The sequence below is a fragment of the Buteo buteo genome, chromosome Z (assembly GCF_964188355.1).
Source record: "Buteo buteo chromosome Z, bButBut1.hap1.1, whole genome shotgun sequence".
In the NCBI taxonomy this organism is placed as follows: Eukaryota; Metazoa; Chordata; class Aves; order Accipitriformes; family Accipitridae; genus Buteo; species Buteo buteo.
The window spans coordinates 25,344,866-25,625,252 of NC_134204.1; the positions used below are offsets into that span (position 1 = coordinate 25,344,866).

Genomic DNA, 280,387 nt, shown 5'->3' on the forward strand with positions numbered 1-280,387 from the left:
ACATATTTTTTTCTTTTCCTTTCTCTTAAAAAAGGAGAGGCATTTAAAAATAGTATAACATCATTTTAAAATAGATTTATCATGTGGTTTTCCAGTTTCCCTTAGGTTTTTATAAGTGTGAAACTATGACCATGGGAGGGACGCTCTGTCCTATGTAAAGAAGGCGCCTTGCAGGGGACCCAGGCATGGCCATGTCTCTCACCCATGCCTCAAGCTCGTGGCTTCTCCCTACCAGAGCACTTCAAAAAAACACAGTCATGGTTTCCTTTGTCCCTTAATTTTCAGAACAAAGGCTGATAAATGCAAATAAATGACCCCCAGTCATCATTCACAAAATGCTCTGGTTACACTTTTCTGGAATTTTAAAGGATCTCTCAAGGGGGTTCATGTTTAACGGTCGCTGCCTTTCCAGCACACACTGCTATGTGGAGCCTTGACTTAACAAGACTCATTATTTCTCCATAAAGATGCCTTTCTAGATGAGCTTTCTGATCTTCTTGTTTCTGTTCGTGATTGGAAGTGTAATGTCTCCAAACTGCCAGTGTGAATCATTAGAGTGTAATTATCAAAACTGTTTTCTCCTCCAAGTAATCTTGGCTAACAAGTCAATGTGACAAGTAAAGAAGACAGGAGGTTTTGCAGACAGCTTGTACGTAACCAGGTAAGGTGGACAGCAAGTGCACATGTAAGGTTTTTATTTCAGAAAGCTCTGCAGGATCAGATCACATCCTTCATACTGGAACAGGCAAAACATGGTGCACAAACCCAAGCACTGCTCCTTTGTCTTCAGATGGTTGTTCCAATATGGGACTAACCGGATCTCACCCAAACTCATCCGCACAAGGAAACTCCACTGTGGCTCTTCTGGGCATCCTCAGGGGTCAGCTGCATGGAGACCCCTCTTCCACATTGGAACTGATGACAACAAATGTAAACACTGTATGTATGTTATTCAAAATGTAATGTGGCCCTGCAAGAAAGTGAGCTGTTTGGATCTGTGACCTTGACAGCCTGAAGTGCTGAGTCTCTCCATTCAGGCAGTCCAAGGGCAAAAATGTGTACATTTGCTACAACTGTAAGAATATTTTCAGTTAATAGGCTGCCTTAATTTCTAAAATTTCAGTCCTTACACTTTCTCTGCCTTTCCTCTGAATACGCAGCTCCATTTGTGCGTGTACAGACAAGAGAGATTTTGAATTAATAAATGTGGTATTATGACATGATCCTTTAAGCAACTGAGAGATGAAAGGCTGATTTTTGTTTCAGTCCTAAGCACACTGACATCAGGGGTAAATTTGGAGCTTGATGCAAGGGATTCAGCTGTGCAACTGACATTAAAGCTAATAGGAGCCACAAGAAAAACAAAATTACATTCTCTTCCTTGGACAAGAAATTAAATACAGATTGTAACTTATTCAAAGATTTCAAAGTCAATAACTTTTTCCAGTGAAATCAATGAGAAGGACTTTCCATTTCAGTTCATGAGACTTGCTGCCTGCTGAGAAGAGTGACTTTATCTAGGATCTCTATCACCATTTGCTTTCCTGCATTTGGGGATTTTCATCTTTCTTTCTTTGCCTGATTGATGATCGGTGTCATAAATACAGCATTAATATTTCTTCCAAAGGTAATTCTACTGCTTTCAATAACTGGCTAGAATTTTGAAAAATCACTGGAATTTTCCTTTAAGACACTGTAAATGCCACAACAAAGACCAATATTATCTGATGAAACATCCAAAGCACACATCCCGTTCCCCAACAGGCCCGTTAAAGTGTGGCTGCAGATCTATGGAGATACTCTGACCAGGATCAACTTTCACCCAGTAACCTCTCTAAAAATGGTGTGCATGCTTTGCCTTGGTCTTCATTTGTCACTGTTTGGTAAGGTGGGTATCACTTGAATGGACTTGATCTTTTTCCACTGGCAGTAGTAGTATGCACAACAGCAGTCACTTCTAAAACAAAACTGCTACAGAAGATGGAGTAGATGTGCCTGAGGGACATTAGGCTGATGTGTACGCTCCATTCATTCAAAGATGTCAACTCTATCTGCTTACAGGTACTGATCCCACATTTTGTTCTAGGGGATTGGGTGTTAGCATTGCCATCTCCAAGACCTGGCCTGATTCCCGGCCTGACGAATGTCATTCATTCTTAAAACCACATGTTCACACAAACATGACATCTCTTCCCTTTATTTTCCGTATGAGGTTTGTAGCTGCTCTGGGGCTAGTGTAAAATTAGTGCACCCTCCCAGCTTACGTACAGCTACACCAGCCCAGGCAAGCTGAGGATCCAGCAGCCAAATCACCAGGGCCCAATCGCTAACATTATTTAGTAATCGTCATAACATTTAGCTGCTAAGTAGCCAAAGTAATTAATCACATCGTTCTCAACTTCCCACGCCCTGTGGTTATCTCGCTTCCTGCGGTCATCGCTCTGCAGCCCACCTGGTGTGCCCACAGTGGCTGCTGAGTGATGTGCCAGGCTGCACAAGGGCTCTGCCCAGCTGATTTCACCCCCTGGTCATTTGCACCCCAAGCTTGTGCTTGTAAAGGTGGACGTGCAAGGTGCAGCGGGGACGTGTGTGCGGTGAGGCGGGGTGGGAGCAGGAGCTGATGGTGCAGCTAACACTGCCAGAGCTGCGATGGCAGGGTGTAGCTTGCCGTGCAGTCCCCGAGGGTAAGGACATGGGGAAAACGTCTGAATAGCACTTGCCCTCTCCCTCCTTGATACTACTATATATAAACACTAAATATATATATAGGATATACAGGATTTGCTATCAGTTAACTCAAGGAAACTATTATTTTGAGAACTGCTCTTCTCATAGTAGATTTGTTTTACTCTTGAATTACAATTTGCAGTTTATGGAAAAAAAATCAGATCTGTACTTTCATTAAAAATGTTGGTTTAGACTAGGAGAAAGAGGGAGAGACCCAGATCTTTTGAAGAAAGAGCAAAGAGCGTGAAATACCCCAAGCAGACAGGCAATTGGTTAATTTCCATGACTGAGGCTCTGTGCAGAAACACCTGTGTCAGCCACCCAAAAAAACCTGCACAAAGTGCTTTCTGATATCCGACATTGTGGTAAGAGGCAGAGTCTGTCACTTAGCAAACACCCATGTGGGACACACACTGAGCGCCGGTGTCAGGACTCCGCCTGTTCTGGAAAGAGAAGCTTATCTTGCCGGGTTGAGCTGTGAGCCACGTCCAGCCCCAGCCGAGCTCCCCGCTCTGGGCAGGCGTCCATCAGCCCGAGCTCTGCCGGCTCAGCCATGCCCTCTGTCTGGCAATGTTTACTCTCTGGTGCGGCATTTTTTTCAAGGCATCAAAGGCAGCAAATTTCACCCCAAATGAGATGCAATCTTCCCGATGAAGCAGACACCACCGTGCTGCAGCAAAGGTGGTGGGCATTTTTTTTGCCCAGAGCTGTCACCCCAGGGGTCCCCTTCCCTCACGGGAGGGAAGTGCCTTTCCATTGCAGGAGCTCACTGCTCCTGGTGTGGCATGCACCCAAAATGCCAGGATGCACCAAGCAACCATGAAGGGACTTTATTTTGATCATATTGTCCATGGAAATACAGCTGATTCCAAGCAACAGTGGTGATTATATAGGTTGTAAGCTTCTAATAATCATGGTGTTGGCACCATGTAGATGTGCCAACAGCCTAGTGGCTTGAAGACTGTTTTGGGGCATTAGAGGTGTGAGTTCAGCTCAGGCACAAACTTCCCGGAGATAAACTGCTCAGCCTGTGAGCATCTGTGACTCATCATTCCACTTTTGCAAACAGAGACGCAATCTCACAGGGATGTCCAGAGAACAAAATAACCCAGAGATTATGGTGCTCTCACCTACACCAGCGCTATAGGACAGGAAAGCCCCCAGAGCTCCCACTCTCACTATTCAGCAAGCAAGCGGGCCAGGACTGACCACCACCTCCAAAAGTTCAGAGCATTTAGGCCTAGTTATACCTAGGACAGAGCTTTTACATGTATTTATACAGCCAAGGTTATAAAATAGGTTCTGAGATCACTAGGGCGAGTTACAATGTCATTAAAAAATCCAGCGAATCTCATTGCTTTTCATATTTCATAAATAAATATAATAAAGTGCGATATTTTTTTCTTGAAGTATCAATTTAATTGCTAAATTAACTTTCTGTTGTTTGGCTCCACTCAGGATATAGTTCTATATGTATCAAAAAGATAAAGAGGACAGAAATGGAAGACTGTCTACACTACAAAGATGAAAAGAATAAACATTGTGATCTGTGCAAACCCTCTGAAAACCCTACTTTTGCTCCTGATCTTATTTCTGCCCTGTATTTTTAAGAACTCAGTTGAAATAATAAATATCCCACTTTCTACCACTGGAAGAATCACTGCATTTCATAAGACATAAAACAGGTGTTCATATGAAGAGTTCATACTGCTTATTTTCAGATTCATATATATTCACACAGATTATTGACCCTGTAATCATTTGGAATCACATTCATGTATGTACATATGTATTTCTTTCACTATATCCATTATTAGCAAATAGAAGTGTTTAAGTTACAAAAGGACAACAGCTGGATCACAACAGGATCCATGGCCACTACCTCATGGGATTTTTAGAGTACCATTACAGCAAAATCACTTGCAGTACTTTATATACCATAATCGGTGTAGCCCAACAGCCCAACCAAGAGCATGAAGAGCCATCAGAAGCAAGGAAGGCAAGGGAAACAGCCTTCCCACTACACCAGCAAGCATCAAAAGTACAACTATTCCAGTAATAAAAGAGTGTCACAACATAACCTTCCTCTGTGACATTATGTAGTATTTGCTGTGCATTAGCATTAGTATTTACTGTGACAGCAAAGGTGTTGCATCCAAGTATTCAGCAAAGGGACAGAGGCACTGAGTGTTGGGTTTCCATCAAAAGTCTCAGGCTGGGAGAAGAGAGAAGAGACCCCATGCCAGCCTTAGTGCCCTGCCTGCTGAGAAGGGGGGGCAGCCCCAGACGCACCAGGGCATCTTCCCAGCGAGCCACAGGGGACATCCCTGTTCCCACCGCCCCCCAAGGCACCCCTTGCTCCTTGCTGAGTCACTTGGCTGTGGTGGATGAGCCACTGGCAGCAGCCACCCCTCTCTGTCACCCTCCCTTGACGGTCCATGGGACTTGTGCTTTGCCCCAGGATGCTGGCTGGACCCCAGGTGAGGTTTTGAAAGACTCCCCCCACAATGTGTTTTCCCAAATCCTGCCCTCTATCCCAGCAGTAATCTCAACAAGCTGCCCAGCCCCTGGCGTGCAAAGCGCCAGGAGAGCAGGGATCCCACAGCTGAGCACTGCCCCACAGCTCCCAGAGCTCTGCCATGGAAAAAAGAGACCCCTGGAACACTCAGAGAGCCAGAGCCCATCTCGACCCTACCTCTGCCCTAAACTCTGGGGACATGGAGAGCTTCATACCTTCTCTATCCTTTTTTTCAAACCTCATGATAACCTTGGCAAAGGAAAAAAACGCAACATAATCATGAGAGAGCCCTCTGCTGGTAAATTAATTTCTGGCTGGAGAAGAAATGACAAAACTTGGCTTGTGTTGGGTTTCTTCTCTACACTGTCAGCAGATCTGTAAGGTTATACAAAACAGCATCCTTTCATAACTGCATTAAAGGAACAAGGACATCTGAAAATCTATGTGCTGGGAAGACGGTGGTGAATGAGGTCCCCAGGTTAGGGAAATCAAGTTAAGACAGTTTGCTGCTGATTTCCTGCAGTAGATTTAACTATTGAGTTAAAAACCCACCAACATTAGAGGTGACATTGCAACGTAAGTCAAAGGAAGATGCTGCGGCAGTTCAGGCTGGAGAGCAGAGAAGAAGAGGACATGCTCCCCATTCCCTGTCCATGCACTGATTATCTGGGTGCATTGCATATGTGATGAATATCAAGTTCTTATAAAAGGCACAAATCTGGCCTGCCATTTGTGCCACACAGGCTGTCATCCAAGTGTTGGGTATGAGCGCTGCCCTCCCCAGTCTCTACATTTCAGTCCTAATACAGCAGAAGTGCTGATGTACCAACTCTGTTAGAACAATGCTATCTCCTTTGAAAATGCATTTAGGGGTGAAATAAACCTAGGGGAGAGCAGACAGCCTATGAGGTGTAGGTTGTTGGTGGTGTGTGGCTGGAAGGCAATCAGTGCAGTGTCCCTCTGCAAGCAGGGAGGATCATAACCCAGGGCAGGAAGGCAATCCTTCCTTCCTTACACAGCTTTATCATAACCCCCCCTGGGATTTTGCGATCAGTTCTGAGCATTCCGTTATCCATGATGTATGACACAGAAAGGGAAAAGCGTGAAAAAGCACAGGTGAGGGATACTACACCTCAGGTATTTCTATTATCTTTCTCCATCAAGACCATTCAAATTCAAAAATGCCCCCAGCACTCTTTTCCCCACCACTGCCGATGGCCATGAGCGCTATGCTGTGGTGGATGTCCCCTTGTTTTCGGTCACTGGCCACACATGAGAGAGAGCAGCATATCTGTACAGGACTGCCCTGGAGGAGGGAGGGATTCCTCAAAACCATGACTCTGTAAGCCCCTTCAATATTTATAAGTCACATTAACCCTGAGCACCACATGTTAGGGTATTGATCTAAAAGCTGCTTGATAACACACAGAGAAATACTACATTGATGATATATGGCAAGGGGAAATACATCTGGGAGATAATGACAACTTGTTGCAGCTTGAAACGGTGACAAAATGTGATTATCTGAGGTAAAAATATGCTACTAATCGTTTGGCAAGAGGTCAAGTGTACTTGAGCTTCGTGGTTCCCTGAAAAGCCCGACAATAAAAAGCGAAGGGAATGAACTGCATGAAGGCTTTTTTCTCACTAAGATCAGCTTTTTATGTTCAACTATTGAATTTTAAAACAGCCAATTTGGAGAGGGAGCCTTAATAAACTGACCTATTCTCTGCAACGCTGGTTTCATATTTTTCATCTCTTTCCTAATATAATCAATAGTAAAGGAAAGATTGGGCTGTAAGTAAAATTGCTCATGTAGGCAGTCAATGGCAAGCACTGAAAGGATGTTTTAAACACTCTTAATAACAATTAACATCTCGGAGAGGTGTTGCAGCTGTCAGTGGGGCCGAGGTTAGTGCACTGTCAGCAGGAACCACTTCCATCAGACCACATGCATCTGCCATGCCACAAACGTCTTGGTTTTTGGAAGAATGTAGTGCAGTGAGTATGAGTTTAGCAGCGGTTAACTACTTTTTGCAGGGAGAGTACAGAATGGCCAGTCCTTACTACAGAGAGAGGAGCTAAGTCCCACTATAGAGAGGACAGAGCAAAAGGGGCAAGAGTATCAGTGGACCCCAAACCACCCATGTCATGAAATCTATTGCCAACTGGACCCAGGCTGGGTACCTTTCCTGACCATCCTCCACTGAGCCACAGCCCTTCAGTGGGTTTGTGAAGGGGTCACCAAACCATCAGAAATTATGCTCTGACCACCAAAAATCCTGGCCATGGGCAAGCACACAGGTTTCTTTGATCTGTCAAGTGGGCATGAGCCTATTTCATATCTCCCAAGAATGCCTGCCACACCTGGCATGATCTGCCCTGCAGCAAAAATACCAAGAGCCTCTTTTTACATGGCTATACTGGGACCCCAGAAGTTCATCTAAGTGCCATTTGCAGGTAGTGGACTTCCTTTTTTTTTTAAGCAATCTTGTTCCAAGAATTGCTGTACAGACCTCAAAACAGATTTTATTATTATTATTTTATTTATTTGTTAAAAGGTAAGGTTTGCACTTAAAACAGAGAATGCTCTCCAGCTGTCAACTATCTTATGCCAATTCATTATTCATAATCCTGATATTTATTTTTTAATTAATGTTAAGCTATTGTCCAATAGCAAGTTGTGACTTTTCGGAGGAATGGAAATAAATGATTTTGAAGTGGGCCAGACTCATTGTACAGGAACTGCAATTGCAATTATGCCTGACTGCTCCACTGCTGACTTACTCCTCTTCAGCAAAGTAATTTCTTGGACCCAATAATGCACCCCAACAACCTCTTTTGCACCCATTTGTCTGCCAGTGCCTGTGGAGGGGAGGTGACTTACAAAAGCATTAGTTGGTCTCTGTTATGGAAGGTTGGAAGAGTTACCAAATGACACCAGACTGGAATCAGGTACTTCTACAACCTTTTAACAGTGCCCCGAGTCATCCAGTTATGAGCAAGTTGGGATTTTCATCATCTAAGTGACAGTCAGATCTCAGTAACATGTGCAGAGTCAGCTGGGCTGTGGTTTAAATATGTATGTCCCAAGTGCCGAGAAACTGGGAGGGTTTCATGTAAACTCTCCAGAGGCACTGCAGGGACCAGAGACACTGCAGTCCTCTTCACACAGAGGGTCTCTGCACTGACATACTTCTCCATCCCATAACTTGGGGAACTCAGTTCTTTGCCCGAACCGATGTCATCTGAGCTTTCTTTTTCCCCTCACACCTTCACTCTATGTTCTTGGGCTTATTTTCTGTATAGTTTGTGCTAGCCAGCTTGTTCCAAACTATCCACTGTTCTGGGTGAGCAAGAATTATCACTGAACTAACCACACAAGAACAAGGGAGGAGAGATCCAAAGGCACAGATGAGCATGAGAGTCTCATCTGTGTCTTTGAAAATTCCCCTCATTAGTATTACAAGCGTATCTGGAGAAGGATGGCTGATAGTGGCAGCCCATATGGTGAAAAGAAAGACAATGTTCAAATAGCAAGAGGCGTATTTGCCAAAAGCCAGCACGGAAGCATCACCAGATTGCATCCCAATGTTAAGTGCATTCCCCTTGGCACTCTGTTCATGCACCTTTGCTGTATGTCAGATCCTTACTTCACACCTTCTTCAAAGAGAAGTTACAAAACCTTTTAGAGAGTCTGGTGAGACACCCAGAATCAGTGTTGCAACACAGCACCCACTTTGCAGTGCCTCCAAAACCACCCAGTGAATGCAGTATTCCCCTTGCTTTCTCATTCCAGTTTCTACTTGTTCCATGAAACTAAAATCTTGTCCCTACACAAGCTTTGCTCTATAATTCATTCTCCAGTCTTTGTTGAAAACACACCAGATTCCAGCTATAAACTGCTTCAAATATCCTGAGAACTTCTGCAAAGCACAATGCAAATTTGAAAAGTTCAAGCCTGGTGCTAATGCAATAAAAGAAGGCGAATATGATTCCAGATATACAGTTGGTGTAATGCCTTTAGGAACCGCTCCATCAGTTTGATTTAGAAAATGATTCTATTATGTTAAAACAACTAAATTGGATAAGAGGGAGAGGGATTTGTTGACGTAAATCTTGTTTCTGGGTTCCAAACCCCTCCATGTAAATGCAAATAAGAAAATATATACAGAGAGAACTGCCAATTTCCCCTGAGGAGATCTTTTTTCAAGGAAGTAAAAGTCCATATTGGAAATCAATCCAGTTGTTTATAAAGCAAGAAACCTCTGTTGGAAGTCAGCGGGAAGGAACATTGGAAGCAAACCATCAAATAGCAGAGAACAAAGGGAAAAATTACCCAAACTATATATCCCAAAGTTATTGTTTTCAAATAATGGTTCTGATTCTGACCTCATCCGCAATAAATTGGGAATAACTTGGCTTGTGTCAGCCGAACATCACCAACTCAAAGCAAACAAAACACAATGGAAGAGCAATCAGGAATAGGCCAATAGCTTTAGTAAGGGTCACCGCGAATAATCAGCACAGGGAAGAAACAAGGCAGGAACGACCTTAGGCAGCAGAAATTCTTCGAATATTTTGACATGGTGTGCTGGTGGTAATCTTCAGCCTACCAACTGACAATGATAGCTCTTCACTTTAATATTTCTTCTGCCAGAAGAGTCCTACCAAACAATATCAGCCTAGTGGGAAGAGAAAGCCTGGGCAGAGGCCAGGGTAAGAGATGAAGGATTTGCCTCTTTTCTGCTTTCCCTGTCCCTACAGCTCCCCAAAATCAGGAGGAAGAGAGGCAGTGAGTAGAGCCTGCTGGAGGCACCTTTCCACAGACAGCTGTGATTTTACCAAGCAATTCTTCTTCCAGCCCAGCCTTATTTGTCCCCAACCTCCTGCTTAAATAGGTAATTGAATATTGCTTGGCTGAATTAAATAGAAGATCTGGGAAATAAGTGCAGCTTTATGCTGTAGAAATGATGGGAAAAATTATTGATACGTACATCTGTGTAATGCTAAACAGCTGTCAAGAAGTAAAAAGAAACAAATCTGAAATGACACTGTTATGCATCCCCATACAAAATTCTTTCCCTGTAACCATTACTGCTCCTTCATCCGTTACACCAGCAGGGAAACATTAGCTAGGTGATGAATTAACTCATTAGAGTATTCAAAGCTTTGATTGCTGAGCAATGGCCAAAGGCTGATTGGTTACCATCCCTCTGCCTGCAGGCTGGTGTGGCCACTCTGGTCACTCGCAGCCCTTCATCCAGGCAGATGGCAGTGGCAGTGGTGGTGACAGCTGCCCATGCTCAGCATAGGTGCTGGTACAGGTGAGGAGGACCTCAAGCCATGCACTGGGCACTGGCTTTGGGGAGAGGGTCTTCTGTTTGGTTTTTTTAAGGGTTGCCAGCCTGGAGGTGCCTGGATCCTAGCCTCAACTCACCCTTAATTTGAGCCAAGTCATCACGCAAGCAAACGTGAGTAAGGTAGTTCATGAATCCCAACAGGCATCATGGTTGCAAAGCTTATTATAGACAGAGGCTGATAGAAATGGAAAAAACTTTCCTTTATCTCTTCCTGCAGAGTGAAATCACAAGGGCATCTTGCCCTCGCTGCAAAGCCACAGGACCTTAGTGACTGTGGGGGACGGGGACTGGTCCCTGGGCCAGTGGCAGGAGCGAGCTGGCTCCAGCCCCTCTGCCTGCCCAGGCACCACTGGTCCTTGGCCCGTTTCAGCCCTCTCCCCTGACAAGTGACCACTCTCACTTCTCCAGAAATCATATCATCTTCTTGGCAGACTGGGCATACTCACTTCTTGTCCCAGTGGTACCTATTTTCACCTGCCCTAGCACTTGACTAAATCTTGAGTACATTACTGATCTGTTAAAGAGTAAAATGGTCTTTCCTGCTTGGCACAGTAATGGACTGCCCAAAAGCCTTGCCATACACTGAATCAGACATGGTCTGTGACCATGTAAACTAGTGCCCACATATTGTTCAGGCATTTAAGTCAGATCAGTGATGCCATCCAGCATTGCCTCTTTCACCAAGACAAAACAGAAGTAGGTTTGGCAATCCATTTGGAAGAGGCTGATCCCACTCTGGTTTTTGAGGAAGGCAGGGGCAATTATTCTGAGAAAACAGAAAAAAGCAACAGCTCCTCACCAGCTCATGTCCTTGCCATGGGCAAAATAAAGGACAGCAAGAAAGAGGGTCTTTTCATTCTCTTTTACTGACATACAGCTCAGTCTTCATCAAGGAGGCATGCCCTAATACCAGGGCTCTGATCCCATGAGGATAGGGATGAAATTAAGGGCCAGTGTTCCTGGCTACCAAACCACTGAAGGAATGGGTTTATGCATGGAAGAGAAAGCAAGCTGTGTGCCTTTCCTTGGACTTCGCTGTTTAAAACCAGGAGATCCCAAACTGCTGTATGACTACAGCACCCCAGCCCAGGAAAGGACCCAGGTTTTCTCACATTCAGGGTTATGGAAAGTGAAACAACTGGAGATCAAAAAATCTCACCTGCCATTTGGCTGGTATTTTATCAAATATGAACTCTTCTTTTCTCCTTGAGAGCCAATTCTCACTGATGCTCATAGATATTTTGCATTGTCATCTCACATTTTTGTGATCCTTCCCAGGAGACTGAAAGAACCTTATTAGCATTAGATAACTTAGTCTTCTATTACTCTGTTTAAATTGTGGCTGAGGGGCACAGGTACTAATTGTAAATGCAAAGGAACAGCTAAGCTCACTGGAGGTCTCACTTGGTGTCTTGCAGAAATCCCTATAGAGAGGCATCATCTACTGCTACCTCACTGCAAAGGCCCGTCACTCAAGCCATGGCAATTCATTTTTCATGATGGAAGAGGGAGTTGATTGAAATGGCATTATCACAACTCCATTTTCATCCCAAGATGAGCTTAGCCTCTACCAGTGCTTGTCCTCAAACCTTACCCTGCTCCTGCGCAGTACCACCCTGATGCAACAGTCCGCTCACACTCCTGCAATGCCCACGATCAAAAATGTCATGTATATGCCTCTGAAATGTAAAAATGTTTCTCCTTCCCTTTGGAAATCCCTAGGTCAGCTGTATATTGCCATGACACTCCTGCAAGAAAAGGAAAAAATATGTTCATCCAAAAACTTCAGGTGCTGGAAAAGAGGGGTTTTCATCCTAAAATATCCTGCTGCTGCCTCTGCTGCTAGTAAAAGACATTGTGGCCATGTGCATGTCCAGCTTTCAGCCCTGATAGTGATTTCTTTTCCCAAGGTCACCTGCAGGAAAATCAGAAATGGGAATAAGACATCCTGACTCCAAATCTTACACTCCAATCGTATGGCCATTGCCTCCCTCTTTTGCCTTTGCCAATTTTATACTGTTGTGCTTGCAATGACATTCATGGTCTACAGCACTCCCCCCTTCAAATGAAAATCAATAGAAGTCACCACTGGTTTAAAAAATGAAGCAAACAAACTTTTCAGTAACTCTAACTATTGCTCAGAAAGGATGAGAGCACTCCAGATGCCTGCTCTGCACTGGGTTTCTAGAGCAGTAACTGTTGTAACCAAACTGCTCCACTTCCCCTTGCTGTTCCCACCATGAAAAGCCAAACTCGTGTATCGCACTTTACTTGAGAGCATATCAATATCTACCATTCTGTACCAACCTGGGGAAAATAGGGAGGGGGAGTATAATAGCTATAACAACTAGCTCTGTGTATGTATTAGCCAGACCTATACTGCTGGATAAATACACCACATGAAAATCCCTGGTAGAAGAGCAATGATGGTCACAGTGGCTTACCTGCATGATATTTGATTAACTGAAAAGGAGCTAAACAAACAGTGATTTCTCTTTGGCAACCTGTCCTACTTCCTCCTTGAATGGTAGAGTATTGAAAAAGAAAGCAAAAAGCCTATTTTAGATACAGCAAGTTCTTGCCAATGCCCCATTCCCGTGTCCCAGGCAGCTGCCGCCCGTCGAAGTTTTGAGGAAGGAGAGCATCACCACTGCTGGGAGGCCTGGCAGCCTGCATCCCTGCGGCACCACACACAGCACCACGGCCACTGCACCAGGACCTCCCGGGGAGCTCAGGGGCAAGAGGCGCAAGGCAAAAGCCAAGTCCCCGCAAAATTAATAGCAAAACTTCTGCTGAATTCAGCCAGGTCAGGGTGTCATCCAGAGGCTTTTGTAGCAGACGCTTCCATTTCTGACTTAATTTATTGTAACAGCTAATTAAATACATTTCAACTAACATTCACACTTGTGGCACATCATGTCATCCTGTGTGGCATCCCAGTGAACCTGGGCACAGGGATTCACCCCAGGGACGAGGCAGACTCTGCTGGCAGCCTGGCATGGAGAAGTCCACACTGAAGGAGCACCCACATGTCTGTGTGAGACAGGACCAGGAGTCTATGATAGCAGAAAGATAATTCAATTCTCCTTTGAAAAAAAAAAAAAAAAAAAGATCCTTGTGGAAAACACTCAAGAATACATATTAATCACACCTGGGTTTTTGCTGGAAGCCTGGCCCCAGGGTATGTGTAATGATGCCAACTAGAAAAACTCTTATTTGGGGAAATTAACTGTGCAACCTCAAAAAATCCCCTTCACATTAAAGTTATGTTTCTCTTATAAAACTGAAAAAATCCTGCTTGGATGTTAACTATTTTGTAGGCATCTCATTATGTTATTTGCATTAAGATGGGGATGGCAGAACTTCTTGGGGGAACCTCATACGCATATTTCAAGGGTGTCTTTTTTTTTCCTTTTTCCCTGTTTTCTATGTGCAAAACCTAATGGCTTGGTTTTTTCTTTTCTCAGAGAGAAAAAATTATCCTGATTCAAAGCAGCACTGAAATACAAGGCTCTGCCAGATGTTACATAAACGATGATGTAATGCTAAAGTATTTCATTACACATGCAGCTCTGTTCTTCAGCCCAGCAGTGATTTATTACATTTTGTCAATCCCATTTTATGTACCCACATCATTTTTACATCATTTTTCTTCATGACATTGTTACATTCTCACAGAAGCACATAGAGATAACATCGTAACAGTGCAGGCAATGAAGTTAGCATTTTACAAATAACGTTACTAATAAGTAAGTATACCAGTGAGGGGGAAATGGTCTGTCTGAGATAGTGAAAAGCAAATTTACCTTTGAATAATCTGATGGGGGAAGAGGCCATAGGTCCAATAAAAAAACCTGAGTTTGTATCCTCTCGGAGCATCTTCTGCCTTCATGTAGAACGGTGAGGAAATGCTGTTCTTCCCTCTTTTCAGTTTAATCTCACATTCTCTCTGTTTTCCTAATGTGTTCTATGTGCTGCCATCTAGATCTCACACACCAGCTGCTTGGTCAAACAGATTCATCAGCAAGTGCAAGAAAACCACCACTTAAAATCTGGTTTGACCCTGAAATTATCAAGCCATCGCATATATTAGCTTTTCTTCCTTGATCTTCCATCAAGGCTTGTTAGAAAAAGCACACCCAGCAACATCACTTCTTATCGGGAGAAAAAGAATTCCAGAAACTATAAGCTGAAAAGATATGAAGGTTGTGTCAATGCAGCAGGAAACTTAAAAAATGCATTCCTACAGCAATATGGTTAAAGAAAATAACCCTTCTAATGAACAGGATGCCAAAAATCCTGTTAGACAGAAACAGAGAAGTCCTCTTTTCTAGCAGCCAGCCATTAACCTGCATCATGCAAAATGTTGCAGTGAGAAGGTGCAGTTGATAATAATTTAAAATTTCCTTCTTCCAAGGAGCACAGGGCCAAATTCTGCTTTTGCTATGTCACTAGAAAATCAAAGAAATCTGCTATTTTAAATTGTGTGTCCCTCTTGGGCATATAAAAGGCATATCCCTGTTTTATGCGGAGTCTCTGCAGGTCAGTATTTGTTATTCAGTAGTTAAGATACAGGTCAGCAGATGACTCAAGTATATGCTTAATTCTCATTATTTTCAATGGTTAAGTACATGCTTAGATATTTGGCTAAACCAAAGCTTACTTCTCCTGTTCTTTGGGATATGCTTGGGCCCTGCTACGAAGCCCATTAAAATTTGTCTGACGCCACCCACCAACTGCACTGCATCTGGGATTTCATTGCAGACACTCAGCCTACCCTAAAATGTCAGTGTTTCACAGAGACTTGCTTCTACGCTTACAAATAGCTGAGTGCTTCCCCAGTCTGGATGTCAAAACCAAGCAGACCCGAAAGGAAACTGCTTTCTGCTCCAGGACATCTCCGGATGACTGCCTGGTCTGCAGACTACTCTTACTGTCTAAAGCAAGTGAAAAGATAATCTGGGTTTATTTTTGTCTCCCTGCTTAGGTTTCAGACCATTCCTAATTAATCCTATAGTTGCATTGGTAGGTTGGGACTTGCCACCTACTATTGTTTGTGTTCCCCAGCTAGTGAGACCCCCCTTTCCACCAAAAGTAAGCAGAGACTAGAATTAGAGAAACCTCAACATACCACATTTTTCTCCTTGTCTAGTTTACACAAGATCTTGCCAAGCAGAAGTTTTTTTAAAAAATTACACCATTCTGCCTTTATTGTTTATTTACTTCTGTAGATCCAACCAGCCATGGCACTGCAATAGGTCATCTCTACTGCCATTACGCAGTTCAGAAGAGGGGTGTGGGAACAAGGGAAGGCAGGGACAAGGGAAAGGACTTGCCCCAGGCCACGCAGAATTTGAATGGCAGAGCCAGAAATAAAGCCAGGTCTCTTGGGCACCTGTCCTCTTACTGGACCTCAGTATTACAGTAAAAAGCTGACTGACAGCAGAGTTTCATCTCTTTTGGATAACTTCAAGCAAAGAATTCATAGGTAGTTTTGGAGGTTCAGTCTCTGTACTGGCTCATTTGGGGCTCGTACGTCTGGAGTGCCTCAGCAGCAGGTGAGATGCTGAGCAGCCGGTGGGACGGCAGGTTTCTGGCAGGGCAGCACACCCTGCCTGGCTCCAGGCATTGCTCAGAGAGCCCATCAGGCTCTGAGGACGTTTCCATGGTTTGGCTTAGAAGCTGGCATCAGGTTTTTTTGGAGGGGAAGGAGGAAGGACTGGATGTTCAGCTGTCTCACAAGGACCAAAATAACTGCCAGCACCCCAGCGATGCAATGCAATCGTCCTCTCAGCCTTGTCCTGTGTAAGGATACCTGGAAATGGAGAAAGAGCTTTTAAGGTACCATGGCACACATGAGGATATAGCCCCTCGGTGGGTGCAGGCTGCTTTTATCTTTTCATCAGAGTAAAAAAAAAAAAAGTTTATTATCTAACTAGCCATGAGATTTAAACTGGGGCAAATAGGAATTTGATTTCTTTTCAGATAAAAGAGATGTTACAAATGAGAATTTTATCTTGCATGGAGGCGTGACAAAGTATGAGACAGAATCCTTCTTGATTACAATCTTCCATCATTTTGATTTTATAATTACTGAATGGAATCAATCAGCTTTCAATTGTTACCTTGGCAAAAGATTAAAACATCATTACTTGTCATACATATTTCACACTTTAGCAAATTTTAATAAACTGAATGCATGAGAAATGGTCGTATTATCTTTCACGGCACTGGGATGCTAATGACATTTCTATTGATTTTAATTCACATTTGTTGGTCAAAATAACTCAGATTCAGGCAAGACACGGAGTTCCATAATCAACACTAACAAATGAAGACTGCTGAGCACTGAAATGGCTAAAATGGAATCATTAATCAGAAATATCATAAAATAATTGTCAATGAGCTAGGGAGGTCTTATCTTCCTAATGATCATCCTTTATGGTCTATCGATCCGTTTATAAGGGGTACGTGTTGGTGATCTCCGTCAGAGCGCTAGGGAGGAGGTAAAGGAGAAGTACTTCGGTGGGAAGCCAGGATGCCTCCTCACGGATCTGGCCTTGGCTTGCTGTGGCAGAGACCATTTCCTCATGGTGCTTATCGCCCAGGCCAGCCAGGACAAGCCCTTTGAATCTGCCAGCAATGTCTCTGCCAAACCACAGCTGGTGCTGGCACTAGCCTTTATGGCTGTGGTGGTCAACCCCATGACACTGTGTGAATGCCAGGTCTCATTCGTGCTGTGCCAGCCTCGTCCATGCAATGTAGCAATGCCTCTTCCATGAACAAAGCAATGGGGAACAGGTTCGGGAGGACTTTTAGTGGGTTCCAAATATCTTTTAAATACAAATTATAGGACAGTCTGCTTCTCTTACCACATATACTGTGAGTAAACCAATACTCCAAGTTATCCAACTAAGCTAAATAATCCCATCTATTAAGACAAGCAGAGATAGTTACTACTGAATATTCCTGAAAGTTTTAGTAACCTAGTGCAACCATTACTTTTTTGCTGAATCATATTTTGTTGCTTGAACTCATATTGGTGCTTTCTCTTCTGCTTCTAAGCATGACTTAATAGCAAGATGATGTAATTAGATCTTGAATTACTCAGACTTCGTTACTATTATCAATACCTTACAGAACATTTACTAATCTACTCTGAAACGTTATAAATAATTAAAACTTAAATATATTTGTTGAATTGATACAGCACATTTTGTGATATATTTTTTTACTTATTCTCCTATGGTCCAATACTGGGATGCTATTAGCCTACAGACCTGCAAGCTTTTAAAAATCAACTCATCTCTAAGCCCTTGAGAAGAGCCATTAACACCAATAGAGCTAGACACAGCTTTAAAGTTGAACACATGCAGAAGTGTTTGCAAGAACGAGATTTATCTTTCCTGCCTACTACTGATCTCCTTGAACTCCTATGTCAGTCAGTGGAGTAAGGAGGTTTACCATCCTGTAGGGCAACCCAATAATACTGTCTTAGCCCTTTATTGTTTTAATGCATGCACTCACAGACATATGCAATTTACTGATTTACAGCAGAATTTCACCAGTCACAAAGCACATAAGCAAAACTATAACATAGCTGAATTACCAGCTGATCTCTACATTTACCACCAAAAAACCTTAATTGTCCCTCTCCTGATCGTCACCAAACAAAAACATGGGTGGGTAGGAGTACAACATGTCATGGTTTTGATGTGTGTAATGCAAAACAATACATTTATTAGTGCTCCCAAATAGGGTGTGTTTGTTCTATCAGTGCTGTGGGTTTTGTTTCAGAAGTCTCCTGCACAGAAGCATGGATGTAGTGTTGTATCTCTTTAGTAAATATTATTATGTGAGGCCCAGCTTTACCAGGCATAGAAAATGTATACCTACTGTGGTAACCCTTAGAAACCGTACCCCATCCTGTTACACAGTGTATGCATACACATAACCATCCAACAGTCCCTGCCCTAAAAATTGCTAACAACTCATTTGCAATGCATCATACAATAGCAGACAAAGTGGATTATACAATTCATTCATTGCAAATCATTTAACTACATAAAGAAAGAGAGATATAGGTACTTAGAAAACAAAATGTGGCATGTTCCTTTATATATTCCTGCTGGAAACAAAGTACAGGTTCCCTGCATTCCCTCTGTTGTAGAGATTATCAGTTACCCAGTGAATCTGGCTCCTCCAAGAATTGCACTGTGAGCACAGGAAAGCCAGGGTTTGAGGCTCACTTCTACACTGTACAGTACTGAATGAAACCCAAAGATATCAGGAGGGATGGAGGGGACCTCTTCAGAGTTGGCATGGATGAGTAGATCATCTGAGAGCTGGGCTCTCAAGTGTTTTAAAAGGGTGAGTGTACATCACTGGGTCATGTAACAGGCTTGGGAACCACACTTCAAGGCTGTTCAAGTCAAGGTTTCGTGATACTGTCCATCTTCTATCAGACATATCTGCTAGGTTAACCGAGGCATTCTTGTAAGCAACAGAAACATTGCAAAAGCCAATACTTAATTTAAGATCTAACTCAGCTAAAGGTAAAATACGAATATATATGCCAGGAAAATTGAACTGAGCTTGGAGCCTTAATGAAGGGAATCACGGAAGCAGACAGTGTTCTGGACCAGCAACACCAAAACACAATGGATTGTAAATACTAAACTTCTCTTACTCCAAGATTATAAAACATGCTTCTCCTGACCCCTGCACCTCTTCAGAATGGGAGATATGATAACACTCAAATGCTTTAGCAGAAGCACATACTACATTGTTTCTTCATACCGGTTCATTCTTAAAAATCACTATTCCAAGCAAAGGCACTCATGCATTTGCTTTCAGTTTGAGGCCCCAGGCAAGCTCTCCAAAACAACTTGTTCACATCCATAAAATAAAAAAATTCCAGCCTCTGAATTTCCTTGGCAATGGGTGAGCAGCCAGCAAAACATCCCCCGGTATCAGCCCACAGGACTTCACATCCTCACCAGGAAAACATGGTACCAGGAAAACAAAACCTCACCAGGAAGCCAGCAGCATTTTGATTCTGATTATAGGGGCTCGGGAACAATCAGGCACTGTCCTTCACATCCAAAGGCACAAGAAGAGACACTAAGTTTTATCTTGTTGATGACTTGTTGATTAATGGCTTCCTAACAGTCGAGGTCATTTACTGCATATCCAACATAACTGATGCAACGTGCTGTGGTAATAATCTCAAATCAGAGGGACACCAAAATGAGCCTGGAGGACAGAATTCTCCCTTCCCTATTCCCACATAATGGCCATTTATAAAGCTACAACAAGCCTCAAAGTGCACCCTGAATCACCAAATTCAAACATAGGAGCCTGACTTGCAAAGTAAAATGAATGTAGAAGAGTTTACTCACTATATGTTTTAGCTTTAGAAGCCTCTTACGGTATCTCTGTTTAAAAAAAAATCGACAAAGTTATGGCAGTGACACTAAACCAATAAAGCAGATAAATTCAGAGTCAAGGAATCACTCTTACACTGCATCAGTCCCTAAAAGAATAAAATGTGTTGCTAAACTAAAGCCTCATTAAGATGTCATGTACTCTTCCTGTTTTCCTTTCCATGGTCACTGGTTACCAGGGTTTCTCCCTTCTAATCAGTTCCTTTTTAATATCTTGCTCATACTTGGTGAAATACTGGCTCTAGAGCCAGTGTAAGATTTTCCATTTACTTCAGTGGGGCCAGGACCTCACACTCGGATGTTATTGTGCCTGTGGCTTGGCATAGCCCTGCAGTGCCCCTTCTGCCCTGCACCTCTGCCCATTACCTGCCCTTCCCAACCCTCTGCCCACCAGACATCCCCACAGCTCCATCAGTAGCAAGAAATTCTTACCTTTTACTGAGCACATGGCTCATATACATATGTGTATGGATATGGATATGGATACAGATATGGATATGCATATGTATGTATATATATCTCTGATTCCAAAGAGGGAAAGGTAAAGTATATACACATAAACTAGAGATTTTGAATAATGTATAGGTCCCACTGCCGTTATTAGCTCACACAGTTATCCCACCCAGGCATCTACCTGCACAGCCCAGGCCACCTGAGGGTATCAGGACCTGGAGGGCTGTGATCTCCTATTCCCCAAGTTTTGCCTCCCCTCTGCTCTAAACTAGGTGGGACTTGAACTGCGGTTCCACAGTTCTGATATGCAGTCAGGGCCATGGGGACATTCCTGTCCCCCCTTCACTGAGGGTCATGGCTCTCCTGGGGCTCTCGTTTTATGTAGTCCTCTGCTTGTCTGGTCATGGGCTGTCACGGATGACTCACCACCACAGGGAAGAGAGAGACATAAGTTTCAGAGCTGGGAAGGTGCTGCACGTGAATGGGACTCTCTCGTAACTTGTTGATTTTGTCCTTCTCTGTTATAACCATAATATGCTTTTAACATCTTTATAGATGTATATGGAAGTGACAATTCTGTTGTTGTTATGTATTGTTAAAGAAGGTATAAATACCTTATGACTCAAGGATCTCCAGCCAGAAGAGAAGAGCTTAAAAATGGAACAAAATTGCCATCCATAATTTAAATGGGCAGCTCTCCCATTGAAAAATGCTTTTCAATTTAAACTCTATTAACAGGAAATTAGGAGATCTCCCATCACAGTGTGATTGTTTATTTTAAAATGAAAACTAAGAACATAAAAATACTATCAGCACAAATGTTTGATAGACCCAGAAATAAATTAAACCATTTTATTACATTTTTTTTACCCCAATGTTTATCTTACAGTCTCCAGCAATTTAAATTTAATAGACAAACCTATTAAGAATGTAGTGTAAATTGAAATTTTGGACCAACTCCTCATTGCTCTAAAATCAATGGCAGAACTGCCATTGATTTCCATATGATCAGGATTTAGACTAGGGTGTTTTTATTAACAGTGCAGATAACCACAAGAGGGGCTGACCCTTGACTCTTTGCATGACAAATCTTCCACTGGTGTCAAGAGAACACCACAATCATCACATGTAAAACAGAAGTTTCATACTTTCTGTCTGGATTCACTTGTATAAAATACATCTAGATATAGAGGTAACCTGTATGCATTTTAGGGATAAACACGTGCATACCTTTGTGTGTAGCTGCAGATGCAGCTGTGTGTACATACGTATGTCAGCATAAGTATCCAACTGCACTGCCAAGGTGGCAAAGAGAGTGTAATGTAAATGGGAAGTTGGCTCCGGGAATTTAGTCCCTGTTAAATAGTTACATGTGCAATGTAGGGTTCAGCAAAACAGGTAACTCAATATTCCAGCATACAGAGTCCTGCATTTTTATTTGCAAAGCAACCAGTAGTCCTGTATTTTTATTTGCAGAGCAACCAGTAGCCTGAGGCATAGTTTTCAAGTGTCCAAAACTACCTGATTTAGAAAAACGACAACATCACATGCCTTTTCTTCCAGGAAAGATTCTGAAAATTCCTCCTTCCAGTTTGGCCAGAAATATAGTAACACCAACTTTTCTGATAACATGTGGGTTCTTCTGTGGTAATGTCGAAAAATAAGATGTGTAAAGAGATGCAAAATGGAGAACAAAAAGGCTAGCTAGAATTTTGCAAGCCTCAAGAAAAACACAAACTGTAATTGTATTCACAATTAAAATGTTCCCAGTCATTGCAAGACAGCCAAGAAAGCTCCTGGCTTTCTTTAGTTTGAGTATTATTTTTTATTTTTATATGAACTGTATTGGCTCAGTCATTCCTTGATCTAGTTTTCATCAAAGTTTGCTTTTCCCATATTGTGTTTTTAGCAAAGAATTTCCACATGTTTACAGTAAAGAACCATGACTTCTTGCCGTACGAGGCTGCTTGTTTTTCTAGCTCATATCCCTTGTCATATGCCCTGAGGGCTTGGTCTCCATGAACCAACAAAACCCCAAAGAGCACCAGTAAAACCTGATAATAACTAACAGTGGCAAAACATTTAGGCAAATGGGACAATGCCCTTCAGTGAGCTACACTTTACAGAGCACTCCTAAAGAAGGAAACTAGTCTGCAGGATGGGGTTGGCTCTTCCATGACTTCAGCAGCAAAACCTGCTCCATCCGCTGGGTTCGCTCCTGGTCCTCTTCTTCCTCCGGGCCAGCACCCGCAAGCCCAGCTCACAGCATGCCCCCGACACCACAGCATGCTTCTCCATGTACTTCAGCTCCTTTAGTGCCAGGATGCCTGCACCAGACAAACTCTCAGGTCTCAGGTCTGCATGTCCATTAAAGAAAGCAAGGGAGGGAGAAGTAGCACCAGGAGCCACTGAGCTACTGGAGTCTGGTTTCCTGCCGCTTTGCCTCACAGGCTTGGGCTTTCTAATTGAGCACAAACTCCAGGTGAAGCTTTCTTTTATGAGGAATATCCAAAATATCCCTTTCCCATGTTGATTTTCTATGGGGTTCAATAAAGGGCGAACACAGACAGGCGCCAGCTCCTCAAAGGGGCCCTCCATGGCATCTCTCCTCTCTATCCAGGCTGTCATTTTCATGAAAATTATTGGAAAATAATGCTTCTACATCTCTAGCTGAAATTAGCCCATAGGTCCAGGGGAGAGGTGCAAGCATACAGACATAGATCCACTCCGCATGGCTACAACAGCCCTCTTTTTGCAGGGAAGCAGGGCAAAAAGAATGGGTCTTGGCCATAATTGATACTGATGCCAAATTTCCTGACAGGAACACCTACAAGCAAAGGCATGTTGCTCTCTTTGTGCTGCAGAGGATATCAAGCTGTAAGACGTGTTATTTGTCCCAGTTAAGTCCCCCAGCTTTTCCTCAGATCCTCTCATGCAATGTGGCTGCCATGAGAGCTGAAATCTCTCTTTCCTGGTAGCTCAGATGTCTGTGTTGCTGTGAGCCCTGCCACCTCCCTCGCTCCATCCCCTCTGCAGCTTCAGGTTTCTCCAGTGGCTGCATCTCCAGAGGCTATAGAGTCAACACATCTCCTTGGTTAAGGTGCATTGCTCCTCTGACATCCCCACCTGCACAGGGGAATCTGCAGCAGCTGCCAGATTGAAGCCAGTTTTGCACCAGCATCATCCCAGACACATGAGACCTGTCTATGGCGTATATCAAAGGGAGGAACAGGCCTGCTTTGCCTCCCTGGCATAACGTGGGCCATGCCATCTAGGGAAGTGTGTGGCCACATTAGCCTGATGCTGAGCTGAGTAATAATCCTTCTACACACATGCAGCACGCACTCGCTCCGGCTGAGCCTCTCAGCACAGCATGCGGAGGCTGAGCTGCTTGGTGTCCGACAAGCTCTGAGCACAGGCAGAGCTAGCACCACCCCTCCAGCCTGCCCCGTGGCTGTGTTTTAATGGCTGTAAGACTCAAGCTCTCCACATCATGGCACATTTCAAGTTCTTCCAGCTGCTCTGGACATGGGAAAAATGAGTCTTGGTAATAGGCTACACTAGAAGGACTGAGACATGACACCTCCTTCAGCTCATAATTCCAATAATTGTTTATCAGGAGACAGAGAGCAGATTGATCATCTCCAGTATGGACTAACTACTAAGCCCAGTGCTTTTTCCTGAATTGTGGTAATCTCCTTCTTCCACATCCCATCTGTCTTTACACTCACTATCAAATCCAGACCTGGCACAATATGCTACTCCATTGGTTTCAGTGGACCCACACTTGTGGATGCCAGTGTCAGACCTTGCCCTTCATCATCCATGATCCTACAGGACTACCCATCAGCTGCTGCTCTCTGAGTGCACACAAAGCAACCGTTCATGCAGGAGCATCCGCTCCAACTGAGCTCAGTGATGTCAGGCTGTTTCAATAACCTTGACTAAATCCTTTCTCCTTTTCCTTGCTAATTCCACCTACTGAAAGAAAGGCGACTTCAAAGGGAGACTCTCGCCCCGCCTGACATCATGGCATGCTGAGATAATTCAGAGCAGTTATGATAAATGTTCTGACTACTGGCATCAAGAAACAAACAACGGGTTCACAGCAACATAAGATTAAACATGTTTCCACAATTATCTGGGGAATTGTCTTGCTGACCAAGTCCTCTTTTGCTGTTTTTTACTGCCTGAAACAAACAAAGTAGCTTAGAGGGTTGCGTGAAATGCAGTTGCAGTGCTTTAGACACCCCACAAAAGGCAAGGTTAGAAAAGGGTTTTCACTTGTTAGGTAAGAAAGGACATGTTTGTAGCCTCTGCACCACAGGGTCCTCTTGGTCCATTTGAGAGGGAAGCGGTGCTGCTTACCAGGGCTAATTCTCGCTGCTGGGAGGGTAATGCTGCACCATTAGCTTGGTGGAGGGAGGCTACATTCAGTCAGGAAAGAACAAGCCTGGGTGGCAAAAGCCAAAAGGATTTGCAGTGAGAGGAAGCATGGCCTGCCAAGCCAGAAAGCAATGCAAGCCTTGATCCTGGCCACCAGCTGTGCCAAAGAGCCAGGTACTCTCTACCCCAGCCATGAAAATGCTCAGCCTTGCCAAACAGCAAGTGGGAGCAGATGGAGCAAGCTGGGGAGTACAAAAACATGAGCTCAGAGCTGTAGGCAGGACCAGATTATGAAAGAAAAAGAAGCAAGAAGTAGTTCATCAGAGCACCTCGATCTTAATTCAGCTGCTCCTTTCCTTGTGATTCCCCCTTCCTTTGGTTTCTGTTTCCATTGCTTCTGCAAGGACTGACCACTCAGGTTCCCTTCCTTCCACACCAGGACAAGCTACCTCATTTGGCCCCCAGCAACTCCACACACCTCCCTCCTTAAGCCAGCCAGCCGCCCTCCATTGCACCCTGCCTCCAACCCATGAGATCTCACAGGGTAAATTAGCTGTGAGCAGTCACGCTGATGAGTTTCCTTGGGGCAAGAACCAAACCCATACCCCAAGACGACCTGAGGATACCCACTGTACACAGCCACATGTGCCAGAAGCCAGTCAAATTATTTCACAACTTCAGTCCAGTGCCCAGGCGTGCTCACTGCTTAATTTCCTAGCTAGGTTCACTGCTGCTGCATGTGTGATTTCTACTAGCCTGCTTTCCTAAGCATTGCCTACAGGTAATTTCATTGGCTTTGCATTCATCCCCTCCTAAGATATTTTTACTTGTTGGCCAGCCTTAGCTACTGACAGAGCAGTAGATGTCCTAGAGACATTCAGTTCCCAGAGTTTTGTGAAAATATGCAGCCAGGTGGAAGAGAGAGACCTAGACTGGCGTCCCACTAGCGAAAAGTCTTCAGTATGAGTTTGACCGAGCTACCAGACAATAGAGAATCCACATAGATTAAGACCATCCTAAATGCCTCAATAGCAGGAAAAGTTTCATTCAGGCTTAATTAATGATTCAGTGGTTAGAAAGTCATTCTAGACAACCTACATATTATTAATAGCTATGATTTTGGCAATAAAATTGTTCCTTTGTTCACAGTGCCTTTTTTTATTTCTCTTCCCTTGTCTCCTCACCTTCCCTGCTTTCATAACGATGTTTTTTAAATCCAAAAAAGTCTTTTCTTCAACTCTATGTTCCAATATGGGCAAAAATGTATTCTCAGCATAAGTCCTGGTTCTCCAGGGACCAGGCCCTATTATACATCTTGTCAAAACAAGACCTCAGCAATACCAGTATGGATGTTAACAAGTAACAGTATGGGAAAAAAGTGTGATATATCCCAGGACAATATAAAAGAAAACACCTGCCTGTGCAAGCAGTACATACACATACACAAAAAAGCTCAACAATGGTCAGAAACCCTCCACTCTGCATCTTGATAAAGTAGACCAGCTGTCCCCCAGGGGCCTGCAGAAGAGGAGATGAATGTGTAATGTGAATTCTGCCTTCAATTTATGGCTTAATTTTAAAATAACTGGAAATAAAACATGAAGAGGAATATCACCCACAGAGAGTAGTCTGAACTCTGCTTTCTATCACTTTCCTACAGCTTCCATTTATCTCTGTCAGCACAGAGAGGTTTCTGAATATGCCTGCACTATGAGTTATGCATGGGGCCAGGCTTGTTCCCAAGGCTGGGCTTGCCCACCATCCACATCATTTCAAGCCCATACATCTGTTGTCCTCCATAGCCAGGAGCCTGAGGTCCAAGCACTTACTCATGGGCCATACACAGCTTACACAGGCACAAAGCCAGATACAGTGAGGCACAGTCTACAAGGACATAGCCCAAATATAGGGGTTTTAAAGCACATTTTATTACACTTTTTTTTAACACATGCCCAGGGGCTTTTTTTAAGCCCCTAGGCGGTATTTGGGGGTAGGCAGGAGGGCAGTGAAACAGGTCACCGGGCTTAGACCTTCTATCGCCTTGAATTCACCATGTCTCCACGGTCTCCCCTGCCTGCATTACCAGCTCTCTTCAATTTTCTACTAGCACTAGAAAATGTAGGTGGGGAGGTGTAGACCGACCATTAATGTTTTTATCTCAGTATCATCCAGGAGGTTGAAGAGGACAATGTTTTTATTGCTAATGTTCACAAGATTGCGACTCTGTGACTGCTGCCTTCAGTCATGCTGGGGAAGGGGGAAATTTGAGGCAAAATGCTGTTGAAAGAGGTTTGTGTGGTTCAGCTTCTCAGCAGCATGTGTTCCTTGTTACTCAGGACTGTCACAGGGGAGGGAAGACAATACAAAATAAGAGCAAACTGAAGCTGCTGTTTTCAGACAGTTAGCATCATGCATTTGTCTCTACTTACACTAGCCATGCTTCACGAGTTTCCTAAAGCAGAATTCACTCTGTCAGCAAAACAGAACATGTGTTAATTTACATCCTTAGGAAGGAAAGCAGTGAATCATTTCTAACGGTTCAGGTGCTCTACTCATAGCACCTAATTAATTCTGACTGGAAAGTTGCAAAAAATTCCCTAAGACAATTTCAAGTATTTATTTCAGCTTTATTATTAAATAAGTCGTAATGAATGAGGAATTGACCTTGTGGTTAAACCACTGGCCTAGGACTGAGGTTCAGTCCCCAACTCCGCTCCCTACAAAACCACATCACTTCGCTGGCCCTTGCTGTACGTGTTCCCTCCACTAAACTTTTTAGCAAACCACACACATGGCCTTGGGAGATGCTCAGCTCTCTGCATGCATCACTGCCATCAAAGGGCCAAACCCTGAAGGGGGGACATGGAAGGGAGGACCGACCTCTGGGGTTTCTTGCTTTTCTCAGGGAAAACCCAGGTCAGACTGCAGACTTAACTCTCAGCAGGGCCACACACCTGAGCACAGAGCTGGGTGGAGGAGGCTGACTGCCCTCCAGAGAGAGGGCATGGAGCTGGCCAGATCCCCACCACCAGCCCCATCTGTGCCCCGCACAGCAGAACCAGAACTGTGCCAGAAAGACGGCGTCGGGGCCACAGCGAGCACTGCTGCTCAGTGTCACCAGCTTGCAGTGGGGAGTGGGGGGAAAACCATTGCCAGAGACCTGTGTTAATGAGCCCGTGTAACAAAAGCTGCTTATATCTAAACAAAAGCTTTCTGATAACACAAAATTAAAACTGGCAGAAAGCAACACATATGTTAGAATACAGTCTAACAGATGCATTAGCATTTGTTTTATGTAAATTTGAACGGGCACCATCCTCTGTGACCGGTTTGATAAGGTACACAACTCTCATTCCAACACAGCAGCCCTGTGTATGTTTTCTCAACTTTTATTTTCTGCTACATTGACCTCAGCTACGAATTTGCCAGCAAAAACACAATAGATGGTTTATGTCACATTACAGGAAATCATGAAGGCCTCTAAAGTGACCCTGATTTTCAGGCACTTTTCTGATTTTCTATCAGGTCTTTTTTCCCTTCTCATGCCTACTACATAGTTAATATTGGAGTTTTATAACAGGAAAACGTCATTTTTAAGTCACAATAAGGATTTCTTGCTATGTCATTTATTTTCTCTGAATTACTACAATGGTTTGTAGGGGGTTTTTTTGCTTTCTCTTCTATCACTGTAATTTCACTAGTTTACTTAGTGATATACACGGATACACAACAGCAGTGCAACAAGAGACAGAGATTCACAGCAATCCAAGTCACATTATTTCAGGGACAGCTGCCTTCCTTTCCTCGCTTCCTCAGCCACCAGTCCTGAAATTCTCTGCAAATTGCTGTGGGTCAGTTTAGTATCATGACTGAACTGAAATCCATGGACCACTGATGTCTGCATACTTCCCAGTAATGCCAGTCTCTGCTCAGTTATTCTTTGCTAGCTGAAAAATCAAAGAGCGTGGCTTGCATTAGAACCAGAAGGATGAAATACACAGGCCAAGTCTTAGCAAAGTCACTGTCCCTTCATGCCGAATCAGAAAAGAAATTTTCTGCCATTCCAGTTATTTAGTTAATCCCAGTGAGCTTTTCCTGGAACAGATATCTGTGTCACTATTACTCAATAAATACAAAGCTATTAGGATATTTTCTAAACAAAACTCTTGAAAGCACAACTTGGAATAAAAGTCCATCAGCAGCACAGCTCTGCGAGAGCTCCCCCACCAGGATATTTGCCACTGTCCCCACAGACCCGAGTCCAGAGCCAGCTCCAGATAGCCACTCCTGTGTTCGGTGCTACCCATGCACATTTCCTTCCACCCGAAGATCTTGATCTTTCTTGGCAGACCAAAAGCCCAAATTTGAAATGACTCTGCAGCTCTTCATTGAGCACAAATTTAAGTACTTCTGCTTTCAGGGGGACAGGATTTTTTTTTTTTTTTTAAATCTACCATAGTTAAGTGTACTCTTGAAATAGCAAAAAGAAGTACATCACTTAGAAAGTGGCACAGGTCATTTTTTTGCATCAATTGTCCCAAGATCTCACTTAGTGGAAAAAATGAAAAAAATTATCCTCCCACATTTCTCTCAGCCTTTCTCTTCTGAGTTTCCCTTGGTCTCACTACGTCGCAGCAACAATCAGGTTTATTGTTTCACAGGGACATTTCTTAGGCATGTGTTCTCCTTCTTACCATGTCACATTTGCATTGAGAAGTAACACAGATACCCTAGGACCACTGCTAACACTCCAACTACACTTTTTCCCCAGAGCTCCAACCTTTTAGATACTCTGATTTCACAACTCAAGTCTTCAGGAGCATGCAATACAGGCTTCACAAGGCTTCTCAAAAAAAAACAAAACAAAACAAAAAAAACCAACCAAACAAAAAAAAACAAAAACAAACAAACAAAAAAAACCAAGCTTAATACACATTTAGAACTAAAAGAAACAATAGGTGTTCATACCTGATTTTATGTCTTTATTTTCTCACCAATTCTGCATGTTTTGCAGGGTTTAAATAAGAGCCCTTTCAAACCCTATCCAAGAGCCCCATATCTTCCTGCATATGACTTCTCTTTTCAGTCATGAAGTCTCTGGGTTTGGGTCTATTCTTCCTAAGACTTTAGTTTCTCTCTCCTTCTCCTGTCCCTGTAGACTCCAACTTGCTCTAGTCAATAGTAATTTATTTCCACCATTCCCTTGAACAATCCTAACCAGTTTCACCAGGTGTTTTTTCTTTACAATTGTTTTACTTACCTGTCCCCGGTCTTTATAGCAGGGCAGCAGCTATCTATGTGTGCTCCACTTGAATATATGGCCATCTACTTTTAACAGCCCTCACAATGACCCTGGCAGGGTCTAGTAATGCATATTTTCACAACTAGTGGAGACGTTATATGTTTTCACACATAATAGAGTTCACATGCTGACACCGAGACACCTCTTGGCCAAACCAAATACCACCGCACAAGGCTGAGAAGCCAGGGGTGGATTTCCAGTATGTCAAGATCACAGGCAGAGCCACTTGCACGTAAGCTCATCTCCTAGGTATGCTTCTGTAGGTACAGGTGAGGCAGGACAGCTGGTGTAGCAGGATACGTGTCCTCCTGGCGGGCTCCTTTGAGCCAGGTGTCCTGCCAGGGTGCACAGCCTGGGCAGGGGTGCCCTGGCACCACTCCAGCCCAGGACACCCAGCACCACCAGCAGCCAAGAGGATGCCACCAGGCACGGGTCCTTGAGGCCCGTGTTGAGGAGGCGCTGGGTGATGGCCAGCTGAGTAAATTGGCAGGCCAGCATCTGGGACAACACAAGGCTTGTCCATGCTGTCACCACCCAGGAGTCACAGGCGAGCCACTGCTGGGCGGCAGCCTGCCCCAGCACGCCGCATAGTCCCACCCTTAAAAAGTCCTGAGGATCCATGCCTGCATCCCCCCGTCTTCACAATGCTGTCATTTAATTCACACATCTATTTTTTGTGTTTCTCCCAGTTTGGGTCCCAGAAAGCTCTCCCCTGTGTCTCTCTAGCCTTCTTCTCTTCCCCGCGCTGCACGAGTCTGACCCAGCAGGTTGGTTCTCACCCTCTGCCCGCTCCCACAGCACTGGGTCTCCCTGCTCGGTTCCTGGGCCACCCCTGCCGCTGGTTTGCTCTCCTCTCCCTTGTGCTGTTTGCCAACATCTCCATCTCCCGGACGCAGCGCACACGGCATGTAACTAAACATCTATTTTTTTTTTTCCTGCCTCCAAATGTTATCGACATCTTCTGGTTGATCCATGGGCTTCAGGGAACTTCAGGCTGTGAACTGAGGGCCTTTGGACAGGAGGCAGGACCGGTGGATTAAGCTTTTAAGGGGTCTTCACAAGGCAGCTGAAATAGCAGAGCCAGCATTTCTTTTAATAGGTTTATGCTTGCCATGCAGAGGTCCCCACCTGCACTGGGAACAATTTGCAAATCTCTAAATAAAAAAAAATAATCTTTGATTTCTGACCAATAAAATTCTGTGTCCTGGTTTCAGCTGGAACAGAGTTAATTGTCTTCCTAGTAGCTGGTAAGGTGCTATGTTTTGAGTTCAGCATGCAAAGAATGTTGATAACACTGATGTTTCCAGTTGTTGCTAAGTAGTGTTCAGTCTGAAGTCAAGGATTTTTCAGCTTCTCATGCCCAGCCAGCGAGAAAGCTGGAGGGGCACAAGAAGCTGGCACAGGACACAGCCAGGGCACCTGACCCAAACTGGCCAACGGTGTATTCCATACCATGGGACATCACATCTAGTGTATGAACTGGGGGGAGCGGGGGGGAATCAGCGCTCGGGGACTAACTGGGTATCAATCAGCAGGTGGTGAGCGATTGCACTGCACATCATTTGTACATTCCAATCCTTTTATTATTACTGTTGTAATTTTATTAGTGTTATCATTATCATTATTAGTTTCTTCTTTTCTGTTCTATTAAACCATTCCTATCTCAACCCACGAGTTTTATTTCTTTTCCTGATTTTCTCCCCCATCCCACTGGGGGGGGGGGGTGGCACGCAGCTGCGTGGTGCTCAGTTGCTGGCTGGGGTTAAACCACGACATTCTGAAATTTTCATTTGCCAGCAGCCATACTTCTCTGTGCTCCGACACCTCCATCTCTTCCCAGTTAAAAGTCTACCCCTACCCAACCTCATTACTTCAAAGAAATCCCATCATGCAGCTGGCCATTGCTGAGACTCATTCAACACATGATGCTAGCAGAAGGGGACTTGAAATAGGCAAGGCCGGTATTTACAGTCCCCTTTCTTCTCACCTGTCCAGTCTCTCGTCTCTGAGACACTTGATCCATATCCCCTTCCCTGTGCCATTCCTCCCCCACTCCACCTCCCTTCAGATCAGTTGATTTCTTTGTCCTGTCTCAGTGCTGAACTAAGGACCAAAATCATGTGTTGGGATGTCCCTAAATCAGGGAGTTTGATACATGGCTAGAAGAAAGCTGCTAGCTCATGATATGGGCATTTCCAAACTTCTACCTCAATGTTCCCATTAGTTTCAGCTGGACATTTTAGTCCCCCATGCTCTTCTGTAGTATCTCCATGAACGGTTACACACTTTGCATGTCATCCAGGATGTCGCTCCACTTTACTTCTGAGCGAAGCAATCCCTGTGCAGAGACCTTACTGGTACACGGGAGGTGTGGTGAAACCAGTTGGGTGTCAGGCACTTCACTGATAAATACTAAAACTCACCACTGTGGAAGATTTCCCAGCTTCGTGACCATTACCAGAAAATCTTGAGCAACCTACCGCATGCATGAAGAACCAGCCATATAATGGCTTCACAAGCAAGATCACGGTTGGGTAGAAGCATGGTGATGTTGATGCCTTCTCCAAGAAGTGGGGGCACGAACAGAGGGAGGCTGACTGTAAACACTGCCACAGGCGGGAGCACCAAGTGTTGGTTATTCAAAGCAATGAAAGCTCTCAGGCAACTCACAAGGCACGCTCCAAGGTTTCTGGCTCATTCACCAAATCACCGGGCTGCTGGTCTTAAACAAAGAATCTGATCCCAACAATCTGTGTAATTAGAAAATCATCTAGGAAACTAGGACCTCACTATGCTTTTGTAGTGCAAGGAAAAAAGAAAAGATACGCGGTGAATGACGGGCAGCAATGGTCCTGAGGGAAAGCAGAAGACTGAATGTAGTTTTGGTGGAAGTACCTGGATGCTTGGAGCCGTCAGCAGGGAAATCCTCTCCTGCTGCTTGATCCTGAGAGTGGTCAGGACAAAAAGGCTTTGCACATAGTAATACAAAACAATACAAAATCGACGGGCTTGCATTTAAAAAAAAAAATTAAATTACAATTCCACAATTCACCTCCCCTTCTAATGGAAAAAGGTTGCAATGCTTTACCCGTCGAGCAGCTTCTTCAGACGGAAAGGGGTGATGTAACACACTGCAGCCAACTCCTGCTACCGGTTCCACCCGACTGGAACTGCCAGCACAGTGTCCTGCAAAAATGAGTTACTGGTCTATACCATTTTATTAGCGAGGATGGCTGCAGCACACATCTGGTATCAGCCAGCACGATACAGCCCGGCTTCCAGGGCACCGGGAACACCGAAACCCGCAGAGCCCTGGCACAGCCTTACCCTACAGCACCGCGTACGAAATTACCATAAGGCAGGCTGCGTACGTCATGGGCGAGTTTTAAGGACAAACATGCTTCCTTCACAGCCCAGCAACAGTAAAGGCGAAAACTCGAGTAAGGGCTGGGAGAGCAAGACACGGAAAACGCGCGGCCCATCCCTCCGCAGCACACAGGCCGCGTGTGTTGTCATTTTAAGGCTCCCTTTCACCCGTGGGCCGTTCGCCCGTGCCCCCTCGGCTCCCCCCCCCGGCGCCACGCTGCCGGGTCACAGCGCCACGTACCGGCACCGCGGCTCCCTGGAGCGGGCGGGAGCGGGGGGGGGCGGCATGGGACGGACACGCGGGGACAGGGCTCGCCGGAACACAATCACCAGTTTTCTTTTCGCATCGGACACCCGAGGCAGGCGGACCCAGAGGGGACAGGCCCCATCCGCCGACCCCCGCCGGAGACCGACCGGCAGGCCCCGCGGCCGGCAGCCCGCTAGGGGCGGAGGCCGCCGCCTGGGCAGCGGAGGCCGCCCGGGCCGACGGGCCGCGGCCCAAGGCTCGCCCGCCGGGAAAGGCAACGCCGCCGCCCTTCCCGCGCCCCCTCCGCCGCTTCCGGCCCCCTCCGCTAGGGCGCCTGCGCACGGCGGCCGGCGCATGCGCGCGGCCTGGCCTGGCCTGGCCCCGGCTCCCTTCCCGCTGTGGCGGCCCTACCGGCCGCGGAGGATGAGGTGCCCCCGCTGCGGGGGAGGCGGGCCGCGCCTGAGCGCCTGAGCGCTCGCACCCCTTCCCTCGCACCTGTCCCCTCGCAGGGGCGTGGGGCCGCGCCCGCTGCGCCGCCCCGGCATGGAGGAGAAGTACAGCGGGCAGGCCTTGGCCGGCGGCGGCGTGCTGGGGCCCGTGGATGTGCCCAGCGCCCGGTAACGGCGGCGGGAGGCGGGGGGGGGTGGTGAGCGGCCGCCCCGCTGGGTGAGGGGGGCAAGCCCGTCGCCGTCCCTCCCTGTGGGGAGCAGCGAGCATCGCCCTTCAGCCTTCCGCGTCCGGCGGGAGCCGGCGGCCTCCTCCGCGTGAGGCGCAGGGCCGCCGGGGAGGGGGAGGGACCGGGACCGACGGCGGGGCCAGGGCCTGGGCCTGGGACCGGGCCCTGGCCCTGGCCCGGGAGGCAGCGGCGTGTGTGTGGTGGCGGGTGCGAACGGCCCTCTCTGCTTTTGCAGGCTGACGCGCTACATCGTGCTGCTGTGCTTCACCAAGTTTTTGAAAGCCGTGGGGCTGTTTGAATCCTACGATCTTCTGAAAGCAGTCCACCTCGTGCAGTTTATCTTTATAGTGCAGCTGGGGTGAGTGTGCAGGGGGTGAAGCCCTGTCCGCCGCTGTTCAGGCACACTTTGTCCGTGGTGTTCTCTGTCAGCGTCAAGCTTATACCCCGCATTATGTTGTTGTAGATTAATCGAGGAAGAGAAGGTGTACCAGTGGATCCAGGAACTACTCTGTTCATAGCAGTGTTTTTCTCTCATATCTCTGCTCACTATAATTTCAGAATTGTAGAATATCTCTAGTTGGAAGGGACCCATAAGGATCATCAAGTCCATCTCCCTGCTTCTCGCAGGACTACCTAACACAAAGCCACGTGACTAAAAGCATCATCCAGACACTCCTTGAACTCTGACAGGCTTGGTGCCATGATCACTTCCCTGGGGAGCCTGTTCCAGTGGCCGACCACCCTCAATAAAAAAACTTTTCCTAATGTTCAATCTGAACTTCCCTCGACACAGCTTCTTTACGTCTCCTCGTGTCCTATTGCTGGTCACCAGAGAGAGGAGATCAGCACCTCTGCTGCCCCCCTTGAGGAAGCTGTAGGCTGTGATGAGGTCACCCCTCAGCCTTCTCTTCTCCAAGCTGAACAAGACAAGTGACCAAGGCCACTCCTAAGTCTTGCTCTTGAGGCCTTTCGTCATCTTGGTCACCCTCCTCTGGACGCATCTAACAGTTTCCTGTCCTTATATTGAGGCACCCAGAACTGCACACAGTACTCAAGGTGGGACTGCACCAGTGCAGTGCAAAGTGGGACAGTCGCCTCCCTTGACCAGCTAGCTGTGCTGTGCTTGATGCACCCCAGGACACACTGTTGACTCATGTTCAACTTGCCATCAACCCAAACCCCCAGATCTCTTTCCACGGGGCTGCCTTCCAGCCCCTCATCCCCCAGTTTGTACGTGTAACCAGGACTACCTGGTCCCAGGTGCAGAGTCCGGCACTTCCTGTTGTTAAATTTCATACGGTTGGTGATTGCTCGGCTCTCCAAGTCTATCCAGATATCTCCGTAAGGCCGTTTTAGCCTTGAGAAACTTCAGTGGTTTTGCTACTTCAAAATTGATCATACTGTGACGGTACTGATCACGGGAAACTCAGACATGTCCAAGTTTTCTTAAGAAGTGTGTAGAAAACAAGCTTTCTTCCTTATAATTTGTATTCCTCTAGTTCTTGTGAGCTTCAACTGCTGTTTTTCCTTGATTGAGATCTAAAGTGTAGGAACTGATAGCAAATATACAGAAACGATCTTTGCAGACACAATCCTGCTTCACATTTACCTGATACGATGTGGAAGAGCATTTCTGTAATAAACTGGGCAGAGCTAGAACATTTGGAACCTCATTTTTGTCTTCTGTTTCAAATTTGTTTACATTTCTGGGCTTCTCACTTGCATGTTCCCAAGCACTATAGTGTTTTTCCCCATCACTTACTCTTGGTCCCAGTTGAGGAAGATGTGTGCTGTTCCTTACCATTTCTAACATGCTGTGTATTCAGCATTCTGTATGTGAGTAAGCCTTCGGGTGTATGTATCTTGCTAATAAAAAACATAGTAGTATTTCTCCTCAAAATTTCTGAGATCAGTATTTTGATTTTTGTAAATCACAGGTAGAGTTCTCATTAGCCATTCTCTGAAGAACTTGCATTTAAAATTGACCAGAACTGAAGTTCACTTGTCATGACCTTTGTAGTGGTTTCTGACACAATGCAGCAGGGAAAATAAAACCAGTGGGTGTGGTCAGTGTGGCCTTTAAATGAAAAATGTAGAGAAGCCATGTTGTCAACTGAGCCTGATAGGAGAGGCCTAGTTATTTAGAGCTGGTGTGAATAAAAAGGTGACTGCTAATACACGAATAGAGAAAACTTTCTTCTTTTAACAGGTCTGCATTTTTTATGGTTTTGTTTCAAAAACCATTTTCTTCTGGAAAAGTGGTAACCAAGCATCAGGTGAGTTGACAGATGTAATAATGATTCACATCTTTGTAGATATTCTTGACAGCATGGCTCTTGCCAAAAATGAAAGGGGAACAAAGGTTGCTGCACTTGGAAGATGTGATAGCAATTTCCAGAAGCATGTAACTAACTTTGTGTCTAGTGCACTGTAAAAAACAATCAGCATTTTTAGCCATGTATTGTGAAAAGATTGGTCCTTGGCTCCATACAAGCATCTGTTCTGAGAACTGGATTTGCAAGAAGAGCTTAGTCTACTTGGCTGACTTTGACAGTTTCAAAGGGCAGTTTCTGGACTGCCAGAATGTTGAAGTGCTCCAGTCATGTTCCCCATGCCAAAAGAGTGCTTTTGCGTGGTGCATTGTGATGAGGGGCTAGTCTATGCTCTTCAAACCTGTGTTGAGTTCCCAGTATCCTGAGATGTCAGAGTAGGGCCAGGTTGGAACCTGCTGTTTCAGAAATTTTCACTTGCTCCATATTCATCTTGGTTTTATGTAATTGTGTGCACAAAAACTTGATCCATGCACAATGTCATCAGTGTATGTGCTAAGTAGAGAGAATCTGAAGGATAGCCTGAGAAATGTTACAAATGTCAGTTGCTTTTCGGATTAGACATGTATGGCAGAATTTTAAAGTGTGAACAGGAGTAAATTGCATCTTTGATTTGTGTTTGGAAAAATCTGTGTGTGTGCTGTTTTGCTCTTGTTTAAAATTTTAAAATTCTGCATTTTGAGGATGTGATGTTTGTTGTAGGTACTTTGTCTTGTTTAATGTGTTTCCAAAATGAGTTACTTTTCTTAAAAAATTTGCATTTACAGTTAATAATGTATTGAATAGCTGAATTATAACCTGCATCCTGAAGAAAGAATTTAACACATGCATAAATATATGTAGACTTAAGGTCTTAGTCTCTTTATCTTGGATGTTTTATCTAGTTCTATATATATTTATCAGGTACATAAAATACATTAGAAAACAAACAGCATCTTTGACAGGTAAATGGACTTGAATTTTTTTCAGCGTTTTTTCAAGGTTCTTATTAAAGAGATCTCAGACTATACTATAGAATCTAGTACTGTGGTAGAAAAGAAATAAGTAATTCTGCTTCATGATATGTCCAAAGAAACCTTAGTTGCCTGGCAAAGTAGTTAAGAAGATAATCATACTCTAAATTTTGCAGAACTTGCAGAGCATATGTTTTCCCCTCTATTTCTACAGCTGCTGTGCTAGAAGAATGCTAATAGTGGGGTGTTTATTCTGATACAGTGGAGAAAATTATAATGAAATACCTTTCTTTTGTAGTGGATCAAAATTTTTAAGCATGCTGTTGTGGGATCTATCATTTCACTCTTGTGGTTTTTTGGCCTTACTCTTTGTGGACCACTGAGGTAAATATATATTAACTGTAAACAATGTGTTATCTTTTTAAGCTAATTTTTGTGATCTTTCCCTGTCTTGTTCCTTTTTTTTTTGTTTTGTATCCATTAGCTTATGATGCCAGCCTCTTGCTCTGTTTTTTGAAATTTTAAATGGATCTTTATGCTTTTTCCAGTGAACTCTGTTGTGCTTGGGAAAAGCTACATGTAATTTTCTGTAGAATTTGTAATTTTCTTCATTCATTCTTTGACAAGATGCCAGAGGAAGGTCTTGATAGTGCTTAAACTATTGATGTTTCTCATTAATGTAACCCCAGTTGTTTATGTAACTGTTGGGAGTCTGTGGCTTGACAGCTAGTGATAGCAGCTTGTATTCCTGTGGCAGCTAACTAGACTCAATTTCTGCATTTGTTGCAGGGCACTGCTTTATCTAATCATATGCCTGTGCTGTGTTAGAATTGGGTGGCATTAGTGCGTATACTCTGAGTAAAATCACTTGTGCTGTTTGTTGGCAGTGCTGACTGAGTAACTAAAAAAGAATAACATTAGACTTCCAAAAATGAAGGTTAATGGATTAGTGTCGTGGTTTAACCCCAGCCAGCAACTAAGCACCACACAGCCGCTTGCTCACTCCCCTCCAGGTGGGATGGGGAGGAGAATCAGAAGGCTAAAAGTGAGAAAACTCGTGGGTTGCAATAAAGACAGTTTAATAGGTAAAGCAAAAACTGCGCAGATAGGCAAAGCAAAACAAGGAATTCATTCACCACTTCCCATTGGCAGGCAGGTGTTCAGCCATCTCCAGGAAAGCAGGGCTCTATCACGCGTAACGGTTACTTGAGAAGACAGACTCTATCACTCCAAACATCCCTCCCACCTTCTTCTTCTTCCCCCAGCTTTCTATGCTGAGCCTGAAGGTCATATGGTCTGGAATATCCCTTTGGTCAGTTGGGGTCAGCTGTCCCGGCTGTGTCCACTCCCAGCTTCTTGTGCTGCACCCCCAGCCTACTTGCTGGTGGGGTGGGGTGAGAAGCAGAAAAGGCCTTGACTCTGTGTAAGCACTGCTTGGCAGTAACTGAAAGATCTTTGTATTGTCAACGCTGTTTTCAGCACAAATTCAAAACGTAGCCCCATACCAGCTACTATGAAGAAAATTAATTCTATCCCAGCCAAAACCAGCACAATTAGAAAGCATCTTTCATTAGAGAGAGGAAGGTAAACCCTTAAATAATACATTTTATGAAGTTGAAGTTTTATCCTCTACACAGGAGAAGGCACACCCGAGAATAATAGGAGTTCTTAATACTGTAGTGCCTTTCTGGGTGCTGGCAGTCTTCCCAAACAGAACCAGTAACATGGACCCTAGCAGCCTGGATTGCTGTGTGGAGGATGGCAGAAGCATTTGGTAAACTTGACAGTGATTATTACTGTCATGTTCCACCCTGAAAAGCTGTCAATATAGCTTGTTAGTCAGCCTTTGCTATCTGAAGGAGGTAGTGTGCAAGTTAGAATTTCTTATTTTCAGCAATTAAGATGTTCTGAGGTTGCATAAACTACTAGACCATTAACACCTCAATAAACAGGATACAGGACAGGACCTCTTTTTTCTGAGAGCCAGAAACTTTGGTTTAGAGGAGGTATTGTAATGGGAATAATAATTCCATTTTGAGTAAGTTAGTATCTTGTTGTGTTACTAGAAGAAAGTACAATTTAAAGTAATTATAAATGAATAATTTTAATCTGTTCCTTGATTTAGGAAGTTCTTTGTTTTGTGATACGTCTAGCTGTCCACAGCTAGATCTATTGCTGGTGAAGGCAAATAGATTTGCATTTATCCTTTTGAATTGTTTAAGCTTGCTATTGAAATCACGATAAATCTTTGACTGCTGTGTCATTGAATTTTAGCTGAAATAGTATATATTAAGCTTGTGAGGTAAACTTATAAGTGGACATAAGTGTTTATTTCACTTTTTTATAGGACATTGTTGCTGTTTGAGCACAGTGATGTGGTTGTGCTATCACTCCTTAGTGTCATGTTCACAAGCTCAGGTGGAGGACCAGCAAAGGTATTTAAAAATTCGTTTTACCAAATGTAAAAAATACTGAATGCTATAAATTCAAGTACTTTTTTACCAGGAACAAACAGTGTTTTGGACCTATGTTCATAGAAACTGCGCTTTTTTTAGTTTAATTAGTGGTAAAATTATAAAATGTACTACTTGTAATAAATATGACATTAAGAGAGAAACAGTGGGTGAAGCTGTTGGAGGTCCATGGCAGATACCTGAGAATTTTTTCTGTTTGAAGGTGGAAAAGAACCTTGAGAATGATTTTTACACTTCAGCATTCTTTGTAACAGCATTTGGGGTCCAAACGGACAAAAGGACATATGTGCATGTAGTGGTCCTGGCCTTTAGGCACTGAAGTCCAGCAATACAGTCTCCAGATCCTTGCCTAGCCTCTTCAGTGTCTGTAGCTTTTTCATGTACTTTTTTTCTGCCAAAAAGTTCTCTAAGTACTTTAAGGTGTGCATGAGCCTGTGTGTGCTGAATACTTGGGCCCAGTCTTTCACTTAACTAGAGATCTGTACTTGAGACATCCTTTGTCTGAGTCCCATTACACACAATTTCGCAAGGTGTTCTCTAACTGTGCCTAATCAGCCCTAAGTGGAATGAGCTCGTGCCAGGACCTAGGAGTCTTCACCACTTTCACTCAAAAAAGTGGAGTTGGAAGAAGATACCTTATGATGTCGTATGCCTGAGGCTAGAATACTTGCTGTGTAAGAGAAAGTCTGGTTTTGGTGCTGCCTCAGGCTGGGAGTTTTGAAAACTGTATCATAACTGCTGCTGGAGTCCCTTAATCACTTTTAGGCTGGCCTTAGAGTGAATAGCACAGTCATCTGCTCTGATTCTCTATGCCCACCCCCCTCAAATTGAGATGCTTAGGGCATCCAGCATGAAGCTGTTTGTCTAGAAGACAATTTTTTTCTCCAGCCAGCCACCCAAGGGGTAGATGTAGAGCTTCAGAGAGGTTCTTTGTCAATCTGTGTCTTGGTGGGCTATGCTTGGCAGTTAAGCTGCATATCTAACACAGCAGAAACAAGGGAATGATAACCCTGTCCTTTGAGTATTTCAGCTTTTTGAAGTGAACTGTGGCAAAGAGGTCAGCTGACTTTCCAAAACAAGAATGTGATAGCTGTATTTGGCTTCAGAAGATGAATTGTAATAGTATTTTTTAGCTGTAGAGCTCAGTGTCTTGCCAAGATGATGAATACCAAAATTGCAGTGTCTTAAATCAGGGTGGTGAAAGCTCTGGGAGCTGGGATTTCATAGCTACCTCTGTACCATCCCTATAAAGCACTGCAGAGCTCTGCTTTCTTAGAGACTTTGCACAGTGCTCTAGCCCTAAGACAAAATTCTAGTTTGTCCACTAGATCTTGTTTATGGCTTCTTGCTGCTACAGAATATTAAATCATCAGGCTAAAGTACCTGTGCACTCTGACAGGCAGAAACACGCCATGAAGAAGGAAGCAATCACACTTGAAGTTTGTAAGATACAGGCTTCTAGCTTGTTACAGTGGTGATTTGCCCTGAGTTATCTGGTAAATCTGAAAACCAGAATAAATATAAAATTATATTGTCCAGGTCAATTTTTTAAAAAATTAAAAAAAAAAATATTTTTCCTCATGTTTTTCTTACTTAACTAAAATATGCTTAGACTGATCAGGAGGAGGGGAGGGAGAGGACTGATTTCCTGGATTTTTTTAGATTAATCTGTTTCAGCACATAAAAATATTTAGGGTGTGGTTTTGTGTTTTGTTTTTTTTTACAGACAAGAGGTGCTGCATTTTTCATCATAGCTGTCATCTGCTTACTACTTTTTGATAATGACGACCTCATGGCTAAGATAGCAGAACATCGTATCCTTTCTTGCTATGTGTAAGAGCAAGAGCAAGTGCCTATTATTACTGGGACAGAGAAAATGTGAAGTTGAGTGCACTGAATTAAATATGCTTGCATTTTTCCTAATAGGAATCTTACCTTTCAAGAATGTTATAACATAAGATTTTACTTTTACATCTAAATACTGATACTTACAGCAGAATGAGTAGCATTGCTTACTTTCAGAACTTAGAACATAGCTATAGATTTTAAATTGTAGTTAAAGGCTCCCTGCCTATTTGCACATCTCAGACCACTTAGGATTTTTAGAAGCTTTTTTGATCAGCTCTCCTTTTTTTTAGGAATTCTAGACATAATGGCTGTAGCTTAAGTCTGTGCATTAAATGGTTGACAGCCTGGCTGGCAGTCTTTTCCATATATCCAGAAATATTCGTAGAATCACAGAATCATAGAATGGTTTGGGTTGGAAGGGACCTTTAAAGGTCATCTAGTCAAACCCCCCTGCAGTGAGCAGGGACATCTTCAACTAGATCAGGCTCAGAGCCCCCTCCAACCTGACCTTGAATGTTTCCAGGGATGGGGAATCTACCACCTCTCTGGGCAACCTGTGCCAGTGTTTCACTACCCTCATCATAAAAATTTCCTTAGATCCAGTCTGAATCTACCTTCTTTTAGTTTAAAACCATTACGCCTTGTCCTATCACAACAGGCCCTGCTAAAAAGTTTGTCCCCATCTTTCTTATAAGCACCTTTTAAGTACTGAAAGGCTGCAATAAGGTATCCCCACAGCCTCTTCTTCTCCAGGCTGAACAACCCCAACTCACTCAGCCTTTCCTCACAGGAGAGGTGTTCCATCCCTCTGATCATTTTTGTGGCCCTCCTCTGGACCCACTCCAACAGGTCCATGTCTTTCCTGTACTGAGGACCCCAGAGCTGGATGCAGTACTCCAGGTGGGGTCTCACCAGAGTGGAGTAGAGGGGCAGAAAACTGGAAAGATATAGATGATATTTCAGACAACTCGCTGTTTTAGGGCTTTTAGTGAAAATCAAATCTAATTTTTAATGCTGTTGAGTATATTTTTCAAAGTCTCATTGCCAAAATTAACATAAATCCTGTATCATGGCTGCTGTACAGTATTTAACAATGACTATGTGTTCATGTTTTAAAATACTCTTCCCCCTTGTCCTTAATATTTTTAACTATTTTCTGTGGAAATATTTTCATCTTTCCTAAATTTTAAGGATCTGACAAACCTTAAAGCTTGGTTTGCTTACTTCTGCTTTCTGTGGTTGCCTTCTACCTCTGTCTGTTCTTTGGTTAAAAAAAAAAAATCATCGAATGAAACTCTTCCTTAATTTTTTTTTATTTAGCTGAGGGGCATCATGACAGTGCTCTTACCCATGTTCTGTATACAATCATTGCTTTCCTAGGTGTTGCAGATCACAAGGTAAATAACTAAATAACTTGTATTTTAGTAGGTTAATATTTAGTAGGTAAGAATTTCACCACCTCAGAGCTAATCAAGCATAAATCAAAACCAAAAAGTTCAACATCTGCACCCCATATTGGAACGGAACTAGCACTTTAATTTTTACATCTTGATTGAATATGAGCACCTTTGATACAGCAAACCAAAGCATACAATATTCAACTTGTGTAGCTGAGAAGGACTTTGCTGTAATGCGTAACCTAAAAAGTCTTATTAAAATTATCATAAAGTATTGTGTCATCAGTATCCTGGATGTTCATAATGCTTTGCATATAAGCTGTTTCTTGCTCACTTTTGGGGTCTGTGTTTTGTTGCTCCTTCTTTATCTTTCCCCAGTCTTTCCTTTATATTAGATGCTTGCATTTGAAGACACAGATTCTGATACTTCTCCATAGTATACTCCCATTATAATTGGTGGCATGAATAACTATCTAAATCTTACTGTATGGGATTGACCTATCTGATTGCTCTGTTCTGTTAGCTTAGTCTTGTTGCTAAAGTGGCTGCATTGAGGACTAAAACAGGAAAAAAAATATATGGAGCAGCCGAGGAAGTATTAATATAAAAATAAATCAAATGTTAGAGAGGCTGGTTAACTGTGCAAAGCAAGTGTGTTCTAAGGGAGATGAGATGCTGTGTGTGTATCTTGTTCATTTATAGAAAAATTTTGAAAGAAAATATTGTGAAGAAATATGGTATGGTGCGATTAAAGGTAAGGGAATGAAAAGGTTATGAAAGGCTTAGAGGCCAAGGTGACATGACACTTTTGGGGTTTACATATGCTTTCAACATTTTTAATAATGGAAGATGGGAAACCAAGTTTTGTGTGATTTTTCTTATTCTTCATATGCTGTTTGCTACCTATTCACTGCTGTTGTATGCCAGTTAACACTATTGAGAGTTTTAAACTTCAAGTCATAGTAGCCTGTTGTGAATAGTGCTGAGGTATAACCACGTATGCTATGTTACTGTTTTTAACTAGAGTAACAATTACAGGAAATACCTTGTCTTTGGCTTTTGTTGATAAGTTAAGGAAAGCATATTAATCTTTTTTCATGTAAGTGTCACTTTGTTTGGAGTGAGGTATCTGGCTCTTAAGGCATGCTGACGGGATCCTTCTGTGTTTCCAGGGAGGAGTTCTGCTTCTGGTACTGGCATTGTGCTGTAAGGTTGGTTTTCACATGGCTTCCCGAAAACTGTCTGTCGATGTAGGTGGAGCCAAGCGTCTTCAAGCTTTGTCTCATCTTGTTTCCGTCCTTCTGTTGTGCCCCTGGGTCATTGTCCTTTCTCTGACAACAGAGGTAAGATAGCAAGTACAAAAATACATCATTTTTTGTAATTCTTCTGCTTGTGAAGTACAATTTAAATCTTTCTTTTACCTTTAAAATATCTTTACAATTACCAAAGTTGCCGTCTTTATTTTTGTAGTAAGCTCTGTTTGAAATTTTTCCTCTATATTTTGATGTATATCTGTGTGATACCATAATTTCCTCTTCTGTGTGATAACTTTATTTCCTCTTTCTAGCTCAGATATTATATCCTGGATTCATATACTAACATAGCACAAGTATTAATGTCTATATAAATACAGGGCTCTTTTTTTCCTGAGGAGTAGATTATTAAAGACATGTTCATGATGCCTGCATGGTTATGGAGAGTAGACCATTGCAAACATGGAATTGCATATGGCATTGCTTTTAAGCACATGAAAGTATTTCAAGTAAGGTACTATAGTGCATATTAATTGTATGTCTCTTTCTATAGCTAGAGTGTTGGTTTTATGTGATAAATTTGAAGTATAAAAGTATTTATGTTTTGGTGGATTGCTGAAAACATTTGTAATGAAAGTGAACTAGATTTAATGCTGTATATACACACCTAATGGTGAACAATCCTGTTTGAAATGTATTTTTTGTTGCAGAGTAAAGTAGAGTCTTGGTCTTCTCTCATCATGCCTTTCATAACAGTCATCTTTTTTGTTGTGATCCTGGATTTCTACGTGGAGTCCATATGCTCTGTCAAGATGGAAGCTTCCACATGTGCTCGATATGGATCCTTTCTTATTTTCATTAGCGCACTGCTTTTTGGCAACTTTTGGACACATCCAATAACAGACCAGCTTCGAGCTATGAATAAGCCACCACACCATGAAAGCACAGAGCATGTTCTTTCTGGAGGTGTGGTAGTGAGTGCTGTCTTCTTCATTTTATGTACGTATTCTTATTTATCTTTTGATAAATCTACTGTCTGTGTGACTAGGAAGCCAATCAGAAAATGGATATGTGCAGAATTCTTTTGGATGAGCTTTTATGGATTCTTTTAGATAAAGAGGGCCTGTAATTTTGTGCTCTTACTGTCTGTCTACAAAAAAAAGAATGCAATAGATCTGTTGTGAAAGTGATGATCTAATCTTATATAGCAATGAAATCTTATGATAAACCTCAAGATGAAGTTGACAATAACTTTGCTGCCTGCAAATTTCATGTAAGCTTTGACTGCTGATAAAACACATTATAAAATTACTGTGAAGCTTAGAAACAGCAACAAAAACTTCAATACTTTCCTTGCAGCTGCCAATATCCTGTCCTCCCCCTCCAGGAAAGGGCAGAAGGGTACCCTTATTGGCTATTCCCCTGAAGGCACTCCTCTCTATAACTTCATGGGTGATGCATTACAGCAGAGCTCTCAGTCATTACCCCGGTTTATTAAGGAGTCACTGAAACAAATCCTTGAGGAGTATGATTCTAGGCAGATCTTCTATTTCTTGTGCCTAAATCTGGTAAGTGCCTGTTGGTTTTTTTTGTCAAACCCAACCACAGTAGTACATACATAGTACAGTAAGAAGAGTTATTCTTTAAAAGGGCCTCATGATTGATTGTTTTTAAAGTGACCCTTGATAGAGTAGTTTCATTAGATGGAATGTTAAAACAGAAGATTCTTAACACTAATCTTACAGTAAGTGGCAGGTCACTTTGGTTTGTTGTCACACTGCAGCACTGGTTCTATGTGGTAACTATTATACCAGTAAGTAAATACTTGTATGATGCTACATTTAAGATTGAGGTATCTCAATGTTACCAGCAGATAAGCTGAAATTAGTGAAGCCTTCAAGGATGGGGACAACAGAAGAGTAAGTGTGGGATTGCTTAGTGCCATTTTGGAGTAGGCTAGTTTTATTTCTAGCTTCTCTTTCGGGCAGGAAAAGATCATACAGTAAGCAAGATGGATAGAACATCATTTGCAAAGATCTCTCTTCATTCTTTGGCAATTATTCAATGAAACAGGGAGAAACTTGAAGTATCTGTGATAACTTTAACAAATTCCATTATAGAGTATAAAAGATGGAAAAGAACGCTTATAGGCAGACCAATTAATAATAGTAAATCATACAGGGAAAATGTATGTATTAAAAATATTTCCTCGTGTACTGTTCTCAAAACTAATTCCTAAGGTTAAGCACTCAAATAATTGGTGAAGAAAATTCTTACAGATACATAGACAGCATTGCTTTTACACTAATAATAGATCGGATCAGAGTTGTTACATTGTTTAATGACAAAATGCTGAAAATTTTGTCTGCACAATGTTAGTTTAAAATTCTAAGTGAAAACTTAAATTTGCTCCTGTGGAGGGTTGTTTCCTTAGGTCTAAGGCTTCTGGGAGTGTAGGTTCAAAAATGTCTCTTCGTAGACTTGGAATGTATCGCTTTTGTTTTGTTGGAGGAGAGAGAAAATGGTCTAGAAATACTTCGAACAATACCTTTGAAAACTATCAAGTGTTCTATGATAAGAGTTTCGTGCCAGCTACCAAGACGTTAAAGTACACGTTAATCTTTGAGGAAAAATTCAAACTCCCTTTCTTTTTAGGCTTTCACTTTTGTGGAACTTTTTTATGGAGTATGGACCAATAGCCTCGGTCTTATTTCTGATGGATTTCACATGCTTTTTGATTGTTCTGCCTTAGTGATGGGGCTTTTTGCAGCTCTGATGACAAGATGGAAAGCAACTCGCATATTTTCCTATGGGTATGTATATTAGGTTCTTGAAGGACTATCTGAAAATTATTCTACTTGTTCATTTTCAAAATGTCCTGCTATAAAGATATGTTTGAGATGTTTTAGTGTTGCATGCTTCTGCGGGGTTTTTGCTATGTCTCTTCTTTTCCGTTTGTGGTCATGCTATTCCCCTCTTACCCCTGCAAAAAAGTGTCTGAAATGTAATTTTCATTTATCTCTACAAATAAATCTTTATCACTTGAATATTATTTAGAAATTGCCTCACTCTGTATATATATATATGTATGTCAAACAAAAATATATGTTCAAAGTCAGTGTTTATGTGAGGATTTCAATTCTGCTGACGTAATCAAAATTTGTATGGCTAAATTCCATAGCAGTTTAGCAGTTTGAAGCCCTGAATGTGCACTATATATAAAAAAATACTTACATTATTATACCTTTATACTATTGGTGTTTGGACAATTGCAAACTAGCTTCCTCCTTGTCAGAAGTAAATAACCCAGAAATTAAGGCACAATTTTGTAGCATTGAGGAAAAAATCAAAGCAATCTTAATGCTGTATTAAATGTATTATAATTTTATTTATTATTACTTTGAAATTTGTTCAGAGTACCCATTCTTCCCTCTTAAAAGTACATATGTTTGCTTTCAGGTATGGACGTGTAGAAATTCTTTCTGGATTTATTAATGGCCTCTTTCTGATGGTAATTGCTTTCTTTGTCTTCATGGAATCGGTGGCCAGACTGGTGGATCCTCCAGACATAGATACAAATATGCTAACTGTAAGTTTTGTCATTCTGTTTCAATGTTGTTTGGCAGTTAATGGTTCATTTATGTTTGTCTTAATTTAAAAAAAAAAAAGTTAGGAGACTAAAGTTGCATACTCTAATCTAAACTGTGCCTTGACTTTTTAACATATTCTAATTTTAAAATCCCAACTACATCTGGTTTTAAAATATGAAAATATATAGGGGTGAATATAATTTAATTATGTTAAATTGAATTTTTTTCTAAGATGTTACAGCTGTAATCTTTTTAGATGGTGGTCTTTCTACAATAAAAGATACTGAGTAAATAATCTGTAAAAGACTAAATTTGGTTCAGCTGTTACGTATACCAATGTCAGTTATTACAGAAAAGATTTTGTGTTAGTCTCTGAGAAACCTCAAAAATCAGGCAGAATTCGTAACACAATGCTGAGTGTGTTAGTATGGCATAAACAATCCTGAAGCTGTGCATAGCTAATCTTAACTACACCAGTCTCTCTACCTTCCACAGCCTCTTCAGGGGCTCCCTACTTAAATTTTCAAGCTTCCATCCATTTCTTTCAAATGCAGTAGTTCATTTTCTTCAAATAAATTTTTTTTTGTTATGGAATTCTGCAAATTCAAGCCTTCATTTATCACATTTCCAGCTTCACTTGTTTTCTTTCACACACACACACACACACACACACACACACACACAAATTTGTGCTCTCCTGCTCTCTTTGGTAACAAAGAGAAAGATTTTTATGTAGGCACAATTAGAAATGTGCACTGCTGGAACTGAGACCTGATTTTTTTTTTCTTTTTAATCTTCAATGTTTGCTCCATTTTTACTACTGATTTTATTTCTTGGGGGTGGGAAGGGTTGCCCTCTCTATATGAGCAGTCTGCATAGCCAAGGAAAGGTCTAATAACGCCTGACTAGGACTTGCTTAATTCCTCTATTAGCTGGAATTACTCTTATGCTTTGCTCGTTTTTCAAGAGAAGAGTAGAAAAATAAGCGGATAGATTAAAAGCACAACTTGACCAGTAAAGCAGCAGTTGCTGTCTTCAGTTAAGTACAATTTTAGATGAGTGTGCGTGTCCTAGATACAATATAGAATTGGGGCGGGGGGGGGGGGGGGGGCAATGAAAGCAAAGCAAACCTTGTATTCAAACCACTTTACCTCTTCATGAAAATAGATAAAATCAATCACCCCTTCTTAAAACTAAATTTCCTATCTTGTCCTAATTTGTGGATACCAGGTTTTGCATTTTGGTGGTGGTTATTGGGTGGGGTTTTTGGGAAGGTTGGGGAGAATTGGATTTTTTTGGGAGGGAAGGAAAACTCCTTTGAAACCAGCTTGTATACTGAAAGTAATATGATGAGGAATCCATATTAGAATAATCCTGTTGATATTAACGCTTCCACAGTTTTTCTTAATTAGGTGCACAGTGTTTCTGATTACCATGTTCTAGAAAATAAACTTGAACTTCTGGGCAGATGTAGTGAAGTTAAAGACTTCTCTCCCTCTCACAGCCAGTCTCTGTTGGAGGGCTGATCGTAAACCTTGTTGGTATCTGTGCCTTTAGCCACGCACACTCCCATGGGGTTTCTCGGGGAGGTTGTCACTCACACGATCACAGCCATTCTCACCACGGGCACAGCCACGGCCATGGGCACAGCCATTCCCACAGTGACCACGGGCACAGTCATGGACATTCCCACGGGACTTCTGGAGGAGGCATGAATACCAACATGAGAGGCAAGTACAGATTGTTGAATTGTAAATGATGTATGTGATTTCCAGCAGGCTTTGAAGATTCTCAGAATCAGACCCAGTACTATGCATCATTCTTAAAATCTGTCTCCAGAAGTGATCTGACAGCCATTTAACATGGTATACATGAACTTCTCAAACTGTTTCTTCATTAATGAGTTCAACTTGAAGAAACACAACTTGAAACATTTCTTTGCATGGCTTTGAAGAAACCTAACTTGAAACATTTCTTTGCAAGGCTTTCTTAGGTGTGGGTAATACTTAAGGACCAATAAAAAGCATTAATCTACAGCCTTCACTAAGATTAATAAGTAGTCATTGTAAACCTTACTGAATAAGCTTAAAAGTCCTTGTTTCTAAGTTCCATCTGGAAATGAAAGTACAAGGTCTCTATCTACAAAGGTATTACCATGCTTCTAGGTATCACATGATAGCTGGTTCAAAAAAACACTGGAGGAGGGGATAAGAAGCAGAACAAATGCAGGCCAGCAACCTAGAATATGCTTCTATTTGTGATTCAGAAGATATCGGTGGTAAAGATGAAACTTTCTTTTTCAAATCTAAATTCAGAAGCTAACTGAGAAGGGCAATATATATAAAATTTCAGCATAGCTACTTCTTAGAATTTTTTCCCCTAGCAGTTAGAAAGTAGTTATTTACCAACCACCTGGCTTATAAAAAAATCTATAAAGGAATGAGTTGTTCGTGTAAGCTTGTCAGAGTATTCTTTCAAATCCTGACACTTAACTAGCACTAATCTTACAAAAGGTTAGAGATTATTCTTCTATGCCCATTGAGTGTACATTGAGAATGCTACCCATCCTTAAAGCAGCATAAAGTATAAAATTCATAGCAGTAGCAGATAGACAGTCTTATAAAATTGGAGCAGAACTGGCATACAAAACCCAAATGACTTATTATTGTCTGTCCACATGAGCAGGCCAATGCATTTGCACTGATCTTATCCTCTGTTAAGGATCAATGAGTCCCTCTATACGCAGTTAAATGATTATGCTATACAGTACAAATCCCACTAACAATTTAAAGACTCTTCACGTTTGGTTTAATCTGTGAATGCTTGCCTAGATCATTGCACTGTGGAGTAAAAATTTTTTTTTTACATTGATTTGTAATTAAATATTAGAAAAGCTAAATGTTTTGTTTAATTTTGCACCAGGTTAGGCAGCTAATTGCCTCTGTTTAGCTTGAGGGATGTTTATTATGTTTAATAAACCCTACTGTGTTCCTGCTGTTGAACATATATGTACATTTTAAACAGAGCTGTTCAACTTAATCACTCAGTTCATTTTGTTTTCAGGTGTGTTTCTGCATGTATTAGCAGACACTCTTGGCAGTGTTGGTGTTATCGTATCAACGATATTTATTCAGCAATTTGGATGGCTCATAGCTGATCCACTCTGCTCTCTTTTTATTGCTACATTGATTTTTCTTAGTGTTATCCCACTATTGAAAGATGCCTGTCAAGTGCTTTTGTTGAGGATACCTCCAGAACAGGAGAAAGATCTGCATGCAGCTTTAGAAAAGGTCAGAACTACAATTCTAAATGTTTTCATACACAAACATACAAAGCTAAAACTTTTTAATAATTATTAAACTCAAGTAGTTCAGTCTGACAGCTTCCGTTGTCTTAGACAACTTAATGTCTCAGTTTGTTTTAAATCTATTTTGCAGATATGTGACAGGATTAGGAGTTCTACTGATGAAAGTTGTTTTGCAGCTAAAAAAACTTGTACTGTTTTTTGCTTTTATGGGTAGCTCATCATTTCAGACAATTATGGTAACAGTGCAGGAAAGGTACTTAGCACTAAGAAAGTAAGGTAGCAATTCCCAAAAGCTTGCTGCCTTTTTAAACTTGATGTGTACAGTTCAGGCTACAGGATTATATCTTGAGCCTGTAATTGCAGGTTTTCTTATTTGTCCATACCATGAAGGGCATGCTGGTTCCCAGTAGGTGAGGTGGAAAAAGTACAGATATTTTTTTTCTAATTACTTTTTCATTCTAGTCCATTCTTTTCCTGTCTGCAGTACGGTATCTACTTTGAGGCTGTACTTAGTCTTCATTGTTGGCTCATTTGAAGTTCCCGCCCAGAATCATAGTGCAGACCTCAGTGTGGGAAACACCTCTCTGTCAAAGAACTAGTTACATGTTCGCTGAGGATGCCATCAACTAGAGGCAGCAAGGAACACTATCCTGGTGTCCTGTCAGTAGAGAGGGAGATGTGTTCTTGTCTGCATGAGAAAGAAAAGAATAAATGGAAATTGGCTGGGAGAGGCTTCCTTAGCGAAAGGAAAGTGAGGTGCAGAGTGGGGTTTCACTTTTTGACAAGGGAAGACAGCAATTCTGGGAGACCAAGGAAGAAGAAAGTACTTTTTGAAAACAGTGAAAGAGCAATTCATTGAAAGATAATAGAAAAAGCATTTTAAAAAATACATCACAGTAAAACAATATGCTTGCTGTAGGTTGACCCCAGCCAGCAGCCAGGCATCCACACAGCCACTTGCTTGTTCCCCACTTGTCCCACCAGCAGTGGTGGTGGTAAAGGGAGAGAAAAGGAAGAGCAAAAGCAAGAAAAATCTGGGAGCAATACAAAGGCGGTTTAACAAATGAAGGAGAGAGGGGAAAAAAAAAAAAGCACTGCACCACCTCCCACAAGCAGACAGATGCCCAGTCAGTCTCCAGGCAACAGCCACCTTGGAAGCCAAAAAACCCCCTTCTTCCTCTACCCCAGTTTTTACTGCTGAGCGTGGCGTTATATGGCATGCACTTTCCCTCTGGCCAACTTGGGTCAGCTTTCCCAGCTGTTTCCCCTCCCTATTTCTTGCCCACCCCCAGCCTACTCACCAGGGCACAGGCAGAGTGGGAAAAAGAAAGCCTTGACAGTGCCCAAGCACTGTTCAACAACAGCCAAAACAGCAGTGTGCTATCAGAACTGTTTTAGGCACAAATTCAAAACATGGCACCATACAGGCTGTTGTGAAAGGAGTCCAATTCATCCAGCCAGATCCAGTACAAAGATGAATTTAATAAAATGATAAAATTATGGGAAGATACTATGTCTCTGAATTAAGTGCAGCTATGATAACTAAATAGCTGCTTATCCTGGATAGTGAGGTAACAGATGCCCTAGGAATTGTTAAATGCCCAGCCAGCCTTCTGGTTGGTCTATACATTGATGTTATTGTGATCTGTACACTGAATGACTTTTTTCTCTTCCTATTTAGCATTGCACTGTGCTCATTTTTTCATTTAGTTTGACTTTTAGCTTCTTGTCTTTGACAGTAATAGCAAGGTGACCTTTCAGTACTACATACTTCTGAATAACAGCTTAGCTGGAAAGCTGCTTTGTTATACAGCTTTGTTTCCCTGTGAAATATTTGCAACCAACATCCATGTACGTACACAAGTTTAAAGTATGTTCTTAAATTAATTGTTGCTAATGTAATTTCTTTACAGATTCAAAAAATAGAGGGAGTCATATCTTACAGAGATCCTCATTTTTGGTGTCACTCTGCAAGTGTTGTGGCAGGTACAATACATGTGCAAGTGGTATCAGATGTGATGGAACAGAGAATTGTACAGCAGGTAAGGTACAAGGTTTTTAGACCTAAGATCTTAATTTCTTGCTCTGTAGCCCTTTTTCAGAGGCTGAAGTTTGAAGCTGCTGTTTGTGATTATTTTTGTAGTTTTTAGTTAATGTCTCGGAGCTGGTCCCTAATGCTGTACTTCCTCTTGCCTGCTAGCTTGGAATTAGCTGCATAAAGAGTTGTTTGCTAAAACACCTACCAAAAAAAAAAAGTATGGGCATTTTTTTCTCGCTGTTGAAAGTGGCACTACATGTGCTCTGAGACAAGGAGGAGGAGGTGGATTTCATGCTACAAAACAGGCACTAAACAGTAGGGATATAGGGATGCTAATCGTGGGTTTATGACTGGCTTGCTAATGTCTGTCTGCCTTGGGTTTTCTTTTCCTTAAAAAGGTGGTTATTTACTTATGCAAGACACTGAGAATTACCCATTATGCAGAAGTTGCAAAGCTATACCCTCTGAAGCTCAATTTTCCAGAAAATTGAATTCTTCATGATGATTTTTTTTTAATCTACAGTATTTCAGAGCCAGAATACTGCAGGTTACTGTGAGATGCATATTAAGTGTAATACTAATGTTAACCATACTGTTCTATTCAGGTTACAGCAATTCTGAAAGATGCTGGCGTAAACAACCTAACTGTCCAAGTGGAGAAGGAAGCTTATTTTCAACACATGTCTGGACTCAGTACAGGATTTCAGGATGTCCTTGCAATGACTCAGCAACTAGAATCCATGAAATACTACAAAGATGGTACTTATATCATGTGATAGAAAGTTGTGTTCGCCAAAAGAGGTGCAAATGGTGAAGCTGTAGGATTCCATACTCGTATTTTTGACAGGAGATCTTGCACACACATGTACAGAAACAAATGTACTATATATTTGAATTTTTTCAAGCACTATATTAAAATAGGATCAAGGTGCTTTTATAAAGGAAATAAGGACTTGAATATTTGCTGTATATGTGAAAATAATGGAAATCTGTACTTGGTGTTTATTAAACGGAAGTCTGGATATGTTCCATGCTTAATCTCTTACAAATGGAACATCATGATTATAATTTCATGTTAGCTGTGGGAAGTGGAAATAGTTTATATTGGAATGCAGACATAATTGTTGTGGTTTAAGCCCAGCCAGCAACAAGGCACCACACAGCTGCTCGCTCACTCCCCCCCCCCAGTGGGATGGGGAGAAGAATTGGGGAAAAAAAAGTAAAACTCGTGGGTTAAGATAAGAACTATTTAATAACTAAAGTAAAATAAAATATAATAAAACCAATAATAATTAATAATAATAATTGTAATGAAAAGGAATATTAACAAAAAAAAAAGAGGGTGGGGGGACGGACACAAGAAAAGACAAGTGATGCACAGTGCAATGCTTACCACCTGCTGACCAGTGCCTGAGCAGTGATTGGACCCTCCCAGCCAACGCCCCCCAGTTCATACAGACAGCATGATGTTCTATGGTATGCAATATCTCTGGCTAGTTCAGGTCAGCTGTCCTGGCCATGCTCCCTCAGCAGAGCATGAGAAACTGAAAAAATCCTTAACTTAGGATAAGTGCTACTTAACAACTAAAATATCAGTGTGTTATCAACATTATTCTCGCACTAAATCCAAAACGCACTGTACCAGCTACTGAGAAGAAAATAACTTTGACCTAGCTGAAATCAGGACAATAATCAATTGAAAAATATTTTTCTTTCTTTCAAATGTAGCTTGAAGACTCCTTGAATGAAAAAAATTACATGTTTATTACAGGGAGTAAAAAACAACATGAAGTCATGTTTTTTGCACACTTTATTAGATAATAGAAATAAACAGTTTTTATATTATGTCTCAGCATACAAATCTGATTTCTAAACTTAATGAATCAGAGCAAATAGATGTTACTGTTTTAAATTTATGTCAAGTTATTTTTTTAAGGAGAGAAATCCACAGGTTAACAGTGAGAAATAGGGAGGGAAAAAAATTGTAGACACTTTTCTGTTTCCTGGGAAGACTCAAAAAACACACTGTAAAATAAATTTTTTGTACTTTTTATATGAATAACTGCAAACGCAATAGTTTGAAGCTTAAAGTAATTAATCAGTGAGCATCCTGGCACACAGGTAAACTTCACTTCTTCAAGATACATTATTCTGTCATTTACTTGATTTTTTTCATAATACCATAACACAGCTGTAGGTGTACTGTAGCCAACTATACCTTTTTGTCTTACCCAAGGAAGCAGTCCAGGTTTAGAATGCTAAACTGTGACAGTAGTCTGGGACATGGCACATTGCTGAAACAAACTGTAAATTGAGACTTCTTGACTGGAAAGAGAAAGAGTGTGTTTAAGAAAGAATTATGCATGTTGGGGTCTTAATACTGCAAAGAAAACAATCTCTTGTCTTCAGTGAAAACCTGTCAACAGGGTAATAACATAGGTCTTCAGAGGTAGTTACCTTACAGCTGTTTACAGTCTTCCTGTGCCCTCTTTCTTCTTGTCTGAAGCCTTTAAATATTTTCCTTGGAATTCAGCAAATCAATTCAGTAGTTGACAAGAAACAAGGACACCTTTCATCATTCCATGTATCGTGGCAGTCTTTATTTTGCCATACTGTTTTCTTGTTCTGGTACTTAGGATCAGTACCTTTATCAGTATCATGATAAAGACTGCACTTGATGTTGGTGGAATTTGAGGATAGAGCAATGTAGGAGTTACACGATCAGATCAGATTTACCAGCAACGCCATTTGAAATGTCCTTGAGCAATTCTGCTTCTCTTGTGATCAGACTGTTTGTACAAACTGCACAGTTTCTTTTGTAACTTAAACAATTTTGCATTCCATTCTCCCCCCACACTTCCCACGGTGCTGTGTTAAAACACTATCTGCAAGACGGGACTGACTTGAAAAACTGCAGCCAGAAAGTTTCTAGAAGTCCCATTGCTTCTACATACAGTAATGAAGATTGAGTGATCACAGTCCCTCATTTCTCGGGGTAATGCTGCAGAACCAGCAGTGTTCTTAAAGCTTGATCCTGTTTTTTTCCGATTTATGCCTTTGGCAGTGCTTTTCTCACCTTGCCTCCTCCAGAAGGCTCAAGTCACTTGAATAACAGTGCTACAATTATGCTTGGCCTATAAGCAGGGTGATCTTTCAGTTTTGAAAACCATACTCGAACAAAAACCTTCAGTTAATATTTACACGTGCCACTCATGTTTGAGGTTATTGTACAGCATTTCACCAAACTGAGCATTAGCCCCATTGTGATATGTAGATCAAAAGGGGGGTAACTTTTCTTTTCAAATCAAGTTAGCTTAACATAATGGAAAAGGCTTCACGCTTGCTGCAACTTTCTGTGAGGAAAGGCCGATTTCCTACTTCAGCTGCTAGCAACAGGACCCGGAACCAGTGAAGGTGGCTGGGACCACGTTCGGTGATCCTGGCAGCGAAGGTGAGCTGGGACCTGGATACTTCGCGGGCAAGTGCAAACCTGCACCGTAACATGCATTCAGCAGGTTTTTGTGTGTTGCTCAGCAGACATGCAGGGAGGACAGTGGCAATAAGCGTTGTCTATCTTAAATTCGTCGAACGAGAACCGGTATATGGCAGTAATCCTCCAAAGCAGCGTTCAGGCTTCCCCCCCCACCCCCGGCAAGATCTGTTAGAACCGTGCTGCAAGGGCAGGTTTTCAAATCATGGGTATGGGCCAGCTGATTTATGTTTTAATAAATACCGTGGTGGGGGAGTTTTTAGTCTAGTCACTTGATTTGTGTGCAGACAGTCGCAACAAAATGCTTTCGAAGATGGAACAAAGATGTAAAACGAACTGCAGATATGTATGGTACATCTGGCGGCAAGCCACGACTCTGTATATAACGAGTTAAAAAATAAACGCGTTTTTCAGCAACGCTGTGAGCGCATCTCGACTTCTCTGGTTCAAACGTCCGCTGGGGCGTAAAGCGCAAAGTTGCCGGGGAAGAGCCTGCGCCAACAGCGCGCTCGGGGTCCACCTCCGGCTGGGAGCGCAGGAGCCGGTCGGGGGCAGCCGCCGCCGAAACCGGGGCGGCCCTTCCTTCTCCTGGGCCCGAGGGCCGCCTCCCGGCGGCAGCCGGCCGCGGGGCGGGCGGTGGGCCTGTCACCGGCGGCTCGCCCGCACAGGGGCTCCCCGCCGCCGCCCCCCGCGGGGGGGGAAGAGCCCCAAACCGGCTGCGGGGCGCGCGCCAGCGGGTGTGTCCCCCCCCGCCGCGGCAGTAGTCCCGCCCCCTTTCCAATGCCCTTGGGCGTCCGTTTCGGGTCGCCACGGCAACGGAACGCCGGCAGCCAATAGGGAGGCAGAGGGCGACCAATCAGCGGCGGCGGCCGAGGCATTTAAACCCTCGGAGGTGGCGGTGAGCCCCGAACTCGGCTTGCTGCTCCTGCTGCAGCGGCATGTCGCTGAGGCTTGCCCAGGTACGTGCGGGACGGGACGGGACGGGACGGGACGGGGGAGCGGAGCTTCATGCCGCGGCTTTGGGCATCGCTGCTCGCCCTCACACGGAGGGGGAAGCGCCTGTGCGGCTCCACGGCGTCCTGCTCCCCAATTCCCTTCCCCTCTGCCCAAAAACCATCCAGCTTCGCGGGCGGAAAGGGCTGCGGCGGGGCAGACATCGTGACCTCTCCCACTCACTCCAGTTTCTCCCTGGTGGGGAGGGTGGTGATGCGTGTGCACACTTCTCCTGGGGCACCCTTTCCGTTACCCCCGGCTCCCCTTCACTACTCAGGTCGGGGCGGGGGGGGGGCGGGCAGCCGTGCAACCCCCTGGTCCGCATCTACAACTCTCTAGCGCTGGGGCTATGTAGCCGTGCAACCCCCTGCCCCGGGCCCTCTTCTCCAGGCCACCGCTTTCGCGTGTGGGGCGAGTGCCTGAAACACCTCCCCGGCCCCTCTTCTCCAGACCACTGCTTTCGGGCGAGGGGCGAGTGCCTGCAACCCACTCCCAGCTCCCCTCCTCCAGGCCACCACCTTCGGGTGACAGGCAAGTGCCTGCAACACCCTCCAGCCCCTCTTCTCCAGGCCACCACTTTTGGGCGAGGGGCAAGTGCCCACACCCCACCCCCCCCACCTCTCCTCCTCTAACTCTCCAGTTTCGGGGCTGCAGCCGTGCATTCCCACCTGCACCCCCTGCCCCCGAAGTCACCACTCGTGGGGTGCATCAGCAGACCCGGTGCCGCCCCCCCCCCCCCCATCATGCTGCTGCTGACCACCCTCCCCTCTCCCCACAGCACACCCATGGGGCCACCGATACACTGGCGAAGAGCAGTCGGATGCCTGTCATGAAACACAGGTCAGCGACGGTGGCTCCCGAGCTGGGGCTTCGTACCCGCATCGCCCTGGGAGACATCGGCAACTGCACCTCTGGGCCAAAGACACAGGCTGCCGCCAAAGTGATGGTGGTCCTGGGCTGCAGGTGGAAGCTGGCCACCAGGTCCTCTCTCACTCTCTCCCTGGGGAAGATGGCTATTGGGAAGAGCGTGCTGAGGGCCACCACCAGGCAGGTGCTGTCACCAGCCCTGGAGCCCTCCCAGGTATGGCCCCCCGCCTCCCCCCCAGCACTGCGGGGCTGCTGGATGCAGCTCGCCCCACAGGAGCCCTCGCTTGGCCCGGGCTGAGCTGTGGAAGGAGGTGCTGCCCACACTGATCCCGAATTTCCTTATAGCTGGCGCCTCAGTCTCCAGTCCCCATGGAGGTATCTGAATGTTCCCCATCAGACGATGTGCTATGTCAGGCTTTTTCTGATGTCTTGCTTGATGTGGAAGACGTAGATGCGGAAGATGCTTCTGACCCAAGCCTCTGCAGCAGCTATGTGAAGGACATCTACAAGTATCTGAGACAGCTTGAGGTTAGTAGGAGTAAGTCAGAAGTTCAAGGGGTATCTGCTGACACTGACAGTGAACCTGTCATAGGCATGGCTTGCAGCTGGTATTCACTTTCACCTATGGATTTTCCTGAGGCACTAATAAGTCATCCCTTAACTTTAAAATACAAGATTAAACTGAGCTGATAACATAAACAGATGCTGGTTGTTAGACCAAAAAACTAGTAGTACTAGTACCATGCTCTTTCTAGCCCATCTCTAGTAAACAAAGAAACCTGGTGCCCTATGGCCTACACCTATGGGCTATGCATGTACTGAAGTCCTTGATAAGCCTTAAGATGCAGCAGAGGCTAGGCATTACAAATCCTTCAGCTAAGTAACGAGATCTAATAACCGTATTCCTTCCACACAGCAAAAAAACCCCATCACACCCCAATACCTGGATGGCCAGAAAATCAATGGGAACATGCGTGCCACGCTAATGGACTGGCTTGTGCAAGTACAGTTAAAATTCAGACTCCAGCAGGAGACCTTGTACCTGGCAGTTGCTGTCACTGATCGCTTCCTGCAGGTGAGTGTCTCTTGCCCAGTGTCAGGCAATGCTTCTACCCTAAGCTAATGCATAACAAGCACTGATCAGTAACACCCTATGTGGGCATTTGATGTTGAATTGTGTGTACCACATAACCCTCTTAGCTATGAACAGTGACTTGATATATCAAAACTGCTTATGCCTCTCCCTGATTTGATCTCAAAGCCTTCTAAATACCCCTGCAGATACCAATAGAGGTAACAGATCATGTACAGTTATTCCGTATATGCCAGTATGATCATCCTGCTGTAGAACAAACTTCACACTGGCTACCTTTAAAAGCTGTGTTCTGAGCCAAGTCATTCAGATAAATCTCTACTGCTTCTTACTACAGGACAATCCTGTTTCCAAGAAGATGTTGCAGCTGGTTGGTACTACGGCTATGTTCATTGCCAGCAAATACGAAGAGATGTTTCCCCCGCATATTGGAGACTTCACCTATATAACCGATCACACTTATACAAAGCTAGAAATCTGCCAGATGGAGGTGAAGATCCTGCAAGCCCTGGACTTTGGTCTGAGCTTCCCTCTCCCTCCGCACTTCCTAAGAAGGATTTCAAAGGTTTCGGAGGTAATGCTGGGAAAATGCATTACTGTAAGCAACATCTGGAAAAGTCAATACTCTACTGTGGCAGCTTGTTAAAATGGTTCAAAACCTTAGAGTACTGCAACAGTTGGCAACTGAGCCTGGTTGAGACCTGTCTCTTGTGTGTTTGTCTGCTTGTGGTCACATGAGCCTAACCCACCCAAAACCAGAGTTAAAATGTGTGCCTGCTACTGCAGGTGACTGCTAGACTGCCATTGAAAGTAGTGTTCCTAGACTATGAGCAGCCTGTGATTAAGTTACTTGAATTTCAAGGCTATAGCTCCGAAAATGATCACTAAGGGAGTATTTCTTTCTGCTTGACTAAACAAAGGCTTGACAGGATGTTCTTGCCTTGGAGATAGCCAAATACTTAACTCTGATTTCCTGCAGATGGACTTCCAACAGCACTGTCTGGCTAAGTACCTAATGGAGTTGTCTATTTTGGACTATGATATGGTTCACCTCCTTCCATCCAAGACTGCAGCTGCTGCTTGCTGTTTGGCTCTGCAACTCACTGGATATGAGTGGGTAAGTCGTGCTTGTCAGACCACCTCCTAGTTTGGAATTTGGTGTGCCTGTGCACCAGCTTAAAAAGGCCACCCTGGGCCAGGTGCATGCCTTCTGCTTCCTTCATGGTATCTCAGCATGTCATCTCCCTGTGGCCCATTACAAGGGCGCAGCAGTAGAGCAGAAACTGTTAACCCTCCCCTGTGAGACAGGAGACTGCAGTTTCCCAAGCCCAACAGAAGACAAAGAACCCAGTGCACTTGGATTGTTCTAGTAGGCTTGTCTAAAGACTTACCTTTGTTTCAGACACCAACTCTGCAATCCTGCATGTCTTACACTGAGAGCGACCTTCTCCCAGTTATGCAGCACATAGCAAAGAATGTAATCCTTGTGAATAAGGGTGTTACCATGCAGATGGTAAGCAGCATCTCACAGGGCAGTTGGGGCGTATGTGTGGTTAAGTGTCAATATGTGGTGCTTTGAAGCTGGCTTAGCTAAGCCACTGCTGTCAGGCTTGGATCAGACTGGCTCACTTCAGCTGAAGATCTCAATCTTGCCGAAGTAGCATGAGCCAGCTGTGAACTGGTGGTGTGTGCTAGGGTGGGCTATGGGCTTGGCTTGACCCATCAAGCCTCACTTGAGCTGGAATAGTGTGGGTTTATGAATAGGATAAACTTAATCACACTTATCTCTCTGCAGGCAATCAAGGACAAATATGCCAGCAGCAGCAATGGCAAGATAAGCACCATTGGACAGCTGAACTCTTCTTGCTTGTGGGATCTAGCTCAGCCTCTGATTAAGTAGTAGTAACTCCTGTCTGATATCAAGCAGAATGATGACTCTGTGCTCTTTGTGTATATAATGTACCTTATTTGTCTGTTTCAGCCTTTTAATAAAGTATTTCCACTTCGTGTTCTGTGGGGTAGCACATATTACTTCCTCCTACAGTGGAGGTGTCTGGCAGGGGGGGCTAGCCCAGCTGGGCTGGCTGATCCCCTAGCTAGGGCTACAGGCACCTGCTGATGTGGTGGCAGAGACAGCGTCTGCCAGGTTAGCCAAACTGGAGTGCAGCTCTATTTAACTTAGTATTTATTTATTATAGGATATTTTTGTTAGTAGCTGTTGTGGTTTAAGCCCAGCTGGTAAGCCACTTGCTCACCAACCCCCCCCGACCCTCACCCCTGGCCCTAGTGAGATGAGGAGAAAATATAAAGGCAGGCTTGTGGCTCGAGAGAAGGACCAGGAGGGATCACTCACCACTTATGGTCACAGGCAAAAGACAGGCTCAACTTGGAGAAGAAACAAAACCAATTTAATTTACTACACATCAAAACAAGGATATTAGGAAGTAAAACCGAACCTTAGGACACCTTCCCCCCCCCCCCCCCCCCCCCCGCCTCCTTCCCGGCTCAACTTCTCTCCCTCCTCCCCCACAACAGTGCAGGAGATGGGGTCAGCTTGCCACACATCTCTGCTGCTCGTTCCTCCTCTGGGGGAGGACTTATCACTCTGCCCCTGCTCCACTGTGGGGTCCCTCCCACGGGATACAGTCCTTCACGAACATCTCCAACGTGGGTCCTTTCCACAGGCTGCAATTCCTCACAAACTTTCCTGGTGTGAGTCCTTTTCAGGGGCTGCAGTTCCTCCTGAACTTCCCTGGCATGGGTCCTTTCTGCAGGCCAATCTTCAGGCACAGACTGTTCCAGCGCGGGCTTTCCCACAGAGTCACGGCCATCTTGGGGGGCATCCCCCTGCTCCAGTGTGGGGTCCTCCCCGGGCTGCAGGTGGGCATCTGCTCCCCCGCTCCCCTCCATGGGCTGGGGGGGGACAGCCTGACGTCTCACCACGGGCTGCAGGGGCATCCCCTCCCCCGCTCCTCCTCCCCTCCTTCCTCACTGACCTCACTGTCTGCAGAGGGGTTTCTCTCACATCCCAATCTCCTCCCCCACTGCAGGTTCCCCTTCTTAAATCTGTTCCCCCAGAGACGCTGCCACCGTCACTGATGGGCCAGAGGCAGGCCTGACTCGGAGCCGGGGAAGCTTCTAGCAGCTTCTCACAGGAGCCACCCCTGTGGCCCCCTGCCCCGCTACCAAAAAAGCCTGGTGCTGCAGGAACCCATAATAGTAACTTGTGACCAGTCAGCTCTGCCTCTAGAACACTGTGGAGAGCTGTATCTGCCTTCACTTGGCAGCAATAACTTTTTTGTCGACCACTTCCCCCATGTTGTTTGGTTTGTTTTTTTAAAATCTCTGTTACAAGTATATTTTTTTTTAAATCTCTGTTACAAGTATTTAACTGTACTTCTCCTTCCCTTCTGTCATTTATCTGAAAAACACGCGGGAGAACGGACTGCGTCCCTCCCTTCTTGCGCCTGCCGCAGGCGAAGGGGCTTTTTACGGGAAGGGGCTGGGTGGGCGATACCCACCCCCCCCCCCCGCCATGCCACTCCGACACCTCGGGCGGCCCGGCTCACGCACGGGGCGCTGCTTCGGCACCGGCTGGCCCCACCCCGCCCCGCCCCTGCCGGCAGGGCGCGCCCGTCCCCCCCTGGCGGCCGAGCGCCGAAACGCCGATGGGGAAGAAGAGGCGCGGGATTGGCTGGAGCGCCGCCGCACCAGGCGGAAACAATCGCCGGCCGCGCTGCCGAGGGCCGCGCGCGGGATTTTTGAAGAAGAGGCCATGAAGCCGATGCAGTGGGAGCCGGGCGCGGCGGACGTGGGCGTCCACGCGGAGGCGGACATGGACATGGACATGGACATGGACACGGAGGCGGACATGGACATGGACACGGAGGCGGACATGGACGCGGAGATGGACGCGGAGGCGCCTGAGAGGAAGGCGGACGTCCTCTTGCTGCTCCGGTCAGTGCCGGCGGGGGGGGGGAGCCGGCGTCGAGCTAGGCCGCGGTGGGGTGGGCGTGAGGGGCGGCGGCTGCGGCCGGGCCCCCCCCGCAGCGCCCGCCGTGCGGGGCCTGACCGGTGTCGCTTTGCTTCTGCTCCTGCTCCAGGCTGAGGGACCAGATCAAGCAGCAGCTCGCGGAGTACAGCACGGCCGTTGATGCCCGTAAGCCTCTCCCTGCTCTGACTCCCCCCGACCACCCCCGGCGCTTCCTCCTAATGTGATGTTACAGTAATACAGCATGTGGCGTGGCTGATGGGTGTATTCTTAAAAGTTATTTATCAAAAGCGCTCCTCATAGTAGTGAAATACTTTTCTTGGCTGAGCATCTTACTGCATTTTCTAGACAGCTCTTGGAGACCTGTTGGCATGCTTACAAAACTGCCTCATGACTGTTGCCCGCTGCCCTTTCTCCTCTTGGGTTTTTGCTTTAGACTCAGGACTCTGACACGTGACTGTGGTTTTCAGGAATCTGATTACTGGGGATGAAGTCATACCAAAAGTCCGCCAAAGTGTTTGGCAGCAATACTGATTTAAAGTGTTTCTTCTTGTTTCCGTTATTTACGCCTTCTTCCACTGAACCAGCCAGCCGCATATATAGAGCAATGCTGTGAGCCAGCTCTGGCATGTCTAAAACATGCTAAATGGAAATATTTTAAGGCCTAATTATTTCTCTGCTGCAGCTGATCGACAGTGTAGTCTCACTAAGAGTGGAAGAGATGATAAGGCTTGGAGGTAGGAATAAGAAATACCTTGTTAGTATAGCCATCAAACTGCTAATCCTTTATGCTCTGTAGATAGTATTTAGAAGTCTCTGTTGTGCTTTTTTTAGTGACGTTCTTTCTTTGCAGGTCAAGTAATTTGCTGTGATTACGTCAAGAACCAAAACAAAATCAAGAAGTATGTCATTGCGTAACTTCAAGCTTTTTATGTATTTTAAAGTAAAGAGGAGAAGGGTTAAGAACTGAGCTTGGACATTCTCTTCTAGTTATTCCTTCTTAGTAAATCTCTGGATTAACAATCAGTACTTTGTAGGAGTCCAGTGAAAATAAAGGAAATGAAGAGAATCATAGAATGGTTTGGGTTGGAAGGGACCTTAAACATCATCTAGTTCCACCCCCCCTGCCATGGGCAAGGACACCTTCCACTAGACCAGGTTGCTCAAAGCCCCATCCAACCTGGCCTTGAACACTTCCAGGGAGGGGGCATCCACAACTTCTCTGGGCTACCTGTTCCCATGCCTCACCACCCTCACAGTGAAGAATTTCTTCCTTATGTGTAATCTAAACCTACCCTCTTTCAGTTTAATGCCATTACCCCTTGTCCTATCACTACATGCCTTTGTAAAAAGTCCCTCTGTAGCTTTCCTGTAGGCTCCCTTTAGGTACTGGAAGGCTGCTATAAGGCCTCCTCGGAGCCTTCTCTTCTCCAGGCTGAACAGGCCCAACTGTCTCAGCCTGTTTTCACAGAAGAGGTGTTTCATTCCTCTGATCATCTTCATGGCCCTCCTCTGGACTTGCTCCAACAGGTCCATGTTCTATATGGGGAAGAAATATTTTACTCAGTCTCCTAATGTAGTTCTGTATCTGATGTGTCTTCTAAACTTGCAGTCTTTCTTGTGATGGCTAGAATTCACTAACATAGTTCCACAGGCTAAAATACTCTTGACCTTAATAATTTGTGGTTTATAAGAAAAATGCTTGCTTTAGACATGTAGAGAGCAAGTTAAAAGTGTGACATTGCTTTTAAGTTTTTTGTTATCTTCACACTGTTTGGGGTTGTCGTATTTGGTGGGTTTTTTTTCCCTTCAGGGACATAGAAGGTTGGGAAAGACGTATGGAGGAAGTAACCATCTCTTTACAGAACAAGACGTTAGCCTTGCAAAGGTAGAATTTTCTTCTTGTTTATTTGGAGGTTTTTCTATTTTTTTATGTGTGCGCACGTACGTGCACATATACATTATTCTGATTAAAATACGATTTCAAAGTGGTATCGTGTGTGCTACAAACATGAGAGTTTTTAGTACCATCTAACCAGTAAGAATGCAGATGGAGATACTGTAGAGAACAAAAAAAAATTACGAGTTGAAATGTGTAAAACCAAAGTTTCCTGCAAAATTGTGAAAGTCTGACTCTATAAATCAGAAAACATATTTCTTGGCAGTATTTTGCCAATGCATATGAAAAGGTGGAAGTTGATAGGTGTTATACGTCTCCTGTGTTACATGGCAGTTCATTTGAATTCCCGCCTTTGCCCAGCTTCCTTTCTGCAGACTCTGGGTTTAATGGTGTCCGAGTATGTTTGGCAAGAGAGGAAGGAGTTGTCACTCTCACAAATAATCATTGATATGCCTTTCTTGTCCTGAGAGTTAAGCCCCATTATTTAAGAAGTGTGATATTTAAAAGGTACTGAGTGTTTCATACATATAACCCCAATGTGAAAGTGGACATACATGGAACCTTGGAAATACCTCTTCTGTTACTTAGCTAAATCTACTTCTCTCAGTTTCTTACCAGTTCTTATCAGTTATATGTTTCTTCCCCACACTATGCAGGATCCAACTTACGTTTGCCCTGAGAAACAAAATGAAGCAAAATGATGATGACGACTCACGGTAAGGTGTTCTTGGGTAAAGGATGGCTAGAAAGGAATGGACTTTACACAGTTTAATGTGACACGTTTCTACATTACTTCACTGTACCTTTTTTAAAAGCATGCTTCCTTCTTCTAGTTTTTACTGAATGATATACTGTCCACCTTCTGGCTAGAGTCAGCGTGATCAGACCTCTTATACCCAGGGTGGATTTACATTTGGGCTCTGAATTAACCAACCTTTGGTTAAAGAGATCATAATTTTTGATTGACTATTGAGAACTGTTTGTAGTTAAGAGTTTTTTGTCTTTAATGTGTGAGTTACCTGCATTTATAATAGCTGAGCACATATTACAGGCTTGTAACAGAGCCTTGCCTCTGCTTTGCTGCCTTCATTAATTAATCATGTAGGAGCTTAATGTCTTTGAAAAAGAACTGAAAGTTTCAAAGATGTTTAAAATTAGCTTTTGATTTCCTGCACAATATTAATGGGTGCGTGCATGTGAAGTGTTATATGAGAAATTTAATTTCTGTCAGAAATACAACTGAAAACATTGCATCTCCATGATGTCCCTGCCATGTGCCAGAATTCAGGAGCTTCAGTTCTTAGCCATTCTCAGGTGGCTAGGCTTCCTTGATGCCTTCCAGGCTCTGTGATTTGAAATGTTAAACAGACTTAACTGAAACATTATGGAAACTGAGAGGGAAGTAAGGACACTCTTTGGCCCCCACAACAATACTTGGAAGGTATTAGGAATTAGGAAGGGTGCAGTGTGTCAAAAAAAAAAAAGTATACTTTGTTTTGGTGTTAGGGGAAATGGGGATTTTTTTTTTTTGTTTAATCCAAATAACCTTGATTAAAATATTTATGCTGGTGACTCATATTAATGGTCTTAAAGTATGCAACTGTGTTTTCTTCCTTAGACTGATCACGGAAACTGTGAAACGCATAGTAGCGCTCAGCCAGAGAATAATTAAATGTCAGCAGGTAAGTGGCAGTTTTAGCTTCTGTTGCAGTCGTGCGGGTCTACCAACCTTAACGTGAGCAGGAGTACAATTTGAAAGTAACAGGATCACACAAGTAATTTGAAGCTAAATGTGTGGCCCAAAAGGTGAGGTTTCTACTAATAGTAAAATTACCAAAATGATTACTTAAAGTGACTATGTAAGAAAGTCTGCTTCTAGAGCCGCCCTTAACTGCTTTTGTGGATTGAATTAGCATCTTTAAGTATTTTTTGGAGCCAAGAGTTTAGGAGATACTTTTTTTTTTTCTTTCTTTCTTTCAGCAATCACGTGAGAATGAGCAGAAATTGATTGACATTAGAAGGAAAAGACTCAGTAAGTGTTAGCTGTATTGACTTTGTTTTATATTTGAATGTACAGTTCATTCTTTATAGTCCTTGTAGCAATATTAATTTACATCTGAAGTAACTGCAAAACTCTCAACACAGTTACAAAACTTCTGAAAAGAGTAGGAAGTACTCTAAAAATGAGCTGGTGTGTTGTCTACTTGAGCATGAGACTGACATGTTAGAATGAGATGCAAGAAACTCAGAAAGCATGTGGTGGTGGTTTATTTAGTGGAAGCTCCCCAGAAAATGACACATCATTTAGTAATTTAAGTCCTAAAACACCTAAAGGATTTTTTTTTTTGTCAGACTGTACCTTTATGAAATGTTTGCACAATAGGGGAGGGGATTTACTTACAAAGAACTCTAGTAGTATGTATGTTGGTATTCAGTAAGCTTGTTAAGAGTGGGTCAAATTTAGATGTGAAGTCAATCTTCAGAACTTAATAAGGTAAATATGTTTTTTGAATGCTCCTAATGTCATATGACCAGGTTTGCCAACAGTTTTAACTGGTTTTTGTTTCATGCATAGGAAGTGGTGTATATGTTGACAGTAATGAACACAGACAATGAAATACCTGTCTTCATAGGAAAATGAACATCCCTAATATCTTTGGAAATAAAGGAAGGAATGCTCTGTCAGCATTCTTTCAATGTATAAACTGTCCCTAACTGATCTTATTCAGTCTAGTTTTTAGCCTGGTTTCCTATAAAAAACTAGTAATATTCACTGGTGTTGTCCATATGTCCCTTGTATGACTTCAGAATTTTGTTTCAGTCAAATTTGAAAAAGGGGAAAGGGTCTTAAACACCACTGACTATACAAGTTGTGACAACTGAAGACAGGGTGTAGGACAGATGTTCATATTACAGTCCATGTCTGATGGAAATGCAAAGAGCATACAAAGTACTTTCAGTTTTGCTAGCAGCCAGGGATCAATGTGCTTTGACACCAGATAGCCACAGTCCTTGCTGTCTCTTGTGTGAAAGAATTATCTTGAGGTGTGTTGGAGGGAAGGGACAGAGTGTGAAGTTAGGGTTATTGCAGTGGAAGTGCCTTAGATGTCTCTGAGGAAAAAAGCATATCTTTAGTTCTATGGCTCACCTAACTACTTCTTAACACTTCATTTTCCTGATAATGGAACAGCACTAAAAATGGCTGGAAGAGAGAAACTACTGCAAGTTCATGCCATAATGAAAAAACAAAAGGAGGAACAAGCAAGTGTGAACATGATCGAAACACTGGAGGTGATACGTAATAAGTTGGAAAAAGAGATACAGATGACTACAGTAATTAAAAATGTATTTCAGGTAATGTGTTGTAGGTTTTAGTAGCAAGTTTGCAGTTTTGCATTACAGTCAAGATAACATAGTGTATGGTAAATGTAGCTTCGAACAAAATTGTGTTTTCTAAAATCTTTAAGTAACTAGGGTGATGGAAAAACTGCTGTATGAAAGGAAAACTTTATTGCTTTAAAAGCTAAAAGCATGAAATTGTCACAAACTTCTTTGGAATAATTATTTACAGAGTTTAGAGATGGTCTGTCTATCTTTATTCCTTTGTTCCCTTAAAGATACAAAAATAATCCATTTTCTCAGAGAATATCTGTCACAGAAGCGGCTGTATTTCCTTACACTGTCACCCCCATACCCCTCCAGATCAGTTTCCCCATCTTACGGTTAGGAAAAATAAGTAGGTCTTAATCCCATGATACCAGCAAGCCAGACTGCTGCTCTCAGTCTTTCCCCTTTCCGACCACATGCGCTTCTCTGTTTGCATCGCCCACTGCAGCCTTGTGAAAGCCTTGGCCTGCAGCCATGGCCAATCTCCAAATACTTTCAGTGGCGTAGCCTTCAACCTTTTGGTTACCCACATATCAGAGGCTGCTGACGAGCGTGTATGCATGCAGCTGGCTGGCAGGTCATGTGGAGTGTGAAGTCATGCAAAGTGAGGAAGAAAACCTCATGATTTGGGGTGGGTGGAAGGGCCTCCTGCATCATCCTCTGCTCCAAGGGGCTCAACTAAAGCTCACATATGCTGTGCTGCAGTCTGGTACTCTGCGTCTCACTGTGTGACTTGTCCTGGCTTCCTTCACCTGGGTCCACAGATCAGTGACTAAAGTAGAACGATGGGAGGCACAGTGAATGGTAAATTACAATTGCAGTACTCTTGAGTTTATCTGCAAATGGGTTATGAAATCCCGTTCAGTGCACACAAAGTTTATTTAAAAAATATAAACTGGGGAAAAGAGAGAACATATTGGATGGCTTCAGGTAGAACACAGGATATAACCATGTCGTGAATTTGAATGATCGGAGAATTTCAACGACAGAAAGTGAGCCACGGGTTTTCATATTACCTGTTATGTCTACTACTAGTTTGCATTGGTAACAATGTTATATCTCAAATTGAGAACGAGAAATTAAACATTTTAGTGGGTTTTAGATTAGATTCCTAGAATTATCTTCTGGTTTTGTATTCCTGAAATCTTCTGAGCTGTGAGTAGAGCAAATATTCTTTGGTTAAATTTAGTAATTCCCATTTTCAATCCAGATTGGCAGGGTGAGAACATTAATTGTGTTATCTTGTGTTTGAGGCAAACTTTATTCCGTGTGTTTAAAAAACAAAAAAAAACATCCTCTAGGAAATTCAAAGCACTGCTTTTGGGGTTTTTTTGCCTATGTATTGCCAATAGGATCTAAAACAATACTTCCCTTCCTCCTCTTTCCCTTCATCCCGCCTACTTGAAACACTGCTGTGAATTTCAAGGGCTTCCAAATTAAAAAATGGACAGCTTTTGAGAGGTTTTACTAGGAATAATCCTTTTTAAGGGCTTTTTTTTAACCAATAATCTTTCCTTCTTACAGAGTATCATAATTGCAAGCAGAGTTAACTGGGCAGAAGATCCATCTTTGAAGGCCATTGTTCTACAGCTTGAAGATGATGTCTGTTTGCTGTGATTCAGGAGAGATGCTGTTTAATCTTATGTAGTGTATGTAATCAATGTACTAAACTTGATTGCTTTCATAATGCATATTAATCTCACTTTAGGAATTTGAAAATGTAACGTTTCTGGTAGTTGTTGTTCTCTCAAGAGACTCAGAACGTGGCCATGCAACTCTTTGAAGTGAAATTTAATTCTTGGCACACAATGCATGTTTGAACAGGTAGCGTAACTGGTGAAACTACCTGAAGAGCCACTTCATAGCTGTCCTGTCCCAGGTGCTCATCTCCCTCTGAAAGGCAGCAGTAACACAAGAAGAATAATCCATATATCCACATAAGCTTTTTTGTAAAATTTCGCTTAAACCAAGGCCCTGTCATGGCTGTCCTCCCTCCCTGGGCACCAGCAGTCTGCAGAGCTCAGGTAAGATGCATGACCCTGCTCTGCCCCTGGTGGAAAGCTCAGACTGGAAAAGTTAGTTAAGTCACTCTTTGGTGTTTTGTTTTTTTTTTAAACCTTTTTTTAATTAAAGTATTGTGTATAACTTTAAACAGCGAAAAGTTTGTATTTCTTGATTGTAACAGCCACTTGTGACTGTGCTATATGCCGATTAGTGAAGCAGAGCATCCAGCCCTAGACGCCATCTGTAGGTGCCATCCCACGTAGCAAAATATGACACCACTAGGGAAAATGCACGTACAGTGGAAGCATTGAGTTCATGCCATTGAATAGTCAGCTAAGCAGTATTCTATGTCTGGTTTTGCATTGACAGTTGTGTTTTCAGTTTTTGCTTGAAGAAACTTGACCATATTTTTATGCGTGTAATGTGTTAAAATATTTTTACTTTTGGCTTGGCACGTGATTATTAGCTTTAGAAAGGGGGATGGCAGGTCCCTTGGCCGAATGAAAATAAAAGAGACTATCCTGAAGCGGTTTCCGCGGCCGTTGGTAGTTTCACTTTCAAGGCGCCGCCCCTCAGGTTCGCCGTAGTCGGCTTTTGACACCGCCCTGCGCCGGGCCACGCCCCCCGCGGGCGGTGCCGCGCGCGCTGTGGGCGTGGCCCGGCGCTGCCCCTCAGGCGCGGGCGGCGGGGCGCGGCGCCGCGGCAGGGGGTCACCATGGGCAGTAAGATGGCGGCCGCCACTAGGGTCGTTCAGGTAACGGCGGGGGGCGGGCGGCCCGGGGAGGGGAGGGCTGGGGCCGGGAGCCCGGCTGGGGCGGCGGGCCGCGCCTCGCGTGCTGCCGCCCAGGCCTGAGGCGGCCGGGCCTGAGGCGCCGCTGGGGGGGCCGGTGTCCTTGGCGCGGAGGGAAGAGGCGTGCGGTAGGGCCCGCCCGGTGTCGCCGGTGGCCTGGTTCTCTGGTACCAAAGGATGCTACAGGGCAGCCCGCACCCATCGGTGGGCTGTTCAAGAGGGGAGGGGGCTAGCCGGCAGCTCCTTCCTAAGCCATCCCTCTTCAAGGTGAAGGCGAGACGTGGGGTCTTCTTCAAAAGATGCGCTTTAAAAATAAGCAGTGCGGCTTCGACTCCCCATCTTTATAAGTTACAGTCTTGTCCTAACGGACCTCGTCAGTCCCATCCGGCCAGCTGAACAAACACGTACCGGCAGAGCACAGCTCGCCGTTCCTTGTGCTGAAACTTTATAATTGCGTTTATGCTGCTGCGGTAGCTGTTTCTGCGCACGCACGCACTGATTGCTGTGAGAAAAGGAGGAGAACGCTTGTTCCTGCCCAGGACATTAGGGTGGAGGACCACCTTTAAGGGTGAAGTGTCTCTGCGGGTGAACATAGAATGTTAATAGGTAATAAGTGTATCAGAACGGTGGTGCAGAAAGCAGTGGTATAGAAGTGGGTGTTTAATACATTGCATGTTCCATTTTATTATTGCAAAGGTAATGTGTGTCTAGAAATATATTTTACTCTCCCTGTTTCTCCTGCTGCTTTGCCTTGTTGTAGGTAGTCAAGCCGCATACTCCGTTAATTAAGTTCCCGGACAGAAAAAGTAGTCCCAGACCCAAAAGTAAGTTATTTAATCTCTAGATACAACTTGTGCCACCTTTCTTTGCATTAACTGTTTATATAAGAACCAGCACACAGTTTTTCTGCTTCAGCTACACGACTCGACTGATTTTGAGCAGGGTTTCTGAAACACAGTTGTTCTAGTTTGAAATCAATGCTTTGACTCTTCAGACTCTATACAACTGTGGGAATATACATAATACATGCATGGCTTTATTTCTTGGTCAAGGCAGATTCACAAAGATTTCAAGTGTTGCTTTTCTACTCATATAAAGTCCCATTTTTCTGAATACTAATATTTGGTTGAAAGGATTGTGCCCAAGTCAGTTTGAAGCAGCTTTAGGCATTCGGTGATACTTGCAGAAATGTTGTTGCATTTTCCTCATCTCTTCTTTTCTTAGTTGGAATGTGTGATGTCTGTGGTATTTAAAACCCAGATTATAGCTGGGAGAGCCATTCCACTGTACATTTTAAGAAGCATTTCATTGTGCTACTAATTAAGGCTGAGAAAAAATCAATTTCGTTGCAATCTTTGACATTAATTTTTATACCCATAGCTATCTTGATATTTAGAGGATTCCCAATATGCTTACATTTAGACACCAAAGTTATATAAGTGGTATGTTGATACTCCTTTTGAGTCAACAAAACATTTGAAGCTAAAGTAGGAGACATATTAAGAGGCTGTTATGTTATTCTCACTTGTTTAGAAATCATATACTGTACCACATTATTTGCTGCAGCATTATCTCGTTTGTGATTTAGCTTTAAGTTTAGTTTATCCATTAACATTACAAAGTATCTACAGAGCACATCAGTGCCACTTCTGACTTACCTGTGAACTCTTCAGGAACTATTTTCTGCAATAACTTTCTGTCAGAATTCTGTATGTTGTGTACAGTTCAGCCAAATGCACCACCTCTCATGCCAGTGCTTTCTCAAAGCCTTGAAACGGTGTTACTTACCTCATTTATCTCTGCATTAGAAGATTTTTGTGACTGTATCTTTTAAGCGTGTTAGACTTTTCTACCTTAATGAGGTTCTGTCATGTCATTAGTAAATTGCAATCTACCTCATCTTGCTTGAATGCTGTAGCAATAACGGCGTTTCACTGTGCCAGACTGTTGCTTCTACGTAGCCAAACAGAGCTCTGCAGATCAAGACTGAACTTTTAGGGGTGTGGGTGCTTGAAAGGCCAGCCAAATTCTTTTACCATATTACTACTGCAACATGACAGGTCTTGAACAGGGAAGGGAATAATGTAGTAGACACTGTATCTGAGCTAAAGCAACAGCAGTATTAAGTCTGGTACTTTTGAGTCTTGACTTCTGATGTTTTTAATTGGCTAATGCATCTTCTCCAACTACACTTCAGACTAAAACATACAGTAGAGGAAAATCCTTGGCAATCTCTAGACATTTTTGTGGTGTATGAAAAAAACCCGGAGAAACTTTTCACATATAAGGTGTGTTATTTCTTGAAACAAAAATAGTTTGCCCCCGTGTTCAGAATATGTTCCTTCCGATGGACTCTCTTCCTCTTCGCTCTGCGTGGGACCTTCCATTGTTCCTGAACCACCTGATCAACATGGGACTTTCAGATACAGTTTTCAGACTGAGATCTTCTGAATATGCCTCTCAATGTTGGCTTGGTTTTTTTTTTTACCAATGTGGTTTGATCACATCGCTGTAGGTGTCTGATGTCCCAACCCTGCCATTGGCTCAGACTCACTGTGGCCAAAACTGGCTCCTCTTCTTTGTCCTCATTGGTCTTGTTGGAGGCAGGAGGGAGAGAGGCAGGCAACGTTGTGGTATTTTAACTCCTTGCATTCTTTGAATCATCCAGTCTTGATGCTGCTTATTTTACAATTATATAGTCCCTCTGTCCCAGATGTTAGATGTTTCATCTGTCTTGCTCATTTTTCAGGAGCACTGAGAGGGACTTGCTGTGGAAGCATTCTGCTTTATCAGGTGTTTTAACCTTATATAGAGAGGTCTGAGTGCTTATGAATAAACATGCTGCTGTGAGACTCGGTCCTGGCTGGTGGGGTAATTGCATACTTCCATTGTAAAATCAGCCATGGTGGGACAGACCTAAGGTTCAGAATGCTGACTTTGACAACACTGCCCTTTTGTCATCTCTTCTCCTGTCCTCAAACTCAAGGCAACTTCTCTAATATGAATTCCTGAAGCCTACCTTCTGGGCCTCACCCATAAAGTACTTGATGCACTCCTTGGTCTCTGCATTTCATAAACATTGATTGCTGATGCCTGATACTTGGTGGTCATTCTGCACATCATTAACAAAATTTGATACGATGCCATTTTGTAATATTAAAAATGGGTACAATACTGCATTGCATGTTGTGATATGTTATAGTTTTGAGCTTTATTGTTCTGTAAGTCTCTACCTCTTTTTCACTTGTCTGTCTTTACAGTTGCAGTACACAAACACAAAAAGCATCATCTCAGTGGATCTTAGTGATTTATCTTTGTTTATCTTTCTAAATAATTGCCTACACACACACATTAATGGTACTTTATGCTTCTTCTGTAAGTACAGCTTCCCAGTGAAAAAGCCTTTGTTAGGTTATATGCTGATTTGTCTTCTGTTTCCACATCAGTATTTCTGCCGCTCAAACATGCTTTCTCTCATTGTCAGAATTTTTTCACTTTGCTCTTGATATATTTAACAACAATAAAAGCAGGTTGTGAGAAGCTGAGTGTCTCAGTTCTTTTAGGTATTTGTTATAATGAAGAAAATTGTCAATAACTGGTAACTTTTATTGCCTGCTCATTAACTGATTTTACAGTCTTGTTATATTTCTGTAAATGGTCTTGCAATCTGGGTTTCAGTACAGGAATCTCTACAAGCAAGTGTGCCGTCTCTCCACGCTTCAAAAGCACAGGACTCTGTAGGAGGCAGATCACCGGCCTTTCAAAGTATTTCACCTGTTAGTAGAGTACAAGGTACACCAGACACTTCTGAATTAGCAAGAACCTTACCACAGAAATACAGAAGGAAACTTATGTCAGATGAAGAGATTGAATATATTCAAGTAAGTTTCATTGATTGGTGTGTATTGTCTGTATTTACCTAGCATTTAGCTTATATTTCTACACCTTCTTCAAAGTTTCAGACATGGTATTACACTGCAATTCTTGCCAAGTGTGTGCTCTGAGCTTTCACTGCTTTGATGCACTACACCCAAGCTACAAATTCCTAATACAGAGGGTGCCTAACCCTCACTAATTAGTAGCTTGTGGTATCACTAAGTAGAGAGATGTGGACTTAAAACAGACATGCACATAGCTTGCGATAGTCGTAGCCTACGTTAATCACCGTCACTACCTGTTTTGTAACAGCTGATTAATGTGTAATTTGAATGCGCTGGACAGGAGCACGGGAGTCTGCTCTTAGATGAGCAAAGTCTATTACCAGGTGATTGAAGTCCAAAATACTTCTCAAACTAGTTTTTATAAGTTATTTATTAGTAAGTTAACTCTTGTATTTCTAGTAGTGGAAACATTTTATTAAACATACAAATTTTTTCTGCAGTATTTGCAAATATGGCATTGTACATGAAAGGCAAGAAAAACCTGCTTTTGTTCTGAACAGTGTTCAGTCATAAACACTGATGCTTTAAAAGGGAGAATGCACAAAGTATGAAGAACTCATGAGATAGTTGTGACTTGAAATGAAAAGACACTTGTGTAGTTTTGTTAAATGATAAGGACACCTAACAGTGTAATCATGTTAGTAGAGGAAAGCAGTTTTCCTCTGTGTGTGTGTACGTGTGGGTAGGATACTATAATTAGAAATAAAATGAGTTATTACCCATAGTAATACCCTTCTTGACCTCTAGCATAAATTTTCTCACGGTGAGGTAAGTTGTAAAATAATTTTCTTGGGAAAATAATGAATTGTGAATACTTTCTGATTTCTCATAAATATTGTCATGGCTCACCTTGGCTTTGTTTTTACTTTGCACTTTGGAATTTGGGCAGTGAAGATAATTCTAAAACTTGTGTTCGCTACTGCTGCATTTGTCAGACCTTTCTGAAGTGAGTACGAGTGGGGTTTCTTCAGGGTGGGAGAGTGGAAGCATCTGTAATTGTAGGTCACAGGTGTTGATCTTTTCGTATTCTGCCCTGAAAAAAGTGTGAGCTGTTGCTGGTAGATGTTGATACTTGGCACTCTGTGCATGTTCTTGTATGGATTAAAAATGAATGCATAAATCAGAAAATAGAAGTCTCTTAGTCTGTAACAGTGCAAAAGAAGCTTTGATCTCCATTTCCCTTCTTTTAGTGGAATGTATTTAACTGTCCGCTTGTCTTTTACAGCGTGGAGGTCCAGAATAAGCACGGAAGAGAGTTTGTTGGCCACTGTTGAAGTATTGTGTTCACAATAAAGGCACTTCCTTAATATTAAAAACAATCGCGTAGTAATAGCTTTAATAAAAACCCATATGAAGAGTGAGAAGGTTGGCACTACGAGTTTGTGATTGAGAAGGATTTTCTGTTGATGGCTGACTAGCAGTTGAATAGATTTGATGTCCACCCACCCCATTAAAATATTTTTCTAATTAGCCATTTGCAAACTTGACAATCTAATGGAGTCATTTTATTTTTCTACTTTAAAAGATTCGGGCGTCCCACGAGGAGCAATTTTGCGGGCGGGAAAGGGACACTGCAGCACGCTCTGAGACACGACGGAGGCTTTGTGGTTGTGACGCAGCCTCGGCCGGGCAGTTGCGTAGCAGCCGTTCTTCCCCGAGTTGCCCATCTGAGGTCGGGACCAAAAAAAAGCCGGGTTTTTCTGGGATAACTTCGGTTGTCGGCTGTTTCGGCAGACGGCCCGTCGCCTCCGGTTGCAGGTCGAAGGCCACGGTACCCCTGATCTGGGCGCCGGGTTCGTAAGGGGCGCGGTAGCGCGTAGGCCTTCGCTACGCCCTCGGGCGTGTCAGAGGGAAGCGAGACCCTGCGGCCGGAGGGTCCGCGCCGCGGGCAACGACCGCCGCCGGCGGGGCCGCCCCGGGCAGCCCCCTCGGGCGCGGCGGAGACACCGCCCCGCCTCCCACAGCCCCGCCTCCCGCCGCCGTCTGCGACGGCGCCCGCCCTTTCCCCGCCCACTTCGCGCCGCCTACGCGTCGCTGGCAGTGGGGGCGGGGCCTCAGGCGGCTGCGTGCGCAGGGGGCGGGGCGAGGGGCGCGGTGACGCCGGCGGTTGCCAGGGGCGGGGCTGGCTCGCGCGCCGGAAGCGGCGCGGGGCCCGGCGCGGGCCGTTTTTAAAGGCCCGTCGCCGGCCTCGCTGGTGCTGGTGCCGCGCCGGCCGCCGCTGCCCACCCCCCACCCTCTCCCCCCCCCCCGCCCCGGCCGGCCATGGACGCGCGGGCGCGTGCCAAGCGCTACGAGAAGCTCGACTTCTTGGGAGAGGGGCAGGTGAGCGGCCGTTGGGGCGCGGGGGGGGGCGTGGAGGGAAGGCGGGGCGTGTGCGGGAGCCCCCTCGGCTTCACCCCTGGCCCGCCGGGTGCGGGGTTCCCCTCTGAGAAGGTTAGGCCGGGGCTGCCCGCGGCGCCGGGCCTGCCCCGGCCCGGCCCGGCCCGGCCCCGTCTCGCCTTCCGCAGGCGGCGGCGGGGCCTGGCAGCGAGGCGCGGGCGTGCCGCCGTTGTGTGGGCAGAGGGGGGCGGCGGCTGGGCGGGCGGGGTGTCGCCCCCCGCCAGCGTGCGGACGGCAGGGTGTCGTGGCCCCCTCCGGAGGGGTGGCCCCCTCCGGAGGGAGGGCCCCGGCGCCGGCGGCCATCCGGCCTGAGGAGCTGGGCCCGGGGGCCGCCCCCGCCGCGGCAGCCGCCCCCGCCGCGGCGGCCTCCGGGCCCCCGAGCAGGCTGCGCTGGCGCCCGCCTCGCCGCTGGCGCGGCCCGCAGTCACGCGAGCCCCTCTCTGTCTCTAGTTCGCTACTGTCTACAAAGCGAGGGACAAGAACAGCAACCGAATCGTGGCTATTAAAAAGGTGAGTGCCGGAATGCTTTCCCGCTGCGCGATCAAAACCCTGGTTGTTCTTGACCTGCCTAATGACTCTTTTTATTTTTTTAACCTACTTAACGGCTAATGGGAGAATACGTATTTTTGTTTCTAGAGTGTTTTGTTTAAACGATCTAGTTAACCCGTCTTTAGTGCCGCCACCCACCCCCCAAGAAGAGAGGCTGGCTGCAGTCTTACTACGTTTCTGAGTTTCTAGAAGGGTTACCTGGTCTGTAACTTGAAATTTCAGTTATTTGTTAGATTTAGTTAAAAACCAAACAAACCAACACACATATTTCCAAACTTCAGACTTCATTGGTCCTTGATAGTGGCTTTTTTTTTTTTTTTTTTTTGGTCTTTGCTCCTGCTGTACCCAGTTTCCTTCCTTCTAGGAACGTTAGTCCTGATAAAGTTCTTAGACTAGATGGTAGTTTTGTGACAAAATTTGACAAAGAGATCTTGGATCTGCAACTTACCTGTTTGAATACAAATGTTGAAAGTATTTGTGTTGTCATGAAGTGTTTCACTTCATACTATCTGAAGAAATTGCAGGAAGTTTTTGTGTTAAAAATAGGTGATTAGCTGTGCTTTGTAAGGGATGAAAAATGCTCATTACAGCGCTTTGGTTAGTTAAAGAGCCTACTTTACTGGGCAAGTTGAACCATATCAATAGTAAGTAATTTTATTTGATACACTAATCCCTTTTAGTATTATAATACTTCTCCTGTATGCTTGCTACTAGTAGTAGTGGTTGTGAAAAGCATTCTTGTTTATATTGAATATTTACTTAACTTTTATCATCTCAAAATATCAATGGCAGGATTCTGGACTTGAAAATTTCAGGGGTGTAGGTTTAGATAGAATGACTTTAAGCCAGCCCAAGTTTATAGAGTATTTACTAGAATCATTCTAAGATGACCATCAATTACTTTGCCTTCATTTCTCCTTGAGGAGAAGCTTGTTAGTGGTACAATAAAGCTTTGTGGCTACAAAGCATTTTCTGCTGACAGTTTGTATTGTTTGTCTGCTGTTTTCACCACCATCATGATTATTTTTAAGCTTTTATAAAAACTAATGCTGTAGAGACAGTTATTTTTTTTAAGGGAAAAAAAATAAGCCAACCAAAAAACCAAAACCAACCCTAGCTGGTAAAACGCTTCATGGTACTGAAACTCATTCTGTCTTAGAAGAATAACACTGAAGTATGTATTGCCTACTGTTGGCACAGATGGCTTAATCTTATATAAATATGAAACATTTCTTTTCAGATTAAACTGGGACATAGATCAGAAGCTAAAGATGGTGAGTTTTAAAACAAATTCGTGCTGCAGAAGCTGTGCTTTGTTTGCTTTTTTTTGGTAAATGGTACATTCATTTCCTACACCATAACTTGGCTGAGAAAAATCAGCTCAACTGTCAGTGTAAGGCTTAGTAGAGGATTGCTTCCCAAACTGCAGAGACAGAAAAAGGCAGCAGAGATATCCGCATGCATAGTATATGTCTAAATATGTGTATATAACTGCTTAGCTTCTCAGTTTAAGTGCAGTACAAACATGAATATAGCACAGAATAATAATCTTTACAGTATGGAGTTTAGAATGCCTTTTTGTATTGATGCGTCTCTGTGCCCTAAATATGTAAGACAGGTGAGAGTATTTATCTCTGTTTTCAGATGTTTCCTTTGTTCTATTTTTGTGATTTATGCTGAGAAAAAAGTTGGTAAAAACAAGATCTTAAAACCCTTTTCTCTGTGTGGGTTTCTTTTATAGAATGGTGTCTTTTGGTCATGTGCTCTGACCAGCCACATGTCTTTAGGCACAGATATTGCAAGTAAAAACCTAATAATCTTGGTTTTCTCTGACAGCCTATGTGGTGCAGTAGAATTTTGTATGCATGTAGGCTGCTATCCTTTTGGGATGCTGCATCAGGTTACCAGCTTTCCAGTGAAGAATCTTTGCTCTCAACTCTCCAATTCCATTGTAAGGGAAGAATTTTTAAAGAGAAACTGAGCACTCATCCCAGACTCTCACAGTTGAGCCGACTGCCAGAGTCATGATCCACCTGGCCTTCAGAGGACTAGTGTCCTTTAAGGACAGTCGTTACTTTTGGCCTATACAATTTTTAGCTATCGTTCAAAGAATGGTCATATCTGTTTTCCTTGTGTTATCTGATTAAAAAAAAAAAGTACACCAGGTTAATCTAAGGCTTTGCCCACCCAAAAGCAGCCATTGTCAACTTAATCCCAAAATAGGTAATTAAAATAGGCAAAGCAGGAGTGTAAAGTGATCCATGTAGCTTTGCTTAAAACTTCAGTAGAGTCTTATGTGTTGAATCATCCCAGGTTTTGGGAGGACACTGTTTTTCAGCTCAGCACAGCTGAAACTTCCTGCACAACATATTGCAGGAGCATTTGCTTGCCAGTCAGTTTTTGTACAAGCCATAAATACCAGCATTTTTGAAAGAGGAGTTGTTATCCTGCAGGAGTCATGGTTTGGTGCAGTGCGGTCAATGTGACTGCCAAAGTGCACTGTCTCACCCCAGTTTTTCCTCTATAAAATCTGGCCGTTAAAGGATTCAAGCAAGCGTGAGCAGGTTTTGGCCACTGTACCTTTTATGCCACAGCATGAATACAGAAAAACTTCCGTGCTTTGCCTTATTAAATGCTGGTATGTCAAAAAGAAAACAGATATATTCATGAGGTTTGTCAGTGGTGTGCCTCCCTCTGGAGGTGACACACATGGAAGAACTGATATTTGCGAGGTGTAACTTTTCTTTAAAATAAAACCGAAGCTTTTAATACCCTGAAAAAGGTGATTATTTTTTTTCCTAGGTTTTGCTAGAACTTTCCCTTTTTGCCAAAATGGGGACGTGTTGCTCCATAATATAAATCCAATTACTATGGTGTAGAATTTATTTGCTGTGGGAGAAAGTTTATCTATGGCAATGTCCTTGTTATTTAGTGAATTGTTGAGTGGCGAGAAAGTAGTTTGTAGTAGTAAATTGTCCATCAGTAACAGAACAAGAGGCTTCTCTGGAGCTTAGTCCAAAGTTTTAAATTTTGTTCTGTGTCTCATCTGTGGTTTCTTTTCCTTCTTTTTTTTTTTTTAATGTAGGAATCAACAGAACAGCCCTCAGGGAGATAAAATTGTTACAGGAGCTAAGCCATCCAAATATTATTGGTGTAAGTAAAATGAATGCTACTTCTAGAATCAGTCCTCAAATACTTTTGGTACAGGTTCAAACTGAAATTTGGAATTCCTGTAAATATCCTTGGGTCATGGAGATGCTACTTAATTTTATTTGAGCTATTTTTTCCACCCCCAAATGGGCAGTAAAATAATGTTATGGCAAAGCACCTATTTCAATAACAAAGACAAAGTAGTTTCTTTTGAAATTCTCTTTTTAGCTTGGAGCTGTATGGATATTAATGGTGGGGACAATTGTGGAAATCTAGATACATGTTTTGCATCTCTGACAGACTTGCAAATTAGCGCAGTGCCAAATTTACCTGATTGTTTGCTTCAAATGGAACCAGTGACAGCCAAAAGCAGGCTTTTGTAATTAATGGTAATGTGGTATTCATGTGACTTACTAGGTTTTAGTGCTGATATCTAAAATGTGTATTGGAAGGAGTGAAACCTGTATCTTTTCAGTTGCGTTTAGGTTGACTTCCAGCTACAGATACCCAGCTGGAGCTAAAGATATTTTAAGAGTAGCTAATAGTGATAATTTGAAGGTGTGCCATAAATATTAGACTAAATATGAATTTTCCAGATTTATTTAACTTTTTTGAGTGGAAATTGTGAACTTACTTTCAAAGTGGTTGCTTTAGCTATCAAAATTAGAAAACGTGCAGAGAAAGACAGCTAAAATGGCAAAGGGATGGAGCATATTTATGAAAAAGTTTGGTATTACTCACTGGTGAGGAAAAGGCTGGGAATGGGAAGGCCTACAAAACTGACGTGGTAGGTAAAGTGCATGCAGAACTGATATTTGCAAAACCCCACAGTACTAGAAATAAGAGGTGTGTTTAAAACATATTTGTGTTGCAGGGCTGGGGGGGTGGAAATTGTACTACTTGACACAGTGTGTAGTGAATTTCTCAAATGTGTTGCCACGGTCTTTGTAGAAGCAGATAGCATCAGCAGTTTAAAAAGGAATTAGGCAAATCAATGATCAGTAGGTCCATAAGCAGGTACTAAAGGCAATAGACGAGGTTGTACCCCTCTGAGCAGTCTTGATAAAACTGTTGTGTATGTTGGAATTAATAAGGGGTTGTGAATTACAAAAAGTGGCCCAGCCTGTAGGCTCACCTGCATAGTATCTCCTGTTACCATGGTTTCTGCAGAGGAAGAGCATGAGCGTAATCACTGCTGTTATGAGCTATACAAATGACTATCCTGCAATTGGGTAATTCACATGGTCATCATATTGAGACTGTAATGAATGAGCCACACCGTGGAGAGCATACCTTCCTTGGGGGTAGAATACCAGGCTAGATGATCTGTGGTTCTTACTGAGCATCACGCTTGTGTTATCTCAAATTAAAAACTGATTTTGTCATTATACAGCTTTATCATAAGAAAGGGCTGTTTGGATAGTCTCCAAAGTTTTATTTATCCTAGAAAGCTTGCTACAAAGATGAATAGGTGCCTAAGAATATCTTTGAAAGGAAGTTAATAAGCCTAACACTTAGAATTTCTAAATGCTGCATGCTTACAGGTGGCAGATACAGAGCTGAATCCATGGGAAAACTTAGTCTGGTCTCAAGAAAGGGTAGGAGTTTGTAGAACAGCAAGTTTTGGGAGGAGGACAAGGTGTGTGTTAGATTATATGTTGTAGCTAAAATGGTAAAGTTAATGCTTTCTTTTCTTCTCCCCCCCCAAACAAACAAACAAAAAACCTCCAGGAAGGAGAGGCAATTGTGTAAAATGTTGTTACTGTGCTTAATGAGGATTCTTTTTTTGGAGACTGAGTTAAAAAGTTAAACTGAGTAAGAATTGTTTGTACTGCAAGTCAAAAAACTTAAACCAGTTCAGCAAGCTGAAAATCCACATGCAGACTACAATGGTGCAGAATTTTAGAAAACTGGAAGTACGAGAGTATGCTTCATCATAATGTATTTTGTGTTACAGCTTCTAGATGCATTTGGACACAAGTCCAATATTAGTTTGGTGTTTGATTTTATGGAAACGGATCTAGAGGTAAGACTCTTTAAAGACTTCATTTCAGTGTCTTCAAATGGTTTTTGAAAATATTACTTTAACAGGCTTACATCTGCCCATGTTAGAAAGGTGACTTTCATTATGTCAGTTGATTAAGGTCATGTCTTTAAAGTAGGTTGAATAATTTGACAATTTTTGTGAGTTCTCAGCTGATACTTTTAAATACTTGTCAGCATGATCTTCAAGAAACAGATTGTTTACTATGTTAGTTTTCAGGGACTCCAGTCACAGTGTAGAACCTCAGTCATAGATCAGCATCTCAGAGTGCAATTGCTAAGCATAATATCATCAAACGTGTTCAAGTGAGTGTGATACTAAAGTATATCAGGTGATGAGCTGGTACTAAAATTGCATGCATCTGAACCATTCTTTTAAATGTAACAATGCTAGGTACTTGCAAATCAGCATCTTACAGATGTTTCATTCTCCAGACTTTAAGTCAGTTTGTCTTTGCAGAAGTCTTTGTATGAGATATTTTGATGCAAGATTCTTAATTTTGGAAGACTGTCCTAGACGGCAATTCATGTCAGATCTCTATATGCACACATTATACTTACTCTGGACTGAAATTAATGTAGCTGTTAGCTAGCTCGTTTCACATACGCTGTTAAGAACTGGGGCTAGCATTTAAAATAATAAAAGAAGACATTGATAGGCTTGCTGAAACCTAGATGAATGCAAGACTGAAAAGGTTAGATAAGGTTTTTTGCTAATAGAAGTTTAATAAGTAGACTTTCTAGAGGTTTCATTCTCTTTACTTAGTAACTATGCAACATTTACAGCTGAGGAAGATAAAAGTGTACAAAGAAGAATGAAATACTCTTGTACTACATAATGCCGTGGTATGCAGAGCATTTAACTGGATTGTGGTATCACTCAGGCCACCCTTTGGGCCTTCAGCCTGTTGTGATTGGGCACGTGCTGCATACCTGAAACTTTGTGTAGTCTTAGACAGCTATTTTGTAAGTTTCAAACAACTTAAAGCTTAGGAAAGGCTATTACTGAACTGGACAGTAATATTAGCAAGGAAGTTTTGGGGAGTAGTATAGAAACTGCTTTCAAACAGGATGTTTACATAGAATTTTAATGTTAAAAATCAATGAATGTAGAAAACATAAGTAGATTTGTTAAAATATAGTAAAGTGGCCATACGTCCTGGTCGTCTTGGAAATAGAGGAAACCATTGCATTTACGAAGATTAGATGCTTAGGTTGTACAGAGAAGGAAGGAATAAGTGGGAACATAATTTCAGGTTTACTGACACATTTATCATTTTTATGTGTACATCTTTGTCTTGTAAGTTTGGGTATCAGCCTGGAACTGAAAAAATAATAAACTGATGTTTCCCACCGATTTTCACGTTTGCTGGTTATGCTGAGTTCATGTAGGCTATCTGGGCTCCCCATTTAAATTTCTGATCTCCAGAATAGACCTATTATTCTGAAAAAAGGGTGAGAATGGTAGAGAATATGTGACTGTCAATTTGAACTTTGTCTTAAAGGATGAAATAACTTTTGAGCTGAAAGAATGGAAGAAAGTTAATCTTTACTATCAATCTAACACTTCACAGGTTATTATAAAGGATACTAGTATTGTGTTGACACAATCTCACATCAAGGCATATATGCTGATGACACTTCAAGGATTAGAATATTTACATCAACACTGGATTCTACACAGGGTAAGCAAGTACTAAATTGACAGCCTTTATGCTGTAACAAAAGTCACATTTGATAGAATTTGAGTCTAAAGTTTAATAAAGGTAGTCTTGATATTCAGACATTGTTTCTTAGTCCATAAGCATTCATGCTGTTTTGGAGAGCCAACAGCAGTACCAGAAATCTTAAGAATTGCTGATATGGTTATTTAGATATTTATATAAAGTGTCTCAACTTAACATATGACTTTGAGTAGCACTGTGAACTGGATCTGGCTGGGATGAATTGGACTCCTTTCACAACAGCCTGTATGGTGCCATGTTTTGAATTTGTGCCTAAAACAGTTCTGATAGCACACTGCTGTTTTGGCTGTTGTTGAACAGTGCTTGGGCACTGTCAAGGCTTTCTTTTTCCCACTCTGCCTGTGCCCTGGTGAGTAGGCTGGGGGTGGGCAAGAAATAGGGAGGGGAAACAGCTGGGAAAGCTGACCCAAGTTGGCCAGAGGGAAAGTGCATGCCATATAACGCCACGCTCAGCAGTAAAAACTGGGGTAGAGGAAGAAGGGGGTTTTTTGGCTTCTAAGGTGGCTGTTGCCTGGAGACTGACTGGGCATCAGTCTGCTTGTGGGAGGTGGTGAATGATTTCCACTGCATTGCTTGCTTGTTTGGGTTTTTTCCACTTTTCTATGCCTGTTAAACTGTCTTTAGAGCAGTGTCCCAGAGTTTTCTTGCTTTGGTCTTCTCTCTCCTGTCATGCTGGGGAGGAGAGGGGAAGAGAATAGGGTGAGCAATGGCTGTGTGGGTGCTTTGCTGCTGGCCAGAGGTCAATGCACAACACACTGTTACTGTATTTAACTTATCACTTCCATGACTTCTACAGTTATTTGAAACGCTTGCAAAGTCTTTTTATTATCTGTTTGACAACTATGCAGCTAAGACAGAACTGTTCCTGCAGCAAAGCTAAAACCTATCAAGAGGCAGTTTTTTTTTAAACTCTGCAGCTTAAGTATAATAATATTCAAATGGGTATGTTTCACTGTAATTTTCATGTATGGTGAAATAATTGATTTCCTGGGTTTTTTTCAGTTTTCTTCCTCACAATGTAGACTTACAATAGAATCAAAAGCCTGCACTTTAAAATACTGTTACGGCACACCTGCTAGGAGGTTCATTATATGTCTGTTTTTATCAACACTGACAAAATTCTTTCTTTACTTTCTGTGCTGACAGGATCTTAAACCAAATAATTTGTTGTTAGATGAAAATGGGGTTTTAAAATTGGCTGACTTTGGCTTGGCAAAATCTTTTGGAAGCCCAAATAGAGTTTATACACACCAGGTAGTAACAAGGTAAGACATCCTATTTTGTCTCTTACATAGTGATTGTGTGGTTGTTTTGCAGTGTCTTTTGAAATATGTCATGCCAAATCAACACATTCGAAGTTTGACATCTAGCTGATGTGATATGGCCGTAGTGCCAAAAGCTTCATAAAGAAAACACAAGAAAGCATTGTTTAGCAAAGTCTCTGTAAGAACCGCTAGAATATGCATCCATGGGGGTTGTTCTGAGGTATGATACTCCTTTGAAATGCATGGAAATAATATGTATCTACCTATAAGCCTGGCTCTCAGAGCAAGAGTTGTTGCTTTCTGTTAATCATGAGACCGAGAATCTTTTTTTGTAGCTAGTCACATTTCCTATTATGAGACAAAAGCTTGAACCAATTAAAATATTTATTAATGTTATTTATGACATGCTTTTTTAAGGTATGCTTTAAAAAGCAGGGCTGCAAAATACGCAAGGTACTTCCTTTTGTCTGCTGTAATGCTAAAGCTATTCAGGCAAAGCTGGTTTGTTTTAACACCTTGGTTCAAAAGGCAGAAATGCTACAGTAGTTTCAAATGCAGCATGTATCAGATCATTGCATTAAACTTGATTGTTCTTAGGCAGTGGAGGTAGCTGTTTTGAACAACTGCTGTCAAGGTTGATTTTGCATGGAACTAGTCTTTATACTTAGGTCTGTTGGTATGGAGATTTTCGGAAGCTGGTAAGAATTCTGTCTTCCTGACATTTCTTCAACATAAACCAAAATTTTCTTTAAACTCTATAACATCTAAACCTACCTCTTAAATACTTATTTCCTCTGCATATCTGCAGTTCTGTTGCTTGTTAACCAGCTCAGTTGAAACTGTAGTTAATTTGTGGTTATATGTGACCCCACAGTGAAGAATGCACAGCTTTGTTCAGTCTTTCTTAAAAAACTTTGCAGGATAGAGTATAGCACTTCAGTGTCTGAAAAATATATAGGCAGGAACAGTATCCTCTTTGTAGTTCTTGCATTGCTACAACATAAAGCATTTGCCATGAGCAAAGCCGGGTGATTTTTCCCAATATGTGTTTTCTTTCAGATGGTACCGAGCCCCAGAACTATTGTTTGGTGCTAGAATGTATGGTGTTGGTGTTGATATGTGGGCTGTTGGTTGTATTTTAGCTGAATTGCTCCTCAGGGTAAGTCTTCAAATGTAAGCATTTTTAATTTGCTTTTCATTACATTACAGAGTGCATTACAACTTCGTATGTGGGTTTCCTCTCTCCTGCTAACAGCAGCAGGCGAAGGCAGTTAGGCTGTTCAGGAAAAGAAGGGAAAAAAGCTTCCAAAAGCTTGCAAACTGTAAGGAAAGTGAAGTTTTGGAATAGACTGAGGTTCCGTAAGCATCACAATCATTGGAAGACAGCTGGGTAAAAAAACTGCAACAAACTCTCACAGTCTTGCCTTGAGGAAAGTTGAGTAGATAACACTCAGAGGACTGGAAGAGTTATCCTTTCACACAGCTTTCTATCAGTTTTCATTTGCTGTCCTTCTGGAAATGTGACATCATAGATACATGCATACTCTGTCCCTTATACATTGTTCCTCAATAACTGTGAATAATTATCACCAGTAGCTTAACTGTGGGTTTACTTGTAATGAGCAGAAGAGTTGTGTTTTTCTAAGCTTAGTTGACAATACTGGAATGAAGCTGAAGGTTAACATCAGGTAATTCTATGCCACTCCTGAGTACAGTGCACAGATGTGATGGTCCTTAAGTATGTTTTACTGAAGTAGACCATTTATTGTGCAGATCTGTGTAGAGGACATGAAAGTGTGAGGTGGGGAGTGGAGGGTAGGGGCACAGACACAGCTGAAACCATGAAGTAGCCTGCAGTATAATTTCTTCAATGAGTAAGTGGCTTCTGCTTGGTTTTTGCACTGTACTTTAAGTGTTTGTGTGGCCATGTCATGAACCATACTGGGGAACTGGTCTGTCTGAAAACACCTTGAAAGAAATCTTTTGATTTGGTGTATCGCTGGTACAATTTGGTTGGCAGTTCAGAAATGGAGATGTACAGTGGCTGTTTAAGCAGCACTTGTGATGTGTACGTAAATATGTGGTAGACCTCCTAAGTTGAATAAACTCAGAGTCAGAAAGGAAATAAGAAATTGCTGAATTCTGCTGATTCTTTGGTTTCTCACAAAGCAGAAAATGTGTAATGGTTCAGTTTTGTCACTGCGATAATTTTAAATCTCTCTGTCCTTTTTCTTCCTGAGTGTACTGGGTTGAGGGACAATACAACTTCTGGGAGCTTTACAAAAACAGTTTATGTTCAAGGCACTTTCATGACACCAAAATTTAGTACACTGCCTAGTAGGGATGTTCATTAAAGTCTTTCTGTCCTACTTGGTTAAATACTGCCTCTAATTCTTAATAATTTTGCTTTGGTCACAGTCTTTTTTTTCTTTCATTATGTGCCTGATGCACAAGCTACAAGTTAAACTGAGCAAATATCCCCTTTTTTGTCTTCTGCTTAGTTTAAATGAGATGTGACACTGATTAGGCAGTTTCTAACCTAGTGGGTCACTACTGTCCCTTGTGCTGTTGTCTAATTCCATCAGTCTAACTGCTGCTTGTGTAACCCAGTTACGATTCACTTTGAATGTTTTGTATATATATAAAACCTAACTTCAGGAAGCAGATGATAGAAAGATCAACGTGAGCCGCCAGCTTTAAACTGGCAACTGAGATGTAAAATCTTTCCTTTCCTGTGTTTAGTTATTTTACATTAATGTGGTGGTCTAATCTTATGTTTAGCTCTCTGCTATCTACTCAGTGATACCAAGCCTGGGTTGCAAGAAACCTTCGGAATCTATTTGGACATAACTAGAAGCCTCAAATATTCAGTGTACCTCTTTGTGGGCAGCTGGTATACAAAGAAGTTTTGCCCTGCAATTATAAGGGATAGCTCAAAGCTCTTCTCTAGAATTGAAATTCAGAAGCTAATTCAATCCAATGCTGTTGCCTTCTTCCAGGTTCCTTTCTTGCCTGGAGACTCTGATCTTGACCAGCTGACAAGGATATTTGAAACACTGGGCACCCCAACGGAAGAACAGTGGCCTGTGAGTGCTTTTGTTTAACAGACTGACAATAGTTTTACTTGTTACTCTTTATTTTAGCTTTTGAAATTAAATTAAAGGGTATACCAGAATACTTGAGTAGGTTTTCAGAAGGCATCTGCCTGATCGCACAAAGCGGAGGATAAGCAGCTGAAGTTTATTGTTTCTCTTGGCTAGTCTCTGGTCAATATAGCAGTGTTGTTAGCATGAAGCAACAGTAATGAAATTTTTTGGTTTCCTTTCTGCATGTATCCGCAGTTTCCCATGGCTATTGGTGTGAAATTATTGTTGTTGCTTAATGTTTTTGAGAGGCTTGATTAATTAGTCTGCTTTAACCTGAAAGGCTTTAATCACTTTCAGAAGTAGGAACAATTTGTAGGGACTTAAGTTGGCCTGCATAAGTTATAGTTTTGGGATACATTAAGAAACACCAGACCAACAGCTTTAGGGACAAACAGTTTATCTCGGAGTAACAGTACTATAACAAATACAAATTAGTAGAACAATTATCTCTGAGATGACAGTAAACTCAGTAATAACAGGCCAAACTTAGTGTCAGGGCACACAATGACCTACGTAACCATGCTTATCAGGCAGACTGACAGGAAGCAGGGCAGAACTTATGATGAGTGACTTGGACCAGCTGATGGGCACGGCGAGTCCTGAATTCCTTGATCAGACTGTTCTCTTTGGTAGTTGAGTTGTGGAAGCACTCTCTGGACGTGCTAACCAGTTATCACATCCCACCTCTTCCTCTGTTGCAGTTTTTCTTTATGTGAATGGTGCTTGGATGCTACCTTAAGTAGTGCACAATCACCAAATGGAGCTATAGCCATATAAGATGTGTGGTCACTATATGGAGCAGACACTGTATAAGGCAATACAGCCCCACATTTTCAGCCCTTGCTTACGTGACTGTGTGGGGGAAAGGGTTGTTTTGCCATGGCAGCATAAGGCCAAGACCAATGTTGACACTACCCACCTCACTGGGAGTGTCAGGTGTGGAGAGGAGTCTGGTCATGGGATGATGAAGGGTTAAATTGAGACAAGACAGTCAATAAGGTGGTGTGCCAAGAAACCATCAGAACAGTACGGGCCAAAAGCTAAGTACAAATCTTTAATATGACAACTAAAACAAGTAAGAAGCCACTGAAAATAAGAATTACAACTAGGTAAATAAGCAAGATGTTCCATATCCCCCTAATGGTGGGAGGCCATCCTGAAATGGATTCCTGCCAACTATGTTTGACTTTTTTTTTTTTAAACACTTTCCAGGATTTGTTTGATCTCTGGTACCATGGTTATTAAAGTTTGTTGTGCCTGCTTCTTTGCCTGTTTCAACAGTCAATGCAAGTCTTCATGTTGCAAAAGCCATTCAGTTAGAGATAATTCATATTGATAAGAGTATGGATGGTATGGTGGGTTTGGGAAGGGAAGTAGGAGAGGGACTTGGAGATGTGGGAATAATATTATGCTTAAGAAAGCTATCGGAGTGTTAGCCTGTAGGTACGCAGTATCAACAGTGAGAAAATATAAGGGTCATGCTACAAAAGGGTTAACGTAGGCATACAAGATACTGATTGTTGATCCACTGATGTGTTGGTCCCTTAAATGATATAGAGGTATCTCCCATTTGAATTGTTTACAATCCCACAGTTAACTGTGGTGTTCTGCTCTTGGCTTATGGAGGTATAATGTAATCTCAAAGAAGGATTCCATACTGGAGAGCTGTGGGGTTTTCCTCCTACCAGTGTTAAAGTAGCAAAGTTCCTTAAGCCAGGTTTTCCCATTTGTCCATACAATTTGAATACATTCTGTTCATTACATTTGAAGATGTATTTCACAGTGTGCTGCAACCTGGGCTAAAGCTTTAGCAGTGGGTAACTCCAGTGCTCATGCAACTGTTGAGTTACCACAGTGGTCTCACATTCCAAGTTGCAGGTTTGGCCTAAGGTTTCCTCAGTTTCCTCTGCTGTTATTGGGCTGCTGTCAGCTTATCATGGGCGTCAGTGTCCACTGTCACTTCCACCCCTCTGATTGCAGCAGTGGCATCTGCTCAGTCATTCCACCTAGCCTCAACCATGTGATGAGCAGAATGGGATCAACACAGCCAACAGCCGAAGTGTGCACATATCTTCCTAAAGAAGGTGGCCCCTAATTTTGGCAGTAAGAGTGCAGAAGGAGCACACTGTCCAAGAGGGAAAGGCACTACATGCACCTAGAATATGTCAGGGGTCAGACAGTATGAGCAGAGCAGTAAATGGCTAAGCAAAGGGCCAGGAGTTCTGGCCATCTGTGCAGTACCATGGTGATTTGGCCATCAGTGGTTTGGACAGTGACGTCACACCCAAACCAGGCATTACTGCAAAGGATTGCTGAGCCATCAGTAAACCAGGCAACTTTTTGCAGGGTGGTGAAAGGAGGGACCTAGGTAATGGCAAATCTGAGTGATTGTTGGTGGCTACAGGGATGGGAAAGGTGAGGTGGGTGAGGATACAATGGTTGGGGCCTAAAGGTTGGGGTCCATCAGTGATGACAGGTATACCAAGAACCCAGTGTTGAGTGGCAATGGATTGAGTTTATCCTTCAGGGAAAGCAATGTTGTGAAGGATGTCATGAAGAATAGGACATAAAACCCTAAGTGTAAGGGGATGATCCTGAAGGAGTTTGTCAGTGTCAGAAAAGGTAGCAAGTAAAGCATGCTCCCATTCACGATATGAGGCTTGTGCATATTGCCACCCCTTGCTACCAAAATGGATAGGTTTAGGGGTGGAGTCCTTGGAACTTCTCTCCTGGAACAGTCCCCACCAGGCACCATTTCCACTCTACTGGACCTTGAGTTCAAATCTGCCAGTAGGAGTGAGGGGTCCTAAATGTTGATACTGTTGAATACTTTTTGGGAGAAGGGTTAAGGCCTGTTGATGACTTGTGTTCCAGTCCCAGGTGAAATGTTTTTGCAGCAAGGAATATGGAGGATGGACTAGCTGACTAAAACCAGGGACATGGGCGTGCTGTAATTTATGAAGTGCCTAAAATCTCTGGAGGTTGTTTTTGAAGAGGGAGTAGGTAAAGATAAAACAGATTGCAAGATGATTTCAGAATACTTTTGGTACCGGCATAGAGAGAGACTCATGCATTCTGGGCAGGAGCGTGGCATTTGCAGGGAGGAATAAAAAGATCCCAGTGTTCTTTCAGAGCTGAAACTAAGAGGGTTATATCCTGTGCAACAGATTCATGTGTAGGTCTGCCCATGAGGATGTCATTGGTATAGTGGTGGCAGAAGAGATCAGGAGTGGAAGAAGTTTCAGCTAAGGCTAAGAGACTGTGAGTAAGGGTAGGACTATGGTGATAACATTCAGTACACCTTTACTCATTTACTTCAATATTATTCCATGTAAAAGTAAAGTGACCTTGATCATTTAAGTGGATGGGGCACTGGGAGAACATATCTTTAATGTTCAAAACTGCCATCCATAGGTTAGAAGCAGGCAAATGGTGTTGAGTATGTCAGCAGCTATTAGGACTGTTGCGTGAAGCAGAGAGGAGGCAGAATGTGTGCTACAGTAGGCAGCGGTCAGATGCCGAGACCTATTTGTTTGGGTTTGCCCACTGGCCAGATGGGGCTGCTAAATGGGGTGTGGGTGTGAGTGACTGTCATGACCCAGGCTGGACAGAACAGGGATGGGTCGTGGTGAATTTGGAATCCCCTCAGGCTGAATTAAGGTGAGATGACACCAAACGATCAGTTAAACATTTTATTCATGGCAGAAGCAGCCTGCACTTGGAAGGCAGAACAGTAGGTGGCGGGGTTTCTCCCAATAAGAATTTGCACGGAACTACCTCAGTAAACCGTGTAACCCGTGGTGACCATATACATCAATTCAGGGAAGAAAATAAGGAGATCCCTCCTGTTGAGTCAGGAGGTTCAGAGCAGACCCCCTTGCTTTCTAGACTCCTCCTCAGGGAGGAGCCCAGGGGCGGCTGGATCCAATCCTAGTCCCAGACTTGTGGTCAGTGGTTTGTGTCTAAACAGGTGAGGTGTGGGGATTATGGGGAAAAAGAGAGAGACAGAGAGAAAATAGAAGGATTTCATTGGTCCTGGGTCCAGCGTTGGTCCAGTCAGGAGAGGGGTCTAGTTCTGGTGGGCACGTGCGCAGGGCTCCTTGTGTTGGTGTATTTTATAGCCCAGTTCCCGCCTTTTCTCATGTCAGTCACACCCCTCTTGGTCTTCTGCACACTGCCTGTAAGGACTTACCTAACTCTCGATCTTGTGTGCTGGTGCCGTCACGGGGGGGTGGTCCTGAAGGGTCCCTCGGGCAGCTGTGAGCCCCTTCTCACACAAACTTTGTATGACCTCTGGCCATATATGATGAGCTGCCCGGCTCAGCGTATGTATCATCCTCCCGTGTGCCCTCTGTGCTAGGCAGAACTTGGCTGCTTTGTTATGCAGCGTTTGTTGTTGCCCCACCACAGTGTTTGAGACATTAACTCATTCAGTCTCTCACAATAACTACTTCCTGTTCTTCCAGCCCTGTATGAAGGGAGGCAGGTGATGAGGTTTTGGGCTTGTGGTTTTAAAGGGTGCTGCTGTAAATTAACAGCATGGGTCATTGGAGGTAGGGGGGGTAACTTGCTGGAACTAGCAGGTAGTTTGGTTCAGAAGTACCAAGATACCGTACCTTGCCTTGAGCATCATGGAAGGTTTGGCTTCTGAGTTGGTTCATATCTAAGATGTTAGAATATCCCAAAACTGCAGATTCTTGGGCCGTACATCTATTGGGGAAGTCATGCTTGACTGACTACAGGAAGAGCTATGAGTGGTCCTGTGAGCTCACAGACTACTGCAGTATGAGGGAAGTGGTCCCCTCCAGTGTATGATCTATTGATGACAAATTTCAGCACCTGTATCAATGAGGCAGTCCAAATACAATTTATCATTGATGGTGACATCTAGCACTAGATTGGAAGTCCATGTAAGCCACACCCTCTATAGCATGTCAGAGAGACTGGTGGCTTCTGACCAGACCCTGTGGTGCTATTTGGACCTCTAGTAAGTTTGGGTAACAGAGGCTGAGGTTTCCAGGCTCCAGCTGATGGAATGGCAGGAGGGGCACTTGGGCTTTACCTCCAATGGGAGAATGTGTGGCACAATGTGGGGTGTTGGCAAGAGCCAGTAACACTGATCCTGGGACTCTGTGTATTGCTGTTTTGGTAATGCCCAGGGCCAAACGGGCTTTCTCAAGGTCTTTGGGTCAGGGCCCTTTCACAGAGGCTTAGGGAGGTTTTTTTTTTTAACTTACAGGGACTCAGCAGGATTTGGTGGTAATTATAGCTGCATCTTTACAGAGATGGGAAGATAGCAGAAGCTACCTTTTGTAATGGCAGGGACTGTGTGGGGCTGTGTGCTGCACCTGTAAGGCCAGTGCTTATTGATATTAAATGTCCTATGAGTGGACCCTTTTTGACTAGTAGGCACCACTGTGTCTCAGTGGGATGATGGCAGGTCTTGGCCATGAGGCCTATGTCTAAAGCATGATTGATAACCAGCTTAGCTATGCTCAATTCTAAATCTGTGGGATTGGCCAGGGTCCTCAGTCATCTCTGAACATCCTGGTCTAGGATCCATCCAGAGGAACCTGGTCTAGTGGAAGGTGTCCCTGCCCATGGCAGGGGGATTGGAGCTAGATGATGTTTAAGGTCCCTTCCAACCCAAATCATTCTATGATTCATTCTATGATCTTGGGGCACTCTCTTTGAACATAAGCTGTTGATGCCCAAAAGACAGTGTCTGTATTTTCTGATGGTCTGGAATCTGACCCTAATTCCCTAAAGTGAGGGTCTGAGCTTCTGATACTGAAACTTGAATGGTATCCCCTCCTCATATTTGCAAGCCAGGCTAAGTAATCCTCAATAACAGACTGTGATAGCACTTGCTTGATTTGTCTTATTTGTAAAAGGGCATGTGGAGATACTTGTGATGCCTTCGTTAGCATCATACTCGTTTTCAATAATTGATGGGATTCATAAGTCTCGTTGGGCTTCAAGAATTTGATGTATCATCGTTTGAATCCAAATCAAACCAAGTATATTTTTCCATGTCTTCTTGGTCAATATATAAAGCTTTATGTATTTTTGTTGCAGAAATTCCCTTTTCTGTAGCTTCCAGCTGCGGGTCAAGTTTTTCTTGGACAGGTACTGCCACCAGGGGGACATCGAGGTGTTCTAATTTCTCCACACAAGCCTGCACGCCTTTAACACAGGCAGTGGCAAGTATCACAGATGCAGGCTGAGTATCCTGCTGGGCTTGAGCCCATTCTTTTTGTAGGGAGACAGCTGGAGCTTTGGCTGCAGTCAGTGGTATTCAGCATTTCCAAGACAGTGCGCAAAGAGGAATAGACAGAGTAACCTCCCCTTCATGTTTTTGTCTTTCTGAATTTCTGTAATTAAAGTAGCCATGGAAAAGGGAACAGGTGCTTCCCTCCGTCAGAGAATCTGGTGTCTGTGGGCATCCAAAACAACCAGTTAGGGCACTCAGTACAAGGTTGGGGCAGGTAATGATGTTGTGTACTATGTCCCACTTCTGACACTAGAGATGGTCCAGCCAAGTTACATGTTCAGGATATGGTAACAGACACCAGACCAATAGCTTTAGGGATAAACAGTTTATCTGAGAATAATGATGCAGTAACAGATACAAATCAGTAGTATCATTATCTGGGTCAAGATGACAGTCAATCCAGTAATTCACTAACACTGGGCTAAACTTAATGTCAGGGCGCACAATGACCTAGATAACTGTGGTTATCAGGCAGGCTGACAGGAAGCGGGGCATGGCTTCTTTGGACGGGCAACTTGGACCAGCTGATGGGCATGGGTGGTCCAGAATTCCCTGATCAGACCATCCTCTTTTGTGGTTGAGTTGTGGAAGCGCTTTCTGGACTTGTTAACCAGTTGTCACATCCCACCTCTGTTCCCTCTCCGTGCTGCTTTTCATTCGTGTGAATGGTGCTTGAATGCTATGGTACACAATCACCAAATGGAGCTATAGCCAGATGGAGAAATATCATATAACGCACTACTAGCCCCACACAATTCTGTTGCTGCTCCAGAATTCTGAATGAAGTGCATGAAGATCTTTGCAATGACATTTCTGCTTTCTTTGAAGAGGAAGAGTTAAGGTATGGGTGGGGAGAGGGGAGAATAGGAGACTTGATAGCATGGCAAAGATGATGCATTCCCAAATGAATTTGTAAACCCATGCATTTCAAGAATTGAAATACTATCAAGATTATAACTGATTGAGCACATTTTTCACTTCAGTGTTAATACTTTATTTTGCTTGGATAAACTTAATGAAGTGTGATGACTAGAGGTTTAAAATACTTAAAACTATTAAAATACTATGTTTGGATAATTGTCTGTTACAAGATCATTTTTATTATAGTTTGAATACAATGGGATTGTTTTCATACCTACAGGAGGAAAAAGTACACAATTCATCTGTTTAACTGCTTGGCATATTTTCCTTCCCTCCCCCTGCTCCCCAGAGAAAAAGTTTCAGTTGTGCATTTCAAAAGTAACTCAAAATGCTCATGATGATAGCTAACTTTGAGGAGAAGGACAGTGTATTATTAACTGGGAGAAAATGGGAGACTGGCTATTTTGTGAATCTTGTCTCTTACACCATGTCAGTTTGCAAAAGAAAAAAGTTTTACTTCATTTGTCTGCACCCACCCTAGAGTTCTTTTGTACTTCCTTTCTTTGTTAGCAGTTTTTCCTTTTGGACTGGTCACCACTAAAGCAAGGCAAGGGAGCTCACTTTGAAAGGGAAAGTGTGAAACAACTGTAACAGTTAAAAAAAAAAAGTCTTTATGACCTTCTATTACTACATTTATTTTATTTCAGTGACCATGTATTAGCAAGATGTTTTGAAAGATAATTTGCTTCTGCCAAAAGACAGCCATGTGAAGTTCCCTTTCTGTGAGAAGCTCAGCTCTTTCTAACTTCAAAAACATACATTCTATTTTTGGCCTTTGTAGGGGATGACAAGTCTTCCAGATTATGTCGCATTTAAGTCTTTCCCTGGAATGCCACTTCAACATATCTTCAGTGCAGCTGGTGATGATTTACTCAACCTTCTGCAAGGCTTATTCACGTTTAATCCTTGCACTAGGGTTACGGCTACTCAGGTATAGTACACTTGCATTATGTCCTAATGTTCATTAAGCTACTGTTTAATATCAGACAAATGTGCTTTGAAGCCAGTAAGCGAGACTTGAAATGAAATATATTGGCTCTGTTTATGAAATACTAGGAACAAATTTCCAGTGTTTTATAGAGAGAACTCAAAGGCATGAATAATGCTGACTGATTGTCTCCATTCCCAATGTGGAGCAAAGGCAGACAACTAAAGGGTGTATGAGTCATGGCCTTCAGACAGTCATTGTATGACATTCAAAATTCAGCCACCTAAAGCTTGAAACTTAAGTCTTAGCATTTCTTATTCCTTGGGTTTGAAAGGTTTTCACCCTTAACTTGATCCAGTCTCTTCTTCAATTTCATTTAAGCTTTTTCATTCTTTTTTAACAAAGTTCTGTCGTGATTTAAACCAGCATTCTGATCTGAATATCCTTTTCCATTATACTTGGGTGAAACTGATCTCAATTTCACTACTCGTTAATGGGGAGAAATGAAGGACTTTGAATAAAAATATTGCAGAATGTTCTAGTTCAGAATATTGATTTCTTCTGTGGGGAAGATATAGCAGTTGGCAATTTCAAAACTGTGTTTCTGTGACCTTACACTGTTGGGGAAGCATGCAAGAAACGGAGCTGTCCCCTTAAGGCCAGGACTCCCTCATTGCTTGTTACACAAGGCAGATCCCAGTCCAGGGGATTAGTGTATGTGTTATGTATTTTTTCATTAGAAGACTTTTCCAGAGCACATCAGGTTTTTTGGTCACCATCTTTAAGAACTTTCAATGTATGTTTCCAAATAATTAGTTTTGCTATGCCTGGGACATGTCTGTACTACTTCGTAAGTATGAAGTCATTTTATAGGTCATATTGTAGGATGGTGACTTGAATATTGAATATATATGATTTTTCTAGTCTAGCATTTTTATTGACAATCCACAGTTTAAGGCAGGAAAGAATTTGCACTTACTTTATTGGCTTGTTTTATAGCTGGCTTTGAATACCATGTAACTGTTATTAACAAAAGTGATGATTACCTAAGAGACAGCTTAGCCAATAGGATATGTAATTCCACCAAATGAAATTAACTCTGCACACTTGTCTGTCTTCTGCTCTACTTCAAACTACACTTCCCTCACAGTTTACAGTGTAGAAACAGCACAGTTACAGAAATTTTGGGGAAAGACCCATCTTAAGAGCTAGCAAAACAGCTGGTGTCCAGGTCCTAGATTTGATCAAGATATAATTTTTTAACCTTTCTTTATTCCTACTTTCTTCTTTATCCTCCTGTCTCATCTGTCTGTTCAGATTGTAAGTTCTTCAGAGTTAGAAGCTTACTGTTTATATAAGACCACCTTCAATGTAGTCTAGAGTTTTGTTAGGATGTCTGAGTACTAGTTAAAAATAACAGTACACAATTATCTCTTGCCTTACAAATCAAAGTGCTGTGGGTAGTCATTGAGAACACAAAATCTTTATTTGCCCCAAAGCCACCTTCTAATATAAAAGTGTCCAATTAGTTTTGAAGTCCCTGTTGCACATGCTTTATTTCATTACAACTTCTTCATAGATGGTGTTCTGACACTTTATACTAATTACTTGCGTTATTTTTCTTCTGTTATCATTAAGGCATTGAAACAGAAGTATTTCAGTAACCGACCAGGACCTACTCCAGGAAATCAGCTGCCAAGACCCAACTGTCCTGCAGAAGCTGTAAAGGAGCAACAAAATGCACTTTTACATTTAAAAAAGAGAAGAACAGAAGGAATAGATCAAGGTAATCTCTTAATGTTTCACCTGTTTTAAAATAGCAGTTACATGCTCAGAGAGAATGTGATACTTCCAATGTTTCAGAACAAAAACTCTGAATGGACTACATCCCTGAGCACCAGCACCAGCTGAAGCCCCTTAATGATTTATGTTTTAGGATAAATGCTTTAGGGTGAGAATTACTTAGTTCTGCTAACAGAATTGGTACAAAAAAGGCTCTTTTATGATGCTTAGGAATCTCTATTCATTAGAAGCAATATCTAATTCCATTAATTTCTGTAATGGAGTGAGCTACTACCCAGTAAATTATAGGTTATTATGATGCCCTTTATTTTTTTTCTGAGACATCTTACTGAGGTGGAAATCACTTAACTTTACATCACTGAAACCAAAAAAGGGTGGGGGTGAGAGAGAGAAACATAGTGTGTTATTCTTTCAAATGTCAGACTGGGAGTGTAAATCAGGTTCAGAAGGGAGATTTCTGCTCGCTGTCTCTTAGACCAAGCAAGTTAACTGTTAAGACCGCTCTGGGTAAGGAACATTAAGCACATTTCTGTAACCCTTTTAAAAGGCAAGCCTATTCCCTAACATATACTTCTATAGGGAGCCTCCAGTTTTCCCCAAACAGTAGCACGTACTTTGTATCTTCATGACAAAAAAAACTTGAGGACTCTGTATCTGACACTAAACGACCCAGACCTTCTAGTAGAGGGGCAAATGTTGGTTCTTAAGCTTGGAGTTGGTTGTCTTAACAGCTTGAATATGCTAGATAGCAGCTGTCAGGTTAGCATCAGCTTTTTGTTATTGCCAGTATGAGACTGTTTTGATACAAGAGTGGTATCTTTTTGGAATGGAGATGCTTCTATGAAAGTGCATTTCCTCTTGAATTCAGAAAGGCAGCTACGTTATTAGAGTTTAACTTACTTTTGGGGCACTTTGACTTCTTGTTTCTTAGTCTGTGTCAGATTAGAAGTACAGTGCATTAGTTCCCTAGATTAAGATTCTAATCTCAAAGAAAAATTTAATCAGTTGATTATTTGCATGCGCTTTGCTGACCCCAGTACCATGGGTTAACTAACACATGGGAGCTTGTCAAGTTACCATAGCTTAAGTAATTAATTTAAGCTTTTTAGCTCCTTTTGGAAGGACCATGTGATTAGCGTTTTGGAGTACATACCCTAAAATATGCCTTTTAACTAAACGACAGGAAAGAGAAAGAAATGCTTCCTTGAGTTCTGTGACTTAACCATTTGAAGTCTTGCATTCAACAATGAGCAGAGTTGCCAGAGCTGTATTAAGCTAGAACACTAATTGCTTTAACATCTTTCTGAAAGTCTTATCTTCAGAAAGAGAAAATCAGACTTGTGTGTTAAATGCCAGGAATTTTGAGATTGGCTATAACTAAGGCATTTAGGAAGTCAGCATTACTTTTTAAGACATTTGAGTATCAGTATAAAAAGCAGTATCATTTCCACTAAGTGGAAATGGAAATATAATGGATTTTCTGATGTGGATTTTCTGTTATGTTCTGTTACAGTCTTAGCTGGGCTGCCAGAACGAGAGGGTCTCAAAGGTAGATCCTCCAGTGCCAGCAAACATTAAAGAGAGCCAATGTTAGAGCTAGCAAATCTGCTACCCTGGATTTCATTTTACATGCTTAAATGGTGTTATCTAAAGTTAAAATCTGAATGTCTGTTTGGAAGAAAAATCCTACAGTCTCTGTCTAAACAAAATTTCAAGTACGACATGTTTTTAACCCTGTTGAGGGTGTAAATGTGCAAAAGCAATTTCAAAGAAAAATAACTTGCATCCCCTGAAATTCTTAGGCTGGCCTGTGCTTGCATCTTGCACAGTACATTCTCTTTCCCTTAGCCCTGTTGAGGTAGCACTCTGAACTTAGGAGAACGGACTGAGTGATTACTGCTGTAATCTTATATCCCTCTTATAATCCCTTTTATAAAATGTTGGCAACAGGGGCTGGCTGCCAGGAGAAAGAATTTATGCCATCTCTGTAAGTCCTGCTTTTCCATGAGAACAAACCCCTGTAGCATGTGGGGCATGTTCACCAAACTTAAATGTGCAGCAGCTGTACTTCTCAAAAAAAACCAGCCTTTTTATTGTCATGGGAACACCATCACTAAATGGATGACTGCCTGTGAAAAGTATTGAGCATGCATCATTTCCAGCTGTTGCTATCACTTATTTCTGATCAGTGAAGTATGTGGAGACACTGATGCTATGATGACATCATTGTGCATCTTTACTCTGGCAAACACTTAGTCAAAAGCAGCACTCCTTCCCCAGGACACCAATTTCTAGTCTTATTAATCTGCATTTCTATGGAGCCATAGGTTTGCAAAACAGTATAAAAGATACCGCACTAAACTTTTTCCTGAGTTAATGCAGTATAAGGAATCTATCTAATTTCAGAACTATTCGACACTGGTTTGGGAAAAAAATCATTCTGTTCATATCTAAGGTTAATAATTTGTATTCTTTGAGCATTCATTTAAAGTTCATAGGTATGATTCAATGTCAGTGTATTTTAGCGGAGACTTCTGCCTATAGGGCAGGCAAAAACAGTTGGATCCCTTCATAGTAAGCTTCATATCCATACCAGAAGGCAGCTATGGTTTGTTCTACCTACATTATAAATAAGTAGCATATGAAGAAATGAGAGGACAAGATCTGGAATAGAATCAGAAAAGTACTGCTGCCCCCATCATCTCTACAGCTGATACTAAACAAATACGTGGTTAAAGAATGAGGCAGAGACTGAAGGAGTTATTACTTCCTGCAGATGGCTTATTGCTGGCTAGTGACAGCATGTTAGAAAAATCATTACAAGTGTATGTGTGGTGGGCAGGGTTAAGCCTTAGAATAGTTTGTCTTTCTTAGGTTTAAAAGTAGAATTAACTGGCTAGCTTTTTATACAAATAAAGAGAAATACTTACATGTATCCCAAATGCAATTAACACTTAATTACAGAATTTGGGACTCATTTGGAGTACATATACTGATTCAAGTGAGCTTTGATTCTAGTAGTCTTCCATAGATTAACTGGAAAAAATCATTATGTATTGCTGCTGCAGCAAACAGCATTAAGCAGCTCAGAGTAGATCTATCTCAAGAACAGTATCAAATGAATACTAAAGCCTTGAGGAGGGGGCTGGACCCCTCTACTTTGGTAACAATGTGATTTACACTTTTCAGGATTACCAAAAAAATTGATTTTTTGATTGCTGTGGATGGTGGATGAAAAAGAGTGAAAATGGCCTGAGTCCCAACCATTGAAAAAATGCTGTAATAGTCACTGGATGGTTATTTTGTAATATTGTCATATGTAAAATGTGAATTTAATATTTCCTTGCTGAAACAGAGGTTTCATTAACCCTACTCCTTTGAATAAAAGCATTTTTGAGCAAAACAAGAAGATTCCTTTCTCTGGTTTGCTGTCTTGTTACTTTGACTCATGCTTTGAGGTAGTAACTGTCAAAACTGCTTGCTGGCTACAGCTTTACACAGACTAATTTTGCAGAATCTTTATGCTGAATCACGTGCTATCTTGCACAGATGTATACTCTAAGGAGGAAAAATACAAATAACACCCTTCTCACCTGGAGCTTAGATGTACATATGATTGTCTGCCAGCCCTATAATAAATGTTGGAAAAAATGTTTCAATATGAGGGAAGGGCAGGATGCTTTTTTATTCCAGTTAATATGCCAATGTATTAACAAATGAGTTTGCATGTGCTTTCTCAGCAGTCATGCATTAAGACTTTTTACAGTGTTGAAAACAATATGATGCACAGATTGAATGTGAAGTGTTGGGGTGTTTTTGCAGACTTTGGTCTTCCAGGAGACATTATCTGAGAGCGTATAAATACTGTTTCCTTCACAGCCTCAAGATTGCTTTAAGAGATGGAGGGAGGTCCAGCTGGGAAAACTATACCAGCCCTCTTGTCAACCTGTGGCTGTTGAACAATTCATAATGCAGATACTGGGCTAAGCTCTGTTGCGTGATTTCCAGCATGGTTGTGTTGCAAAGTGGCTGCTGGGTAACCAAGCTTCTGCAATGGAGAGAAACAAGCCAGTAGGTGCTGTTGATGCAGCTTAACCGCATGCCCACCCCTGTTGTGCAGTGGATCTCGGGGATACCTGGTGAGCCATTGTCATTTTCCCACCTGTGAGCTGCTTTCAGCATTTTGTTTTCTAGTGTATGTAGCAAGTGTGTTAATAGAAGACTTTGAGGCTTGTAGAGGAAGAGCAACCTATCTTCTTGCTCCTGTGTTATTTCATTTTACTCCTACCTTGAGCCAACGTGAAGTATGCTGGCCTTGTAAGACAGAACAGTTACTAATCTCCCAATACCTTACTGTGTTCTGTATTTGTTATTGGCAGTTGAAAATTAAACTTAAATTTCCTACTAAGATCTAATAGTGTAGAGAAAATGTTTATCAAATAACATTAGTTACAGCAGTTTCTACTGTGTAATCAAACATCCTCCTCAATGCAGGCTGGGGGATTAAGAGAACTGCTGTCCTATTTCTCACAGGCATATGTACAAAAATATGTTAATCTGAACAGGGAACAGAGTTAGGAGTACTGTGAACTTTTTTGCATTTAACTTACCTAGGGCAGCATTCTGACTGGACTTCAAAGCCTGAAAACCTTCAGCCCCTAAAACAGATACTGCATTTTTCAGTGACTATCCTAACTATTGGGTATAACAAATAGAGTTTGCATGGCAGTGACAATTTTAAGTATTCTGTCAGCTCTGCTTTGAGAGTAACACTATTCCCTTCTTGTCAAATGCTGCATGTGTCTAGATGATACCCTTCCCTGAAGGAAACCTTTTCTAGTAGACCAAGTAGCAATCCTCTAAGCTTCTATTGTCAAAAGTTGTAGAGTAGGTACTGAGTTAGATGGGCAGTCAGTGTTTGAATGTAGAGAGCATGGTTACTGTGCTCTTTAATAGTGGGGTTGAAGAGAGAGGATATTTTGTGACCAAGGCTATTGTCTTGTTTGCTTGGAGTCATGTGTTTACCACAGCAGATACTCAAAAATACCAATGCTTCTATATAATGCAAGTTTAGGAGCTGTTCCCTTCCAGCTCTGACACAATGCAATTCATTTGGCATACTGTGCACCGCATGTATGGTTGGGGCCTGTTCTGTACTGTGAGGGTATATAGTAAGTTTCGTTTTCAGCTGAGTTCATGAATGAGGCCACCTGTGTCAGGGACTAAAATTGCCTTGCTCTTAATGGTGGTGTTGTGCATAGATAAAGTGCATGTATATCACAGAGTAAGATAAGATTAGAAAAAGGATCATCACGATGTCTTTTTCTTAATCTGAGGCTTTTGGATAGTTTGATTTAACTTCTGTGACTTAGGTCAGAAGTCTGGAAGGAATATTTGGGACTATGGGAAAATATAATCTGGGTAAATTAATATGCAATCATATGCTATTAATCATCTAAATACTGTTTAATTTGTGACTTGGTTACCTTGTAAGGTTTATATCATGCTAATCATGCTTCAGCTTTGACAATCCATCTTTTATCACACCAACTCATTGAATATACAGCTGCTGCAATCTACTTGGCTTCTGTTCAGAACCACAACAGTCAAGGATGGTTTGTCTTGAGCCTGCAATGTGCATGCTTGCACAAAGGTCCAAGTTGTACACTTGTGCAAACTGGAATGTAACCTAAATGCCTTCTCTCCTGGTTGAGACAGTCCTTCCTTTACCACCTTTTTATCATGAGTTACTGCTGTTTCTTCCTAAAAGGTTAGTACTTCTCTTTACAAACTTGATGGCTCTTACCTTGAGACTAATGGAATTTGAGTAAACATCTATGCATTGTACTGAAATTGTTTATATAATTGAATTAAAACTTTGTTTTCTTCCACTTTGTTGACACAATAAATGTAGCAAAACTCATTGTTTGAGCACACAATACAGAATTGGAAGGCGCTCTCTGTTTTAAACACAACTGATTTCATTTTCTCACAGATACCAGGATTACTTGTGGTTGCATGGAGAACAAGGACTGCTAGCTATCACGTCCTCATCTTGTCCCCCTGGTTCTCGATTGGTGCCAACGCTGTGTGATCCCTGCAGCCTTTTTGTTTTGACAAAGAAGGCTCAGAGCCAGATTGAGTTGTAACAGAGTTGTTGCTTTGCATTTATGGTATGCTCTTGTTCATGGTGTGCCCTTGATGCTGTCAGCACTCCAGGCAGCACTGCCAGTCCTTTACTTTCACCTGTGTTCATTCTTGGCTTTTGTGCCTGTTCTTATTCTCTTGACTTACTGCATGTATACTGCTCAGTTAACACCTACTAAGCCATTTCTTCTGGTGCACAAATGTTTATGCTCCATGTGCTCCAATGTAATGATTCATTTACAGAGCAGGTTTCACCTGTGACCTTTTAATACTCATTTGCCTCTCTGAAAGAAGGGAGGAATTGTTAAAAAAAGCTATATAGTTAGGCCTGCTTTTCTTTTGAATCCCTCTGTTCGCCCTTGCATTTCATACTCAACTATGTCAACTTTGTCTCTGAGGTAAGGTATTCTCTCCATCAGGCTGTAATAAAATCACAGGGTAAAACAGGGATAGGTCTGGATGTAATTTTTCAGGCTGAGATAGAGAAACTTCTTGGAGAGCTATACTGAGTGCTTTGAATGCTTTTGGCAGGCTGTGTTTTGACATACACCTTGCTGATATTCAGTAGTGTGAGAGGCTGGGGAAAAAACATGCATGGCTGCAGTCTCTTTTTGGCTCCAAAATACAGCACTGCCTAGGAAAACCTTCTGTTGATTCTAGCCTTCCCGAAGACCTGCTGGGAATTAGATTTGTTCCTCTTGTAGCCCATCACCACTACCAAGAAGGGTCCAGAAGCAGCTCTGTTCTTGCTGGCTTGAGAACTCTGCTTGGGCAAACTTTGTTTGTCGTATAATGCCAACTTCTCACTTTCAAGCTTCCCCAGGTACAGCAGGAATAAAATCTCAGCTTTGATGCTATTGAACTAGCTTTGTGTCATCTCTGTGGTCAATTCTAGTTTGTTTTGTTTTCTTCTATTTGTGAGCACTTACATAGAAAATGTCTATTTATTTCCTTTTAGAAACTTTCAAATAAAAGGACAGGGGGTTGGGTGGGGAGGGGTCTGTCTCTTCCTTCCAAAGAATTAAATCCACAGGCAGGCAGGTCCTGCACGAGGATTTTCTGAGAAGCTTGCTGTGTGGTCAGTACAGAGGCCATCAGGGTTGTGACCGTTCCCTTTAGTGCTGTTGGCTCAAATTGTGCCGAGAAACCTTTACACTAACAGCATTCATTGCTGTGATAAGAAGAGAATAGTATGCAGAGAAGGGAGGAGGAGAGGGGGAATTTCACTCTTAGTTAGAAAGCATTAGTGCAATGTGTTTTATTGCCTTCTATGAGATATTTGTGCAACTTCAGCAGGGACACTGACAGTTAGACGAAGCTGACTTTGACAACAGGTTGTGAGCTATGTGGTTTGGTTTTGGGAAACCTTCAGTTTGGGCCAGGCTGGTAGGCAGGTACCCTCAAAGAATACTTAATGCTGTCCTGCATGGATTTGCCATCTGCGAATGAATCTGTCTGTCTCTTTTTTTTTTTTTTTTTTCTTTTAAGGGAAGAAGTTCACTGACAAAGAAAATTAACAGATAATTAACAAAGTATTGCAATCTGACAATTCTGAAGAAGTCTGCTACTGGGTTGACAAATATAAAACTGTCTTTTTCTTGCTACTTGAAATTTACCCATATGTTCAGGATCTTCCTCTGGTTTTCTCACATCAGCATCCTGAGGAAGTCAACAGTGCAGAAAGACAGTGCCACCATGGTTTCTATCTTTATATATGGTGGTGGAAACCTATTTTAATCTATCAGACTTAATTGCAGTTAAAATGCTGATTTACAGTCGGATCAGTTTTTCCTGCCACTAGAGGGAGCGTCTGACAGAAGTAAGGCAGATGGTCGGATGTGGTAACAACTGTGTGACCTTAACCTAACCCTTGTCTCCGATAATCATCACTGCCAGCTTGGAGGTCCTTGTAAGGATGGAGAACTGGGCTGTCTCTCAGCATGCAGCTTGAGCCTGCTTAACTTCATATTCTTGTGGAACTTCTTTAATAAGACCTTTTATATTGACCTTATCTAGTAACTTGGGGGCATGCAGGCTTCCTTTATTTCATGTGTCACTCACTAACTCCAGTAAGACTTAGGGCCTCAAGCTAGCACCAGGCTCCCTGCTGCTGGCTGGTTGAGTGTCAGAAATGTGTAACTGTGCTGGGAAACGCTGCTGTCTCCTTTTCTCCTAGCACAATGTTTCCTTAGTGTCATCTGACTTGAATGTCTGTGTCAGTTATTTTTAAGCTAAAGGTATTAGCTGTGATTAATAAACCTGAGACATCATATAATAAAATACTGATTTAGGAATGAAAAGCCATGCTGCATACAGTTGCTGAGAGGTCAGAAAGAATGACACTTATAACTGGCGTTACATGGTATTGTGCTAAAAAGGGTTAACAAAGAGCGTGCAAATGCAGCACTTGGAGTTCAGCAGGAAGTTGTGTAATATTACTTCTCTGTACTTTTGTTACAAAAATTAACCTACTCAGAAAGGTTTAGTTGGTGCATTTCCTTAATAGACAATGCAGATCTTAATCCACTTTGAATTAACATTGGCATGAAAAAACAACTAAGCAACCAGTTTGTTAAACTATCATTCTCAAAATAAAAGTGTGGTTTTTTAAAGCAAATTTGCCTGGAATTACCAGCCTTGTGGTTTTTTTAATACTAAAATCTTCAAATGCTATGAAATGCCCTCTTTCAAGTCCAACAAGTGAAACGTTTCACTTGATCAGGATCTAACCAAATTTGACTACTTAAGTGCATGGATTTTTTTTTTCATTTTGCTTGAGTTTTTTTTTTTATTACTATTACCATCTAGAAAAGATTAGTGTGAATTATGGAACACTAATAAAGATATAGTGGAAGATACCACCACCTAGCATTATGACCAACCTGATATTCTGGAAGGGCCAGTTACATGTGCGTGTCTGGCCCCACATGTACTGACAGTGTCTGTCATCAGGCCCATCTCAGAGATTTATAGTTGCAGGTTGCTCTTGCCTTGCACTGGCAGATCATTCAGTGCTCTCTTTGCTATTACAGTTGCTCTGTGTGCCTCCCTGCACCTCCACACACAATTCTGAAGGTGATCATCCAATTATAGCACTAAAAAATAGTATAGTATATGTCTGTTACTAGATCCCAAGCCAAATGATGCTTTTCTGAAAGCTGCTACTGGGAGATGTACTTCCTGCCCTAGAGAGGCTGACAACAGCTTGAAAGCTTATATCCTAAAAGCTCAAACATCAAAAGACAAGTTAATTTTTTTCTGTCATTGGACTCTTTGCAGCCATTATTGTAATGCACTTATTTACTTATTTTTAAGCAGAGTGGCAACTGGAGCATCAAATAAGGTGTAGTGGCCAAGAACTCCAAGCTAAAGGAGTAATGGGTGACCTCGTGCTCTTGGCAAATATTGGCATGGGCCATACCCTGACCTTGAGCTTCCTGCACTGAGCTAAGTTTAAAACATCTCTGAGATGCTTCAACTGCTAACAGTGTACTTTTGTGTCTAAGTGGGCTACTCCCACTTGCTTTTTGTCAGGTCTACAGCTGGGCTATACTGTGTTGTGGCAGCTGGTCCTGGCATGATTCCTAGATACACTGGCTTTTGGAAGATATCCAAAGGTTCTAGAAGCCCTTGACTACCTAAGATGATCTGGGGAATAATCCAGGTGCTGGTGCATACTTGGTAAAAAAACTGAGGAAGTAATGAGTTTATTATGGCCTGCAGCCACCTAGACTGTGAGATGGGGATGGTCTTGCAGTCACACATAAGTAAAACTCCTAGGTGGTAAATAAATGTTAGTGTCTGATCACACCTGCACACCTTTGCATGGTGCTCCCCTTTACTGGAATACCTTTTCCACAGGAAACTATGCCAGTGAACATCATAGCAGTTAGGTCATTAGCTGTGTAAGAGGTTCAGTTTGGATCTGAGTGGTGGTTTCCAGAAGACATGCATGCACGTGCACAGACATTTCCTCTCCTTCCCATAACCACAGTTTTGACTAGTGTCTAATTGCTAGGCTCAAGCAAAATACACATTTAAAGCAATGTCACATCTTTTGTATTTTAACAAGCATATAAAGTCTAAATTTACACTATAAAAATCAACTAATTTTATATAAGTGGCCACCATGATGTGTAACAATCTGGTTTTGTTTCTTTCTGATTGCATTTACATTTGGAAAGATTTTCTGTATTTCATTTCGCCTGATAAACAGCCAAGTGTTTGATTTCTCCTTCTCATTGGATGCAGACTTTTTGTGCTCTTCTCTTTGCCAGCTGGCACAAACCAAAATCCTTTAATTACTGAAAAATCTTGAAATTACAAAACATTGAAAGCATCACTCCAAGTTGCAGCTTCATTTCAGAAAGTGTGAACAAAACAACACAATTCCTAATATTCTTACTCTAAAATACGCTGAGCTGGTTCATACTACACAAGTACTGAGGAAGTAGAGAGTCCTTGCATGTTCCTGGTAAGTTACAATTTCCCTGTACTATGCCACAAAGCTTTCTGCTTCACCACTAACATATTTTTTTTTGAGTTCTCTATGGAGGTAGTAATACTGCATTCTTCTCACAGTGAAGGGGGACAGTAAAAACCTCTGCTTCTGTTACAATAAGCCATGTAGAAGTGAGTTGGGAATGAGTAAAGTGATTGCAAATGGAGGTGCAACATCTGCAAGTGAGACTGCTGTTGGGATCCAAGGGTAATGCCTTTCCTGGTGACTCGAGCAGAACTGATGTGCCACAGGTCACTGGTGTGTACGAAACAGGGCTGGATACCTTGCAGGCAGAGTTTTATAGGCTGCCTGAAGGTAAGTGGATCAAAGTGACCTGCTTCTGGGGCTTCAGGTTCTGTTACTCTGCTCTGCTTGCATACATGCTGACCGAGGAAGGTGGCTTGCTCCCAGGGCACAACTGGCTTCTTACCAGGATTTTTTCTGGGGAGTGCCACATGGTTAACAACTTCTAACCAACTGCTTTACTTCATTCCTTGCTCCCCAGCACCTGAACCGAGCCCAGAGTTTTAACTCCATTCCTGGGTACTCCTTCACTGTCTTTCTTACCATGGGGCCAGTTCTTGCCCCCGTTCTGCCTGACTCATTAAATTTCTGTAAATCTGCGTTCATAAAATTCTTTACACAAAGCCAGGCCAAAGCATCTTGCCTTTCTCTACTAATGCTATGGATTCCCTGTCAGTTGAAAGCCTAAGTCAGAATTAGCATCTCTTCAAAGAGGCACTCTTTACCCTGCCAAAAGGAACAGTTCGAGGCAGGAATTACTGGTTGAAGATTTCTAGCCAGTAAATCAGATTAGGGGAACACAACAGCCTTTTCTGATTTCAGAATATGTATTTGATGGGTAAACCTTATTCTAAATGCATGGATAGTTTCAGAGTGACAGTTCTTTTCATGCAGTAACATCTGCTCATTGCTTTGCTATTAGCCTGCTTAATGCTTGCCAGCAACACAGCAGGAAGGTTCAACCATTTCTGGTGACGAATTTTTCACTTAAAAAGCGCAGGGCTTTGGGGTCCTCTAACTGATTGGAAAGTCCATTACAGAACTCTGCTGTTTTCTTCAGTGCAGAGGCTGGATTTGTGTCAGCGGTAATGGTGCAGCATTAACAGACCTGCATGGACCAGTGAATTAACGGTGTTCCTCAGCCAGTGAATGCTTTGAATGCTTGTTGCTATCACAGATGTGCTGATGGTGTACTCTTCCACCATACCCTTACGTCACCTTCAGCAGTCTCTCTTTGCAAGACAGTTTCATTTTTAAATTAAACCTCAGATTCTCCTTCATGTTTTGAATTGATTTTGCAGATGTGGAAATTGAGCAAAGCCTGACCAGTCAGCTTCTCGTGATTGTATAAGAAGTCTGGAACAGAAATAGAAGATGAACGCAGTTTTGCTGAGCTCTTACTATGCTGTGATGCTCACATTCCTGTGTCTTAACCACATGCTTCAAGAACCTGACTGTGTCTTGAAGTTAAAAACACCAGTGGTTTTTCCATTGTCTGTTCACTGGCTGCGCTGCTTTCCTGTCTGTTGTTCAATTCTTGATTCTTTCTCTTCAGCCCTGCCTCTGGGGAGAGGAGCTATAAATCAGAGAAGGTGTGCTGAGACGTCCACCCTTAGTCCTGACTTCAGGAGTCCTCACCTGAGGTTGGGGCTTTTGCTGCTCCTACACAGCAGGAGCATCAGCCACATTGGTGCCTGAACTGTGGTGGGGTCCTGTGGGATGCCTGCAAGCTGGTGTCCTTTGCAGCTAAATAACTGTCTGCTTGACAGAATTAATCTTAAAACAGTGGTAAATACCCCATCTGTAACTGAGTATATGCAGATGTTAGACTACCATTAAAAGTAAAGCTCGTCTGTTTTTTATAAACTGTACTCTTATGGCAACTCTGGTCTCTTCGGTCCCCAGTATAACACCAAATTATGTAATGCCGATTCATCATATGATCCACTTCCTAAAGCATTGACTTTCTGTTTGTTTGCACACAAGAAAGAGGAAAGACGAAGAAGGGCTTTTACGCAATACATCCTGCAATCTACACTGATTTCCTTTTCGGTGGGTGCCGCTGAATTATCTACATGCACGTACCTGTATGCAGTTCAAAAGCTTTTAGTTGCACTGAATTCCTAAAGCTAGGGCATTTTGAGACTAGAAATAAAGTTCCAAATAGTGATCTTAAATATTACAGCACACTCGGGCACAGAGACAACAAAGCAGAGAAGGCGAGGGAGTCTTTTCAGGGAGACCCTCATTGCTGCTATCTTTGGTGGCTTTGTCCGCAGCAGCAAATATCCCCTTAGAGGAAGCTGAGAAACGCTCAGCGACTGCCTGGCACTGCACTCGATTCCTAGCAACTGATGGTGGAGAAATATTTTGGAAACACTGGGAAAGACCTCGGCTCCTGTTAGGAAAGCACAGCCCTACAGCTGTCCTTTCAACAAACACGTCTCCTGCGTGAAGGTGCGGGCGGTGTAAGGGCGGTGGGATGCGGCAAGGCAGTTTGAACCCAAGGGTCGTGCATCCCAGCGTTAAACTCACATTTAAAGTCAGGTCGTTTAAGATCCCTACGTTTGTTCGCCTTCTCCAGTCAGTTCGCTAAACTCCAGCTACTAAAAAGCAGGTGTTTTAGAGGGTGTATGAGCAGGCGAGTGATCCCGGCAGTGTCCTTGAGAGCAGGACAGCCTGCGGGGGCCAGTCCCGCACGGATTCAATCGGGACGGCAGAGCTGTAGGCGGAACCGCCGCTCCTCTCGGCTCGGGCGAGCGCAGCAGGAGAGTTCAGACGCGCTGCGCTGACTGCCGTGCGCGACAAACGCGCGGGCGCCTTCAGCCGAGGCACGGCTCCCCCGCGGCCAGGCTGGGCGGGCGGGTGCTCTCCCCAGCGGCGGACGTGGGGCTGCCGGTCCGGAGGGCGTCCCCTCGCTCGGGGAGGGCACAGCCGCCGACGGGGCGGTCGGGGCCGGGGAAACGGTGCCGTCCCCGCCGGCGGCGCACAGCGGAAGCTCGGGCGGCGGAAGCCGGGAGGCGGGCCCGGGCCGAGGCCGCCGCTGTCCGGCCGCCGGGGAGGAGGCGGTGCGGCGTGGTGCGGCTCCGCCCGCGGCTGCGGCTCCCCAGCCCGGCCCGGCCCGGCCCGGCCCGGCCCTGCCCTGCCCTGCCCTGCCCGCTCCCGCATGAGGGAGGCTGTGAGGGAGCCAGGCCGCGCCGCGCCGCCGGCATGTCTGCGCCCTGCTGCGCCGGCCAGGTAGGGGACCGAGGGGGCGCGGGGAGGCCGGCAGGTGTGGGCGGCGGGCGGCGGGGGAAGGTGGGGGGGTCTCCCGGGAGACGGCGCCGGGCCGGCGCCCACCCAGGGGCTCCGACGGTCGTCACGGAGAGCGGGCAGCGAGGTCCCGGGGGAGCGCCCCGCGGGGCCGGGGTGGTGACGGCCCACGGCGAGGGCCCGGGAGGCCGGGCCGGGGCAGGGCTGGGGGCCGCATCCCTCCGCCGCCCCTCGTCCGCAGCTTGGCGCTCTCCAGGGTCAGCCTGCGGGGAGCCGTCCTCCCCAGGGCGGCTGGCAGGTTCAAAACACGAGCGGCGCTTGCAGAGGGGGAGCCGAGCGCAGCCCGTCTGCGAAGCGTGGCTCTTCAGGCGCGTACGGTGGTGTTCTGGCGGAGTTTCCTGGAGGATTTCCCCTCGTGTTGCAGGAGGACGGGCGGCTGAGCGCTGCCTGTCTCGCTGAGGGGTGCGCGGGCAGCGGCGGGTGGCTCTGCCCGCGGGGGTCCGCACCGGGAGCTGCGGTGGGGCCGTGGGAGGCGGGTGAAGACGCAGGCGCTGAGAGGAGCCTTCCCACGGACCTGCACTGCCCGGAGCGATTCCCAAAGGGGGGACAGATCCCCTGGAGCCGCGAGAGGCGGTCAGTGCGTTGCCACTGGTGGTGGGGAGATGAGCCCCCACGGTGTACGAAGTAGAACAGTCTTAACTTCTCTCAGAGCCGCTGGCTGCCTGGCACTCCTCGGACCCTTTCACAAACTCCTTTAAATTCGGCTTGTGGAGAGATTCAGCAAGGGCAGGTGCTGGCGGAAGAAGGGAGAGATGAGAACAAGGGCAGGACCTACGCCCTTCGGCATCCACGGGGTGAGGAATCAGTTAGTGCCATACACCCGTTTTCTTGATTGAACCCATTGTGATGGATGAAGGAAGGACTTGGAGGGGAAGGGTGGTCGTGAGGCCCTGTCCAGGTCTCCTAATTGGTTGCACTCAGGGGAAGGACTCTTGTTCTACCAGTTCTCTCTCTAGCGTGGTGTTAGACCGCATCTCCCCCAGGCACTTTATTTTGTGCTTTGTTTTCCCAAATCTCTGCTGCTGCAATAGAAACCCATTACTACTTGTCCTGTCTGCAGCAGACTAGCCAGTGAGCTTATTGCTGGTGTTTTACATATTTGAACATGTTACAGTCCTAATTCTGTCGGTATTTCTTCACTGAACACTCTGCCTACCCTTGGCATCTGATTATTCTCTTGCTTTTGTGTGAACCACCTGGAAAAAATCTCAGGTCTTTCCTGAAGATTGAAACCCCAGGCTAGATTTGGTCTTCTGGCTGCAGTTCTTTGAATCTTCATTGGGCTGGAAGGATTGCTGAGTGTGCCTCCACGCACCCATCCTCCGCGAGCTCCCTTGCACCTTGTCAAACAGGCCTGGGTGGTCCTGGGGGACAGCAGTAACTGCGTTTGCTAATGTTCCTTTAAAGCAGGGGGTCTCCCTGACTGCTGCTTCGCGTGCATTTTGGCAGTGTGTGAAACAAGTTTTTGAGCAGCTCAGCAAAGTGCTGTTAGTAGGTGCTGTTACTGCAGTGGTTCGTGGCATTTTTATTGCTTTTTTTGGTGTAGCTCCTGGAGAAGTAACTTGATACCAGGAGGATGAAACCATTGTGATACTTGTGTGGTGAATGCCATGGCTTTAGGGTGACCAAACTTTGAGACATTCTTAAAGCCACTGTTCCTACCCTGTGTAGTAATATCTGATAGTAGTGTGTTTTATTGACACCGATGTATCACTTTGGAGTCTGTAAATAAACTGAACTCTGTAGTGATGCTGGAGCTGAAGCAAAAGCCCTAAAGTGGATGCAGTCATAGCGCCAAAATTATGCAATACCCTGGGGAGATGTATTCTGCTGGCTCAAGCACTATTTTTGATGTAAGACTTATCTGTGCTAAATACGGCATGTTGCTGGAGTTAGACCAGCGAACTTAGTGTGGAAAACCTTTTTATAGGCGAAGATGATATATGGCATAAACCATGTTTCAATAGCATGCACTGTAACTTTTTTTAAAAAGAAAAAATGGTCTTTGCCTTCATGACTTGATTTATTCCAACCTTGATGAGGGGATGTTTGTTTAACATGATTAATACACAAGAAAAACAAAAGGGATAGAAGTTCTTCGTTCTCATCTCAATTGAAATTCCTCAGGCATTTTATGGGTACTGTTAATCAAGCTGGAAAATTGAGAAGGAACTTGGCCTCTCCTTAAATGTTCCCCCGAAGATTAACTTAGCCCTGTCTCCAGAAACAGAGATGATGTGCTTGAGGAAAGATGGAACTTTACATGAGTCCTGAAAAACAACACGCATTGGGTGCCTCCTTTTTCCCTAAAAATATACTAGTTTAATGGGTTTGAAATCCCACGGGTGGGATTTTTTTGTATGAAGTATTTTTGCCCTGCATATATGTTATATCTGCCTCTCTGATTCTGTGGATCTGCTTTCCTAGTACTGACTGAGAACTTTGGTATTGTCCTTCTGAGCTGTGAAAGTGCAGTTATCGTGCGTGGATGTCTGAAGCTGATATCAAAGTTCAGTTGTGAGTGAACATCACTTGATTATCCATTTTTTCTCCATTCATAACACCAGCAAATTTTCCTGGTGTGAAGTAGACGATGAGTGATCAGTACTTCTAGTTTTGGGTCAAACCGTGCTAGACATCTAGTTGATGGTGCCTGTCAGAATAAATGCATTCAGGTTTCGCAGCCCAGATTTCTATTGCTAAAGAATACAGCAGCAAGCTGCCAAACTTCAGCATGCTATGGTTGTGCTGATTTTCCACTAAAAAATTACTTAAAATAATCTTAATTAACATTACTGTGTGACTTGTATGCTTGCTGAGTAGACCCTGGGAACTTGCTTTCATGGAACTTGGCCATTGATAAAGTTTAATTTCTGCTGTTGGTTTTTATCAGGTGATGTACAACCTAGTTTTGAAGAGAATTGCGATTTTTAGGTTTCTGAGCTGTAATAAGCTTGCTAAATGTTTCTTTTTTTGCTTGTGTTTCATTGGTAGATCTATTTTGAGAATGCAGTGAGAATACAGTTTGGCTTGGGCCTCCACAATGCTTTTGATTACATAAAAACATCTGCTTAAATTGACAGGAAACAGGATTTTACATTTGGCTTTTCTTCAGTAGTTATTCTCAAGAGAATAAAGTTGAGATCATGGTTAAGAAAAGCAGCTGTTGCGGAAAATCTTTATTATAATGAATATGTTTTTTCCAGAGTTAAATGAATGTAATTTAGATAGTTAACATAAATTTTTGAGGTGCAGTATGTTGTAGCTGGGTTGTTCAAGAAGATGGATTTTTCAATTAGAACTGGTAGTTATTAAAGCTTATAAAGCTATTTTTGTAGGTCTATTAAATCTGGAGTGCTTTCTTTAATACTGTTCTGCACTTAGAAGTCATATCATGTAGTAAATGCAGTAAGATGTGCCACAAGGTAGAGTATCAGATTTTCATTTTGTACCCAGACCTCTAATTCTGAGGAGGTTAAAAAAACCAAACCAAAACAAAACAAAAAAACCCCAGCTTTATTTATAAGATTGGCCTTGGCCAGTCTGATGACTTTTGGGGCTCATGGCTTTGGGGGCAGAGGACGGAAGCCCCCCAAGCACTCTGGGGCTGCCTGTTTGCATCTGCAGGTTGGGAAGGGGGCTTGCAGCCCTGTTCTCGTGGTCTGCTCTTTTCATTACATGGTGGAAAGGGTGGCTGTGTCATCCTCGTCCAGGTTTGTGTCCTCTGAGGATGCTGGGGCACTGCTGGGACGTGTGTGGGGTGATGCCCTGCAGCGCTATGGGATGGTGCCGGCGGCGTTCCTGGCTCCGCTCCACGTGCTGCTTCCCAAAACACGTCTCTCCTTCTGCAGATGGTCCTCCTGGGTGAGAGAGGTTTGGTTTATTGTGTTTAACCTGAGCCAGTCAGTTAAAAGAAAAGACATTTAGCTGTGGGTCTTACACCCTCTCATAGCTGCCCTTCCACGCCCCTGCCACTGCTGTTAATCATGATTGGAGATGAAACTAGTTGAAGGCTGATGTGGAGTATTGTAGCGTACTCCACTTAAATATAGTTAGGAAAAAGAGACTTTTTCCCTGTTTGCAGAAACATGGAGGCTTTATTTTCAACAAATGGTTGCCTGAACAACTGAATTAGCAAAGCGTGGTTTTCTGCAGCTTTGTCCATTGAGGTCGGTATTTTATGTCAATTCCCTTTCTAATAAATACTGAACTAGTGTTGCAGCCTTTTTCTTGCTCAGGGTTGAGAGATCATTTTTCCCTGCTAAACCTTTTGCCTACTTTCAAGGAAATTGTAAGAACATAGTATCTTTGAGGCCCCCCATCTGCCTGCCATAGCTGGATAAAATTTGCTGCTGGATTCAAAAGCGATTAGAAAGCGAGGGAAAAGCGACCAAAAGACAGTGAGGTCCTGTAAATGTTTTATCATTTGACACTTGCATTGCTAGGTTGGAATCCGTTCCTGGCACTGCCTAGGAGGCAGAAGATACTTTTTTCTCATTCCAGGCGGAAGATAGTCTTTCTCGTTCCTGCTTAATTTCCCATTGCTGCCTAATTTTTTTTTTAGCCTTTTTCTCTCCCATCCCACAAGCTGGTTGCATTGTGGGTTTAAAGAAACAGCTTAAATACCTATGGCTTTACAGCTGTGGAGTGAAGGCAATGTAAGAGCAAGGGCAAAGGGATATTTTTCTGTGGAAGGATATAAATCGTACCGCTGCTTTTATTTTAATTTTTTTAAGTGTAGGTATTCCAGGGTGTCTTTTCCGTTACTGAGACTTCCATTACAATGGATGCACTTGTAGTCGTGGGTGGTGCAAGACATACTTGTTTCAGGGGAGCAATTGAATGAAAGTCTGAGCTATGACTACAGTATAAGCTGAAGATTTCATCTGGAGCTGTTGACCGCTGCCATCCCAAACATGTCCTGAGGCTGGATGGTGTTCTCAACTTAGCCTTGTGAAGATCCTTGGACCTTACGTTGCTTCCAAGGCCCTTCTGATGCCTGAGTTAATGGTGCTTCCATTTCTTTCTCAACTGTGTGGTCTCTGATATGTTTTGACATGTTAAATGCCTGGCCTTCTAGATTTTTAGGCTGTGATTGACCATTCTGCCAACTGAATTTGACCTTCTGCGTTGTTCAGGTCACCCAAGAGGTACGCTTCACCATCAGCATAAGGCAGTGAGGGACCTAGCCAGCCAGAGCTGTGGGGGACTGTGGCATTTACCCGTGACAGCATGTGGGAGGAAGGTGGCTCCATATTTGTCATGAAGGGAGTCCTGACACATGTAGCAATCTCGTCATCATTTTAATTAGTGATAACTATGCTGGGACTGATGTTTGCAGTTCAGTGATTGGAACTTCCAGCAATTAGAGGTGGTGTATGCTCAAGTATTTAAACATATAAATGTGCACAGTCTGAAAATGGAAAGTTTTGCACTTCTTTCTGTCCAGTACGACTCATCCAAAATGTGTCAGCCTGTCATCTCTCACACTGAGTTTTAACAGGAACCGTTCTTAAAAGTTTTCTGAAGAGACGCATCTCGTGGTTTTTTTCCTTGGCTTCTTATATTACAGTCACTGGCAAAACAGTGGTTCAGGAATACTATTCAAGATACTTCTTGAGTAGTTGTTGTATTTAAAAATGCTCATCAAGAAGTAAGCAATGGGAAGACGTGAGCAGACTCCATTTTGAACTTGCCAATCTGGAAACGTGTGTGAAGTTGGCTGTTGGCTGACACTGATCTAAACTGGAAAGTCTTTAGCAATGCTTGGACTAGGTAGAATTATTTATTTTTTTTTTAGTATGGTGTGGTGAGAAATAGTTAATGTTTTGTACCAATTTATTGGCTTTTGTCACTTTGTACAAAGTGTTCATGCCTTTTTTTTTTTTTTTTTCCTCCCTGCCTTAAAATTCTCTTAGACTCAGTACTGAAACCACCTTTTAAAGACACATCTTTCTGGAACAGCTCAGAGCTGTCAGTTCATTCAAAAGTGAAGCAGCTGTTCCAGCTACATGCTTTTAAGTCAATGCATACAGAAATTTCATTTTAACCACTTCACTCCAGTGGTACATGGACTTAAGCAGTTACTGCCCTGCACTTGGTTCTCTGTCCCTGGTGATGCACCACATTTCATACGTGTGTGCCATTCTACTTCTAGAGTCCTGGTCTCAAACATCAGAGCTAACCTTGAGAAAATCTGCTCACTGTATGAAGTGATGGCCTCAAATTGTCAGACTTTGCCATTGCTGACTTGTCCTTCATCTTTCACTTGCTCTGTTAGTAGCTCCGCTGCTGTGAAAGGCAGAGAAGTGGTTGCAGCGTGAGCTGGGATGACCTGCAGATGAGAAAACCATAAGATACGAAACGACAGGAGAGGACAGTTGAACCTGTCACCCAGCAGACATTGCTTTCAGTGAATGGATCAATGCAAAGAAGCTTCAGGACTAGGTCACTGATGGAAACAGGCCTGTTTTCATCAGTGACCTGGAAGTACTTTTAAAATTGCTCCCAAAGCACACAGGCGTGATGGAAGGACTGGTGGAGCGGAGAGTACCATTGAGGGTGATGTAACCCAGGTGGCATGACCCCAGTGCAAATAAATACACCTTTTAAGTACAACCAGCTGGCTAGTTGCCTGTGCAAGGTGTGCAGGGAGGGCAGGTGGCTCCTGCAGCGTGGGGTGCTGCGGAGCAGAGTCTGGCCCCTTCTTTGGCTGCATGCTGGGGAGAGGAGCAAGGTGACTTGCTGGGCTGTTTGCAGTTGGGCTGATGGTGATGCCATGATTTTGTAGGAGGGACTGGGGAAATTTGAGGGGATGCAGGAAGAAAACCCAAACAACTTAGGTGCTGGGAGGAAAAGTCTTAAAGCCTTCAAATGAGACTGAGGGTAAACAGTTTGGATTCCTTCTTTGATGAGTGGGGAGAAAAGACCAGGTAATTAAAAGACTCTAAGCTAGTGAATAAAGCCTCACAAAGAACCAGTGCCTGGGAACTATAGCAGACAAATTAGAAGGTCGGGGGGTTTTATTCTGGTTTTTAATGATAGATGTAAGTAACCAGAGGGACAGACAGTCCACTTCATACTGCTGTCAAATCCAGATGGTCTATGCTAGTGGAAAATAGCTATACTACTGGTGAGCTCAGTGATGTGATACACTGCAAGGCTCAGGTCAGACTAAACAATTGTCTTGATTTTTCCGGAATCATCAGGACAAGAGCAGTTGGGCAGTCTTCAATTCAGACATTTTGCAGTGATGTTCTTTTCTAATGCTGAGCTGAGTCATCACTCAGTAACATTTAAGCATGGAGACAGAAGTTAATCATCCTCAGTTCAGCTTAACTTCAGCTCTGCTAGTGCCTGGCAGTGGCTCTCCTGCGTTTTAGTTCTTGGTGTTAAGGTCTTGAAATAAAGGCTGGCGTTGAAAGACTCCATTGTATTTTTGTAGCACTTAATTTATGCTTGCTTGAGCAACTTTGAAACTTTTGGTATGTAAGAAAACCTTGAGCTTTGTTAACAGTATGCACAAATAGATAAGAACCCTTAAGTTCTGCTGAGCTTTGTGATTAAAACCTGCCAGGACCAGCTAACTAGGAAGAAGAGATGAACCATCTGAGATGACCCACACTGCGCGTGCCTTAAGAGAGACTTCAATTAGTGGACACCAAGAAAATGACCACCAGTGGGTTTCAAAGACCCCAAAAGACCACTGACCCATTTAATAGCGCATGCCCAAACGGGCGGAAACTATGTAAATAATTTCTGGGAAATAGCATGAACATGTACAACAATTCCAGGAAATGTAATGAATATGTATACATTAGAACAATAAAAGCTTTGCTTGCTGTTAGGTAAAGGTATGCACCCTAGGAGGAACTATCCCCCATGCATCCAGCACTGCAATAAAGAATGCGTGCTTTCTAAAACTCCAAAATGGAGTCTTACAGAGTTTCTTCGACCAGTTTTTTCGGTAACAGTTTAGCTGTCTTAGATGCTGCTTTCTCGCCTAGGTTTTGAGCTGCTTGGTGCTGTATGGCAGCTCTGCCCTGTGGTGCAGGGCACAACCCCTTTGCTTTGGAAACTCGACTTGGGGCAGGAAAGCCTCACTGGGAAGCAGTGTTCAGGCTACGTCTAGGCTGGTGTGACTTCTCTGAAGTCAGTTTTAATTTTGCACAGTTTGCAGTATGAGGTGTGCTCCCAAAAATAGGTCGTCAGTTGATTAACTGGAATGCTGGTCACAAAACCTCTTGGCTTAAGCCATGTGTTAAGTCTGAATATTAAAGAAGAAGCAATGACAAGCCAGTTAAGTCAGACAAAGGGCAAAATAAAGCCTCTTCGGTGAATTTAGTTACTTCACAGTGACAAACCACTGTGTAATCATGCAACTGGTTGAAGAAACCTTTGCAAAATGTGTATGCATAACAGCGGGAGTTTTCAATAGCAGTCTGAGTCCAGCTCTTAACACTTGGGACACCTGGCATCAGGCATCTCTTGTTTTCATGAACCAGTGCACTAGCAAAATGGTTGGCTTGCTAGACGCTTCTTCCTGAAACTGAAAGTCCAAGGGCAGGTGTGTAGCCACTTCAGGATGTTATTCGTGCAGGGCAGGTGCTGCTTTGCTCTTCCAGCCTGCTTGGATGCTGCATGTAGCTGTGAGAGTAGATGTTTGGGCATTTTTGATAGATGTTGCTGTTATCAGCTCAGTGAACGCATTATCTGCAAATGTTATGGCCCAGATAATGCTGGTAGTCAAGTAATCAAGCAGTGCATGAAAAACTAAGCTGCTGTAGGCCCCCGTGAAAAGAAGCTTCAGCAAGGCACATTCCTGTGCTCCATGGACAGGCCGGAAGGCATGCTGTCTCCCTAGCCGTGCTGGCCGGGCAGTCCATTTGGAGGGAAGAGGTGAAACACTGCTAAGGCTTCCTTTCATTTAAGCATGCACTGTTTTTTTTGTCAATGTGCTCTTCTTGCCTTTGATTTTTACCATTTCTGCTGAAGTCTCCCAAAAGGAAGAGTGCTTTGTTGTGATAAGCTTGATACTTCCCTATGGTTTGTATAATTTAAAAATACCATAGGCTCTTATGGGCAGTGATCCTGAAAATCCTCACTTTGTTATAAATGCTATGCAAAATATTTTCTAAGACCTTTGAGATTTTTTTGGAAACATCTGTGGAAAATATCTTCTAAAAATGTCTCTGTCTGTACAAAAGCAGTAGGCAGGACACATTCACTTTACTTCTCAGTCTTGTACGTAAATAGTTACGTGTGTGCTTAACTTTACTGTCATACCTCATTCCACTGATTTATCAGATTGGATCACAGCTTGCAAAAATCAAGACTTGCATGTGTGGCAGATGTTAAGTGTACGTTGGTGGAGTATTCATTCTAGGGAGCTGATAGCTTGTGTGCAAGCCTGCTTTTACCCTGTTTTGTTAACCTGTCTAACTCTTGTTAACCATAGGTAGTCCCCACGCTGGCATAAGGTGGGAGTCCAGGCCTGCCTGTACTTGGAGAAGTGGTTTGCGCAGACTAGGGCTGTTACATAGTCTTCTTGCTTCTGCTCCTCACTGTGTGGATGTAAACATTATTGTTCCTCTGCACTGTCAGGAGCCTGCTGCACTCAAATAGAATGAGGTGGTAGGAAAATGCCACTGAAACATCTGTTCAGAGAAGGGCCAAAGCATGCAGGACTGCTGCGAGGCATTCACCTCTGCTCTCCCCTCAGGCCCATGCATGGTGCCCTCACTTGAAATGGTAAAACTGTTTCTGCCGTTGCATAATAAATCAGCAGCTGAGAAGGATCGATGATGTAATCCCCCCCCCCCCTTTTTTTTTTTTTTTTTTTTTTTAAGCCTGTAGGTTTCTTTGCTTGGTCACCCCCAGCAGCAGAAACAACTGTCACGGCTACTGAGGTGCTGGTGTCAGGGTAGGAGTGTTGTCTGAAAAGCAGATTCGTTTCCCGGTGTGCAATGAGCCAATAATAGCACACTCAGGAGAGACATTATTTATTTCATATTTGCACAAAGATGGGTAACTCCACAAAGCTAGCACACCACACCAAAGAAAAGAAAAGTATTTATTCTGTTACATGATTAGTAAAAACCCACCTAAATTTACACTCATTGGTTAGTAGTCACCATCTCATCTACTATTGGCCAGTTATATTTCAATTAGCCTTGCTTGCTGTGTAGATTAGCACGCATGCTCCTTGCAGGTTTGAGGGGGGAAATTCTTCCAGCCTGGAATTGAGTTGGTGATCATGATCTCCCCCTGCCCCCTTTACCTTTCCCTTAGTTCATGTTGCTTTGCCAATCATCCAGCCTTTGGTGCATTCTGGAGCTGGATGTTTCCTTTTATCAGTCACATCCTAGGTGTGATTTCTTAGGTCCAATTATCCTTCTTGTTATCTCAAGAATGTTTCACTTCTCTCTGATGGACCTTGAGTATTCTTGCCAAGTTGGCAATGCACACAAAGCATCCTCAAAACATCAAGGCCTAATTATTCCAGGGTGCCCTTACTCTGTGAATGCCAACTGTGTGCCTTTCTGATTACAGCCTTACTTGTTAATTTGATATATGCAAAATACATCTTGCACAAAATAATCAGACCATTCTAAATCTCTGAGTTATTCTTCAACGATTCCCCCGCTTTGAGACTTGTCTAAGGGTATTCCTTAGATAATTCTCATTTCTGCCTCAGGTTGCTTGCTGCCAAGCAACACCTATAGGCGAGTTGTAGAAGTACATATAAACACACAAAAGCTAACAAGATTATTACCAATGAAATTAACTATCTCTTGAGCCATGAGCTTAAATCAGGGAACCAGGAAGTTAACCATCTCCAGGTCTCTTTGAATCCTAAAGATGTATCATCCTTTTGAATTTCATGTAAGATCTTTGTTGCCAGATTTCATTCAAATCAGTAGCAATTCTTCCACTCTGATCTACGTATATACAGCAGCTGGTGTTAATTACCGTACATACACCTTCTTGAGAATCTAACAACACATCCAATGCCATCCTGGTCTGAATGGCTATATTAGCAGCCTCGGACACCTCTTCTTGTAGAGCCTTAATGGCATCAGTAGTCTCATTCCCTGTTTTCACAGTAAGGGCAGAAATGTTCAGTATTGCCTTCTCAGGTTCACTAACTCCTAACCAAGGGAGGAACCATCTCACAAATGAATGGAAGCTGGTAGGGCGATTGATTAACAGGTTGCAGCTTCTTTGATATCTTCTCATATATGTTAGTACCCATAATCTTGCTTTGATCTCATTTATTACTGTTACATTAGGAATAATTGCACCCAAAGTTCAAGTTCCTGACCAGTTGGGAGGTACGGCCTTTTGTGCTTTATTCCCACATAACCAATACCACCCACTACTTTTTGGAACATTCCAATAGCCATCCTGCTGTTTCTTTCTTTGTAATTGTATTCACCAATCACAGTATGGGTAATGTCCTACTGAAACATTACCAGATGACTTAGTCTTACTCATTGTCACACATTTAACATCCGAAAGATTGGAATCCCATATATCCCAAGTTTGAAGGTCAGTTTCATTCTTTCTCGTGATTTTTGGTTTTATCCACAAATTATTCCAGGAGGTATTAAAAGGAATTGGTATTCCCACTAAGGGTACTCCATTATCACTATGTTCTGGAAAATGGGTACACACCCAGCAACTTGTTTGCTTAGCTATTCTCATAGCTTTTTCATTCATTTTCAATTGAAGATTATGATTCCAAGACTCAGGGCATCCTTCCTGGTTCCCTTTAGTTGTCTTATTTGGGAAGACGAGAAAAAATAACTACCATATTTCTTTTATTGCTAGGCTTTAAAAAAGTAGTGTACCTGTATAAAAACCATAAGGACAGTATTACTGCTATTCCTAAAAGCTAACCCAAGAAAATTTCTCCTTGTATACACTCTGAATGTAAAACTGATCTAATATCAATCCAAGTGCAGTTCATGTGTCTCTGCGTATTTTTAATTTCAAAGTTTGTACGTGTTCAACTTCACATATCTTTGGAGGGGCCACCTTTCTTTGGGTGTAATGAATCCAGGAATCAATTCCTTGGAGATTCATAGCTGTGTTTGTAGTTAGTAACACAAGGCAAGGTCCCTTCCACTTTTCTGCCAATGGCTCTTCTTCTCAGGTCTGTAGATACACTGGATCTGCTGGCTTAAATGGGTGTACAGGTGAATCCAAAGGCACAGGAGCTCTCAGTTGGACGTACCTCTGGAGAGAAGCAAGAACTTTTGCTACAGAAAAGAGATAATCACTCAAAATTTGATCACCCTTAAGGTTCATCTGGGTTTCTTTTCCTGTTAAATTTATAGTGTAAGGTTTCCCCTACAAAATTTCAAATGGACTAATTCCTTCTCTAACTCTAGGAGTTATTCTAATTCTAAATAATGCTAGAGGTAAAAATTCTATCTATTTCATCTGAGTTTCCTGACATAATTTTCCAGTCTGTCTCTTTATTGTCTGATTCATCCTTTCTATTTTTCCAGTGGACTGTAGTCTCCATGGAGTATGTAAACCCCACTTAATTTGTAAAAATATTGACACCTCTTGAACTATTTCTGCAGCAAAGTGAGGTCCTTGATCTGAAGAAAACCTTTCTGGTACCCCAAATCTTGGTATAATTTCCTTTAATAAAATTTTTACCACTTCTCTTGTCTTATTGGTGCGACATGGCAAAGCTTCAGGCCACCTTGAAAAAGTATCAACAATTACTAGCAAATATTTGTATCTGTTGCAATTAGGTAATTCAGAAAAATCAATTTGCTAGTATTCCCCAGGTGTAAAACCTCTTTTTACCTCTCCAAGAGGGAGTCTCCTTTGGATCTTAGCATTATTTTTGGCACAAATCTCACATCCTTGTGTAATACTTTTAGCAGTCAGCACCATATTAGTCCCTACAGCGTATCTCTTCACTATTTCAATTAAAGCCTGAGTTCCCATATGTGTACCCTTATGTGTTTGTTCCATTAGTTCCTTCATCCTCTGTGGAGTCACAACACATTGTCCAATTAGAGTTGCCCATCATTCTTCAGCAGTCTTTATGCCCTTTAACAATTCAGCCAACTTGCTTTCCTTTTCTGTATATTTAGGAGTGTCAATTTTTAAGATTCTTTTTGAAGCAATGTTTGCCATTGTTGCTGATAGAGCAATTCTTTTTGCAGCCTCATCTGCTTTTCTGTTTCCTTTAATTAGAATCATGGAATCATTTAGGTTGGAAGAGACCTTTAAGATCATTGAGTCCAACCATCAACTATGCCCACTAAACCATGTTCTGAAGTGCCTTGTCTACACACTTTTTCAACACCTCCAGGGATGGTGACTCCACCACTTCCCTGGGCAGCCTGTTCCAACACCTGAGAACCCTTTCAGTAAAGAAATTTTTCCTAATATCCAATCTAAACCTCCCCTGGTGCAACTTGAGGCCATTTCCTCTCTTCCTATCACTAGTTACTTGATAGAAGAGACCAGCACCCACCTCACTACAACCTCCTTTCAGGCAGTTGTAGAGAGCGATAAGGTCTCCCCTCGGCCTCCTTTTCTCCAGACTAAACAACCCCAGTTGCCTCAGCCGCTCCTCATGAGACTTGCTCTCTAGACCCTTCACCAGTTTCATTGCTATTTGTTGGACACGCTCCAGCACCTCAATGTCTTTCCTGTCGTGAGGGGCCCAAAACTGAACCCAGTACTCGAGGTGCGGCCTCACCAGTGCCCAGTACAGGGGGACGATCACTTCCCTAGTCCTGTGTGCTGGCCACACTATTTCTGATACGAAAAGTTTGTCCAGATACAGACAGTTTGTCCAGACTGATGTGCTTTGTAGTGTATAACTGCTATTTCTCTAGGTTTTATTAACTGCTTCAAGAAGATTCATAATTTCTTTGCAGTATTTTACAGGGTTTCCTTGTGAAGATAACAATCCTCTTTCTTTCCAAATTGCACCATGAGCATGTATTACTCCAAAGGCATATTTTGAATCAGTATAAATATTAGCCCGCTTTCCTTCAGATAATTCCAGGGCTTCAGTTGAAGCAATTAATACAGCTTTTTGAGCAGATGTATTCACTGGCAGTGGTTTTGCTTTTATTTCTTCTTCTAAAGTAACAACAGTGTATCCAGCCTTCTGTTCTCTTCTCAAAACGAAGCTGCTTCCATCAGCAAGTAGCTCCCAGTCAGGATTCTGTAAAGCAGTATCCTTCAGGTCTGAACTACTAGAGTATACATGTTCGATAGTTTGTAGACAATCATGTGCCAATCCCTCCTTTTCATGTAGAGGTAATAACGCTGCCAGATTCAGGGCACTGGACACTTTCATCACTCTATCTTCCTGTTCAAGTAATATTGCTTGGTATTGTACCATCCCGCTCAGAGATAACCAATGATGTCCTTTCTGTTCCAGCACCGCTGCAACAGCATGTGGCACATAAACAGTTATTTTCTGTCCCAAAATCAATTTTCATGCCTCTTGTACTAGCAACGCAGCAGCTGCCACTGCTCTCGGACATCCTGGCAATCTAGAGCTTACCTTATCTAATTGTTTTGAAAAGTAAGCTACCTGTCTTTTCCAGTCTCCCAAGATTTATGCGAGCATTTCCAGCGCCTGATGTCCTCTCTCATGTACAAAAAGTTCAAAAGGTTTTGTCAAATTGAGGAGACATAAGGCAGGAGCACTCAGAAGGGTGATTTTTTATTTCATCAAATCCTTTTCGGCATTCTGGCATCCATTCCAGTAATTCTCCTGGTCCCTTAACAGCTTCGTACAAAGGTTTAGCCATTAATCCAAAATTAGGTATCCACATGTGACACCATCTGGCCATTCCCAGAAATCCCCTGAGTTCTCTTTTTGATTTGGGGGGGGGGATTTGGCAAATCACATCTTTTCTCTCAACTCCCAGTTTCTTTTCTCCTTGGGATATTTCAAACCCAAGATAAATTCCATTTTTCTGCATAATTTGTGCTTTCTTTTGTGATACTCTGTATCCTGACAACCCCAGAAAGTTCAATAAATCAATAGGTGTCTCTTTACATTCCTCAGCTGTGTCTGCCCCCAACAAGATATCATCTACATATTGTAGCAAGGTAGTGGTAGACTTCTTACCTTGCTGTTGTTCCAGTTCTTTTGCTAATACATTACCAAAAATGGTGGGACTATTTTTGAATCCCCGAGGAAGCACTGTCCAGCATAACTGCATTTTACATCCCATTACAGGGCTCTCCCATTCAAACGCAAACAGTTTCTGACTTTGATCATCCAATGGAATGCAAAAGAAGGCGTCTTTTAAGTCCAACTGTAAAATAAACATTTGAATCAACTATAGTTGTTAACAGAGTGTAAGGATTAGGCACCACTGGATGTACATCAATCACTATTTGATTAATAGTTCTTAGATCTTGTACTAATTGATTCTTTTGTGAAGGTGGCTTTTTAACAGGTAAGATCGGGGTGTTATATTCAGATTGACACTCTTGCAACAGTCCATATTTTAAAAAATTATTAATTATAGGCTCTAGTCCAACCTGAGCTTCCAATTTCATGGGGTATTGTTTTCGTCTCACCGGCTTCACTACTGGTTTCAATTCCTCTTTTACTGGCTCTGCTGATTTGGCTCTTCAGGTTTCTCAGTTGCCCAGACTAAAGGAATCACTGCATTCATGATTTCAGAGGGGGCTTCAATTTGTCCTTCCTTATTTTCAACATTCTTTGTTTCTGACAATTCCTGTAACACATACACTTGTGCCTCCCAGGCATTATTTTGCAGAATATGTGCTCAGACTTTACTCTGATCAGAAGTTATTTGTGCTCCCAATTTATTCAATAAATCCCTTCCCACCAGAGGTAGGGGACATTCTGGCATATACAAAAATTCACGTGTAAATATTTTGTTTCCAATTTCACACTTAATCGGTTGAAAGAAAGGTCTGATTTCTTGGTTTCCTGTGGCACCAATCACTGACATAGAGAATTTGCTCACAGGTCCTTTACAACTATTTAGTACAGAATATGTTGCTCCTGTATCAACTAGAAATTTAACTGTCTCATTCCCCAGCTTCACTGAAACTAGGGGTTCAGCTGGGGAAACTAATTTCTCAACCCCTGGTCCCCGTCAATCTGAATCTTCTGTACTGATCATAAGCAGGTCTGCCTCTGGAATGGGTGCAGGCGGGGGTGTCCGATTAGTTGACTGTTTCTTTGGACATTCATTTTTCCAATGTCCCTTTTCCTTACAAGTTGCACACTGATCTTTCCTCAAACGGATTCTACTCCCTATATTTCTTCCTGCTCTCTGTCCTCTGCCCTGCCCTCATCCTTTCGGAAAACCTCTTCCGCAAGAGGAGGTTTGCACTTGGGCGAATGTGGCTGCCAAAACTGCAGCGTTTTGTTTCTTTTCCTTTACTTTTTCTCTGTGTTCGTCCTTTTTTTTCCAATTCTTCTCTGTTGTTATAAACCTTATAAGCAGTTTCTATTAACTGAGATACTGACATTCCAGACATGCCATCCACCTTTTGCAACTTTATTCTTACATCCGGAGCTGACTGCTGCACAAACAAAGTAGTAAAAGTCATTCTGTTAGCCTCATCCTTGAGATCCATATTAGTCCACTTCAGCGCAATTTCACACAGTCCTTATAAAAGGCTGAGGGATCCTCAGTTTCACCTTGTACCAGCTGATATAGTTTGACAAGGTTTTTAGGTCTAGGCACCCCACATTTTATTCTGTACAATATCAACTGTTGATACTGATTATTCATTGATCTGCCCACACTAGTATTTGCATCCCAATCTGGTTCTTGTGCTGGCATAAAAATACTTGGACCATCCCTAGCATTTATCTTCTCATTCTCTTCCCAAGCTTTCTCCAACACCATCCTTTTTTCCTCAAGTGAAAATAAGGTGTTTAATAGTACTTGCATATCTTTCCAGTCTGGATTATGATTTTCAATTATCATTTTAAAGGACCGATACATTTTTTCTGGATTTTCCCAATATGACTCCTAATTCATTAAACTGAGGTTGAAAAGGGGACTTTCACATACACAGGCATTCTGTCTGGCCCCACCGCCTGGCATAACAGAGCGTAAATCACAGGATTCTGCCTGTGAATTCTGTGCCTGAGTTCTACCTGCAATAGGACTAAATCCTTCACTTCCTTCACTGCTTCTTTCCCTATTATCAAAACCATCAGTTGCACATCCTCTTCTTCATTGTCCACTTTCAAACACCTTTTCCCAATACTACAAGCAGAACAACATCGAGGCAATTTCTTTTTATCCTCTGTCATCATCAAAACATTTGAATCTGATATCAATACTTTACGCTTTTTTCTTATTTTGTGATCACTTCTTAAAGAAAAAAACAAATCCATATATGGTGTCTTATCCCATTTATCCCGTTTTCTACAAAATAACATAACTTGCAAAATAGTATTATAATTCAAAGTGCCCATCTCTGGCCGATTTTCCCCATCATCCAAATCGGCCACCATTGATGGCAGTATTCTTTTAATTTTCTCTTTGTTAGGGGATCTCCACCGAACTTAAGCCAGTAGTTCAGGATGCATCCTAATGGAGGGCAGAGGGGAGATTCAGACTGTCCTGCCCCTTATCCCGCTCCGACATTGTTACCCAAAAAGAACGTTCTTATCGACGCTTTCGTGCCCTCCAGTCATCACTGTCAAGCGTGCACGAAGTACCTTTTATATAATCTTATATGCCCCTTTGCAACGTCTCTTAAGTCACGTGTTGCACCTTTGAGTCCCTTACCCGCTCCAGACGGAGAGAGTAGTTTTGGAGCCCCCAAAACAAAAGGTTGGTGTGTGCTGGAGTCTGAAGAGCAGCTTTTCCCTGTCAGTAGCCAGCAAGTTGATCCGGGCAAGGCTTCACGGCTGTCCCATCTGGGTCACCAAAACTGTTGTCCGAAGAGCAGATTTGTCTCCCGGTGTGCAGCGAGCCAGTAATCAGACACTCAGGAGAGACATTATTTATTTCATACACCTAGCACTCATCTTTGTGCAAATATGAAGTAAATAATGCCTCTCCTGAGTGTGTGACTATTGACTCGTTGCACACCGGGAAACAAATCTGCTCTTCGGACAGCAGGAATGAGTGAGTGACTGGCAGGGGAGAAGGGCTGGGGGGAGCCAGTGGCTATTTAGCCAGCCTGGCTACCAGAAGAAACGTCGGTGAAACTGTGCTTTGAATGTTTTTTAACAGAAAAATTTCCCATGCAGCTTTCCATGGCTGCTGTCAGGAAACCAATCAAGTCAGCCATCATGCAGGCAGTTCAAATCGTGGCGCAGCCTGTTTTCAAGTACGCTGGGTTTTCGGGTTTCAGGACCTCAGGCAAACTGGTACTGCAGCCTCCCTGAGCTCCCAAAGAGTAGCACGGAGCAATGCAGGCGGCTGGCCTACGTTGTGGAGGCCTGGCGTCGTGGTGGGTCAGCGTGAGGGGGCCGGCTGATTGTAAGTATTTGTGGGAAGCATAAATATTTGTGTCGCGCTCGTAATTATTGTCAGACTGCGTTGTTCACCCGGTGGGGGGATGTAAAGCTAGAGAGGGGGCTGAGGTGGCTGTACTTGTGCCTGACTTGTGGGAGCCTTTGGATGAGAAAGGCTTGAAGCCAGAACCTGCTGCGGCAGGACAAACTCCTGCCAGAGCAGCCTGACTTTCGGATGCCATTGCACTGTAGTCTTGGGGATCCTGGACTTGGAAGGATCGCAGGACTTTGAAGGAGCTCCATAGGTACAGACCAGGATTTTCATGGCCTGCCTGCTAGCAGCGATTGCAGACCTTGGGTTGTCTGGCTTGTCTCTGTCCTGAAAACTGCACAGTGTCCTTCTTCTGCAGAAGCCATCCTTTGGAGGACCTTTTGTTTCATGATAAGCTACATCAGTAAAAGATTCGTGACTTCATTTGCTTTTTTTCACAGCCTGGTTTTTTAACACGGGCAGAATTTGTTACCGGCTTGCACATGTGCACCGGTGGGTCCTGAGCCCCAGGCAAACCCTCCCTGCAGTCAGAAGGCAAAGGCAAGGCGAGATGGGCCGTGCCCAGCCGGCGTCAGGAGGGACTGCGTAGTTTAGCTGCACGTTGACCACAACTTTTTAACAGAGAACTTGTTGTATATGTTGTCTTTGAAGTCTGTCACCCAAAGACATCTTTGAAACCTCTCGGGTCAGTAGGTTGTGGCAGCATCTTACTCTTTGGGACAGAGACCATTTTCATTTTTTTGGGGGTAACACCTATTTCATTGCAGCCCACTCTGGAATGTAGTTAGTCATAACCAGAGTTTAAAAAAGAAAAAAAAAAAAAAAAACAAACAGAAAAAAAATCCACCAAATTTGGGACTGTGTCTGAATAAACTAACCAACTTTCAGTGGTTTCCATGGCTATTCAGAGTGCTTAAAGGAGTGCATCTGAAAAAAGATGGAGACACTGGTACTTTTCACAGATATCGCCTATTTATAGGGTACTTGCTCAGTATTAGAAACTTATTGTTAAAGTCTCTCTAAGTAATGTGGAACAATGCATAAATGATCTATATAGTCTTATTTAAGTATTTGTTGCTTTAAATAGCAGCTCCAGGGACCCAGGACTGGAATGGCAAACGTGTTGCTGGACGTAGATGAGGTTTCACTGGCAGAGCTCTCCAGCACCTGACTTAGGAAAATGTTGTTCCCCTTACAAATGCCAAAGCTGCATACCTTTTTACTTCTGTACTATAGCTTTTAATGTTATGGTGAGTATGGCCAGCAGTTGAAGTTCATTGTGGATACCTTGGATCTGGCTGATACGGACTGAAAGGACCTTTACTCTTAATCTTTTTTTTTTTTTTCTTTTTTTTTTTTCCACAATTCTGAAGTGGATGGATTATGCTTTTCTGGTGTGTTTTTGTTTTGAAATGTTATTATTCCATTTGTTTGCTGAATCGGTAACTTGCCATAGCTTCCTTACTTCTTGGACTTGTATTGGTGCTGTAAAAGTTAACTTAATTTCACTACATATAAAAAATAAAATTGCCATTCAGCCACCACTGCCTTCTATTTTGGAAGTCTACTTGCAGACTGTGCTTATGCACATAGTATTTTTAATTTCCAGCTTTGGTGCCAACATGAGCCCATTCTGTTTATTCCCCACAGTTGGAGCTTTGTGTGTTTTGGGGAGGATTTCTGTTTTGCAGCACCAGCAGTTTTAGCAGCTGCGTGCTTTGAGGCCCCTGTCTCCTCTGCCGTGAGATCCAGCGGTGAACTGAGAGAAGGGCAGCGTGGGAGCTGGGTTGGACTGTCCAGTTTCATGTCTTCTGCAAGCTGAAGAGCCATTGTCCAGCGAGGCAAGGGCCCGTCCACTACCCTCTTTCTGTGGGGTGTTGCAGCAGATAGTCATGGCAAGGAGAGGATAAGCTGGGAGTCTTTTCAGGACACTTCTTCAACATGATTTGGGGCCCTTTGATCAATCAGTCTGGTTGTGAGACTCTCTGGAGTTATAGCAGATATGCGTTTTTGCAAACACACATGTGAAACCCCCTTCTCCAGGTTGGACAGTCGTTGGTGCCAGAAGAGGAATTGTCCTGGGAGGAAAACAGCGTGTGATGGTTTGGCACCTGAAGACACATACAAGCCAGAGAAGTTTGCCTGGGCAACTCAAATGTGGCACTTCTGCATTCTGAATCCCTTGGCAAGGGCCAAGAAAAGCCATTCGTCTTGTACAACTGCTTGCTAGAAAGCAGGGGGGTCCCCTGAACATCCCCGTGGCTGCTCCGAGGGCTGAGGAAGCACTGGGAAAAAGCGGCTTTGGTGTGCTCGAGCCCCTGGCACTGGCAGCGCACTGCCCCTATGCCACACACTAGCTGCAGGGAGCCCTTTGAAAATTGGGAGTGCTGAGGGGTGAGGTTGCTCTGAGCTGGCAGCAGTGAGACCTGGAAGAGAGGTTCTGTGTTCCTGGCTGCCTGCTGATGTCCAAAAATCCCTCCTGTGGTCGCAGCTGCTGGGTTAAGCACAGGAGCCATATGAAGCTGCTGCCTATGGCAAGGAAGGGCCTGGCCAAGTACAGTGCTACCTTATGTATAAAAATAAGGCTTATGTTTATATTTTTATATATGACTTTTCTAAAATTAGAAGGCAGGGAAGGGGAATCCAGCTTCTTTGAAAGTTAATGATACTGTTGACAGCAAAGAAATAACGAGCATCAAGCTAGATCTCTTTCAGGATTTATTCAGTACCTTTTTTCCTGTTGAATAAGTCCGTTATGTGCTTTTTGCTGTGCTGCTTGGTTTTTATCTTGGTGGACCCTCAGTTGCAGGTAGAAAAGAACTGAAATACACAAGGAATTCTGTCTCTAATAATGTTTAAACATTGGAGACGGTATCAGCTGAAGCGTGATTTGGTATTATTTTCCTTGCAGCTGTGGGTTTTTTTCCCTTGCCATCTTGCATGGGGAATCACCGCTTTCACCTTTGCAAAGTGTGTCTAAATAACTGTGAAGTTGCATTTCTTTGGCTTTCTTCAGTACAAGATGGTGCCATTGTATTTTGGGTCCTTCAAGCTCAGCTATCTTTTGCTTTGTTTGCAGTAAGCCAAGTATTTCCTTCCAGATTCTTTCTCTACTGACCAAAATATTTAGAACTGTTAATGTAGTTTTTTGTTTGTTGGTTTGAGTTTGGGGTTTTTTGTAGCGGTTGTCTGTTTATAAAGCCTTCAGCACAACTATCCCAAAGTGTGTCTTAAAACAGTTTTCCCTCTCCTGTCTAATTTGCTCAAAGTCTTTCTTTAGTAGTATAAAAAGTTCTGTAGAAAAAAAAAAGCTTTTTAGTCTGCATGTGTACCAGAAAGGGCACCTTAAAAAAGACAGTATGGTTCTGGTGAATTGAAGTGGATCTGTACCGCTTGTTTGAAACAAAAGCTCCAGCTCGTCTTAGAAACAAAATAGTTTTGTATGCTAAAAAGCAAACCATTTTGGAGTCTGTGCCCTTCTTGTGCAGATCTGTTTTTTCACTACGAAGAGGGGAGAGTGTATTACAGGAAATAGAGCCTTACCATTGCAGTGCCTGTTCTGCTGGGTGAAAGATGTCAGAACTGTGAGCTACACAGAGATAGCAAAAAGCAGGATTAAGAATTTGGGAGCTGCTCCTCCTCATCCTCTACGCTGTCATCCTTAGCATGTGGGAAAGCTAGAAACTGATGTGCTTAAACCTAGTGACTTCTGATAAACAAGACAGTCTTCTTCCATTTAAATACTGTTCAACTGGGAGGAGAGGACTTAAGAAATTCTGGAGTTTTACAAGAAGTCTCCCAGCTTCCCTGTCTGACTTTTGCAATGGAAACCTAAAGGCAGTGATGGAATGACGTTGTGTTTTTTGTCTTACTTTCCAGTTGGCCTGTTGCTGTGGTACTGCCGCTTGTTCCTTGTGCTGCAAATGCTGCCCCAAGATAAAGCAGTCAACCAGCACCCGCTTCATGTATGCGCTCTACTTCATCCTGGTGACTATCATCTGTTGTGTCATGATGTCAACAACAGTAGCTAACGAAATGAAAACACACGTAAGTAAGAGAGATGAACCCACTGCTGCCCGTGGAAGCAAATGGGGCTCCTTCCACAGCTCTTTATGTGTAGGGGCAATCCCTCATAAGAGGCGGTGAATTCCCTCCACCCATCCACTTCCAAGCCCGGATGGGATGATTTTCCGTGCTCAGCCTCTTCCTGTCAATTGCTCACCTGTCGAGTGTGTTTCACAACAGGAAGAGGCCATAGGACTAGCAGCCTTCCTCCTCTCATCATGCAGAAACCTGCTGCAGTGAACCCATCCCAGGTTTGCTGCGCAGGTAGTGTCACTAGAGGCTGTTACGGATCATGTTATAGTAGAACAGATTGGTTCAGTCTGACGTTGAGTTCATCTCTGGCAACTTGTTTAGTAGCAGAAGCAGCAAATCAGAAAATAACTCTTCAAATGTTGCATTTATAATTTTAATTCTGTGTTCTTGGTGCTGTGTGACAGACTACTGCAAAGCATAGCACTGGGGATCCTCTACAAGGGGTTTTCTTCAGGGTGTGTTGAGTCATCATGTTCCCATGGCCTCTAACCACAGCAGATATTGTTCATCTCTAATTGTCTTTTTAATTAAAAAGCTTCAAAAGCATGAAAGAAGCAGTGGCTAAAACTAGATTTTAAGACTCAAGTTTCTGTCAGAGTCTTAATATAACTTTCCTAAGCTAATTGCTCACCAGCCTGCTTGCGGTCACGCACTAGACCTGTTGTACCACATCTTTGGTTTGGTTTCTCAAGCCACCCAAGTTGCTCTGAGTAGCACAAATCCTCTTTCTTGCCCTCTGCAAACTACAAGGAGAGAAGTCTGTATTTAAGTGGAGGGAACAATGGCTGGATTGCTTAATTCTTAAAAATTAAGTTTCTGCACCAAACTTGGCATTGGGCCTGCTTCGAGATTGTGGCTGTGCTTGCCCTGGAGGTTCAGAAGGCTTCTTTTGCTGCAGGCATCTAGTTGTTTTGTGTTACCCTCCCAGGAGGGAGTGCCGGTGGGTGCACAGTTAAGGCAGTTCCCTCGTTTAACCAGTTGCTGGTCAAGTTGATGCCCTGCTTACCTTCTGCGCTTGACTTCAGTTGTCTGTGAAACACTTCCCTCCGCAGCAGCCCAGAGCCAGAAGCTGGTGGTAGCACCCTGTGCCTGCAACACAGATGAACCAGCGGTCTTATGACAGGGCTAGTTTGAGGGTTTATGTGCGCTGCTGCTAGTGACCTACCTCTCCTCCCATTGTATGCTCTTTGTATGTTCTGTTCTAGTTTTCTTCCATATAACAGTGCTTTGCCTGAGTTATCCTAGTGCCACCTTCTTACCCCCAGCCACCAGGAGCTGCTGACAACCCTGTAAGAGCACCCAGTGCAGACATGATGTTTGCCTGTCAGCTGCAAGTTAAAAACTATTCAACATGTGTGTGCTGAAATTGCTTGCCAGGAATTACTTTGACTTAATAGATGCTTAGCTTGGCAATAAAGTGAATAGCCCAAGCAACTCAAGTGTGTGGGAGACAAATTACATGCTCATATCCAAATTTCATAAAGTCGTTTTCCATCAGTAGTGTGGTTTTAATGCAGCTTGTATCCCTAACAAAAAATACTCGCTCTTTATCCAACAGAAAAGTGATTCAAGAAGCCTTCAACAACATGCTTTTCAGTATTGCCAAATTTCTTTTCCAGTTCATAGTCTTGAAACCTCAGTGTGGGAAGAAATGGCACAAAGAGTAGCTGTTAGTGTGAAGTGGAAAGATAATCGCCCTCTTGATTTAGAGCGTTTGATGTTTTTGAATGGGAAATGGACCATCTGAAAGTAGGCTTTCTTTATCTGCTCTCTAATTTAATAATTATGTTCAGGGCTGTTAAAAGTTCAAAGACTCCTGAAGCTAATTCAGCCCAGTTGTAATAGAGTGCACCTTGAAAATATTTATTCAGACTAACCAGTCTCAGCTTCCCAGTAATGAACTGTGTTTTGAAAGTGCTGGGCACTTTCTGATTCCTTTGCTTTTGGCTGGATCATGGAGCATTCCTAGCTCCTGAAGCCAGACTGTAAGCAAATACTTTGCATGGTGCTTCTAGGACCTCACCCTCTCTTTCTTGAGAGGAGACAGAATTTTAATTAATTTTAGTAAGAATTTTTTTAATTTTTGTATTAAAAAAAAAATATTGAAATTTTAGTGCAGTCCTTATGGAACCATAATCTTGGCAGGGAACCGTGTGTCTGCTTTACCAGTTTAGAGTTGAAATACTCATGCTGATGTTATGTGAAAGCCATCTCTCCCTTGTCAGGGAGAAGTTTTTTTGATTGATTGGCTATAAATTCCCAAGTCTAAAGTAGTTCTAAATGTATTTATTGTAGCACTTGGTCCTTTGGCATTATTTTGAGAGGAAGTAACAGCAAATGTACATCTCTTACGGCCACCTTAAACAAAGACTTTTAAAAATGTTTGTATTTATTTTGCAGTATTTATCTACGCCCATGGTCATGCCTTCTGTCTATTAAAACACATTTAGGACAGTTTTTCCATTCCCGAGATGCCAGGCTCTGCAGGTGCCAGCCCAGAGTTGGGGACCTGCTCTGTGCCCTGCAACATGGCTGGAAAAATGATGCACTGTCCCAGGGAGCTCAATTTCCACATCCTCACCAAAGTTGGCAGGTAGATGAAACCATGTGTCTGTGGGAGGACACAGTGGCGTATTTGGTTATGGTTGCAAAACCTTGGTTCCTAATCTAACCAGCAGCATTTTGAGGACATCATATTTTGTGGTGAGCTTTAAGAGTTGAATGGCGTCTTTTGAGGGGGATTTTTTTTCTCTGTTGTTTTCAATCTTCCCCATTTCCTGAGCTGTTCCTGTGCCCATGGGGCATCGAGAGAGAGAGACCCAAAGGGTTAAATTCTGAAAAATGTGCAAAGAAACAAAGGCATTTGTGTTTGATCTCTGGGAAAGAAGCAAGAGGCAGTGGAGGGGTAGCGAAGGAGTAGGTGGTTTTGACCAGGAAAATATTTTGAATGGAAGCATGTAGAATAGATTTCAGAGGAGCAAGGTTGTGTTTCAAGGCAAAAGATGGGCTAGAGCATCAATCAATACATGAGAGCCGCAGTGATGGGAACAGAAAGACAGAAAAGACCAATAAGCAGTTACACAAAGAGACTTGACTCTGTTCCAAAATGAAGCAAAGCAGGACCCAACTTGAAGAAGTGCTTCTACGCCTTGATCCATGTATTACTTCTTTTTTCCAGTTACTCTGTTTTTTTGAAAAACAGGTACAGCTTTACTCACAAATGTTCTGTTGAACATGTTGCATTTCACAGGCTTTGAAAGGATAATTGAGGGAAGAAAAGGGAGAGAATTGTTTTGGTCTGTCAAAATAGTGTTTTGATTTTTTTTTTTAATTAAGTTTTTAAATTTAAAGCTGTTTCAAAACTAGTGGTTTCACCCTGAAAATATCCATGTCCTACTTAAATAATGAAAGGAAAAATAAGAAAGAAAACGAACACCAGTAAAAACCAGTTCAGTTGTGTCAAAGCATTTTGGTTCTAGATGGTTACACGTTCTGGCAGAGCATGCTTTCAGGCTTGTTTCCCCAGCCAGGTTTATATCTTGGCCCTTAACTGCATTATAGTACATTGACAGCCAAATTTGCTACCAAAAATGAGTTTTTAAAGTACAGATTCCCATTGCCTATTTCTGATAAGAACTTAGCCATAGATACAAGATGGCATGTGTTTTGGTCTGAGTGTTTTTTGTTTTTCTATTCCATTTCTCAGCTGCTCAAGACAGGCAGTTTTACCTGGGTTTTTTGCCCTTGTCTCCCCACCTACACAGATTTTCTTTCATGCTTCCTCCATTTCCATAACAAAGTTCATCTGCCACATTCTCCCTCTGTTAGATGAGGACATCCAGATGAAAGCAGTCTCCTTCAGGCTCTTCAGGCCCATTTCCACACACATCTTCCTTCCTGTTCCTCCTCTGATGCTATTTCCTGCACTTCTGCATTCACATGTTCGGGTGCAGACAGACCCAAGCTCGGAGGTGTCCAAGCCCCAGCCAACTGGAGCCTGGACGCAGTGTGGCCATGTTGGCTTGCTTCTTGCACTGCATTTATTTTGGGCGCCAGCAGCTTGCAGTCAGGGGAAAGCAAGTTCAGGGCAGTCTGTCCCTGTTTCTGTAGATGTTGCTATCGTCTCAAAGGGTTTCAGTGTACTTGGAAAATTGCTGACTTCGCTGTGATAACATCATTGCTTGCACAGCAGCCAAGGCGTTTAGGTTATCTGAGCGGATCCTGAGTTTCTGCAGCAAGAATGCTTTGTCCCCTACTCAGAGGCCAAAGAATTTAGCTTATGTTGCTTTTAAAGGTATAAAAGTAGATATTTCACCGTATCAGACTTGGCAAATAACTAATCTGTGACTTTTAACAGCTGGCAAAACTATGCAGCAAGTGGTAAGCCTGGTAAATTAAATAGGGTGGGCAGGCTGCTCAGCAGCTGAACATGTTTCAGAGATACAGAATTAAAAAAAAAAATTAGTCCTTTTTTAGCTTTCAGTGAAGAAGTCACATAAGCCTTGATAAATTGTTTCCAGCAGCAGACCATCCTCTCAGGAAAATGTGGCCTTTTGATTACATCAGCTCTTTTGTCCCCAGCATTGTGCACATGTTTATTATCTGCCGGGGTCCCTAAGAGTTTGGTGTTATTCTTGTTTTTTCCTTCAGGATCATGGGTCTCCAAAAAGGGCGTTCAAGCCCACAGGACTATTCCTGTGGCCATCACTTACTACTGCATAGTGTTGTGCATACTACATGAGGGCTGAGCTCTTTGTTGTTTTTATAGGCACAAACTGAGCTATTGTTCTTGTGAATCCATCCATTTTCTCTCAGCCAGATCTGTAAGGAAATTACTACTAAATGGAGAAAAGAACACAGAGAATGGGTCAAAAATCCCATCAAGATCTCTGTAGAAACCTATGCGATTAAAGAAGATGCCAATTTGCAATTACCCAGAGATCTGTTAGCTAGTCAATTAACCAAGTTCCAGCTATTTTTTAGTTTCTGTAAGTCTCATAAGCAAAATGCTGCTTGGTATCAAGTGCAGATCTTACAGAAATCCATCCTCTTGGTCAGTCATATCATCTGTATCAAACAAATACCTGATTTTCTCAGAAATATTGTTAGTTCAATATTATGGATCTTTTTAATCTCTGCTGACTGATGGTTGTTATAAGCAAAGAACTGGAAGGCATTAATTGATAGCCCAGTTGCTTTCCCTGGCATTGCTGTGGCCCCTTGGCTTGCCCTGGCATTACTGGGGCATGGATAAGTCTCTTAATTATTGCAGTCAATCCCTTTGCTTTTGAATGCTGGCACGTTTGCCCAGTCTGATGTTTCATTGCCTTTCAAGACCTGGGAAGGGCATCACTGGTGCTCTAGACAATTTCTCAGGAGCTCTCTAAAAACTCTTGGATGTGAGTTAGCCACACCTACTCATTTACTGTCCAGCTTCTTATGAAGTGGCTACTGATCCATGAGTTACTGCTGAAAATGCATCTCAGAGTGGCTCAGCTTGAATCCATTCTTGTAACACCACACAGCTGTGTTGAGACCTGCTTTTCATCTCCTCGGCTGGTTCTAGACCACCTAGGATCAGCTCTGTACTGTAATTAGGTTTACTACCCTTAGCACAGCAACTCAGTATTGCTGTGAGCTGCTAAAATATTTGCTGTTTTGGGGAAACTGCTAGGAGGGCTCTTGAGCTCCTGACTGGTTTGGGTTGCTGGCATGGGATGGGAAGTTGCATACCCTGCTGAGGGAAGCCGGCAGTTTACATGTTTATCCCTTGTTTCCTGCATCTCAGGTGGCTTTCTACTCAGCTGAGAGTGCTGACTGATTGCTTGCTCTTGGGTCCTGTTTGTTCTTTCCCTGTCCTGGTTTTGTGTACTGACCTGCCTGCCAAAGGAAGGAGAGGCTCCTATCTTTGCTAATTTCTTGGAAATGTTCAAGGATGGTGTTGCCTACAATCTCTGTATATTTTTCCTAAGCAAAATCTGGCCTGACTGAATGCTTTCTGAGGTCTGATTCCCATTTCCTTTGCCCAAGTTATTTATTTGTGCATGTTGTGTCCTGGCACACACTGTCATCTTTCTCCTCCAGTCACCTGTGCAGGCAGCAGTGATCAGCTCCAGAGGGTTTGATGTGTTGCTCAACTGGTCTCACCAGCCTCAGCTGAGGGCTGTGAGTGTAGAGAGGCCCTTCTTTCTTTGAAATGAACGATGGTTTTCTAATTAAATGCCTGTATTTCTGCACAGCTGATTGGTTCCCTGGCTGCAAGGGGGGGTGTCTGCACAGAGGCACCCCACAGAAGTGGGTCCTGGCCACATAGACCTGCTTTTCTGACTGCCCAGCATCACGTCAGCCTGGTGAAACTGAAGCCAAAATGTGCAGCTGTTTGCTTTCCCCTTGCGGCGAGAGCCAGGCCTCAAAGGCAAATATTTAATGAGTCAAAAGAAAGGTGGAATTTTCCTGCCTCTCTGTTAATTTAAAACAAAATCAGGGCAACTGGCACAACTCCCTTTCAGAGGCTGTGGTGGAGAGGAGAGAGCTTGCTGGCCCTGTGCTGCTTGGGTGTGATATGGTCTACGTTTCCCCGGAGGGCAGCAAGAGCCAGAACTTTGTGCCCTGCAGCCCCATTCATGCCCCTTTGGCTGGTAAAACCACTGATATGGTTCATGTAAGCTGGATTACTGAAGCAATCAAAGTCTGTAAAGGGTGGCAAGAAGGGAGAGGGTCCCCAGGGTGAGGGGGATAAGCCATAATGGGCAGTAAGCCAACAGAGCTGAAGGAAAGGTAGGTGGACTTGTACCCCAAAGCATCTGGAAGGAATTGAGAGTGAAGGCTCTGGAAAACTCCAGTCCCTTGTGTTTTACATTTCTGTATGTCCCCTGAACCCTTAAATCCAGGCTGAGGCGGATCAAGAGTGAAAGGTGTTAAATGAAGCCAGTGAAAAGTCAGTGGTGCATAAATGTAGACATGCTTGGTTACAAGGTGCACTCTGTCCTATCTAATGGCTTGTTGTGCTTTTCAGATACCCTTCTACAAGCAAATGTGCAAGGGTCTTCAGGCGGGTGAGATGTGCGAGAAGTTGGTGGGATACTCTGCAGTGTACAAAGTCTGTTTTGGAATGGCCTGTTTCTTCTTTTTGTTCTTCTTGTTCACCATCAAAATTAACAGCAGCAAAAGCTGCCGAGCATACATTCATAATGGGTGAGTATTTGTTTGATTGCTTAATTTCCACTTCTCTTTACAGGTTTGTGCTGCCTACTTTGCAGTTGGGTGTAGTTCTAGGCAAAATAAAACCTAGAACAAAAGTTGACTTTACTGCTTTTGTCAGAAATAATGCAGTCAAGTGAAAACTAACTGAAGGGGCAATCAGTCATCAAAGGCTGTTTTTTCTCTTGTTGGGCTTTAAATAGAGATTTCTCATGGTACTTTAGTTGAAGACCTCTAACACCTATTAGAACCAGATGATTTGTTTTTTTCCTCTTGTCCAGATTCTGGCTTGTTAAACTTATACTTCTGGCAGCGATGTGCTCAGGAGCCTTCTTCATTCCTGATCAGGACACTTTCCTCAATGGTATGTCCTTCTTGTTTTGTTATGCTGCTTCGTTCGATACTACCTTGTGAGTGGTTATAAATCCTAAAGGTCTAATCAAAGTGAATATTGCCATATTTCTTCAAGTAAAGCCAGTATAGTCCAGGTGCAAAAGGAATATTTGGATCTGTCTGTCTGGGGGGAGCTCTGTGTGCACAGGGTGTATGTGAATACGCAGTAAAGAGCATGTTTTTTTCTGACCAAGAGCAGGCCAAATGGGTAGGTAAAAATACCACTGTGGTGCTGTCTTGCAAATTCTTTAAGAAGCAGGAAGCTGTAATGATGCACAAGAAATTGTTCACTCAAGAACGCAGGGCCACATGTTAGTTTGGCTTGTGGAGGTCACTCTGCCATAGTGCAGCAGCCAGGGTCCGTGCTGCACAGTGGAGAGGTGCCAGTGCTCAAGGGGGCACAGTGACCGGCCGGGCACTGGCGTTTGCTGCCTGGAGATTGCAATGCTGCAAAAGAATTTGGGATGTTGTTAGTTTTCAGGCTGGTGTCGTAAATGCAGTGAGGTAGAATAGTAGACTTCTTGGAGCGTGTTGAGAGTGCTCTGCTGAGGATGCTGTGCCTGAAGCATTTCCAGTTTTGGAAGATGCCCTGGCACTGCACAGGCATGCTGGTACTGGCCCAGTGCTTAAATGCCAGCTCGGGGGGGTGGGGCTTCTCTCAGGCCTCTTGTGGGCTAGGAGCAAAAATCCTGGTGATGCTGAGATGAGTTTCTGCTCTTCAGTTTGCCAGGTGCTTGTAAGCCCTTAAGCTGTTGAGTCTGGGCAGATGGAAGGGGATGGGATCAGTAGTGCAAAGGAGCAGTTGTGTCTGCTGCCTGCTTCCACTAAGGCTTGCTCAGTTGCCTGTGTTTTCAACACCGATCTTCTCTAGCCAGGGTGTTTAAAAGCAGAAGAGGAAAGAGTAACACGGGGGAAGAGGATAGAGTGGACAGACATACTATGAGCACAGTGCTCTGGGAAACTAAGGTAAAAACTACTTCAAGTAAACCACTGGTAGGTGTATGTCCTGGTTTCAGCTGGGATAGAGTTAACTGTCTTCCTAGTAGCTGGTACAGTGCTGTGTTTTGAGTTCAGTATGTGAAGAATGTTGATAACACTGATGTTTTCAGCTGTTGCTAGGTAGAGTTTAGACTAAAGTCAAGGGTTTTTCAGCTTCTCATGCCCAGCCAGTGAGAAAGCTGGAGGGGCACAAGAAGTTGGCACAGGACACAGGCCAGGGCACCTGACCCAAACTGGCCAACAGGGTATTCCATACCATGGGACGTCCCATCTAGTATAGGAACTGGGAAGGGGGGGCGGGGAATCGGCGCTCAGGGACTAGCTGGGTGGCGGTCTGCGGGTGGTGAGCAATTGCACTGCACATCATTTTTACATTCCAATCCTTTTATTACTACTGTTGTCATTTTATTAGTGTTATCATTATCATTATTAGTTTCTTCTTTTCTGTTCTATTAAACCGTTCTTATCTCAACCCACGAGTTTTGCTTCTTTTTCCTGATTTTCTCCCCCATCCCACTGAGGCGGGGGGAGTGAGTGAGCCGCTGCGTGGTGCTTAGTTGCTGGCTGGGGTTAAACCACGACAGTGTAATTCAGCTTCTTGCTCTTACTAGCTGTTTGTTTGGTCCTGGTTCAGTTTGATGACCCAGAAATGAAGGGCTCCTTATCCTTATTCCTCTGCTCTGCAAAGTCACAGGACGGCTGTATGTGCTTGTCCTTAGTACCTGATCACTGTTTGGATTAGAAATATGTAGCGGTGCAATACATTGTACTCAGGAGCAAGCGAGACTGCCCATCATCTTTGCGAACGACCCTGTTCATGATGAAAAGTCATCGCGAACTGACGTGTTTAGGGAAAAGAGGAAACAATTTTTTGTGCTGATTAGGGTGCTGTTTCTCAACAGCAGGCTGACCTAGTGTGGACATACAGCATAACAAGCTTTCTTCCCCAAATTAGCTTTTGACTTTTCTCTCTGAAGGTGTATTCTGCACATCCTGCTAAACTGTCCTCCAGTCAGCCCCTGAATTTGAGATTTACAGATGGTTTGGGTGTTGTGTGGTTTTGTTTTTCCTTTTTTTTCCCTCCCATCAAGAAACTTAATGCTATCTTTTTTTTTGTGAGCATTCTCCCAGTTTGCTTGTTACTATTAAAAAAAGAAAAAAAAGATCCTGTCACGCTTCCCATGCTTAGCAGTTTGTTAATCATGGAGGAGTATTATGTGCAAGCACTAGGTTTGTGGGGGCTGTAGTGTTAAATCCACACTGGCCATGCTAACCTTATCTATGATGGATCCGTAAAACATCCTGCAGTGTCCTGCCTGTGGCAGTGGGGGAGATACTGAGAGTCTGGCTATTTAATTACTCACTCCATTGGTGGTCTGCTTTTTCCTACTCTACCTCTCCCAAAAACATATGCACACCTTGTTCCCTGCCTATTTTTTATGTACTTTTCTACATGCTAGCTTCTTCCATTTTTTGTTTTTGTTTGAAGAACAGCATGCTTATTGAGTGCATACAATACGTTCAGCAAAACCAAACAAATGGCATTTTTTCTTGCATTCAAATAATGAGCTCATGGTACAGTAAAAAAAAAAAACAAAAAACTCTACATCATCTGCTAAGGGTAACGTGCCCTGACTGTTCTGTTTTTCCACTTCACTTATGCAAGCAGTTTTTAAAAGGAAAACACAATGGTAGGATACGGTGTAACTTTGCTAATGCACTTGCTTGGTTGTCTTCACTGAAATCAGCTGCACACCTGGAGTCATTTATAGGCTCTGCACAGCAGCACAAGCTGTATATGCAGCTAAACATTTAAATAGGTATCTGTATTTCCTCAGAGATTTCTGATGTTGCACATAAGAGATCTGTTGTGCAAAGTATCCAAACAGCTACCTAAATACAGTATATGTAGGTCAATGGTTAAGTAGTCAAATAACCTGTCTTAAAACTAGTCAGTAAATACCAACTGTTCCCGTCTCTTTGGGAGTGGCTCAGGACAGCATTTGTAAATAGATACGCTCCACCTTTGTTTTTCTGTGGTACTGGAATCTGGAAGGAAAGAAATTGCCCTTTTTAGTACTGGGTTCCAGTACCTTGCAATTTCAGGGTTTAGATTGCTGTGAAATGCCTTCACACCACCTCCCTCCTGCCAGTCACAATAAAGGTTTCAGTATTTTCTGTCTGAACATAGTAACTCATAGTCTCCACAAAAATTCTCTAGGTTAGGGAAATTCAGTAAATGTCCTAACACGCTTATTTTGAAAATGTAGCAGGTTGCAAACTGAATTCATCAAGGAGCTAATCTTGAGTTAACTGAGCTGGCCTTTCAGCTGAAACCTCTCATCTCCTGCTAAATCTGTGGGCTTGAGATATTCAGACCGCGTTAACGGCTTCACTGCATAGACAATAATTCCATTTTATCTCAAAGGAAAGGCAACTGCAGTTTGACCTATTTTCTGCCTCTCTGCCTTGCAGCCTGGCGCTACGTAGGAGCAACAGGAGGTTTCCTTTTCATTGCCATTCAGCTCATCCTGCTTGTTGAGTTCGCACACAAATGGAATAAAAATTGGTATGTGTTGAGCAAGTAGTATTTGCATAAAATTCTGGTGGACTCCTGAACAATACCTTTCTCGCAACAAAGAATTTAAAAGTAGCATGGATGTAATTTCTGAAATAAGACACTTCACTGTCAATATTTAGAGCTGTTCATCTTTGCTTCATCCACTTTCTCCTTCCCCAGCGGAGATGTTTCCTCCTCATCCACTTCTACTCTGCTGATTTAGTCTTAACCTGAATTGCTTGGCTTCCAATTAGTAGCATGTTGGGATGCAAGAACCTCTTACTTTAAGTTGTTTTATATTTTATATGAAAATATACCTGCTAAGAAACAGAGTGCTGCAAGAGAATAAAACTGGATTTGCAAAATGTAATAGTGAAACTGTGTGCAGTTTTTTTGTGTCCTGCTTTTTTGTGTCAGCTTAATGCACATCAGTTTTTTTTCTCGACATAAGAACTGCTCCTTTCTCTTCAACTTCTTTGCTTTTATCTAAATATGCAATTTCCATTATCAATCCACATACACCCCATTTTGGCATTGACTTAATTTCTGGTTTAGCGTATTTGCTATTACCTTCCTAGCCCTTAGCCTCTCATCTATTTAAAATATTTAAACTGTCTTCCCACATATACGCAGGAACTCCTGCCTCCACCTCCACCCTTTCTGTCTCTCATTTCTTCTTCTACAAACCTTTGCAGTCCTCTCTTGCTCTAGTTTGCATACTGACTACTAAGGAAGAGGTTTTGCAAACCTTTGGGCTCTGCTAGATAGCTGTTTTCAGGGAGGAATAGGTGAGATCTCCTTATACCACAGATATTTTTACTGCTAATTACTGTAGCTGCTTTTCTGTGGATGAAAGATTTCCAGCAGCAGCGTTTAACTTTAGCACTCTCTGACATTAGATATTCTTTTAAAATAAGCTGTTTCCACAAAACAAAACCACCACCACCACCAAAAAAACCCCTGCAAAACCTTCTATGTACCAAAAAGCCTATTGTGCCAAAACAACTTTTTTAGTTCCCAGTCCTAAAAAAAACAGTGGTCTTTGCAAGAGGTGTTTGGAAGGTGAAGAAAAAAAAAACAAGATGGACCACACTTTAGCTGAGGAAGACTGGTGGGATAAACCCAAATGGAGAGAAGGCTTTTTAAGTGAAAGGGTAGTAAAACTGTCAAGGCAGCGCAAGAGGCAGAAGAGAGGCATGTCAAGCAATATGCCTTTGCTGTCCTTGTGTGAAGAGCACCACTTGCTAGCTGAGTCTGGGGCACACTGAGTTCCTGCTGAGGAAATCCCTGAAGTATTGAGCTTAGATGTGCTGACAGGCTGATCCCAGAGATTGGGAGTTCTAGGAGTCACGCTGGGCTATAATTACAGAAACAGCTGGGCATGATAACACAGAAGATTAATGATAAGGAACGTTTCCCTCTGTTTCACGGGAGGAACTTTGTAAGGGCCTGTGTTGGTGTAGTGATGTACACATGCTTCAGCAGAGTAAGCACTGTCTTTTGTGTTTGAGGACATGAACTATTCAGCTATTAGAATTTTTTTGTCTCTGGGAGGGGAAGACAAAGATAAGGTGCTTGTCTCTCTTTCCCCAGGACTGCAGGTGCAAACCACAAGCAGATGTGGAATGGTTTACTTGCCCTGGTCACTCTCATCTTGTACTCCGTGGCTGTGTCAGCCCTCATCCTCATGGCTCTTTTCTACACACGCTCAGAGGGCTGCATGTACAACAAAGTCCTGATCGGTGTTAACGGTGGCCTGTGCCTCTTTGTGTCACTGGTGGCCATATCGCCCTGCGTCCAGAATCGTGAGTCTGCTGACCTCTTCTTCTCCTGGGTTTCTGGATGCTGCCACAGTTGTGTGCCTGGAGGCATGAGCCGCGTTCTGGGCAGAAAGTCTCATGATAGCTCAGAGCTGGTGCTGCTCTTGCTCCTGTCCTTTATCTACACTATGAAGTGCTATTGCTGGTCATCAGCTCAGCTGCTAAAACTACAGAGGTGTGAGACATCTTGGGTGTGCCATCAGGCAGTCATAGGGTAAACAAGGCTCACATGCTGATGGCTGGTAATGTGTTTTGGAGCCTAGACAACTCTTGCCGTTGTAGCAGTTGAGGTGACGGCTGTCAAACTCATTCACCACTGTTCTACCAGTTACTTTTGACTGCTTATGATTTACTATCTGTAAAGTTTGGACCTGGAGGAGTTGACAGTAGTATTTCATGCTTTAGTATATTTTATGTGTGCTGTTAGTATCTTGCATACATTGGACCTGGAAATAGTAATTTGAGTGACTCCAACACAAATTTTACAGGCAAATAAAACCATCATGGCAGCTTATCAGTAGCTTTTGGAAAGCTGGTGCTTTTGGTGAAAGCAGAGGGGTGATTCTTTACTTATGTGGGAATCTTTAATGCCTTTCTAAAACAGCCACCAGAACTAAAGGACAGGCTCTTTTCTCTTTACATGCCAGTGGAAATGTATCTAAACTGCCTCAAAAACTTTAAGTAAAACATAAAAGGTACTGTTCTCTTCTGAGAGATACTAGTGTACTGTTCTTTAAAGGGTATGGATTTCTTTTTCAATTTGTTAAAATGTCTGCAAAAATCACTTATTTTCCTCTTTATTGTAAAGGCCAGCCCCATTCTGGTTTGCTGCAGTCAGGAGTTATCAGCTGCTACGTCATGTACCTCACTTTCTCAGCACTATCCAGCAAGCCACCAGAAACTAGTAAGTTATCTGATGCTTTATGTAAATTCTTTTAGACATGCCATGTATTAAAAGCAAGAATTTAGCAAACCTGACTGAACAAATTCAGAAAGATAGGAGTGCTGGGTTTGGTTTCTTCTATGCAGAAGAAATCGCAAATACTAAAAATAAATCTGTGCAGGAGAGAGACCATGCAATTGGCACTCTACATTTATCTTAAACGCTTTGGTCTAGGGGAGCTTAATTTACCTTTGGTGAGTTGCGTATGTTGCACCAGAGCAATTCCAACCTGTTTCCTACAGACAAATTTCCCAGAGTCTTGTAACCTGTTCCTCATGTGGCAAGCGCATGTTCTTATATGATAGGACATGACTGAATACATGATGTGTTTGGTCACATGATTGGAAAGGAGTTGGAACAAATGGCTCTTGGATGCCTCTGGAAGCAGCTGGGTGATCAGCTCCATCCAAAAGTCTACTAGGTCCACCACCAGTTAGTAGGTGCTGGCCGTGAGAGTGGATACTAAAATCCCTTCTTTTCTCCTAGAATTGGTATGCTAGGTAGCCTTAGTTCTGGACTTCTAATGGAGCAAAAACTTGAGTACCGCTCGTCTTTCATTTTGAGAGGAAACATTCTGAGAAGGGACTTGGAGTTATACTGCAGGTGTTTGAGATGATGCTGTTTTTCAGCAGAGTTCCTGTACTGCACTTCCCTTCTGACCATCGGCACTGCAAGCCAGGAGTAGGGAACTCCCTAGAGTTTCTAAGTTCTTTATGCTACAAAAACCCAGCAAGACTTCACAAGCACAACTCAAACTATTTCCTTTTCCCGGGTAACCATCAGATTCACCTATTTGGACAGGGAGCATTCTTTTCACTTAAAGAAGACTTTTCTGATTCAAATTAGTAATGCTAAAACCCCTGTCTTTATTATTGCTCAACTTTTAGTGCTAAATAGTTGAAATAATGATAACTAGAGGAAAATAAGTCCGTTGGCAGGAAGGAGAAGTTTTTACAGACACGTCCTAAGAAGAAAGGGGAGAGATGGAGGAAGGACCCTGTCACACTTGTGTAGACACAGGCACACACACATATGTATTCTAATGCTAAGAAAGAAAAACAGTATTTAGGTGGAAGATTTACTTACGGAGCTTAAGCAGTGTTTTTGAATGAACATAGAAGTTAATTTAAAAGGCATCTGAATGACTCATAAGACTTGACACAGTGTAAAAAAAAAGAAGAAAAAAGGGGAAGAAAGTGATGTACAGTGTTTAATCATTGGCCTTGTGTTATTTCATGCCTGTGACAGTCAAAGCCTTCAGCAGTTAAGTGAATGCTCTGATTCTTCTGGTATGTATTGCAAGTGTGGTTATTGCATTTGTCAGAGTACGCATCAAGCACAGTCCCTCACACCTCCTGAACCAGATGTTCCTCCTTGTCTTCCCAGGCCAGAGAACTCTCATGGTTGTCATCTGCTCTCAGAGATGCTCCTTTCTCCACTGTCTGTGTGATGAGGACTCTCATACTGGCCTGTGCAGCTTTTACAGTGGCATGTGCTGGAGAATGTATGGGGTACTGGCACTTACTAAGGTGTCCCATGCCCTGTGACTCAGATTTGCCATGAACATACCTAATGTTGACTCATTACTCAGGGAGGGACTTTCAAATTGGCCATCTCGCAAATTGGCCACCTTGCAAACCAGGCCTGAAGAAAATGTAAGCTGCAAGTATTTATTTGCAACACTCAAAAAGCAGAGTTGCAAATGTTTTTAGAAGGAACTGGCAAACAAAAGCTAATGTCTGTTGAACCTGTGCTTATCAGTGTGCCTTAGCTTTTTGGTGCCAGACTTAGCAAAAGGCCTGCCAAACAGTGGGCCTATCTTGCTGCAGAAGTGTACCTGATGGATGTAGGTGGGGGATTCTGCACATCTCTGGCCAAGGTGTTCCATAAAGGCTTGTCATCCCTTCTTTTGCTCCCACCTCCACACTGTCCCCGCTGTGTGATGCTGTTTGTGCAGCCTTGCAGGACCATGCAAAGTCCTTCCCCGCCAGGTCAGAGGACTGACTTTGAGTTTATTTTTAACCCGGGTTGTAGCCTTTGGTGCATTTTGCCCTCTGCCCCTGCAAACAGTTGTGCTGTCCTAATGGGGATGCAGTGTGGCTGCTGGAAGGAAAAAGCAGACATGAACACAGTTTGTCTTAAACAGCATTGGCTCAAAAAGCTCTTGATTTGAGATAAGGTGCAGCTGTAATCTCTTGCTTTAGGGTGATGCTGCGGGCTACTAGTCTGCCTTGCCTTGACGCCAAGCAGACACTGAAAAGCCAGAGGTATCTCGGAACATCAAGAACTGAATTGGTTTCATTTCAGGGACCTAGAAGTAGCATTTGCTTAGATGTTAAGATAAAATCTTGCCTGTAATTGGTGCATCTCCTTTTCTTTCGTCTTCTATGTATCAGCCTGAGAACAGGGCAACTACACACCACCTGTTTTTCACTGAGTATGAATTTCATAGTTGTCCTCCAGGCACCCCTGCTGTCAAAGAAATTTATGGTGTCAGGTCTGTACTATCTTGGTCTTATATGGCTCTGTAGTCTTGCGTGAAGTGTTGGTAAACTTCCAACTTCTTATTTCTTAGTTCACCAAACAGTCTTTTTCCTTGTTTGTCTGCTCTTGTCAAACAAGAAATTTTAGTACTCTGCTAAGTTGCATTTTTGTTTTGCCCGAAACACAGAATCTGCCAGGTCAGATTTACAGAATTTTTTCTGTATGATCTTTTTAAAAGATAGATAGAAACAACTGAAATGTACCTACCCAGGGTCTGAAGTAATAAAAATATTTCGCTGAAAGCCTTCAGTCTGAAGACTGCTTTGAAATATAGTGAAATGAGCTTTGCTAACTGCTCTTTTTGTTTTGTTTTGTGAAGTCCTGGATGAAAACAATCAGAACATCACAATCTGTGTACCTGAATTTAGTCAAGGCCTGCACAGAGATGAAAACCTGGTTACTGGCCTGGGTACTACCATTTTGTTTGGCTGCATTTTATATTCTTGGTAAGTCTGGGGGTTTGCAGTTACCTCACTGTAAATGCAATGTTATGGTCCAATTAGTGAAGGCTTATAGCAGGTCTCATGCAGACAAAGTAATGGGGAGAAGTAGCATAGGACTGAGCTAAAAGGTTCACATTCTCCTCAGTTTCAGAATGGTTAGATGTTTTAGCCAAAAATGTTCAACAAGATAATACAACTTTTGAAACCAATATATTTCATTAAAACCAGATGGAGCAATTTACATGTAGAGGTGAAGGGGAAGGAATTTCCAGCTGTGCGTGATCCCAAACAGTCTCAGTGTGCTTTGATTCTGTATTTACTCTTTCTATAAGAAAAACTCTATGCAGTTATGTCCATCTAGAAAAAGTATCTGAAATTTCTGTAGCCTCCTGGCAGAGGCTGTGATTGTTCTTCGAGGGTCTTTAAAACAAACAAAACTGGGAGGGTTTAGGGCTCCCTTTGAACAAGCAATGAGCACAGTACTGCCATCAGGATTTGCCAGCGATCTCCTGCTCTAAAAAAGTCTGTGCCTATGTATTTGTGATGCTCACCTTGTATTATTGCAGCCTACATCAATAAATTAAGTCATGCTCTGGGACAGGGCGGGGGGGTGAGTTGCTGATGATTGAGAGGTGATGTTTTGGCTGTGCAGCTTGCCAGGAGACAGCATTGCCTGTGTGCTGCACGTTTTTGAGCAGGTTCTACTTCTGAATCAGTCCACTTCAAAATTCACATAGTGAAACTCCATCATAATTTTGAAGTGAAAATGAGAGATTTTCTGAAGAGGTAGCACAGCTACTCTTCTGCTATCAAATAAGCATATGTGTTCCATATAATTCTGGTATCAAATGTATGAATATCATGTGAATATCATATCATATTATGGATCTAGTTCACATTAGAACAGTGTTTCCAGTGCACCAGGAAGGTGTTTTGGGAATGCAGACAACCTTCACATAGCCTGCAGGGGAAGTGCACCATGTAGCTGGGTAGAAAGGCCTTCAAGGGGAATGTTTTCAAGTATTGCTTACTAAGGCTGAGTGTGTACAGCAAAGCGTTAACACACATCTCCCAGCGGGTAATGGGAAGTTTGCATTACACATCCTGAAAGGGGAAGACTGGGCAAGAAATTATTCTAATCAGAAGAAAACAGGCAGGATTCCCCCACAGACAACTGCAGTCATGGAAGAAAGTGATTTCCAGCAACTGGTACACTGACAATAGTGGTTGGTGTAATTTCACTGGCAAAGCCTTTGCAGAAATGCTGAGCCAAAGTGATGGCTGTGAAGTTAATATAAAAGCATTGGTTGTGCACAGCAGGGGAGTCTCTTCTGAATTGCAAATTGTTGGAGCGCTTAGCTCTTTGCTGCTGTCTGATGGTGATGAATTCACCACCTTTCAGGAGTGACCTACTTTTAAGCTCATGATTCAGCCTGAGTTGGCCAGTGGCTGGCTGTCAGGCTGGTTTATACTTGTGGAGAACAAACGTTTCACATGCTTAGTGCTTGATATATGCCCATATCCAGGCAAATGCTTAGCTTAGATATGGGAATAAACTATGTTTGTTGTGTTGTTGAAAAATCATCCTGTTGGGCTTATACTTATGCCGAGGGTTTTGACGTTATCTTCTTTTGCTCCTAGTTTGACCTCAACAACACGTGCAAGCTCAGAGGCACTGAGGGGAATATATGCAACACCTGAAACCGAAGTGAGTTCTTGCTTCCTTCCATAGGATTTCTGTGCAGACTTCCTCATGTGCTTTTCTTGCTGCTGTTTTCATGGCTAAGTAATCTGTAATTAGGTGAAAACAGAAGGTTGTTTGTATGTGCTTCTAGGTATGGAATCAACAGAACACTTGTCCACATTGGCCTTTCTGCAGCTCTTGCTTGTCGTGGAGGTGCCTTTATGTACTGAAATAATTTGCTGCTCTTGCAGTTTATTTAATGTCCTGCAGACTTTCTGTAAATCTTGTTGTGCTCCATACAAGCTCATGTCCTCTCATGTGAAGGAAAAGTCTGCTGGGAAGCTATCAGAAAAAGAAGTGGAGGTGTTCTTGAACACTTGCAGTCCTGGTTGCCTTTGTTGTCATAGCAACTGACTATGATCCCAAGTTCCTATCTCTTATTTTTATTTCCACACATAAGTACTTTCTTTCTTTTTGCCTGTAATTATATCTCACTCAGATTATATTTCTTGTCCCTGTTTCACCAGTACAGGTTTCTTCATTCAGCCTGCCTATTTCTTTGGCCTTCTTATGCTGAGAACACCCAGAAGCACTGGGAAATGAGTGGGTTTTTGCTAAGTAACAGTTACCCCTTGCTTAGGCTTTCTAGTGTCACTCTTCAAATATATCTGTGTGTTTGGAAGATGAATCTCCATCCCTAGCTGTCTCTCCATTGGTGTTACTTGCAGCTTTAACTTCTATTTTTCAAGTCTTCAATCAGCATGTTTGTGAGAATCCAAAACCGCAGAAGTATCTGCTGAGGCACTTGGTGTTTGCAGTAGCTGGGCATGGGGGACGCAAAACACGTTTCAGTGTGGGAGTGATACTGAAAAGCCGGTCGAAGAAACTCTCTAAGACTCATTTTGGAGTTTTAGAAAGCAGGCATTCTTTATTGCAGCGCTGGATGCATGGGGGATAGTTCCACCTAGCGTGCATACCACAGCTTTAGCACAAACAGGTTATATAGAATAACTAATTGCATATTAATCAGATTAGTATACGTACACATAAAAATGATCCTAACTGATTGTCATAGTACTGCCTACATCCGATCATGCGCAATGAAGGATCCACTTGAGTCGAAGGGCTGCTTTTGCAACCACCAACCCATCTGAAGTTGTTGTTGGCTGTGCTTGAAGTCTTTATTCTTGTCCTTGTTCTTTGATCTTGAAGCTTAACGCAGTTTCAATCACATGTGGTCAGTTTCAACATTGTTCTCACCTAGCGTACGGGAACATCTAGCCATAAGAGCAAAGAACTGCAAAACGTATGAGTAACTACCTCTACTAGTTAATTGCTTGGCTATACTTTTGTCTGTTGTTTCAATCATAGTGTTAGTATAAGGTTTCTAATAATTATTTACCAATCTCACTTTTACAGTCACCTAGCAGCAAACCAGTTTCCACGGCTGGCACAAAATATTAAAACCGTCAAAATATTTAGACATACCTTAGAGAATGCATGGAAATATGCTGTCAGGAGCATGTCTGTGCCAGAGGAGCTTCGCTCTGGCAGGACGTCGCGACTGGACGGGGCGCCGGGCCCAGCGCTGAGGAGCTCAGCACCCGGTGGCTCCTCGCTCCGGCCCCTGCCCTCGCAGGTGGGCAGCCTGCCAGCGGGCTCAGCGTCGGGCACCGGGACGTGGCCGGGCCCTCCTTGGGCAGATCCGGCGGGACCCGCGTGCCTTCCCGCCCCGTGCTGAGGAGGCACAGGCCGGGGCGGAGGGCACCGGAGAGAAAGCAGGCGCCCTTCGTGCCCGCCGGCCTGCGCCGCAGGAGGAGGTCTCGTCCAAAGGGCTTGGGGCTGCGGTGGGCCCTGCGGCAGGAGCAGCGGGCAGCTTGGGGGCGGCTGGCGCGGCGCGGAGGCTGGATGTGGCCCCCTCGCTGGGAAGGTCCGGCTCGTCCGCCGCAGTGCTGGCGGACAGGATTACTTCCAGACCGTTTGGTTTCAAAGAGCGGTACAAGAGCCGCTGGATGTAAGGATAAAGAAATGCCTGGTGAAGAGCAACTAATTGCGCTCTGATTGCCTTCCCTGTGGCAAAGGGCCTTTGTCTCCTGGCCAGGAGCGTGAACGTAGCTCTGCAGTCGCTTGTGGTGTACGGAGGGTCTGTTGGCGTCTGTGCGGGAGACAGCTGAGTGTTACGGGGGGCTAGCGGTATGTCTGCCAGCGTTGCTAGTTTCATCTGTGCGTGCGAGGACTTAATTGCAGCTGATTAAAAAGTTTGAGGGAACACAGCACTTGCTTCAGAATGTGAGTGTGGCCCAAAGGGAGCTCAGGCTGGCACTGTAGGTGAGGCTTGGCACAGCAGTAGAAAGAGATAGGGAATAAGGGTTTTATTTAAACTGTTAGCCAGTCTCTTAAAAAAGAATGTGCTTTTTGGCTTTTCATGAGTTTATGAACCCAGTGAGTACATGTAATCATGGATATGCAGGGCTTACTATCTGATTTTTGGGGGTGTTAGGAAAACTTGCAACTGGCCCCTGCTGACCGACGAGAGAGGCTAGAACACAAAGTATAGAATTACAAGGGTAAATATTTATTCATGCGCATGAGGTGTCCCAGCCAAATTGGGCTACCCCAAAAGTGGTTTTACACAGGGTCCTTATACCCTTCAAGCATTCAACTATAGCATGATTCGACTAACACCCACACCACCGATTGCTAGTCATAGTAAAACTTTGCAGAGCAACTATATTTCTGCAGTGCTCTTGCCACTTGCCTATTGATCCAGACATCCCTGGAGTCAGTCTTGCAATAGCTACTTACCTATGATGCTGGGAGGGTTTCAAAGATGTGTTGGAGGGGCTAGGATGCTGGCATTATCTTGGTTGTCCAGGGGTATCTTTTAACCTTTATGGACAGCTCTAAGCTTCCAAGAAGCAAAGTCCTTATTTCCAGGGCCGGGCTGTCCTTTAGTTTGTTTGACTTAAGGATGAACAATTCCAAAGTCTCCAGTAAAACTCCACTGCTTCATTACATTGCAGTGTATACTGTGAACTAATACATTTTAACACAGTTAATAGACTTTCATGCTATAAAGACTGCGTGACGTAACAGTTAGGGAAGGGAATTTTCCTAACAGGATTCATTGTCTTCATCAGACCACAACCAAAATAAATCCCAGAGTAGGATTTTATCAGAACAAAAAACATTGGTGATGCACTACAGAAAGTGCTGACTTGTACTGTGGTCTGGTGCAGAAAATGCACTTACTTACATATTTATTGAGTGATTAGCAGCCTTTTCACATTTATGTTACCACTCAACACAAAAAATGTCAATTTCAACTTCCCTTTTTCCATCAGTTAAAAAAAATTAAAAATCTTCATTTAAATAAAGCAGTAAAGCCAGCTTTCTGCTTTTACTCATTCTGCTTGTACTCATTCTGGCTCCATTTCAGCAAAATCTTGCAAAGATAAGTAGACTTCTGACTTTGCTTCTGCAGTTGTGATTTCCAACCCATGCAGCAGGGTTTTAAAAGTTCCTCATACTTTCATTTCAGTAGAGAAATTTTTTATTTAAAAAGCACTTAGATGCAAGTCTGAAGAGGTGAATCCCCTCTGAACTACTAATGTGCAACTGCTTTACTGTAGCTTTTCCACCATTTTGTTCTAATTATTTGCACCAGTGTTTGACCTTGAGTTACGTGAAATGGGTAGAGTAATTCTTAGAGAATGGTTAATTTGCTCCAAATCTTACTGAGTAGGTTTTTCCGAAGCTTAGAAAAAGCTCTGTTATTAACTACTTGGCTAATCCTAATTTGAGTTTTGTGCTGGTTGGAAATACAAACCAGACTTTTCTAAATTAGTGTCTGTAGCGTAGACATAACAGACCTGCCTTCACCAACTGTTCTGCTTCTTTGCTGTAGCACAGACTCTTACCCTTCCTGTTTTCTGTTCCACAGGTAGCTCGTTGCTGCTTTTGCTGTGTGCCTGACGGAGATGGTAATTACTTTTTCACTGCACAATTTACCTGACTTGTGGCTTTCAGACTAAAGCCAAGACAGTAAGAACACAGCTGCGGAGAGCTGCTTGTATCATTGTTCTGTAGCATATTGAACTTAAGCAGCTGAAGGGCTCAAAGTTAGGCTAGGGAGGGACGCAAGGGATGTAACAATACCATTTTAAAACAACAAGCTAGTTAATAATTCCTTATGAGACATTTCATTACTGCAACATACAAAAAGTAATCTCTGCTCTTTGCATGCTTATGGGTGTGATTGACTGCTGGAATTTTGGCTCAGCAGCTCTGCAGGGACTGCAGTTCAGGAGTGAGTTAGGAAAGGAGTGTCCTGTTTGCAGACCTGGTACAATCAGGGTTATCAGCTTGGACTTGCCAGAAGAGTATCGTACAGGTAGAGCAGTTTAAATGACGCAAATGCTCAAAAACTAGCCAGTAGGCCAGGAAGCTGATACAAGGCAGGATTTCAGTGGCAGTTGAATTTCTTTTACTGAAGGCTTAGGCCTACGCCCTGAGGGCAAGGAAGTGTTCAAGTGTTGCTCTGTATCACACTTTTCTAAATCACACCATAGGTGTTTGCTGTGTTCTTTGTGAAGTCAGCTGCCATTTTCAGTTCTTACTAAATTTGCAAATGCTTTCTTGTTTCCTGTCTCATACAGCTGATGCTGAAGACCACATTGAAAAAAGGGGAGGCCAGACTGTGATTTATGATGAGAAGAAAAGCACGGTGTACAGTTACGCCTACTTCCACTTTGTTTTCTTCTTGGCTTCGCTCTACGTGATGATGACAGTAACTCATTGGTTCCAGTAAGTGTATTTCTTTAAAGCTGAGTAATGTCTCTGCATTGAGAGGGGAGATGTGAATGGGAACTTCTGCCATTAGTGTGTCTTCTCTCCTTAAGTAAGAAGCTGGAAGAGATGTTACAAGTCCTTCCCGGGTGATTCTTGAGCAAGATCTTGCTCTACAAAGGGCTGCTGTCCCCTGCTTCATGTCTGGGTTAACCTAGTTGAAGTCTGTGGCCCACTTGGAAAAACAGAGGATACTGCAGTCAGAGATATGAATAGTGAGTTTATTGCCTTTTTTTTTTTTTTTTTCCTTAACAGTTATGAAAGTGCTCAGATTGAAAAATTCTTCACCGGAACCTGGTCCATCTTCTGGATTAAGATGGTCTCCTGTTGGGTTTGTGTCTGTCTGTATTTATGGACTCTCATTGCTCCACTCTGTTGCCCAACCAGAGGGTTCTCAGTGTGAACACTCAGAAGATCCTTCCATGTTTTTATCTTTTTTTTTTTTTTTTTTTTTTGTTACAAATAAAGTACAACAGTCATTTTGCAAGGAGGAAACACCTATTGCCCACTTATCCTAATGTACCTGTTAGTAACTTTTTAGTCAGACTAAACAAATGATTGAAGACTTTTTTACCCTTTTTTAATTGTTATGAACAAGCATTGCCCAAGGGAACAAATCTGTCCCAAAAGTTGGTAATGCTGATGTGTGGAGTGTAGGAAACACAGTAGTTGCATAAACTGGAATAAGTGAAATGCTTTTCAAATAACTGACAATCTTTCTCTGACTTCATTGGCAAGAAAAGAAAAAATCATAATGCAGATATATCTTCTTCCTTCCTGTGAATGTTGGGTATCTTCTAGCAAATATGCATTCCTTTTTATACTCTTTTATTAGCTGTTTCTTTTACAGTTTGCAGTGATGATTTGGACTGCTGTTTTGTACAGCATGTAATTCTTGTAAGTAGTATACAGATATTTTCTTCCGAAAACATAACTAATTACTTCTGTAGAAATAGAGAATATGTAAGAATTCAACTGCCAAAGCATCTACTAAAAATTGTTTATCTAAATATTAAATATATTAAGTTATTGTATACCTAGATTAAGAAAGGAATGTACCAATGATAATAGAGTATTTATTCTGTTATAACTTTAAAAGGCACCTGAATATTTTATGCAATTCAGATCTGGTCTGATTGTTAACAGAAGGGGATTTCTACACAAAAATTCTTAAACTCTGAATTTTGTCTACCTTTGCTTTGCCAGCTCGCTTAAACTGCAAGTTGTGTGTACTGCACAGGGATTCAAGATACGGTACATTCTTTATTCAGAATGTTTGCTGTTGAGAAAATGCTAATTACAGGAGCACTGCCAGTTGCTGTTAAATTTAAAAGTGGAGTGCTCATATACTTTTCTACCCTGCTGTTTCAGCTTGTGTCTAAAGATCTCCCAGGATCTTCAGTTCTGTTTCCATGACTAATTTTATAATATTTTAAATGCATTGATGGTCAGAAAATGACTATAGTGTGTCATCTTCCTTTTCTGCCTGTGTGTTGGTTGGAAAGTATTCTTTCTAACTGCTATATTTTTATACTCGTCTGTTGATGTTAGTTTTGCTGTTGGGATGGGACTTAGCCAATCAATCCATTAATGGAGACTAAACTTCTTTTGGAGAACTCCTATTCCAAGCAGTGGGGTAAGCAGTCAGAAAAACAAAACCAGAACAAATGTAACAGCAGCTGCCTTAGTACAAATGACTAACTTGACAATGTTAAATCCTACCATGTAATTTTTATTGGCTTTAAGCAGATGATTTGGTGGTAGAACAACAGCTCAGATGCCGTAAATGCTAAATAAGGTTGAACCCACTATAGCTATCTACATTCCAGTGGGATGAATTAATGACATACGCTAGTCCCAGAGGTTTTGTCTTCTCTCTCTCTCTATATATACACATATAATGTGAAGTATGGAGGATATAAACAAAATCAACTGATTTAGCAGTGCTCTTTTTGAAATATGATTGAGCCTTAAATCTTCACCCATTCTTTCTGCAAAACAAAGAAAAGCACAAGATAATGGCCAATGAGATGGCCAAAATATTTGCATGCCTTATTTGTTCTACTGCAATATTGATGGCTAATGCACACCTGGTGAGTAATCCTAATGTAACAGATCTCAGTTCTGCTCTTGTTTTCATTACCACTTTAGCTGTCTTGTTGCTATGGTATCCTAGGGCTTCTGTCCTGCTTGGAGTTTGCTAGGGATGTGATCTTCCCAACCCCCTGCACTCTTAGGAAATATACAGGACTGCAGTCCTGTATAGTTACACCACCTATCCCAGTGATTCGAAGCCTCAAAGTACATCTGTCATGAGATCTGAGGGAAGGAGGAGTCTGTCCAGAGGTGACTCTCTTGCTGCTCTTCTTCTTGTTTGCGCCTCGGGGGAAAAAAAGCAGTTGAAGCTTAGCTTTGACATTGAGTTAGAAAACCAACAAATAGCTCTGGAGAGGGGGGCATGTTTTTTTCGTTTGCTTCTGCTGGGAGGTTCTGACCTCACCAAGAGCTCTGCTGGCATGGGGGCCCATCAGTATGTCTCTGCCTGCGTTTGGAGTCCAGCCACGCAGATCCTTCTGCAGTTGAAAAAGGCCTTTTTTAATGCATTCACAATCTAGATGCCTTTATCTGTCCCATCTCTAAGATAAGAGCTTATGGGCTGTGCAGTGATGACTAACAGTTGTCCCACCTAACTCATAGCAGCTATTCTGACAAACAGTCTTGATCCAGTGCTAGAGCTGTGAGCTGCAGCTGAGATAGTCCAGGCTCTAGCTCCTCCCTTGGCAAATGCTGTTCCCTAAAGTATAGAGGCTCGCAGGAGTTGCCTTCTGGTGCTGTATGTGTTGTTCTATGAGAAACCAAGCTTTTTTTTTTTTTTAAATTAGCTATGTTTTTTATAACAGAACAATCTGGGCAAGGAGCTCTACAGAAGGCAGCATGCATTATGTCAAGTTATAGGGCAGAGAATGGTAACTGTTCTCTGGTTCTGGTAGCAGGCATCCCAGTGACAAATGTGGATGATCTTAATACATATCTTGGCCAATGGATGTTCTTCTTTGTTTACGAAAACACTTATTTTATGTAGGCAGTATCAGCCTGCATGAGAACTTCCTGCACCTCCTTGTGCTTATTTTTTTTATAGTTTGTATTAAAGGAAATAGATTTTGCACAGAGGAAACAGGCTTGTAAGAGGAAAGTCCACAGTGAGCCCATTCTTCTTACACAGCACTTGCCTCACTTAGTTGCTCCTTCATCCTTCCCTTCCACCAACTATTGACCTTAAGCATCTAGATCTGCGGGTATACATAGGGTGGGGATGGGGCAGTGCTTGAATACACAGCTTTGTCTGCTTCTGAGCAAATGTATGGGAAAAGACCCCAAAAATAACTTTTGAGGACCTGTGTGTCCATGCTGTGGCTCCAGATCTAGCTATGGATCTCCAGGCCTTTCAAAGGAATCAGTAACTGGTAGCACCTGGGTGTACAAAGTTTCTAGTTCCTCGGTGAGGCATGGCTTCCTGCTGGCCAGGCAAATGTTACAGCCTTAGCATTCACTGTAAAATCTGTACTGTGAACTTCCATGTGCAACTACTTATCAAAATCCTTGGCTAGGGTCAAGGATTGAAATGCCCAGTTCATAGATTCCAAGTAGTTCATGCAAATGGGTTTTTTGAAACCTTTTTATGAAGTGCCTTCATACCTACTGCTGTGATAGTTAATAATTCTGGTGGCACTGGAACTGGAAAACCTGAACTGAGCCCGTGACTGGGTGATGCTGCCTTGTACGTTACAGCAGTGTGTACAAGACACACCCAGACCCACAGTGCATGTGGAAGACCAAATAATCTGTGCTTGACAAACCTGGGGATGAGACTGATTCAGATATTCCTGTGCAGTGGAAGATGAACTGGGAAAACTTACAAATAGCCTGATGATTTTGTAAATAAATGAGTAGTTGTTGCTTACATTTAAATTCAAACCGTAAACAGTTAACTTTCTCTCCCCATACCCGAAAGTGCAGGTAACTGCTCTGCTTGAGGCAGTTAGCTGTGCAGTGTCTGTCCTGCCTTGTGCCACGATTGTTCATTGAATTTGTTCCCAGGCATAAGTGAGCGGTGCAGCATTTCTGGCTCCTAATATTTTTGGGTTGTGTGAAGTGAGGAAGCTGTTGTTACAAAGACAGGAAGGCTGGAGAACATGTCCTGTACTAAGTTTCCTCTAGTTAAACTTGAATTTGATCTAATATTATCATTTAATGGACTCTTGGAGGAACAGACCGTGTTGGAAGAAGTTAGTTCTGCTGGGAAGGTGAAACAATTTTATTGGTGTTCTCCTACTTTTTCAAATTTGCTATCATAAGAAAGGTTATTTGGAACCTCACTGCTGCACTGTCATCTGAGACTGGAACAATTTTAGTTTTTCTCCTGGACACAACCAAGAGCTGCAATCGTGACTAGTTCTTGTTTGGACTAAAATCAGTGAGACAGACTCAGAGAGCAAGTCTCTGAATCCAAATAGCTGGACTAACAAATGAGACCATAAAACCTTACCAAGAACGTGTGGCAAGCAGATGGATATGCTTCTTTGCTTTTTACCACCTAGTTCCTCAAAGTGCGCAGGCAGCCCTTGCAGCTGGATGCTAAGTAAGGAACTCCACTGTGACTACACATCAGAGTTATTACATGTTTGTGATACTCTTAGCTTTGTATTTCAAGCATTTCCATGAGGGTCAAAAAGCTCGTACTTGCCCAGCTAATTTCGTAAATCCTGGCTGGGTTGGGCCACTTTCGTTTGAAACGGGTAATTCAGTGTTGCTGATGTATGCGTAGTCCAGAGAGAGGGCTTATCCCCTCACAGAATCGTGAACACTGCGTGTCTATTTATTTATTTATTTTGTGTTTTAGCACCTTTTTACAAATCTAGAAGCGCTTTTTGATTATAAGCTATGCACATATAACTGCTTTATCAGCCACTGGTGCAGCCATTTCTGGGCTAGAACACTGCTATTAATGAAGCAACCATTGCACTTGTGAAAAATCTATATTTTAACAGTTCTCTGGTTTTGACCAATGGATCAGGAAAATTTGGAAACTCAAGACAGTGCTGCTTGAACTTTGGCTAGCAGCCCACAGTATCCTGGGCATCTCTGAACACATTGGTAGCAAAATAATCCACTGACTGCTTTTAAAACATGCTATAAAGATTTTATGCTATAAACTGTTAGGCTTTTCTCCTAAACAAGTTGATGAAGCAAAATACCACGAGACTGTACCTGTGTGGCTAGATGAACAAGATTATCTGCAGCTAAAATTTTGCTCTCATCTTTCCTTCTGGGCTTTAGAAGCAATGTCTTTTGCTTGCGGGCTGTATCTCCTCATTTTATTTGCCTGTTTCTCCTTGGATTTGTTTTTTTGAAGGCATTGTAAACCTTCTTCACTCCCATTCTGCTTCTTGTCAAGTGGGATGGCTTTGGTGCTAGAAACTAGCAAAGACTTCTTTGCCAGCTGTTGTTGATCCTTTCCTTTTTATAGCAGGACAACCTGCAGTGTTGAAGCAAAGTCAAGGATCACAGTTTATTATATGGATCAGTTTTCCTCTGTGAAAACTGCTTCTTTGTTTTCTGAAGTGGCCTACAAGTTCTCGTGGGAGGAAAACACATAATCAGTGCCATGACATTTTACTTCGTGTTTTCAATTTTGTGAACAGTAGCTTGAACTGAGTGTTTCACGTGACCGTACAAGAGGAATGCCAGGGGTCAAGCGCTTTAGAAAGCTTTGGCTTTTTGTGCTTGTAACAGGCTGCATAGCTTGGGAACTGGTATGTCTCTGCATTTTCAACATCCTGATGGCAGAATGCCCAAGTGCCCCAGGATGGGAATACAGGCACACTGTGCAGGGTTTGAAGTAGAAACTTTGGGAGACTGGCATGACGTCTGCTTTCTAATGCCGAAAGAAACTCTGTAGGTTTCAAGCAGGCATTAAATCCAGGGTTTTTTTGTTTGTTTGTTTTTCTCAAACCTGGTTTCAACTTATTCCACACCTGTTCAATAATGTGATTTTTAAAACGTTGGAATTTATTTCAGATATAAGCCATGCTGGCTTCCCCTCATTTGCCAGTCTCTGACAGCTTCCAGTGCCATAGCATACAGCCATTTGCACAGACTTCTTCAGAACCACAGTTGTCAGCTTTGAAACCGCTCCAGCAGCTTAAAGCTTCCAGGGCTTTTGCTCACCAGAGCTGCGGGGTAAAACACTGCACTTTTGCCAAAGAAGCCTCAGTGAGAAGCCAAGAAGAATTTTGGAAAGCTGTGGGGAAATAGTGTCTCATTACTCATAACGTAGCTTTATTTTTCCTCTTACTGATACATGTCCAGGTGCTTAGGTGTCATTGGACATCCATGCAAACTTAAAGTGAGGAGAACTAACTCTCAGAGAAAATTGTTCAACTTGTCATATACAAGCTGAGAAAATATTTACTAGGAACATATGGGTTCACTGTCTACTTTTTGTTTACCACCAGTGAGTGGTGTTCAGTCTCATATATACAATGTTTGAAAACTGGATGCAAAGTAGTCAAAATGTAAACACTTTTTCTTAATGGTGAGGGGTTTTTAATTAGTCTTTTTCAAGGTTCTGAATATCTCAAGGGAACTTTTGGTGTGTATGTGTGGTTCTATTTTATTATGCTGTAGCCCAGTGAAGTGGAGGTTTGCTAGTTTATTTAACATTTTTGCGAGTGTTGTGATCTGTAGTAACTGTAACACTTTGACTTTTAAGGATTGGTAAAGATTTCAGAATTGTTAAGATCTCAATTTTAAAATAGTCAACAGCTTTGCCTTTTTAAAGCACGTTAATGGTTTTTATGGACACTTCCTTTTGTATACTGAGTGATTGTATTGTTATAGATTCAATGTTTAATGGACCAATAAAGTTTTTCTTACATTTGAAATTAATTGTTGTGATATATAAAAGTTGAAAAGTCAACTCATTCTAGAGATACTGTAAAAATATACGAATATATGAGCTAAGCAGTTACAGAGCCAGTAAAAGTAAATTGGTTGATCTTTTTGGTTCACTACATTTAGATGTTGTTTAACAAAAAAAATGTTGGCCTATGGAGTATTACATGGATTCGCTGTCTATGTTATTTTTGTATTCCTCCAGAGTGTGATCTCAGAAGATGGCAGATTGCAGAGATTTGTCCATGGCTTCTGCTGTGTACAGTCCAGCTCTCTGAGATGTGTCAGATCCTCTGATGGTGCAAACAAAATATTTTCCAGGCCAAGTATAGCACTGAAGCCCATGCAGTTGTTTGAAACAAGGATCTCTGATCTTTTTTTTCTCACTTGCCCAGATGGTGGGGTGGGCAGCTGCTGAATTTGACACCTAGATCTGCACCAGGGAAGGTTCTGCATCTCCATGGGTCCTGTTCTCTTGCTTCTCACTGTCCACGTTCGGGCTGTTGTGGAGTCCTGCTGCAGCCCACCTGGTGGCACAGGCTGCACCTGTGCCGCGGAGCTGACCGGACCCACACCAGGACACAGGTTCCTTGTGGTTACGAGAAACTGGTGACCAAGTTTCAAAGGGTCGAATGGCGGCTGCCATTCTCCGTGCAGCTCTGGTGCATGAGAGAGTTCTGATGCACGCTGCTGGGAGGGTACGCGTTTTTGCCAACGTCCAAGGCAGAGAATGGTTCTCAAGTGGTGCCAATGGTCTGCGAGAGCCGACCGCCTTTGCTCAGCAGCCTCCCCCCTGTCTGCTGACCCCTGCCTTCACCCCACCCTGCAGCATCCTGGCAGGATGTTCTCTTCTGGCATTTCAAACCAGGAGATGGTCTTTAGGGAACAGAAGCGTTTGAAGTGTGTTTGTTGTGGCCTTGATAGCACACAGGAAAGGGTTAACCTTTGGTGAGACATTAGACCCTGGTACAGGAGCCCCAGGACTCTGAACTCCAAAGTAGTTGCAGCTGCTGCTCCAGCTGAGTGCAAGCCCTGCTGTGCAGGCGGTGGGGGCAAGAGCGAGCTACATGTTTGATTTTAAAGATGTGTGACTGCAGCATCTTTGCTTGCCAGAAGCCACACATGGAGCTATGCCTGCGTTGCACAACAGTCCAGAAAGAAGTGGTGGTGCAAGAGGAGCTTGTTCAAAGGCCTACACAGGGCGACTGCACAGTCTCTGATGGGAATGCAAGGGGCGGGAGGTTTCCCAAGCCCAGACTATGACCTTTGGGCAAATCTTTGCAACAGCTGGACTTGCTGTTCCTGAACTTGCAGGCTACCCAGCAGTTGGTGTGTCAACACTACAGACATAGTGAGCTCTGGCAGCCCGTTGTAAGCTCCCAACAGCACCTTCTGAAACAAAAGTTCTTGCTGGCTGAGCTGTGACTGGTTTCTGTGGCTACCAGTTGAGCCAGCCAGTATGTTTTCTGTCAGGGAAGGCCAGAAGCTCATAGCTTTATGCAATTACCTTTGACAGCGCTAGAGCCAGAGCCAGAATTTCATCTTACAGCCTGCGGTGGCATAGAGAGCGTGGAAATGGGCAAGCTCGAAGGTGGCAAACTGGTGTGGCAAGCAGCCAGGGTGCTCCCTCCCAGCCGCTGTGGCGGGAGGAGAGCCTCTGGCCGCGGGCAGGAGGGCTGGGCGGAGGTTCAGGGCTGGCAGGGTTCGGGGACCAGCTGCGGTCATGTTTTGGGATGGACCTGATGTGTGCTGCAATGCTTTGACCAGCATGTGCCGCAGGCAGGTCAGGGTGGGCCAGGCCTGTCTCATCCACTGTGAGGAGACCGCTTGGGCAAAATGTATGTACTGCCGGCCCCGGCCGTGGTGTGCCCTGGCGGGGGGGCATAGTACAAGCAACTGCCTTCTGCCTGGATTGCACCCAAACCATTCAGAGAGGATTTCTGGCTGGAGAAGGGGCTCCGTCCAGTGAAATGCAAGTGCATGATAAGGACAATGTAAATTTGCTTTTTGGTCTGTGTTCTTGTTCATGAATGATACTGCAGTTTCAGCCTGTGTTCAGCTAGAAGATGATGGGTATTTTTCACACCTTTTAAGCATAGTTTGATAATGACCTCTGTGTTGCTCTGAAGTAGCCTTTCAGTCCTCTGTTGAAAATCTGGTGGGTGAAGTTATGTTTAGTGAAGCCAAGGGGAAAGGAGAACTGGAACTGGAGGATCTTTCATGATGAAGCACCGTGCCAGAGGAATACTCCTGTGTCGTGCTCTTTGCCGTGGGACTCTGGAATCATAGGACAGGTCCCAGGGCCGTGCTGCTCCCAGAAGCCTTGGCAGTGGTGGACAAGCCTGCGGTGAAAACTCTTCCCATACCCCAAGCCTTCGATAGCACCATAAACCTTAAGGGTATTTTTATTGTACTGAGAACAGGAAACTTTTTCTTTTTTTTTTTTTTTTTTTTACTCTCAACTGATACTTTAACTCAGCATTTCCCCTGTATTCTTGTGCTGGGAAAAAGCCATGGCTGTCCATCCATTTTCTCAGAGCTACTTCTGATTTTTAAAACCCTCACTGTATTCGCCTGCTGTGTATTTCCTCCCTCCTCCTCCTCCTCCCCCCAGGCTGAAGTACTGTTTGCCATTGTCCTTTTTATTCTCCTATAGGCTGCAATATCCTTCCCTTCACCTGTCTGTGGAGCTTGTCCTCCCTTCCTTTCCTAGCTCCATTTTGAAAATACTGCACTAGAAATGCACACAGTATCCAACACCTTTCTATACTTTAAATTATAGGGTACATTGTGATACAGTTTTTTTGGCTTTTTGTTCTCCAGTCCTTTCCTAATGGTTACTAACACTTAATGCAGTGGTTTGAGTTTTTAGCTTGGTGACATTTTTGTAAGACTGTAGTACCTGCTGAGATAGCTAGCTTGGCTCTGAGTGGGAACAGCAGATGAAAGCCTGGCTTTGTGTATGTGAAAATTAGGATTATTTTCTCTCCATAGGTGATTCTGCATTTATCTTCATATGTCTTTTTTGTTGTAGTCACATGCAAGTCATAAGATGTGACTACAATGCCCTGCAGTCAGCATTTATGCTTTTACAGGATGTGGTATTGTTACTCATAGTTTTCTGGCAGTAGGAGGGTAGGGAGGTCTAACAGAGTTCTTAGAGGAGGTCTGCCAAAGTCCAAAGGAGTTAAACTGCCCTGAAGGAGATATAAAACTTTTTCCTAGCAGGACTAGAAAGGTACTAAGAAGCCCTTGGCTTGGCCAGACAGTTCCCAACCACTTCATGCTGAGATGCAACCTGTTGGTTTTGACACATTGCAGATGATAGGCAGAACCGTGCTTTCATCCCCAACCTGTTTAATATAGAATCTGAAATGGCAATAGATTCAAACTTCTCCTGAGAATGGTTTAAGCCAGTGTCACTCTATTACATGCTGTTCCCTAAATTTTAGGGCAAATCTGAAAACAAGTGAAGCCCCACTCTATTTTGTCTCCTTTTTATTTTCACTTTTATACAAAAAAAAAGTTGTGACAGTCACATCAATGAGAACAAGCTGCGGTGTGCACTCTTAAAACAACAGTCATATAAGGATTTAAAATACATTGTTTTATTGTTTGCAATAGCAATGTTAGTTTGCTTTTCCTTCTTAAATATCACCAACGCCAAATTGCTGAGCTTGAAATTCTTGAAAGTCCTCTGGGATGGTGTCTGAAAACAGGAAAACATGCAAAAGTTTAGTCTCTGACAAAATCAAGGAGCACTGAAATTAATGTTACCCACTTACTTTTTTTTTTTTTTTTTTTAGGTAATATGCCTTCTCTTTTGTTTACACATTAAGAATGAACAGGGAATGTTTTCAGTTTTAGCTGTACACCACTGAGAAGCACAGAGCGGCTAACAAGACAGTGAGTGCTACAGTGCCAGCCCATAATGGAGTACTATCAGTCTTCAACTTACATTTCCACCTGAAAACTTTGTGGCTTCCACTCTTACATTTTTTATTAATAGGTACTGACCAGAAAGGCAGAAAAAGTGGATGTCTTGCTCTGCACCCCAGACATGTTCGTAGTGTCAGCATCTCTATTTTTCATGTATCCTAATTCAGCTTCCCTGTGACAGTTCCCCACGCCACAAGAAGGGACAGAAACATTATTCCAAGGACCAATAGCAACTGGTAGAAAAACTCCAAAGTTGGTGAAGGGAGCTGGAGATGGGTCAATGTCATAAAAGTAACTACAGTTCTGTTTGAAGCATTGAGTTTGCAGTGTGCCTTTGCCAGATCCCAGAACATTTTGAGTGCCACAGAGCTAACCTGCAGGCAAAGCTAAAGTTGTAGCCAAAGATGGAGCCATAGCAATGATGCTCAACTGCATGACTTCACCTTTACTCTGGTTATTTCCACCCTGATGCAGGATAGGTAACTCCAAACTCAAAAAAGGATGTAACTATATAAATACACACAATGTAGAAAAAAAAAGAGGCAAGTCCTTTGCTTTTTGCTGATCACTTCTTTTTTTTTGAGGGTTGAAAATTCTTTTTAAGCTTTTTCTGCAAATGTAGGAATTTGTCTGAAATGAAAGCAGGAATATCTGGGGACTCCGAGACTTCTTCGAGTGGGTTTCATTGACTTGCTGCAGCACCTGCAGCAAAGCCACTGCCTTGGTCACTGCCAGGAAAGTATCTGTGACTTCAGTGGCAGCTTTGAAACATGTTTTCTGGGAAGCAACATACTGTTTGAGACTCTTACCAAGTAATTTTTAATTGTAAGCAGCACTGCCTAGAAGTTCCTCTGTTTAACCATGACCTCCAAGCACCAGCCTAGGTGTACTGAGAGTCCAAGAGCCAGAGTCCATCGCTAGAACAAGCTACAGAGCCAGGGTCTGGCTGTGCAGTGGTATCTGCTGCAGACCTGGGCTGGGCTTCTTGGATCCACAGAAAGCACACAAGGAAACTATTCCAGCTTGGCTGGTAACCTATTTCCTGAGGCTGCCTTGGTTGGGTCAAGGTTGATGCTGAGAGGAGGGGGGCAGCCCCTCCAATTCCACTTCAAGCTAGCTGAACTGCTGCCAGGGCAGAAATACCCTGACATGACCAGCTTCTGTGTGAGTAATCAAGGTTTGAGTTATTCCATATAGTGGGAGATCAGGGCTAAGCTGCGAGGCTCCTACCCTGAGGAGCAAGCCAGCACACTCCCATAGAGTCTGAGAAGGATTCCTCCAATGGAGGAAGGGCATCTGATGATCTTGTCCTGCCACAGACAGGAGCAACCAGCAAGTGCACGAGTGACACTGACAGCTGGTGACTGATCCCACTGGCTCTCCGGGTTTATTTCACCTTGTATTCAGAGCTTCAGGCATCCTACATACATGATGGCCTCAGTATATTGCGCATGTACAGCTCTCATGGTTGGTTGGTTTTAAATAACGCTTCTAATTCTCTGATGACAGCTATACTACTTAGTTGGCACAATCTCTGCAGCAGAGTGACTGCTCTGGGAGGAGTGGTTGTGAGGTGTTAGTTCCGTCTGGCTGGGCTGCAGTGTGCTGCTGGTGTCGGGGGAGGCGTTTCACAGCTGTGAATAACTTGTAAATGGAAAGCAAAGGAAAGGATGCAAAATGGCTTAATCCAACAGCCACACTACCAGTTCTTCATGGTCATTTGCTAGTTGTTAGCTAAAATGACATAAGAGCAGCATTACCATTGCAGCGATATTTCAGGTTGGACCAAATAATGTTTTCCTGAGAGAAGCAGAAAACTCCAAGCCGTCCTCCACGCATCGTGGTGTCTATAGTTACACCGGAGTCTGCCACTAGGTCAGAGCCTTCATAAAATCTTGCCCTTAATGAAAGCAAACAGAAGCTCTGTTAGGTCTTTTCCAAGGCTGCAACATTCATAGAAGTATTTTCATTATTCATGGTGACCCAAGCCTTCGACGCGCTATCCTCCCATCTAGCCCAGGCGAGAAAAAGCAGTTAAGATAGCTCCTCGGTAGGCTGGGGACTGGAGCAATGCTGCATGCTGGCAAGAGCTGGGCAGGGAGAGCGTTTGGTGGTTGTTGGTTTTTTACACAGCCAACAAAAGACTTGGAATATTTTTCTCCTGTAGTTAGTCAGGCTGAGAGCTTTAACTCTTGAAAAGTTCCACAGTCAATAGTTACAGGAGAAAGGGAGAACCAGATTAGATCGGTTGAGGAAGGCCAGATGGTATTGCCTCACACAGTTTGAAGCTAAACTTTTTCCATTTTTTTTAAAATAGGCAAAGTTTCAAACAAACCATTTGGAATCTTAAACTTGACTGTGAGATTTCTTTAAAAATGTGAATATGATTAATTCCAGGAACAGTTTTGATGATCTGGCATCTTCTTGTTAGAAAACCCATCGGCAAATTCCCAAATAGCTCTGGGAACAGCTGCACCCCGCCAGCTCCGCAGTGTGTGCCCTGTACGGAGGGCTTGAGCGGGACCATGCTGGAGCCAACTGAGCTGTTGCAGCACTGTCTACACCAGGTGCTCAGCCTCAGGGGTACTGGGTAAACGACTTAAGAGGGTGACAAGCCTGGAGGGCCCTGTTTTGGATGAGGACACTGCTGGTCTGACATGCAAGAAAATAGCGAGTGGTGAAGGGAAAGAAAGTTCCTGTGTCTTTTCATAAAATAAGAAAAAAAAAATTCGTGTTACATTCCTGAGTTTATTTCCTGATTTGCTGAGGCAGTTCAAAAGTATCTGTACAATGAATAGAACTTGTTGTCTTTCAAATTTCCGTGGGAGAGGCTGGCTCAAGTGACTTTTTCCTAGGCTTCCTTGAAGCCTCAGAAAACCTTTGCTAAACACATTATGGTCTATGGCATCTCGCCTAAACAGACCATAGTGAGATGTGGACAGAGAGCTGGCAGAGGTTCGCCTTAAGCCTGGCTGCCTTTAGTTTTTAAAGGATTGTGTGACAGTGACTTTGCTACCTTTCCCAGTTGCAGGGGGCATTAATTAGGCTGGCTCAAGAGACTGGAACCACAGGCAGATGTTTGCTTGTGAAGCAGCTTCACAAACAGCTTGGTCTAAAAAATGTTGCCACCCAAGATCTATTCACTGCTTCCCTGTGGCTGGGACACAATAATTGACATTATAAATGTTCTTAATCCATTTTAGCATAAAGTCAAACGTGCGCACTCCGATTACCACTGAGGATGGTGCTTTGCACCAGGGAAGTAGAATAATTATACCATCAAGTTACTGCATCTCAGCTGCAGGGTGGTGATTTTTTGAAGAACAACTGACTCTACCTGTATTTCTGTTCTATTGTAAGGTTGCAAAACCTGAGCTGATGGTGCCAGAGCAGTTTATTTTTTGCATTTTAACATCAACCATGATCTACAAGTATAATTCCTGCTGATCTGGATGTTGCGGAGTGAAACGTTTCCTCCTGAATGGTGAATTATTTTTTTTTTAAAATAACTTTTTTTTCCCCCAAATAACAAAATAAGAATAGATAACATACATTACATAGCTTTGACAAACTTTCGGAATATATGCTGTGTAATCTCAAATCTATCACGTCAGGATAATCACTGATCTTATGATCTCAACCTTTAAGTGGGCAACTTTTATTAATTCTGTTATCCCAGAACATGTAAATATGTAAATATCACAATTCCAGCAAAAAATATTATAAAAGATCAAAATTAATTAATTTTGAAATGCATTGTTTTTCAGATCAGTGGCCAGTAGTAGCTTGGAAAACAAGGTATTAAAGCCAGAAAAGTTTTTGTTAAGGTAGGGCACAGTTACAACAGCCAGATGGTAGAAAACCTCAGTTACAAACAGGCTTAGCTTGGAATTGTCTTTCCTAGGAAAAGAACTGCAGGCTGAATTTCAAAAGTCTAACCTGTTATAAGGCTTCATCAGTGCAAAGTCCAGACAGACTACGAATTCTTAGGTTATCATCTGAATTAGGTGTTGAGAAACAACAGTTTAGGCAGACATGTATCTGCACTCTACCTATCCTTTCCTCTCTTACCTGATATAACCGATCTGGGGTCTGTGCTGCAAGAACCAGCGGTAGGAGACTTTGTCTTTCCACCCTACATTTCGGGGGTCCTTCCACAACAGCCTGACCTGATCACTGGTGTCCCCTGTGTGCCAGAGGGAGTTGCGGAGGTGCTCGCCAGGGCCTGTCTTGGATTTCACAGCCTGCAGAAATACAATTTTCCAATGCTGACCACAGAGAAATGTTACTTTCAGGAGCTCTAAGTCTTTTTGTAGTGGAGAGCAGGACTGCAGAAGCACCCTCCCTCCTGCTCACAAGCCCCTAGCTTCTCTTGCATAACTGCAGCCACTGCTTACATGGAGAAGCAGCTGAGTACCTGAACCAAGGAGAAGGGAAGCAGTTTGACCAATTACAGTCAGAGCACAATGACAGCAGAGACTAAACACTCCAGCTGATGAGCAGGGGCAAGACTGGAGATGAAGGTCCTTAAAAAATGGTGCTATTGAAAGGGCTGTGTGGCAGCCACCTGACTTGTAAGTTTTGACACCTGTTGCGGGGAGAGAACAGCAGTAACATGCAGTGCAATGGCTTGGCCAACGCACGGCATGACGGCTTAGCCCATGGCGGTCAGATGGCAGGATGGCATGGCCAACAGATGGCAGGATGGTGTAGCCAGGCTGTGGTGACCACTGTGTCCCCAGCTAGGAGCCACGACCAGTACCTTTAGCTGAATGCCAGGCTCTGCAACAGCTCTGAAGGGAGTCGCTTGCCAGTATGTCTGTTCAGTCTGTTTCCACATTACCACATAAAAGCTAGAGCTGTCTTGATAACCAAAAATAAAGCCAGCGTAGTCGTCATCTGTCACCGTGTTCACATGAAAAGTGCCCTCAAAGTCAACGCCATTAAAAGCTGTGTAACCTGAGGATACACAGAGGTTAAAAACAAGTCTGCAGAAAATGCGTTCACATGCTCTAAGTTTTCTGCTGTAAAATGTCAATCTCGGAAGTGGGTACATACCAACAGCAAGGCCAGGATCGCTGTTCATAGTCTGCACAATTTCCATGCCCTGTAAGAATAAATTCAGGGTGGTTAGTGTGTGTGACAAGCTGGGTTGGCTAAGCCTGGCAGCCTCTTCTGGTCTCCTTCTAGCACCCCTCCACCCATCTCCTCCATTTGCTCACAACCTGTCTCTAACACTTGTAGCTCTGAATTAAAATGAGAACTATAATCAAATACTAATGTTTCAGCTGCTTGTGTGCCCTGAGTCAGGAAGGATTTTTCTTTTCCCATTGCAGAACTGGCCATACTGGTACTCTGATACTTTCTTTCCCTACCCCAATCTTCTGGAAATCACTGAACCTGGCGAGAATTGGAGAAGGGACTGGGGCAGAGAGATTAAAAGAGGGCTGAAGGCAGGAAGAGAGCTTTTCCTAGGCTTAGCTCATACAGTTTGATCATGGAGTTCAGGATTAAACTGCCTGCCAGGACTGGGTGAAGGAAGGCAGAGCTGGCTCCGCAGAGATGGTGGCCATGGGAATAAATTGCACATTCCTTGTCACTCAGAACACATTAGCCTCTTGAAGGCTAAAATTTGTTAGTGTAAATAACAGTTATTGGACTCCATCTAGGAGTAAATGCTCTGCTACACAGCACGTCAGACTTTCAAATTCTGGGAAGGATTCATGAAATGGTTTCCTACAGAAATATTTCAATAGGATGACACAAAAGTCTTGTGTTTGCCTTCTCGGCAGCAGTGAAATCAACTCAGAACAAGCTGACCAGCCTGCAGTTATTTTAGCTTACTGGGAGCATCCAGCTTCAAAGCTATCATATGCTGAAAGAAAGTTCCTTCATTATAACTCATGTAAAATAGGCAACCAACCAACAGCTTCCACTTTTCACTTGTTTGTCAGAGGTCCAGCAATTACAGAGACAGTTTTACTGTGGTTTTCAAATTACCTTTCTCAGACAGGTAAGAAAAACCAGATATATTTTTACCTGGTTCAGAACGACCCAGTTCGGATCAATCTGTGCATCTCCCTCTGGGTCCAGCACCACTGTCTGATAGGCCCTGAAGTCTGTCAAGGTGATCTCTGCATTCTCAGGGCACACATCAATCCGATCAATCACTGTATCCTGGTCAAAATCAGACTCACAGATGTCACCGACTCCATCGCCTGAATGCATTGGAGAAATGAAAGCAGATTTATGGTGCAGCAAGTAGCCACATCTCGCTGAGCCACTGGATCAGGGTGTCCGAGAAGCAGGTGGAGTCCCAGCCCCCATGGCCACAGTGCCCGGGGAGGGGACCTGAGGACCTCTGCCTTGGCCAAAAGGTCCCTGTGTGTTGGGGCCCCTCCTGGGATGAGTGTATGCACACATGGTGACTGTGTCAGATCCTGGTGCACATGTGCAATGCCTGGGGAAAGGTGTAGTCCCTAAGTACCGAAATGGCTCCTGAAGGCCCATCTTACCATTATCATCTTCCTGCCCTGGGTTGGGGACCAGCCTGCAGTTGTCAGGGCCTGGGGGCAAGAGGTCAGGAATGCCGTCGTTATCATCGTCCTCGTCACACTCGTCACCCAACCCGTCCTTATCCGTGTCCAGCTGGGAGCTGTTAATGATGGTTGGACAATTGTCTGTGCTGTCCTGGTGCCCATCGCCGTCGCTACAAGCACAGAGACAAAAAGAAATGGTACGCCAGCATCAGCTCCTGCCTCTTCACGGGGGACAGCACAGGTGCCTGAGCAGGAAATGCACTAGAGGCACCCCCAGAGCTGAAATAGACCAGTGGGGCACCATGACCTGGTGTCGCTCAGGTGGCTCAACAGCGAGGAGACAAGGAACAGAGACTGTATGATAAGGTGGCAGGAAGATGAAGAGTAAGCCTGGAGCTATAAAAATACTCAGACAAGGAAAAGAAAAAGAAGCCTTACATGGAGTGGGAAAAGACACCAGAGCCCAAGATCCCAAACAACATCCACTCCTAAAGAGCATGTAAGGCACATCTGACAAGTGCAGTGTCACCAATCAGAAGGCACCCAGGAGACAGCAAGAGCTCAACAGCTGGTGTCCCTTGTCACACGTTGTCCACAAGTGTCTTGGTGCTCATGAACATGCAGGTGTGAGTGTGAATGAACATTTCTGAGAGACTCTGCATAAGCACCTGAAATCAGACTTGTTTAAAAACAAGCGCTTTCACCCTATTACGTAGCAAGTTTTGTTACATTACAGTCACACTGTGCAGCAGCGAAGTAAGAAATAGACGAAAAAGTCTCTAGCTCCCAAGTACCCCTCCAGCCCTTGGCTGCATCAGCTGGTTACAGTGAAGAGTTACCAGGAACAGGGACACAAACTATAGAAAAGGGTTTGGGAAGTTATGGGGTTATGGGGCTGCATTTTTTCTCCACGCCAACAGTTAAGTGCATCTGTGCAAAAAAATGGCCTGAAGTCAGGTGTGTTTTGGACATGCACCATAAGCAAAATGGTTGCTGGCGATAAGCAGGCATGTTTCCCCTCAGTAGCTTTTTGCCTAGCACAGGCAGAGCAGAAGTGACATGCAGCCAAATTAAGGCAGTGCTGCAGCTTATAGCTATGCATATTCCCACCTATCTCTCCCTGCTTTAGAAAGGTGCTTTAATTTTAGGTCAGAGCAACTAATGTTTGCACATTCTTGAAATAAAATGCAATGAGGACCATGCACATATATCTGTTGCAAGGTTAGCCTCAGGCAGAGCTATAGCATTTCTACCAGGAAATGCTTCATACACATTAGTTAGGTTTGAGGAGAAAAAGAAAACATGTCCTTTTTTAAAAACAGGAAAAAACCAAGGGCTTATCTACTTAAGAGTAAAACGGCTCCCAGCTGGGGATCTTGGCAACTACTGGCCCAAGACTGGGAATGCTCCCTGTGGAGGCAGGGAAGTGGGCTCCCCACACTTACTGTCCCAGACAGCAGCACCAACAGCCCTGGGGGTAGTAGACCTTTGCAGCTGTCTGCAGCTGGTGAAATGCTGTGCCAGCACAGGATTTATCACTTCCCTTTCCTCTTGCTTTAAGAGAGGAGCACAGGGGAGGACTTGCCACCCCAAAAGCTGGTTTTGCAGAGGCTGCGTTCCTCCCTGAATGCTCAGGGCGTGTAAAAGCCATAGAGGCGCCTTGTCACTCTTGCTGTGCTAAAGCAAAGGAGTTTATCTGCAAATGTTTTACACTTGGTAATAAAATTCTATTTCTGAAACACTAGGTTTTTATGGAAAAAAATACAGGCCTTAACTGTGAAATTTCTGCTAAAGAAAAAAAGAAAGAAAAGAGGAATGAAAAATAAAAAAGAAGAAAAAAGATGTTACCTCACTAAGAAGCTCTGAGCAGTACTCAGGGTTTTACAGCCAGAGAACTGCTCTGAATGTCACTTCCACAGAAACTCACAGGAAGTCTGTGTGAACATGGGGTTAAAGGTGAAGGGCCTGTAACTGTACTGATACAGGGAAGTGAACCAACAAGGGTGATAAATCATAACATTGTTTTTGAACTAACATCTCTTTGAGGAGGTATTGAAATTAAATCCAGGCTAGTATGAGGGATTACAGCTCTCCAGGAATCCGTAGCATGCTTCAACTCAAGACTAGCCTCTTCCATTCCCTGCTGTTGTTACAAGCCACAACACAGCATACCTGTCCTGATTGGTATCACAGGAATCTCCAACCAGGTCATTGTCAACATCAGACTGCAAAAGGAAACAGAAAGTTCCAGTATCAGCTGCTGAGACCATCTTTTAAAATGGCAGTATTAAATTAAACCACAACCAAATCAAATACAATTAAAATACAAGCATGGAAAAACATTTGTTTTACAAAACGTATTTTCTTGTTTGCATCATCCATCTAACCAAAAAGTCAGTTTTATTAAAGAAAAAAAGACAGACAATGAATAAACAGGGTTAAACTTGATTGGAGCAGTTCAAGCAACATGAGTAGTTCAAGCAACATGAGTAGTTCAAGCAAGATTCCTCTACTACTGGAAATAAGTATCTCTCATTTCTAACCAAGGTTGATTTCTTAAGCAGCTTTAAAAATCTACCATGGTTCTTTAAAGTTTCCAGCATTTTTTGTTAGTCACAAAGGGCTTAATCAGAATTCAAAAATTATGAAAATTCTCATCGACTTCTAACATAGGAACAGTGAGGGTTTTGCTAAATAAGGACACCAGGATTTTGTCCTAATTAAAGAAATACCAAGTGTAACTAAATCACACCACTGTTGTGGAGTCAGGCATTGGACTCCGTGGGAGTGGAGCACACCCACATTTCAGAGCACAACAGTAGAAGACCCTGCCTGGGCAGAGGTGCTAACCACATCCCAAGCTATAAGAATACACCTTGTGGCTCCCCTTTCCCATGCCAGTAGAGTTTGAAGCTCCATAAAACTCTCCTGAACACCTACTGTTAAAAGATAAGCACTGTGGCTGCATGGGCTGCTTCATTCTTTTACATCTTTTTGGACTTCAGCAGTCCCTTTCCCTAAACAAGAATATTTTTTCCTTCTGCCTGCTAACCTGGTTTGGGTTGCTGATTGTAGGGCAGCTGTCACAGGCATCACCAACACCATCATTATCCTTGTCCTTCTGGTCTTGGTTGGGGATCCTCTGACAATTATCCAAAAGGTTCTTAATACCTAGCGAAAAGTGGATTGGATGTTAATTAAAAACAATTCCCGTCTTTGTTATTGGATAACATAAAGATCAAGAACAGTAAACACACTATTCCTTTTCAGCAACTACTTAATCTTGCAATGACATTTTAAGTCTGCACAGCAAATCTTTCTTATGTGTGCATCCATTCACTTAATACAAGTTAGAAACATCGTGCTAAAGAACAGCTTTCAACCCCACCACACACACTTCATTAATTACAGAATTCATTCAGTCCTGTTCCTGTATCACAGCTTACAGGATGGGACGTTTCATCTTTGCTATTACATTTGAAGGGTTGTGATTTTTTCACTTCTTTCAAGCCTCCTACAGCAATTAAAATAATACATTACGTTGCTCTTGGACATCTGGGACAGGCAGCAGCTGGCTACTCTGGGATGTTTGCACCTTTAAGGAATTACTGAATAACCAACAACCTTAATTTATATATGAAACATGGCTTGGTTTATCTGTTCCAGTGTTCAGTGCTTCCAAAGGAGGCTAAAAGATACATATTCATCTAAATGAAAAGGATTCCAAACACAGGTTTCATGAAGAAAGACAAGGTGTTACATGACACTTAGCAGCTGGTGACAGGAAATCTCGTGTCGTGGTTTAACCCCAGTCCCAGCCAAAACCAGCACATCTCCTAACACACAGCACATTCTGGGCAAGTTTCAAGAACATCAGAGAAGCTGGAAGTGAAGAATTACCAACCATCTCCATCCATGTCATCATCACAAGCATCTCCTTTCCCATCACCATCTGTGTCCCTCTGGTCATTATTCAGGACATTGCGGCAGTTGTCACAAGCATCTCCAAAGATATCTTGGTCGCCATTTCTCTGGTTAACATTGGGAGCCAAGACACAGTTATCCTGCAAGAGACATAGATCCACATCAGACATGAACCGGGTCCAGAATCTTTAATTTCTACTTCAGTAGATTTATATAACTCTTGTATTTATTTCTACTTCCACAAAAAATGATTACTGTGAGCAGTTTGACATTTTATGTGAATATTGGCTATGGATCAGATTTCACTGGCTACCTCAAGGCTCTGCTTTGAACCACACTGTGGGAACCCTAAACATAAACACCCAGTATCACAAGGCTTTATTTGTAACTTTGAGTTCTGATTCTCATTTTGGAGGCATCCATGGTGAGTAACCTGTTTTGGTGCCCTGACTTCCTTACATGGTCCTTCTCAAAAGCTGCAGTTCAGAGACCCTGACAAGGTTTGTCAATGCTTTTGGTGAAAGGCCGTTGCCCCCTTCTGGTAGAGACTTAAACCAAAGCTGAAACACTTGGAACAGGACTCGGATGCAAAAGGGTCCAAGTCTTTTTTTTTTTTTTTTTCCCCAATCAAGCTGCTATTGACTCTCTAAGACCATCAGGAGGCAGATGGACAAAACTTTACTTCAAAATGGTGTAAACTTTCCTCTCCTATCTAGCACACTGTGACCTCATCCTCTTGCCCACACAGAGGTAGAACAAAGCTTAGCAACAATATAGAAGTTACTTGATTGCGAAGGTACTGAACCTGCATATAGATTTACAGTTGAAGAGGGATTTAACATCTTTCTTTGTATAACATTAATAAAACCAGTTGCTTCAACCTACCAGAATTCAGGTTTAGCCTCTGTGGCAAAACAACCTGAGACAGACCTGTAATTGCTAGTCTGCCCTAGCTCCACATGGACATTTGTGCTCTGGACAGGGTGTTCTTGTTGACTTCCTTGGAAATGCATTAAGCAATACCGCAGAAGTATCTTAATGTAGAACAACAGTGGGCATATGAGGATACAGGATGAACACAAAAGAGCTTCTACAGTCTGAATTTATTCCGATACATTTTTCAGCAGTGTGCCCACATGGAAACCTCTTTCACTTTGAGAACATGATTCAAAGCTTTTTCAAGTTACCGGCAAGACACCTATTAATTTATGTGGGTTTTGGATCCCTCATAGCATGCGATGTTAGGTCAACCTGCTCTTTAAAAAGAAAGACACTAATGCAAGTAATGTTCCTGAAGGAAAGCGTAACAGAAGGACAAAAGTTCTGTATACAAAAACGTCTAGAATTCAATGCTAAAATATAATAATGAAGCATACACTGGTGGGATTTAAGGCTGGGTGAGACAGCCTGGGTATTTTAGGTCTTATAATAGCGAGCATTACATAAAAGAAAAAGACACGATTTAGAGAGCTGCTGACAGTGATGGGTATGGGATAATCTGTGGCAAATATTAGTGAGCCAGATTTCAAAATCACTGCCTATTGCATAATGTGAAATCCTTCTGTTTGCACAGAGCCCTGCACCCTGATCTATACACAGCACCTGCTCATTGGGAATGCCATCTCCATCTGCATCATCATCACAGGCATCTCCTATCCCATCACCATCAGCATCTTCTTGTCCAGAGTTTGGGACAAATCGGCAATTGTCCTAGAGAAAAAAAGAGACATGTCTTGCATTCTATAAGTAAACTGGATGCCTTCATAATCTGAAAGAATTTTTCTATTATTGTTTTAATTAATCGATTAATCAAATTAAATACAATTTATCCAGAGGAATTCAGTGACTTGAAAAAATATTTGCCAATACATCTAGTCCTGTTTCTTCCACTGTTTCTCTTCACCCCTTCATGTTCTGAATTACTGCAGGATTAAGAAAGAATTTCTTACCTTTCTGCAGTTTTCAGCAGAGCACAAGAGTTCTTCGTTAGGGTAGCCATCAATGTCAACATCTTTTCCACAAATATAACCATCACCAGCCCAGCCAATGCCACACTATCAATAAAACACGATGGTAGTACTACCAAAAGGTTAATGAGTCACTGTAGCAATATCCAAGAGGGAAACCCTACATCAGACTTGAAAACACTAACATACAGAAGGCATGGACAGACACTGAAGTACAATGAGGTACATTTCAGCATGCTTCTATGTGGAAGGAAAATCTTTGTTTCAAGCTCTCTATAACTAGGCACAGCTAGAAAGAGCCAAGACTTGATGTTAAATGGAATGTGTGCCTGCAACACCTTATGATTTCAGTGGGAGCTATAGATTTCTTTTAGACACTGGTCAGGAACAAATTTTGGTTCTTCACCTGCAGGTGGAGGAAAAGAAAAGAGGAGACCCAGGCAGAATATGCACCTAGCATCTCAGTAAGGGGCCCACGGTTAGATGGGATGACTGTGTTTTGTTCAGTATCTCAAAAGTACATCTGCAACTAGAGGAAGTTTTAAGAGAAAACTGTGCTAACAGTTACTGTTTGCATCAGCAAGCAAACCACGTGCATCTGCACACAAGTTTCTCCTAGCCAATTAAGTTGGTATTGTTTCAAAACAATGCCTAATTTGTGTTGTAACTGAAGATACATGCATAGACCTGCATGTCACACTCTGGCCTCCCCTTAAAATGAGGACTTGCCTAACACAAGTATCTAGGCATCTTCCCATTACAGCACGGACTTAAAATATCCTAGATTCTTCTTTGAAATAGATGTACTTAAAAATGAGACCAAAGCAAGTGCCAGCAAAAGCACACACTGTATCCAAATTTAGGATGCAGGATTAGTCTCTTGCTTCCACTTGCAAGCTGGAAAAACTAAGTAATATACTTCAGTTAGACTCTTACAATGGAAGTTCATATGCCACTTGGTGCTCCTTTGCTCCCATGCCTGGAAAACACAGTACAGCCTACCTTGCTTAGAATCTGTGGTCTCACTCGGAAAAATACCATCTCTATCAGGAGGCAAATACAGGCACATTGGGTATGCAGAGAGGATCCCTACTCACAGCTATGTAGCTGAGCACCAGGAGAGGAATTTGTCCTTGTGATGTCTTCTGTAGAGTGACACTTGACAGTCCTTTCTGAGGACACTATAGAAAGTCTATAAAAGCCATTCTCAAAAGATCTAATTACACAGACACAGCAAATAAGGTACATAAGTATGGCTGCGTTACAGACATATCACAAGAAGAAAACAATTGCAAGATAGACTTAGCCTGGTTATTTTTGTAGCTGGTCTGGGCCAGTGTGCCACAATCTGGTTAGAACACCCAACTATCTAAAATGACCGCAAAGGCTTCCTCAGTTCCAGCCAAAAAAAGGCTATTTTTCACTGTACAAATGCATGAATTTGTGAACTCACAATACATGTCACCTCTCCTCTCCTCTCCTCAATACAACGGGCATGGACACTGCACGGATTGAGGGCTCGATTTCTGCAGCTCCTCTCAGCCTGGCATCCCCTGGCTTGGTCTCCTGTGTATCCTGGTTTGCACTGGCCACAGTGGTAAGACCCCTGTAAGAACAAAAAGTTACTACCCAACCTCTTAACAGGACTTTTTTTTCTTTTAAAGCAAGCATGTGAGCGGGATTCATGTCACACTGCTTATGCTGTGAAACTGTAGTTTTTCATCGATTGAGGCCTCTTGCACTGTGAACAAACTTTATTTTCTTCGTGAAATACAGGTTTGGCTCCCACAGTTTCCAGCACGCTGGAAAACATGCTCAACTCTCACCTGTTTAGACCAGCCTTTTGTTAAGCCAGAGAAAAGTCATGTAGCAGCAAAAGCTTCTTCATGATGCCTTGTCCCTGCCAGCACCACTCTGTGCTGCTTCCAGTGGCCAAAACTTTGTGTAAAATTCTAGGCAGCACCTGCCTAATCAGTCTGGATGCTCTTATTTCAGTGTAAAGCAGACCCATCAGTTATCTAAACTCAACTGGGCACAACTTTTAATCAAAGAGAGACAAGAAAGTTCATCACATCTTTGCCCCATTTTATTTATTTGAACTTCAATGTATTTAAGCCAACTTGAGCTAAATCTTTTTCTTCAGAAATGAATTCAGGAGTTGAAGACACAGTCATCCTCATTTACACTGCAGTAAGAACATCCATGTAACCTTTTCCAGTGGTTTACCTAGATGCATACATCTATGTATTTTACATTTATGCCACTCTCTTGTGTAAACAAACCCAAAGAAGCTAAGACAAGTAATCTCAGTGTGTGCTGAGACAATCACTATGAGAGATGTAAATGGATATATGCTGATAAGAATGAGTCTTCATGCATCTAATGTGGCTTTTGTCTCTATCTCACGTACTTGTAGATTTGTAACCTATAACATAAAAATTAATTGAAAACAATCTTTTTTCCTTATAGAGAATAATTATTTTTGACATGTCAAGGAACAGAAACAGGCAGATCTCTGAAAAGCTTGTGCATCCATCCCTTTTGTGAAAGTGAGGTGCTTCACACAACTTCACTGTTCCTGTACAAAGCCTGTTGGAGGAACTGTGAGGATTGTCCCAGTCCACCATGATAGAGAGATACATTTACTACTATCCTAGTTTCAGCTGCGGTAGCGTTAACTGTCTTCCTAGTAGCTGGTACAGTGCTATGTTTTGAGTTCAGTGTGCAAAGAATGTTGATAACACTGATGTTTTCAGCTGTTGCTAAGTAGTGTTTAGACTAAAGTCAAGGGTTTTTCAGCTTCTCATGCCCAGCCAGCGAGAAAGCTGGAGGGGCACAAGAAGTTGGCACAGGACACAGCCAGGGCACCTGACCTAAACTGGCCAACAGGGTATTCCATACCATGGGACGTCACATCTAGTATAGGAACTGGGAAGTGAGGGCGGGGAATCGCCGCTCCGGGACTAGTGGGGTGTTGGTCGGTGGATGGTGAGCAATTGCACTGCGCATCATATGTATATTCCAATCCTTTTATTATGGCTGTTGTCATTTTATTAGTATTATCATTATCATTATTAGTTTCTTCTTTTCTGTTCTATTAAACCGTTCTTATCTCAAGCCATGAGTTTTGCTTCTTTTTCCCAATTTTCTCCCCCATCCCACTGGGGGGGAGGGGAGCGAGTGAGCGGCTTTGTGGTGCTTAGTTGCTGGCTGGGGTTAAACCACGACAACTACCCAACTGGGCACTATTTTTGTCCTCTGTTCATACCTTAATTCCAAATTTAAACTCTGTGCTGTCTGCACACTTTCAGGCTGAAGATGAAGATATACAGATGATCGAAGAGTAAAATAATCACTGGGCCGTGCAAATGGTATGGCCTATATAAAACACACCAGCCCGTGCACTTTCTCTTAATGGATGCCAGGGTAATATAATCTGGAGTCTGCTGAACTTGCTCAGTATATTCCATCCTATATCAAGCCCTGGTATGCATTAAAATAGCCTTTAAGGCAACACTTCCAGACCAAACTGTTTCTAAAGGGAGACAGGAGTAAAAAACCCACACTGCTCTGTTTTGACAGATGGCAGGCCACTTGGTGCCCTGTGCAAACAGAGCCTGATGGCCTCCTGAAGAGGACTAATCATGTCTAGTCATGCAGTAAGATACAACATGTGACAGAAATGTTCTACATATTAAAAAAAAAGAGAGAAACATATTGAACAGTGAAAGCAGTCCTAGAAAAACAAGGTTATTCAAAAGAAAAGCGCACCACTTTGAACACTGCTGGTAGCCTTAACAGCACCTAGCTGCAAAAAAGACCACCTTTACACCTGCAGGATACTTTTAACCCTTCTCTTGTTACGGAGAAAGCCTGCTCTGTGGAGCCAGCTACAGCAGAACAGCATTGGACAGTGCATAAGTGTCACATACAGGACAACCAGGTGATCAGGCCCAGTCAGCACGGGTTTATGAAAGGCAGCTCCTGCTTGACTAACTTGACCAGCTCCTCCTGTGACAAGATGACCCACTTAGTGGATGAGGAAAAGGCTGTGGATGTTGTTTACCCAGACTTTACTAAAGCCTTTAACACGATTTCCCCACAGCATTCTCCTGGAGAAACCAGCTGCTCATGGCTTGGACGGGCATATGCTTTGCTGGGTAAAAAACTGGCTGGATGGCCAGGCCCAAAGAGTGGTGGTGAATGGAGTTAAACCCACTTGGCGACCAGTCACAGCGGGTGTTCCCCAGAGCTCAGTTTTGGGGCCAGTTCTTTTTTAATATCTTTATCAATGATCTGGATGAGGGGATCGAGTGCACCCTCAGTAAGTTTGCAGATGACACCAAGTGCGGTGGGAGTGCTGATGTGCTTGAGGGCAGAAAGGTTCTACAGCAGGATCTGGACAGGCTGGATCAATGGGCCAAGGCCAACTGTATGAGGTTCAACAAGGCCAAGTGCCGGGTCCTGCACTTGGGTCACAGCAACCCCATGCAGCGCTACAGGCTTGGGGAAGAGTGGCTGGAAAGCTGTCTGGTGGAAAAGGACCTGGCGATGCTGGTTGACAGCCGGCTGAATATGAGCCAGCAGTGTGCCCAGGTGGCCAAGAAGGTCAATGGCATCCTGGCCTGTATCAGAAATAGTGCGGCCAGCAGGAGCAGGGAGGTGATAGTCCCCCTGTACTGGGCACTGGTGAGGCTGCACCTTGAGTACTGTGTTCAGTTTTGGGCCCCTCACTACAAGAAAGACATTGAGGTGCCAGAGTGTGTCCAGAGAAGGCCAATGAAGCTGGTGAAGGGTCTAGAGAACAAGTCCTACAAGGAGCGGCTGAGGGAACTGGGGTTGTTTACCCTAGAGAAAGGAAGCTGAGGGAGAGACCTCCTCAGCTGCATGAAAGGAGGTTGTAGTGAGGTGGGTGTTGGTCTCTTCTTCCAAGTAATGAGTGATAGGACAAGAGGGAATGGCCTCAAGTTGCGCCAGGGGAGGTTTAGTTTGGATATTAGGAAAAGTTTCCTCACCAAAAGGGTTGTCAAGCATTGGAACAGGCTGCCCAGGGAAAAGGTTGAGTCACCATCCCTGAAGGTATTTAAAAGACGTGTAGATGTGGTGCTTAGGGACACAGTTTAGTGGTGGACTTGGCAGTATTAGGTAAATGGTTGGACTCAATGATCTTAAGGGTCTTTCCAACCTAATTGAGTCTATGATTCTGTGATTCTAAGTGAAAGGTTCAACTTGCTTCATAGCATTACAATGGTTGTACACACCTTCTATTTGATCCTAACATCTTTCAAACCATTTCTACTTTTGCTATGCTTGCTCTCCTGGATTTAATATCTATGGGTATTAAAAACGTTGTACCAATTGCAGCTCTCCTCCTCTCTGTACTTATTTAGAGGGGTGTCTGGTACTGTCTAAATACCCTAACGAAGTGGAGACGTTACTCCTATAAAAAGAGCATGCAGGGAAACAGCTTGCTGCAGCAGTTCCCAGGCAGGAGAGATGAGGGGAAGCAAAGGTTAAAACTTTCAGAGGAGGTTCCTTGCAATAACATACTCATAAACACACATAACTGGATGGTGTGGAAAGAAGAGTTCCTGCTGTTCCTCAGGCAAAGTTATAAGGATACAGCTCAGATGGACATGTTAACGACAAATCAAGTATTGATTTTATTATTAGTCAGGAAAAGAGGAAAGGATTCTTTAGTTTAGATGAAGCTAACAAAAAAATTGTATTATTCAGCTCTTCAGTCAGAGCCATAAATCCAATGCTAGCCTCATGGAATTTTAAAACAATCAATTTTTTAAAGCCACAAATGAAAAGGTACTTACCAAAGTGTTTATGCAATGGGAATTTGGAACACAGAGTCCAAGTCCACCATTCTGACATTCATCAATATCTAAGCAGACCTAGCAATAAAACAGATCAACATGTAATAAAAACAATGTCAATTTGAGATCCAAGTCTGAAGAAAGGCCACTAAAGCTTAAGTCTAGAGAAGAGTCATAGCCTCTCCTGAAACCGCGCTCAGAATGACACAGACATACCCATAGGCTAACTTTCCAGTGGATCTCCAGACACTTGTAAACCCTGAAGAGACACTGTGATACAGCAAATTTCAACCTTAGGATGGCAGAGTTTAGACAAGAACTACATTCCCCTTGTAGGGTGCTTCAGGACATGCAAAAAACGACAGTAGAATAGGCTGTTTCTATCATACTTTTCCTAGTTCAAAGTCAGTTTACGGAAATCAACAGAGCTTCCTTTAAAATTGATCAAAGATACCTGTGAAGATAATGACATTTTTTCTTGTCCCCATACCAGTCCTGAGTATTAGACAGACTATTAATACTGCCATTACAGCTAAACAAACACAACTCAGATGTTCTAACTGAAGCACTCTGAGCTCTGCCTAACTACACAAGGCAATTATGGAATGACTGAAGTATAAATTAAACGCAATACAGATGCACTGATATAAACCAGCACCTCGCAATGGCGGTTGCCACAGGGACGCTGCCACCCACCTGCTTATTGCTCTTGGCATAGCTCAGTCCTACCCCTTGCACAGTTTGTCCTGTATATCCTGGGGGACAGGTCTCACATCGGAAACCTGGAGCAGTGTTCACACATCGCACTCCAGGGAAGCAAGGGTTGTAACGACACTGCAAAGAAAGAAATGAACTGAGCATGTTTGTGCTTCAGTAACATCCAGACTCTGAATATGTGCACACATCTCTCAGTCAAAGGCAATGCGACATGCAATGTCTGTATGTCTTCTGTTCAGAGCTGGCTTACAGAGGAAACAGTCTCTGCAGGTATTTCTGACCCCAGAAGGTCTTCAGCTATCTCTGTAATTTAAGCAACATTTGCAATCTTCCATTATAGCCTGCAGTTGATGCCCTAAACTCTGATCCCCAATCCATCCTTTTGCTGGGCAGGTTCATCTCCCTCGGAGGCTGAGAGCCTCCTGGAAGGGTCCAGACCACAATATCAGGAAAGCCGTGTAACTCCAACCCACCGAATGGTCCTGTTTTGTACACACAGAAGTGGCAGCAGCATTTCCCCTCATTTATATTTGGGCAAATCTCATAGCCAGAAGTAACCTAAACATGAGCCAGATGAGCAGGGATGTATCAGTGGCACCCACACATTTCTAGACCGGAGGCCCACAGACAACCCTCAGCACTTCTCCCAAAATACCACATGCCCACAGCATCGCCCTTGGCCTGAAGGCAAAATTCGCTTCATTGCCTCAGGTGGTTATACAGAACAGCTGTAACACATTTCACTGGCCTTGCGGGTGCCAGTTTGGGAACCACGTCATGCATTACTGCCTCTCCAATATCAACACTAGCTGCTAGGTAGTATTTGTAAGAGTACTGAAAACATCAGCATGCCATAATGCTGCATATGGTTCAAAGCCAACAATAAATAAGAAACATGAGAAAGAAATATTGAAGAGTTTTAAAAATACACCATCCCCCCCCCCGCCGAGCTAACAGAAAAACATCCTCAAGATGGAGGGAGAACAAGCCAAAAGATATCCACCTACAACAAACATACAACTTGTAACCAAACACACACACAAAGGAGCAAGAAAAGGTATGTTTAATATCAAAGCATGTTTGACAGAAAGATTTGTTAGAAGTAGGTCCACGAGCATAAGGAAAATGCAAAATGTAGGACAGACATTTTGTGCTCCTTATTTGCTACGGATTTTTTATTGTAGGCAGCAGAGGGCACTCAAATTACACCATACACAGAGCAGAGCTGCAGCTCCCAAGATACAGGCATCAGTATATAAAAGTAATGTCTTCAAACTGGTAATGAATAAGGGAGCATATTGCAGAAATGCTAACAGCCTCAGAAAAGATGATAGTAGCTCTTAGTGAGGAAGCTTCTAGATTTGTCTTTATCAGAATTTGTACATTAACTTCTTTTTAAATGCCAGTTATTAGGAAATACAGAAATAGTTTATACAGTAGAAAGGTGCTCCCCAGAAGAGATTGCTGAAGAGGTTTAAAAAAAAAAAAAAATTACTTTCCTTCTTAGTCTCAGCTAACTCAGGAAAACAAATAATATGACGCATCCCCTCTTATTAGACAATGAAAAGCTATTGCCATTTTTTATCTCTTTTTTTCCCCTCTGCGCAACCATTAGTGAAAATCCAGCTGTTAAAGGAGATGTTTACTGGTGAACAAAACCACACCAGACTAGGTGGCATTTTAATAGCAGCGTCCATGTGAAGACCTCATATAAGCAAGACTGTATCTCTGTGATACCATTTTGGCAAAATTTCCTTGCTGTTTCTAATGTGAGATCAGGTCTGCCATGTGGAGTGGTTGCAGGAACATGAAGGCACGTCAGTCTCCAGTGGCAGAGCCTGAATGCTCACAGAAAACTATGTTAATGTCAGGACAATACAGATCAGCCTTGGTTTGTTTTCCCACCACTGCTCTCATGGATAGAGTTGCTCCAACCCTGAAAATGGCAGGGAAGAGATTATTGCCATGGTCTGCCTCAGTCTGGGTATGGCTCAAGAGGTGGAACCCGTCCATACTGGTGGGCTCCACCTAGGCTGGCTTGAGTCTCTCACCAATGTTGTCTGTGGCATGAAATTTGCCACAGCTGTCTCAGCTTCACTTCTTGCATTCACGTTTCAGAGCTTCACCTCCAGTTTTTGCACCTTCTGTTGCAGCAGACACAGTCCATGTCACATCAGGCAAAAGAAAAGACGTCACCTAAAACTCAGGAAACTGCCACACTCAACCCACTTTCTCTCCACAGTGTTTTTCACAGACAGATAGAAGTTGGGCACATTGCATGCTGTCTGCTGATACGCTACAGGAGGGAGTTAACCAAAGGAGCAGTCAAAGAACATCTCCTGTTGGCTAAGAAGGAGAAAAAAGGAATTGCTTTTGCTGTTTTACATCATTAGGCAGGTACATTGGTAGTACCGTGTTATCCACAGGCACAGTTAATGACCTAATTCTCCTGGTTCCCTAATGTACTATATGCAGGTGCTTTTCCACAAAACTCACCAAAGAGTAATGGCAAAAATCACCACACAGAAAAAATGCGGTGAAGCTGTAAGTGGTTTTGGTTTTTGTGTTCTGAGTTAGTGTCACATTCCAATTAACACAGGTTTTACTTAATTGTTTAAGATATTGTAAATTTATTAACTCAGTCCTCAATACAAGCAAGCTCTGAATTTCTAATATACAGCACAAGGAAAAAAACCAGACTTAAGTCGACATTATCAGCTTTCAACACAACTATAAAGAAGCAAAAGGAACAATAACAGTAAATGTTTATTTTCTTTCACAGATTTTAAGGTAAGGCTGAAAACATGGCTCCAGTTTGGGTTGAAGAAAAAACTTTGGTCTCCAAGGCTGGTTCACTACAATTTAAAGAAATAAAGCCCACAGTGACAAGAAGTGCTTCTGCAGCCTATAACAGAAGCTACTGCATCTTCTTGTGGAATAGAAACAACTACATCAAAGGCTTGTTTTGGTTGGGCTTTGGTTTTTTTTTCAAACATTAAACTCCTTTAAGTGACTTCTCAACTCACCAGGGTATTTCAAGTTTTCACACACATAACCTCCATAAAGTTGCAGCAACAGCAAAATACAGAGGTAGAATCAAATCAGAATGAATTAATATTCACTGTGCAAGCAGTCAGCAAATCCTAAAGACAGCAAGCATCAGCAATCCATTGATATGTATGAAACAGTTGCTTTTTAGCTCCCCCCCCCCCCTTTTTTTTTTTAATTCAGTGAAACTCACTGTTTTACCTCGTCGATATCTGAGCAGGTAATTCCATTTCCCGTAAGCCCTTCAGGGCAGGGGCCGCACTGAAATCCCTCTGCTGTCTCCACGCACCTGACTCCCCTGAAGCAGGAATTAACTTCACATTTGGGTTTACTGCGCCTAGGAAGCTGAGTTGGAAAATTCACAGTTCCCAAACCTTTAATGCAGAAAGAATAACAGTTTCAGCAATTGAAATAAACATCCATCATGGCTTTCAGCTGGCAAGCGCTCTGAGGAGATCCCCAAGACGCTGCACAGCAGGGGCTTTGTGGTTCTGCGCTGCACTGCTACCAGCTGTGCTGTGGCTGAAGAGACTTCATGCTGGGAATGGCCCAGCAGCTTGCTGCATCCCCAGACAGGGGAAATGAAGGCTATTTTGTTAGGTCCACATGCTTCTCCTGGTTACACTTGGGAGCCCTCCTGCTAGGTTAGTCCCAGCACAGATTGGATGCTGGCCAGGGGTGGAAACTCTGAAAGCCAGCAACCTCAGATAGCCCAAGACACTTGAGTGTGATGGTACAAGGCATTTCTCTGTCTAAATCGGCAACACTATCACTTCATAAGAAAAACAGTGCCATGGTTTCGCAAAAGCATATATGACAGTCTACAAATAATAAAGAAAGAAGCAGCAGCAGCTGGCAGCCCACTAACATGCAGTAGGACATGCAGGTACACTGGCTTAGGTGCACAGAGACCAGCCCTGAGGAAAAGCAAGGTTTTCTGAGACTCTGGCAGGTGCTGAACCTTGGTACTGACGCATGCAGGATTTAAAGATGACTTCTTTGGCACTTACGCATAAAGGTTTACATGGCTGGAGCTCAACTTGAGTTTTGATGAGGCTGACAGACTGGGAGAAGAAATAACTAAAAGGCCTGATGAGTTTAAGGCCTTTTGCCCCACTCAGTAAGGGAGTATTTTGGTTTTTATACTGAGTGCATATGTGTCCTGATCGTCAGTTGTGTAGGAGGGCTATGCAGTGGCATTTGGGAAAGCATTTATTTCTTCCATTTAGTGAAAAGATGGAGACCATCTTTTGGGTCTTACTGCTGTTAACCATTGACTGCCTACTCAGAATCAGACACCTTTCAGGTGGACTGCAGAGGATCTTCCTTAGACTGACAATACCAGCTAAAGCAGAGCATGATTCCTCCCTTGTCCTACTAAGATTCTTCATGAGATACCTGGCAGGCAATGTCTCCCTCCCCAGGAACACGTGGCACAGCTTTGTGGCAGAGCGAGAACAGACAGTACAGGGTGAGTAGTACTGCTTGGTTTAGTGGAGTTTTATCCCCCAATAGGTGATTGTCACTTCTATGGAAACCGAAAGCTTTTTCTCTAATGAAAATCTATTTTAAACTTGTGTCCAATACATCTGGAACTTTGGACACAGTATTTTTAAAAAAGTAATTCTTAGAAACCACATAAAGCTGATGCAATCAATACTAGTTTTAGAACGACTGTACATCTCATCTGGTTGCCTTTTACAGGCAATTAACAGGAATACTTACCACATGCTTGGCACTCAGCTATGGTATTTCTCAGGAAAGTTGTTTCTTTGACCTTGAGGATATAGAAAATAAACATTATTTGGATACACGCAGCTGCAGTTTGTACCTGGCTGCTAGAAGAACCATCATCATTTTTCCCCAGGATGCCACTCAAAGCATGCAACATAGGTACTCTATCTCAAAATGAGATGCTCTTTGTACCCCATAAAATTAAGGACAGTGATAATGGTTGTACTTTAGTTCAGTCTTCATCAACAGGACCTTTAAGAATGACATGCTTAATTAAAGGCATGGGCCACCAGCAATTCCAGTTCTGACACTCACCAGCAAGTGGTACAAAAGTAATTTCAGGTCTGTGCAAGAGATCTCTCTCTATCTAACAATGGGCTAGGATGGCTACTCTAGTTCCTCCCCACTTAAGACACTAGATTTTCTGGATCTGAATAAGCAAGTCCCCAACACTTCCACATTCAGTGATCCTCCACAATGAGCACAGGGTACCAGGACCTATATGGTTATTTCTTCTCCACGGTGTTGTGCCTCTGAGGCAATGAACTCTACCCAGGAGTTTATTGCTTATATGAATTCTGCCCTGACTCTATCAAAAGTGGCAAGCTTGGGGTATTTCACACTGAAGCCTTTATACAGTACCTGTTGTCTGAGAAGGTCTTTCACATCTCCCAGTATTTGGTTCATCTGCATCATCTGACCCATCAGCTGCCTATTAAAATCACCTGCAGGGAAACAGCAATGAAAAAGAGTGCACAATGCACATAACTCCCCTCCATTTGCCATGATAATTTCTGCAATACAAGATGGAAACACTGTGAAGAGCCAAGGAGGGCAGACATTACTGTTACTTAAGCCCTGTAGGAATCCTTAGAGAAAGAGTGATTTGCATGAACTCAAGGCTTTTCTGGACTGAACTCCACTATATACCACAGAAACAGGCAAAGCAGAAACCTCTCCACAGAGAGAAAAGCAGTGTGTGATTTTTCCACCACTATTTCAGTGTCAGGGGTCTCTAGTAAGACCTAACAACACTGGCAACTAATACCACCAGTGTTACCAGTTCCCCCCAGGCCTGAGACCTGCAACCCTAAGAGAAACCTCAGGATTTCAAGACTGGGGTTTTGTGATAACGCATTTGGGACAGGGGGGCAAGGCCAGCGCATGATGTATCCCTGCATGCAATGGATAGTCACCCTCCATAAGTGTAATCCATGTCACCAGAATGGATTCCTGCACACTTTTCAAAGTGAAGTTGCCCTGCTTTCTGAGCAAGCTCACTATGCAGCTCCGACCATGTATCTAGAGTGCCTGCTCTGACGAAAACAGCGCATTTAATACCTGCGACAGTCATTTGGCTTTTCTTCCAAAAGGCAGCTCATCACACTGTACACAAGTTTCATGGCTGCATTTGCTTCTGGGGGGCGCAGAGTTTGTAGTGACTCACAAAACATCTACTCAATGTGCTATGAACTCACACCAAAGCCAGTTCTCAATACCAACTAAGAAAGTAAAGACCTCTGAGACAAGACCAAAGTTACATCTCTAATGAGCTATAAGGAAGGACCAGAACCAACCCAGGATCTTCACATGAGACTCTTATCTGTTAAATGAAACATTAGTTTTGACCCAGTGACAGAGGAGAAGCAGAGAGCATGTTTAGTAGCACAGTAGCTTGTAGTAGTTTCTGTTTGTAGCTCACTTCTGAGTTTGTAGCTCTCTTGAGCAGTTATTTGTTTACTTCTCTAAGTCTGTATGTCAAAACAAATTTCACAAATACATGATTTTTTAGGTTCTGAGCAGGCAGGATATTTTGATATTATGTCCAATAGCTTCAGGGAGGTTTATTCATGTGCTACTTTTGTGAGTATTGAAAGCTTATATGAAAAAATGCTTTTCTTAATGTTTACCTCATTGTTTTGTACTTCAAAGCATGTCTAACTGTTTCCAAACATTCTAGCGGGAACTGTCCAACTCCTCACATACTACGTTTTCTTAATTTCAGATTTTATCATCAAAACACTTAACAAGTTTAAAGACTCAGGAACCACCTGTTCCAGAACCCGCTTCTGTTCTAGTCCCAACCTTGTCTTATTTTTATATGGGAGGAAGGCAGCAGGACTTAATATCATGGGTATTTCAGAATCCCATAGTGGAACTTGGCATGCAGGCTGTTGGGACAGATGCTGGGGTCTGTTCTTGTTTTGCTTGTTTTTTTTAAACAAAGAATGGTTTAAGCTCTATTGATTGAGATCTGAAAAAAAATTCTCAAGATTTCAGATGCTGTTTGTTGGCTAGCATCTAAATCAAAACCAGATCTATTCCATACAGTTACGTTTTGCAGACTGCTAAACTTTAAGGTGGACTAAAAGGTTATACTGCCATGAACTACATGTCCTGTTTGCAAATGTAGACAGCAGAGCAGAAACAGATGACTAACTCCCCAAAGTTGTTTTTTTTTTCCTCTTCCATTTAAAGCCAAGTCCTACGGTAGGCCCCACCTGCAGCAGAATGACCAGTGATCAGTGGTAAGAACTCAGAGAGGCCTTTCAGGGAGCTGTTGGTTCACAGTATATTGTGGGGTGGCTTTTCCCAGGAATAAGCAGGGTAAGCAGAAGGTACAGCCTGAAGCTATACCGTTATCTGGTCCTACCATGTAGTCTCTCTCATCCATACCCCACCTACTGAGGCAACTCCCCAGTTCAGCTAGTCCCTAGCTCTATACTCTAGAGTCAGTAATAACCTAAGTAACAGAATGGCTTTCACAGCAATAATTAAATCAGAGACAGAGCTGAAGAATAACTGTCCAACAGGGAACCGAAGTCCCTTAGCATGCTTATTCTCTGTGAGCCTGAGGTCATGTCAGGAAGCTACTCTGTCTTTCTCTTCCCAGGACCTTGCAGTATAGAATCATAACATGGTTTGGGTTGGAAAAGACCTTTAAAGATCATCTAGTGCAACCCCCTTACCATGTCAGGGACATGTTTCACTAGGTCAGGTTGCTCAAAGCCCCATCCAATGTGACTTCAAACACTTCCAATGATGGGGCATCCACAGCATCTCTGAGCAACATGTTCCAGTACAGGGCCTTGGATTTAGAGCAGGAGATCAGCTTGTTGCACAGCTAATTGGCCCAGGCAGGGCAAACATACAAACACTAGCTTGTGTAATTGCAGGCCACAGTGAAATGCCTCATAGATACTTCTAGCTCTCTTGGGATCAATATTGGTTCAAGCACCTCACTTGCCACCATCCAGCAAAGTCAGACTCCTGAAGTGTCATTCAAAGAGATTGTGGTTGCTTGACCAGAGATCCAGCCATGATTAAAGTATGGATGATGGGTGATGAGAACAGTTTCCTGTCAGCCCATAATCCTCCACCAAAGAAGTTGCATATGCAAGTTGCACATGGAATTACAAAGAGGCAGGTTTGAGGTAAACAGAAGGAGGTATCTCCTCAGACATGTGATTAACTTCTTGCCAGGAGGCATTCTTGATCATGCATTCGAAACTGACTGGACAGATCCATGGAAGGAAACATGTATTGAGTACAAAACACAAAGACTCCACCTCTCATTCAAGAGCGTCGTATACCAGGAACTGCTGGAGAAAAGGAAAGCATTCCGGGAAATGCACACTGTAACTCCACTGTCTTACACTCTTGCCCTTGGGTCTATATTGGCATACTGTCTCTAACAGTAGCTAGGTTAAAAGAATCTTTGATCTGGTGCAACGCAGGTATTTTTTTTACACTATGTCAGGTTCAGGTACCCTACATGAACTAGATGACCTCCAAAGATCCCTTCTGACCTGAATGATTTCGTGATGATGATTACATGCAGCATACTGATTTCATCTACCAAACCCAGTGTTATCTTGCACTGTATTTTCCTACCCACATGGGAAGATCCAGATATACATGTTCAACCTCTGTCTGATCATCATATTCTCATCTACACTTCTTAGGTGTCTCAGCCTCACAGAGGGTGGGAGGGAATACTGCTGCCACAACAGTGAGCAAATGACCAGGCACACAGTCAAAGCCACGTACAGTTACTTGAGTCCAAAGATCTCCCAAGTATTTTCCAACTAGTATGAAAACGCATGCTTTTACCAAGGTGCATAGGTGTCACACCCCTATGCACAGCTACAGCTAAGCATTTGCATTCCAGCTTTTTCTGGCTGAAGGCAAAATTGTGGTTATCTGATATATTGCTTCTGCAAAAGGGCATCATGAAGCATACACAAAGTGCAAGGCAGCTGAATTAATATTGCTGTTGGAACATTTGCACCTTTTCCTTTGGTGGATTTGACTATGTGGACTTTGAATATAGCCATGTGAGGTTTACTATTATTATACTAATTCCACCTGAAGGTTATAAGCAACTGAATTTGAGAAGCTCAGCCAAGCAGAGGCAGCCAGAGAGAGACAATATCTCTCTGTATTACTACCATTTGCATTATTGATTAATGAGCAAAAAGTTACAAATGAGAAAGCTGCAAGCCTTCAATCTGGAAACCTCACTCGGAGCTGTGAGTTTTCCCAGGAGGAAACACTGGATTACCCTCTCCTTCTATGTGCAAATGCCTGTTGATTTAGGGAAAAAGAGAGACCTTTCATGATAAAACTCTATTTTTTGCCTAGGTGTACATATGTTAAGAAGCAATAAAACAGAAGCATATGCAACTGAGTATTTATACAGCTAAAAGGCAAAACAGATTCTGTTATTACTGCACACCACTGATGCCTATATTCATGTAATGGACCCAGGGTGCTTTCATATAAAATTTGCGTACCTTGTCTCTATTCTAATCAAAAGTAGCAATGCTGCAGGGTTGGGTTTGGCAGGGGTGGCAGGAAAGGGTATAAGAGAGAGAACTTCTCATGGATCCTATTTCAAACCTTGAACTCACTTTTTTTCCCCATGGTTGTCACATACTAACATATTACAAGCACAGGGTGAACCCATTCTTCTCCCTCACACCTGCAGCAGAAGGCAGATAGACAGGGACTAGGAAGGGGTACAGATGGGGTAGTCTATCCCAGGTTTGCTGTGTCGAGAGGTTAGAGAGCACCCTCACCCATCACAGGGGATTGCACCCAGCCCCTGGTGACCTGCAGGAATCCCAGTAGCCTCAGCTCTTTCCTTTCCTCCCTGTTCCCAGCTCAGTCTCCACAATGCCCAGCACAGGCAAAAAAAGAATTGGGTTTGGAGCAGATTTCCAGACCAGCAGGTGACAAAAGGCTCAGCTAACTTGCAGCAGGACTAGTGGCTGCCTTGTAAAGGCTCTTCCCACGCAGACCCACAGGCTCTGTAGCCATAGCACCAACATGCTCTGCAGTCTCCTGTGTCCTTCTTCACACCTTGTTCCTCCCCTCTTTGGGACACTCCAGTGATCAACAAGAGATTAATACTGGCCATGTGGATTAGTGCATTGATAGGTCTTGCTACTCTGTCCATCTACCTGTTTTCATAAAGCCTGTAGCAGCACATCACATTTAGGACTAATTCCTGCCCGCAATCGTCTGCAATTTGAATACTTAAAATATTATTAAGCTAACACAAGCAGGTCACAATCACAAAAGTTTGTCTTCCAAATTAGGCTAAAAAGCCTCTTTTAATCATTACAGACTCCTCCTTCACTAGCACAACAACTCATTGCTTTATCATCACCAGCAGTGACCATTCTCTCTCCAAACTGAGCTGTTTCTAAAACATTTACAGGAAATTATCATGGCTGTAACTCAGTCGAACAATTGTTATTAATTGTCTATACAGCTCCTCCAAATATTTATTATTCTTTAATATTCATCACATTAGCTTCTTTGCACTGATATCCTAAGGAAGAACGTTAACTTCTGGTTGCAGACCTTACCAGTGTACTGAGGAACAGGTTCAATTTGTTGAAGAAAACAATCCTGCAGGTTTCCCACTTGGGCAAGTGTTCCTCCAGTGACCAGCTTCAGCTCATCTAGTGTATCCTGGACTCACAAGAAAAACAGAGCTCACAGTTCTGGTACAACAATGGAAAAAATATGAAATATCAGACAAAGTAAATTAATCTTTTAAAGTGGTTGTCCATTTCCTAAGCATGCAGGGCTCCTATACACCAACTCCTTCAGGACCACCCATCACCATCTGAACCTCAATAAAATCCCTAATCTTTGCCTTGCAGATTTTCACATAGCTATGGTTTTATTTTTAATTTTTTTTGTTTACTATTCCAATTCATAGGATCTCACATACCAGGAAGTTCACATATTTTTATATCCATGGCACATAAGAATGATTTTTTTGTTGTTGTTGAACTGAATCCAAAGCAGTTTTCCCCAACTTGTCCCCCCCTCAAACAGGTCAGGAATGTGGGCACCTCAATGATTCTCCATACAAACAGGCTCATTTTCAAGCCTGCAGTGAAACGAAACAAGGGGGCAACCTTGGGGGCAGAATGCCTTTGCACCTTCTAATGCATATTTTGCATTAATGATGATGGAAGATGCTTGTGGAAGATACTGTTTACCTTGGACTGCTGATACAGAGATGAAAGGAAGCTAAGCCAACCTCCGGTTGGCAGACAAAGGAGGAAAAGCTATTGTAGTCAAACAGATAGGGGTTGGACTCTTGCACCAGCTGAGTCGCCCCCTTCTTTTGTCTTTTTAGCCCATGTGGCTTATCATGAAGAGGAAAGCCACATGCATAGCCAAGCACTGCTCATACTGAACAGCTGTAAGAAGCTGATGAAGAGCTGCACTTACTGTATCAGCTAAGTCCTTGCAAGAAGTACAGTCCCCAACAAACACATAGACTGAAGTGAGGGAGGCAGTAATTTATTTTTTTAATAAGCTAAAAATTGTGTTTAAAACTAATAGCTAAGTATTACTGGGTTTAATGAAGCTAAGATTTCACCTGTTCCATAGAGAACTTATATTTACATTTATTTCACAAGGTAATAGTCAAGTATTACTGAAGCACCATTGTACAGAGCTTGGCTGCTGCGAGGGCTGAGGTCTGGATTCAGTGATCCAGAGGATCCCTGGTGATCCCTCTAAGTGCTCAGCCTGCTCCCAGTTTTCCCACTCACCTGTGGCTTCTCCTGGAAAGTGCGCAACTCTACTGCCACAGACCTCTGAGACAGCGCTGAAAATGCTTTTGGCAGGTCCTGAATAGCACCTACTTGCAGGCAGTCCAGATATAACTCTATTGTGCTCGATCCCTGCTGCAGGCCACTCAGCCACAAGATGACAGCATGGGGTTTCCCGTCAGCCAGCTGAATGTTGCTAAAGATCACCGAATTCAACCTCCCATCACTCTTCAGATAGCGCAGCACCACTAGTACAAAATACACAGAAGGACTATCAGAGTGTAGCAGATAACCCAAGGCTGATCAAGGAAGATCCTGTGGAAATCTGCAATTGCTCTGGTATTTTTCCACATGTCAGCTTTTGTAAATTCATCCCATATGCAGATATAAATGGTAATAATAAATGGGACATTGACTCTCAGAGCAGGATTACCAGGACTCTTGCATGACTTGTGAAGCACTGCTGCCTGCACAGCGTTTTCCACTGCTTTGTCCAGGCCTCTAACTGGCTTAACCAATGTCACCTTACATGGTGTCATGTGCTAAAATACAAGTGGTAAAGGTGAAGGGTGTAGCAAACAGCCTGCAGCCAGCAGGCAAGTACATTACCTGATAGACCTAGAAATACTCTGTAGCAGAAATGTGCAACTAGAAAAATCAGTTTCAGTGATGCATATTGCATTCAGTGAAGCCATCTGACTGTATCCAAATGTGTCATTACAGAAACCAAAGGAAGCATGATTCCAAGCCAATAACCTGCATTTCTCTGTAACAAATAGTAAGTAAAAACAAAATATAATGCAGAAAAGACATATTCCACCCCTAAAGATGACTAAGCCCCCTCTCAACAAGTTTTTAAGGCATTGGTGAATGACCTACTTGATAATTCATGCAACAAATTGTCATTTTATGAAGTAAAATGCACCATCAAAAAACACAACAGCAGACAAACAAAAACTCTTATGCACTGCGTAATATTGAAAAAATGTCTCTTTCCTAAGGAAATTGGATCAGTAAGCTAGGATCTGCAAGCTAAATCTCTTATACCAGCTAGCTAGTTCTCTCCACAAAATCTCTCCCTGGCTCTCCGAATGCATATCTTCAGAAGCAATGAGCTGAGTGCATCTAGACAGTGTATAACTACTCTACAATATTAGGTAGACCTTGTTTCAAAGATCCCACTGATCACCAGCCTGCATATGCCTTATTTCCTCATGATAATGGTTACGTGCATTGAGGAGCCAAGCTGCACAGCTGCTGGGCACCTAAAGAGTTAAGTGCTGGCTTTTGTGAACATCTGTTTGAAGTTCACAGAAGGCTACTACTGTTGGATCAAGTGAGAACTCACAAATACTCTGACCTTCAAGAAACACCTACATTAACATGAGGTCAGCTGAAGTGTGGATATAGTGGAGGGAAGAACTCTTATTATCTTCAGAGCTAATAACACCTACTGAACTCATCCCATTTCTATTCATTTAACAAATTATCTTCCCACCTCTCCACTACTAATGTACCCTCTTTGATGCTGTGATACCTCTGTTTGTCAGTGACCTTCTGAGTTACTGGGTACATCCTCCCTACTATTTTTCTAATTGCTCAGTCTAATGATTAAAAGAATCCAGATTTATACCAGCATGAGCAGGGCAGGGTATGTCTCCATCTTTAAAGTCTACACTACTGCTAAAGTCTCAGCAGCTGTGATCAATATCAGGAATGTTTTCACTGCTGTCTATGTCAAAACACTGCCAGCGCTTATATTTCCACAAAGGTGTACGAGGTCACCAGTAACTTGCTAAAAGGTAGTGTTTCTTGGCAAACTCAAAGATCTGGCAAGGCAGAGTACATTGCAGGCATTTTACTTATATGAATGCTATCCATGCCTGCTCATATGAAAGCAAGGTCTTTGGATCTGGGCTCTGCGTTCAGAGTGACCAAATGCAGCAGTAAGCTAGAGAAAGAAAGAGGAGATGGTGGCAGGGCCCAGAACAGACCCTGCCAGAATAGTTTCAGGACAAGAAGCAGTCTGGCTTGGAAGGAGGATCAAGTATTCCTTCCTCAGCCAAAGCCAAATATCCATCTGGTAAAGTAGAGTAGGCTTTTGAAGGGAGATTTTGCTGGACCACAGCCTCTGCCTCCATAAGATTTAACTCATCCAAGCCCCTGCATTACATATTTGCTGCTACAATATTCTGCACTGACATTCATGAGAACACCTGGCTCACCCATACTGTTTAAGAAACAGATTTTCAATGAAACTCCTAATTCTGCCAGAAAATAGGAACTGCTTCACAGATTTGTTAAGTTACATCACTTTTATGCACTTACCGCTGTTTGTTCCGTAATGCAATCGTTCAAAAAGGATAAGAAACCCATGGATGCTATTTGCCTCTGAAAAGTAAGCTGGTCTAACCAAAACAAGTTGAGCAGTTGCCCAGTAATTCAGATTGTGCTCTAAAAACATTTAGGTGTTATGAGCATTTTACTATCAGGTATACCACAGAACATGAGCAAACCATTTGGAAAACAGCTCTCAAACGTGACACTTTAAAGGATAACCAAGGCTGCTTTGGGCTACTTAGATCAGATTTGGGTGCTTAAGCAGAAATACCATGCAGAGGAAGGACTATGCAGATATGCACCCTTCCAAAACTGTAGATATTTAGACCCTGCATTTTGCTAAGAAGCCAACATTGGCTCACCACTTAAGTAATGATCTCCAGTCTTGAGAGGATCACAAACAGCCCTCACCCTCCATACTCTCAGCTCACATGACGATCTCCTGGATGTGGTTTAGCTTACTGTATGAAGTAGCCATATGGCACACTTGACAATTCCAGAGAAATCACCCATGAAAACTCTGCCTACTAGTCACATGCTGCCATGAGTTAAACAAGGTGTACTAATGTAATAAGCAGGCAAAGAGACTTTCATGGAACAGCCTCGCTGTGAAAAGCCTCCCTCTGTTTGATCAGTCCTTTACAACAGGTAGGTTACAGAGGTCCCCCATACACCCAACACTGGTCACTGACAGTAGAATTTTTTTCATGCTGCCTATATACATGCCACCGTCCTGTCACAGATACTTCTCAAATACAACACCAACATACTGAGGACAAAACCAAAAGAAGCCACATAACTTTCCACCAGAAAGCCTCTTTAGTCTGTTAGTTAAAGCATATCAGTAACCATCAGGCATGCAGGTACTCTTGAAAATCAAGAGAAGAGTTTGATATGTTCAAACACACATATTTGTGTGTATACATATGCATTCCTATATATAACATTTGCACACACAATTGTGTGTGTGTGAGGGAGAGGGGGAGTATGTGTGATCTATCATTTATTTAGCAATTAGGTAAGTCAGTGTTAGGAATTGTATGATGCTGATAGGGCTGTGTGACCACATCTTAACTACACCCAACACACACATAGCACAGAAGTTCTTCTTCCCCGAACTCAGAAGGATTTTGGCAGACCTGATAAAACTACCAATGTTTTATCTAACTCATTCCCCTACATTTTCCAAGCAAAAGATGTGCTTTTCTTTCGCATATAGAATTTTCCTATGTATAAACTGAAATTTCTCAGTAGAGTTTCTCAGTATATTGGACTCAGCTGCCTGATTACAACATTTGCAGCAGCAAATTATCATAGTAGTGGTGAAGTCAATGTAGCAACAATAACTTACATTATTCAACAATTTTTCGCTGAACCTTGAAGTTGCAATATATCCTAGATCTGGTCTACAGAGTAACAAAAGCTCTCCATTTCTAAAAGTCTGCTGAAGTTCCTACTCTGAATCCTGGTTAACTAATTTCAATAAACAGAGAACAAACACTTCAATTCACCCAGAAGATCCCATAAGTGCTAGGAATGTTTGTCTTGCATAGTCACATCTAACCTCCAGGGTCAGCAGAACAAGAACCTGCCTTTCATATGCATGAGGCGGCATGTGCATGTGTCCCTCACATTCCTGAGTAATCAGAACCAGTGATTGTCCCAAGGGGAAAAAGAAAAGAAAAGAAAAAAGAAATTGACTCCTTTCTCAGCATTGCTCAGAGCAAGTGCCATGGCAGAGTGGAGATACCAGCTGACTGCCAGGTCAGCTTCCCCTGGCCAAGAGAGAGCAGTATCCAGCGAGAGAAAGGAGAGACAAGGGGAGTGAGAGGAGATGTAACTAACACTTTTCCCTTGTGACGGGGGGGGGGGGGGGGGGGGGGGGGGGGGGGGGGGGGGGGGGGCCTAAGTGGTGACAGCATGCAACAGGAATGACTCAAGCACAAAGGTTAATCACACAGTTTTCAACATCCATCTGTGACACACCAATAACTATGGATCCAACACTAGTTTTCCCTTACATAGTCCAAACAACTCACCTTTATTCATCCGTCCCATTACTGTAAATTCAAAATACTTGCTGTTGTCAGCAGGCGAATACAGGCCAAATATGGTGGCTGTGCTCTTTGGCTGCAGTTTGAATGTTGAGAGCAAGTACACTTCATTCACCGCAGGATCGCCAAATGCTTGTTGCAAGAAGTTCGTTACCACTCTCTTGTTGGAATACGGAAGAAGATCAAAAACTGAAAAATAAGCAAGTTTCAACAGCAATTTATATATAATAATGACCAAAGAAGAATGTAGTCTGAAGCCACCCACTGAAGATTGTACACTCTTCACTATTTCCATATGGATACTTTAAAATGAACCCAAGTTGTCCTACCTAAAATAAATAATATGACCACAAAAATTACCAGTATGAAGATCATCTTTAAAGATCATCTAGTCCAACCTCCCTGGCATTAGCAGGTACATCTTAAGCAACCTGATTTAGTGAAAGATGCCCCTGCCCATGGCAGGGGATAGGACTAGATGATCTTTAAAGGTCTCTTCCAACCAAAACTATTCCATGATTTTATCAAAATATCATATAGATTGTGTTGCAACTGATTATCTCTTAGCAACTTTTTTAAAAAAGGAATTATTGATAAATTACTGACATAGAAATATCTAGTCTTCAAATTGAGGTACTCAAATATCTTCAGGTAGATGTCTAAAATTCTTCTCTTCTGAGGATGTACCTCAACAGAAACCTTTTTAACTTGTTTCTGCTTTCATAAATTCAGATGCTTGGGTTCACATTTCAATTGGTTGAGGATCCAGCATCAAAATTTTCAGACATATTTCCAGTGTACTTATCCTAAGAACCATTTTGATGGTATTTGCAGGGCACCAATTAGAATGCTAAAAAGCCAGGTAAGCGATATGATGTTCATAACCTCCTCCTCACTTCACTGACTTCTCAGAAGATATATATTACATAAATAAGACTCATCTTTCCCTTCTGGCACAGATAACAAAGAAGGACAGGCCTGACAAAAAAAATAACCCTGAAGGCATAGTGAAAGCTGTTTCAAATTTTTCTTTTAATTTTTGCATGATGCATCAGTAAAGAGTCTAAGATTATACTCATATGTGTCAGCTACCCCCTTTATGGCACTGAAACAACAAACCGGAGGTTTTCTCCATGAGCCTAAATCTATGATGTCTCCAAACTCAATAAACTATTCCACTAGGTTTCTTGATAATCTCCTATTTCAACCCACTGCTATTAAAGCAGTGTGTGTGTGTATATATATATACATATATATATATATATATATAAAAAAATACCCTTCCAATAACATCTGATAAATGACTATGCACAAGTGTTATTTACATATATGGGCATATTTAGCCATTTTATACCACTGCCACTCCATAGGCCTATCATAGCTGGGCCATATTTTTCTCCCATACCAGCACAATACTGTAGAGCTTCCACCAGAGAAGAGCCCTAACACCAGGCAGACAGCAAAAGCACATGACAGCACATTGCACCTTACCTTGATTCGAGCCCACGGTTGTACCACTAAGTTTAGCTTCCCAGGCCAAAAAATGGTAGACCATTGTAGGCGAGTCTTTTCTACCCAGCACAACCTCAAAGCTGTCATCGTCAACTAAGGTGATGGGGCTATCTTACCAATCCAGTGTTTCCATATGCTACAAGCAGGAGACTGAAGAGCACCCAGAGGACAATCATATGGGCACACAGACCAACCCACAGCCATGTGGGAAACCCTGTTCCCTTATATTAGGACCTGGGTTTGTGCTGCTTCCATTGCTCATTCTGGAGCATCCATTCATCTAGGCAGTAATGTAATTTCCAAAAAAAGAAAAATTAAGAGACTTTTTCCCCTCATCTCATGAAACCATCGAGATACAGATCATTGCTTAAGTCTAGACTTGCATTGGGTTCAAGGATCCCATGAGTCTACTGAGAGTTTTCAGGACACAACACAAAAAGAATCAGGCCTTTGATTTATATGCACTTGTAATACCATTGTCAAACAACTAAGAAACACATATCTGAGATGAATCTGGTCAAAGGACTTCTCTTTCATTCAGTTCAGATTTACAGCATCCTAGGACAACCACTGCTCCCACTGAAACCAGTGACCCAGACAGCAGAGGCAAAAGGCTGGGTATTTCAACACGTTTAGTGCACAGAGAGCAAAGCAATAGCCCAAGCAAGAGACTGAAATGCAACTCACTACTCTGTACAACAACATTTTGCAGGTAATAATTCATAAAATACAGCTGTGTCTTCTCAGCCAGAGCACCACAATACAGTACTTAAGTCTCTGACAGCACAAAATATAGCTATACATTTTGTCCAGTCCTTCTAGGTCTGTTGGCTGATTTTATATCAATTCCTGTGAGACGGATTAATATCTGCTAGAGCCAAACACTTAAAAATGCAGGATAAATATTCTAAAAGTAATGACTAAACACTGGCAAACACCTGTCTAACCTGATGGAAAACATTCATTGAAATTTTTGAAATTTGAATGAATGCTCAAATTGGTTTGGTAGTTGTGTTCTATAAAGTACATTGCCTCAACTTGATCCTTCGGCACCATGTTATAGAACCCTCTCTTGGGATATCTTTGCTGGCCAGCATGTAGATGCAGTATGTGACTGGATCCATTCTTTAGCATAAATAACAGATATGCTAGCAAAAGTGGCTAGCAGAAGTGCAATGGGGTTATGAAAATTCATTTTACATCCTTAGTAAAGTTGGCAGAGAGAGACAGCTCTTAGACCTTACAGTTGCTTGTTTGGAAGAAACAAGAAAAAAAAAATCCACAAGGATTTCAGATTTCATTTTTAGAAGAATCTCACCTTTTTGTTCCTCTCCCTGGAAGGGCAGACTTGAAAACAAATGGATAGAAAAGGACTGCCGAATCTGAAAGGCACGAGCAGCTGGTTTCAATCCATGCAGTGAGAGTGAGGACTCAGGCATGCCTCTGAGCACGAGTGTGCATACCCACTGAGCTAATCTGAGCCCACTCGTGAGACAGACCAAAAATTCTCTCCTCTGCCTGCTTTCTGTGGTTGTTAGAAGGGAGCTGCTCACCCTCCTGTGAAAATGCTAGCAAGGGATCAGATACACCTTGAGACAGTGGCAAACCACTCTTGGGAGATGTGCCCCACAAAATCAAGGCTAGCTCTTCAGATGGGAAATTAGTGGCACAGGATAGGAAGGAGCTCAAAATAAAAGACCCTTTCTTTCCCTTAATTCTGCTGCCATGTCACACCAGCTTTTGAGACCCTCCAAGGTTCTTCTCCAGTCACAGCTAACCATAATAACCGTAAATGTAAACACTGCTCCATTGCTGTTCAGCACTTTTCAAGACAATTAATGATGGCTTAGACACCTGAAGTGAAACCCTAACCCCATTGCAATGATTTCTGACTGACTGCAGGGTGAAAATTTCACATGTTGAGAGTGGGGCCTTTCATTCGCCACTGCCCCTGACAAGCCAGAAATCTGCTTCTATTTTTTAAAATATAGCAATACCCTACTTCTCAATATGACAATTTGATGAAATGTTACTACATCAAGAAGGACTCCAACAAAGGCTTTTGGGAATGCAGCTAAATTAATCTGATTGGCTGTATTTTAGATTTGCTTCACTTAACTAAGGAATAACCGATTAAAACGCCAAATGTAATTTCGTACGACAATGCAGGGGGTAAAAATGCAGAGAGAACCAGGAGCAGCTTTAAGGCTCGTGGAGCGGCACGAAGTTATGCTAACTGCTGCACTCAGTAGCTGAGCTGGTTCCAGTCACAAACTGCTACTGGAGAGCGATGCCACTCAGTTTATGCACGCTCTAAAATGAAGCGGCTCCTGACTTAACTGCGTGCATAGCATTGCCAAAGTAACGCCGGACTTCGAAGGTACCTGTTTTCCTACACACTTTATGAAGTAGGGTTTTCCCGACGAGTTTTCATAGCTTAGAACTCACTTCCCATTTATGACAACTTGCAACTGAAAAGGGGCTCTTCAGACGTTCAACACACGTACCAGCACCCCTATAAAACCAGACCACTTTTTGCTGATTTTAGCGGGGGTGGCTGATGGAGCGGCTACACCGCGACCTCCTCCAGTTCCCACCGCCCGTCTGGCGGGTCAAAGCACGGGCAGGGACGCCCGCGGGGCCCGGGCAGCCCAGCGGCGGGGCGGCTCCGACGGCGCCTTCTGCGCCCCGCCGGCCAGCGGCCGCTCCCGCGGTCCGCGACGGCGCCGGCTCCGGCTCGGGCTCCGGCTCCCCTCGCACCTGCGGAGCTGGTGCTTCCCCAGCCCCGCGTCCCTGCCAGCACAGGGCTCCCGGCGGAGAGGACGGGGCGCCGCAAGCCCAAAGCCATTCTGGAGTGAAAGAGGGGAAAGAAAAGCTCGCTGCACCGAGGGGAGCAGGGGCGGCGGGGGCCCTTACCTCGGGGGGCGGGCGGGGCGGCGCGGCCCGGGCACAGCTGCAGGGCGAGCGGCAGGAGCAGCAGGGCGGCGCCGCGCTCGCACCCCATGGCGGCCGCGGGCCGAGCAGGGCGGCGGAGGACGGCGCGCCTTCTCCGCTCCGGGCCCCGCCGTTTAACGGGGGCGGCTCCGGGTCCGGGGAGGGCCGGCGGCGGCGGCAGGCCATTGGCCGGGGCTCCCCCGGCCCCTGGGGGCGGGTGGGCGGGCGGGGGCCGCGCCGCGCCGTCGGGGGGGGGCCGCGGCGGGGAACGGCCGAGCCCTGCGGTGGACCGGAACGGAGCGAACGAACCGTCGGGGCCCGAGCCGGGAACGACCAGCGTCGGTGGGGGTGTCTGAGACCGGGCAGAGCCGGAGATCCTGCCGAGGACCGGCGAGGTCAACACCTGCCGGGATCCCTGCTGGAGGCTGCCCTTTGAGGAGCCCCGGGAACTGAAACCTCTTCAAGTGGCATTGAATTCAAAACGGATGGGGATGCTCTGGTGTCTAGACTCGGTCTTGGTAGGAATTTAACTCATCCACTTTTCCTGTCTGAAGAGTGTCACCAAAAGGGGTCGTGCAGATTGCAGACTGGGGCAAATTCATTTTCTAGGGGACTATGGCAAAGTGAGGAACGTATCATCTGCTCCTCCATTTCATTTAGAGATCGCAGCTTTGGGAGAGCTCAGACCGACTGGATTGAGGCTACTGAAAAAGGTTGCTTGTCTTACAAGCCCCCAAACCCGATGACTTAACCAAAGTCAGTTTTAAAAAAAACCTTCTGCTTTCAACTACAACAATTTTCAGTACTGTGCATGCCCCCAGGATGTCATTATCCCATTGCTTCTCCTCTACTCCAGCAAATTCTAGCCTCTGCCCTGCTGATGTTGAGAAAGGACGGGAGAAACAGAGCAAGCGAGCAAGCCCCTTTGGGGCTGAGCAGCTGTGCAACCGGTTTCCTCCATGCCCACGTGGAACCACCCATCAGGCAGGCCACCCTACCCCCCCACCCTTTCTGCTCACAAAGGAGGGGGTCTCCCACGGGACCCTGTGGCAGTAGAAGAGCTGCAAGGTGCTTCTCCCACTCAGGAGCTGACAGCACATGGTGGGCTTCCCAACCTGCCCTCTTTGTCCTGTGCCTCTCTGTGTGCCTCAGCCCTGCAGACGAACCTCGGTCACGTCAGAAGAAGCCCAGGAAGCCATGTCTGGCTCCCTCACAGCTTGCTACCCAGTGCGCAATTGGAATAGCTGGAGCTGTCTGATATTATTTACATCATAAAAAGAAGGGCAACAATAGGAGGGAAATTTTATGTTAAGTGAGAAAAGTAGTGTTGATTAATGTTCAGTCACATCAGGCTTGGCGTATACAGCTAACGAGCACTGCAGAGAAGAGCCCTTGGGGGGCTCATTGTGTGTGAGGCAAGACACAGCACGCTGCAGGGCTGGGGCTGCAAAGCGCGCTGCAAAGGGTCTGCCCAAGCAGCCCCGCCACTGCGCAGAGCACAGGTGTGGGCTTCTCTCCAGGCGCTGTGGGATTTTCAAATACCTTCAGCTGGCCTATATTTACATGCCCTTTAGTTGCCCCCCCCCGCATGGTATATACCTGATAACACACCCTACTTCTTAGCTTATTTGTGCAACAGTGTTGAACCACTCCTTTAGTCACTCATTTCTTCCTCTGCCCAGCACCAGGCTGGAGGGTGCTCCCCCATAGCCAGTGTGTCCCAGCACGGTGCTATTCCTCCTCCTCACCCTGCTGCTCTTCTCTATATGTCTCCACGCAACAAGAAGCGCCTTGGCTTCACGCCCACTGCCCTTGCCCCTGCAGTGGAAGTGACACAATGACGTGGTGGTGTCAGCAGGCTGGCAGAGAGCTGCACAGTGGAGTGAGAAAAACAGAGCAGAAGGTGCAGAGTGCTATGGAGCAGGGAGAAAGGTGGAGGCTGAAAGGGGGTAGAGCAGGAGGCAAGGATGTGGAACAAAAACAGGAAGAAGGAAAGACTTACAGTGCCACAAGCTCCCTAGAAAGAAGTCTCAGTCCAGAACTCATCCCCAGCCTAAAGGATGGAGACAACACAGATGCTGCAGAAGCTAATATGTGGACCTAGAGCAGCACTGATATTGCTCTACCATCTACTACAGAAAAGCCCTTCATCACCAAAGAGCATTCTTTGGAAACATAGGCTTAAATGCCTGACACAAAAACATCATGAAGGTCTGCAAAATCATCACAGTTCTGTATTAAAGAAAGCATTCAGTGAGTATAGCAGACAAAAAAAGAGGGTTAAAAGGATAGTAAAGTTTTGCTTTCACCTATCTAAGGGAACACCATGAATTATTTGCAACCATTTATTATGTAATTTATTTGAGTTTATCACAACATACAAAATGTTTTCTTAAAAAATTCCTCTCTCTGTGAAAAATATTTATTAAATAATTTTGACTTACCATTTTTCACTTCTGATTTAACTACAGAGGAGTCTCTTCCACTGATGCCGATTGGCCCTATGGGAGTCTCTTGTGCTGTTGCTGATTGGCCCTATACTCATTAGTGTTAGATTTGTGAGGACCATATTCCGTTCTTGCTCTACATCTGCTTATTCTTCATGCTTACTCACCAAGAGTGCACGTGGAAGCAATATTTGGCAAACAGAGCATGCTGCAAAATACAATGTAACAAAAGGGAAGCAGTTCACAATGCATATAAACAGCAGCTTAAGTCCACCTTTGGATGAACTTAGACAGTACACATAAAGGTCACCACAATTTTTCCAATTTCCATTTCTATGCGGAGTTTTATTATTGGAGTAAGTTACAGACTGAAGGGGATTTTGTGCTCAAGCACAACCTTCTTTAAGGGATTTTCACAAAGTATAATGTTTATCTGCTGTCTGGAAGGGGCTATTTGAACTTCTAATCATCATTTTCAATAAAAACAATGGAATACTATCTATTGCCTTTTCACTCTTGTGCATTCTTTGAAGTACAAACTCTAGCTTAATTTACTGGAGGTTAATATCTTGGATAAGAATCAAACCGTGATTATTGGACATTGTGTTTTCAAGAAAGTTTCATAAAGCCAGTAACATTTTGTAAGGAAGCTTCTTACAGAAATATATGACTGTTGGTTTTTTTTATATAGGATCTGCAAGTAAACCTCAACCATTAAAATATTTGTTCTGCTTACTTTACATAAATCAATAAATTTCTAAGCATACGGAGTACAGAGAAGCTGCCAACTTTATAGATTTTGCTTTACAGAAGTGTCTGTGACTTGTTTGAATTCCAAGTAATGGCATAGGGGAAAGGAATCCCTGCTGCTTAATTCAGCTTTCATATTTTGCTCCGAATATGCATCAAGAGATTCACTGTATTTATGGAATTATATGGACGATTAAAAATCAGGATTCATGGACAATTAAGATATAGAAGACTTAATGCAAGTGAAGTATCAGCTCTGAACCGCATCCTTCCATATTTATGTCAATACTTCTGGGTTTGATCTTGCCACATTTTCATACAAATTTTGTAGAACACAAGGTTTCAAACACGGGTTTCAGAACAAGTTTTGCTTTTTCAGAAACACAAATTGAAGCCCCACTTTTTCAAGTCAAGGCATATATCCATTCTCAATGCACCTATTTACTTTTCATTTACACTAATAGGAATTCCTCTCAGGCAACCAAAAGGAAAAAGTTCATGAGCTTTTGGATGGGGGAGGGAAGATGCAAGTTGCCTTTTTCCATCTTTGCTCTGGACTCCACAGCAGCTCAGATTAATTAGGTCCTAAGGCAATGCAAAGGAAGTTTACTCTCCTATTTACCTCCTAAGCCTTCTCGCAGCCTGTCTTAAAGAGAGCTGTAAGCTGGCTCATCCTACGTACAGAAAGAGATGTTGGGGATCACAAGCTTGCACATCTCAGTGAGGCGATCACACAGTGAACAGGCCAAAGTACCTGGACAGACTGACTAGAAGTTAGGTGGTCCCTCTAGGGAGGAAAAGGGAGAAATGTAATGTAGCCATTAAAAAAAAAAAAAAAAAAAAAAAAAAGTTTTTTGCTACTGTTAACAATGCCAGTGGTGCATTTTTCTGAGAAAAAAAAAAAAATGGATACGTGTTTCTTCTCCTATGTTCTTCATAAACTGGAGCAGAGTGACCTTAGATCAGTGTCGCAGATTTTTATCATGACACTTTCTGCCACAAATTTCATGCAGATCTGAAACTGTGGATCGGGGGGGGGGACGGGGACACGGGGGAGGGAGGATGGATGAAGCTTTGCCCTTGCTCTCCTCATCTCTTTATGCATAGGAGACCTGAATAAGGGTGGTCAGTGCAGGTTTTTAAGTCAGCGCATATTATTTTTTCCTTGTGTGGGAAGGATGGAAACATTTTACTTGACTTAGTATTTAGATGTGCTGTGGCATGCCTACTGAAATGCAACAGCTGACAACTAGATGCCTTTAAAGGTCCACAGTAAAAAACCCACACTGAATGGATTATCATTATAATTTGGTCAAAACTGGTACCGTATGACCAGAGTTCCTTATTTTTAAAGCCAAACTGCTGATGACTGCTCTTTACGTTGGATCGAAAGCCACATTTTTTGCTCCTGTGGAAGGTCACAACTTCGTGTGTAATAACAGAGCCACAGAGCTGGGGTTCAGCAACGCGGTAGCGCAGGCCGCCGTGTTTCACGAGTAAAACGACGGTGTCTCAGGGCGGGCGGCGTCTCCTCACAGGGCAACGGCTCCGGGCCGCCGACGCCCCTGCCCCTCAGCGACGCCTCCAGCGGCCTCGCCGCCGGGCCTCGGCAGCAGACGGCGGTGAGCAGGGGCGGGGCAGGACGGCCTTACGCGGGACCCCCGCCGCCTCTCGGCCACACGGCCCCGGGGGACGGCGGCGGCCCCTCAGGCGCCTACGCCCCCCGCCGCCTTCTCCCTCCCCGAGGCGCGGCCATGAGAGGGCAGCAGCGCCGCGCTTCCCGGTCCGGCGCGGACGGCGGGCAAGATGGCGGCTCCCATGGAGCTGAGCTGCTGGGGAGGCGATTGGGGGCTGCCGTCCCTGCACCCGGAGTCTCTAACCGTCATGGTAACGGCCAGCGGCCGGCACCCGCCCCGGGAGGAAGGGAGGGCAGGAGGGAGGCACGGCGCCCCGGGGCTTGCCTGCCGCCGGCACGGGTGTCCGCGGGGTTCTTCCCTCCCGGGAGAGGCGGCGCCGCCGCCGCCGCCGAGGGGCGCGCCCGCCTTTGTCGCCCCGAGGCCGGGCCTGTGCTGGGCGAGGGGCCCGCTGCTGCCGCCGTGGTCGGCCGGGGGTGGGAGGCGACGGCGGTTGGGCCCGCGGCGAGGCCTGGCGGGGCGGCGCGGTCCCCGGCTCATTCCCCACAGGGAGCCGCCTTGCCGCGGAGCGTCGCGACCCTCCCCCCCCGGAGCCGCGGGCAGGGCTGCTGGCCTTTCAGAGGGCGTCGTGCCGTCCCGGGGGTCGCCTGCCCCCGGCCTTAATGGGCGGCATTTCCGCGAAACGGTGTTTAAAACAGCTGTTCAAGTTCTGTCTTACACTTCTCATACACATAACGTCTGCATTTTTTTTCCCCGTAATCTTTATCGCAGGCTTATGCCAAATTTTCTGGCGCTCCCCTGACAGTGAATACTATACATAACTCTTGGAGAGCTCCAAAAGGTACCATCTTTGTGGTTTTTACTATTTTAATCATAGCCACATCATAAATGCGGGTTCCAATTTCTGTGTTGTTTCTACGTATGCTTTGGTTTTGTGTTAATGAGTGTACCCCCCGCCCCGTGAAGGGTACGTGGTTCACGATACATTGATAAATGACTTTACAGGATCAAGTGTGATGAATTTGTGGGAATAAAATAATAGAAGACATAAATAAAGTGCCTCAAAGGGCAATTTATTAAAATGAGTATGGGTGAAGCAGCGGACAGCAGAGCAGTGGTGCCAAGTACATGCCTGTTTCTGTCAGGTAGTCTAAATTGATGGTGTAATGAAAGCAACTTTTTAAGTTTTCTGCACTTTGCATATTTATAATGATAGTAACTAGACTTGTGTATGGAAATAGTGTTCTTTAATTATACATAATTTAATGGGCTGGTACAGTTGGAAGTGGAATGTGAGCCTTAAAGAGTGTAACTTGCACCGGCTGGGATGTTTAGTACTGTGCTGAGTTAGAGAGGTTGACTCAGAAAAAGTGACTAACAACCTAGTTGCCAGAGAAGTTGAAGATAAGGTATCAGAGAGGACTTCCTGTTGGATACTTCTACACATTGCTTATCTGTTTGCTCAGCATTTAAGTTATTGTCTTGATGTATTCCAGAGAGGTAAAATCTCTGCAAGGTTAAAGGACTCTGTCATTTACACTTACCACATCATCAGTTTAGGCATTAAAGTATCCATGCAGAAGTTGCTCCTTTGACTCTTGCTTTTCAGTGGTTTTTTTTTTTTTCTGTTAGCAGAAAATACCAGGAACTAGCTGAGTGTACTTGCCAAAAGTTCAGTGGCTTTCTTCATAAACAAAATACATAAAATGCATTTAAAAAAAAATCCAAATAGTAAGCGTTGCTGATAATTGATATTTTAGTAGTATTTAGCAACACAGTCATGTTAGACTCATTGTGGCAGTTATGTTGTGAATGTGCTATAAGATAGCCCCTGTTACAGAGATTTTTACACTCTACAGTCTTTCATTCTGCAATCTGATGAGTAAAGGCTGACCAGTAGCTTCTGGCAGAAGTGAAATACTTGGTTCTGGAATAGGTCGTGGTTATGCAGTGGTAGCTTGGGCAGTGGTTGTAGCAAGGCTAGAGAAAACAGGTGGTTAAGATGGATTTGGAGGGGAAGGGCAGTGAAAAATGGGAGCAGCAGGAAGAAGCAGCCCAGAGGTGAATGAGTTGAGAGGGCAGTTGGACTGGGTTGGAATTTTTGGCTTACGATGAACATCTGAAATCCAGACAAGTAGCATGTTTCTCAAGGTATCAGATATCTAGCAGAAGACATTGGCTTCAGTCTGATTTGATGTGGGCCCTTTTTTATGTATTGTTACTAGTGAAGGCCGCAATACACTGAATATATTTGTGACCTTGGTGGAACTCCCCTGCTGTGTAAAGCTTAGTTTATGCGTACATGTTAGAAAGATCAGAGCATGCTATGGAGAAAAGGAAAGTAGGTGAAGTGACTGATTGCTTTCTAGTTATGTTAAAACTCATCCGTATAAATTGTTGACTGTATTATTTATGCCTTCTAGGAGAGGTACCAGTTCTGATATCAGAAGACATTGTTATTTCTCAGCCAGCAAAAATATTAAACTTCTTAAGGAGACAGGTAGGTTTCTTTCAAAAGATTTGCTTTCTCTGCCTTGTCGTGACTCTGCATGTCCCCTGTATATGTTGATATAGGCTTCCAAAAACCTGGAACTCATTTCAGACCCAGTGCTTTGCTGTTTTTCATACATGCGTGAGAATTGCAAAATGGTGGATAGCAGATTGCTGTTTGAAAGTTTGATTGTTAGTTGTGTGAAAGATTTAAAAATAGGCACGAGAAAACTGTTCATTGAAAAGGACAGCAAACTGGCCTTAACTGAGCAGTTTCTCACTGAGCACCCTGCTCTTAATTGTAATGCTTTTAACGTCGTTATGGCTTTGCAGACCTAGGATATTACAGTTTGGGAAATGTGGTTTTAACCGCTCAAATGGGTAATCATCTCCCAGTGCTCTTTTTTTGAAGGATAATACATACAGCGTTGTTTTTTAATCTATGTAGTTTTTCTGTAGCTTGTAGCATAAAAATGTCTGCAAGTATTTCTTGATGCACATCATGTTATTGCGTAGTCAACTCTTGCTTGCCTTTTGCAGGTCTCTTAATGTTTTATTCACAAAGAATAAAGCTATACAATTTCTGCTTTTCACAAAGTATAAAGATGTCTAATAAAGCATGGTATCATCTTTTTATTTCTAAGCTGGTCCTCCAGCCCACTTTTCTGCTTTTACATTAGTAATTCAGTTCCTGCCTAGTCAAGAAGATTATCTGATGAATGCCATGTTAGTGAAACTTTACATCAGAGAGAAGAGAAAAACAGAATTTGAAAACTGCGCATTTGAGATGGGATTTTAGACAGTTGTTTTAAAATTCATAAGTTTCATAGCCATTTGAATACCAAAGATTCCTTAATGTTGGGAAAAAAAATCCCTCTTTGAGTTTAAGTATAACAATAATATACTTGCTTTTCAGATGTATAAGGACCAGCACTGACCCTTTGTTTCTAAATTAATGAAATGAATCTCCTCTCACCCCAAAAAACTTACCAGCCCTTTTAATGCACCTTAAAAGGATCCAGTGTCAGAATTAAAAGCTCAGTCAGCTATAACTGCACTAATTTAGCTGTGCATTTAGTCCCTTATATTGTCAGCATCCAATTTCTAAACTTTTAGAATAGTACTTAAAAGCAAAAGATGGGCTTGCCTTTTTGTACACTTACACCAGCTTAAGTGTCAGATCCTTCTTCAAAAATAAAGGTGGGGACTTGCCAGAGGTTTGCTACATCCCTAAGTACTGAAAAATTGCCTCTGTATCATTGAACAGTTGTTTGGAAAGCAGTGGGAAGGAGACACAAGAGTTATTTTGGAGCTAGGAGGGCCCCAAAATCTAAGAATGGGGAAGTGGAAGAGGGAGTTGCAAGGAGGTTTAACATAGCTGGCCTGAAGAAGTAAAGAAATTCTAGTGAGTGTGTGCTTTCTATCCCGAAAAATGTTGTTGTATTTACTGGCTTGATAGCTGTTAACTTTGAAGCAGCTTCAGGTTGCATTGATCATCTTTTTGGAAAGTTCTGTGTAACACTGTAGTATGTATTTTTTTTTAATTTGTAGAAGTATAATGCTGATTATGAATTGTCTGCAAAACAAGGAGCTGATACACTGGCATATATTGCACTACTTGAAGAGAAGCTTCTTCCTGCTCTGGTAAGTATTGAGAAATACTTTATAATGGCCAGAATTTTTGGAGGTGAATGCTACAAGAGGTGCCCAATGTAAGAGACATTAAAATCTCTCAGCCATAGTCCTGGCTGGAATGTATTTGCTTTGTTAGTCCAATTTTGGAAATACTGCCTAGCAGCTTTTGAGAAGGAAAGACATGTGTGTTTGTAGAATGTGAAGTAATAATAATGAATTTATGAAAGACATTTTAAAAGGGCACCTATTTTCTTTTAGATGCTTTTTTGGGAAACAGTATCCTGAAAACAGCTTATTGTGGCTGGTTTTTGTTGCATTTCATTCTTTTGAAAAAGCTTTGAGTAAGATGTGGTATGTCTGACGTGGGTTGCACAACTGTGGAATTCTTTTGAACTGCTCAGTTATAGAACTCTTGAGAAAATACCCTTCAGTAGTTTCATTTTTCAGTTCTAAATAACATGGCCAGATGCCCTCACCAATTTAGTGTACGTACATTAGAGCTATAAAAATCCCCAGACATTGGATCCCTTGAATGACTTTGGCTTCAGTTTATACAGGAAAAAATATTCTGACCAGATGATGTCATAGGCTAGCCTCTTCAGCTGACCTACAAGGTTTCAAATTCAATATTTCATAATATCTTTTATTATAAGATTTATGTACAATTTAAAAAAACCCCAAAAACCTAGAAAGTTCAAACCTGATCCTGTACATCAGCAACTTTTTTGGTAATGTATTTTCTATGTACAATGTGTGTGTGTATGAGTGTATCTATATATATATATACACATAGATAAACATGAGTGTGCATGTAATTTTATGCACGTGTATATAGGTCTATGTAATATCTTTGTTTTTCTTTAGGTGGAAGGTAGCTGTTGCCTTAATTATATACTTCTACGCTCAAAGGATTAGTATAATCCTTTTTGGAGCCTGATTGCCTTAAATAACAATAATTCCTGGTGCTTCTGCTTTGACACGAGATCTTACACATCAAACTTTTAAGAGTTGTCTACTATTTTTACTGAAATTCCAGTCATATTTTTCTTTGTGTTGATACAGCTGCACACTTTCTGGGTTGAGGCTGAAAACTACTGCAGCGTGACAAAGCCATGGTTTGCCTCAAGGATTGCCTTCCCACTGAGTTTGTATCTGCCTGGAAAGATGTCCAGGGAAGCACTGAATAGGATCTTGCTAACCAGGGGTGGGCCTCCACTCTACAGTCTCACTGAAGTGGAAGCACAGGTATGTGTCGTGTAATAAAGAATTTGTAAGTTGGTGCTGTCAAAGACAAGAACTGAAGCAGTCTAGCATACTGTCAAATGATGAACGATGCTGTGTATACTAGCCTTGCTACACCTAGGGCTCTTAGACAGTCTTGTGTTTCATCAGATATACAGGGATGCCAAGGAGTGCCTAAATCTCCTGTCGAAGAGATTGGGAACATCTCAGTTTTTCTTTGGAGATACGTGAGTGTGATTTTTTTTTTTTTTTTTTTTTTTTTTTCAATGACTTATTAATAAGACAGGTACCACATGACTCTGTGAACACTTAAACTTTTTTTTTTTTTTTTTTTAACCTGCCAGAACATTAAAAGTGCTGCACAGTAGTTTCATGTCTCACACTCTGCTTTTCAGGTAAATCTGAATGAGCAAACAGGGCACAAACGAGATCTTTGGACTAAGGCAATGTGGTGTCTCTCTTATCCTGCATTTTTTCACAGAGAGGCAGATGCTGCCCACAGCTGCTAAGAAAATGTGGGGTGCTTGATGAGTTAGTGTAGAGAATGCTTTTCTAGCCACCGAATGTCACCTCCTGTGCTTGCATGTAGAAAAAATGCTTTAAGCCTGAGGTGTTACCACTGCCTTCATGGGAAGAGGGTGTAGGTCTGGGAACACTCCTATTCCTGTGGAATGTACGCAGCAGGGAGCAGATAATGCCAACATCATGGTACCAACAGGTCCTAAAAAGGATGATTTGTTCCTTTATCCACTGAAGTCAGACCACTTCATGAGAGAGGATCCTGGTCCCCTGGCATACAGCTTGGCTTTTGTGATGCCACTAATGTGTTTTAGAGTGGCTTTATATCAGTGCACATGACAGCATGACTGGATTTTAATGCTGAAGTTACTGTTTTGGCTTGCCAGCATGTCTCTAGTTCAGAGGTGCTGAAATCAGTAGATAGTCTGTACAAAGCATTTACTAGATCGATATGAGAAGTTCGAATGCCAGAAGAGCTGACTATGTTCTGTCATGAGTTGTGTTTGACATGCAGAGAAAATGGTTACATTGTAGAGGTTTTAATGTCTTACCTTAGTCACTGTGGGATTTTTGTTTTGTTTGTCACTCTTTTCAGGCCTACCACCTTGGATGCCTTTGTGTTTGGTTTCCTTGCACCGATTTATAAAGTGTGCTTCCCCAGAGTACAATTACAAGAGCATTTGAAACAGCTTCCCAATCTGTGTCGATTCTGTGATGATATTTTAACTTGCTACTTCAGGTTAACTCTCTCAGGTAAGCTGTGCTTCTTCTCCCCTTTTTGTCATGTATAGTCTTGTTTAGATTGGGACTCCAGGATTCCATCTGTGAACCAAGGCGGAATTAGATTTTATGCTAGAGCTTCTGTGAGGAAATGAGGTAGAGAAATTTCCAAAGTTGTGTGGAAAGGATTGAAAATTAAAAGCAAACGTTAATACTCAGTTTTAGACTCTGTCAAGCATTGGCAAAATGCACCTGTATCTGTGCTATGGCTTATGCTTAGTACTTCTGTTTTTCTCACATAGAATGGCTTTTCCTCTTACAATAAAAATACTGCATGAACTTTCTCTCCAATGCGGGTTTATTTTTTAAGGATTTAAAAGCTTTTGTAAATACCTTGTCACTCCTCATCTTTCTACCTTCACTCTCCAGGCCATTCTCCGGCTGGACAGGATACAGCAGATGCTAATCTGCAGAAACTCACACAGCTTGTAAATAAGGAATCCAACTTGATTGAAAAGGTTACTTTTGCTTCAGTCTCTAATTTTCCTGCTTCATTGTGGTTACTTGTTCACAGATACTCTTGCATGGCAACTGCAACTGTACAATAGACATTTTATTTTAATTGCTTCTTTTTTAGTGAGTTACTTTGTGTATAGAGACAGGAAGAATATTATCTCATCTGAAAGGAATAATTAATGAAGCCTTGTAGTTAAAAAGGATTTTTATTGCAAGACGACGTTCTTTTGATTGTAAGTGCGCGTACAAACAAAAGAAGATTGTCTTTCTGCAAGCGTACATTACAGCAAAGGAGGAGGCAAATACATTGATCAAAACTCAGAAATGGTCCTGCAAGTTAAGACTGATCGCCAGCTCTCCTTGCTCCCAGCTGAATGCTGTAGTCACTAACCTATAGTCACTCTTTCTCCTGCTTGTTCTACATCTAGCTTGTATTTCTTTATATTCTTTGTTTCTAAGGCTGTCACTCAGCATTTACCAAAAGCTATACAACTTATGTGAAAAATACTTGTGAATTAGTCTTCTGATGCAGACAGAACACTCTAACTAGAAGGATAGAAAGCATTTCTTCCTGAAAAGGATCAGTGTATGAAATAAGTCATTAACTACCATCAGCTTCTGTAGCATTAGGTATTGATTGTGTCTCCTCTTTGTGGTATTGAAGTGTGACTGTGGAAGTTTTAAAGAATGGGCTACGCAGACATTTGTCAGGTGTGATTTAGGTAAAGCTGATCCTACCGTGAGGAAATGGGATGGACTAGGCAACCTCTGAAGATCTCCCCTGTGCTGTCTCCTGTGATTCTGTTTATCCTGTAGTAACTACTCTTTTTGATACCACATTATGCACAGGGCATTACATTCATTTCCTATAAAAATGTAAAATCTTTATATTCAGAGATTTATTTTAACCTGTCTTTGAAGAGGTCTTGTGTAACTAATCTAAATTCACCCAGCGCCTTCAGAATGTTTCTAACTTGAAAAACATTTGTTCTTGCAAGCTGCTGAACGTGCAAAAGCATCCATTGATGTTAGCAGTTTGACTTTTGATCTGCTTTCTAGCAGCATTTGGCTATCATACAAAATTGAAACTTTGACCTCTTAGAAGAAAGTAGCAGTGTTGCTTTCTTCAGTAATTTTGATGAAATTATTTGACCAGAAGCACACCTATTTGCCCTGGGTTTGATACACCATGTGCTAATGGAATGAACAGCAGCTCTAACACAAGAATATATTTGGGAGTGGAGAGGAACTAAGGCATCAGTTTTGGCTGGGCCTGAAATAACAGGGTAAAAAATAGCCCAAACCAGCATTAATGATGGCAGCCCTGACAAATAGACTAATTGTATAATCTATATTCTACTGTTTGCCAGATCCGGCTCTCATTATTTCTCTGCAGATGGACGACAACCTTCGTAAGAGTCCTCAGCATCCCCCTCGAAAGCTAACAACGCTCAAGCTTGCTGTGGGTGGAGAAGGCAGTCCATTGAATCGTTTGTCACCTTGACAGGTTTTGTTGCCCATACACGTGTTTGCCTTCAACTCTTCTGAGCACCACAGTAAATTTTTTCACATGAATGTTGTTTTGCAAGGGAAGAATCTGCTAATGGGTACAAGCAGGAAAGAAATAATAGCTTAACAATCTACCTACCCATTCTTTTAAGAAATTGCATAGTTCAGGCTGACCACACACTAAGATGAGGCTAAAGTAAACAAGAGGCTTATTCCTGCAGATGTTAACATGATGTTGTACAGCATATTTTTGCCTTCAGCCTAGCAGAAATGTTGACCAAAAGTTACAATTTCACTTATGGAATGTTCACCATTATTTTACGTTGTGGCTTTTGATTTTACTGTAATCATGTAACTATATGTGAGTGGGTATACTCTTATATCTGTCTGAAAATTACAAAGTCCAGTTGCAAAATTGGTGAAAAGACCCAGAAAAAAATGAAATATTGCCCTTCGTGGCAGCTGAGAAATGAAAAGCAATGGGAGGAAGTTAAATATTTTTTATTGTGCTTTCATGAACACTCCTGGGTCTTGTGTTTTAAGGTTGTTTGTATTTTTGAAAACTTGCCATGTTGTACTTTAAGGGGGATTGTTGAAAAGTGTGCACGCTGTGGGGAGTACAATGACGTACAATACTAACATTTCACAGGTACCTGGTATTAGTCCTGTGTGAAACACACTTAACCTGCGCACAGGGTAATACCACACGCTGCAAAACTGTAAAGTCAAAATCACAGAGGACTCCTAGTGAGATGGAGAGGTTTGATTAGCTCCTGTCAGGACAGGAGACTTGACTAGCAAACATACAGTGGCTCTGGATTGAAGGAAACTGGGTAGGGTTTTACAAGATTTTTACAGGATTGGTTTTAGGTTTACAAGAAAGCTGATGTAGGCTTTTAAATTTGTCACAGATGCCTTTGAATTAGTTTTGTCTTGTTGAATGAACTGTAGTGCTCATAAAAAAATAACATAAAGAACGTCCAAATTTTTATTGTTTGACAGTCTAGTTCAGAGTTCTTTTATCTCTGCAAAGTGTAATACATTGCAGCACATAATTCGTGTGTTTTATTAAGGGACTTACGCCTCATTATGTTTTCTCTTAGCAGCAGCCTTGCCAGTTCTAGAGACCCAAGCAATTCCGTTACAAGAGAGATGCTGTAATTCTCTACTGGCAACATACTGGCAGATGCTTCATGAGTGGGTGTAGGAGAATTAGTCAAGGAGATGGGCCAAAGTGGCAGTGCTTGGGATACAGAATTCTGGTAGTTGTATGTATGGGATGACTGTTCTGGTTTTTAACTTTTTCTGGCCAAATCAAAATAGTCTTTCAGCTTCCCTTCAGCTACTAGTCATGTTTGAGATACATGGTAAATTATTTCCTATTTATGAAGACAAAACTGTAGATTGTGTACATACTGTACTTTTAGACTCGACATGTAAGGAATGTAATATCTTTTAACATTTCTTAATTATAATTGAAATGTTGGGTTTCTAATGAGCACTTTAAAATAATGTTTAAGCTTCATGCTCTTACTAAAGTATTTGTTTCAGTGATTTGAAATTAGTCTAGCTCATACTCATGATAATTGTATAAACCGACAGTCCACTACATTTAAAAGTAAGTCAAACATTTTAAAATTTGTACTGCCTGTATCTTGACGAGGTTTAAATGAGATCAAGTCACATGGCTTTTCAAAGTCTTTAATTTATAAACGTGGCTATGGAGAATATGCCTTAGTTTGTTGCGTGATTATGTACACTCAAATCCTTAAAATCTCTTTGTAAAAACGTCATTGTTCCAAGATTAAAATTTTGGATATTTAGTGGAGTTTTTGTAGTGTTTTTTATGGAAATTATGTCAGGTTTTTTGAACATTTTTTTTTCCTTGTGAAAAGGTTTATCTTGTCTTTAAAAAAAAAAAAAAAAAAAGAAATAAAAACTGCTGACTGCTAGAACAAAAAATTGGAACAATGTAGCGTATCCATGAGGGCAGATTTTAAATTTTCACCGCAACTATTCAGTACCAATCCTTTCTTTCAACACAGCTGCTTTTGGGAAGGGGGGAATAGGAAAGCACAGGTTTTCTAATCTTACTGAATGTGAGCCTTGGGCTGTGTGACAGCAAAATTTTGACAAACCAATGCCTGAGTGACTTCATTCACTGGATGGCAGAGGACGACAGGACCAGAGATCACGGCAATATTGCCTGCAGTAGTGCATACCATCCCAGGCAACCAGTGAGGTTGCACAGCCATGCACTCTCTTCCTTTTTCTACTTTTTATCCAAGGTGAATTCAAAACCAGACTCCTGTATGTGGAAAGTGTCATCTCTGGCCTGACAGCTTGGGCTTGCCTGTTAGTTTACTGGCATATTTTGTGTGTCTGAGTTTTGAGCCTGGGCACTTAATGATGTCCAGGGTGGGATCAGTTTGAGTAACTGTAGCTATCTGCATCTGAAGTAGTCAAAGGTCCTTCTCTGGCTATTGGAGAAGGATGGGATCTAGGTTGCATTTCATCTCCTTGAAGTAGATACCCAAAATAGCGGAGTGAGTCAAGTTCTGAAAATGTGTGTGTCTGCTGAATGTAAAGGAAGCCATGGCTACCTACCTCAGCTGCAGAGTGAAAACCTGCCATGGTGATCAGCTTTTTGTCCACCACCTGAGATTGCAGGTGGTCCTATCGGACCATTGGCTCTATCTGGCGTTGGCTTTGTTGGACATGGGGGAAGCTTCTAGCAGCTTCTCACAGGAGCTGCCCCTGTAGCCCCCCGCTACCAGAACCTTGCTGTGCAAACCCAATACAGAACCATTCATAGTGCTTTTTTTTTTTTTCATACAGAAAGGCAGACCAGCTTTTTATGTTAGCCTGACAAACTATGCTGTAGGTCAAATCTGGCTGGTCTGTGCTCTTGGCGACAAGTTGTCCAATCCCTAAGATACTTAAAGACTGTGTTGACTAACAAGATGCTGCATAAAAAAAATGTACTGTTTCACAGTACAAATGTCCAGTTTCACAAATCATTTTAGTTGTTGTTAGTGGTTAGCCTGGTTCAGCAAAATGCTCCATAATCCTGCTTGGTGCTAACCAGTGCCAATGAGATGATGGATTTTGATGTGCTTCCTAGAGCACTGGTGCAGGACCAGGCTGTTCAGCACAGCAGGTGGTATTAAAGAGCTGCGCAGAGGGTTGAGCTGGTCAAATACCAAAGCACGCAGCCCAGAGCTTTCCACTCGGCATTCAGCCACTGTCCTCGTTCAGTCCGAACTGCCGATGGAAAAGCCACTCTCCTCCACCCAGCGGGCCCAGGCATTTTAGCCAACATAGATGCTCTGGCCCCTGTTGCTGGGAGCTGCCAGGTGTGTACCTGCTCGGCAGCAGCTTTGAGCAGCTTCAGCTCATTAAGCATTTTGCCCCTGAAGCAGGTGAGGGAGCACACGTGCGGCAGCTTTGCCTGCAGAGCTTGGGAGTGCTAGTCGCTGCTGGGGAAGGTGAGAAGTGGCAGAGCATAGGCAGGTTTCTGGGTGAGAAGCTATGCCCCAGCCCAGTGGCTTGCCAGGCATATGCCCACATGATATCTGGCATACAGGCCTCTTGGCAGCACTGCTGTTCTGCATCTATGTGAGACCCAGCTATGCAGGGATAATGATGATGTGGGGCTTAATGCTCTTGCCAGGTCAGCACTGCTGTTCTGCATCTATGTGAGACCCAGCTATGCAGGGATAATGATGATGTGGGGCTTAATGCTCTTGCAGTACCTTGTGTCCAGGTCTGGGCAGCAGGGCAGAAGCCAAGCCCCGCTATACCTGTCTCCTTGCACTAGGAGACCTGCCCAGCTACAGGGAGGGCTGGGGGCAGCCTGTCCTGGAGTAGAGCTCTGTATCAGATGTAGCTGCCAGGAAGGCAAGGGAATTTTTGCACCACCTCAGGGATGTGTTAAGGCAAAGAAGGGAAGAAGGAGGTCCAGTGTTCCCTGTATCACACTGGTTTGCTGTTTCTGCCTGGAGCAAAGCTCTCAGGAACAGATCCTAGGTCCCAAGTGAAATCAGATCAGATTGGAATGAGGAGCTGGGAAGGAGAAGAAAGAAAAGTTTAGCAAGGGAAAGGCATCAGGGCCATCTGCTTTCACCCTCACTGTCCTGTTGTCTGAGAGATTTATCTGTGTCACAGTACTTGGGACTGTGAAAGACTCTGCTTCACTAGTTATGACATACTGCTCTTGTGGGCAAAAGGTGGGGGAATCCAATGGCTTGCTGCAGATTTTGAAAAATGAAGAAATAAATTACTTGTAATGTGCTAGGCCAGTCTACCTCAGTGCAAGATCGAGTGAGCAAGGTTTACTGGGTTTCATTAAAAGCTGAGCTGAGACCAGGAATCAATGATGGGACAACTTTAGTCACACAGCAAGTAAGATCTTGCAGTAAATTAACCTGTGGCACAAGGCTGTTCCTCAGCACTGTTCAGCTCCCTTTTGCTCATTCCCTCATTAAAACGGCATGGGGTTTTTTTTCATCATGAATGTCAATGTTCCAAATTTTTACAATGTTGAGGTATTGCATGTGGAGTCTGTTGGTGATTTACTGTTATCAAAATACAGAATGTTCCTGGTCCTTCAGTTAAACCAAGAGTGCAGGGAAATTGTATGCCTTGGGTATCAAGTGGATTCATTAAGTAGAAGCAGTCCCTGTGCAAGCATCCGGTGCTCAGCTCAAATTTGCCAAGCCATTTTGACAAGGGTGGCTAGGCAGCCTGCCAATTCACACAAACACCTCACGGTTTTTGTTTCCAAGAGCATAGAGGTGAGAGAGGGAGAGTGCACAGAAGGAAGTGCAAGTCTCTGCAAAGCTAAAACTTATCCAAAGCAACCTTCAGGTGATGGAGGTGGGAGTCCAGCTTTGCTTGTATTGTCATTTGCTGCAGTGAATGTTCATTTATCAGTTGCTGCCAGCTGATTTACTGTTGGCACAACAGCAATTGTGCAAGTGGTAATAACCATCATGTTGGGAGCTGTCCTTTGCTATTTGAGGAACAGGCTGTTGTCCTTACTGTGCTGCAAACAGCATCCCCGTGACTGCCCTCTTACCTTTGATGCATCACTCTCTGTTGACTTCCACATAGTTGTTATTGCCTACCCATGTTCTTATAGGGTTTTGGCACTTGCAGTTATTGCTTATTTAGGTAATTATTTCAAACAAATATGGCCAATTTTCTTTTCCCTATGCCTTTTAGTTGTTTTTATTTTAAACCTTAAGCCTCCTTCTCCAACCTTTTTCCATTCCTGCAGTCAGTTATTTCAACTTATATTTAACTTGCACTTGAATGCCATAGCATTAAAAAGTCAGATGCTGAAGGGAGAGTCTTTAGGTTTTCATGTGGGGTCCAGCTATAGGGTGTCTTTATGTTGTGAGAATCATTAAAAGCACCAAAAAAAAAAAAGGTGAAGAAAAAAAAAAGAAAAGGAGGAAGCTTTTCTTTTCACTGTTGAAAGGCAAGACCGGTATTTGGTTAAACTGGGCTGCATATATTCAGGTCAGGATTTGCCAGTGAGTTTTGCTCTTAGTTGCAACCACAGTGAGAGGCATCTCTAGAAATTCCTCCAGTAGTGTATTTTACTGCTCAGCAGCAGCCGTGGGGAAGAGGAAGGGCTGCAGCACCTCCACAGCCAGTGACACATGTTCTGCTGAAGCTGTTGCTGTTGGAAAATGCAAATTTTTGAAACCTATATGTTATACAAAAAATTTACTGTTCTGAACAGGAAAGATTGCTCATACCCAGATAGGAATTTGGAGAAGGGGGGGAAGGGAACTGATGGATATGGAAAAGGCACAAATTTGCCTGGAATAGCTGATGCTCTGTGATTACGTGGGAGAGGGATTTCAGCTCTCTGCTCTGAATTAAGGAAAGTGAGAACTCTTTTTGGCTGCTCCACAGCTTTAGGCAAGTGTCTGGGCCAGTGGATTAGCAGCTTTTCTGCAGTGGGCAAAGATACCTTATTTTTCAGAAAAATCATTGAAAAGTCTTCTTTCCTCAGTGCAGGATATGAAAAACTCAGAAATCCCCCTGACTTCCATGGGGTGAGAAAGGCATTTCCCATCTGTTCTATCTGCTTCCTTAGCGGCTCACAAGGGTTATTCTGTTTATCTGGTTGCCTTATTTTAGCTAAGCCAGGTAGCTGTCTTCACAGAGGGAAGACTTAAGTGTTGAAATGGTGTTGGCAACCGGTGGCACCCAGTGTAGAGAACATAGCAACGGAGTGACGTGCTCAGAAGGACTGAAGCAGGCAGGATGCTTGCTTTTTTTTCCTGAAGAATATTTTGTGGGAGGCACAGTACCTGCTAGATACCACCTTCAGCAATGGGCTAGACTTGAGAGCGATCTCCAAGGTCTCTGTGCTCTTTGCAGCCCTGTCCAGTAGACATCAAACACCACCAGAGAGTCCAGGGAGAACAAGGTCAGCTGGGATTACAGTCCCCCAGTGAAAGATAGTGGGAAGAGTAGGGCATTACTCCCATTGCTTCTAATATTAGCAGCTCAGCTGTCTCTCAGGTCAGCCTTAGGTCACACTTAGGTCAGTTTGGTGTGGAAGGCCCCTGACTTATGTAGGCATGTATTGACGCTGGCATTGTGCCAGTTTGCTCTCCTGTGGTCTCACCAGCCTGAAGAATACTAAACTTGAAGTTGCTAGCTGTCCATGTAGTTGCTTATTGGGTTTGGTTTGGGAAGTTCCAACACGTTAGGATGCTCCCATCACTGCTTTTACAGTTTTTGTCCTGGAATTTAATGACTGGTTGGCAGTAGGATGGGAGACAAATATGGATGCCCTGTCTTTGTCTTTGGGCATCAGAAATTCACCCATAGTCATGACAAGCGCTGACTCTGAACCAAGCCTGACACAAAGCTTAAATAAGAGAAGCTGGGATATCAGTGACAGAGAAGTGGGGGCACAAGTCTCTTTTACGAACCTGTATATTGATAAAGGAAAACAGTTGAAGAGGAGTCCATGGCAATTTTAGGGCCTTTTGTTTAATGATCAGTGTGGACTTTGTTAAGAGTGTTTGCCCACTGTGTTTTCCCTTTTATCAAGATGGTGTCAGTCCTCTGCACTGACTATTGCCAGTGCTTCTTTGCTGGGTTTCTGAATGGGACACATTCTGGAAGGAGGGTCCTGGGTGGTGGCTGACTCATCTGGTTGCAGGAGAGGTGGGTGTTCCTGAGAAATACGAGCAGCTGGTTTCCACAGCTGGGTTAAAGCACACGTGAAGTTTCTAAAGTGATTTGTAGTCTGGAAAAACCTTTGCAGAGTATGAGTTTGCTATTTTATCTGGCAGAGTAAAGGAAGATCTCCTTACCTCTTTCACAGTAAGGGCATGTGTTTGTAGAAAAGTCCTGCCTGCATCTGCGTAAGACTCTTTTTTCCACTCTCAAGTTTCTAACTCACAGTTCTGGCACACAAAATTCTTGCATGCCTGTTGGTTTCTTGTGCCTGGCGAAGTCTGACATAAAAGAAAAATTGTTTTGAGAGGTGCTTTGTTCACCATTTGTGTAAGAGAATTGTCCATTGGCATAGAGGGAAGTGTTTTATTTCCTGTATCACAAGATGTACACCTAGAGAAAGAAACAGTAAGTGCCAGAATGACATCTGCTCTCTGAATTGTCAGCTACATGAAGGGTTTTTGACAACCTTGGAGCCTGCATTGTTTCACTGCATCTGCTGCTCTGTTAAAGCATTCTTGAAATAGCATATTGCCACAAGGGGGGTGATACAGAACAAAACCAGACCACATTTCTTCCAAAGACCGTTTGAATGAAATAAAATACTCTAGGCTCCTGGACGTTACCCGCAGGATGCAAACCATCTGATTTTCATTAAGCAATTAGCTGGTAGTTCTTAACAATAATGATATCCTTTGTATTCTCTTTCAGTCAGTTCAGTGTGGTCTGAGGTTTTAATAACTTGATTGTGTGTTTTCAGCTTTAGTAACACTTCAGTTGTAGGTTTACCAGATGTCTCCCTGGGGCTTGGTTTGAGATAATTCCTACAAAAATGTAGGTAATTTAGCATATGAAGGTGACACACCCTGGAAAGAATTGATGTAGTCATTTTAAATCTATACAGATGCGTTTAATTTGCCTACTTGTTTCTTCTGACTACATCTGACAGCAAATACATTAACTTGTCCCCGCTTTCTTCCCTCCCATGTTTTTACAAAACTAATTTTTTACTGGTGCACTTTTGCAGAAGCCTCTGGTGCTGTCACAGGTCAAACATCAACACTGGATGGATGGGATAGCTTGACCTGGCATAAGAAGTTGCACTGCTTGTGCTCATCTGCTGTTCACCCTTTTTCAGGACCTTCACAATTACTCGGTAGCTGAATTCTGCAAGAAGTTACTGGTAACTTCAGGTACATCACAGGAAGGTATTCCACAGTGCCTGGTGGGGTGTTACCTTTTGGAAGGAGAATCGGCTATTTTCCTAGGCTGTCCTTTACCGTATGGATGCACTTCTCTTGTTTAACTCTCAGAACAAAATGACATGAGTTCTAACATCCCTGGTCAGGCACAAACTTGAGGGAAGTTTTTTGAAAGGGACAATATTATTTCTTGGACCTACAGCTTCTAATGCTATCCTTACAAAACAATATGCACTTAAGACTTATCTACATTGTTTCTGTGTTTTAGTATCCCCTCACTAATGCGCTTGTACACTGAAGCAAGACAAAGAAGAGTCTTCAGTGCTTAGTTATGTCTATCTGAGCCACAGAGCTGTAGGCTGGGCAATGTGACAAAACTTTCCAAAGATTGACCTCTGTATCTCCCAGCCTGAAGTGCAGCTGCACCACCTCTGGAGACTGACCCCCAAGGTGCCCTTGGAAGGCCCAGCTGCTGCTGGGATCACTTTATCTGTCCATCAGTGGTGAAAGCAAAGAACTTTTACAGCTCACGGTATTACTCCACAGAAGTTACAGAATAAGAGTTGAAGAAGGCTGCTGTACTGGTAGCCTGGCATCAGAGAAAGACTTGGAGTAGCAAGCAGCCTGTCCACAAATACAAAGAAAGGATCCTGCCTAAGGACTTGGTAGCATGTTCATCACTTAGAGTCAGAGCAGTCTGTAATCCCACCGCCTGACTTTTCCAAAGTGTGCTATTGCACCTCATGCTGCAAGTGTATTCTTTTTTGAATACTTTGTCACAAGACAAAGGTACTCAGAGTAAGAGAAAGGAGAGCTGAAATTCCTCAAAAGAGGTTGATTGAGGTTGATTCCTCAAAAGAACAATCAGGTAGATATTCTAAACCATGTGTTCTCTGTTTGTTGAACTAACACAGTAATTTTTTTTACCCCAGAACATTTAAAGGTAAGAATTACCTGGGGCTTTTGACAAAATGATTCAGACAGAGAAACAAACAAAATATTTCTTGATAGAAGCATTTATCTTGTTACTTCATAATGATTTAATACTCGCCCCTTGAATTTTGCATAACATTAGTTGTGTTAGAGCATGAGTGAATTGTATTTTCCTTCCTTTCCAAACCTCTTCCTTCATTGAAAACTGAACATAGTTGCAACTGTCTTCCTGAGGAGTCAAGCGTCTGAGGCAAAGCTGTGTTTTTTTCTAGAAGGTATTTTAAAGTATTTAAGGCTTTGGAAAGAAGAGCAGAACTCCAGTTGCTGTGGAAGTGCCAAGCCTGACAATGCCTTGTCACAACAACTAGTCTCAGTTCTTGGCAAGCCTTGAGCAGAGTGACTGCAGATTTTCCTAGGAAACAAAATGCTGGCTGTCACAATACGAGCAATAAATGCACTTCGATTCTGTTCAGATTCCAGAAGTCAAGTTCTCAGTCATATTAAAATTCAGTACTTATTAAACAAAGATCTATTGTATGAAAATGAAGCCAGCTGATCAGGCCCTAGGTTTTGTGTCCTAAAAGTAAACCAGAGTGTCACATCGTTTCAGCAACTGACTCACTCAGAAAAAAAAGACTTTTTTTCTCCTGAATCACTAACCCTGTAAACAACCAGTATACAACCCATAGGACATTTTATAGCTACTAACACCTGTGGTTTAGTTTAAAAAATTCAGTGTAGAGGTTGTGTAACAAAGCCTGTTTGCAACCTAGAGCCCATTACACCACTTCTCTCCAAATTCCAAATTTAAAACTCCATTTGCACCATGGATGCTCTTAGCTAGTGGCATTTATTTAACATGAAGTCTTTTCCTTTATGTCAATATTCCTACAGAATAATGAAAAAGAATGTATACCTTACATTTTATGAGTTGTAGTGATCTCTGAGCATATCTGTTTAGGCTATTAAGTGAGTCATTATGCTGACTTTAACAGCATAATGAAGCTTTTTCACATTTTCACGTATTGAGAGGAAGCTACAAAAATATTTCACCTGCAAGGGAGGGTGTGCTATTCATTATACCTTTCACTTTGGACAAGCAAGGAAGAAAACTATTAGACTGCGTGTCCTACTGACTGTTGGTCTCTGCTGATGTACAGCTCTTGCTGATCTTGAAAAATATACCTAGAAATCAAATATACATAGAAATCATAGAACAGAGACAGACCTCTTTGTTGGCTTGCACTTCAGATATAGTTAAAGAAGATGGGGTCCTAGGTTTCCATATCAATTTAAGCTTTCTAAAACTTGACCAGCATCTCTCTCACACTGTCTTGCTTGAAGAAGGAAAGAGGAGATGTAAAGTTTAACTGCTGCTGGCCAAAAGCAAGAACACCAAAGATAACCTTTTCAGTTGCCCAAAAGAACCAGTATGCAAATAAAATCTCCCTGGTACTTCTCTTTCTGTGCTAACAGATCAGTGTTAACAAAACAGCACTCCAGATAGATAGAGTACGTCTCACCAGCAACTGCTGTAAGAGCCTTTCCCATCTGCAGGGTGAAATGAAACTAAAGATTTATTTTGCTAGTCACTGGTATTGGTAAATAACCTAACACGAAAATTAAAGTCTCTGCTCTAGACATGGGACTCTTCCATTTATGTGAGCTCTTTAGCTGTGATCTTAAATACTGTGCAGAAGAATTTAGTATGTTCATAAAACTGTATTTCCTTAGGCTTTTTCCCCATACTCGCCACTAACTTAATTAATGCAGCTGGCAGGGACTAGTGGGAGCTCTGTTATGCTTAACCTCTATAAACATTTGCAGCGTGCAGGGTGCCTACTCCTGTTTGAACCGCTTGTAAAACTTGGATAGTAAACCATCTGTTCCTAGTGTTTTCCCAGGGTGCAAATGGGATCCAGGAAAAACAGAATGTTTTGTTAACTGTAAACCAGATACCACAATGGTGATGAGACTCCAGTTTCCTTTAATGGCTTCAAAGTCTTTAAATCTGAATCACTTAAACACATGATGCCAGTAACATGCATGCAAAAAGCATTAAAGCCAAAAAATGAAGGTGGCTTATTAGAGCTGAAGCTTCTGTTCATGAGTAACAATTGGAGAGCGCTACTTTACGTGCACTCATTGTTTTGTTCCTCCAAGAAAAGACATTACAGAAGTTTCTCTGACAATGGGAGGTTTTGGGGACCTCATCAGTTAAAATGAAAGGCTCCACCTGAGCGGGCACTTGGAGTGCTGTAGCACCACCCGTCAGCCCCTTGCACCATAGGAGCATCCTGGGTCTGCTCATTATACAGCTCTTTGAGAAGGCAGAAAAGGTGTCCAGTGCTTGGGCGTGTGTCTGGCTCGGTGTGAGCAGAGCCATGACTGCTGCCTTGGTGCACAAATGTGCCCATGGCTGGTGGGGACAGTGCTGTGCAGGGGGTAAGGCAGTCCCACTCAGGGCTGGCTGCAGGGAGACGTCTCTAACAGGATGCCCAAGCCTCTGGGGAAAGGAAAGAAGGGGCCCTTGGGAGGAGTGGCTGCCTGCTCTGTGGTCTCCAGGTGGGGACTGTTCCCTGCAGGGTCATTTCAAGGGAACCCAAGGCCTGGGCATGGCCTGCAGCTGGAGCAGGAGCATGGTGGTACCACCCTGCCTGATCTGGCCACTCTGGGTCACTCTCTTCTCTCCTTCCCCAAGCCTGAGGTCATGGTCTACAGCCTCCTAGAACAGGGTGGTCAGACTCTGGCACACAGCACCACCACAGTGTTGGCTGGAAGGGGCTGCCAGAGGTTTCTCGTCCCTCCCCACTCAGAGCAGGACCGTTGCCAAGTCGGACTGGGCTGTGTCCATCAAGTCCCAAAAAGCCTCCAAGGAAGCAGCTCCACGCTGTCTCTGGTGAGCCGATCTAGTTCTGCACTGCCCCCCAGGAGAGGAGGCTCTCCTAGCATGCCATTCGAACCCCTGCGGGAAGACTGGTTGGGGTGTTAATCTCTTTCTGTTGAGTTACCTGTGGAAGGCTAAAATTCACTGCTGCATTTTCTTTCCACTTCACTTCCCTGCCTACATGCACATAAACCACATGCAAGCAAAAACCCCACCCAAAGCAGCACCTCAAGTGTTACAGGACAAGTGGGCGTATATAAGCAAGCGCGATTTCTTTCTTCAAAAGATCATCACAGTAGGCTTTTCCCAGAACATCTTCAGGGTTTGACAGGCAGAGCAGTATGCTGCAGAGAAGAGAGGGTGAGCTGAGGATTTTATTTCAGCTGGTAACACCAGACTGGGAAGTTCTACAAAACAAGGACAAAAATCCTGGTTTAAGTGGCACACAATCAGAGCACTGATAAGTCTTCACAATGCTGGGAGGACCTGGGAGATATACATATGGTACATTATTCAGCACAACAGCTTATTTGAGGGTGTAACATATGCCAAGCAAGATGACATCAGATCTCAAGAATCTACATTGCACATTGCTGAGCTGATAACCATGACAGTTCTGAAAAGTGGGAGGAAAAGGATAAATAGAGTTTTGAGCAGAGGGTGGGGAATGAATTTCAACAACTGGAATATAAGAGAAGAAAGTTTACTTAGTGAAATGAAGAACTTGAGTAGCTGAGGAGGAGTCTGTCCTCTCAGGGTGCCAGAAAATTTCAGGCATCTAGGAAGGGGTTTGGCCACTGTTGCAGAGAATAAGCTGTGCATTTAACTGGCTTGTTTTCAGTGAAGAGAGATCTCGTTTCTTATGAGCATAAGAACGAGTAACCTTTTCAAGAACTAAGCATTTACTATTAATAACATGTTGGGAGTTATAGATTTCTGTCACAAGCTGCTGGTATATTGAATTAGGCCCTATGCCCTATAAGCCCTATGCCATGGTTTACAATGAAGTATGTTCCAGTTCTGCTGGCTTGCTCCCTTCAGCATGGATTTGTTCAGTATTGCAGCCCCAGTAGTGATGGTAATAGCTTCCACTGAAGTGGATCCAAGTCTACACTACATAACATCCTTTCACCCACCACTGGGTGTGAAATAAAGGAATTGTTCAAGTGTATGAAGTAACTATTTAAATCAGATTTGAACATGAAATGAAAAATCATTCTGTAGCCAACTGAAACAGCATGGAAATTTTGCAGAGGTAGATGGTAACTGCCCAAATTGGAATCCAGCCAGTAAATCCAAGCTAACATCCTGATGCAAAAGCTTTACTAGACAGTCACTCCTACAGAAAGGCACTCCTGAAAAGGGAACAGCAGTAAGTGGTGAGGACTTCTTTTTCATACCTCATGTCAAAGACAGCATCACTTGCAGCGCACTCCCATCACGCTCTTTCAAAGCGGACTTTACTTAGTCAGCCAGTGCCACTGCAAGTTGCAGCATGCAAGTTGTCCTTGGAGGGCTCTTATCCAAATACTGCCCTGCTTCATTTGCAAGAGATGACAAGTGAGGGGGTGGTTGCTATTGATATAAGTAAGTATTACTGGCTTGCGCAGATGCAGTCTAGCTGAAATAGTTTGAAACTCTAGCAGCACCCAGTCTGGAGAGAGGCTAGGTGGAGGTTCTACCTTGGGGGCAGCAATGCCCGAGGAATTCTGTACGTGGCAGGCATGGCTGGGGTCACATGAAATACGCTGGCTGAAAGCCAGTGCAGAGCTCCTCAGGCAGCTGTGCTGTGCTGCTTACTAAACACTGAACTTCTCATTTTGCTGGAGCAGCCCTGACAGGTCAGAGTGAACCCATCACAGAACCATTTCAAAGTGTGGCTCTCACCCAAATGCTCAGCAGGCCAGACCAGCAGGCAACCTTGGACATCCTTCGGCATAATGGTCATCACATTACTCCCTGGAAACCACAAAGACCAAGATGAACCTGGACTTTCCTCACACGGAAATGCTGAACATAGGTATGATCATGCAGGTTCCCATTCTGGCCTCATGACAACAGTGGGACTCCCACACAGTGAAACTTCTGGGCCAGCATGTCTATGTCCAGCCTGCTAACCATGCGGGGCAGTGCTGAGCAGACAGCTAAGATCCTTCCTAATGTGGGTTTTTAGGTGCTGTTGCGTCTTAGATATTATCTCAGCTTCATCTCATCTCTGTTCTAATTTTCATCTCCCATTGACAGTGGAGACATCTAAATGACACCCGTGGTGGCACACACAGTCAGTATTCACAGCCCTGGAAACTCCATATCAACCTCTCAGTGTGGCTGAGAGCCACAAGACACACACCCCACATACAGTGGGGAGCTGAGGTATGGTTATGTGACTGGCAGGGAGAGGATGACCAAGGCTCACTGCTTAATTATAGGCTGGGGCTGTGCACACAGCTGCATCTCAGGCTGTGAGACACTGGAGTCCTTCCTGCTGCAGATCTAGGCCACCCAGCCAGCCACTGCACACCAGCGCACCTCTGTGAGACCAAGCCTCCTGTTGGCACGGCTGTTCCTCTAGAGATGTGGCCAGCCCTCCCTGCCTCACAGTATTTCAAAACCAGCATGACAAGCTCTCACAAACTGGCGGCTAAATTTCACTGGTTTCACACGGTTTTGCACAGTAGAATTCCTCCTGGGAGATAAAAGCAGTGGCTCTAACCCTTGTCTCTACTCTGCTCCATTGACTTCCCACTTTGCCTCCCTGCTTCTAATGATGTTCACTCCAGACAAATGGAAAAGAGAGATCACCTCCTAGATAGCACAGGTGATAAAAGAAAAACCCCAAAGGCCAGGTTCATGCTCCTCTTCAGAGCACTGCCTTCCCCGTGACTGCTGGTGAGGTCCCCAGGGCCTCTGAGAATGCATACAGAGAGCTGCAATCTGTCACGTCTTCTCCTTAGGGACAACATGTTTTCCTGACTGAGAATCAGATTAAAGATTAATCTTTGTCTGAGCTGTTTCCAGAAAAGCCCCAATTCACCCAAGCACTGACCTAGCTGTCTACTGAATTTTGCTGTTCTGTGCCCAGAATAGGCACCAGCTCAGCTCCACGATCTGGACAGCCCTGTGGTATCAGAAAGGCTTGGGTAACACTGTGACTTGCAGGAGGGTGCCTTTCACAGGTTGTCAGGTTGGAAGCTTAGGCACATTTGAGTTTGCTTGATTCTCTTCAGCAACTGCTGCTCTGACCAACTGAGCAGGGATCTCCATCCTCCCCAGCTCAGACCTGTGCTGGAACATCAAGTAGGACCCCAGTCACCCTTTTCCACACAGACTGAGAAACGTGACCTGGTGGCAAATAAGCATTTAATATTTGTCCATGGGCCTAATGATGCTTTTTGTGCAGACTTTTAGTCCACAGCATCAGCAAGCAGTTCATGCACTTGGCACATGCTCACAGGACTCTGGGCTCAAACTCACATGAGGCTAACTGTGCTCTGGCGGGAAATTATAAAGACCACTGGTGTGATTTAGAGGTACCTCAGCCTACAGACTCAAAGAAGAGAGGAAAAAGTGCAATAAATAAACCGTTAAGGAAAGAAATAGAGGAAGAATGTATCATCAGGTGGAAAGACAACTTCTTGAGCAATACAGAAACTATATTCCTACTGCAGTCCTTCAGAAACTAGAGCTATTTCAGAGCAATTAGAAGTTACACTTGTTATTTAAATGGCAGTAGTGCTTTTCGTAAGCTCATGTTACCCAGTCAAGAAAAAAAGAACAACTGACACCACAAGTGAAGCTGACAGTGCCTGGCTTTCCAGGGGCTCCTGGCAAATATTTTGAATTCCCTGTTGTCTACCTGGTCTCTTCTTCACGCTGCTAGGGAAATCTCCATAGACGGGTTCTGGAGGCTCTCCTATTCCCAGTGGGCTGCCCCATTCCATGGACAGGATTGGGGCTCCAGCTACGGGACGAGTGGGTTACATCAGGCAGCCTTTTTCCTCCAGGTGGAGGCAGTGACCAGCTTTGGGGTTTCTTTTTCAAGTGGTTCTGGGGACAAAATATTGCTGTTATGATTGCATTTCTGCCAGTATCTGAAAAAGCAGATGTGTCATCTGAGCAGGGCTGATTGTTGTAGAAACACTCAGCATTTTCTGACAAAACCACCCTTTGCTTCCTCCTAAACAAAACCACTCAGCTGTGTCCCTGCCACAGGCAAGAACATCAAACTTCTCAAAAATCAGCAGTTTTCAAAATTTTGGAAAGTTAACACTGACTGAAAAGGCAATCAAAGTGTTTTCATAAGGTGATTTTAAGTCTATGACTTTGCATTAAATGCCCTTATCATTTCTCTGACAGAAATATAGGCCAGTATTCGTTAGGACAAGCCTGTCTTTCCAGTCTAGTTAACTTGATGGGACACTGAACTAAGGAATGGAAAATACTCTTTCTTTCCAGGTCAGGATTGCTTTGGATATCATTGCAGAGAGCTTATAAACTGTGGAGCTAGTGAGTCCTTCAGCAGCAAAGGAAGATGGGGTGGCAGATGTCCTGGTGGTATCCTGCCCGGCCTGGCTGTGACTGCAGTGCCCCACAGCAGCCCTCTGCCTGCACCCAGCACATTCCTCCGTCCCCAAACCAGAGCTCCCCATCCCCTCCTACAGCAGCGACGCTCTGCCTCCACTGCCAGAAAACACTCTGGAAGTGGCAGGGTTTGTCCTGCTGTTCATCACCCTGCAGAGCATGGTGGCATCTGGGCATCAGCGCTATGGCTCCTGCAGACCTCCTCCCTAGGGCTATAGGCAAGTGGTACTGTATGTAGCAGAGAGTAAAACCTATTGCAAATTCAGTGTGATGGGCCTGACCAACTGTGGATTTAAATGAGCAGATGGAGAAAGCCTCCATATTTACTTCTAATTACTTCTCACGTTGTTAAAACCCTCCATAGAAAGCTAAATTAGAAGACATGGTGAGAAACATGAGATTATAGATTTTACAAGGCACAAAGAGCCTCCCAGATCAACATGGCTATATGGTAACCTTTTCTATCTACCTCAGCATTTATGGATTATCAACTCGTGAGCTAACCAGTTGCTCCATGACTCCACAGCTTGGAAATTGCTACAATAAGAACACACACATATACCTGTGTACAGTGTCGCCTACACTGCACCGTGTGCTACTTTGTTACACTTGGATTTCTCACCAGCTCTGTGTGCTGTACTTCATTTGACAGTGCTGTATCTCAAGAGTTTCCCCAGTATGAAATAGGCCAAAAAATAGCATGAGAGTGATGTCACATACTCTAGATGCCTTGAAAAAGGAAGTTCATGTCTTTTCAGCTGAAATTTCCTCGGCATTGCTTCTTGACTAGATGAAGACCCAAATTAGCCACTTGGACAAAATCAACAGCACTTCCACATTTTCTCCCACCTCACCAAAATACTCAGTTACCCTTTTATTTCATCTGCTATCAGGTGCAGGTTTTATTTACATCACCGCCAGTAGCTCTGAGCTTCTTCCTTGGAGGTAATGCAAGGGCTAAGGCTGACATTGTAAGCAAGGACTTTCAAGAGCCTCCCTATACCAAATCAGCCCTGGTAGAATAAAATCAGGTCTGAGCAATCTTCTAGGATCCCAGCACTTCACAAAGAATGAGAAGCTGGTGATGACCCCCTGTTGTAGCAGTATCAAAATAGCACCACTGAAACAGCAGTTAATATTGATAACTGCTGACTGCAGAGACCTCACCCACCTCCAACCCAACCAACCTTTCTGTTCCAAGTTGCGTAATGCAGAGAAGAGGCTCAAACCTGGCAGCTGTAGGTAGTTAGCTCTCATAGCTTGGTCTTCACACTCACCCACCTCAGGCTTGGATCTTCAAAACAGATAGTCCTTCTCTCTGTCTGGGCTTAGAAATCCACTTTCCCTGTGGGAGATGATTGTCCTTCATACAGTGAGCTGATCTCCCTTCTGCTTTTCGAGATCCAGACCGATTTCCTGGCTCTGCACAAAGGTGAACACAGCAGGACTACACTGATGCTGCAGTGTGCAGCAGGAGTGATTTCCAGACCACCAGGTACCCTCTGACATGGCACCGGCTGGCAGCTTAAGCCCAGACCAAGGCACTTTCAGCCACCTCACTCAGCCAGGAACAGGGACTCAGGATGCCTGCCCCTTTTGTAAAGCACAGCCAGCTGATAACACAGGATGCAATTTAATAAGAACCTTCCTCACTCCCACCCAGCTTCTCAGGGGTTCAGCAGTTCAGTAGCCATGGAAGATATTTTATTTTTCTTAGAATTAACCCAGCTGTGAGCGGGATTAACTGACACAGAGGCCTCTGATCACCTCCAGATGTTTGTGAAGTACCCAAATAGCAATCTGTGTCTGCTTTTAAATCTGGTTTGCATTCATGAGGAAGAAGAAAAGGGGAAATAATTTGACCAGTGTTGGATTTGTGTGGTTAAGATGATGAATAATGAATTTTATTTGTGCATCCCCAAATCCAGAAAACTGGTTCTTAAGACCCATGGCTTCTTAGGGTTTTCTGGGTTTTGTTTTTTTTTCTGCTAGAAAACTGTGATATTCAGGGTCTGAGTCTTTGCTGATGGAAACCCTCCAGAGGCTTATTAAGTCAATGCAGAAGTACTGGTAATAGTTTAAACTCATCTTCAGACACCTCGTGCTTCTTGTCCTGCCCCTTAGCTGGTTATTTTACCTTAGCACAGCCACTGATCCCATTATTTCTTATCACAGGTTTTGTCTACCTTATTGAGATCAAGTTCCAGGCAATGTATTGCTACCTGAGAGCTGGACTACAAAGGACATGCATGGGTTGATATGGGAAGGTATGCTACAGTTCCTACTGGCATCAGAGATAAAATTCCCTTTGAGTGCAATAGGAGTGATCCATCAGTCCCAGGGACTATAATTTGCTACAGCTTTATGTAATACCTTATGCAGAAGGACCCCAGCTTAGTAGATGCTCAGGACACTATTGCCATGAATAATATTGCAGCAGCAGGAGTTTCTGATTAAAGGAGACACATTGCAAAATAAGTAAGAGCGTGTAGTGTTGTCAGAGGCATTATGTGGCAATGCATATCCCTCTGACAGCTGATGCCAAACAGCCCAGCCTGTCTTGGAGTATGTCTTCCAACACTCACTCTCCTGTGCCATCCAGCCAGGGGAGGGGGAAGGCCTGCACCAATTACAGCAGTTACTCTCAGTGTTAGGAGCAACAGGATTTTCTTTGCATTAACATCCCTTCATCCAGTGCTTATAACCTGTTCACTCTGGATTTACAGGACAGCCTGGCAAACCTGTAACAGTACTGTATATTCTTAAATAGCAAGTGTTGTCCATTTTGGGATACCAACGTCCTTGGCTTACTGAAATAATAATTGAAAAAATTGTCCCATTACCTTGCTTTGGAAAAAGCTTGCTTTCATTCTCTACCCGTTAACTCCTGTTAACATACACAGTGTAAAAGCTTTGTTGTTTAACACAGCTATTTTAATATTGATTTAACATATGTCAGCTGGGACTGATTTCTACCCAGTTCATCTATTTGCCTGTTTTATCCACCTGTCTACAAATCTAATTTGTTACACAGACATTTCATTCCAATATGGTCTTAATATGCACTATGGGAACAGCCTTTGCTGATCCATGCTCCAAGCAGAGAACAGCACTTGTGTTTTCAAAAGGGGCTGCAGCCAACAGGGCAAATTGTAGATAACTATAGAGGATCACAGATGAACCAATACCTAAACACAAGAAAAATTAAAGAACAGTTTTCTTAAACCTCAACAGAAATGTGGCTGTGCAACGTTCTGGGTTTGGCTGTTATAATAGCCTTGCATGTATTGCCATTCAAACTATTGTAGTCTTTAGTATGTTATGAAGGTAGTGACAACAATAAAAAATAAGAACAGGGCATACAGTGACACCTTCCAGACTAGATTTCTGCATTGGTTTATTTGCTTAACAGACCATTACACAGAATAAAAAGTGAGTTTTCAAAGCCATAAATTTAGTTAGCTGATCACTGGCGATTTAAAAGGCAGAGATATAACAAATGCCTGACCAGCATTCTTCAAATATAACCCCCAGAGATTTTAATAAAAAAAAGCTATATCAGGAGCTGGCAAAAAAATTCAAAAGAGTTAATAAGCCAAATTATAACATTAACCTATTCAATAATAACTGTTTTGTAAGCGTGAAACTATTTTAAAAGATGAGAATGTAATACATTCCTCCTTTCCCCTTCCTGGAATTAAAATTATTAGGTTATTATTGAAACATCAAAATAAAAAACAACACTTAAAATAAGTTTTGCAATGAACAGTACCAGCTCAGATCTACGCCTTTTCTAACAAATAAAGTTGTCATAGTATAACCCCAAGATCTACCACACATCTTTGCACATACAGCCTCTCCAGCATTTGTTTATAGAAAAAGGAGCAAGATGTGCCTGTTAGTCTACAGACTTTAATTAGCTCAGATGAACAGCACATCCACAGGATCATTTTAAACACACAGGAATAGTAGGTTTCTGAAAGAAGCAAACCAAGGATGACATTTGGATGAATTCTGATGAGAGCTCTCTGGGAGCTGAACAGACTCAAGAAAGTTCATATAGCTCATTCTGCTTTCCACAGTTCTTACAGTCATGCTGATACTAATTAATTCCTTTGGTAGTCAAAAGGCAAAAGAGAAAAGACACTGAGGTATATTTTACAGACTTTTATTCTACAAGGTGTTTAGTACCTTAAAAAATAAAGCATTACTGAATCCAGAATAGCCTTTGAGCGTATAACATACAACTGAAGCTTGGATGTCATTAGCACAGCTGTTAGGGCAGTCTAGGGCTTACTAAAGAGCCGGGGTGAGCACGGCAGTGGTGAGCCTACACGGTTAGCTACTGCAGCTAACCGGTTAGCTGGCTGAAAACGTGTTCCTGTGCACCTGCAGAGGAAGCTTGAATGCTTCAGCTGTGTAAGGTGGCCACCCCTGTGTCTGAGTACTGCCTCCCCGGGACTCGAGGGAGCGAGCGCTGAGGAAAGGCTCTGAAGCAGATCTCAGGCGCTTATGTCCACATCCACTGTGAACCAAAGCACCCTCTTCTCCATCTGTGTTACCATGCACTGTCCTCTTTTGCAACAGTCCTTATGCTCAGCCAAAATGGCAGCAGCTACAAGAGGGAGAGGAAAAAGGGAAGGAAGGAGCTTAAGAGGAGTCACCCTCCTGAATAACTAATAGTCTTTTTATATTCTATCACACTGCCTGTTAGCAGCACAGATGGTAAAAAATACCCCCAAATGCAAAGGAGTCCAAAATAAAGATATAACCATGTGGAACCTAGACAGGCTGACTGTGTGGGGTAAGCAAACAGAGTACATTTGAATACAGCTAAATGGCAAATCATCCATTGAAGACTGCAAGGCATAGTGTAGGTTTGCAGAATAAGGGAACTCATCCCAGCAGTTTGAAGAAGGACGTGGGGTCATGGCAGATACTTGGCTAATTGCAAGGTCCCTCTGTGACATGGGGGTCCCAAGGTCTAAAGGAGGAAGTGAAAATGTGCCTGCATCTAGTTGCAAAGAAGTTGCCACATGTCTGTTTGACATCGGTGCAGATCCTGAAGTGCTCAGCTGGCTCCTGATGCCTGCAGCTCAAGAAGGATGCTAGTGAATTAGAGACTGTGAGAGCAGAGCTAGGAATGATTAACAGATTGGAAAATGCCTTCTAGTAAAGGCCTGCAGGAGCTCAAATCTGTGCAGCTTAGTAAAAAAAGAGGGGTTTGGATATTCTTGATGACAGTCTAAGGATACTTGTAAGGGCACAGAAATAGCGTGTTAAGTTTCATTATTCTGACAGAGAATGGTATAGGCAGATTCATTGGCTAGATATCAAAGTGCAATAAACTGTATTCTTAATAGGGAGAATATTTAGGGTTTGGGACCTCCTTGCAATGGTGTGGTGGTTCCACCTCCATGGAAACTGTAATATGGAGAGGGCTGGTTTTCCAACTGGTCTGCTCCAATGCAAACTGAAGTGAATTCAGGATGCTTCTCTCACCTGAGTTTTAGAAAATCCGGGACTGCATGGTCACAGCAGCTCTTCTGGGTTTTCAGCACTGAGACACTTGCACCTTCCCTGCCCCAGCTTTCTTGAAATTACAGTTCATCTGCATGCACTAGGCCTGCATTTCAGCCATACAATTAAGGCTTGGTCCTGGAAGTAGATAGCTCAAGGGACCTGGCCTACAAATACGAGAGGAATCAAAAGGTTTCAGTGCCTAGAATCAGATATTGCTATTGTCTGTAGCAGCATGCAACTTGTTTGCTAATGAGCTCATTAATCCTTTGCTCTCTGAAGATCTTGCCTTTGAGGTTAGATAAAAGCTTTCCTCCAAGGAGAATTCCTCTGCCTTGGCTGCTTTTCTTCCCCAGGAGCAAAGACAAAACTCATGCAGAAGGGTGAGTTTTGAGTCCGGAGTTTGGCATTTGTTAATAGGGCAGAGAGGGCATTCCCTCGACACCCCAAGTGGTGGCAGTGTTGGATAATTTCTGATTTTAGCCCCGGAAAGATTTGTTTTGCTTAGAGGGGGGTGGTTGCTGAAACTGGAGCTGGAGAAGAGCCGAACAACATGAGGTTGTGCTCATGCTCTTGCCTCCTAACCCTGAAACCTGGATGGATCAAAAGATTGTGTTATGGGGCCCTGGGAGCAGGTGATGGAGGAATAAAGCCATGTGCATTACAAACACTGCTATTTCTCCCTGCTGCATCAAGCCTTTAAGAGGAATTCGTGTGAATGTTCTAAAGCCCTCATCAGGATTAGCTTTTACGTGTGTCCAGTTCATGCTGCTGCATTTTCTTTGCCTCCTTTTTGAGGCAATCCAGAGGCCAGAGGAAGGCATATTAGCTGGAGTCCAGTAATGAGAGTGAGACCGTGGTCTATACAGGGACTCCACAGGAACAGGGCAGAGCTGCTGAAGATCTGTATGCTGAGAGCTAAGCCCCTTACCTATGTTTCTGTGGGCAAACCTGATGTGACGGCTTCAATACTGCCCAACAACATACTCATATTTCCCTGAAGCAGAGGTTTCTGGCTCTAGATTTGGGTTGTGGGAAGGAAAACAGTTGCAATGCTTTGATGGGGAAGAACTCATCAATGAAGACCTGATCTTCACATTGGGGTGGAAATGGGACTAGGAGGCAGTGGCGGGGAGAAAACCTCAACTATTTTGATATGTTAGAGGTGTCAGGTCCCTCTTTTCTGACACTGTTACACAACCATTTTACATATCCCTTTTTTACTGGCCCTCAACAAATGAGAAAAACATTAGTTCTTCCTTTTTTTTGAAACAGGTGGAGGCTGCTGGTCGCCACAGCTCTGCTGAGAGTCAGTTCAGTATTTGGAATGTACATGGACTTGGTAAAATATGTTCCTCTTATGAACTGGCTAATCTTTGAAATGCAAGTTGCCTGTACCATCTTCAAAGAAAAGCAGTCGATGCTTTTTCCCTGCTCTTAACAACCATGCTCTAGAAGTCAAATAACTCAGAAAACAGGAAATTAAATGAATTACTTGCAAAATCCTACAGATGATTCTAATTTTGTTTTTACAGCTAATGAAGATAATATGTTTTTATACAAGACAGAATAACTACATTGCAAGATTTTTTTTGCATGTAAGTTATTTACTTACTTTATACTTAGTGTCAGAGTCTGTTTTCTGTAACCTTTATTCATAATAAAAGAAAACAGGTATCTTTCATGTAAGGTCTTTGGAGCATATGTCCCACAAGGACATCATCATGACACTGTCTGGAAGCTCAGCAGCTTATCAATGAGATCTTTTGAGCTCAGTATTCAAGAAATATGCTTCTACACATACCAGCAGAAACAGGAGCAGTTTTTAAATAAAGACAAGCCCAGTGATGATTCCCAAAAGAATAAAGCAAGAGACCAAAAGGATGGATCTTCTTAAAGAATGAAGAACTCTTTGCCAACAGATTGAAAGTATTACTCTTCGCTGTACTACTCCAACATTTCTGTTTGCTGAAAATGATCGGCATGCCTCTGCTGGGCTGGAGACAGCAGATGGCACATTGTGCCTGTCCCTCAAGGCACTGTTGGGGTATGTATGTGGAATGATTTTTGTTGGTCTCAACCCAGGCAGGTCTCATCTCAAAGGTGGTCATGACTGCTTCATATCCTGGCAGAAGCTCCAGCAGAAAAGCCAGTTTGGGATGTACACAGCAATTGAACTGACCTGAACTGTGGCTTCCTACTGGCACACTCCTCCAAATTAATTTTTGTTTTCTTTTCTTGGAAGAGACCATCCTCCTCGAGGCCTAGCACCTTCCACAAGTGTCAGGAATGTACAGCTTCTTAAAGAATATAAAATGCTACTCAGTATTTTGTGAAAAAAAGTACCAGTGAGCTACTCAGAGTGGGGTTGTATTAGCATTAGTGTTTGACATAGGACCATGCTTAGTTAGTGAGAAAACCTGGCATATGGTATCCTTTGAAAATCTCCACCCACAAGCTAGCCTGATACCTACTGGCAGGTGCAGACATTTGTAACAGAAATAGTAGTATGCATGTGAAAGCATGAGAAAAAACAACAGAGCAACGGTTAGAAGAATGACCTGTGCTCACAGCCAAGGACATAACTGTAAGCAAGAAAGCTGGTAAACACCAAGGAATGTATTGTTTACACCAAGATAAGAGAGCTTGTGCTCTGATAAGGTCACGCTCTGGTGCCGGGAGGATGGCAACAGAAGTACAATCTGGTGCACATGCCATTCTTCCAGATCTCCCAATGGGGCAACACACCACAGATGCACAGATACTGAAAACTGGGAAAGAAAACAGTCAGGAAACTTGCTTATATGTCTTGCTGCTTTGCAATATGTGCGTGTGAGAGTATCAGTGGGCAGAAGCAACTTACACAGGTTTGTAAAATGAAATCCCACTTCCCTATCACAGGGTCTTGTGCTCAGTCTTCTTTCACTAATTTCCTACACAGACAGTAAATAACACTTTAATTTATAATTGGGAACTTCACCTAAAGGAGGCCACCCATGAAGCTTTGTTAAGAGGTACTTGCCTTTCTCAATATTAGATTTCAAAAAATAATAATTGACAACTTATTGTACCCAGAGGCCATGAGAGCTAGCTCCCACCTGCAAGACATTTTGGTTGTCTGTTGCTTGAGAAGGATGACAGAAGGCGGGTTAAAAAAAAAAAGGGGGGGGGCATATTTGTACTTTCAAAATGTCATTAGTCAAATGGCTGTCTAGACCTGTAACTCCAAACATGTAAATCAATGCTGGTTTGGGAGCTCAGAGCACACACTTCTTCTCTTTTCACCTTGTAGGAGATTATCAGAAGCAGTCAGAAAGAAAATTCCCTGCTGTTCCTGACCTGGAAAGAATGCTGGGGCTGAAATGCTGTTGCCTGAGGTGCCAACACAAATAGCTAGGGGGAAAAGTCAACCCCACAGCATGGAGAGGTAGAAGAGGGGACAGAATGGGATAGGTTACTGCAGTAGCAGAGAAAAGATTCAACACTGCAGAGTTCTGTTCCAGTAGTTAATGGAAATGGCTTCTGAATAAAGTGAGAATAAATAAAATGCCAGAAATCAAGCTTTGTGCTTGATATGCCTCGTTACTAGCTGGAAGGTGAAAAGACACAGAGAAGGTGCTTATAAAGAAATGGGAAGAGTGCCCATACTTCAGAAAAATAAACAGAAAGGTCTCTGCTAACTGTAAGGCAGGTAGTCTGAAGTAAGCAAGTAACAGTAAGGGGGGGAGCTCATCCGGGGATTTGACTCTCTTAGCACTGAGATGTATGCAGTGCAAGTGCTCTGAATCTAGGAGCAGGGCATAGCAGCTATGATGAAGAGCCCACGGAAGGTGAGGTCTGACAGATTACCAGAAAAACAGGAGTAACCTCACTGAAAGATGAAGTAGATCAAAGCAGAGGAAATAGATCCCAAGCAAAGGTGATCAGTGTGTCATTCTTGAGATCACTGCTGAATTGCAGAACTCCTCAGGAGAGGTGGCATCTATAGCTTGGTATCTGCAATATTCTTTTTATATTCACAGCAAAGCTTATGCCAGTTGGATTATAACAGGAAACCTGGAAACTTTCCCAAAGATGAACCTCAGCCTATGACTGGATGGCTCATGGTCACTTTCCTGTGTAGCTGGAGGCGCAGATAATTCACCTAAGATGATTCAAAACCCTTGACAAGCTGCAAAGGCAAGATGCATGCTAGGTCGGTATAAAGTCTGTACAGTTTTAACCAGGACCAGTGAAACAGAACAGAAGTTTTGTATTGCCCATTTGGCATGAATCTCACTTGTGTACAAGTTTATGCTTTATTTGCTGCCAGACTGTTACAGTGAAATTTCAGCTATATAAAGGCAATGAAATCTAGCCTTCTCATACATCCATTACCAGTAAGAAGGCAGAACCTCACCTCCTGAGGAATTCCTGCATCTTCTTGTTATAGACCCTCTTGAACACTCTGGCCCTTTCTCAAGAGAGCTCCTTATAGAATATATTAAGTGCAAAAAAAGTTCCTTCTCCCTTATCTTTCTAATATCTCCAGCAGGTCTAACAACCTGAATTGCCGAAAAATGTCATCTTTCTCAGTTCTTCCATTTCTCCTGAACAATCAGTTCAAACTACCTCAATGAAAATTGAGATGAGTTGCTATTGAAGACAAAACCCATTTACCTTTTAGGCCCAGAATAACTCCCTCCTTCTCTACTTGCCCAGACGTATCTTTTTCTAATACTTTTTCATCTTCTTTCTCCGACCGCTTATAAATCCAGGTCATTGATTTCTCTTATGTTTATATCTTATTTGTAGTATAAAGACAGCTAGCACACTAGCACATTACATTTTTAAGGTGTATGACCAGATGGGATTCAATATGGTAAGAAGCAAACGGCAAAGGCAGGAAATGCAGCCAGCAACTTGTTGGTGGCTGAGGGAATGTTCCTGCAGGGAGCAAAGTAAGAGATCACACAGAGCTTTGCTGTAGCATTCCTAAAGAGAAAGGCTTGGTCAAAATGCCTTCAAAAAGTGGAATAAAAAAGGTTGAAATCTGGACACCAAATACATTTATGTCTGTCCTAAATGGACAACAAATACAAGATGCTGATCTTAACACTTTTAGGTATGGTCAGCTCTAATGCAAATTCTACATAATGTGAGTCTGGGCGGGTGCCATTTCCATGGTACAAAGATTGGCAGAAGTAGTTTTCAGGCTCAAGTTTTCTCTTCTTGTGCTCAGAGAACAGCTTCCCAGCAGCCCACCCTACCTGCTGGCCATGACACAGAGAAGGAGATCAGCTGAAGAGCAGGTCACAATTTTGAACATTTTGGCTCCATTAAGCTGATGTCAGAAGCAACAAGCGATCCACATAGATGCTTATTGCTGGTTGGTTGAAAGGAGGAACTGATATTCTTCTTTCCTCTTAATTGCAAATTATGGCTAGAATATTTTCCTGTCATGGATAGTGAAATGGAGTTTAAAACCCCACAACAACCCCTTAGATCAAGTGATGAGTAACAGCTAAAAGCTGACTCATCAGAGAAAGTCTGCATGATCCCATTCCTCTATTACTGCTCTTGCTTGGCTTAGGCAGATGTGACAGAGCAAGGGCAAACCACAGCAGGATTCAAGGCAGAAGGGGATTTGCAGCAGGAGAGCATCTTTCTTGGCACAAATCAGAGCCAAGAAAGACAGAAAAAAATAACTAGAGCTCACAAAGGGGATGCATATTTGCAGCAGTAGAAAAGAGAAGTGAGGAAGCTCCCCCTCACTCCATGTGTGCAAGGAGCGGGTCATTCTCAGGGGAGCCGTGTTGCTTGCAAATGTTTGTCAGACCACAGGGGCAAAAAGATGAGCAGTTCCAGTTTTTAGCAAGGACCTTGGGGCAGTCTAATCCAATACAACAGCAATACACGGAATTAGGTAGAGTATTCACAAGCTAATCAGACTAACCGCTTTGGGCTAAGCATGCTTGCTATGACACTCTCCCACTTCCTCACCAACCTTTCATCAGGCAGTTTCTCCTTGCTTGTTCCCTGCAGAGCCCTCCACTGTGTCTTCCTGGGTGACCACATTGGGAACTAGTAGTATTAAAGCACATCTACTCCTCCATCCTTGCTCCTGTTCTGGGCTCAGCTGTTCACTGCTTGGTATGTGACACAGAAGCATTGATAATTGAAATTGCTTTCCAAAAGCAAGAGCTATCCACACATTGTGCTGCCATGCACATGCAAATGATTATCCAGTCATTTCAAGTATATTTTAGCCATCCAGGTTATTTATGTCTAGATTTCAAAGACTGCTCTACTGGGCAGGAGATATTCAGTGGTCTCTAGAACTAGTCATTTAAGTTTTTTCCTTTGAATGCTCTCATTTGACTACTACAAACCCATGAATTATAATGAGGCAGCTGTTTGAGGCTGCTACATCCCCATGCTGCTAGAGAGCATCTACCTTTACTTCCCAGCATGAATTCCTAGCTTGCAGCAACCTGTAGTGTATGTTATGAAGATCAGTCACTTGGGAACACATGCAAAGAGAAAACACTGTAGCTTTCTGCAAACCTAGGAGTATTACCAGACTATGAACGTCAGATTTCTTCACTGATGTACAGACCTCCAGACTGATGGCTCATGGGAAGTCTCAGGTGTTACTTTGGCAAGTACTGGCTTCCAAGAAAAAAAAAATCAGAGCTCTTTTCTGCAATGGCTCAGTAATGAAAAGCACAAGAAAACGCTTGGTAAACACATTATTCTTGTGAAGGACACAGCTCTTTTGCAGTTCTGGGAAAAGAAATTATTTAGTCTAATTCTGATGTTGTAGTCTGCAGATAATCACTCTAACATAGTTCCTTTTACCATCATAATAATATGTTTTCCTTTCCTACTGCTTATTTTTCTCCCTGGTAGATATGACATGTTATGCTCTTGGGTTTCCTTACGAGCTCCTTTTTGTCTCTCAGTGCTGGTTTCTAAAACCATTCATTTTTATCCTGTCCTCACTTTACTGCTTAAGCATTTGTAATGTTTTAACACTCCATCTATTTTAATTGAAAGCTTAGCCAATCCAATAAAGGCTGTTTTCTCCCTCTTTAGGCTGATGATGTGGCAGGATTAGAATCTGATCCAGGCTGCTATGGGGTAGCTGGCTTATCTTGGCGGGAGAGCTGGAACTCAGTGTTAAATCACTGCAAGAAGAAACTGTTCCAAAGCCACACAGATTCCTCACAGCGCGTCCTACTCCAAACATCCTCAGTCCCACTGGAAAGAAAAATGGTGCAGAAAGGTGGCAGTGCTCGTAAGCTGTGTGCCTAGAGCAGGATCTTCTCAGAGTAACAGCCTCTGGCTCCACCGACTGGCGTACGATATCCTTAAAAAAAGTGAAGCTATGAGTGGGCCCTGGCTGATATGGGATAAGGACTTACTCCCTTTATCATATGTAATTGGCATAAAATATCCAGTTTAGTGGCCCAGCACTCATAGCTGGTGCTGAATGCACAAGCGAGAAGCTTTTCTGCCTCTCTTGCGGATGAGGCAAGCTGGAGAGCTGGCATCTGAGAAGCAGAGAGCAGGAGCCTCCAAGAACCTGTGGCACTGTCAGGAATGGGAGACTAACAAAACCCGCAAGCAGCTGGTGTTCCCATTTAGCACTGCCCCATTAAGCACTATTCTTTGCTAGAAATAGCACCAACTTCAAGTATCTGCCCTTGGGACGTATTCCAGTTCGAAACTTTTCTAAACAATTAAGTGAGGAAACCAGGGTGTTAAAAAGTGCCAAGTCTGGGCAACACTCAAGTAAAAAAAGTGATGTTGGTGTGATTTAAGCTGGAGAACAACAAATAAATAAATAAGTACAACAGACAGTGTTCACTTTTTTAAAAAAAATGTTTCTCCAGAATAGCAGCTTTGTGAAAGAGTTTTTTTTGTAATTGGCCTGTTGTATATTGTAATAGTTCAAAGGGAGGAGCAGTTTGCTCCTTCACTGTGTTACCTCTTGAGTCAGTGTCTGGTTGGAACATGGTTACATCAGCAATTTGATTGATCTGCTGTGATTCATTAAGCAAAACCGTTTGGAGAGAGCTCAGAGTTTGGAAGAGGAAGGTTGTTCAAATGCTGATGCACTCTGGCTCCAGATGCAATCCCTATCTGAGGGTGTTGTCTGAAGGTATCCAGACAAGGAGCTGTACTGAGGTTTTTCAAATGCCATGATGTTCCAGTCAGGATCTGATCCCGAGAGCACCCACTGTTCTTACTTGGAGGCTTATCTCAGCTCTCTTATTTTTTGGTTTGCTCTTCTGAGCTGCCCAATATCCTAAGACTTTAACCCAGTGTACAAAGTGAAGGAAAATATTTCTCCTTGAAGTATTCCCATAAAAGTCTAGCTGACTTCTTAACTCCAGTGTGGCATTGTATAACTGAAGTACCTAGCCTCAGGTATCTGGCATACTGATGTAGTAGGTGTAGTAGGAACATCTCTCTTTTCTCCAACTGAGTTTCCAGACGACCAAATATCCTACGCATAGCAGATTCAAATTCCTAGAAGTCAATCTTCTATTTTCCACAGGGATAGGAAGCATTACCTTAGGTCATAAGACACACCCCTTGCATAAGCAACTTCATCCCACACAACAGAGTTAAAACATATCCCAAGCCAGATACTCATGCACAACAGGTTTGAACTTGGCCTCTTCCAAATGAAGGCTGCTAATAGACAGTGGGTTATGTCAATACATTACTTTGTTAACTTGATTGTGCCATAATTTGCTATGTCACTCTTTCATTTTTTTCCCCTGAGGAGTGCTTTTTTTCCTCTCAGTCTTTTTGGGATCTCTGCTTGACTTCATGTTAAGGTGCACATTTCTTAAATTACTCAAGGTACCTGCACTCCCCCAACTCTTAAGATGTCCCATTTTGAACAGAAAATTAATTCTTTAAGCAAACAAAATCTTTTTGCCTTCTAGGCAGAATATATATACATATAAAAATCTGCTTAATGTTATTCCTTCTTAATATTTTTTCAAAAGCAAACTCCAGTAAAATTCTGGGTCCACATCTCTCAAGCATATACACAGACCAGGACCATGCCTCCAAAGAGTGAGCTGTTGAAAAAACTTGCTTTCAAAATTTTCTTAATGTGTTAAGGCATTAGCTGATATAAAAAACTTTCCACCTAACCTGGACACAATTAATTACACCATCAGTAAAAACAAACATCATTTTTCCAGTGAAACATAATGAGTTAGGGCAAGTCCACTCATTTAAGCTTAATAAGGATCCCAAATTGTTTTGCAAGTATACTGTTTTTGTCTTAAATCCTGTCAGTGCAAATAGGCAGAAACCAATCAGCAGTTTATTAGTGTGTTAAGGTGTTAGTAATTCTTATTATATAATGAATCAATGTTTCTGCATTACCTTTCAGTCAGTGATTAAGCAACACACTTAAACACAGACTTAACTCCAATTATGGGAACAGTCCTCTGAAGTTAGGCATGTATTCAAGCGTGTAAATTATAAAATGCATGTCATTTAGCTATAAAACCAAGGGCACTCTGAAGCAAGGAAAAATTCAAGCTGACGTGTCTCCTACTGTTGTAGCTTTTCAAAAGCTTCCATTTCTGTTCCTGTCCCCAGTACTGTGTTGTTAGTTAATGGCTAGTCAATCCAGAATAGCCCTGTGGGGAAAGCAGCAAAGAAAATTGCTGCAGGCCCTAGAGCAGGGTGATAGGTAGCAGTGCAAAGTATACACTCTAACGGTGGGAGAGGAGAAGTGCCCAGGCCTCACATCTGCCTGGAGCCCCTTGCACTACCATTGTGGCTCTGAGCCATAAGTGTATCAAAGTAAGCTGAGGAAGGAGTGCCCTAAGCCTGTAGCATGTTAAGGCATGAAGAGGTCAAATTCAGACAGCTCTACAATGAGCTCTGTCTGAATTTGGAGATAAGCAGTACCTATTTCTCACTGAGGTTTCAGGCCTCTAGCCCAGAAGAAGACAAGCCGAGCTGAGCAGTGCCTACAGAGCAGTCAAGACTCTGGTCAGTGCCAGGCTGAGCCAGGTGCCTTCAAGCTGACCCAGCAGAGTTCACCACCGACGGCAGGGTCTGCAGTCTGGCCCATCCTGACACAGGCAGCATGATTGCCTATAGGGTTTCTGTATTACCACACTGGCAGCCTGCCCATATCCATCCCCCCGAGGGGGGGATGCAGACAGCGACTCAGAGTTGAGTACAACAGTACCACCTTGCATATGTCTTTTACTTGTAAAAAATGACTGAAGCAGGCAAATGTTCCTTTTTTTTTTCCTCCCCCAAAAAAGAAGAGCCAAAAGACTTCATCTTCTGCCTGAAGTGATTCATTCTGGCAAGTTTCGTCCTAAATGCAATAGCAGACATTTAAAGATAGGTAACGTTTTCTGTATCAGAGAGTTTTATTGCCTGCCTTTATAGCACTGCCATTTCTTAGGGCTGTCCTTTATTGTAGCAATCAGCGACCTCCTGAATCATACCAGATTAATGAAGTACAGTAAGTTCACTGCTTTAAAAGCCCTGAACTTGGCAGAAATCCTCACGTGAGCAGAATAACACATTTTGAACCAAATAACTAATTTTAAACATGCTTTTCTTATGTCAGTGAAAGGTAGTACCTATTAGAGAGAAAAAAAAAAGGTACAACTCTTACCCAGTACTTTCTCTTTGCCATGTCTGTGTTGGAGCTATTCCCTCACTCTGATATTTTTGGGGTGGGAGAAGGTGACTCCACTACTGTATCCACTGGAGAATTTGTGACCTAGCTGATGTTCTTACCAAGAAGTAAAAATGGGATGACTAAGATCAAAACTCATTTCCTGTGTGTTACTGCCGAAGGCACTCTTTATTGTCTCACTCATTTTCAGAAGAAGGAGAGAAAGAAAGTTTCCTTGTCCCCTTAAATCTGTGGACAGCAAAACATGATATAAAGGACCACTGAATTCATCATGTGTTACCCCCTCACTGGGCTGTGAAGCCCCTGAAGTTACTCAAGCACAATGCAGCTCCCCATGGAGACTAAGTGGTTGAAGCACGCACATACCTGTGTCCCTCAGACCCTCTGAGACTGGCCCCTTGCCCATGCTTCTGACATTTCTACGCCTCTTCCACCATGAGTCCTGATTCTGCTGAAATGAGAGAAGTACAGTTAACATACTCACTGCGTCCAGCAGTTGGGTTATCAGTCTGGCTTTTAGTAACTCACAGGTGGATAAGCTTCATGGTAGCACAGTGTATCTCTGGCACCTTCCACCCCAGAAATGTCCTTCCAACCCCAAAGTGGTGGGAGGTGGTGTTGGATGGGGGAATCTCTTCACACAGTTCTTGGGAGCCTGCACAGCGTAGGAGTGGTGGAACTGTTGATGGTCACACCGGGTCTGGCAAGCAATGCAATTTCCACCAATGCTTGCTCTCCAGAAATGCCACTGACAATGGCAATGTTTCAGTAGAAAGACATCTCATCTCAGCCACATCAGTCTGGCTTTTATTCCTCCACCACCAGCACCCTCTGGTTTTGCAGGACAACCAAACCCAAAAATTCTTGTCGAAGGCCCTTTTGTTTTCAGACTGTCCCATGATACGAGTAGTCAAGTTGTAATCATAAGGGTCTCCTCACCAGATCCATGGTTCTTTCTTCCTGCTGCTAGCTCCCTGAGCTGAGCAGCATGCTGCAGAAACACAAGCGTATGCGAGGGCAAGTGCAGTGCGCACTGCCTGTATTGGTGGCACAGGAAAAACTTGCCACTTTCCTTTCTCATTACCAGATCAAGACTACCGTAGGTATCTTGTATGTATGGGGTTTTTTTTCAGAAAATTGTTTGTCTTTCATAGGCTTAAATCAATTGCTCCTTTGACAATAAAATAAAAAATCAGTAAGGTGCTTATCAAATCTACAGGTGGTAAGAAGCTTTGTGAGGTTGATAGGCATTGACATTTTGGGGTCCTGCAACATAGTAATTTAATCTGTGGCTGTAGCCACCTCATGACAATCTTTCCCCGTCAGCAGTCAGAATATCCTCTCTGGAGGCCTACTTCAGTCCCTCAGAGATATAATAACTACCTCCATTTCACAAAATACAACTTTCTCAGGAGCAGGTCTGAGACCCTGGAAGTTGCTGTTCAGCCATGCCAGGAGCTAGGGAGCATCTCAAAGCTTAATGGTATTTAATCAAAGTATGAAGAATGTTTTTTAGAGTTTGCCTTCTCTGATGTGAATACACAGCAAAACCAAAGCAAAACAACCTCCTCTAAACAAGCCTCAAGAGCTCACCAGACCATAAACCATGATCATACAACTCTCTCCCTTCGGCAGAGGGGATGACATTATGAACAATATACCAGAACTGTTAATTTTATTTTTCATCAGTTCTGCAAAGTGTTTGGGTGTCAGAGCAGTACACAGCAGACTCAGATGCCATGCTAAGTCTATCTCAGCTCCCTAGAGGAATGAGGTGGGATTAATTTTTATGCAAACATTCACATCACAGTTACTTGTTACTTGTTTTCACGTACAAGTAACTAATGTACTCTTGGAGGAACTTGCACAGCTTCACTTGAACACCTATCTTAGTGCCTAAATTGGGGGTGTTTACTTGGGTTTATGTCCTCCTATCTTTAATCATCTAGCTGGGGTGATAAGGCTGGGAATACAAGTGCTCTTTGACTCACTGAAGGGACTGGAGGGAACCTGCGAAGGACAAGCTCGCCCAACTGCAAGCTGAATCGTCTTCTCAACTGCCACCTCTTTCCACTCACCCCACACACATCTTTGGGTAAACACACTTCTAACTTAGGGATCTCAGTCATGTGGGCTTTGCATCATCCATATAGCTCTGTATGGACAGTAGTGATGTATCCAGGGATATGCCTTTAAGTGCTTGTCCTGAATACCACTAACTTGTGCCTAAATCTTAACCATTACTGTGCATTAAATCTGGCAAATGCAAGTCAATATATACTCTTGCTAACAATCTCCTTCTGTCTTATTGACAAGCCTTCCCTATGGCTTCCTTAAACTAGCACAGGTTAAATATATATAAGCAATTTTAAAAGCTTTAAGAAGAAGGAAATTGGAGCCTATATTATGTGGCAGAACGTATATTTAGCAGTGCTGAATGCAAGCAGAGAGCTCATTGCTGTGGGACACATAGCAATGTAGCAGCTACTTGCCTTTAATATGAACAAAGTACAAGGAGGGAAGGCTCCTGCACCAGACATGACACGAGACACACTCTGGTGTGTCAGATCTCTGTCCTGAGCCCAAGTATGCCCAGAGGCTGCAGCACTGAACTTGAGATTTAAAAGAACTGCAGTATGAGGACTGAGGTGGCTTAGGGCAGTTTTTGAAGTGGTAGAGCAACCAAAGGTTGCAGAAAAGTTCCACAGGTTGATTCAGAACATCCAGGAACATCACCCTCTTCACTGAATTGACAGGCAACTCAGAGGGAGAAGCCTGGCTTTAATTTTGGTGAATGTGCGTCCTGATATGTTCACATATCTGTGGAGTGCACATTTCTCATATGAACTATTTTTTTTTTCTATCTCATGCCCTTTGATCTGCAAAGGATGGAAAGTCCTTGACTGGAGGGCCCCACTTCAGCTATTTCCTCCCCATGTATATGTATAGTATGACATTTATAGATCCAAACTTTTATGTGCATGCTTACATGGATGACAAATCAGTGACTAGCCTGAGACACATGTGGAAGTGTGTCCCTACTCTGAGCCTATTTTCTGCCTATACCCCTTTTCCTTTTTGGCTCTCCCCTCATGATTTCACTCCGATACTATTTTTGGGTTTTAATGTCTTTTCTCCTCTTCCAGCCACTGCTTCCCTTTCATTCACCTGTGTTTCTTCTCTAAGTTCCTTGAACACCTTTGTTTCACACACAGAGGTGGCAGCATAGGGGTTGCTTACCTATTTTTATTTCCCTTCTGATTTTTTTTCTTTTACCCTGCCTGATGTGTTTTTCTTCTTTTAGTTCCCCTTCCTGAATCACTTGTCTGTTTTGGTCTTTGCAGAACCATAATCCTCTGAATCGTCTTTGCTCTTGACTATACAACACCCTCTGGGCTGACTCAGCCCAGGCTGTGTGGGAACTGATTGGGAGTGAATCAGCAGCTCAGTGCTCAGAAGGGAATTAACAATCTATTTACTCTCAGAGATTCCTGTCTCTCCACCTCCATCTCCAGTGACCATTTTCTAAATAAAACTATTTATAATCCTCAGATATATGAACAGCCAGAGTGCTAGAGAGGGGCTGGAAAAGTTGTGTTACAGCAGTAGGTGGCTGAAACCGTTAAAAGTTTCAACTGGCAACAGCTAAATTAGTCCAAGTAGAGAGAAGATTATTAGCTAGGAGACTTAAGGGTCCTACACAGCAGGTGGTCTGTTTCCAGAAATCAAAATGTTCTAAAACACAGCAAATATCTTTTACATTTCATTGTTACTTTTATTCTATTCTAATTACAAAAATGGTCTTTCTTCATGCAGAAGTATCACAAAGCAGTAACAGCAACAAGTATGTATACAGAGCGGGAGTTTTATAGTATAGAGAAACTTTTTGTGATAATGTTTTGAAGTACAGTTTCTCAATACTTCATTTCCAGCACAAAGGCCTGTTTCAGACATGTACTTGGAGCAGCCAAAGGATGAAAACCACAGAACATGCAGAAGCTATTCTTCAGCAGAGCCAGATTCCTCTACCTCTGCCCCTGGGGAAATGCTGTTGTTAATAGGATGCTTCTTAATTCTTTTTCATAGTTTAATATTATTGCACTGCCTGCTGTTCCCTCTACATTGGATGAGTATGAGGGAATATACTGTCAGCTGTTGACAAGGGGATAAACCAGGAGCTAGTCTATTAAACTTAAGGTCCTACAATGGTAGAAAGGGAGTATAAGCAATCAGAGGACCGATTCTGCAAAGGAGAGGGAACAGTTTCTGAATGGCTATTTCTGTAATGGCTGCAGTCTGAATTTGACAGATGCACCTCTAGATGAAACTGTGAGGTCTTTTGCTTGTTTTTATTGTGATTGGAATGAACTTGTTCTCTTTTTGTTGTTTGTCACTTTAAAGTGACTGTGATCAGCCCAAGTGGCTCAGAAGCAATCAGAAAAAACAAAGCCTTGTCATTTCCCTGAGTTTTTAGGCTTAGGGAATAGGATAATCATCCATGAAAAATGCTTCTAAAAAATTCGACACTACTCTTGTGCTTCACTCTCTGTGCTTTGCCTGTTAAACACATGTCCATGGCTGGCCAGTAACTAAGTACAACCAAATGAAACAAATTGAAAGGAGAGTACAAAACATAATACCAAAGCTGGAATAGAAAGCATTTGCTTTGAGGAAACATCCTTTGATTTGCGAGATGGAGGGTCCAAAACTTTATTTAGGAGGAAATGCCGCAAAATATTTTCCCTGTGGCATCTGGCAAGCATTTAGTTTTTAACTGGTCCAATCTCAAATGGGCTTGGGATGTTAGTTTTAGAAGCAACCCTTCTTGTAAATACACTGTCACAGGCCTACCACAAAAGAATGGCTAGAGAGCAAGCCAGCATAAATTCCTAGTAACCAAGTTATTTGAATTAAAATTGTACCACAGGAGAACCACTTGACTTCCACTTTCAAAATGATTCCAAGGAGATTAGAAAGCATTTTAAGAGAGCTATGAATACAGAAGAGAAAGAAGACAGGATGGTTTGGGTTTTTGACAAATTTTGTGGTGCCCACCAAGGCAGGTAACACACTGACTTCGAGAAAAGTTTAGCAGAGAGTTGAAAGAACTACTGGTCCTTCAGTGACCACTTGTGCACCATTAGAGGGGAGGAAAGAGAGAAATATTAGTTTTTTGAAGAAAATAAGTTCTTATGGGTCAAACCCATTTCAATGGATTTTACATTTTGGAGGCTAAGGTTTTAGTTAACAACAACTGAACTTTACAGAGCAATCACTGGAGAAGAACAATTCAGCTGTTTAGAAGCACACTGACCTGCTAAGCAAATGTCTGGAGAGCTGGAAATAGACTGTATTTTAGGGTCAAGAAAATAAGACATCTTACTATTTGCCTTTTCTTCTTCACTACTTTACTTGAGGAACAATCCCATTACAAACATCATTACAGAGAAATTGTCTAGCTCTTGCACAAATACATTATTAATGAAAATGTGTCCTAAGAAGGTTTCCAAATGACAGTGTGTTTCAGTGTCACATAATGTGGCTTTGTTGCACGCTGGTTACTGAGAAAAAATGAAAAGAAGGAACTCTGAATTAAAAAACAGAGCTGTTTTCTCTGCAGACAGAAACACTAAGGGATGGACATTTCCATTTAACAGAATAATCAATTGCATTAGCCTTTCAGCCCCTCATGGTCCCAGTGTAGTGGGAGCAGGATACAGACTCATTCTAGGCTCCTTTCTTCTGCCTGAGCTTTTTCTTTGGAGGACCATATGTTCTGCATATCAAATTCATAAGAGGAAAATCTTCTCAGTTTTAGAATTTCAAATCACTTTACCTCCCTCTTCCCTTTTCTTAGTCTTCTTGTTAGTTCTAATTTTAAAGATATATTTGATAGAGAATATAGAATCATAGAATCATTTAGGTTGGAAAAGACCTTTAAGATCATTGAGTCCAACCATCAACCATGCCCACTAAACCACGTCCTGAAGTACCTTGCCTATGCACTTTTTGAGTACCTCCAGGGATGGTGACTCCACAACTTCCCTGGGCAGCCTGTTCCAATGCCTGACAACCCTTTCAGTAAAGAAAGTTTTCCTAATATCCAATCTAAACTTCCCCTACCACAACTTGAGACCATTTTCTCTAGTCCTATCTCCAGCCACCTGACAGAAGAGACCACCCACCTCACTACAACCTCCTTTCAGGTAGTTGTACAGAGCAATAAGGTCTCCCCTCAGCCTCCTTTTCTCCAGAATAAACAACCCCAGTTCCCTCAGTCACTCGTCATAGGACTTGTTCTCTAGACCCTTCACCAGCTTTGTTGCCCTTCTCTGGACACACTCCAGCACCTCAATGTCTTTCCTGTAGTGAGGGGCCCAAAACTGAACCCAGTACTCGAGGTGCGGCCTCACCAGTGCCCAGTACAGGGGGACAATCACCTCCCTGCTCCTGCTGGCCACACCATTTCTGATACAGGCCAGATTTGATCCAGCCTGTCCAGATCCCTCTGTAGAGCCTCCCTACCCTCAAGCAGATCAACCCTCCCTCCCAACTTGGTGTCATCTGCAAACTTGCTGAGGGTGCACTCGATCCCCTCATCCAGATCATTGATAAAGATATTAAAGAGAACTTGCCCCAAAACTGAACCCTGGGGAACACCACTTGTGACCAGCTGTCAACTGGATTTACCTCCATTCACCACAACCCTCTGGGCTCGGCCATCCAGCCTTGCCCAGCGAAGAGTACACTTGTCCAAGCCATGAGCCGCCAGCCTCTCAAGGAGTATGCCATGAGAGACAGTGTCAAAGGCCTTGCTGAAGTCGAGGTAGACAACATCCACAGCCTTCCCCTCATCCACTAGGCGGGTCACCCGGTCGTAGAAGGAGATCAGGTTGGTCAAGTAGGACTGGCCTTTCATGGACCCATCCTGCCTGGGCCTGATCCCCTGGTTGTCCTGCACACGTCAAGTGCACACACTCAAGATGAAATATGTTGCAGTGAGGAGTTGTGTGGCCAGTTAGGGACACTGTATACACTTAGAGTTTAAGGATACACCTTTGGACCTGAGTCCTTTAGAGCTCATTCTGCCTTGGCTTGCTGCAGCCATAGCAGAGGCAGTGTGATGGGGGTGGTTCACAAAACCCGACACAGACGTCTCCTGAGGCCCACGGTCTCAGATGCCGGTGGCAGGCAGGGACATGTGTGTAGCCAAATGTGAAGCCAACTAAGAAGCAGCAACTACCTGCATAACATTTTTGTGGGGCTAAAGGTCCAGGCTAGTCAGTACAAATACGAATCTACCATTTGTTCCCAAGGGCTCAACTTCAGTCAGCACAGAGCCTGGCCTGGATTTTCTGAGGCATTTAACTACAAGTGGCATCAGAGAAAAGTCAAATGGAGAAATAAATCAGAGCTCCACTGGTGGTGGCTGCTGCTGCCTAGAAAGGAAGAGGGGCACAAAATAAAAAGAGGTTTAGGCTGTGCAGAGGGGAAAAGACAGCATCATGGAGAGTAAAATATCTTTTTAAGCACCTGCAGCATTGGGGCATAAAGGAGTTGACTGCCAGATGGCCCATCCCAAGCTTCGGGAAGGTATGCTGTGCTCCACACCAAGATCCCCAGCCCTGTGGAATGGGAGAGTTATTGTGAGGTCACTCCTCTCTCATGCTATTTTTCAGCAAAGGAGTGAATTTTTTTTCCCAAAGAGATGATCAAGGCTGACTCAGACGGCCTGGTATTTGAATGATATTGGGAAGCTAGCCTCTGTAGAAGCTAACGACTTAAGTCATTAACATAGTGAAGGTATTTTTTTGTACTGTTCCTGGCATGCATTCAGAAACATTGCCATACCTTCAAAATACTTTAGTACAATTTGCTCAGAGTGGACTTTCAAATGACAGCAGCTGGAACCAACCAAAACCTATTAGACATTTGCTTAACAGGTACAATTCCTGGCCTCCAGTTCACAGTCAGTGTCCTCAGCTAAGTGGATCTGGATACTCACTTATTTCTCAGATCTTTCAGTCTGTGTCTAACAGAAAAGGGGGTGAGACTGCCTGGATCTCCTCTGCATGTTTTTCCTTCTGGAACTGTCATGCAAAGTCTTTTCTTGCATGTCACATAGTAAATGCTTTTCAGGACAGGGTATGACCACTGGTCTCATCTGACAGAGAACAATGTAAACTAATTGTACAAGTGCACATCACTGTGACACACACAGGACCACACTACCTCTTTTGCAACACAAAAGAAAAGACACGCCATGTCTAGCACAGGCAGATGCCCTGGGTGCTGCATATAGAACAGTGCTGTTGGCAGTGCACTGCTGTGTCCCACACCAAGACTGCAGCACAGGTAAAGGAAATAGGATATGGCTGGAACATCATCTTCTGGCTAATCCCAGCTGTTGGGTATTGATGGCACCTGGCCACAAGGCTTCTTTATTTTATGTGAAGGATCAGGCTGGTCCAAGAATGACGAAGTCACATATGAGCTGGAAAATCATCTTTCCTAGTTCTATACAGAGCACTGCTATGAGAGCATAAAGGTGAATGAACTGTCAGTAAGCTGATCTAGATTTCCCTTTCAATACCACTGAGAGGATGTTCCTACTGTAATCTCCTTCATTTCTGATAGTTTTTTCCCCAGAATTGTATAGCTCCATCTGAACAATATTTTTGTACTAGTTTGTCATATCACATACCAGAAAGGAAAAAAATGTTGCCCTGTTTTCTTTCTCACCCGCTGTAGGAAAAGAAAACATAAATACAGCACAACTGTCCTAATAGAAGGCCATATCTGTGTGAAATTAAAAGAGCTTCTCAACAGCTACCAGACATAATATCTGTTTGAAAACATCAACATCGTAGATTTGGGAACCTTCAAATTCCTTCTCAGATGAAAAAAACAGAGACACTCCAGTTGGAAAAGCAAAGATAAACCTAATCTTTGGTCCTGACACTTTCTGTGCAGATCAACAGTTCTGTTCTTGCCACACATTGCCTCCGTACAGACTACAGGTGACCAGAAACAGAAATAAAACAGACTCTTGAAAAAAACGTATTATTTATAAATTATTTATTGGAAAACACGTGTTTTCTTATCTCCAGAATACACAGATAGAAGTTTCTTCTGAGAAACAGGAAGTGGCATCCAGGAGAATTATAAGTCCACTGCTACTCCAGAGCAACTTCAGTGATTTGGGTGGTGGAACAGGAGCCTACACAGGACCCTGATGAGAGTTACAGTGACACAAGGCTGTTGGAAGACAAATGCAGAGCTCCAAATTACCCTAACAATAGGAAGACAGTGGAAATCCTGAAGGACAAGGACGAATACCCCAAACTTAGGTAAGAAAATATAATTACATTTACAGAGGGTGGGAAAAATTTGTTTTGCAGCAGTATTTCAGGAATGGCTCTGTAGGTTTCACTGGATCATAAGCTGAACAGCATTGTGCTATTGGACAAAAGGCAAACATTTTATGGAAGTATGTAAACATAAGTAATACTTAAGGAAAAAAACTCTTCTTGACTCAGTACTAGATGGTCTCCTTCTCTTGTATTAGGCAGTAGATGTCAGGGGGAAAAAAAAAAAAAGAGCAGACCAGTTGGAGAGTTTCCAGAGAAGGAAAAGTTGCTGTTCAGAGGTGTGGAAAATATAACCTCTGAGAAAATAGAATAAAAATTGGATGTAAGCAAAGTAAATATTGAACAGAGACACAATAATGTAAAAAAGTTTCTGCAAACTGGAAGGAAATATATCTCTCTGCATGTTGCTTGTGAGAAAGGCTACTGCTTATATCATAGCAAGTAACATTTACATTTGGCACAAGGAGAAAGTCTGGAGCCACTAGGAACATCAAGTACCAGATTGTTTGTGAGGGAGGTTACAGAACTTAAAATCTTATGGGACAAGAGAATCTCCCAGAGCAAAGTGACGATGAATACTGCACACCAGTCTTCAAGACTGTGGGTCTAAAAATAGCTCTGAAATGTTGCCAACCTTGTATAAGATGCTGGTTAAGGCTGCCTTAATATTTATAGAAGGAATTCCAAGGCAACTTCTTAATATTTACAGAAAGGACACTAAGAAGTGGCAGAACAATGTAAATCACACATCAGAATAGACCTATTAAAGGATAATGAAAATAACAGAAAAACTGAGACGTGTGAGATAAGTTAGCTAGGATGCTATCAGAGATTTACAGTCAGTTTTTAACACAGAGAACGTTTGAAACACAGCTGAGAAGCACATTTTTTCCTTTTGTCTCCTCTACATATACAGTGTCTTGTTTTCATGGCAGGGAAAGATGCAATAAAAGGGAAAGAGCACATATTCTTCTGCACCTTTTCTTAGGTGCAAAGTATCAATGAGAGTCCAACTTCAGGTACTATTGATAACCCAGGACAAGCATCTCTTTGCCAGTGATCCTGCAGCTGGAGCCTACTCTGAATGGACTGTGTCAGACATCTCTGGACATGCTTATTACTCACTGGCAAATAATCATTCCTCCCAGTCTGGCTCAGCAATTACTATTTTCCTTCATCTGTCTCTCTGCAAGGCCAGCTCTAGAGCTCTGGAAGAAGACCAATAGACACTGCACCTTATGGAGCAGGTCTCCTGTGGTAATTTTACAGGTGAGGGAACAAATCCCCTGGATCCCTGACCCAGCTCCCCACTAGGTACATGGCCAGAGTTTCTCAAGGCTGGGCTAATGCTACGTGGGCATTATGAACACTGAAGTGTATGAAAGAGGACAGACTTTCAGAACAGCCTGAGTTCTGACAGAAGGACTCCTGCTGCAGACCTATAAGCAATAATCTTATTGAGGAAAGAAATGAGCCTTTTTCATGTCCCCAGAGCATCAGGGAAGTTTGCAAGGCAGTGGCTGGCTCTGAGCTGTGCTTCGTTCAGATAGTGACACAGATCGTGATGTGAGGAATAAAGCCATTGGTATCTTCTTGGAGATGAATGTGAGGAAAGCCACTCACTTCACAGTTTCAGCTCTCCTCTTCCTTCCTGGATGGAAGTCACAGCAACCAAGTCCCAGGCTGCAAAGGATTTGCTTTCTTCTGAAGATGCTCTTGGTTGCTAAGCAGTAACTATGTGGGCATTAGACCTCCACAAAATCTTGGGGATCTGCCTCACCAGAATGTCATGGTGAAGCTCAAACATCCCACTGAGATGTGATTACATGCAAAGTTTCCATTATATAGTGCTAATTTTACTGAAGCACCTTAAAATAGTTTTTTTGAAGGAGTTAGACGGGAGACTTTTTTTGAGAGCTTAGGCAACTGGATTCAGCATGATAATCAATAGTATGAAGTCCAGCTGGAAGCTGGTAACTAGCAGTGTATCTCAGGGCTCAATACTGGGTGCAATATTTTTCAACATATTTATTAAAGAATTGGATGATGAGGCAGAGCGTAGTCTCAGCAAGTTTGCTGATAACATGAAACTGGGAGGAGTGGCTGATATGCTAGAGGTCAGGCTGACAGCCAGAGGGTCCTTGACAGGCTGGAGACATAGGCTGAAAGGAACATCATCATGTTCAACAAGGGGAACTGCAAGGTTTTGCTTCAGGGGAGGAACAAGCACCACTGTATGCTGGGGACTGACTGACTGGAAAGCAGCTATACAGAAAAGGACCTGGGGAGGCTGGCTTTGTGCTGAGCCTTGGCTGGCAGGGGTGCTGTGGGTCCCACATGGCAGCTGTGCCGTGGCTGTGGGTACCACTGAAGACTGCCAGCCGGTTCCTCTGCCTTCCCTGCCTCCTTTATGTACCCTGTCCTAGCTCAAGTCGTGCTGGCTGTCTGGGGGGAGCAGAGGGGTGGGGGGTCTTATACTGGGGGCAGTGTCCCCTGGGGGGAGCCGAGGGGGACAGACAGGTGAGAAGGGCAGCCCTTGGTGCTGGCTGTCCCACAGGGCTGCTTCTGCTGCTGCTTTTCAGCCTGCAAGTAGACCTTTCAGCAGGTCCTTACCTCCTCTCTCCCACCACTTTCTGGGGCTTTCTTTGTTTTTCCATTCCTAGTGCCAGGAATACTCAGGCAATTTGAACATCTCTCTTGGCAGGACATGACGTCGAGTGCTGAGGAGGCCCTGGAGCAGAGCAGGTCTCCCATGAGGGCCACCACCAGCCAGCTGCAGCGGGCAGGGTGGCGGGAGGCAGCAGCAGATCACCCATGCATCATCTGCCTGGGGGAGATCAACAGCACCGCCTATGTCGACGGATGCTTCCACGCCTTCTGCTTCGACTGCATCCGGCAGTGGGCTGCCGGAAGACCTGCATGCCCACTCTGCAGGAGGCGCTTTGGCCGCATCCTGCACATGGTGAGGGGGGATGACGACTACCAGGAGTACGTGGTCGGCTTATCCCGCTGCCGGCAGACGATCCCGGCTAGGGAGCGGGTGCGCAGCAGATTGCCAGAGCAGCGCTACCACCTGCGCCCAAGGCCCAACAACAACGAGCGTGCCACTGGGAGAAGGGGGCCTGCAGGGAGGGGCCGAGAGGTGCAGGGTAACGCAGCTCCAGGGCGCTCCAACACCTCTGCCCGTCAGGCTGCAGGGGAGCGCCCGGCCAACCCGGCAGATAGACCCGTCCACCGCTATGACCTGCGGTCGCTGAGAGAGCGGCTGTTAAGTTTCATGGCCAGTCAATAAAGATGCAGAAGCATTTCAGGTGTGTTTTTTTCAAAACCGAAAACACCAGCTACTGCGGGGAATGATTTCCAGCCTCCCCACCTCCCTCTTCCAACCCCCGGGGCAGAGCTGTCCAAGCCCCTTGACCATCAGCCGGGCCACCTGTCCTGAAGGCCTGCAAAGCCGGGTGCCATGGACAGAGGCCATGCTGACAGCCCTGTCCCTGCTGGGTCCTCCTGCCAGCACCTCCGCACCCAAATGGCCCCTGTCATCTTCCAGTCACAGCCCTCTCAGCCTTTCTTTAACACTTCTCTGTAACAGCAGCTCAACTCCTCCAGCTGCAAACACTGTGGCTGTGAGGCAGGAATCATCAGGAAACACTTTTTTACCCTGAGGGTAACGGAGCAATGGTACAGGTTGTCCAGAGAACTGGTGGAGCCTCCATCCCCTAAGATCTTCACCTGGACATGGTCCTGGGCAGCTCGCTGTAGGCAGCCCTGCTTGAGCAGGGGGGTTGGACAAGGTGACCTCCAGAGGTCCCCTCTAATGTCAACCATTCTGCGATTTAGGTGATGGAGCTTTTAGATTGATAGACCTTTGGCATTCAAGAGGAAATGGCACTGTTTTCCAAAGCAGCATATATAACGAAAGATACAGAACCATCTCATTTGAGTTACTGAGTAACTTGGAATTATGTGGCTCAGAAACATTACCTTATCTTCTGCTGTTCTCCTTGGAAGTTCCACACAGCCCATTTTTCTGAAAATGACATACTCTTCCTCACCCCTCAATCTCAGTTACAAGAACTTGTGTTCTGCATATAACTGCCCAAATACTCATCAGGGCCACTGGGGTCATTCCAGAGTGAAATCAGAGAAAAGAGTGTTTTAAAAATTTGTCAGTCCCTCTTGTGAAGCCATACTTGGATGATGTACTCCCACACATGCATACTTTGATGCTGCAGACTAAAGTAGGAGAAAGTGAGAGTGCTTCTCACACTGCTGCAGTCACTTTTCAATTTGTTTTGGGTTTGTGTAGTGGGGTTTTGGTAGTGGAGGAGGGGCTACAGGAATGGCTCTTGTGCGAAGCTGCTAGAAGCTTCCCCAGCTCTGTGTCAGACCTGCCTCTGGCCAAGGCCGAGCCCATCAGCGATGGTGGTAGCACCTCTGGGAGAACAGATTTAAGAAGGGAAACCTGCAGTGGAGAGGGGAGTGGGATGTGAGAGGAACCCCTCTGCAGACAGCGAGGTCAGTGAGGAAGGAGGGGAGGAGGAGCGGGGGAGGAGGGGATGCCCCTGCAGCCCGTGGTGAGACGTCAGGCTGTCCCCCCCCCAGCCCGTGGAGGGGAGCAGGGGAGCAGATGCCCACCTGCAGCCCATGGAGAACCCCATGATGGAGCAGGGGGATGCCCCCCAAGATGGCCATGACTCCGTGGGAAAGCCCATGCTGGAGCCATCTGTGCCTGAAGGACTGCAGCCCGTGGAAAGGACCCACAACAGAGCAGTTCGTGAAGGACTGTCTCCCGTGGGAGGGACCCCACGCTGGAGCAGGGGAAGAGTGAGGAGTCCTCCCTCTGAGGAGGAAGGAGCAGCAGGGACAAGCTGTGATGAACTGCCCCCAGACCCCATTCCCTGTCCCCCTGTGCTGCTGGGGGGAGGAAGTAAAGAAAAATGGGAGTGCAGTTGAGCCTGGGAAGGAGGGAAGGGTGGGGGAAGGTGTTTTCAGATTTGTTTTTACTTCTCATTGTCCTTGTTTTGCTTTCATTGGTAGTAAATTATATTGATTTTGTTTTTTCCACCAAGTTGAACCTGTCTTTTGCCTGTGACCATAAGTGGTGAGTGATCCCTCCCTGTCCTTGCCTTGGCCCATGACCTTTTCTTTCTATTTTCTTCTGCCCATCCCACGGGGTGGTGGAGGAGTGAGCAAGCAGCTTCATGGTGCTTTGTTGCTGGCTGGGCTTAAACTATGACAGAATTAGACACTTGCAAAAACAGAAATCAGTGCTGTCACTACAGGCTGCAGAAGAAATGAGAGAGAAAATGTGATACTTGCTGTGGCTTCTAGTTTGCTTACTTGTAGATGTTACTGGTTGTACATGTTACTTTTGGTGGGTGCAAGGACACTGCAAGCAGAGTATAAGCATTTTAAAAGTAAAAAGCAGTCATGTACTGGCTAATCCATGAAAGGTATACAGGATTGAGGACAAACTTTTTAGTAGGGCCTGTTGCAATAGGACAAGGGGTAATGGTTTTAAACTAAAAGAGGGTAGATTCAGCCTAGATATAAGGAAGAAATTTTTTACAGTGAGGGTGGTGAAACACTGGAACAGGTTGCCTGGAGAGGTGGTAGATGCCCCATCCCTGGAAACATTCAAGGTCAGGTTAGACGGGGCTCTGAGAAAACTGATCTAGTTGAAGATGTCCCTGCTCATTGCAGGGGGGTGCTGGACTAGATGACCTTTAAAGGTCCCTTCCAACCCAAACTATTCTATGATTCTATGATTGGACAAGCTATTGGGTGACTGTTAGTATGCTTACCACACTGGTGAGCCAACCAAATACTCTTTGCTAACCAAGCAGGCATCATTCAGGAGGGATGATATACTGTATCATAGAATCATAGAATCATTTAGGTTGGAAAAGACCTTTAAGATCGAGTCCAACCGTCAACCCAACACCATCATGCCCACTAAACCATGTCCTGAGGTGCCACGTCTACGCATTTTTTGAACACCTCCACGGATGGTGACTCCACAACTTCCCTGGGCAGCCTGTTCCAATGCCTGAAAACCCTTTCAGTAAAGAAAGTTTTCCTAATATCCAATCTAAACCTCCCCTGCCACAACTTGAGGCCGTTTCCTCTCATCCTACTGCATGTTACTCGGGAGAAGAGACCAACACCCACCTCACTACAACCTCCTTTCAGGCAGTTGTAGAGAGCAATAAGGTCTCCCCTCAGCCTCCTTTTCTCCAGGCTAAACAGCCCCAGTTCCCTCAGCTGCTCCTCATAAAACTTGTGCTCCAGGCCCCTCACCAACTTTGTTGCCCTTCTCTGAACATGGTCCAGCACCTCAATGTCTTTCCTGTAGTGAGGGGCCCAAAACTGAACACCAGTGCCGAGTACAGGGGGATGATCACTTCCCTGCTCCTGCTGGCCCCACCATTTCTGATACAGGCCAGGATGCCGTTGGCCTTCTTGGCCACCTGGGCACACTGCTGGCTCACATTCAGCCGGCTGTCAACCAACACCCCCAGGTCCTTTTCCACCAGGCAGCTTTCCAGCCACTCTTCCCCAAGCCTGTAGTGCTGCACGGGGTTGTTGTGACCCAAGTTCAGGACCCGGCACTCGGCCTTGTTGAACCTCATACAATTGGCCTCAGCCCATCGATCCAGCCTGTCCAGATCCCTCTGTAGAGCCTCCCTACCCTCAAGCAGATCAACCCTCCCTCCCAACTTGGTGTCATCTGCAAACTTACTGAGGGTGCACTCGATCCCCTCATCCAGATCATTGATAAAGATATTAAAGAGAACTTGCCCCAAAACTGAACCCTGGGGAACACCACTTGTGACCAGCTGTCAACTGGATTTACCTCCATTCACCACAACCCTCTGGGCTCGGCCATCCAGCCTTGCCCAGCGAAGAGTACACTTGTCCAAGCCATGAGCCGCCAGCCTCTCAAGGAGTATGCCATGAGAGACAGTGTCAAAGGCCTTGCTGAAGTCGAGGTAGACAACATCCACAGCCTTCCCCTCATCCACTAGGCGGGTCACCTGGTCGTAGAAGGAGATCAGGTTGGTCAAGCAGGACTGGCCTTTCATGGACCCATCCTGCCTGGGCCTGATCCCCTGGTTGTCCTACACACACCAAGTGCGCGCACTCAAGACAAATTGCTCCATAATCTTTGGCGGTTCTGAGGTCAGGCTGACAGGCCTGTAGTTCCCTGGATCCTCCCTCCGACCCTTCTTGTAAATGGGCATCACATTGGCAAGCCTCCAGTCATCTGGGACCTGCCCTGTTGACCAGGACTGATGATAAATGATGGGGGGTCGCTTGGCAAGCTCCTCTGCCAGCTCCCTCAGTACTCTTGGATGCATCCCATCTGGTCCCGTAGACTTGTGAGTGTCCAGGTGGCATAGCAGGTCATTAGCTGCTTCCCCCCTGGATTATGGGGGGTATATTCTGCTCTCTGTCCCTGTCTTCCAGCCCAGGGAGCTGAGTACCCTGAGGATAACTGGTCTCAATATGTACCCTGGTGCCATACCAGAGCTGGCCTGGATTCATGATACGAGCACCTTCCCCTTCCTTGGAGAGAACAGGGAAGCTCATGGAGGGGATTACAGAGTGCTAGTTGCACACGTCAAGTCAAGAATTTCCTTGTGAAGCAGTTTTTCATTTAAAAAAATACCTGTTTGTCAAAACGGGAAGGTACAAATTTCAGTGAGGCTTGCAGAACAATAATTGCACTCTTCCAGAATTACAGCAAGAGATGCATAGCTGTGAAACTGCTGTAAACCGAGTGCACATCACACTTAACTACCACTTTCAGCTCTGGTTAGGAGTTGTCGCTTTGTGGATACCAGCTGTTTCATGTGCCAGCACATTCTGTACTATTTCTGCCACCTGGTTTGAAACTTGCCATTCTGTCATTTCTAGTTTTTTTGTTCCCATAAATGTAGAAACCAGGGGCTGAGAGTGGTGATTTAACAGTTTACTCTGCTGCACCTCTGCTAAGAAAGCACAACTGCACTCCAGCATCATGGTCCTCTTCAGCATCTCCATTCATGGCAGTCCTGAGAAAGCTGGCCCTGCTGGCAGCATCTGTCTTTCTTCTCACTGCTAACCTTGTTTCTGCAGTTTTATTCTCCTTTGTCTACAAAACAGACCAGAATTCTCAGCTGAAGCAGGCAGTGAATTGAGGACGGCTGTTCCACACCTCTCAGCTGTGGGGGGGGTATCCAAGGAATTGGATTATGTCTAGCCATACTGTGGGAACTGTCGCTCTGAAGCCATTTCAGTGCCACAACTCTGACATAATGTTTGCTTTTCCAACGTGTATGTATGTGTTCTACTGGGTTCATATACAGTATAATTAACTATACATTAAAAAGAGAAGTTAGACTTGCTGTTACATTTCCGTTACAGGTTTACAAAAATAAGGCCCTGGTCCTAACATCCAGCATATCTCTCTTGCCTATTCACTCCTTTCTTTGTGCAGTAAAAGTCAGCATTCATATCTTCCTTGGGTTACAACTCTAACATCTCCAAGCTTTCACTTCCCTATGCTAACAACCTGCTGTCTACACATGGGTGGTGCCAGTCATGGATTTGCTGCTTTGTTAGCATCCTCTTGAGGGTTACAGCCACAATGCCTTTTCCTTTAATCCATTCCTTTGTAATCTTTAATGTCCTCCATAACCACTGCACTGCAGATAATAGAGCTGCCTTGCAGTTTCAAGACAGTATATGAACAGAGCATGTGTACCACCTTAAAACACAGATACTTATCTATAAAAGGCAGATCATTATTTTAAGCTTGGAAAGTTAAAGCCAACCTGTTTAACTCAAGATCAAAACGATATTAATTAAGGGAAGAGTTTTACAAATGTGAAGACCTTAAATTATTTCTAGTCCTGTTTGAAAAACAACAGTGTAAAAGTGTACACTCTCTATAACTGCTTGGGATTTCTTGTAACTCTTTTTGCTCTTAGCAGAGATACTGCTTTTTTAAAGATGAGGAATACACTACAAAGCGGTTGGAAAGTGAGCATTCAGTAGCAGAATAACAAATGCTTCCTTACAGTGGGCCATAACCCCACAGTACTTGGTGGAGTAACTGGGGAAGAGGACTTTTTTTTTTCCTGGTAAATTGAAAGCGACCTACCTACTTTTGTCCTGTTAACTCAAGCAGAAGATGTGCCTCAGGCATGATTAAGGCCCAAAGTAAGCACTTCCAGCATGAACATTTCTTGCAGCAGAAATACTGTTCAGATGAACTCTAACTGCTGTGCTCCTTCTGTGAGGATTTCCAGGGTCCAGCAGCTGTGGAAGAATAACTGGAAGAAAAGCTGATGGCATTTTTCCACCATGGATATGCAGGTGTCCTGGGAATCCCACACTTCAGGGAACTGCCTGATTTATTGCTCTTTAATTGACCAAATGAACCACACGAGATGAGCAAGCCCAACCCGTTCGGGGTCCACTGAACTTACTGAACATGTGCAAAAATAACTGCAAAGCCATGCAGCAAAGCTGAGTCTTGCTGCATTGCAATGGCAGAACATAGCATCAATTTCTGCTGGAGAAGCATGTAATAGAAGTATATGGCCCTGAGCTAAAAAAATGCAGTTTTTAACTTAGGCTCAATGACACAATAGACTTTTTTTTTTTTTTTAACCTCCAAGAAATGCCCCAGTTTAACTTCCAAAATCTGCTTTTATACTGTAGAGAGTAATGCCCTTCCTGTACCTGGGCACGCTATTAATATGTGTTCCTGTGTAAATCTGCTGTGACTGAACCACAGAAAACTCTTTACTTAACACGTTTTTTGCTTTGAAAGGAAAGCCCTCACTTAGTACATTAAATACTGATACAGATTACTTCCTAAGCACTAGCATTCATTTAATAGTTATTTACACTGCTAGTTGCACATCTTGCACATAATATTTCTATTAATATGTGTTCCAGAAAAAAATGTTTGTGGGTAAAGAGAATGATACTAGCAGCCAGTGTGGCACACCAACACCAGCAGATGCTGTTGGAGCACCCTGCAAAGCTCCCTTCCTTGTTGCAAAGTATTCAGAGTTTATTTGTATTTGATACTTTTTTTTTCCTGAAGACTGTGCTGCATTCTACAAGTATCATTTTTCAGTAATTTTTTTTTTTAAAGATAGCAGGAAGCAGACAGGCAGGTACGTAACACACAATTACAGAATTAGGTAAAGTAATCTCTGTTAATTTTACTTCAAAATATGGTTCTCTTCTTCATGGTGAATGTGAAAATAAGAGTTATGGGACTATGTATGCACCATGCCTTCTGAGCTGGGCTCATGAAGTGGTGGGAGATAGATTTTACAACCACAGAAGGCTGGGCTATCTAAAGTGATGCTCAGATAAAGGTCTCCTTTTGCCAGCCCAGCATTAAGAGCCACACTGGCTTCTTGCTAGCTCAACAGAAGCCAATTCTCTCCTGTACCTGTTGTGGCCAGGGTCCAGCTCTCCATTACTCACTACTCAGTAGTGTGGTAATGGTCTGGCAGGTTGAAATTCAGTTGACTACTGCATTAACAGTGCTATGGGTGAATTCCATCTCTGCTTGCAGCACAGTTTTTTCAGGGATGAGAAAAGCATGTATTAGAAATATGGTGTATTTGTAATGCAAGTCCTGAAAAGGAAGGTGTAATTTCTGCACAGGTATTTTCCAGAGTGGAAAGTGGAACTGCACTTGAAATTACGCATTTTTTAACAGTTGACAAAATCATTGCAGGGTCTGGGATGGACACCTGTTCCATTTCCTTCCAGGCTGTACTCCTGTAGGATCTGTGCTGCGGAGTGGTCCCTGGTCAGCAAATGCTACTTTCCACTGTGGCAAAAAACTGGACAAACTCAACATGAAAAATGAAGGCACTTTTCTAGTTCAATGTCTCTTCCACAGCACGTGGCTGGAAGAGATGCTGTCACTTGCTTGCTGGTTGTGTGACTATCTGAGCATACTGAGCTTCTTGATAGTTAGTAAATGCATCAGTGAAATGACAGTAATGTTATCGTGATTCCACCACAGGATGTGATTTTTCAAATTCAGTTTAAACCTCAATATGGCAGAGGTCCTATTCATTATTCTGAAATGAGGATGATTCACAAGGACCATAATTTCTTATTATTCTTAAGTCCATCTTTACATACCTACTCAAAATCCTGCAGTGCTAGTAGAAATCATATTTCACATGTACATCGATGACAATGTCACAGTACTGTGGATTTAGCAACAATTTATTGGTACTGTGCCTTACTGGGTCTATGTCTTACAACAGGCTTACTGATAACATGTAATTAAGCCCCACAATGGGGGAGTGTGTGTGTTAATCTACCTGTTTCTAAAGTAAGGTGTCTAGATCATCTTTAGCACAAACGGTTATATTTCAGTGACATTTCCCTTTTTAAAAAGAGCTGGCACAAGGGCAAGGTTGTGCCTGCATGCACACACACCGCATGCATGCTGCAGTTTGCAGACATATTGCCAAGCTCCTCCACCTGACGTCGCACAGAAACGTTAAACTCTCTCTGCAGCAGAAAGACCTAAGTGAGGCTTGTGGGTCAACACTACTGATATTAGCAATATTCCAGTTCAGCACTACTTTGACAGTAGAAATCATTGTTTTTCTTCTTACAGTCAGGCCTATAATCTCACATGAGTGCACACGGGTTTGCAAGACTAATCTAAAACCTGCTGAAGTGAAAAGAAATTGTTCCTTTTAAGGCAATGTGTTTCAGATCAGTCCAAATATTTATTAACAATACTTACAGTGTTAGGCATCAGCTTTTGTACTTTCAGGATGAAAATAGATGCCTAATTACTGGTGAACTCTTTTACAGTTCTTTGTGTAACTCTTAAAATGTATTTCTATGTAATTCTAAGCATGGAATGATGACCAGAACATGTACACATACCATACAACCTTGCCAGCATTTTCATGAAGTCTTAGTTACTGTCAGCTAAGCTAACTAACATCCTTTGCTGAAAAACAAGTCCTGCTGTTTTTGAGGTATTTCTAAATGCTAAATTCATCAAGCGCAAGAAAAATAGTGACTGGGAAGTTTTTTGTCTTTCTTTTCTAGTATGTTGTTACAAACTACAATGGCAAGAAAAAAATGGATACAACAAGCCTCAAAATCTCAGTTCATCTGAATGCAAAGTCATATGGACTGCACTGTACATTCAAGTGTCTGTGGACAGTTACCTTCTGGAAAGTGAATTCCTGAACTTGGTGCCACTTCATAGCCATCAGGCAAGTAAAAGGTCACAGAGGAGGTACCTCTAGGCTTTCCAAGGGCGGGAGATTTTACACCATGTATTATAAGTCCTAGCAGTTTAACTGTGGCTTTCAGGACCTGCTTTCCTCACTAATATGAATCTTTTCCCTATATTGAATCTTAACTCTTGCATACTGGGTTTTTTTGTTTAGTGTGCATTTTGTTCTATCTTTCTGAACAGGATATTGTCTCTAGGTATTTTTTTTTGTCCAGCATAGCTTAATGCAGACCAGGTTTAGACATTCAAATTAGTGACCCTTTCAATTTAAAATAATTTATCCAGCTTTCATATAAACAGTAAATACACTTTTTGATACTGCCCAATCTAAAAGCTGAACCTTTTACAAAAATTAGCAAGAAAACAGAGTCAGGCAGTTTTTCAAAATGAATGAAATATTTCTAAGAATGAGGTGCCCCCAATAAAAACATTTTGCCAAGCTCAAATGTTGTGGTAGTATCTGACTAATAATGCATGGCAATAGACGAGGCTTTCACTGTTCGTGTTAAAGCCACTATTTACTAATATTCAGTTGCCTTTGACAAGGCAATTGCCTCTTGACTTCATTGAAAAAGCCACCCAAATAATTTCACGCCCTTTTGCTCTCCTCCTCACTGCCTGTCCCCTTGGCAATACATCATGTTGGTGTCCATGAAGCAATCCCACATTTGGGACAGCAGCCAAGAGGGTGAGGAGAATGCAGGTAAAATTGCCCCAGTGCTGGGATTTTTCAGGTTTAGTTCAAAGCACCACATTAAGCTCTGGAGATAGCCAAACCTCCAGTGACCTCACTGGCTGCGGGAGCATGAGGAACGCACCCTGCCGACATCACTGCCCTGCCTCTTAGTTTATCACCATCTGCTCTGTTGAGTTTTCAGCCTGCCTTCTGCCTCCTCCTCCTCAGCCTTCATGATAACGCTACCCTCAATACCCTTTCTGTCTGCCTTTCCCAGTTAGCCCTGAACGTTTTTCCTCACCATCCCCCACACCTCTATAGAACACTTGCTTGAGCCAACAGGGTGCTACCTTGCTTTTTCATTCCCCTCTCTTCCTGGCAGGCACTCAGGACTGGCACTCTTTAACTGAAATGCCAAAAAGAGCTCTGCCTTAAAATAAATGGTCACAGGATCTTGTTTCTCTTGCCTTAACCACCCCAAGATATGACAGTGTGGAGCGTGGGTCCTCTGGGACACCAAGCATACAGCAGGCTAACGCAGCAAGCACATGCCTTGGTGGTATTAAATCATAAATAAAACAGCAGCAGCAGGCACCTCCTCTGAGCATAAAAAGCAGAAACCTCCCTGTAACTCATTTAAGTC

At 43.3% G+C, this 280,387-nt stretch overlaps 8 protein-coding genes and 1 long non-coding RNA gene across 27 annotated transcripts; 7 read left to right on the forward strand and 2 right to left on the reverse strand.

Moving 5' to 3' along the window:
* Nucleotides 1–15,396: 15,396 nt before the first annotated feature.
* LOC142026655 (uncharacterized) lies at nucleotides 15,397–34,052 on the reverse strand. Its single transcript, XR_012648875.1, has 3 exons — nucleotides 33,803–34,052; nucleotides 33,284–33,381; nucleotides 15,397–16,423 (listed from the first exon to the last, which is right to left on the reverse strand). It is a non-coding gene; the product is annotated as an uncharacterized LOC142026655 (long non-coding RNA).
* Nucleotides 34,053–34,195: 143 nt separating this feature from the next.
* On the forward strand, nucleotides 34,196–54,700 carry SLC30A5 (solute carrier family 30 member 5). Of its 2 annotated transcripts, XM_075019866.1 has the most exons (16): nucleotides 34,196–34,425; nucleotides 34,720–34,842; nucleotides 36,694–36,760; nucleotides 38,066–38,151; nucleotides 40,115–40,202; nucleotides 41,968–42,055; nucleotides 43,410–43,486; nucleotides 44,659–44,829; nucleotides 45,450–45,738; nucleotides 46,099–46,307; nucleotides 47,395–47,552; nucleotides 48,199–48,328; nucleotides 49,834–50,059; nucleotides 51,393–51,619; nucleotides 53,550–53,678; nucleotides 54,280–54,700. In XM_075019866.1, exons 1-16 carry the CDS (start codon nucleotides 34,352–34,354, stop codon nucleotides 54,448–54,450), a joined length of 2,313 nt encoding a protein of 770 aa, XP_074875967.1. In that variant the 5' UTR covers nucleotides 34,196–34,351; the 3' UTR covers nucleotides 54,451–54,700. The 2 variants fall into 2 exon arrangements, with proteins under 2 accessions (XP_074875967.1, XP_074875968.1); XM_075019867.1 differs by lacking the exons at nucleotides 34,196–34,425; nucleotides 36,694–36,760 and having other exon boundaries at nucleotides 34,744–34,842.
* Nucleotides 54,701–58,947: 4,247 nt separating this feature from the next.
* CCNB1 (cyclin B1) lies at nucleotides 58,948–62,102 on the forward strand. Its single transcript, XM_075019978.1, has 7 exons — nucleotides 58,948–59,238; nucleotides 59,370–59,552; nucleotides 59,941–60,099; nucleotides 60,455–60,691; nucleotides 61,097–61,234; nucleotides 61,520–61,630; nucleotides 61,913–62,102. Exons 1-7 carry the CDS (start codon nucleotides 58,978–58,980, stop codon nucleotides 62,015–62,017), a joined length of 1,194 nt encoding a protein of 397 aa, XP_074876079.1. The 5' UTR covers nucleotides 58,948–58,977; the 3' UTR covers nucleotides 62,018–62,102.
* A 1,705-nt stretch (nucleotides 62,103–63,807) lies between these two features.
* Nucleotides 63,808–71,917, forward strand: CENPH (centromere protein H). Its single transcript, XM_075019815.1, has 9 exons — nucleotides 63,808–64,074; nucleotides 64,221–64,276; nucleotides 64,962–65,010; nucleotides 65,922–65,996; nucleotides 66,665–66,724; nucleotides 67,627–67,690; nucleotides 67,989–68,040; nucleotides 69,199–69,362; nucleotides 70,920–71,917. The coding sequence occupies exons 1-9, from the start codon at nucleotides 63,893–63,895 to the stop codon at nucleotides 71,010–71,012; spliced, it is 795 nt and encodes a 264-aa protein (XP_074875916.1). The 5' UTR covers nucleotides 63,808–63,892; the 3' UTR covers nucleotides 71,013–71,917.
* A 116-nt stretch (nucleotides 71,918–72,033) lies between these two features.
* KGD4 (alpha-ketoglutarate dehydrogenase subunit 4) lies at nucleotides 72,034–77,612 on the forward strand. Its single transcript, XM_075020560.1, has 4 exons — nucleotides 72,034–72,153; nucleotides 72,950–73,013; nucleotides 75,868–76,070; nucleotides 77,356–77,612. The coding sequence occupies exons 1-4, from the start codon at nucleotides 72,115–72,117 to the stop codon at nucleotides 77,371–77,373; spliced, it is 324 nt and encodes a 107-aa protein (XP_074876661.1). The 5' UTR covers nucleotides 72,034–72,114; the 3' UTR covers nucleotides 77,374–77,612.
* Nucleotides 77,613–78,334: 722 nt separating this feature from the next.
* CDK7 (cyclin dependent kinase 7) lies at nucleotides 78,335–112,876 on the forward strand. Of its 13 annotated transcripts, none has more exons than XR_012649097.1 (14): nucleotides 78,335–78,452; nucleotides 78,960–79,019; nucleotides 80,299–80,332; nucleotides 82,144–82,211; nucleotides 84,166–84,234; nucleotides 85,826–85,936; nucleotides 87,143–87,261; nucleotides 88,321–88,420; nucleotides 90,261–90,347; nucleotides 98,384–98,533; nucleotides 100,169–100,316; nucleotides 105,900–106,103; nucleotides 106,329–111,296; nucleotides 112,307–112,876. XR_012649097.1 is itself a non-coding variant. In XM_075021375.1 (12 exons), the coding sequence occupies exons 1-12, from the start codon at nucleotides 78,393–78,395 to the stop codon at nucleotides 106,019–106,021; spliced, it is 1,128 nt and encodes a 375-aa protein (XP_074877476.1). In that variant the 5' UTR covers nucleotides 78,335–78,392; the 3' UTR covers nucleotides 106,022–106,224. The 13 variants fall into 13 exon arrangements, 4 of the variants coding, with proteins under 4 accessions (XP_074877476.1, XP_074877477.1, XP_074877479.1 ...); XR_012649098.1 differs by having other exon boundaries at nucleotides 106,329–110,954; nucleotides 111,062–112,876; XR_012649099.1 differs by having other exon boundaries at nucleotides 106,329–106,506; nucleotides 107,969–112,876.
* A 923-nt stretch (nucleotides 112,877–113,799) lies between these two features.
* Nucleotides 113,800–167,305, forward strand: SERINC5 (serine incorporator 5). Its single transcript, XM_075021734.1, has 12 exons — nucleotides 113,800–114,242; nucleotides 136,709–136,876; nucleotides 143,943–144,121; nucleotides 144,409–144,491; nucleotides 147,995–148,088; nucleotides 149,673–149,884; nucleotides 150,708–150,803; nucleotides 153,706–153,832; nucleotides 155,471–155,537; nucleotides 159,457–159,496; nucleotides 160,172–160,319; nucleotides 160,617–167,305. Exons 1-12 carry the CDS (start codon nucleotides 114,216–114,218, stop codon nucleotides 160,762–160,764), a joined length of 1,389 nt encoding a protein of 462 aa, XP_074877835.1. The 5' UTR covers nucleotides 113,800–114,215; the 3' UTR covers nucleotides 160,765–167,305.
* Nucleotides 167,306–170,773: 3,468 nt separating this feature from the next.
* Nucleotides 170,774–211,066, reverse strand: THBS4 (thrombospondin 4). The gene is made up of 22 exons (XM_075019659.1): nucleotides 210,913–211,066; nucleotides 206,470–206,673; nucleotides 202,091–202,338; nucleotides 200,885–200,990; nucleotides 195,651–195,733; nucleotides 195,000–195,051; nucleotides 193,476–193,648; nucleotides 190,206–190,343; nucleotides 189,510–189,587; nucleotides 185,138–185,290; nucleotides 183,667–183,771; nucleotides 183,320–183,427; nucleotides 181,698–181,857; nucleotides 180,846–180,964; nucleotides 179,966–180,018; nucleotides 177,770–177,963; nucleotides 177,294–177,472; nucleotides 176,313–176,361; nucleotides 176,017–176,213; nucleotides 175,326–175,498; nucleotides 173,015–173,154; nucleotides 170,774–171,024 (listed from the first exon to the last, which is right to left on the reverse strand). The coding sequence occupies exons 1-22, from the start codon at nucleotides 210,998–211,000 to the stop codon at nucleotides 170,963–170,965; spliced, it is 2,862 nt and encodes a 953-aa protein (XP_074875760.1). The 5' UTR covers nucleotides 211,001–211,066; the 3' UTR covers nucleotides 170,774–170,962.
* A 4,764-nt stretch (nucleotides 211,067–215,830) lies between these two features.
* On the forward strand, nucleotides 215,831–226,220 carry MTX3 (metaxin 3). 6 transcript variants are annotated; one of them, XM_075020293.1, is made up of 10 exons: nucleotides 215,832–216,014; nucleotides 216,533–216,602; nucleotides 218,185–218,261; nucleotides 219,803–219,895; nucleotides 220,949–221,131; nucleotides 221,279–221,355; nucleotides 221,473–221,523; nucleotides 222,243–222,400; nucleotides 222,797–222,885; nucleotides 224,254–226,220. In XM_075020293.1, the coding sequence occupies exons 1-10, from the start codon at nucleotides 215,934–215,936 to the stop codon at nucleotides 224,326–224,328; spliced, it is 954 nt and encodes a 317-aa protein (XP_074876394.1). In that variant the 5' UTR covers nucleotides 215,832–215,933; the 3' UTR covers nucleotides 224,329–226,220. The 6 variants fall into 6 exon arrangements, with proteins under 6 accessions (XP_074876397.1, XP_074876394.1, XP_074876396.1 ...); XM_075020292.1 differs by having other exon boundaries at nucleotides 215,835–216,014; nucleotides 224,280–226,220; XM_075020296.1 differs by lacking the exon at nucleotides 222,797–222,885 and having other exon boundaries at nucleotides 215,831–216,014; nucleotides 224,280–226,220.
* The last annotated feature ends 54,167 nt before the right edge of the window (nucleotides 226,221–280,387 follow it).

Coding starts and splice junctions, on each gene's coding strand:
- SLC30A5 (XM_075019866.1), top strand. CDS start 34,352: ATGGAGGAGAAGTACAGCGGGCAGGCCTTGGCCGGCGGCGGCGTGCTG. Junction 34,843..36,693: donor ATCTTTATAGTGCAGCTGGG/GTGAGTGTGCAG, acceptor TTCTTTTAACAG/GTCTGCATTTTTTATGGTTT. Junction 44,830..45,449: donor TCCTTTCTCTGACAACAGAG/GTAAGATAGCAA, acceptor TTTTTGTTGCAG/AGTAAAGTAGAGTCTTGGTC.
- CCNB1 (XM_075019978.1), top strand. CDS start 58,978: ATGCCTGTCATGAAACACAGGTCAGCGACGGTGGCTCCCGAGCTGGGG. Junction 60,100..60,454: donor TCACTGATCGCTTCCTGCAG/GTGAGTGTCTCT, acceptor TTCTTACTACAG/GACAATCCTGTTTCCAAGAA. Junction 61,235..61,519: donor AACTCACTGGATATGAGTGG/GTAAGTCGTGCT, acceptor CCTTTGTTTCAG/ACACCAACTCTGCAATCCTG.
- CENPH (XM_075019815.1), top strand. CDS start 63,893: ATGAAGCCGATGCAGTGGGAGCCGGGCGCGGCGGACGTGGGCGTCCAC. Junction 64,277..64,961: donor CAGCACGGCCGTTGATGCCC/GTAAGCCTCTCC, acceptor CTTTCTTTGCAG/GTCAAGTAATTTGCTGTGAT. Junction 68,041..69,198: donor CATTAGAAGGAAAAGACTCA/GTAAGTGTTAGC, acceptor ATAATGGAACAG/CACTAAAAATGGCTGGAAGA.
- KGD4 (XM_075020560.1), top strand. CDS start 72,115: ATGGGCAGTAAGATGGCGGCCGCCACTAGGGTCGTTCAG. Junction 72,154..72,949: donor CCGCCACTAGGGTCGTTCAG/GTAACGGCGGGG, acceptor GCCTTGTTGTAG/GTAGTCAAGCCGCATACTCC. Junction 73,014..75,867: donor AAGTAGTCCCAGACCCAAAA/GTAAGTTATTTA, acceptor TCTGGGTTTCAG/TACAGGAATCTCTACAAGCA.
- CDK7 (XM_075021375.1), top strand. CDS start 78,393: ATGGACGCGCGGGCGCGTGCCAAGCGCTACGAGAAGCTCGACTTCTTG. Junction 80,333..82,143: donor TAGATCAGAAGCTAAAGATG/GTGAGTTTTAAA, acceptor TTTTTAATGTAG/GAATCAACAGAACAGCCCTC. Junction 87,262..88,320: donor ACACACCAGGTAGTAACAAG/GTAAGACATCCT, acceptor GTTTTCTTTCAG/ATGGTACCGAGCCCCAGAAC.
- SERINC5 (XM_075021734.1), top strand. CDS start 114,216: ATGTCTGCGCCCTGCTGCGCCGGCCAG. Junction 136,877..143,942: donor CTAACGAAATGAAAACACAC/GTAAGTAAGAGA, acceptor TGTGCTTTTCAG/ATACCCTTCTACAAGCAAAT. Junction 144,492..147,994: donor TCAGGACACTTTCCTCAATG/GTATGTCCTTCT, acceptor TCTGCCTTGCAG/CCTGGCGCTACGTAGGAGCA.
- THBS4 (XM_075019659.1), bottom strand. CDS start 211,000: ATGGGGTGCGAGCGCGGCGCCGCCCTGCTGCTCCTGCCGCTCGCCCTG. Junction 195,734..200,884: donor ACCTGTTCCTCAGTACACTG/GTAAGGTCTGCA, acceptor GTTTCCCTGCAG/GTGATTTTAATAGGCAGCTG. Junction 176,214..176,312: donor CGATCCTGGCCTTGCTGTTG/GTATGTACCCAC, acceptor GTGTATCCTCAG/GTTACACAGCTTTTAATGGC.
- MTX3 (XM_075020292.1), top strand. CDS start 215,934: ATGGCGGCTCCCATGGAGCTGAGCTGCTGGGGAGGCGATTGGGGGCTG. Junction 216,015..216,532: donor CGGAGTCTCTAACCGTCATG/GTAACGGCCAGC, acceptor TCTTTATCGCAG/GCTTATGCCAAATTTTCTGG. Junction 216,603..218,184: donor CTCTTGGAGAGCTCCAAAAG/GTACCATCTTTG, acceptor TATGCCTTCTAG/GAGAGGTACCAGTTCTGATA.